This window comes from Hyla sarda, chromosome 1 (assembly GCF_029499605.1).
Source record: "Hyla sarda isolate aHylSar1 chromosome 1, aHylSar1.hap1, whole genome shotgun sequence".
NCBI lineage: Eukaryota > Metazoa > Chordata > Amphibia > Anura > Hylidae > Hyla > Hyla sarda.
The window spans coordinates 553,244,409-553,532,766 of NC_079189.1; the positions used below are offsets into that span (position 1 = coordinate 553,244,409).

At 43.1% G+C, this 288,358-nt stretch overlaps 1 protein-coding gene across 1 annotated transcript; it reads right to left on the reverse strand.

Annotated features, from left to right (window-relative positions):
• Window positions 1–36,020: 36,020 nt before the first annotated feature.
• ITGA1 (integrin subunit alpha 1) lies at window positions 36,021–234,995 on the reverse strand. Its single transcript, XM_056541965.1, has 30 exons — window positions 234,686–234,995; window positions 123,742–123,862; window positions 121,316–121,422; window positions 118,991–119,079; window positions 117,237–117,351; window positions 117,034–117,161; window positions 116,212–116,360; window positions 104,120–104,270; window positions 102,185–102,350; window positions 92,874–92,947; window positions 89,591–89,735; window positions 85,163–85,305; window positions 83,670–83,813; window positions 82,908–83,138; window positions 82,217–82,347; window positions 74,396–74,562; window positions 74,181–74,314; window positions 71,807–71,917; window positions 68,000–68,085; window positions 64,388–64,523; window positions 59,754–59,828; window positions 59,076–59,152; window positions 58,055–58,138; window positions 55,872–55,974; window positions 53,876–53,989; window positions 46,798–46,902; window positions 44,400–44,504; window positions 42,980–43,072; window positions 38,061–38,177; window positions 36,021–37,410 (listed from the first exon to the last, which is right to left on the reverse strand). The coding sequence occupies exons 1-30, from the start codon at window positions 234,723–234,725 to the stop codon at window positions 37,366–37,368; spliced, it is 3,486 nt and encodes a 1,161-aa protein (XP_056397940.1). The 5' UTR covers window positions 234,726–234,995; the 3' UTR covers window positions 36,021–37,365.
• Between the last annotated feature and the right edge of the window lie 53,363 nt (window positions 234,996–288,358).

Sequence of the window (288,358 nt, forward strand, 5' to 3'; positions counted from 1 at the left end):
GTGGTGTCTAGCATCTCCAAATTAGTCAGGAAGATAATTGGGGTTCCACCTCCCAAAAGTGGATTGGTGGCAGGTCTATTCGGTCCTTGACCGTGTTCACCTATCTGCTGAGTCTCATAGCAGTGGTGTACCCTACCTATATGGTAGGCCCCCTAGATGGTAAGAGTGCTCCACACAGTAAAAGTGCCAGCTTTTGTCTTTAACATAATCATCATGCACAAACAGTTACAATGTTCTTTTTAGTGCCCCCAAAGAGTAATAGGGCTCTGTTTAGGGCAAAAACAGTAATAGTGTAATAGTATCCTACACAGCAATGGTGACTCCCTTTGTGCAGTACAGTAAATAAGTTATGCATTTTTCCCCTAGAAAGTAATAACTCAACCTGTGCACCCCTAGAAAATCATAAATCCTTATGTGTATTGTTGGCCACAGACCTAATGCAACCGGTGGTCTACAAGATAGAGTGGCAGGGCAGTTTGCCTAAGGCTTCCTGCTCTACTGGATCCTGTGTATTTCATTGGTTTCTCGGACTCTGGGCACCAAATTTACCCACCATTTTGATTTAATTTTATATTTATATTTTCTAAAGTTAGGATTATTGTTTATTTTTTGCAGAAGGATTCATAAGCACCAGGAGAGGAAGCCTACATAATGCCCTCAGTATGGGCTAGTACACACTTATGGACCCATATGATCCATCAAATGCTGTCACCCCTCCCATAAGGACAGATCATCTCTGTCACTTTCCCTGACAGGCTTCACTTAACAAATAATGGCCCATCACAGGGAGGAAATGTCTGTCTCCAAATGTCACAATCGTTCCTTTCTGAAGAAAATTCCTGTCCCATGAGTCTTCCAGGAACACATATGTGAATTAATTGTTGACGCTGTGACCACTTTACTGCAAAAAGAAAAAGCAGGAAATATCAACATTAGGACTAAGTTTGAATAGAAATATTTTCTTGATGCTTTACAGTGAATTATTATTAACAAGACTTATAAACAACATGAATACACTCCATGTTTCTGCAGTTTACACCGTGTCACATGTTGTTCAGATCATTTCATCAACTAAAAGATACATAAACTTTAGAGTTTTCAGAAGTAGATACGGTTTAATGGCTAATTGGAGTCACTTAGCCATTAAACGGTATCTACTACTGAGAACTTTAAAGTTTATGTATCATTTGTTACTGTCAAGCATCCCATGGCAATAACTTTTTTTTTATTTTTTTTACTTTTTGATTTGCAAACTCTGGTTTTATTGAGGTTTTCTTAAAAAAAGAAAAAAAAAACAAGTTAAAAAATGATGGCTGTGACTGCAGCATGTAAATGTGCCTCAAAGGTGCCAAAATCTACCATGAAAGGAGATATATAATGAACAGAGATATATCATGACCCCCACACAAAGCAGTGGCTGACATGTCCCCTCTGTATATCTCCATGGGAGAGCTGTTCGGCTATCTTTGGCTCTCCCCTAGAGATACAGTACAAATAACAAAAAAGGGCAAGATGGCACTCACCATAACATCAGTTAAAATTAATTTTCAGTCCCAGTACGAGGATGCATACAATGGCCGACTGGCCGTTTCACGCTATGTCCAGTGCTTAATCTTGAACTATCAGGTCAAGATTAAGTGCTGGATATAGCGTGAAATGGCCCATCGGCTATTGTATGCATCCTTGTACCGAGACTGAATTTATTTTTTAACTGCTGTTATGGTAAGTGCTATCTAGCCCTCTTATGTTATTTGTACTGTATCTTCATACTATGATAGAGCACCGCTGAATCGGCAGGGGGAAGCAAGAAGTATGATACATGGGGCACTGCTGGCAGTGCTATCTCTATTTTCTACTATCTCCCATAGAGATATATTGAGGGGACGTGTCAGCTGTTGTTTCATGCAGGGATCGACACACTTTGTTCCCAATTAGACCCAGGGAGGAAACGATACTTATTTTGATCCATATGATGGCTTATTTTTTGCGCCACCAATTTTACTTTGTAATGACATCAGTCATTTTACCCAAAAATCTACGGCAAAACGGAAAAAAAATCATTGTGAGACAAAATTTTAAAAAATGCCATTTTGTAAATTTTGGGGGCTTCTGTTTCTACACCGTACAATTTTAAGTAAAAATGATACCTTCTCTTTATTCTGTAGGTCCATACTATTAAATTGATACCCTACTTTCATAGGTTTGATTTTGTCGTACTTCTGAAAAAAATCATAACTACATGCAGGAAAATGTACACATTTAAAATTGTCATTTTCTGACCCCTATAACTTTTTTTTTTTTCCGCGTATGGGGTGCTATGAGAGCTCATTTTTTGCACCATGATCTGAAGTTTTTAGTGGTACCATGTTTGTATTGATCAGACTTTTTTATCGCTTTTTATTCATTTTTTCATTATATAAAAAGTGACCCAAAATACGCTATCTTGGACTTTGGAATTTTTTTGCGCGTACGCCATTGACCGTGAGGTTTAATTAACAATATATTTTTATAACTCGTACATTTCCGCACTACCACATATGTTTATTTTTCTTTTCTTTTTTTTTTTTTTAAATGGGAAAAGGGGGGTGATTCAAACTTTTATTAGGGGAGGTGTTAAATGATCTTTATTCACTTTTTTTTTTTCACTTTTTTTTTTGCAGTGTTATAGTTCCCATAGGGGGCTATAACACTGCACACACTGATCTTTTACATTGATCACTGGTTTTTAATAGGAAACCATTGATCAATGATTCTGCCGCTTGACTGCTAATGCCTGGATCTCAGGCACTGTGCAGTCATTCGGCGATCGGACACCAGGAGGCAAGGTAAGGGACCCTCCTGCTGTGTCTCAGCTGTTCGGGATGCAGCGATTTCGCCACGGCGATCACAAACAGCCCCCTGAGCTAGCCGGCAACATTTTAGTTTCACTTTAGACACATCGTTCAACGGCACGTCTAAAGGGTTAATAGCGCGCGGCACCGCGATCAGTGCTGTGCGCTATTAGCCACGGGTCCCGACCCTGCGTTATAGAATGGGAGAGGACTCAGCTAAGAACTGGAAGGGTTAAGATTTTTAAATAGAAGTAATTTACAAATCTGTTTAATTTTCTGGCACCAGTTGATAAAATAAATAAATAAATAAATGCTTTCCACAGGAGTACCCCTTTAAAGAGCACCTGTCATGGGGAAAAAAAAACAACTTTTGACATGTCCACAGCTATCTACAATTTGTTAGTAGTGTTGAGCGGCATAGGCCATATTCGAATTCGCGAATATTCGCGAATATATGTACGAATATTCGTAATATTCTCATTTTATTTTCGCATATGTGAAAATTCGCGTATGCGAAAATTAACATATGCGAAAATTAGCATATGCGAAAAGTAGCATATGCAAATGTTCGCATATGCGAAAATTCGCGCACCAATCTCACACAGTAGTATTAGAGCCTTCTTTACACCACACAAGCTGGAAGCAGAGAGGGATGATCACTGTGATGTGTACTGTGGGAAAAAAAATATATATATTCGTAATTACGAATATATAGTGCTATATTCGCGAATATTGTGCACCTCTGGTTAACCTCTGGTTAGTTGTGACAAACAGGTTACAGACTGGACTGGTAAAGGTGGTAATAATACAGTGGACCCTATTTAAGATTTGCTAATTTTTTTCTTACCTTCTCTTAACCTGTTGGGGACGGAGGGCGTATGGGTATGCCCTCACGTCCTGATACTTAAGGATGGAGGGTGTACCTGTACGTCCTTGTCCCGTTCCCGGGGTTTGAAGCACGCTCACGAGCAGACCGTCACCACTCGTCACCGCTGCCCTGGATGTCTCCTTCCATCACTGTCGCCGCGTCCCCGGGTGTCCCCGAGACTCCGGCAAGGCCTCTGCTTCCCCGGCATCCTTGCTCTCCTTCACCACTCTCCTTCGCCGCCATCACATTGCTATGCACGCCGCTCCTATTGGATGATGGGGCGGCGTGCACAGCGACATGATGACGACGATGGAGAGCGCCGACGATGCAGGGGATCCTGAAGAGGACGCGCCGAAGCCCCGAGGACAGTTGAGTGACCATCACCGGAGCTCACGGGGCACCGTAAATGGCTATCCGGTGGCAGCTGAAGCAGTCTGCGCTGCCGGATAGCCCTTTATGCGATGGCCCCGACATGCAAAAGCATCGTATGTTGAAGCTGCCTTCAACATGCGATGGCCTCTGAGAGGCCATCGTATGTTGAAATGATCTTATGTCGGGGCCATCGTAGGTCGAGGGGTCACTGTATTGCCCTAACGTAAACCAAAACAGGGGAGGGAACCGACACTGTAAAACGGACTTCAAGTCCTGGGTGGGTGCTCAGCTTCAACAGGTTCAAACTCCCAACCTTCTTAAAGTACAATCCAAAAAAAGGAAGCGGCACTCCAAAGTACAAAAAAAGCGGTGTATTTATTCACCCATTAAGTCAACGCGATGTTTCAACCTCACAATGAGTTCTTTCTCATTGCCCTAAGGTATTACACTAAATGGGGAAATGACTGGACTCCAGTAGTCCATGGTGTGGAGAGCAGGATGCTGATTTATACCCTATGTGGTAGGGGTGCACTGAAATTAGAAAATATTGGAATGATGTATATATGGAAATTGGTAGGAAGGTGGGAGGGGAGTATAGATATGCCCCAAGATGGCCATCCTTGGTGGAGAAGGGGAAGATCAGGATCAAAGAAAAGAAAGTAGACATGAGGTAACCAGATATCTCTTTTATACTAGATTGTTGATAGCAAGAAGGTTGATATCCCCTGGAGGGCAGGGGGGTGGTGGTTACACTTTTGGTTTTGTTAATCTGTATTAAAACAAGTATGAAAATAAAAAAATATATATTATAAAAAAAATATATATGAAGGGGAAAGCAGAACTAATTATCCAATTCATTCCTATTTATGAGGTCGTGTTACTGCCATCTAGTGATAAAACACAGAAACTGACCTATAATTGCAGAAAATAAAAGAATGTTTCTTAATCTCTACATTATTTACTTTTTTCCTAGAAAATATTTTAATGTATCACCATGATTAACAAAAACGTCACAAAGCCTACCAATTGTCATGTGCCATGTGATGACATCATAAGATAACAGGTGATGCCTCATATTTGACTGAAGGGGTTGAAGAATGTCATGCAACAAGCCTAAAGTAAACAATCAATTGCCCTCACATGTATACTAAAACATAATAATGTGTATGTTAGTTTTGTATTAGTTTTTTAAGTAGCAATAGGATAGTATATACTACTAACAACTACTACTAATAATACACCTTGTTCCAAATTATTATGCAAATGGTATTTTCTCATTTACCTAAATAATTGATGTAAATAACAGCATAATTCTCATGTTATCAACTATTAAGAGCACAATTCAAATTTTATCAAACAAACCTCCTAATGATAACAGTATTTTTTCTTAAACATAAAAACCTTACAATGTACTGCTCCAAATTATTACACACAGTAAGTTTCAAAACACTTTATAGGTTGTAAAGAACTGAAAATTGGAATTTGTTGTGTTTGCAGCATATTTACTGAAATCAAAAGCTATTTCAATCAAACTTTTAACATTTTAACTTTTTAACCCCTTAAGGACTCAGGGTTTTTCCGTTTTTGCACTTTCGTTTTTTCCTCCTTACCTTTTAAAAATCATAACCCTTTCAATTTTCCACCTAAAAATCCATATTATGGCTTATTTTTTGCGTCGCCAATTCTACTTTGCAGTGACATTAGTCATTTTACCCAAAAATGCACGGCGAAACGGAAAAAAAAATCATTGTGCGACAAAATCGAAGAAAAAATGCCATTTTGTAACTTTTGGGGGCTTTCATTTCTACACAGTGCATATTTCGGTAAAAATGACACCTTATCATTATTCTGTAGGTCCATACGGTTAAAATGATACCCTACTTATATAGATTTGATTTTGTCGCACTTCTGGAAAAAATCATAACTACATGCAGCAAAATTTATACGTTTAAAAATGTCATCTTCTGACCCCTATAACTTTTTTATTTTTCCACGTACAGGGTGGTATGAGGACTAATTTTTTGTGCCGTAATCTGAAGTTTTTATCGGTATGATTTTTGTTTTGATCGGACTTTTTGATCACTTTTTATTCATTTTTTAATGGTATAAAAAGTGACCAAAAATGCGCTTTTTTTTACTTTGGAATTTTTTTGCGCGTACGCCATTGACCGTACGGTTTAACTAATGACATATTTTTATAGTTCGGACATTTACACACGTGGCAATACCACATATGTTTATTTATTTTTTTTTTACACTGTTTTATTTTTTTTTATGGGAAAAGGGGGGTGATTCAAACTTTTATTATGGAAGGGGTTAAATGACCTTTATTAACACTTTTTTTTTTTTTTTTGCAGTGTTATAGGTCCCATAGGGACCTATAACACTGCACACACTGATCTCCTATGCTGATCACTGGCGTGTATTAACACGCCTGTGATCAGTGTTATCAGCACTTGACTGCTCCTGCCTGGATCTCAGGCACGGAGCAGTCATTCGCCGATCGGATACCGAGGAGGCAGGTAAGGGCCCTCTCGGTGTCCTGCCAGCTGTTCGGGACGCCGCGATTTCACCTCGGCGGTCCCGAACAGCCCGACTGAGCAGCCGGGTCACTTTCACTTTCGCTTTAGAAGCGGCGGTCAGCTTTGACCGCCGCTTCTAAAGGGTTAATACCACACATTGCCGCGATTGGCGATGTGTGGTATTAGCCACGGGTCCCGGCCGTTGATGAGCGCCGGGACCAACGCGATATGATGCGGGATCGCGGCGCGATCCCGCTTCATATCGCGGGAGCCGGCGCAGGACGTAAATATACGTCCTGCGTCGTTAAGGGGTTAAACATTTTAACAGGTCACGTTATATGTTAACATTGGACCCCTTATTTGATAGCAGCTTCATATGTCTTGCATCATTGAACTTGTGAGTTTTTTGACAGTTCCTGCTTGAATTTTTTTGCAAGATGTCAGAATAGCCTCCCAGAGCTGCTGTTTGGATGTAAACTGCCTCCCACCCTCATAGATCTTTTGCTTGAGGATGTTCTAAATGTTCTCAATAGGATTGAGGTCAGGGGAGGATGGAGGCCACACCATGACTTTCTTTCCTTTTATCCCCATAGCAGCCATGGATGCAGAGGTATTCTTTGCAGCATGAGATGGTGCATTGTCATGTATGAAGATGATTTTATTATGGAAACCATAGTTCTTCCTTCTGTACCAGGGAGGAAAGTGGTCAGTCAGAAACTCCACATACTTTGCAGAGGTGATCTTTACTCCTTCGGGGACCCTAAAGGGGCCGACCAGCTCTCTTCCCATGATTCCAGCCCAAAACAAGACTCCACTACCGCCTTGCTGACAACACAGCCTTGCTGGAACAGGGTGGTCATCCACCAACCATCCACTACTCCATCCATCTGAACCATCCAGGGTTGCATGCCACTCATCACTGAACCGGACTGTTTGAAAATTAGTCTTCTATACACGGTCCAAAGTGCAGACACCTTCTCCTGGGCTAGACACAGGGGGGGCAAGAAACTGATGTTGGGTTACAGATAACTTACTGAGCAGGTGCAGATTGTATTACACACAGTATGGAGCAGAGTAGAAGGTATGCAGTGTAACCCTTTGGGAGCTCTGTTGCCTTGCTGGGACTTATGGTGCTTTTCACCCACTTTAATAATACTGACTTGGTTTAAAACTTTTAGTGAGCTACAACAGGATTATCAATTGCTTTTTCCAATATTTACAACTCAGACATGATGGCTCTGGCAAAAATAATAAATCTTTCAATTAAAAAAGATGCAGCTTTAGACCTGACTGTGGAACCTATCAGACCTGTAAGGTTTATTTCCAAACTGTATGAACTGTTGATTAAATGTTCTCTGGAATCGGTACCAGTTCCCGCTTTCACAAAGTGGCAGCGGGAACTGGGATTTGAGGACAGTGGCTAGTGGGAAACTGTCTCGAGGGCAGTCCCTGCTCATTCTGTGGGAGAGGCAGGTCGTTTATCGCAAATATATATTTTGTATAGGGTTTATCAAACCCCTGTTTTCCTTCTTAAAATTGGTCTCTGTAATGATTCCAGATGTCCTCGCTGTCATCAAGAAGGGGCTGATTTATTACATATGCTTTTGGACTGTTTGGTCCTGAAGGTATTCTGGTCCTCTGTATTACAGAGGATCGGGGATGTTTTTGAAACTAAAATACCAGAAGACCAGAAGATATCTCTGTTGGGATATATGGATGGTATACGGCTAGGACAAAATTATAGAACATCGGTGGGCAGAATTTTATACATTGCTAGAAAAATCTAAAAGGTAAAATAAATAATCATTCTCCCCCCTTTTTTATTTTTGTTTTTTTCTCTCCCAATCTGCAGCAAGACTTGGGAGGTGTGGATGGGGGGATTAGATGCTGTTGGTGTTATAATTTAAGATAGAAATCCTATAAGCCTTGTTTATTATCTTTGTAAATAATTTATTATTATTACTTGAGAAGTATACTTTGCTGTCTGTTTGCTTTTTCCTTTTTTGTGTAATTGGATATCTTGAATAAAAAATATTAATTAAAAAAATAAATAAAATAAAAAAAAGAGAATACTGACTTGAGACTAGAGACTGTAGATATCCCATGCAGACTAGGGTTCTGACATGGCCCAATTACTGTCACCGCCAGGTCTTGACTTACTGCTGTATGGGGAACACTTGCAGAATGGTGGGGCTGACTTTGGAAGATATTTTTTTAGGCTTCCCTCAGGATTTCTCCTCACACAACTTCACCTCATTTCCACACTTGAGCTCAACACACACTAAACTTCAACTGGTCTGAAATAAACTGAAACTAGAACTGGGGCAGCTCCTCCCCTTCCCCCTACACTATATACCGTATATACTCGAGTATAAGCCGAGTTTTTCAGCACGATTTTTCCTGCTGAAAACGCCCCCCTCGGCTTATACTCGAGTGAACTCTCCGCCTGTCAATCCCTTCTCAGTGGTCTTCAACCTGCGGACCTCCAGATGTTGCAAAACTACAACTCCCAGCATGCCTGGACAGCCATCAGCTGTCCGGGCATGCTGGGTGTTGTAGTTTTGAAACCTCTGGAGGTCCGCAGGTTGAAGACCACTGTGGCCTTTGTCATCATCCATCCCCCCCTTTTGTTTTGTACTCCCCTCAGCGGGAAGTTAGGGTGAGCTGGTCCGGGCCATCTATGCTGCAGGGACCGTCCTGTGGGGATGGTTAGTCATTGCGAGCTGTCCATTTTCACCGGGGGGCCCTCTTCTCCGCTCCGGGCCCGGCCCCGGACTAGTGATGTTGCCTTGATGACGACGCACAGGGACGCTGTGCACGAAGGGACCGTCGACGGTCCCTGCAGCATAGATGGCCCGGACCAGCTCACCCTAACTTCCCGCCGAGGGAAGGTGAGTACAAAACAAGGGGGGGGGGGGGGGGCTGGATGATGACTAAGGCCGCAGTGGTCTTCAACCTGCGGACCTCCAGTTGTAGTTTTGAAACCTCTGGAGGTCCGCAGGTTGAAGACAACTGATGGAGGGATTGACAGGCGGTGATGATGAAGGGGGCGGGGATGATGATGAAGGCCGCAGTGGTCTTCAACCTGCGGACCTCCAGAAGTTTCAAAACTACAACTCCCAGCATGCCTGGACAGCCGGTGGCTGTCCGGGCATGCTGGGAGTTGCAGTTTTGCAACATCTGGAGGTTTGCAGGTTGAAGACCACTGATGAAGGGATTGACAGGCGGTGATGATGAAGGGGGGGATGGATGATGATGGGGTTCTGGATGATTACATGCAGGGATGATGTATTTCCCACTCTAGGTTTATAGTCGAGTCAATAACTTTTCCTGGGTTTTTGGGGTTAAATTAGCGGCCTTGGTTTATATTCGGGTCGGCTTATACTCGAGTATATACAGTACTGGAGAATTTAGGGCTTCCCATTGGGCAGATAGGGTTACCTGATTATCACTGCTCCTCTCTTTCTTAAAGGTACAGTTCATGCACTACATAATACACAGTAAATATAATAAACATTATAAAGTGCTTGAACATTTAAACATAGTAAACACTTTCACAGTGGGCCCAACATTCATGCCCTAGAAGATCCACAGCCCACAGGACAGCCTTTGGTGCTGGGACACAATTGCTAATATTAATAAAAAAGGGATTTATGAAAACATATATAATCTACACTCACTAATCTGGAAAAATAGAGGAATATTTTAGTTGATTTCAAAGCCCATACATTACTTTGAATCTGCTCTACAACTTAAAACAATGGTAATATGATACATTATGCATATGGAAGTGCTTCATTAAAAATTAACACTTTCTAGGAATTTCCAGAAAATGTGATCCAGCTAATTGAATTAGTTATCATAGGCGTGCTCAGGAGATTGGGAAATATTGCCAGCTTGCAAATAAATGAAGGCAAAGTGATACGAGGACAATTACAATGCTACGGTTTCTTATGTTAGTTTTTGTGTTGCCAGCAAATTACTGGTTACTTCCTATAGTGTTTCTGGCAGGGATGAAGCCCATGTTGAAGTTTTCACATTTTAAAATCAGTATGGGGGAAATAAGGGGTCTCATAGAGTATGGGGGAGGTAGGGGTCTTATAGAGTATGGGGGAGGTAGGGGGTCTCATACAGTATGGGGGAGGTAGGGGTATCATACAGTATGGAAGAGGTATGGAGTCTCATACAGTATGGGAGTGTTAGGGGGTCTCATACAGTATAGGGGAGGTAGGGGGTGTCATACAGTATGGGAGAGGTGGAGGGTCTCAAACAGTATGCGAGTGTTAGGGGGTCTCATACAGTATGGAAGAGGTAGGAAGGCTCATACAGTATGGGAGAGGTAGGGGGTTTCATACAGTATGGGAGTGTTAGGGGGTCTCATACAGTATAGGGGAGGTAGGGGGTCTCATACAGTATGGGAGTGGTAGGGAGTCTCATACAGTATGGAAGAGGTAGGGAGCCTCATACAGTATGGAAGAGGTAGGGAGTCCCATACAGTATGGGGGAGGTAGGGGTCTCATACAGTATGGAAGAGGTAGGTAGTCTCATACAGTATGGAAGAGGTAGGAGGTCAGACATTGCAATTCACTGGACTGGCTTCAGAAATGAGTCCTGTATCTACTATACAATGTGTAAAATTGCTGATCAGTTATTAGAGAATGTCCAGATGTTTCAAAACTACAACTCCCAGCATGCCTGGAAAGTTGCTGGCTGCCCACAGACTGACAATCTGGATTCTGTACACACAGGTGATGAAGTGCAAGGAATGTGGCTGTCGCGTCACGTCATCTGGGGAGGGGCCTACACAGCCTCCAGTAAGAACAAGTGTGGGGGTTCAGTGTCAGTGAATGGGAGTAATGACTTTAGACTCTGCCTCTTATTACTGCTGTTTACCTGCTCGCCTGATTACTTTTCCTGCGGGCAGGCAGCAGTCTGATGTGGATGAGGAGACAGTGGGGCATGGGGCCCCTGGGCACTTATGGGTGGGCCAGGCCATGCACAGATTGGGAAACACTGCCCTAGAGCAATGTTCTCAATATTCAATTTATATCTGAATGCACATTGTTCAGATGTGTCTACAAAATTGAAAGGTTTCCTATGCAGGTGCCTAGCCCCTAGACTATTTATATGTGCCTTCCCATATTTTTAGGCAGCAGTATACCATTTATTTGTGGTTAAATTACCCATCTCATGACTGTCCTTAGATGAACTTCTGAATCCTGGACTTTTCTTGGTCTAGATAAATTTTTTTGGGTTAAAGCCACTCGGCAGAACTGTCTAGTCTAAGTGCTTCTAAAACATCACAAATGGTATCTATATACACATCTAATGCATATGAAAGGCTCAGCAAAGCCTGGACAGAGAAAGCTACAGGGTGTGGAGAAATACAGACAATTCAATCAGGATGGGAATATGAAGAGATTACAGATTATTATTGGATTTGACGGTGGCAATGTTACAATGTTACTGAATATCTCTATGTGTCATAGTCAGTGTCTTTCCATCTAGAAAATGATATGACTAGAGTCTACTGCTCCTGCTTATATTATTGGCTCAGTAGAGGGGGACATGGGAGAGATTCATCAAGACCCGTGCAGAGGAAAAGTCAACCAGTTGCCCATAGCAACCAATCAGATCACTTCTTTCACTTTTCAGAAGCCCTTTTCAAAAATAAAAGAAGGGATCTAATTGGTTGCTATGGGCAACTGGTTGACTTTTCTTCTGCACGGGTCTTGATGAATATCCTGTATATTCTCGATGCTCTATCAATATGAGGCCTTCTTTCAGCTACTGTAGCTTCTGATTTAAAGGCGTTCCTTCATCCTATTATCTTACTGGACCAATAACATAAACTACTTGGCAAGCATGTATTTGTTAAGAATGGAGACAGGGGGAAAAAGATTTAGCCAGACTCCTTTTTTTCTTTTTTCTTAAAGGGGTACTCTGCTGCTAGACATCTTATTCCCAATCCAAAGGATGAGGGCTAAGATGTCTGATCGCTTGGGTCCCGCTGATGGGGCCCCCGCGATCTCCAGCAGCACTTGGCATTCTAAACAAACACTGGGTTTCTGAGACAGTGGTCGTGATGTCATGGCCATGCCCACTCATCATGTCACGCCACACCACCTCCATTCATGGCTATGGGAGGGGGCGTGTCAGCAGGCACCCCCCCTCCCATAGACATGCATGGAGGGCGTGTGGCATAACATCATGAGTAGGCTTGGCCTTGACATCACGACCACGGCCTACGGCCTGAGTATTCTGAACAAAATATTCAGAGTGCTGGAGCACCAGAGTACCCCTTTAAGAACAAAAGGATTGGGCAGTTGAAATGTAACCTGACCATTCATTCTCATTGGCTGGTCCAAAATGACCAGGTTCAATGTGTATGTCAAGCTTATTGTGTAATGTTGTGTGAACTGTGCAAGCCATATCAGACTCTGCATGCATGTATAAGAATTCTTGTATCCCTCAGATTGTATTTGGTTGCTACAGTCGGTAGGTCAAGGATCCCAAAGCCACATGTTCAGATCATAATTAGAGATGAGCAAACTTTTGAAAAATCTGAATATATTTGCGGCAAATTTATATTAAAGATAGCTGGCCTACAGAGAGCATCAGTAGGGGTGTAGAACACTTTGCTTTGTTCTAACATTCATATGGAGTGTGCTGGGGTAGTGAAAAAATACTGTTATTCAGAATGACATGCAGATTACAGGCATCGCTACTAGAATCACTGTCACAGAGCAGCACAATGACAGAGCATGGAGGTGGCATCAGTATGAGGAGACCATATAGTGGCTGAATGACACAGCGTGGATGTGGCTGAAGCATGAAGAGACCATATAGAGGCTAAATGACACAGCATGGAAGTGTTGGCAGCATGAGGAGACCATATAGTGGTTGAATGACACAGCTTGTATGTGGCTGAAGCATGAAGAGACCATATAGTGGCTGAATGACACAGTGTGGAGGTGTTGGCAGCATGAGGAGACCATAGAGTAGCTAAATGACACAGCGTGGAGGTGTTGGCAGCATGAGGAGACCATATTGTTGCTGAATGAGACCTTATAGTAGCTGAATGGCACAGCCTAGAGGTGGCTGAAGCATGAGGAGACTATATAGTGGCATAATGGCACAGCCTGGAGGTGGCTGAAGCATGAGGAGACCATATAGTGGCTGAATGGCACAGCCTGGATGTGGCTGAAGCATGAATAGACCATATGGTGGCTGAATGACACAGCGTGGAGGTGTTGGCCGCATGAGGAGACCATATAGTGGCTAAATGACACAGCGTGGAGGTGTTGGCAGCATGTGGAGACCATATAGTTGCTGAATGACGAAGCATGGACCTGGCAGCAGCATGAATAGACACTAGGGCTTCTCAATTCTTAAGATTAAAATATGAATTTTGAAATTCAAATTGAAGATTTATGGTAGCTAGTGCTACCATAAACATTTTTAGGCCCAGGCTCAGCAGCATCAGTAAACCATATATTGACTAAATTACCCTATAGTGGCTGAATGGCACAGCCTAGAGGTGACTGAAGCATGGTGATACCGTATAGTGTCTGAATGGCCCAGCCTGGAGGTGGCTGAAGCCTGAGGAGACCATATAGTGGCAGAATGGCACAAGCTGGAGGTGGCTGAAGCATGAGAAGACCATATAGTTGCAGAATAGCACAGCCTGGAGATGGCTGAAGCATGAGGAGACCATATAGTGACTGAATGGCACAGTGTGGAGTTGGCAGGAGCATGAGCAAACCATTGAAATTTAAGATTTTGAAATTGAAATTTAAGATTTTGAAATTGAAATTTTAGCTAACACTCCCAAGTTTTAGTGTCCCGGGCCCCGGCGTGTGGGTACAAAGGACCAAATCTAACAAGGAGTCACATGGCGTCACAATGACAGAGCCTGCAGGTGGTAGCATTAGCATGAGAAGACCACAGAGGAGCACAATGACAGAGCCTTGCGGTGGCAGCAGCAGCATGAGGGCCATGCCAACTGAGGTTTGAGTCTGAGGAACCCACCAGCTGTTGAGTGGGGGTGTCGGATATCACTTGGGATGAAGTGGATAACCAATCAATCACGGCTGCTGGGTTGCTGGTAGAGACACGACTGCTAGCTGACACAGGAAGCTCAGACCTCTGGCTGCAACTCCGGCTACCACAGGTCCCTACTCTGCTGTGACCTCTGCCTGCGCCTGATGAATTTAGGCCTCTGCCACTCCACTGTGCATGTCCTGGCACTACTCTGCCTGGCATACTTATTGTGTATATGAGGGGAGTACAATACGCTTCACAACTCTTAAAACAGTATTTGTCTAGAACAGCAGCAGGTGTGTACTATTGGCTGTCCTTTCATAGTATATAGGCCCTTTACAGATTAATAGGTACGAAATAGTACACTACTTAGATGTAGGTATGTGATATGCACTTATGAGGGAAGAAAAATGTGCTACAGTACACTTAAAAAAGTATCTAAGTACAACACCAGCTGGTGAGTACTTTTGTCTGGACTTTCACAGTATGTAGGCCCTTGAGAGTTTAACATGTTCAAAATAGTACACTACTTAGATGTAGGTATGTGGTATGCACTTATGAGGGCAGAAAAATGTGCTACAGTATGCTTAAAAATACGTATTTTTACCTGTGTCCCAGATTCCAAAATTCCTTTAGAATCTGAAAATGTCAGAATACCACTTGACATTCAAAATAATAAAATGATACATATGTTCTCTGAAGAAAATGGTCCTTCATTAGATGACAATATGAGTATTGTGTGTTCCAGTGACATTAGTTCATCAGAGAAACAGGAAAACATGATACAACTTAATTCTGCAACTGAAGAACCACAACAAAGAATGAATGACTTAAAGTCTACTGGAACTGAGGAACTTCAAAATGGTAAATCTACTACCGTACCTGAGATAGTCAGTCAATTCCAACAGCCGGTGGTCAGTATCCACAGTTACCTGTTTCTGCTAGTCCTTGACAATATTCCTTTTTATTACTGGTCTGGTATCAAAATGGCAATAATGCTGGGAGAGTAACTCAAGGATACCCACATGTTTCCTACAATACACAGTCAACCAATACTTATAATCAGTCATCTGCATTTGCAGTGCCAAATTCCTATAATACAAACCAGCCTTACTCTGATTTCAATGGACAGATTCAAGCACAGATGTATTCAGTTTCTGGCCCCTTTGGTGCCAATTTGCCATACAATTAGGAATATCCATCCTCTTCTTCAAATTAGAACCCAGTGTCAAATCCATACTCTTATAGTTCTACTGGAAATACAGACTGGCCATGGAGTTCTTGGCAATAATAAAGAAAACACAATGAAAGATGAAACAAGATGAAAAGATGAAACAAGACGATGATCTCTGGATTCAATATCTGAATTTTTTATTGCAAAAACTTTGCAGTTGACTACTTACTACTTAGTAGCAGTAGTACTATTTATGCCAATGACATTTGTAGTTTTTGGCACATTTCTTAACTGTGCAAATTTTTTTGTATGTTTTTGCATTATAATATCTAAAGTTAAGATGTCTTGCCAGTATTTAATTTTTATAAGCAAAATACTTATTTTTATATATTTTTCCATTTTTTTTACAAGGGTTTTCCTCAGGGAACTTGCTTAACCCCTTAACGACGCACATTTACGTCCTGAGCATAACCGCAGGCATCGGAGCGATGCCGGCATCATACACGGCAGGTCCCAGCTGTGGATCGCAGCCAGGGACCCGCCGGTGATGGCGGACACCCGCGATCCCACGGATGTCCGTCATTATCCCCTCAGATGCCATGATCAATACCGATCACGGCATCTGCAGCATCGTGGTCACTTAACAGGATGATCGGATCGCCCGCAGCGCTGCCGCGGTGATCTGATCATCCTGCACGGCAGACGGAGGTCCCCTCACCTGGCTCCGCTGCCTTCCGGGAGTCTTCTGCTCTGATCTGCCTTCCCGCAGACCAGAGCAGAAGATGACCGATAACCCTGATCAGTGCTATGTCCTATACATAGCACTGAACAGGATTAGCAATCGAGTGATTGCTTTAAATAGTCCCCTATGGGGACTATTAAAGTGTAAAAATAAAAGTAAAGAAAAAAAATAAAGAAAAAAAATGTGAAAAAACCCCTCCCCCAATAAAAACGTAAATTGTCCCATTTTCACTATTTTACCCCCAAAAAGTGTAAAAAAATTATTTTATATACATATTTGGTATCGCCGCGTGCGTAAATATTCAAACTATTAAAATAAAATGTAAATGATCCCGTACGGTGAACGGTGTGAACGTAAAAAAAAAAAGTCCAAAATAGCTGTTTTTTTTATAACATTTTATTCCAAAAAAATTAATAAAAAATGTAATAAAAGTTTTGTATAAGCAAATATGGTATTAATAAAACGTACAGATCATGACGCAAAAAATGAGCCCTCATACCACCGCTTATACTGAAAAATGAAAAAATAGGGGGATTGTAAACGTACTAATTTGGTTAAAAAGTTTGCAATTTTTTTAAGCGCAACAGTAATAGAAAAGTGTATAATCATGGGTATCATGTTAATCGTATTGACCCAGAGAATAAAAAACACATGTCATTTTTACCATAAATTGTACGACGTGAAAACAAAACCTTAATTAGCTAAATTGAGGTTTTCTTTTTAATTTCCTCACACAAATAGCATTTTTTTGGTTGTGCCATACATTTTATGATAAAGTGAGTGGTAGCATTACAACGGACAACTGGTCGCACAAAAAACAAGCCCTCATACTAGTCTGTGGATGAAAATATAAAAGAGTTATGATTTTTTGAAGGGGAGGAGGAAAAACGAAAACGTAAAAATAAAATTGTCTGAGTCCTTAAGGTCCAAATGGGCTGAGTCCTTATTTAAAGTGTCTATAACTACAGTATTTGTTTGTTAGGAGGCTCATTATATGATTGTGTTATTTTGTATTTGTTATTTATATTTGAAAGATTTTGTGATTTAAATATTTGTTGTGTGTTTGCAGTCTTGTATTGCAAAACTGAATTGACACTTTTCAGCTCTTAAGCAAAAAATGAAATCAGCACCCTTATCATTGTTACATTATGCGCTCCGGCCGCACACGCTGGCCGTGAGCGCATGTCCCATTCCCTGCTGCTGCTGGCGGGGCTGGGATTTGTATGGCGGGCTAGGCCCGCATGCGAATCCCGGTCCGTCACTCATCGGGGCTTCTCTTGCACGTTTCCCCGTCCCCTACGGCGCGCGCATGCCAGAGCTTTAAGATTTAAAGGGTCAGTGCGCCCATTAGTGTAGTACACCTGTGGCTCCTTGATAAATTCCTCCTCCTCCCACACTTCCCTGACGGATCTTTGTTGCCTTGTGCCTGAGAGAAAGCATTCCTGAGAGTTGCTTTGCCGTGTAGTTGATCCTTTTCTCGGTGACCTGACCTTGCCCCTCTGCCGCCTGCCTACTGACCTCCAGCTACGTCCTGTCTATGCTATTGTGCCACCTGAGAAACTTCTGATATACTGACTACGAGCTGCCTTATCCCTCCTGTGCCTCGCATGTCCTCAGCCAACTGTGTGGTTGAGCCATGCCAGGAATAGCGACCTGGGTGCCGCCTGCCTCAGCAAGTCCATCCCGCTTTGCGGCGGGCTCTGGTGAAAACCAGCGGCACCTTAGTCTCCGCTCCCTGGTATGGTCCGAGTCATCTGCCACACAGGTCCAGCGGATCCACATCCACCATTGTTCCTGTCTTCTAAAGCGTGAGTTGTTCAGGAGTGATTAAAAAAGTGAAATAGTTAGTTTAAGAAAACATGCCCTTTGAAAAAGTTTGGGGGGTTTGGTGTTCCCAAAGAAAGGGGAAAAAAACAAATGTATTTCTGCACAACACCAGCAGTACACAACAGTGCTGCAGCTGCATGTTGTTTTTCTTGGCGTTTTTTACTCCCGTAGACTTCCATGGGAGAAAAACGCCACAATTTCAGGGGAAAAAATGCCATAGGCTCAACATGCTGCGACTTTGCAAAACCGCCAAAGAGTTAAAAGAGAGTGAAAAAAAAAAAAAAAGGATTAAAAATAAAACACCAAACTGAAAAACGCAAAGTGGAAAAACAATTTTGAGATTTCTCATTGATTTACAGCTAACATCTGGCCACATCGTTTTTTAAATGAAAAAACACCATGGGGGCCGTTTTGGCATTTTTTTGGGGGGAGGGGGGGGGGAATCACACACACAAAAACAAGTGGAAACTTAGCTTTATATGCTAAAATCTGCTGATTGGTTCCCCTTAAAATGGACAAACCCTTTAAATGATTCAGTAACTTTTGTTACTAGGGTGTCCTGTAGATAAACCACCAGTGATTTATGGTAAATTCAGGAATAGGTCTCCTGCAGTGTCCCCAAAGCATTTCATGTTGCTAATTGAAATTAATGTGTTGTTTAACCCCTTAAGGACCAAGCACGTATGAGTACGTCCCTGCGCCCTGGGTCTTAAACGGGTTCTCCACTGCCTTAACCTACTTTTGGCAGTTAGTTAGCTCTGTGGCTATATGTTATTATGGCTTTTTTTCTTGTTGCTAACGGTTCTGTATGTGGTGTTTTACTTACCTTTTTTCCAGACCCGGAAGCTGGTTTTTTCATTTGCTTTCTGCCTTGCCTCGACCACTTTGTTTCTTTTCTTCCGCCGCCATCTTGCCATCGGGACGTCACCGTGGAGGGTGGTGTGTTGGAGGCCGGCCTGCCCCTCTCTCCGTACGTGCCCACCTCCCGCACGACAGAATCCTCGGTCGTTGTCCGCACGCACCCTCCTTACTTTCTGCTTCTTCTAAGCTGACTGCGGATTGGGCTTCTTTCGGAGAAACGGATGCCGTGATGGGCGCATGCGCAGTTGGTCCTCGCTCCGAAGGATCATCTGCGCATGTGCCATAGTGATGTCAGCATCGGGCCTGACGCGCTGGGGGTTTGTTAACCCTAACGTGGCCAGAGCTGAGTTCCGGAGTGCTGGACAGCTCCTGAAGGTTTGCTATGGCAGTGTTTCCCAACTGCCTCCAGCTGTTGCAAAACTACATCTCCCAGCATGCCCAGACACCCGAAGGCTGTCTCCGAGACCCCAACATGTCGGCGATTGCCGCAGATTGTCCGCGAAATCGCGCGGGCGTTCTGCGGTGATTCCGGTAATTCGGGTCAGTGGTGACCCGATGACCCGGAACTAGATGGTGATTGGCGGTGTACGATACACCGCCAATCACCTGCCGTTGCTGGGGAGAGGTGACAATACTGTCACCTCCCTAGCAACGCTACTATTGGCTGGCGATCGTCCAGCCAATAGCAGTGCGGCAGAGGAGGGGTTAACGGTCCCTTCCCGCTGCTGCACCTGCTCTCTGTGTTCAGTCAGCGGGTGCAGCAGTGAGGAGAAGACCATGGATTCCCCCTCAGAGCTCTGGAACCCCCTCAGGAGCCTTAGAATAGGGACAGTGGATTGCAGGGACAGGTAGGAGTTAATAAAGTAAAAAAAAAGTAAAAATAAAAATAAAAAAAGTTAAAAAAAATGTTAAAAAAAATAAAGCCCCCCCGACCCCCTAATATGTCCCCAAAGGTCCTATTAGGGTCTGATCCCTGACCCCGGGCCCTATTAGGGGTTCAGGGAGCTGCATGAGCCATTAGACATGTGCAATTCGGTTCGGCACGAATGTCTAAATTAACGAATTTTACCGTTTTCGTGCATTCGGACCGATCCGAATGCACGAAAACATATTTTGAACATTCCCGAATAGACACGATAATACGAATAGCAAAGTAACGAATACATTCGTTATTTCCCGACCATAAAGCTGTAAATAACGAATGCATTCGTTATCTGTAAACGAACGTGAAGAATTCATTCTGATAACAAATACAATAAAAAAGGATATAGTTTGATTTTTCGGATACATTCGGTATTCGGGTACATTCGGTAAATCTTTTTATTCTTTTTTTGGACTTTAGCGATCCTAAAAAATTATGGAGATACCTTTTTTATAAAAATTTCGTAGGGTATCATAAAAAAATCATAATAAAAAAGATACAGTGGTGATGGAAAAAATTGTATCTAATTAAATGTATCATTTTTATTATGAAATGTTTATTCATTTTTAAACAGGGATCAATTTATGTGAGCGGGTAAAGCACTAAAAATGTAGCCGCCAATAATGAAAATGTATTGTGTGCGTGTTTTTCACTTTTTTTTAAAACATTTTTTAGGTAGTACTACTACTCCCAGCATGGAACACACTCTTCCATGATGGGAGTAGTAGTTACCTGTACTAATTGACAGATTGCAGGGGTCCCTTGCGATCATCTTGTATAATGTATAGATGCGCCGGCTGCTCTTCTATGGTCCCCTGCACTCACGTATATATACACATATTCATATTTCCCGCAGAGCTGTGATTGGCCAGATGGTTCCAGCCAATCACAGCTCTCTGTGAGAAATAGGAATATGTGTATATATACGGCCATGCAGGGGACCATAGGAGAGCGGCCGCCGCATTCATACATTATACTGGAGGATCGCAGCGGGCGTCAGGAGTGATACCCGCAGTGATCTTCCCTTTACTACAAGTACTAATACTCCCAACATGGAGCACACTCTGCTCCATGCTGGGAACTGTAGTACCTGTATTAATAGACAGATCGCAGCGGTTACACTTGCTGCCATATGTCTATTAATGCAGGTACTACAGCTACCAGCATGGAGCAGAGTGTGCTCCATGTTGGGAGTATTAGTACCTGCAGTAAGGGACAGATCCCAGGGATGTCACTCCTCCTGACACCCGCTGCGATCCTCCTGATGTGAATGTCGGGATCAGCTGTTCTCAGGGCTACAGAGCCAGGAGAACAGCTGACGCTGAGCCGTAGGTATACATCGTATATCTACTGCCCAGCAAGAACTTACAGTGAGCCTGCAATGTGTATACAGTATACACATTGCTGGCTCACTTAACCCCTTGCTGAGCTGTGCGCTATGCGCAAGCCCAGCAAGGGAAGAGTTAACTTACACTGTTGGACAGTGTAGGTTAACCCTTTGGGCGGTATACACTATATACAGCTATCTATAGATAGCTGTATACAGTGTATACAGAAGACGAAGTCCAGCTTACTTCCCTCGAGTCCCGGGCGGGGTTCGTGTAGCTCCGCCCCCTAGTGGTGACGTCATTAGGGGGCGGAGCTACAGAAGGGAACAAGGCTAGTTTATCTGAAGCTCTGTTCACATTGTACGTTTTGTATAATGTGAACAGACCCTTCTGGCAGTGTCTACCCAGACAGGGAGACTCCAGCTGTTGCTAAACTACAACTCCCAGCATGCCCAGACAGCCAAAGGCTGTCTGGGCATGCTGGGAGTTATAGTTTTGCACCAATTGGTGGCTCCCTGTTTGGGTAGACATTGCATCATGGGTGCTCTCCCCAGCGGACAGCGCCAAAAATGTCATAACCAATTTTTTGTGTTTTTTTCTTCTCGTTTCAGATTCGTGTATGCAGAGGATTACTGCGGATTCGATGGATTACGGCGGATTATTTATTTTTTCCTTTAATAAAATGGTTAACGAGGGCTGTGGGGGAGTGTTTTTTTAAATAAAATAATTTTTCCAATGTGTTGTGTTTTTTTTTTTTTTATTGAATTTTCAAGGTTAGTAGTGGACGCTGTCTTATTGACGGAATCCATTACTAGGTCAGGGCTTAGTGCTAGCCCCAAAAACAGCTAGCGCTAACCCCCAATTATTACCCCGGTACCCACCGCCACAGGGGTGCCGGGAAGAGCCGGTACCAACAGGCCCGGAGCGTCAAAATGGCGCTCCTGGGCCTAGGCGGTAACAGGCTGGCGTTATTTAGGCTGGGGAGGGCCAGTAACAATGGTCCTCGCCCACCCTGGTAACGTCAGGCTGTTGCTGTTTGGTTGGTATCTGGCTGAGAATGAAAATACGGGGAACCCTATGTGTTTTTTTTTTTAATTTTTTTATTTAAATTTAAAAAAAAAACGCATAGGGTTCCCCGTATTTTCATTCTCAGCACAATACCAACCAAACAGCAACAGCCTGACGTTACCAGGGTGGGCGAGGACCATTGTTACTGGCCCTCCCCAGCCTAAATAACGCCAGCCTGTTACCGCCTAGGTCCAGGAGCGCCATTTTTGACGCTCCGGGCCTGTTGGTACCGGCTCTTCCCGGCACCCCTGTGGCGGTGGGTACTGGGGTAATAATTGGGGGTTAGCGCTAGCTGTTTTTGGGGCTAGCACTAAGCCCTAGCCTAGTAATGGATTCCGTCAATAAGACAGCTTCCGCTACTAACCCTGAAAATTCAATAAAAATAAAAAAAAAACACAACACATTGGAAAAATTATTTTATTTAAAAAAACACTCCCCCACAGCCCTCGTTAACCATTTTATTAAAGGGAAAAAAAATTATCCGCCGTAATCCATCGAATCCGCAGTAATCCTCTGCATACACGGATCTGAAACGAGAAGAAAAAAAAACACAAAAAATTGGTTATGACATTTTTGGCGCTGTCCGCTGGGGAGAGCACCCATGATGCAATGTCTACCCAAACAGGGAGCCACCAATTGGTGCAAAACTACAACTCCCAGCATGCCCAGACAGCCTTTGGCTGTCTGGGCATGCTGGGAGTTGTAGTTTAGCAACAGCTGGAGTCTCCCTGTCTGGGTAGACACTGCCAGAAGGGTCTGTTCACATTATACAAAACGTACAATGTGAACAGAGCTTCAGATAAACTAGCCTTGTTCCCTTCTGTAGCTCCGCCCCCTAATGACGTCACCACTAGGGGGCGTAGCTACACGAACCCGGCCCGGGACTCGAGGGAAGTAAGCTGGACTTCGTCTTCTGTATACACTGTATACAGCTATCTATAGATAGCTGTATAAAGTGTATACCGCCCAAAGGGTTAACCTACACTGTCCAGCAGTGTAAGTTAACTCTTCCCTTGCTGGGCTTGCGCATAGCGCACAGCTCAGCAAGGGGTTAAGTGAGCCAGCAATGTGTATACTGTATACACATTGCAAGCTCACTGTAAGTTCTTGCTGGGCAGTAGATATACGATGTATACCTACGGCTCAGCGTCAGCTGTTCTCCTGGCTCTGTAGCCCTGAGAACAGCTGATCCCGACATTCACATAAGGACGATCGCAGGGGGTGTCAGGAGAAGTGACATCCCTGGGATCTGTCCCTTACTGCAGGTACTAATACTCCCAACATGGAGCACACTCTGCTCCATGCTGGGAGCTGTAGTACCTGCATTAATAGACATATGGCAGCGAGTGTAACTTCTGACACCCGCTGCGATCTGTCTATTAATACAGGTACTACAGTTCCCAGCATGGAGCAGAGTGTGCTCCATGTTGGGAGTATTAGTACTTGTAGTAAAGGGAAGATCACTGCGGGTATCACTCCTGACAGCCGCTGCGATCCTCCAGTATAATGTATGAATGCGGCCGCCGCTCTCCAATGGTCCCCTGCACGGCCGTATATATACACATATTCCTATTTCTCACAGAGAGCTGTGATTGGCTGGAACCATCTGGCCAATCACAGCTCTGCGGGAAATATGAATATGTGTATATATACGTGAGTGCAGGGGACCATAGAAGAGCAGCCGCCGCATCTATACATTATACAAGATGATCGCAAGGGACCCCTGCAATCTGTCAATTAGTACAGGTAACTACTGCTCCCATCATGGAAGAGTGTGTTCCATGCTGGGAGTAGTAGTACTACCTAAAAAATGTTTTAAAAAAAAGTGAAAAACACGCACACACTACATTTTCATTATTGTCGGCTACATTTTTAGTGCTTTACCCGCTCACATAAATTGATCCCTGTTTAAAAATGAATAAACATTTCATAATAAAAAAGATACATTTCGTTAGATACAATTTTTTTCATCACCACTGTATCTTTTTTATTATGATTTTTTTATGATACCCTGCGAAATTTTAATAAAAAAGGTATCTCCATTATTTATTAGGATCGCTAAAGTCCAAAAAAAGACTAAAAAGATTTACCGAATGTAACCGAATACCGAATGTATCCGAAAAAACTACACGAATACCCGAATACCGAATGTATCCGAAAAATCTAAACCGAAAATATTGCCGAACCGAAATTTTTTTCCAGAACGAAAAAACGAAACGAAATTAAACGAAAATTTTTCTAGTGCACAAGTCTATGAGCCATCCATTTTTTTTTTGCCACAGCTTTTTTTTTTTTATAAAAAAAAAATCCCCCCCTGACCCCCTAATAGTTCCCCCAGGGTCCTATTAGGGTCTGATCTCTTACCCCGGGTCCTATTAGGGGTTCAGGGAGCTGCGTGGGCCACTCCTTTTTTTGGGGGGCCGCAGCTTTTTCTATTACTGTTGTACACTTTTTACAAGCACCACACACTACATACTTCCCCGCCCCCCCCCCCCTTTTTTATGTTGCCTCAAATACGCAGCGCTCTCTCTCCACCTGAGCGGGTGCACATTTGAGGCAACAGGTTAGGGACGGCTGTCACGATCACACCCGGTCCAGCTAAGATGCTAGAGAGAGAGTGATGGTGCAAGGGTTAATCCCACCAGACCACTGGGTATCCACTACTAGTCCCAGCAAGTCACCAAATTAACCCTTAGATAAACATGTTTTACCAGAGCCTCCTTCAGAAAGGTGAGCTCATATATTTAGAGATCAAAGACCAGAGCTGATTAATTAAACATTTAATCTGATAAAAGTTATCACAGTGCTGACTATATAAAATACAGGAACAAATGACATACAGGTATAACAATATATAAAAGAGTTTAGCAAGGCAAGTTCAGAAAACAAAAGATGAAGTTCTTACAGCATGATGGTATAGCAGTCCTTCTGTTCTTAGGATGGTCTTGTCAGCTTGTTGCACAGCATTGAACACCCTGGGTCTAGCATTGTTAAATATTATATATCTGCCTTTTTGGAGGGAGACTCCATTCCCCCCTCCCCTCTGATCCCACTAGGGGGGCATCTCTGTTGCTTCAAAGGGCCTCTGACTTCAAAGGAGATACAAACAAACAGCCAGGCCCCCAATAAAATGCAATACACAAAAGGACACACCCTCCGAATGACCTCTCACCCATGTCCTGGACAATCCATCACACACAGTCACAACTTATAATACACATATAGGATTTTAACAATCAGGCCTTGTGCCTGACACCTCCCCTTTAAGATGGGGACAGAGAGATCTTGCCTATCCAGGCTGATAGATCTGTCTCCCTTAACCATCTATTTCTCTTCTTGACACCACAGGCCCTGCATTCACAGGCAAAGATGGCACTGAAGGGGCCTATTTCCTCATTTAGCTGCCTTTTCTTTGCAGCTAAGAGCTGTGGATTGATCTCTACATCCTGAAGGGATCCCTGGCTCTTAGCTTCCTCCACTAGGTCTAGTAGGGGATCACTACCCAGCCCTTCCTCTGGTGCACTACATACACTGAGTACCACCTTCTCAGGGTCATAGTATGCCATATTAATGTGGTACTGTCTCTGCCTCTGACCTTTCTCATCAAGGGCAACTACATATGTGGTGGGTTCTAGGCACTGCAAAATGGGGAAGGGACCCTGCCAGGCAGCCTGCAACTTATTCTGCCTGTTGGGGTTCAGAACCATTACCTTCTGTCTTACTTCATAGACCCGATCCCTTCCATTGCGATCATACCAGTAATTCTGCCTGGACTGTGCTGCTGTGAGGTTGTCATGTACCAGCCCAGTCAATGCCTGCATCCTGTCCCTGAATCTCAGAACATACTCCACCACAGAAGTCTCAGGGGCATGTAGCCCCCCTTCCCATTCCCCCCTAACTAAATCTAGGGGTCCTCACACTTTGTGACCATACAATAACTCAAAGGGCGAGAAACCTGTAGACTCTTGGGGTACCTCCCTGTAAGCAAATAACAGATGGGGTAAATACTTTCCCCAGTCTCTGCCCTCCAATTCTACAAATGTTTTTAGCATTTGTTTCAAGGTGCCATTGTTACCGAACACTCTGTCCAACCAATGTAGAGGGTTGTGATCAGTTATGACAGTAAAATCCCTGCCATACAGGTATGGCTGTAATTTTAGCAAAGCCCAGACCACAGCTAGACATTCCTTCTCTATGACCGCATTGGCCACTCCCAAATGTCCTGCCAGGGGGGGTCTCATGGGCCAACCTCAGCAGCTCTTTGCTGTACTGCCTAGGAACCACTAACTGCCTTTCTCTCTCCTGGGCCCCTAGCATGCCTTTGGAAAGGGACTCCCAGTTCAAGATATAATTTTCCCAATATACCCGATGCCCCTCTGTGTCACCATCTGTATGTTCAGCACGTTGTCTCAGCCCTTCAAGGGAAGGGTCACTGCGCAGAGCTTCCCGGAAATGCTCATTTCCCTCCCCCCATCTCGTGGTATCAGGGAGCACATTTCCCCCAGGTGAACTAGCATCTCCACCTTCCTCTGCTGGGGTTGGCAAGTCACACAGCTTTACCACTGCCACCATTGGTATGCCTCCCTGGGGTTTACCTTCCTCCCCCTCAGTTCCAGACATAACAATACAGGCATCATACACAGGGCTATCACTCCTTCCCTCCTCCTCCTTAGGCTTACAGGATTGGGACATATCACTCACTGCTGGTCCCTCATCCTTACATGTCACCAGGGGCACACCAACCCCTCCCCCTAGCCCATCTCCACTAGGTGTTGGCATTGGCAATGCATTGTCACCACATTTTACAATACACCCCATTTCACTTTTGGAAAACATTACTGGTTCAGTCACAGGTAAACAATTATCAATCCCCTGCACTCCCTCCCAGTTACCACATTTCGCAGTGTCTCCCAAAGTCTCGCACAGTATCTCAGAATGAACAGGGTTCTCTCCTAGCCCATCCGGTGTGCAGGTAGTGTCCTCTGGAGCATAATGACAGAGCATCCGACCCAAATCATTCACGAGCAGAACATTAACAGGGATGTCCTCAGAGACCCCCACCTCCCGCAAACCTTTGCCTGTACCCCAATCCAGGTACACACGGGCCATGGGCACAGCAGGCCACACACCTCCAATTCCTTTTAAAGCCATGGTTCTTCCAGGGATGATGTTCTCTGTATCCACCCTCTTTTTGTTGGGGCAAGTGCTACTCAGGTGCCCAATATTGTTGCATCTGTAACATCGGCGGGTGTCCCCCTGACCCAACTTGGGAATGATGGCAAGAATTTCCCGGCTGACCTGGTGGTGCTTTGTGGTTGTGTGGCTCCCCTCCAGGTACTTGCTCCAGCTTGTGCAGATCCATGCTTTGCTGCTGGTGCCCGGTTGTTGGCAAAGTCATCTCCTAGTTCTGCTGCTTCCATGGCTGTCTTGGGCTTGCGGTCCAAAATGCACTCTCTGGCTTCAAAGCTCCGTGTTTGGAGAAACTGATCCAGGACCATCAAGTCCTCCAGAGCCTCATAGGTAGTGACTTGTAGGCCCCCAGTCCATTGCCTGAATGCAGTCCTTAGCTGACCTGCATGTTCAGTGCGGCTTTCTGTGGAGCTTTGTTGCAAAGTCCGAAACTTTTTCCGATAAGTCTCTGGAGTCAGATTAAAACTTTTGAGCAGGGCAGATGTTATTGCCTCATAGTCCTGGTAACTTTCAGAGGAAAGAGAAGCAAACACATCCAGAGCTTTTCCTCGCAACCGTGGGGTTAGATATCGTCCCCACTGTTCCTTAGGTAGATGCCGGCAAACCTTTTCAAATCCCCTCAGGAACACATCCAGATCACCATCTTTCTCCAACATGGGGAAATGTTCCAAGCAGGGTTTGTGGTCTCCTTGATCCTGCACATCACTCCGTGCGGATGAAGCATCCCCTCTCAGCCTCAGAACCTCCAGTCCATGCCTTCGCTGGGCCTCTCTTTCTGCGGCTTGTGCCTGGGCCTCTCTTTCTGCGGCTCGTGCCTGAGCCTCTCTCTCAGCAGCTCGTGCCTCTCTCTCTGCAGTTTGGTACTGGAGAAGCAGTTGGAGTTTCATATTGGCATCCACATTCCCAAGGTGTTGTAAGGCAGTCCGCATATAAGAGTCCAAGGCCTCATGTGGAGTGCTGTCCTGATGGGGAGTAATGTTGTATTCCCCAGGAGATATCAGTCCTTGGATGGCAGTTCCAGCGGTAGGACTTTGTCTCATGTCACTCAGCTCTTCTGCACGGGCATCATACTCCACAAGATCAGCAATAAGTTGTTCCTTGTTCTTTCCTGCAGTAGGGATGTCCTTTTCTTGGCACATTAGCTCCAGTGCAGGCTTGGATTGCTTGCGATATGCCTCCATATTTCCGAGATAAGACAGAGGAGGTAAAACAGGAGATGGGGAGGACAGAACTGTCTTGCACTCTTTTTGTATGTCTTTTAAACCAGCACTGAGCTCTGTCTTTGGAATTTACACACACGAATATGTATGCAATTTCTTTTTAGTGCTAAGATTTCCCTACAGGTAAAATCCAGCAAGCACTAAAAATCTCTAAATATATCCCGACGCTGCCACCAGTTGTCACGATCACACCCTATCAGTCCAGCCAAGACATTAGAGAGAGTGTGATGGTGCAAGGGTTAAAGCCGCCAGACCTCTGGGTATCCACTACTAGTCCCAGCAAGTCACCAAATTAACCCTTAGATAAACATGTTTTACCAGAGCCTCCTTCAGAAAGGTGAGCTCATATATTTAGAGATCAAAGACCAGAGCTGGTTAATGAAACATTTAATCTGATAAAAGGTATCACAGTGCTGACTATATAAAAATACTGGAACAAATGATATACAGGTACAAAAATATATAAAAGAGTTTAGCAAGGCAAGTTCAGAAAACAAAAGATGAAGTTCTTACAGCATGATGGTATAGCAGTCCTTCAGTGAGAGTGCTGTTCTTAGGATAGTCTTGTCAGCTTGTTGCACAGCATTGAACACCCTGAGTCTAGCATTGTTAAATATTATATATCTGCCTTTTTGGAGGGAGACTCCATTCCCCCCTCCCCTCTGATCCCACCAGGGGGGGGGGGGCATTTCTGTTGCTTCAAAGGGCCTCTGACTTCAAAGGAGATACAAACAAACAGCCTGCAATACACAAAAGGACACACCGTCCGAATGACCTCTCACCCATGCCCTGGACAATCCATCACACACAGTCATAACTTATAATACACATATAGGATTTTAATAATCAGGCCTTGGGCCTGACAACGGCCACACACATCACATTCCCAGAATGATGACTCAGAGCATAGGGTTTGGGGTAGGCATATTTTTTTTTTTTAGTTTTGGCTATGCTCCGGGTCATCATTCTGGGAATATATCCTTTTTTATTATAATTTATAATTTTCTGGCCCACTGTACCCCCTATTACAGGCCCCTGTACCCCACCTGTATACCCCAGTTACGGCCTGTTGTCCCCCATAGTGTTCCCCTATTTTAGGGCTCAGTGCTCTCCCCATTAACGCCCCTTGAGGGGGTCCCACATCCTCTGCTATGAAAAGCTCAAGGCCCCTGACTGACCTCATGCCTATACCAAGACCTGGTGTGCACCAGCGGAGCCAAAATCATCCAAAAATCAGGTATGTCCTTACGCCAAAGAAATGTATTTACAAATTGTGGGGTGTCTTTTCTGCTATTAACCCTTGTAAAAATGTAAAATTTTGGGGAAAACCCACATTTTTGTGAATTTTTTTTTTTTTTACATATGCAAAAGTTGTGAAACCCCTGTGGGGTATAAAGGCTTACTTTACCCCTTGTTACGTTCCTCAAGGGGTCTAGTTTCCAAAATGGTATGCCATGTGTTTTTTTTTTTTTTTGCTGTCCTGGCACCATAGGGGCTTCCTAAATGCAACATGTCCCCCCCCCCCCCCATTTCAGCAAAATTTGCAAATGTGACTCCTTCTCTTATAAGCATAGTAGCGCTCCCGTAGTGCATTTCACGTCCACTTATGGGGTACTTCCATACTCAGAAGAGATGGGGTTACAAATTTTGGGGGGTATTTTCTGCTATTAACCCTTGCAAAAATGTTACATTTGGGGGGAAACACACATTTCAGTGACATTTTTTTTTTTTTTACATATGCAAAAGTCGTGAAACCCCTGTGGGGTATTAAGACTCACTTTATTCCTTGTTACGTTCCTAAAGGGGTCTAGTTTCCAAAATGGTATGCCATGTGTTTTTTTTTTGCTGTTCTGGCACCATAGGGGCTTCCTAAATGCAACATGCCCCCCCCCCCAAAAAAAAACCATTTCAGAAAAACGTACTCTCCAAAATCCCCTTGTCGCTCCTTCGCTTCTGAGCCCTCTACTGCGCCCGCCGAACTCTTTACATAGACATATGAGGTATGTGCTTACTCGAGAGAAATTGGGCTACAAATACAAGTATACATTTTCTCCTTTTACCCCTTGTAAAAATTCAAAAATTGGGTCTACAAGAACATGCAAGTGTAAAAAATGAAGATTGTGAATTTTCTCTTTCACTTTGCTGCTATTCCTGTCAAACACCTAAAGGGTTAAAACGCTGACTGAATGTCATTTTGAATACTTTGGGGGGTGCAGTTTTTATAATGGGGTCATTTATGGGGTATTTCTAATATGAAGACCCTTTAGATCCACTTCAAACCTGAACTGGTCCCTGAAAAGAGTTTGAAAATTTTGTGAAAAATTGGAAAATTGCTGCTGAATTTTGAAGCCCTCTGATGTCTTCCAAAAGTAAAAACTTGTCAATTTCATGATGCAAACATAAAGTAGACATATTGGAAATAGGAATAAAAAAATGTATTTGGAATATCCATTTTCCTTACAGGCAGAGAGCTTCAAAGTTAGAAAAATGCTAAATTTTCTATTTTTTCATCAAATTTTGGGATTTTTCACCAAGAAAGGATGCAAGTTACCACAAAAATTTACCACCCTGTTAAAGTAGAATATGTCACGAAAAAACAATCTCGGAATCAGAATGATAACTAAAAGCATTCCAAAGTCATTAATGTTTAAAGTGACAGTGGTCAGATGTTCAAAAAACGCTCTGATCCTAAAGGTGTAAAATGACCTGGTCCTTAAGGGGTTAAAAGCCCAAAATAAGAAAGTTCCCTCTATCTCTTACTTAGGTATTGGAAAAAATATTGATTGACTGTCCAGAAGAAGAACAAATCCCCATAGCAAACATCTCCTGCTTGGGACAGTTCCTCACACATACAGAAATGGCAGCAGAGAGCACTGTGGTCAGACTGAAAAGAACTACACAACTTCCTCTGTAGTATACAGCAGCTTATAAGTGCTGGAAGGATTACGATTTTTAAATAGAAATGATTTACAAATCTGTTAAACTTTCGGGAGCCGGTTTATTTGACAATATTTTTCTTTCATTTGGAGTACCCCTTTAAGTGTATGTGCCCGTATCCTTAACCCCTTAAGGACCCGGGGTTTTTCCATTTTAGTTTTTTCTTCCTTAACTTTAAAAAATAATAACTCTTTAAATTTTGCACCTAAAAATCCATATGATGGATTATTTTTTTTGTCACCAATTCTACTTTGTAATGATGTCAGTCATTTTACCCAAAAATCTATGGCGAAATGGAAAAAAAAATCATTGTGAGATAAAGTTGAAAAAAAAACGCCATTTTGTAAATTTGGGGGCTTCCGTTTCTACACAGTAAATTTTTCAGTAAAAATGACACCTTCTCTTTCTTCTGTAGGGCTATACAATTAAAATGATACCCTACCTATGTAGGTTTGATTTTGTCTTACTTCTGGAAAAAATCATAACTACATGCAGGAAAATTTATGCGTTTAAAATTGTCATTTTCTGACCAATATACATTTTTTATTTTTGCGCTTATGGGGCGGTTTGAGGGCTCATTTTTTGCAACGTGATCTGAAGTTTTTAGCGGTACCATTTTTGCATTGATAGGACTTATTGATCGTTTTTTATAAATTTTTTCATGATATAAAAATTTACCAAAAATGCACTATTTTAGACTTTTGAATTTTTTTGCGTGTTCGCCATTGATCGTGCGGTTTAATTAACGATATATTTTTATAATTCGGACATTTCCGCATGCGGCGATATCACACATGTTTATTTTTATTCTTATTTACACAGTTTTTTTTATGGGAAAAGGGGGTGATTCAAACTTTTATTAGGGGAGGTGTTAAATGATCTTTATTCACTTTTTTTTTAAAATGTTATAGCTCCCATAGGGGACTATAACACTGCACACACTGATCTTTTACATTGATCAGTGGTTTCTCATAGGAAACCATTGATCGATGATTCTGCCGCTTGACTGCTCATGCCTGGATCTCAGGCACTGAGCAGTCATTCGGCGATCGGACAGCATGGAGGCAGGTAGGGATCCTCCGGCTGTCATGTAAGCGGTTTGGGTCGCCGCGGCGAAATCGAACAGCCCCCTGAGCTAACCGACATGGTTTTACTTTCACTTTAGACGCGGCGTTCAACTTTGAACGCCGCATCTAAAGGGTTAATAGCGCGTGGCACCGCGATCAATGCCGCGCTATTAGCCACGGGTCCTGGCCGTTGTTAGAGGCGTGGCCCCGCGTTATAGATCGGGAGCGGACTCACGATGTACCTGTACGTCAAGGGTCCTTAAGAGGTTAATTAGAACTTTATTAAGTAAAACAGACATATTACAAAGGTAGTGAAAGAATGCATTAGATGAGGGTGGAAAAAATGTCTTTATTCTATTTTTACAGTGACAAAGTTCACAATACAGAGTGTTTTCAAAAGATACAACATTGAAATGGCACTGTCATTATAAAAAATAAACAAAAAATAAACTTTTGACATGTTGATCAGTCAGGGTTTAAGTATTCAGACAATGACCGATCGCTAGAACAAGCAGAGAGAAGAGTGCGCTAAGGGGGACAAAATTACAATTTAAGTTTATGGGATTGTTTTGGTCAGCTGCCCTTTTCTACCCGTTCGTTCTAACAAATAGTCGGACACCAAATGATAAAAACGTATTACGTGAACATGTCAAAAGATACACTTTAACATAGGAGAAGTTACTGTGCAAACCAATAGTGAGCGCAAAGTGAAACATTATAAATACTATTACAGTGCATGGGGGGGGGGGGGGGGTTGACATGATTACAGAGTGGATTTTCATTTTCTGCAGGTTGCCCAGTGTGTCTGCTAATAGGAGAATGCTCAGCATTTTTTTTTTTACTGCGTTAAATATTCTGCGTATACACTATGTGTGAACCTACCCTTAAAGTGCATCCCTCACATTATAGATAGATGTTAAAGGTGTTATACACCATAAGGTGATTTTAGTAGATACCTGCCAGGCTATCTTCTTGGGAACTGGGTATTTATCTTTTTGTGAACTGGGTATTTAAACTACACATCCCATACTTACATGTTTGTAAGGCTGCTTTCACACTATAAAATTCATCCGTTTTAAAGATCCGTTTGATGTGACCCTGAAAATCGTCTGTTAAACAGCCGGTACAAAATCCCATATGGCCGTTAGAAAATCCCATTAAAATCTATAGGATTTTTACATTATCCATTTTAACCCGTTATAGCCCATTATTAATAACGGACGTTATTTTGTGACGGGAGAATGAACGGAAGAAATAATGCATGCACTATTTCTCCCGTTACTATCTTCCGTCACAAAATAATGTCCGTTATTAATAATGGGCTATAACGGGTTAAAATGGATAATGTAAAAATCCCATAGACTATAATGGGATTTTCTAACGGCCGTATGGGATTTTCTAATGGCCGTATGGGATTTTCTAACGGCTGTTTAACGGACGATTTTCAAGGTTTTCAAAATCGGATCTAACGGATCTTTAAAAAATTTTTATAGTGTCAAAGCAGCCTAAGTGTGAAGTTACATTCCTTCCTCCTATACATCAGCCACCACCCCCCTATTGCATCGCAAATGAGCTGCATCCATTGAAAAGACCAGTATTTTCTAACCAGGGGGACTACAGCTGTTGCAAAATGATCTCTCTCCCACCCAGCGGTCACTCCACCCATTGAAGCAGGACTGGCTCCTTATGCACAACTGACTAGTGATGTCTGGTCTCGACACACTGCAACCTGGGAAATCCCGAGACCTGAGTAATTTTGTATGCTGTTTAAAATAAATATTGGGGCGAAAATCACCTAAGAATTGTGAGAAAACCGTCACACACAGGTACAGGAACTATATTATGAACTACACTAACTTTACAGCCCCTGATGTATCGTCAAATAAAAAAAATCCTGGAATACCCGTTTAAATGGGTCACATATTATGGGCATACCTTTCTGTGTATAATTGCTTGCTTTATTTTAATAAAAACAATTTTTTTATATTGTTTAGGAGTGTCGGAGAAGCGGGGCCCGATGCTGCCTTTGGGAGTCACTAGTTTTTACGATGCAGGCGCCAAATGTATGTTACCTGCATGGGTGTAGTTTAACATATAACATCATGGCTGCCTACAGCTGCTACTAGGAGCATAGGACCTTATTCGTACTGTCTTTAGGTACTTTTAAAGATGTTCCACTTTTTCCCCCTCCTATTGTACAGCGGATTAAAATGTTTATATAAATACCTGAAAACCTACAAGTTTGTAATGCACATATTAATACATAATAGTACCATTTAGTATGTAAATATTGAACATAATATACATTGTAAAGCATTCTGTATAGCCAAACTACATTAGAAAATCTGACAATTATGTTACAGTGTGTATGGATACAATCTCTTTATACATTAGAACCTAAAAAAAAAAAACATTAAAATGTATTTGATTCACAAGCGTCCCTCCCAGGATAAAGAAGTGTATAACCTCTCTTGTTCCTGTACTATTCGTCTTGTCTTATTCTCTTGATGCTTTTGACTAGTTCTGGGGTGAATGGGAAAACCTTCCATGCATCGTATAGTGTAAAAAATAGACATAGGGGTGAAATGGAAATAGATGGCTCTAGAGCAGGACTTTCTTGCTGTTATAAGAAAACTCCTCTATACACCCTCTCACCCATGTGCATTATTTTACACTAGCGTGTGAGCTTTTCCATGGTCCTATGAATACTTTGGTGTCCACAACCAGTATGATTCCTTGAAGAACACACGTGTATGTGGTATATGCAGTACTAGATTGACACCTCAGGAGCCTGTAGGTATGGCTTGTCTGGGGCTTTATTCTTCATCCATCAGGTAGGCCACACCTTGTAGAACTAGACAATGTTTGTCTGCAGTAAACCAGAACCTTACAACTAGTGCCTCCTTTAGTCTAACCCAGTGTTTCCCAACCAGGGTGCCTCCAGCTGTTGCAAAACTACAACTCTCAGCATGCCCGGACAGCCAAAGGCTGTCCGGGCATGCTGGGAGTTGTAGTCTTGCAACAGCTGGAGGCGCCCTGGTTGGGAAACACTGGTCTAACCCCTGGTTTCTCATTACACCTTTACTGCACTGTAAATGTGATGTCCCAGTACTGAACATGGTTCTGCACTACCCTTAGGCCCAGTCAGGTTGAGTCCCTCAGTGACCTGGGGGCTCTCCTGCAGTGTCTCCTCTGCTGTTACTGTATTGTTATCTATTTTATTTTATGGATAGTCAGTGTCCTAATGCATAGTCAGTATAAAGGACCTTTGGAGGACTCCAGCAGTTGTCTAAATGACCTGTGAAATGTCACATGTTATGTCTATGTTGTCATATGTTACCCAGAGGGCCCCAGCTTAACCTATGACCCACAGCTTGACCAATGGGCTTTGGCTCAGCCTCCCTCTATATAAAGGGGCGGCCATTACAATTCTCTGTCTTATGCTCCCTGCTGAGGAACAGCAAACACCAGAGATCCCAGTGCTAGTGACCAGCAGCTGGAAGGCCTCAAATCTACAGTCATTCCAGTAAGTCAAAAATCTATGTCTGCTGTCACTACTACCTATAGTCAAGTCCAGCCTAAAGTCAAGATTTTATAGTCTATTACAAGTTTAATTGGTCCCAGCAAGCTGTGAGGTCCTTCTGTGTTCCTGTCCACCTCTCTTGGAATCTGGCCTAGCTGTGAAGATAAAAACACCTGTCTTAACTCAGTAAAGCCTCTGTTAAACCATAACTTGGTTGTGGACTCTCCTTTCACTGCCTAGCCATTGGAATAGCGGAGACCCAAAAACCACTCTGGCGTCACGAACATTAGAAGTTAATAACACCTTGCCCCTGGGGTTAATACCATCTTGCCCAATCCACCTACACTGCTACACCCCGTGGTCCCACCATACACCATGGGTCACCACATAAACATACCTACCCAACATCTTGCCCCAGGCACTGGACCTAAAAGGAGCAGAGTTATGGCAATAATAATCCCAGAGGGGAAATTTCTTTATGTCTTTGTGGGTGTTTGTTGGCGGACTGGGGGTGTGGGGGGTGCTAGGGTGCTTTAAAAAGTTAAATGTAGATTCAAATAGAATGATACTAAACGTGCCTATTTTACATATATGTACACATCATTTACATATGGTTTTAAAGTAGTCATTCATATGTAAATCCAATCTCCTTCTTCTCCTAGGGCCACCTCTAGTTCAAGGCATACAGTGCCTATAAAGAATTCAAACCCTGGTTAAATGTGTAACCTGTATTCTAAAAAACATTCACAAAAAAAAAAAAAAAAAATACTAAATTACTATTTTGTAGCTTCATTGTTCAATATTTCACTATTAGTAATCCTGAGACAATGTTCAAGTATTATCAGAATGTGTGTTAAGAAATATGGCTCCTCATTCTTCCATCTTCTCCTTCAGGGGCCTTTTGAAGAAGCCGAGCTGAAAAGTGAAGAACAATTATAGTAGTTAATGATTTGTAATTACTTATATGAAGAATGCAAAAGTATCAGAACATGTTAAGCTTTGAGCTGTTATATGGAATGTGAATAATATGCAATTTACATACTGAAAATGGATGAACTATCAAGGGTGGGGATAAAACCAGGGATCTGCTACCTAAATACTGCACCACTCAATATATGGGGATTTGCTTCTGCTCTGGACAGTTCCTGACATGAACAGAGGTGTCAGCAGAGAGCACTGTGGTCAGACAGAAAAAAATAACTTCCTGTGGAGCATACAGCAGCTGATAATTACTGAAGCGGGATTTCCTTCTTGAGGAGAGTGAATTTGCATAATAAACGTGGCCTAAACTATATCTACTTGGAGGCCAAGTCCACTTTTTTTTAGTTACTTTAAGATTGGTTAGTGATGAGAAGTAACACATTTTAGAACAAATATGTCACCATTTGCTAACATACATGACTTTGGATATGCAGGCCAGTAGTGGCCTTTTTTTTTTTAATAACAAATACAGTACATTACATTTATAAGAAATACAGTTCATTACATTTACCATATAACAAATACAGTACATTACATTTATAACAAATACAGTACATTACATTTACTTGTATGTCAGTACTTACTTTCCACATTGCGAATATGATGAGGGTTAGTATGAGAAGTCCAATGATAATACTCAGTGGAATAACCCAGATGGGCACCCTGCCATGCTCCAGCTCTTTAGACAGTTTAATCATTGTCTGCAATGAAAGTGAGTGAATGAATGCGAGCCCGTTCAGGTTCATACAGAAAGACAAGACAATTTATACTTCCATCTGTCATAACATTTCATTCTGTGGCATCCTAAAATTTTGCTTTATTGAAAATAAATAAGTTTGCTTATGAGCCCTTATTACAGACTTAAAGGCAGTCCTCATGCCACAGCAGAAGAAATGCTGCTAGGGTAGAGTACCTCTAAAATTTGTATGCAACGGAACAGGTCATCATTTTTTAATTGTTGGTATTCCTCTATTTTACCGTATATATTCTAGTATAAGCCGAGTTTTTCAGCATGATTTTTCACTGCAAGGACTGTCCACATTCCGGTGGGGTGGGCGAGCTGGTCAACAGGAGGCCCTCTTCTCCGCTCCGTGCCATCCTCAGACTAGTGACACTGCATTGACGCCATTGTGCAGGGACATTCATGCGCACGGACGTCCCTACACGGCGACATCAATGCAGCGTCACTAGTCCGGGGACGGCCTGGAACCGAAAAGAGGGCCTCCCGGTGAAGATGGACGCCCGAACCGGCTCACCCTCCCCACCAGAATGCGGACGGTCCCTGCAGTGAAGATGGATGGCCCGGCTCACCATCCCCACCCTGCCCGGATGGTCCCTGCAGCTACTAAAGCAACAACTGAGGAGGTGAGAAGACAACGAAAGGGGGGGCTGGATGATGACAGTGGGTGATATGGACAGGGGGTTATATGGATAGGGGGGGTCTGGAGGATGACAGGGGGTCTAGATAATGACAGTGGGGGATGATGACAGTGGGGGATGATGTTTTCCCACCCTAGGCTTATACTCGAGTCAATAAGTTTTCCTAGGTTTTTGGGATGAAATTAGGGGCCTTGGCTTATATTCGGGTCAGCTCATACTCGAGTATATATGGTATGTTTTATTTGCATTTATAATACTCTTCCGTGCTAACCTCTAATATAACTGTTGCCTTGCAGCACTAATGTAGAGAAAGCTAATGGCTCCTAGGCAGCATGTGCTACAATGATATAGTCCAGCCACAAGATGTCACTGCTGCAGAACTGGGTGGATATGAGGTAAGAGGATATACATCAGTGACCTCCAACAAGTGTCCCTCCAGCTGTTTCAAAACTATAACTCCCAGCATGTCCTGATAGCCTTTGGCTGTCTGAGCATACTGGGAGTTGTAGTTTTGCAACAGCTGGAGGCACGTTGGTTAGGAAACACTGGGTTACACCTAGGAACTAGAACAAGCAGTGGCATAGCTACAGAGGTCGTAATGGTCGCAATTGTTGAAGCAGCAAGTCGTACTGACAGATCGGGCACTGCTCAAGGGTCCAGGGCTGAGGGGGCCCACAATGTTTTCAGCTAATTTTATTTAGGCCTGGCCTTTTAAGAACTGTGCAGGGAGGGACAGATAGGACAGGGGCAGCTGGGAGCAGACGTGCCCCGCTCAGGCACGCATGTCTGCTCCATGTCTCTGCTTGCGATCATGCTACATTCAGTTTAGTGGCATATGGAGTGCACTGAAGCATCCTCCACCGGCAGGGGGGTCTTCTTGGGGTTGGACGAGGTTTGATTTACTTAGCCCAGATTTTTCTGCGTTGTTTGTGGGAGGTAGGAGGGGGGCTGGTGTTTGCAACAGCTGGAGGCACACTGGTTGGGAAACACTGCCCTAGGGTCTAGATGTCCAAGCTGATGCAAAACTACAACTCCCAGCATGCCTGGACAGCCGTCGGCTGCTCTATGACCTAGATGTCTAATTTGCTGCCCTCAAGCTGTTGCAAAACTGCAACTCCCAGTATGCTCGGACAGCCATGCCCTGTCCTTGCATGCTGGGAGTTGTAGTTGTGCAACAGCTGGAGGCATCCTGGTTGGGAAACTGATGTGTATGTATGTATGATGTGTGTGTATGTATGATGTGTGTGTGTGTGTGCATATGTACAATGTGTGTATCCACCTTACTTCATGCAAATTTTGGGTCTGGCTCAAGTTTTTTTCCTTCTCACATTCTAAGGTACCTTCACACTGCCGCCGAACTTCACTATTCAGAGCTCTGTCGGCAACTCTGTCAGAATGGTGGAAGTTTAGTGGAGAAAAAAATTGTGCATGCACTATTTTTTTTCCTCTGCTAAATTCCGCTAAACTACCAAATCCTTGACGGACCTCATTCCAGTGAATAAGGTCCTCTGGGACCAGACAGTTTCCATTGTGCTCCATCCAGTTTCAATGCAAGAAAAAAAAAAGTACCAAACGGACCCTGGATGGGACGGATGTAAAATGTAGTGTGAAAGTAGCCTAAAACCCATAACTTTTTTATTTTTCCACAGTTGTATTATGGCTTCTTTTTTGTGGGGCAAGTTGTACTGTTCATTGATACACTTAATTTTACCATATAATGTTAGAGCCAGAAAAAAAAAAAATAATAATTTTGTTCAATGCCATGTTCTGACCCTATAACTTTTTTAGTTTTCACCTATGGAGGAGTGTTAGGGTTTATTTTTTGAGCCCAGAGCTGTAGTTTTTAACGGTACCACTGTCACATTAGGAACATCATAATTTAATAGTTCAGACAATTACGCACATGGTGATACCAAATATGCTTTTTTGCAATGTTTTTTTTACAGTATAGGAAAAGGGGGTGATTTTTTTTCTATATTTTTATAAACATTTTTTATCTTTTTTTTTTGCCCCCCCCCCCCCCATAAGTCATCATTAGATGGCTTACATAGATCAATGCCATGCTATTGCATTGTATTAATCTATGTTCTTGTGTTATGTGTATGTGAGATGTGTGCATGTATGATGTGTGTATGTATGGGTACAGTGTGTGGCAGTATTATATGCAGAGAGTACAATGTGTGACAGTATTATATTCAGAAGACAGTATGTGGCAGTTTTTTATGTACAATGTGTGGTAGTATTATATTTAGAGGGTACAGTGTGTGGCAGTATTATATTCAGAGGGTACATGTGTGAAAGTATTATATTCAGGAGACATAGTATGTGGCAGTATTATATTCAGGGGGAACGGTGTGTAGCAGTACTATATTCAGAGTGTACAGTGTGTGTCATTATTATATTCAGAGGGTATATGTGTCACAGTATTATATTCAGGAGACATAGTGTGTGGCATTATTATATTCAGGGGGAACGGTGTGTAGCAGTGTTATATTCAGAGTGTACAGTGTGTGGCATTATTATATTCAGAGGGCATATGTGTCACAGTATTATATTCAGGAGACATAGTATGTGGCATTATTATATTCAGGGGGAACGGTGTGTAGCAGTATTATATTCAGAATGTACAGTGTGTGGCATTATTATATTCAGAGGGTATATGCGTCACAGTATTATATTCAGGAGACATAGTATGTGGCAGTATTATATTCAGAGGAAATGGTGTGTAGCAGTATTATATTCAGAGGGTATATGTGTCACGGTATTATATTCAGGCATACAGTGTGTGGCAGTATTATATTCAGGAGACATAGTATGCAGCAGTATTATATTTAGGGGGAACGGTGTGTAGCAGTATTATATTTGGAGGGTACATGTGTCACGGTATTATATTCAGGAGACATAGTATGTGGCAGTATTATATTCAGGGGGAACGGTGTAGAAGTATTATATTCAGAGGGTACAGTGTGTGGCATTGTTATATTCAGGGGTACAGCGTGTGGCAATATTATAATCAGAGGGTACAGTGTGTGGCAGTATTATATTCAGGGGTACAGTATGTGGCAGTATTATAATCAGAGGCTACAGTGTGTAGCAGTATTATATTCAGAGGGCACAGTATTTGGCGGGTTTATAATGATTATTGTCTTTATACAGATGAGGATCTGCTGACAAACTAAGGAACTTTTGATGTCCGGAGGTCAGACTCTGCAGAGAAGATGTAGCTGGAAGAAGTCCTGGCCTCTGGACCAGATAAGGAAGAAAAGGAAAGACAACAGAGAAGATGTCACTCAGGTCACTGATATAATTGTGTGTTCTTACTGTCCCATCAGAGCTGGAGTCACTTGTAAGTTCTGCAGTAGTGATGGGTGAAACTGTTCCCCAATCTGTGGCTCTCCAGCTGTTACAAAACTACAACTCCCATTGAGCCTGAGGCTCTCCAAGCATGATGGGAGTCGTAGCTTTGCAACAGCAGGAACGCTTCTTGAACTGAGGTGATTGGTGGGGGTCCAAACAGTCAGGCTACTTATTCTGAAATACTCAGGACTATTTTTGGTCCCAGTTCCACCCTGGTGCAGAGGGGTAGGGGGGGTCACAGCAATTTTTTGCACTGGGCCCTGTGGTTTCTAGCTACGCCTCTGAGAATGAGCGTGTGGTGCTGAGACCAAAATATTCAGCTCCATATGTAAGAAGGTGAAGGAGGTAAACTACCCCCTCATGCTGGGATTAAATCTGATGCACTCTAAATGATTCACTCATCTCTAGTCATGAGTAGTATAAAGTTAAATTTATTGGCTTGGACTATTTAGGAACTCTGTAGTTACAGGGCCCCCTGGTGGAGAAAAAATTATTTGATCTGCTTTTTCTTGCAGAATGTTAAAAGTAGAATTTTTAATTACTGCATTTTAACACTTTGTGTCTGTCTATCTTTATTTTCTCTGTTAGCTCGTGCTGTTACTATACAATGAATTTATATTTATGCCAGACATGTTTCATTTACCGCTTGTTCTTCTTTTTTTTTTCTATTGAAGCATCAGGTTAAACATTAGGCAGCAACTTAAAGGGGTATTTCTAAATCCACAGGGTATGCCACAAAATGACTCGTATTATTAGTTGAACTTACCTCAAAATTTTCACTCTCAGGGTTTAACAACATGGTAGAATTGTCGCTTTTCAGTACCGCACTTAACACAAGGTTCAGGCTGTGGATACTGGCCTGTAAGACAGACAATAATGTTACATCAGAGCTATGAGTTATACAATATGAATTATACAAATCGATTATCTGCTTTTTCTGCCGTTGACTCTAGCTTTTGCAAAACTACAACTCCCAGCATGCCCGGATAGCCAAAGGCTGTGTTAGAAAGGCAGAGTTCTGACCCCTATAAAGGTATGTACACAAGAGCAGGATTCCTCGGAAATATTCAGCTCGGAAATTCCACAAATTTTTGTGCACATTATCTTCAGGGTACGGTCACACAGCATATTTCACGCTGCGCACCGGGGGGCGCACCGCACGCTGGAATGACTGTGACATGCGACCTTGCCTCCAAACCTTACTGAACACACAGGGCTGCCGCCGGGTAGCCCTGTGTGTATGCTCAATATATATGACCACTGGGACCCCCCGCGATCTCCCGTACTGGGACCTGGCATTGCAGCGGCCCTGCTCGGCTAATGCGTATGTAGTCAACCTCACTGAGGTCACATGCCCCCTCCATACAGCTCTATGGGAGAGGCAGGGATGGACGAACACTGCATCCCCGCCTCTCCTATAGAGCTGTATGGAGGGGGCGTGTTTGCCACGGCGTCAAGCTGCAGCCACATGCCTCCTGCACGGGAGAGCCACAGCAGAGCCGGGGCCCCTTACAGGAGATCACGTGTCCCAGCATTCAGACCCCCCGCGATCAGACACGTATCCCCTATCCTGATAGGGGATAAGTGTCTAGGGCTACAGATCTCCTTTAAGTTCCCAAATACATAATCTGCTGCAGGTTTTCTATTGCAGACTATTACAACTTTAAGATTTGTAAAACTGCATTCTTGTGTAGTTTTCAATAATAATTTCACTACTAATTTTGAGAGAAACCAATGGACAGGCCCATTTTACTGGGTTAGAAATGCAACTTGTGGGATTGTTTTTTTTTCTTCTTCTTGTAAAGTATGTCAAAGTACTAAAACTATGGGGCACAACAACTGTAGTAAACTATAAACTATAGTAAATATGGGCCAATATGTACATTTTTTATAATTTCAGATTTAGGTTCTCTACATTACAGGTGGGTTTATATAATTTTCTATCTCCATAAGAAAATCTACAATAACTGACAGTCCAGTACATGTGAGGTCTCATGCTGGAGTAAAGTTGTTTAACTATGCTTGGAAAGTAGATTGTAATAAGGAGGTCAGAGACTGGATTTAAAGAAGTATATTGCTAGTCACTGACAGCAAGCAGAGATTTAAAAACTGGGGAGACATATAATGTATAATAAAAGAAAAGAGCCATAGTGTGTTGTGCAGGCAGAAGAAAATGATCCAAATACCTTAATAAATGTTGCTTTCCATACTCGCATAGAGATATTGATATGAGTATTGTCCGCTGGCTCCACAGTACAGTAGAATGCTGGGCAGCTGTTTCTCTTGCAGTCCTGTTATATATCATCTTATTACTTTTATGACATTGTAGGTACAGGCAGAGATTTGACTAGCATCATGGCAGCATCGTTTAAAAATCAAAACAAATATTTGATATATCATAGAGAAATATAAAAAGTTTTGATTGATCGGGGTCTGAGGGTTTAGACCCTGACCAATCAGTAGAATGAGTCAGGAGAAGTGTGCGCTAGGTGTGTTTTCTGCAGCCTCTGTGTCACATGACTGAAATGGATTCATAATGGAAGCATATGGGGGCTATTGCATTCACATAGACACACAGTGGGGAGACAAGCACATGGCAGCACTCTTCTTCCACCCCCTCCCCCCCCCCCCTTACTCTACTGATCGGTTGGGGTCTGAATACTCAGACCTGACCAATAATAATCACAACAACATTCTGCCTACATCATGCACACAGCAGAGCCTTGTATTAGAGCTATTTTCAGTACAACTCTGAGGTGTATACTTGTATGCATATGTCTTTGGGGACAACAGAAACCTAATAGAAGCAGGACACTAGTACTACCAGAGCCTTAGGCTGGGTTCACATGCCGGCCGTCTGGCTCAACGAACTCAGCCTAAACTGGCCACAACTGATAAGAAATGTGCATGAGTTGTCATCAGTTGTTTAGATACGGCGTTCATTAATTGTGCATCTTGCTGCATTCCCCTGTCCAGCGCCCATGCATTGCTTTCCACCATGTACCTAGAGACACCGGATGAAGGTGAACTGTCCCATTCAAATGATTGGGATCAGTCCTACATCTGTTTCCCTACAGGGCTTTTTCTACGTGCCAGAGGGAAACACCACCAGATAACACACATACAGTATGTAAAGGGGTCTTACAAAATGTGTTCCAAAAATAAAAAAAAATTCCTCTGTAGTATTCAGCAGCTAAGAACTACAGCAAGGATTAAAATGTTTTAATAGAAGTAATTTACAAATCTGTTTAACTTTCTGGCACCAGTTGAATAAAAAAAAAAAAAAAAGTTTTCCACCGAAATACCCCTTTTAAAGGAGTATTCCAGAAATAAAAAAAAACAGGCATTTTTTCTTTCAAAGACAGCACCCTCCTTGTCTCCACTTTGGGTGTGGTATTACAACTTGGCTCCATTCACTTCAATGGAACTGAGCTGCAGAACCACATCCAACCTGGAGACAAACAGCAAGAGGTCTTTGAAAGAAAAAAGGCCTGTTTTTTTTATTTCTGGATAACCCCTTTAAACAAGTCATTTTTTTTTTGACTTTTAGGTGTAAAAATTGCATCAAGGGTTGTTTCCCGGACCCCTGAAATTTATGTCCTCCAAATTATGTGGTTATGTGGAACATAATAGAATGAATTCACAATCCCATGGACAAGGCCAAAAAAGAGGCAGAGTATATGTGACAGAAATTGATGTTTTGGGGGACTCCCTTAAACGGGGCTCACTTGTCTCAGTTATGCCTGTTTAAATGTAAGCAAATATGAAAATGACGGAAACATTTTTTAGACAGGGAAGAACATGCTGTTTTCATAAATGTTAAAGGGGTACTCCTGTGGAAAACTTTTTTTTTTAATCAACTGGTGCCAGGAAGTTAAACAGATTTGTAAATCACTTCTATTAAAAAATCTTAATCTTTCCAGTACTTTTTAGGGGCTGTATACTAAAGAGAAATCCAAAAAAGAAATGCATTTCCTCTGATGTCATGACCACAGTGCTCTCTGCTGACCTCTGCTGTCCATTTTAGGAACTGTCCAGAGCAGCATATGTTTGCTATGTGGATTTTGTCCTACTCTAAACAGTTCCTAAAATGGACAGCAGAGGTCAGGAGAGAGCACTGTGGTCAGGATATCAGAGGAAATGCATTACTTTTTTGGATTTCTCTTTAGTATACAGCCCCTAAAAAGTACTGGAAGGATTAAGAATTTTTAATAGAAGTGATTTACAAATCTGTTTAACTTTCTGGCACCAGTTGATTAAAAAATAAAAGTTTTCCACGGAAGTACCCCTTTAAGGGCAAATGTTATTTCCTATGGATTAATGTTGGAAAATGTCCTTCATTGTAACTCTTGTTGTCGTACATTGCCCTCATTATTGAGTACTGTTATATAGTACAAAATTATCCATATCATACAGTGTCTAAGTATAATACCATATAGTCTGGTTCTGAATGAACAGTGCCATAGGTTAGCCTCACAACACACACTGCAAAAATAATATACAATACTGTGCCTAGTGCCATATAATATGCCACCATACAGTGACCAGATACCAGCTTTATACTAAAGCAATCTTACTATTTACCAATATAGTGTCTTTTATACTTTCTGTAAATTTTTCCAAATGATAAAGTCTGCCTGAATTTATTAGGAAAACATCCAGGAGTTCATCAGTGTCACAGTTCACATTCTGGAGAGAGAAAAAAGAAAAAACGAAAATCAATTATCACATACGACATTATTATTCCTATTTTGATATGAATCAGTGAATGTGCAGAGAGGAGAGGTGAGGGAGAAAGGTGCAGCACTGAGGTGAGGCTATGTTCACACAGAGGTTTTGTGGGAGTATTTCCAATCTTAAAAAAAAAAATGGACAATCATCTTGCAGGCTGAACAATTTTGGTCAATTTTTAAAGGCTGCAAATACTGACTGGCCAAGAGAAGTGCCATGGCACTTAATCCCTTAAGGACTCAGCCCATTTGGGCCTTAAGGACTTTTTATGTTTTCGTTTTTTCCTCCTCGCCTTCAAAAAATCATAACTCTTTATATATTCATCCACAGACTAGTATGAGGGCTTGTTTTTTGCGTGACCAGTTTTCCGTTGTAATGCCATCACTCACTTTACCATAAAATGTATGGCGCAACCAAAAAAATACTATTTGTGTGGGGAAATTAAAAAGAAAACCGCAATTTTGCTAATTTTGGAAGGTTTCGTTTTCAAACCGTACAATTTATGAACAAATGACATGTGTTCTTTATTCTTTGGGGCAATATGATTAAAATGATACCCATGATTATACACTTTTCTATTACTATTGTGCTTAAAAAAAATCGCAAACTGTTTAACCAAATTAGTACATTTAAAATCCCCCTTTTTGAAGACCTATAACTTTTTCATTTTTCTGTATAAGCGGCGGTATGGGGGCTAATTTTTATGCGCCGTGATCTGTACTTTTTATTGATACCATATTTGCTTATATAAAACTTTTAATCCTTTTTTTCTAAAAATTTTTTGGAATAAAATGTTATAAAAAAGCAGCAATTTTTTTTTTTTTTACGTTCATGCCATTCACCGTACGGTATCATTAACATTTTATTTTAATAGTTGGGATATTAACGCACGCGGAGATACCAAATATGTATATAAAATATGTTTTTTACAGTTTTTGGGGGTGAAATAGGGAAAATTGGACAATTTACGTTTTTATTGGGGGAGGGGGGTTTTCACTTTTTTTTTTGTTACTTTTTTTAAAAACTTTTCTTATCTTTTATTTTTACTCTTTAATAGTCCCCATAGGGGACTATTTATAGCAATCATTCGATTGCTAATACTGTTCAGTGATATGCATAGGACATAACACTGCTCAGTATTATCAGTCATCTTATTCTCTGGTCCACAGACCAGAGCAGAAGACCCGTGGAAGGCAGCGGAGGCAGGTGAGGGGACCTCCGGCTGCTGTGCTGGATGATCGGATCGCCGCCGCAGCGCTGCGGGCGATCGGATCATCCATTTTAGTGACCGCGATGCTGCAGATGCTGTGATCTGTATTGATCACGGCATTTGAAGTGTTAATGGTGGACATCCGCGCGATCGGCCATTATGGGCGGGTCCCTGGCTGCTATCAGGGACCTGCCGCACATGACACAAGCATCGCTCCGATGCTCGCGGTTATGGATAGGGCGTAAATGTACATCCTGGTGCGTTAAGTACCAGCTCACCAGGACATACATTTACGTCCTGCATCGTTAAGGGGTTAAAGGATTACAGCTCTTGGGCATCATCAGCGCTCCCATGGAACTGAATGGACGCGTGCCAGCTGCAGCTCCTCACTGAGCGCCCGGTCCTATCCCAGTGCTTGCGGGTGGCCCCAGCGGTCGGGCCCCCTGCGATCAGCTACTTATCCCTGTGGATATGCTACTTATGAACTGTGGACAGGGAATAAGTTCATTTTCGCCGGAGTACTCCTTTTACTTTACAACTGAGTGTAAACATCTTTTTAGTTGAATTCTAATGCAAGGTATGGCCGGAATAAGCACTTGTTAAGTGCGAAACAGAGCTTGTTGCCTTTGTACCCTCCGCTCCCTCCCTCTCCCTTTGTATACTTGTGAGTATTTTATGCTGTAATAAAAGCAAGAAGATGGACTATGGTGAGTTGCCGGCTTTTCTTTTCTTCATATGAATTTCTAATGCAAGGTATGTTTTGCTAAAGTTTTTTTTCTGACTAAAAATCTGTTCCTGAGGTTGTTTTTGCGGTGAGTACATGGATTTCTGCAAACCTGATTCAGATAAACAGATCTGCCATGCATGATTATTTATTCATTTATTTCTTTATTTAAGAGGAAAATAATCCTTTCAAACAGTATTCTCTGTCTCCCAAGTCTGTTCCCGGTTCTCCTGTTCTGCACTGTTTGGTGATCCATGGCAGATAAATACAGATTTTGTCCATTTTCATCACATCCTGAAATCTTTTAAATCTAAAATGAATTCTTCATACACTCCCTTTGATGTATGCAGCGTCAGGAGTCTGTGAGGACCAGGACAACACAGGGTAAACAGTGATGCCCTGTCTCATTGTAACCATTCGCATAGTATACTGTGTACTGGAGCCAGGAGCCAAAAGTGTCACATAATAGGTGAAACGGAAGAGTGAAACAGAGCATCATTTTGTATGCCAAAGACTCATCTCCAGTGAGGTAGCAGACAGTAGGACAGAACTGCTCTGTGTCTCCAAGACTCCTGTGACATGTTGGCTCCAGGACTGGGAATAGTAGACTTTGGCACAAAGACTGATGCTCTGCTTCATTCTTACTATTTCCCTAGTATGTAACACTCATGGCTCCCATATCCACTAGAGAAGCCTGCTCATATCTGTCTTTTTAATGTTTATACCCCACCACTATGTAGTACTCAGGCAGTCTACAATGGCTGTCTACAGTGCTCTCTTCCCATAAAATATCTTAAAATCTTGGCAGCAACAGTTTGATCATGTTTGACAGTACCATACTGATCAATGAGTTGGCATGGACAATGAATATGTAAATAGGAGACCTGCTGGGGGGTGGACTCAGGGTCACATCTACCATGAGGTAAGATGATCATCTTGCCTCAGGAGGCAGATCGCTTGGTTTCCTGGGGGGTAGGGGGAAGTTAGCAGAGGTCTACGGTGCTGCTGTTGCAGTGCTTATCCCCACTACCTGCACTCACTGTTGTGGGTGTAACTGAGTCAGTTTTATGCCACTGCTGCTGTCCTGTGAGTGAATGTGGGCGACAGTGGGGGAAAGCATTGAAAACTAAAGTTGTTGGACTGTTAACTGAAAATACAACCATTTTCCTTCTGTAAGGCCACGGTCCTTTTGTAAGGCCACGGTCCACTAGTGGTGCAGGCCACACAAAATGGGGAAGATTTATCATTGTGTGTTTGGCTAAAGATAAAGGAAAACAAAACAAAAGGCAGTCTGTTTGGGACTAGACAGGAGGTAAGTTTATTTATTTATTTAGTAAGTAAGTAAGGGAGCATCTAACTAGTGGTGGACAACTCTTTGCTTACTAGGAATAGTGCACCAAACAGCCATTGCCTCAATGTGCCCCTGCTGTTTTGTCTGCAATCTTCCGCTGAATGGGAATCCTTCACAATAATTTTTGGTGGCCCAGTATGGGATGATGTTTCCCTGTACTTCTCCTGCCCTGTCAGGCAGAGTCTCTCCATGTCCAGGGCCCCCTTTATGTATTATCCCCTGTGCATAGAAGTTGTAATATTAATAATGTACTGTTTCTTTAATTGTTATACAATGTGACCTATGGGCTCTTTGCACAGCCCCCTATATAACCAGGGGAGGGGCTGCAATAGCTCTCTTAGTTCCTGAGGTCCAGTGCAGTCGTCTCAGTGTGTGTGTCCCGAGCATTGGAGGCCTCAAGTCTGCAGCCACCTGTCAATTGCAAGTAAGCCATAGTCATCTAATTGTCAGTCATGAAGTCAGTCAAGTCCAATCTATTGTGTAGTCACCGTGGCCTGCACCAAAGTCTGTCTAACTACTGCAAGTCCCAGCAAGCCTGCAAGGTCCCTCTGTGTCACTGGTCACCTCCTTGGGATATTGGTGTCATCTGTCTACCCTCAGTAAAGCTACCGTTTGTCCATAATTTGGCGTCGGTGTCTTCATTGCCCTCATGCCTAGCCCAGGACCAGTGGTATTGCCTTCTGGTGGTCAAGGCTAAACCATGCCCTGGCATCACGACAAGAAGGGGTTAATAACATCTGCCCCTTGGGTTATAACATCTACTGTGCACCTCACACCCCGACGCCACAACTGTAACCTAAGTTATCAGCAAATTGTGAGGGCCACAATGTATTTTCTCTTCAAGATTTGCTATTGTCTTTGCATAAGTAGAGCACCACCACCAGCTGCTATAGACTGTGTCACATATTGATACTTGCTACAGTATGTCAGTGAATACTTGCTGACTAAGGATGCAGTGCAAGATTTACCTCTACACATGAGTATTTAAGGGGTCCACTATATATCTAGGGGGGACAATTGCTTCCGGGGATTACTATTCATATCAGGACAACTATGTACCTAGTGGGGAACAACTGTTTACATAATAGGGGGGCAACTGTCTACCTGCTGAGGGACAACATCTACCCTACTGGGAGCAACTATCTACCTACTGGGGATACCTTCCCACCCATTATTACCAGTTCGGACACTGTCATTGGAGGAAAGATGAGGATGGTGTTGAAGAAGTCCAGAGCCTAGGATGTTTATCTGAAAGATTCTGTAGAGATGAGTTTTGGCTAGAAGAAATCATCAGGATGTTACCTAGTTGAATGTAAGTGCATTGTAACTACCCTCATTTTGTGTCAATGATATGGGGGTAACAGTGGTCTGTGTATAGTGTTTTTATTTAGTAACAGTATGGTGGTATTATTTAATAATCAGGGATAGTTAAAATGTGGTCCTGGTGTGACTGCATTATTTGTCCCTTGTACCATGTTGTTATTTGTAATATTGGCTTAGAATACTGGGTTATATGCAATAACACTATGGTGACACTGGAATTTCCAGAATTCGGACAATGAACATGTTCATTCTTTTGGTGGAAATCCATCCAAACTCCTTTGTCGGCGCCCATAGTGTGAATGGGACCTAAGGGCTGATATTCCGAGTGCAGCGGCCACTGCCGAAATCTATCGGTGCTAGGACCAAGTGGACCATGCCGTCACATAATGGCCATACAGTCTGTGCGGAATTCCACCAAAAGAAGGAACACGTTCATTCTTTTGGCGGGTCAGGAATCCGGACAGAAATTCTGCTGTGTGAACAGGTGAATGAGAATCTTTTACACTAATGGTTAATTCATGCAACAGAATTTCCTAAAGCAATTTCTTAACAGAGATCTGCTTGGAAATTAAATAGTGTGAATGCACACTAACACCCCTACCCTGAAACACCTTAAATGCGCCTGTCCCACTTGTCCCAATAGTTGCTGGAGTAATCTAGTTCATCTGAGACAAAGAAGTGGATAGGAGAAGAGGAAAGACAGATCCTTCTCATGTCTTTTGAATCTAATCTAGACTTTTGTTTAAACAAACAAAAAAACTGCATTAAAACAGACCAATTGAATCCAGCCGTACAAAGTGAACAAATATATGCCCTGCAGGAAGAGAATTAGAGACTAAATTTATCGAGTATAAGCTGACCCGAATATAAGCCGAGGCCCCTAATTTCACCCCAAAAACCAAGGAAAAGTTATTTACTCGACTATAAGCCTAGGGTGGGAAATACATCATCCCCCCTGTCATCATCCCCCCCCCCTGTCATCATCCAGACCCCCGTTATTAACACCCTCATCATCATGACCCTTTCATCACCCCCCCTTCATCATCACCGCCTGTCATCATCCCCCCCTTCATCATTACCCTGTCATCATCCCCCTGTCATCATCCCACCCCCTCCTTCATCATCACCGCCTGTCATCATCCCCCTGTCATCATCCCACACACTCCCCCTTCATCATCACCACCTGTCATAATCCCCCCCCCCCTTCATCATCACCGCCTGTCAACAGTGGTCTTCAACCTGCGGACCTCCAGATGTTTCAAAACTACAACTCCCAGCATGCCCGGACAGCCGATGCTGGGAGTTGTAATTTTGAAACATCTGGAGGTCCGCAGGTGGCCTTCTTCATCATCCAGACCATCCCACCCCCACCCCCTTTAGTTTTGTACTCACCTCTGCTCGGCGGGAAGGAAGAGTGAGCTGGTCCAGGCCATCTATGCTGCAGGGACCGTCCGGTGGGGAGGGATAGTCGTTCCGGGCTGTCCGGGCCTCTTCTCCACGCTTTGGGCCCGGCCCCGGAATAGCGACGTTGCCTTGATGATGACGCACAGGAACGTTCATGCGTAATGTCCCTGTGCGTCGTCGTCAAGGCAACGTAACTATTCCGGGCCCGAAGCACGGAGAAGAGGCCCCCCCCCGGTGAAGATGGACAGCCCAGAACGACTATCCCTCCCCACCGGACGGTCCCTGCAGCACAGATGGCCCGGAACAGCTTTCCCTTCCTTCCCTCCGAGCGGAGGTGAGTACAAAACTAAAAGGGGTGGGGGTGGGGTGGTCTGGATGATGACGAAGGCCGCAGTGGTCTTCAACCTGCGGACCTCCAGATGTTTCAAAACTACAACTCCCAGAATGCCCGGACAGCCATCGGCTGTCCGGGCATGCTGGGAGTTGCAGTTTTGAAACATCTGGAGGTCCGCAGGTTGAAGACCACTGAGGGCGGAGAGTTCACTCGAGTATAAGCCAAGGGGGGTGTTTTCAGCACGAAATATCGTGCTGAAAAACTCGGCTTATACTCGAGTATATACGGTATTCTTTTTAAATTGCTGAGAATACATTTTAAAACTTCATCTTAGTGTTTCTTTTGAATTACCTTTAAAACTACACTATGATGCTGTTCATAAAAAACAAAAAAAACTGTGGTATATATATATATATATATATATATATATATATATATATTAACTCATGTTAACATTTTCTACTAGCTACTGGAAAATTCCTGTCATATAAATAGTAAGTGCAGTGCAAGCTCCAAAGTGGCTGCCATATAATAGGTGAGACATAGCGGTGAGAACTCAACAATATATAGCATTAATAGTCTTACATCAGAATATGACACATTGGTCATGTACAGGAGAACATTGCCATCTGGAGTCTGAAACCGGAATGACAGACGGAATTTCACCCTGGGCATTGGGATGTAATCATTGTTCCGAATCTGGAACAGAACACAAATATAATATAAGAGGAAAAAGTAAGACACAGCAGGGAGTTGTCCTCCTTGCCAACAGTATTAGGTCATGTTCACACCATAAAATTGGTGTTTTTTTTGAGCCGTAACCTAAAAAGAAAATCATTTTTTTTGCTTTGCGGATGTCTTTTTGGCCATTTACAGACAAAAATGGCTGCTTGTACTGTGCGCAAACATGGTGTCAGGGTGAATTGAAGTAAAAGAGAAAAAGAATCCCCAAAAGAGATTTATTTATTAGTCATGGCATGGTGTATGTAACCCTTTTAATACCCAGTGAATTCAGTAAGTGTTACATTATCCTCTGTGGTTGCTTTCCCAGCTGATGAGATCTGTGTTATGATGTTCTGTAGCAGCTAAAGTGTGTATTATGATGTTCTGCGACATTTGACCTTTAAAGTATAATGTTCTGCAGCAGCTGGAGTCAGTATTATGATCTGCAGCATGTAAGGTGTGCATTATTATGTTCTAAAGCAGCTAAGGTATGTGTTAGGGTACATTCACACGTAGTAAATCAAGAGTAATTCACGGCAAAAATTTACGGGCGGAAAAAATCATTTTATTTTTGCGCGAAATTCGTGCGGAATTGTGCGCGGGTATGGGAGAGAAAGAAGTGAAGGGTTTTTCAGCCATTTCCGTGCGAATTCCGCGCAAATTGCACGCAAATTCCGTGCGAAAACGATGTCGGCGGAATTTATTTTTACCATTGACTTCTATTGATTTCTGATAGTGGATTCTGCTTTTAGAATGAACAAGCTCTTTCTTCAAGCGGAACGGAATTCAGCGTCGGAATTTCGCTAGCAGGATTTCCGATGTGTGAACAGGACAGCAGAAATAACATTAAAGTCAATGGGCAGAGGAGATGTGAATTCATTTGGAGAGGAGAATTTAAGAGGAATTACTCGAGTAAATTCCTCTTGAATTACTCCGTGTGAACGTACCCTTAGTATCTTCTACAGCATCTAAGGTGTTTGTCATGAGGTCCTGCAGCATCAAGAGTGTGTATTATAATCTTCAGTATCTGAGGTGTGCATTATAATGTTTGGAAGCAGCTGAGGTGAGTATTAAAATATCCTGCAGCATCTGAGGTGAGTATTATAATGTCCTACAGCATCTGAGGTGAGTATTATAATGTCCTGCAGCATCTGAGGTGAGTATTATAATGTCCTACAGCATCTGAGGTGAGTATTATAATGTCCTACAGCATCTGAGGTGAGTATTATAATGTCCTGCAGCATCTGAGGTGAGTATTATAATGTCCTACAGCATCTGAGGTGAGTATTATAATGTCCTGCAGCATCTGAGGTGTGTATCATATTTTCCTGCAACATCTGTGATGTGTATTTATGATGTTCTGCATAATCTGAGGGGTATATTTCCTTGTTTTGCAGCATTTCCTGGCACAGACCTGTGTTAGGCCCCTTTCACACTGCCGTTCCTTGGATGGGAATAGCGGGAGAAAAAGATGCAGCATTTTTTCTCCATCCGGTAGTGGGAAAGAACCCTGAATAGAAGTATTTCCCAATATGGGTGCCTCCAGCTGTTGCAAAACTACAACTCCGGCATGACCGGACAGCCTTTGGCTGTCTGGACATACTGGGAGTTATAGTTTTGCAACATGTGGAGGCACCCTGCACACCGTGTAGGGGGCATCAATCATGTAAACAGTAAGGATTTAACAAAGTATGTTATTTCTTAATAGTCTATGAAAAAAGAAGTCACTTTATGGTGTTCAACATCACAGTATTTCTGACATAATCACAAGGTCACTTTAATACAATAAGTCACAGAAAACATTAGCAGAATTATCTTTCCCTGGGGATGTTGCACTGCATGCTGGAATTACTCTTACCATATAATTCAGATTAATTTCTGGTCCAATTGCATCTGCTGAATCGATAACAGCCGGGACTGAATCATTGGCTGGGATACTAATATGGAACTCTTTCTTAGAGCTGGAAGCAAGAAAACAAAAGACAAACCAAGTCATAAAAAAGTTATATGGTCTTTTTTTATTATAATACACTGTATACAAAACATTCCTACAAAATATTTTTTTAGATGAAGATAAAGGAGAAGAGAAATAAGATGAACATTCAAGATCTCTATTTGGGCTTTGCAAAATTAAAGAAAGTTGGTAATAGATATACAAATAAATGTACCTATAGAAGATAAATAATACAGACGGATATGACATAAATAGATAGATATATAGATATGAGATAGATAGATAGATAGATAGATAGATAGATAGATGATAGATAGATATGAGATAGATAAATAGATATCAATCCAAAGATAGGCAGCACTACCACAGTATAGGAAGTCCCTGGGTGCAAGCTAAGGCTAAGTCTCCACTTTGTTTTTTTTCTGGCAGTTTTTGGAATACTGCCACTGCAGTTTTTGAGCCAAAGCCAGAAGTGTATTCAAAAGGAATAGGACATATAAAGGAAGAATTTACACTTTTCCCCCCTTATGGATCCACTTCTGACTTTGGCTCAAAAATTGCAGTGGCAGATATCCAAAAACTGCCAGAAAAAAAAAAACAAGTGGAAACTTAGCCTAATAGTTGCAGTCCCAATCGCAGACTGCATAGATAATCCAGGAAAAAGGAATTTCAGCAGCACACCCATTGATTCATGTGCAAATAGTGGGATTTTATTGACCCATATCAGATACAAAGTTTTTACGGCATCACGCTTGAAAAGACGGCGTGATGCCGTCGAAACGTTACATCTGATATGGGTCAATAAAATCCCACTATTTGCACATGAATCAATGGGTGTGCTGCTGAAATTCCTTTTTCCTAGATATATAGATATGTGATAGATAGATAGATATAAGATAGATAGATATGAGATAGATATAAGATAGATATGAGATAGATAGATATGAGATAGATAGATAGATATGAGATAGATAGATAGATGTGAGATAGATAGATTTGAGATAAATAGATAGATATAAGATAGATAGATATGAGATAGATATAAGATAGATATGAGATAGATAGATATGAGATAGATAGATAGATATGAGATGGATAATAGATTGATATGAGATAGATAATAGATAGATATGAGATAGATAATAGATAGATATGAGATAGATAACAGATTGATATGAGATAGATAGATATGAGATAGATGATAGATATGAGATAGATATGAGATAGATAGATAGATATGAGATAGATAATAGATTGATATGAGATAGATAGATGATAGATAGATATGAGATAGATAATAGATTGATATGAGATAGATAGATATGAGATAGATAGATGTGAGATAGATAGATTTGAGATAAATAGATAGATATAAGATAGATAGATATGAGATAGATATAAGATAGATATGAGATAGATAGATATAAGATAGATAGATAGATATGAGATGGATAATAGATTGATATGAGATAGATAATAGATAGATATGAGATATATAATAGATAGATATGAGATAGATAACAGATTGATATGAGATAGATAGATAGATATGAGATAGATGATAGATATGAGATAGATATGAGATAGATAGATAGATAGATATGAGATAGATAATAGATTGATATGAGATAGATAGATAGATGATAGATAGATATGAGATAGATAATAGATTGATATGAGATAGATAGATATGAGATAGATAGATAGATAGATATGAGATAGATATGAGAGATAGATAGATAGATAGATGATAGATAGATAGATAGATAGATATGAGATAGATAATAGATTGATATGAGATAGATAGATATGAGATAGATGATAGATAGATATGAGATAGATAATAGATTGAAATGAGATGGATAGATATGAGATAGATAGATAGATAGATAGATAGATGATAGATAGATATGAGATAGATAATAGATTGATATGAGATAGATAGATATGAGATAGATAGATAGATAGATAGATGTGAGATAGATAGATTTGAAATAAATAGATAATAGGAGATAGCTAGGTAATAGATAGGAGATGATAGATTGATATATAGAGATATTCTATGATAAAACATGTTCAGTAGATACCCAGTAAATGTCAGCCAAGACTCGTATTTAACAGGAAATGTAATGTTCTTTCTGTTATCATTGAAGTTCTTTTCTTCACTGTCACTGAAAGGCAACAACAGAGTTGTAAATCCCCATTATCTTGAGAATAATCATAGCATGTTTTTATATGCAGGTAAGTATATAAGACATTTTATGTCGCCAGATTTTTTTTTTATATATACATATAACTGTTTATTTAATAATGATTTGACTGATTATTTCCATAAAACAGAATACACATAGACATGAAGTATAAAAGACATTGGCCCTCATTTACTATTCTAAACCCGACCTCTTTTGTCGGTTTTTTTTGTCGCATCTTTGTCTGCGCCATGTCGCAGACATCGTGCGCCAGTCTGCGACACCATGCGACATTTTTTCCCGACGGACCCGATGTGGATTCTCCCAAACCCGAAAAAGGGGCGTTATCCGACATTTCTGAGCTTTCCCACGTATTTATTAAGTTTTCCAACCCGAATTTGTTGTATTGTTGTGGATTTTTTCCCGACTGCTCAGAGGAGTTGGAAACCAAAACCAACAAAACCCACGTGCGACAAACAGGATGCGACATAATAATAAATACCAGGGGAAAAAAGCAGTCGGGTAAGAAAGCAAGATAGACTTACAACCCGATTTTCTTAGTAAATGAGGGCCACTGAGTTAAAAACAAAATGAAGAACAAGGTTGGACCCTACAGATCATTAAAGAATAAGTCATACATAAGGATCCGCTCAAGGGCGTCAAAGTCTTATAGTTTTTCTACAAATGAGTCGTAAGAGAAAGTTGGCAAATGTAGCTTAATAGTGAAGCGGTAAAAGCGTTAGGTAGGTCTAAAAGTCATAAATATATTTTGACAATCCCTGTTTTGATGGATCGGATATTTAGCTGGACGGCACTGCAGTGACACAATGGGCACACTGCTCAAGTTGTATATTTGCATTGAGAAATATAAGTAAATATATATATAAAATAGATTACAGTGATCTTATCCATACCCTACCTTACTGCATTAATAAATATTGATGCTGTATCCAAAAGGTGCGAGATGTTGAACTGGAAAGTTACCGTGTAAGTGATCTACAGAAAGACAAAATGATCCTCACATTACACAGTGTATAACACGGATGAGATAAATGCAGATATTTACAGATTCTCTATGCAGTATAGTAGTATCAGTACCTCTTCTATATAATTATACCCAAAAATGTTTTAGCCAGAATGCTCCAGCTGGACTTATGTGCTGTCTGTATTTATCTTTGAATATTTTACAGAAACATAGTGGGGGATATTTATCAGACTTAGGTAAATCTGATTTTTTCCTAACATACCGTACATATACTACTTTGGAATCCAGTGGGGTGAAATGTATCATATTTTGGCCCAACATTTTGGCAGTGCTTTTTTTTTTTTACATTTATATAGCCTAAGCCAAATTCTCCCAGTTTGGAGCGCTTTAATTTGGTTTGCTATTGGAATATGTAAGGGTAGCCTACTATCATGACAGGTCCAACATGCAACTATGCCAAAAAGGCACAAAAACATTATATTGTATGAATAATATTCCAAAAAGATTACAGAGGATAGTAGTAATATATGTCTGGTGCTCCCCCCAGCTCTCCTCCCCAGCCAGTGATAGCAATAAAGCCTACACAATAGATCGTAATCCGCTATAACTTACCGATTCCTCCCTTTTTAGGAATGGATATCCAACTTTACATGCATAATCTGACTCGCAGCTCACTTTTGGCTTATCCTTTGATTACAAAAAATAGGAAATAATTAGGACAAGAAAGCTTTATGAAATCAGCACTTTTGGCATGTGGTAACCATTTTGAACAGTCGCGATCTAAATCTTCAGTCTAGAACGAGCCAGTAGAAGGGCGGTTCTGTGCTTTGTGATGGAGACAGAATTTCATTGTACATTTATGGGACTGTCTTGGTTGTTCGCACAAAGGCCCTCATTTACTATTGCAAACCCAACATGTTTTGTCAGGTAGTGCACCAGATTCTGGCACATTGCGCCAGAAATTCTGTCTGCACCAGAATTTGCGCCAGAATTGAAAAAAAAAACAGACTAACTCTCCATTTTACTGAGAAAACCAGAAAAAGGGCGTGGTTGTCATGAAAAGTGGGCATGGTCATGAAAAGGGGCGTGTTCCAGACATTTTCACACAAACAAAACAACATATTTACTAAGGTTTCCAAAGAAAATGTAGTGGCTTTCTGCTGAGGAAAACCCTACAGATCAGAGCATGTGTAAAAAAAAGCAAAATGTAGGGAAAGTGGAAAATGTAGGGAAACCTTAGTAAATACCGTGGCAAAAAAATTGTAGGGAATTAAAACCCACAAAGAAACCTACACTCCACTCTTAGTAAATCAGGGCCAAACATTAGCGAGAGAAGCGCTCTTTCTAGCAGTCGGTCAGGGTCATAGAAATGTCCACTGCATGACTAAGGCTCATCCAATTCTGCAGACCTGAACATATTTGACCAGAAAGTGAATAATCACATTCAAATGGGCGCTGTCATTTGTATTTAACTGATTTTTATTAGAATTCTTCAGAAAATATAAAGTACAGAAATAACATTCCAAAGTTTCAAACAAACTCCCTTCATGTGGTGACCTAACATTTTTGTAAATCTCTTCATTTACCAAAAATAACTCTCAACCCCAGAAAAATAGCTGAAAAAATCTTGGTCACTAGGTGTCTCACGTCCCTGCAATCTTCCATCCAATGCCTGTTTTTAGGGGAAAACCGTCTCTAGTAAAAGCTTCTGCAAAAAGAATTATAGGAAGTGGGAGGTGGAACATACCATGTGCTCTGTGCAGAGGGGGTTAGGAGGTGTTAAAGGGGTACTCCACTGCCCCAGCATTCAGAACATTTTGTTCCGAACGCTGGGCGTGGGCTGCGGGGGTATTGACATCACGGCCACGCCACTCATGACGTCACTCCATATCCCCTCAATGCAAGTCTATGGGAGGGGGTGAGCTGCGGGGGTTGTTACATCACGGCAACACACCTCGTGCCCTCATGCCACACTCACTAAATTAAAGTCTATGGGAGGGGGCGTGGCAGCCGCCATGCCTCCTACCATAGACTTGCATTGAGTGGACGTGATGTGATGTCACAAGGGACATGGTCATGACATCACAACCCCTGCAACCCGCATCCAGCATTCGGAACTAAACATTTCGAATGCTGGTGCAGTGGAGTACGCTTTTAAATCTGTTTGTGTACTGTGTAAGTCATCTCCCAGCACAATTTTTATTTCCTTCTGCTTATAGCACCTTGCAATGCCAGTGCACCAGTAACCCCTTCTTCCTCCCCATGCCATCTGTGCACAGTGTACTGTGTAAGCCAGAGTACCTAGCACACTTTCACCGACCCATGTGATGGCATAGCAGACGGAGAATGTGATATGTTGTGCTCTGCTGTGATTGGCTAGACCAGGAAGGGAGGAAGTTCTATGTGTGTACTACTGGCAAACAGCTGTGCACCATGGAAAGCAATGCAATCTCCTTGTCTCCACTATATGGAGCTGATCTCAGGCAATGAGTACCGGGTGTATCTAGAGGTCAGTGGGGGTTTTACATTGAGGCCTTGACCAGTCAAAACTTTTGACATGTCATGTGTGAAGGGTTTATCCGATAAAACCATGCAGTTTTTTTTTCCTTCAAATTTTAAATGATAGATACACTTTATATACATTCTACATTAAAGCATTACTAAAAAAAAGACTTTTGACATATCCTAGTATTAAGTCACCCACCAATCTCTAGATATAGCTGGGTAAAGTGTGCTGCAATGCTCTTCCCTCACCAGCTTGGCACTGGTCACAATGCAAGTGAAGGGCTTAATAAAAATAAAATTACATTGCCCGTCTCCTGCAATGTAATTTAATTTTAATTTGTGTGATCATAACAATTTAATTTATTACTTAAAATACAATCTTTTAGCAGTTACTGTATAGATTTCCAGAAAGCATACATCAATATGCAACTACCACTAGGGGAGGTTTGGAGCTTTCTTAAATATTGGTTATAAATTAAAGTCAATAATAAAACAGTATGCAGTGTGCTCCTGAGCTCCATCTACTGGTGGTTGCAGTCCGGCAGATATCTTTTAAGTCTAATATTATATAGGGCATTTGGAGCACTAAATCAGGAAAACATAGCTCCGACTACTATACAGAAATCAACACAGAATCAGCCTATAAATGACAAGATGATGAATAGTTTTACTTGAAAGTGGGTAGAAAAGCTTGATGACAGCCCAGGCTAGTGTTTTCCAAACAGTGCATCTCCAGCTGTTGCAAAACTACAACTCCCAGCATTCTGGGAGTTGTAATTTTGCAACAGCTGGAGATGCACTGCTTGCAGAACACTGGCATAGGCAATAGTTGCAAAGGTGAATAGATATATTTGAAAGGCATGGTGGTTGATGGGTGATATGGTGAAGTAAGAGCTGGTATTTATTCAGTGTCTGTGCTGCGATGCAGACTGACAGTCTGACACTGGAAGGTCAAGTGTAGGGTGGGGATCATTCCCCCACAATCCAGGCCGGCTTTTGTTGGCCTTAAAGGTAGCCTGCTTCACCAGCTGTGGGGGATTTTGCTAGTTGAAGCTCACACTGCCAGAGAGAGCTGAGTGTGGAGTTCTTCCCTGAGAGTTTGGAAGCTGGTGAGCAGCCTGTCTGAAGTCCTGAAAAAGACTTGCTTGATGCCGCATGGCATGGTCTCAAGTGTGAATAAAACACGGAACTTTGATTTGAAAAGTCCTGTTTCCTTGCCTCTACACTGCAACCACACCGATCTGCAAGAGCGAGTCATCACATTTGGTGGAGGATGTGGGCACCGCAGTGGGGTCAGCGATTGAGTTGCAGCCCGCTGTTTTCTAAGAACTGAGCCTGGGATAACTTGTTGAAGTGGTTGCTAGGGGCAACGATCTTGCCGACAAGTGACTGACAGTACAGCGGGAGTATTTTCTCCAGAGAGTCAAGGCAAAACATTGTTCCACGATATCATCATCCACAGTACAGACTGGGAAAGTCACCTTCCAAAAGTACAGGCAGTGGCAGAATCCCTTAGGAAGGCCGGGTTAACTGCTAACCTCAAAAAATGTGACATAGGGTTGGAAGAGACCAAATACCTGGGGTATGTCATTGGGCGTGGAGTTGTCAAACCTCAGGTAAACAAAATTGAGGCCAACCGGAATTGGTCCCGACCAGTCACTACCCGACAGGGGAAGTAATTTCTAGGAATGGTGGGTTACTATATGAGATTCATCCCCCATTTTGCTACAGTGGCTGCACCCTTAACAGACCTCCTGAAGGGACGCAAGTCCGTAATGGTGCGTTGGAACAAAGAGGCAAAGCAGGCATTTTCTGCTTTGAAGTCGGCCCTATTTGGGTCTCAACTTCAAAAGGGAATTTGTGGTACAGACCGATGTCTCTGAGGTAGGTCTTGGTGCTGTACTCTCCCAGGTAGTCAACGGGGAAGAGCATCCAGTTGTCTTTTTCAGCCGCAAACTGACCCCAGCTAAGACCAGGTATAGTATAGTGGAGAGAGAGTGTCTGGCCATTAAGTGGGCACTCAAATCTCTCCGCTATTTTCTGTTGGGGAGGAAGTTTCGTCTTGTGACGGATCATTCCCCCCTTTAAGTGGATGTGCCAAGCCAAGGACAAAAATGCCAGGGTCACCAGGTGGTTTCTGTCATTACAGAATTTCAAGTTTAGGGTTGAACACAGAGCGGGTCGTTTGCTAGGCAACGCCGATGCCCTATCACGAGTCCACTGTTGCACAAGTGTTCACCCCCTCAGGCTTGAACAAAGGGGGGGTATGTGAGAAGGTGAAAGGAATGGTGGTTGATTGGCAATATGTGTCACCAAGGCTCCTGGGGACATCTGCAAATCTCTCCAGGCGCAAAGAGGTACGGAGGCGCCATCTTGGTTTTGCGGCGTGGCTAGGCCAGAGTTTTTCACAGACTTGTTCCTCCTGAAGCGTCCACCTGCCATGCTTACAGTAAGGACCGGAGGCAGCCACGGACCTTCAGGAGATGGTACAGGTTTTTTTTAGTTGTTTATCGGGAAGCTACAGGATTGGGTTCAGGAGATTAGGGCAGGAGCTCAGCAGCATGCGACTGCTCATATCGCCGGGAAACCACGCCCCCCAGTGAATATATTTATAGTCACCCAGATCTCCCTATAAAGCTCTACTGTGTTTAAGAAATAAACCCATAATCTTACAGTAGAGGAATTGATCAGAGACCTACATGTACACATTTTTCCTGAGAAACATATTTTGCCATATTTACCTCTATTCCAGCTAGGATAATATTTGGGGAATATTTCATTGTTACAGTAGGATTGTATGCACTGTCCCAGTTGTTCTTTAATGTCACCGTCACATTGAACTTGTCCTTGTTATATTTTACTACTGTCTGGTTAAAACTAGACAAAAGAAAGAAAGAAAGAAAGAAAGAAAGAAAGAAAAGATAAAGATGACAATGTCAAAATAACATTCACAGCCGAAAAAACAACCTACAAATTTATATGTACTGTACTTTCTGTATGGACACCCAGATGTGCAGCTTGAAGGTTCTGATCCCCACAGGGACTGTACCTACCACCTACCATGTGCCATTTATTATATTGCGGTCTTATGTGGCACTGAGTTATTGGAATGTTCAGACAACCCTAAAATTGCTACATCATCTGATATGCATCTGATTTGCAGTTACTGCATACTAGTACAGACATGTACATAATGTCAATATTTCTTTTTTCAGGAACCATCAATTTTTTTTGGGATCTTGTAAAACAAAAAGACCTTATAAACATGTATTAGCAAGAGGGTGGTTCTAGATCCCCCAATTAATTTTTCATTTTTCTTGTAAGGCCGGGTCCACATGGCAGAAAATGTGCAGAATGTCTGCCCGGAAAACACGGACGGACATTCTGCCCATTTGAATAATCTGGCAGACGCTTGGACCGCTCGGAAATGTGCCATCTCATATATGGCATTGCATTTCTGAGCGGCATCCACAGATATTAATAGACAAGTCTATTCTTTCTGAGGACACTGAGATTCTAATTAGTGACAACTGCTGTGGAAATTCCACCATGTGCACAGTGCAGCAGAATCCCATTGATTTCAGGCTTAAAAATATTGGCCCAAGCATACTTTGTGCCCCTACTTTGTGCTCACCAAACTTCATACCAATTCTCCATCATCTCCATCCTCATTCAGTGAGCCTCTAGAGGCAGTCTGTAGCGCATCTGCAGCACCATATACGCTGTGGATGCGCAATGTGTGACCCTACCCTTGGGATAGGTTTTGGCAAAGGTCTCATTTCAGCATTTTTTGGAAAACTGCACTGCAGTTTTTAAGCCAGAAGGAAAAGTATAAGGTTGAATTTCCACTGAGTTTTTTGCAAAAACGCTGTTAAAAACGCCAATTTTCCTGCGTCCAGATGTTAGCTGCAAGTCAATAGTAAACTGCAAAATGTCAGATTCACTTGGCATTTTTCAGTTTGGCATTTTTTTTAATCCTGTTGGTGTTTTTCAGCAATTTTGGGCTCAGAGGCTGGATTTTCAAAACGCCTGACAAAACCTAGTTTGGCGTTTTTTGCCCTGAAATCGTGGCGTTTTTCTCCCATAGAAGTCTATGGGACAGCAAAAACGCCAAGAAAAACGCCATGTTGGTTTAAAATTTTTGCAGGCGGTTTTTATTCTTTTTTGGACTTTAGCGATCCAAAAAAGTGATAGAGATACCTTTTTTATTAAAATTTTATAGGGTACCATAAAAAATTATAATAAAAAAGATACAGTAGTGATGGAAAAAATTGTACCTAACGAAATTTATCTTTTTTATTGTGAAATGTTTATTAATTTTTAAACAGGGATCAATTTATGTGGGCGGGTAAAGCACTGAAAATGTAGCCGACAATAATAAAAATTTAGTGTGTGTGTGTTTTTCACTTTTTGTTTAAATCTTTTAGGTAGTATTACTACTCCCAGCATGGAACACACTGTTCCATGATGGGAGTAATTTAGTGTACTAAAAGACAGATTGCCCGTTGCGATCCTTCTGTATAATGTATAGATGTGGCGGCAGCTCTTATATGGTCCCCTGCATTGACGTATATATACACACATATTCATATTTCCCTCAGAGAGCTGTGATTGGCCAGATGGTTCCAGCCAATCACAGCTCAAGGAATATGTGTATATATACGGCAGTGCAGGGGACCATAGAAGAGCGGCCGCTGCATCCATACATTATACAGGAGGATCACAGCGGGTGTCAGGAGTGATACCCGCTGTGAACTTTCCTTAACTACAAGTACTACTACATCCAACATGGAGCACACTCTGCTCCATGCTGGGAGCTGTAGTACCTGCATTAATAGACAGATCGCATCATGTGTCAGAAATTACACTCGCTGCGATCTGTCTATTAATGCAGGTACTACAGCTCCCAGCATGGAGCAGAGTGTGCTCCATGTTAGGAGTAGTAGTACTTGCAGGTAAGAACAGATCACAGCGGGTATCACTGCTGACATCAGCTGTGATCGTCCTGTCTATAGCAGAGATGGAGCGGCTGTATACAGCGCTTGCATCCCTGCTCTGAACTATACTCCTGGCCGGCCACTCATTCATATTTTCCTTAGAGCTGTGATTGGCTGCAACCATCCGGCCAATCACAGCTCTGGGTGGGAAATATGAATGAGTGATGTTATATTCACATCACTGGCCGGAGTATAGTGCAGAGATACGAGTGCTGTATAGAGCTGCTCCACTTCTCTGCTATATAATGGACGATCGCATTGGGTGTCAGGACTGACACCCGGGGCAATATGTCTATAGTACAGGTACTACTACTCCAATCATGGAACAGTGTGTTCCATGCTGGGAGTAGTAGTACTACATAAAAAAAGTCAAAAAAAGAGAAAAAAGTTACACACACACTTTATAAAACACACACACTTTATAAAAAAATTTATTAAAATTTTGTTATATGAAATAAACATTTAGTTAAATAAATTTTTATATCGCTACTGTATCCACATAAAGGTAAAAACGCTAGATATAACGCCAGAAAAAACACCAAAATGCAGGGAAAAACTGTGGCAGTTTTTCTGGCAATTTTTCTGGCGTTTTTAAGCCAAAAAATCGCAGGGCAAAAATCTCAGTGGAATTCTAGCCTAAGTCCTTCCTTTATATTTTCCATTCCTTTTGAATACACTTCTGGCTTTGGCTAAAAAACTACAGTGGCAGTTTGTCAAAAACCACCAAAAAATACAAAAAACTAAACAAAAACAAAAAAAAAATAATAATAAACCCCTAGCCTTACACTTTGTTTCTTTTGGATCTATTCTTGACTTAAAGGGGTACTCCGGTGGAATTATAATTTTTTTTTAAATCAACAGGGGCCAGAAGGTTAAACAGATTTGTAAATGAATTCTATTAAAAATCTTTACCCTTCCAGTACTTTTTAGCAGCAGTATGCTACAGAGTAAATTATTTTCTTTTTTGAATTTCCTTTTTGTCTTGTCCACAGTGCTCTCTGATGACACCTGATGCCCGTATCAGGAACTGCCCAGAGCAGGAGAAAATCCCCATTGCTGCTCTGGACAGTTCCTGACATGGACAGATGTGTCAGCAGAGAGCACTGTGGACACGACAAAAAAGAAATTCAAAAAGAAAAGAATTTCCTCTGTAGCATATGACTGCTAAAAAGTACTGGAAGGGTGAAGATTTTTTAATAGAAGTCATTTACAAATCTGTTTCACTTTCTGGCATCAGTTGATTTAAAAAAAGAAATGTTTCCCCCCCGGAGTACCCCTTTAACAAGGAGAATAAAATAGATCATATTGCTCCCCGTTTATCTGAATCCTCAGACAGACAAAGTATTACGACATCACCTTTTGTCCCCTATGGATAACCGGGCTTCCAAAGCAAGGTCGGCAATACATCTCTTCTTAGCTCCACAATCCATAGTAAAAGGAATCTATAATATAAGCACAGACATGCTAAACTGTGAGATGGATGACAATTTATTACTGATCATTAAAATGAAGATCTTTGAAGTCTCATAGGCGAGACTGAAACATTGTAACTAAGACAAGGCCAAGTTGCACTTTTCAATAGGCTATCAGACTGCTATCAGTCTAAGCCTCAGGCAGGGGCGTAGCAAAGAAGGACAGACTGTTTCGCGTCAGTGACACTTCATCCTGTTTATCCATGAAACAGTCTGTAGTCAAAAACACAAGCTGGAGGAGTTACATGTGATGAAACATCATAGCTGGAAGCCAACTGTACAGAGACAATTGTAAGCACATAAAAGTGCTGCCATGGTTTTGTGCTGGCCTAGGCCTGGCTGAACTCGGGCAATCTCCTCTATGACGTGTGCCGCACGCAGTCATGCCTTGGCAACTGCGGTGCCACGGCCCATGATTAAAATCTAGCCGATGCCAGTCTGTAAATATCTACAGTATCTCATCCATATAAAAATGATGGCAAACAGCTAAGTATAGCATGACACTGTCCGGACTCTCATTCACCTGCCAGGGACCCTGCAGCCACCTTCTTATCATCATGCTCTCTTTCTCTCATCGTATCACATGTAGAAGACAATGGGGGACATTAATCATTGTTGCTTTGGTAAGCAAGCTCTGAAGTCAATTATTTTTTTTTTGCTTTCATTTTGCTTATGTGCTACATTTTTATCATACTATCACAGGGGGTTGATAAATTTGGAGCACATAAGCAAAACAAAAAATTTGCAGCTGAGACTTTTGTGAGACTTTTTTGAGACTTTTTAAAATTGCTCTTATACTGGAGTTTTGTACTCCAGGTCAGACCTGAAGTAAACTTGCAACTTTTTGTAAGGGATTTTCGATTTAGATTTTTTTGCCTGTGTGTGACTTTCACACATCATAAATAGTGTTGAGCACAAACATTCGTAATGCAAATTTTTATCACAAATATCGTCACTTCGTGATTCCGCGAATATTTAGAATATAGTGCTATATATATTTGTAATGACTGATTTTTTTTTCACATGCAAATTTGCATGCAATTTTTATATAAATCTTCCATGTGAATTTTCGTATGGAATAAAAAAAAGGATCAAATATAGCGAATATGCAAATTTCGCGAACATAGGACAAATAATCGTCAATATATTCGCAAAATATTATTTACATTTGACAGCTAAGCGATCACTAAGACCCTATATTTCCCACCCGATATAAAACTTAACGTTTATTGAGCCAAGATTAAAATAACCTCACACATATTGATTCATAGTCCATTGATTGGCATGATACTGCATGTTATCTAATTAAATTGAAAAGATAGATTGTGGCTGCCGTGTGAGACAATTAAAATTCGAACACATTGCCCGCCCGACCGACGTTTCGCCACAGGCTGTGGCTTTATCAAGGGCTAAGAGGCAACTGGCGTGCAAACAAGCCTTGCAGGGGTTTATATAACCTCCTGTCTCTGACATCATCGAAACATGTCACTTCCTGTGTAATCATGACATCTAATTGGTCACAATCCCATGCAAAATATTGATTGATCATCTCCTGGCCAATAGGATTTATACCAGGATGTATCTTGCTATATTCACTTGATTGACAGCATTCTTGACCAACCAGCAGAATCCATTCATACTTCTAGCCTCCTTATTGGTGCCGGAGCCATCCACGTATGTGCGCCGTTTCTCCTGCGCTAACTGATAGACTCCCGAACGTCCAATTCGGGCGCATGCGCAGTCCGATTGCGCAGAGAAACGTGCGCGAGTACTTTGTTAGTTACAGCCACTAAGCCAAGGAGCTGCGCAAAAACATATGCGCCGGCACTTAGCCGATTTCTTCCTTTGTTACATTATTGTTCACACATGACTATAGTTGTCAAGAAATATTGCAAATTCGAATATGGCCCCTGCTGCTCATCACTAAATTCATAAATACCTGACCACTGCAATGTGAAAACTAAAATTTGCTTACGTAATGCTGTTAGTAACTTTTTGCTTACTCAAAAAAGTCGCACAAAAAAGTGCAACTTTTTGTTTGACTTTTTTTTTATAGCTTTTTGTGCGACTTGTGTACACAAAAAAGGCTCTAAATACTTTGATAAATGTCCCCCAATGTCTGTAGATTATTTTTTTTTGTAGCTCTAGTCCGACGCTGGGGGCGTGGAATGGAGATGTGCAGAAGTTTAGCTTTTCCTCCTCCTTCCTCCTGACACCTCCTTTCCCCCCGCTCCTGCAGTATGTGCGTCCTCACTAATACTCTCTCTGCCTCACTGGTGCTGCGGGGATGAAGCAAGTGATGCTCAGACTGGTGGCATATTATGGGGCAGCATGTCGCCCCCCCCCCCCCTCAAACTGCCACCCTAGGCCTTGGTCTTGTTGGCCTATTGGTAAATACGCCATTGCGTAGGATGCAGAGTGCAGTTTTTGGTTGTTTTCCTTTACTGCTTTTCCTTAGCATGATTTGTACAGGTTTTTTTGTGGGGGATTACCGATCGGACTTCGACAGAATTCGACCCATGGAAGAAAGACTACAGTATATTCCTGAAGGAAGCAATTATTATGGTGACATTACTGTATTTTAGGGTGTTGCTCATAATTCAATTATTGTCACAGAGGCTTAAAACTGCAGCTTTACTTTAAAGGTATACTCCGGTAGCAAACTTTTTTTTTTTTTTTCTAAATCAATTGGTGCCAGAAAATTAAACAGATTTGTAAATTACTTCTATTAAAAAAATCTTAATCCTTCCATTACTTATTAGCTGCTGAATACTACAGAGGAAATTCTTTTCTTTTTGGAGCACAGTGCTCTCTGCTGACATCTCTGTCCATTTTAAGAACTGTCCAGAGTAGGAGAATAGAAAACATATGCTGCTCTGGACAGTTCCTAAAATGGACAGAGGTATCAGCAGAGAGCACTGTGCTCGTGATGTCAGCAGAGAGCTCTGTGCTCCAAAAAGAAAATAATTTCCTCTGTAGTATTCAGCAGCTAATAAGTACTGGAAGGATTAAGATTTTTTAATAGAAGTAATTTACAAATCTGTTTAACTTTCTGGCAGCAGTTGATTAAAAAAAAAAAAAAAGTTTTCCACCGAAGTACCCCTTTAATGCAGCGTGACATTAACCATTTGGTATTTGTTATAAAGATCATCCTAAATGGTTTCTGTGAATGATGGAATTTCCTCTGCGTAAAGAAAGCAAAAGTTCACTGTACCCATGTCCATTGGTAGATAATCCTTAATCTAGACACTCAGTGTCGGTAAGAGCTTTAGTGCTCAGTGTTATGACTGTTATACATTTACATGACATTTGACTCAATTTAGTAGCTAAATCTAAAAAATAAACTGATGACCTAAAATATGAGAAGTTTTTATGGATCATTTCCATAGTACATTAGCTCTGATGCTAGTAGACCAGTGTTTCCCAACCAGGGTGCCCCTGACTGTTGCAAAACTACAATTTCCAGCATGCCCGGACAGCCAACGGCTGTCCGGGCATGCTGGGAGTTGTAGTTGTGCAAGAGCTGGAGGCCCCCTGGTTGGGAAAAACTGTAGTAGACAGTTACTTTACTCCCGTAAAATTTGCATAAATCTTATTATAACATAATATGCTACTATGACACTGTTTCAAGCTGATTTTTTAATACAACAATGCCGGAACGTCAGCTTGAATCTATTGGACAGATACATACGTAGGCATTTACAACATTTGGACGTTCTTGGCTTAGAACAGGACCATCTTCTGGATCCTTAAAATTAAACTCAACTGAAACGTTGACAGAGTTTAGAAAATCCGGCTTCTCCTACAATAAAATAATAAGAAGAAATTATTAGACAGAGAAGGAGAATGGACCGGTGAGAAAATTTATAGTCCCATACTGATCAGTGAAGGTATTGAGTGGCTTGGAAACCCCATGTTTAAATACAGCGAAACCTCTTTGAGAGGACCACCCAAGTTTTCAATTGTAGTGGGAGCGGCCTCCTTAAAGAAAAGGACCATGGTGTATAAAGTATGAAGGACTGAAGATCAATTACAGAAAATATGGTCTAGAATTTAGGCATGGGCGGTATTTGACAGCGCTTTCACGTACCCCCTGACAGCCCCTGGCGTACCCCTAGGGGTACGCGTACCCCAGGTTGAGAACCCAGGGTCTAGATAAGGAGGTGATTTTTTCAAAGAGGTGGTCTTTTGGAGAAAGCCCATTAATTACCCCATTTTAACATCCCAACAAATTTACTGTGGAGAACCCAGCCCAGACAGTTTTATTGGAAACTGTATAATACCTAATTTCTTCTGTTAGTATAGCACAATTTCTGCCAGGAAAGAAAGTTGGTTCCCATGCTAAAGATGGAGGGGGGGGATTCAGAGGTCAGATTTCCTCAAGCAGGAAATATATATATTAGGGATCGACCGATATCGGTTTTCTAGGGCCGATACCGATAATCGGTGCAGATTAGGGCCGATAGCCGATAACTTATACCGATATTCCGGTATAAGTTATCGGCTATTTAACCCCCTGCGACACCGCTGCAGATCATTGATTTAAAGCGGGCGCTTTAAATCAATGATCTGCAGTGGCTTTTGCGGGGCCATAGGCCGCCGCCGTCACCCGCTTCTCTCCCCTACCTGTCAGGGTGGTCCGGGCCATCCATCCATCATTCCTGTAGTGTCCGGGGGCGTTCTGGGGGAAGAGTGAACCGGTCCGGGCTGTCCTTCTTCTCCGGCGGTCCTCTTCTCCACTCCGGGCAGGCTCTGGCCTAGTACGCTGCATAGACGCCGCTGCGCAGTGATGCCCGTGCGCAGCGACGCACCTGACGTCACGGCGTAGCGGCGTCTATGCAGCGTACTAGGCCGGAGCCTGCCCAGAGTGGAGAAGATGACCGCCGGAGAAGAAGGACAGCCCGGACCGGTTCACTCTTCACCCGGAACGCCCCCGGACACTACAGGAAGGATGGATGGCACGGACCACCCCCATTATTGACTCGGAGGGTGGGGGAGTGGCCCGACCGGTATAGCGGTATGGGAAAAAATCCATACTGGTATACCGCCCAGCATCACGGTGGGGGGTGCAACACGGTGCGGTGGGTCGGGGGTGCGGTGCGACGGGTCGGGGGGGGTGGCGGTCGCGGTGCGGTGGGGGCGGTGCGGGGGGCGGGGCATTATCGGCTTATCGCCCCAAAATCGTGATTATCGGCCGATAATATCGGCCATACCGATAATCGGTTGATCCCTAATATATATATACAGGACAGGTTTTTAATAGCTGCAAAACCCCCTTAAAACCATTTGTTGTGCCAAATCTGGTGCATGATAGAACTCAACAAAACTTTGTCCTTAAAGGGGTACTCCAGTGGAAATGTGTTTATTTTTTTGTTAATTCAATACAACTGATGTCAGAAAATTAAACAGACTTGCAAATTACCCTTCCAGTACTTATTAGCTGCTGTATGCTCCAGAGAAAGTTGAGTTGTTCTTTTTCTGTGTGACCTCAGTGCTCTCTGCTGACACCTCTGTCCATATCAGGAACTGTCCAGAGCAGGAGAAGTTTGCTATGGGGGATTTGTTTCTACTCTGGACAAGTTCCTGACATGGATAGAGGTGTTAGCATAGAGCACTCTGGTCAGACAGAAAATAACTACAAAACTTCCTCTGGAGCAATACAGCAACTGATAAGTACTGGAAGGAGTAAGATTATTTAATAGAAATAATTTACAAATCTGTATAACTTTCTGGAGACAGTTTATATGAAAAAAAAATAGAGTGGAATCATTTTCCCAGGTGTTTAGTTGGTTGCTCCAAATTTATTGTACATAGTGTGTCTGTTTGCTAAATTTGTGGCAAGCATGTAAAATTCACCAAATTCAACTAAAAACAGTGCCAAAATGCATCCACATGCACACACATTGATAAGTGTTTTTCATTTTTTTGGTACAATCAAATAAAAAACATGCTGTAAATACAAAATGCACCAAAATATCTGACACAATCAATGTCACAAATGAGGCACATAAATCTGCCCTACCATACAGTACTTAAAAATCAAGTTTTAACAAGTTATTACTTGCCACCATATAGAAGTCATGGGTCACACAGTCTCCACTTTGCTTGATAATGCCCTGTACAGTCTTTCCGTTTGTGTCAGTGAAAAGACTTCGAGATAGAAATCTATGTGAATCCAGTGTGATCTTGTATTCCAGGTCTGAAGAAAGAATCACAAATACGCTATCATGGCGGTTGTTAAAAAACAAATCCCACTTCTTTCATGTTCCCTCAGACTTACCAAATGTCTCCTGTTTATTTGTCTCAGATTTAATGATGATATCAAAACAATATTTTGCAGTAATGCAGACAGTTTCTTTGTTGTTTATTTTGCAGTTTTTATGTTCCATATGGATGACATTTGGATTAAATATCGGCCTTACTTCTACCTCTGCAACATCCCGAGACCTAAAGAAAGTATTACATGTCTTTATAGTGGAACTGACAGAGACAAAACATTTTACTTGTTGTACTGAACCCCTTATTGCCAAAACAGTTTCCTGAATTATTTTAATTGTTGCATTGTAAAAGCTATAGCTTTTTTTTTGGTTGACATATGCTGACAGGCAATATATACAGCCTAACCGACACCTACATGTCAGGCCTGGGGGCCTTCATAATGCTCCTTTCTGCCATCAAAACTGATGTGCTCAGATACTGATAGTGTAACAGATGTCACGATGCCGGCTGGCAGGTAGTGGATCCTCTGTGCCAGAGAGGGATTGGCGTGGACCGTGCTAGAGGATCGGTTCTAAGTCACTACTGGTTTTCACCAGAGCCCGCCGCAAAGCGGGATGGTCTTGCTGCGGCGGTAGTGACCAGGTCGTATCCCCTAGCAACGGCTCAACCTCTCTGGCTGCTGAAGATAGGCGCGGTACAAGGGAGTAGACAGAAGCAAGGTCGGACGTAGCAGAAGGTCGGGGCAGGCAGCAAGGATCGTAGTCAGGGGCAACGGCAGAAGGTCTGGAATCACAGGCAAGGAACACACAAGGAACGCTTTCACTGGCACTAGGGCAACAAGATCCGGCGAGGGAGTGAAGGGGAAGTGAGGTGATATAGGGAAGTGCACAGGTGTAAACACTAATTGGAACCACTGCACCAATCAGCGGTGCAGTGGCCCTTTAAATCGCAAAGACCCGGCGCGCGCGCGCCCTAGGGAGCGGGGCCGCGCGCGCCGGGACAGAACTGACGGGGAGCGAGTAAGGTACGGGAGCCGGGGTGCGCATCGCGAGCGGGCGCTACCCGCATCGCGAATCGCATCCCGGCCGGAGGTAGTAACGCAGCGCCCCGGGTCCGTGGAACCGACCGGGGCGCTGCAGTGAGGGAAGTGTAGCGAGCGCTCCGGGGAGGAGCGGGGACCCGGAGCGCTCGGCGTAACAGTACCCCCCCCCTTGGGTCTCCCCCTCTTCTTGGGGCCTGAGAACCTGAGGATCAGACTTTTGTCCAGGATATTGTCCTCAGGTTCCCAGGACCTCTCTTCTGGACCACAACCCTCCCAATCCACTAAAAAAAAAGTTCTTCCCCTGACCTTTTTAGAGGCCAAAATCTCTTTGACAGAGAAGATGTCCGAGGAGCCGGAAACAGGAGTGGGAGGAACAGATTTAGGAGAAAAACGGTTGAGGATGAGAGGTTTAAGAAGAGAGACGTGAAAGGCATTAGGGATACGAAGAGAAGGAGGAAGAAGAAGTTTGTAAGAGACAGGATTAATTTGACACAAAACTTTAAAAGGACCAAGATAGCGTGGTCCCAACTTATAGCTCGGGACACGGAAACGGACATATTTAGCGGAGAGCCATACCTTGTCTCCAGGGGAAAAAATGGGAGGAGCTCTTCTTTTCTTATCTGCGAATCTCTTCATGCGAGAAGAAGCCTGTAAGAGAGAATTTTGGGTCTCTTTCCATATGGTGGAAAGATCACGAGAAATTTCATCCACAGCGGGCAGACCAGAGGGCAAGGGGGTAGGGAGGGGGGGAAGAGGGTGACGGCCGTACACCACGAAAAACGGAGATTTGGAGGAAGATTCAGAGATTCTGAAATTATACGAGAATTCGGCCCAAGGTAGAAGATCTGCCCAGTCATCCTGGCGGGAGGAAACAAAATGTCGTAAATAGTCACCCAAGATCTGGTTAATTCTCTCTACTTGTCCATTGGATTGAGGATGGTATGCAGAAGAAAAATTTAATTTAATCTTGAGTTGTTTACAGAGAGCCCTCCAGAATTTAGACACAAATTGGACGCCTCTATCCGAGACGATCTGTGTAGGCAACCCGTGAAGACGAAAAATGTGTACAAAAAATTGTTTAGCCAACTGAGGCGCTGAAGGAAGACCAGGAAGAGGGATGAAATGTGCCATTTTGGAGAATCGATCAACGACCACCCAAATAACAGTGTTGCCATGGGATGGGGGTAAGTCAGTAATAAAATCCATACCAATCAGAGACCAAGGTTGTTCGGGGACAGGTAGAGGATGAAGAAAACCAGCGGGCTTCTGGCGAGGAGTCTTATCCCGGGCACAGATAGTGCAGGCTCGCACAAAGTCCACCACATCAGTCTCTAGAGTCGGCCACCAATAGAAGCGAGAGATGAGTTGCACAGATTTCTTGATGCCCGCATGACCTGCGAGATGGGAGGAGTGACCCCATTTGAGGATCCCAAGGCGTTGGCGTGGAGAAACAAAGGTCTTTCCTGGAGGAGTTTGCCTGATGGAGGCTGGAGAAGTGGAAATCAGGCAGTCAGGAGGAATGATGTGTTGAGGAGAGAGTTCAATTTCAGAGGCATCTGAGGAACGAGAGAGAGCATCGGCCCTAATGTTTTTATCAGCAGGCCGAAAGTGAATTTCAAAATTAAATCGGGCAAAGAACAGAGACCACCTGGCCTGACGAGGATTCAGCCGTTGGGCAGACTGGAGGTAGGAGAGGTTCTTGTGATCGGTGTAAATAATAACTGGAAATCTTGATCCCTCCAGCAGATGCCTCCATTCCTCAAGTGCTAATTTAATGGCTAGAAGCTCTCGATCCCCGATGGAGTAGTTCCTCTCCGCCGGAGAGAAGGTCCTGGAAAAAAAACCACAAGTAACAGCATGCCCGGAAGAGTTTTTTTGTAGAAGGACAGCTCCAGCTCCCACTGAGGAGGCATCAACCTCCAATAGGAAGGGTTTAGATGGGTCAGGTCTGGAGAGCACGGGAGCCGAAGAAAAGGCAGACTTGAGTCGTTTAAAGGCGTCTTCCGCTTGAGGAGGCCAAGACTTGGGATCGGCATTTTTTTTTGTTAAAGCCACAATAGGAGCCACAATGGTAGAAAAATGTGGAATAAATTGCCTGTAATAATTGGCGAACCCCAAAAAACGTTGGATGGCACGGAGTCCGGAGGGGCGTGGCCAATCTAAGACGGCAGAGAGTTTATCTGGGTCCATTTGTAGTCCCTGGCCAGAGACCAAGTATCCTAGAAAAGGAAGAGATTGGCATTCAAACAGACATTTCTCTATTTTGGCATAGAGTTGATTATCACGAAGTCTCTGAAGAACCATACGGACATGCTGGCGGTGTTCTTCAAGATTGGCAGAAAAAATCAGGATATCGTCCAGATATACAACAACACAGGAGTATAGTAGATCACGAAAAATTTCATTAACAAAGTCTTGGAAGACGGCAGGGGCGTTGCATAGACCAAAGGGCATGACCAGATACTCAAAGTGTCCATCTCTGGTGTTAAATGCCGTTTTCCATTCATCCCCCTCTCTGATGCGGATGAGATTATAAGCACCTCTTAAGTCCAGTTTGGTAAAAATATGGGCACCTTGGAGACGATCAAAGAGTTCAGAGATGAGGGGTAGGGGGTAGCGGTTCTTAACCGTGATTTTATTAAGACCGCGGTAGTCAATGCAAGGACGTAGAGAGCCATCTTTTTTGGACACAAAGAAAAATCCGGCTCCGGCAGGAGAGGAGGATTTACGGATAAAGCCCTTTTTTAAATTTTCTTGGACGTATTCAGACATGGCAAGAGTCTCTGGGACGGACAGAGGATAGATTCTGCCCCGGGGTGGAGTAGTGCCCGGGAGGAGGTCAATGGGACAATCATAAGGCCTGTGAGGAGGTAGAGTCTCAGCTTGTTTTTTGCAAAAAACGTCCGCAAAGTCCATATAGGCCTTAGGGAGACCGGTTACATGAGGAAGCACAGGGACACGGCAAGGTTTACTGGGAACCGGTTTTAAGCAGTCCTTGGAACAAGAGGGCCCCCAACTCTTGATCTCCCCAGTGGACCAATCCAGGATTGGGGAATGGAGTTGAAGCCAGGGAAGTCCAAGAAGGATTTCAGAAGTGCAATTGGGGAGAACCAACAGTTCAATCCTCTCGTGATGAGATCCGATGCACATTAGAAGGGGCTCCGTGCGGAAACGTATAGTACAGTCCAATCTTTCATTGTTTACACAATTGATGTAGAGGGGTCTGGCGAGACTGGTCACCGGGATGTTGAACCTGTTGACGAGGGAGGCTAAGATGAAATTTCCTGCAGATCCAGAGTCCAAGAAGGCCACAGCAGAGAAGGAGAAGGCAGAGGCAGACATCCGCACAGGCACAGTAAGACGTGGAGAAGCAGAGTAGACATCAAGGACTGTCTCACCTTTGTGCGGAGTCAGCGTACGTCTTTCCAGGCGGGGAGGACGGATAGGACAATCCTTCAGGAAGTGTTCGGTACTAGCACAGTACAGGCAGAGATTCTCCATGCGGCGTCGTGTCCTCTCTTGGGGTGTCAGGCGAGACCGGTCGACCTGCATAGCCTCCACGGCGGGAGGCACAGGAACAGATTGCAGGGGACCAGAGGAGAGAGGAGCCGGGGAGAAGAAACGCCTCGTGCGAACAGAGTCCATATCCTGGCGGAGCTCCTGACGCCGTTCGGAAAAACGCATGTCAATGCGAGTGGCAAGATGGATGAGTTCATGTAGGTTAGCAGGGATTTCTCGTGCGGCCAGAACATCTTTAATGTTGCTGGATAGGCCTTTTTTAAAGGTCGCGCAGAGTGCCTCATTATTCCAGGATAATTCTGAAGCAAGGGTACGGAACTGTACGGCATACTCGCCAACGGAAGAATTACCCTGGACCAGGTTCAACAGGGCAGTCTCAGCAGAAGAGGCTCGGGCAGGTTCCTCAAAGACACTTCGAATTTCCGAGAAGAAGGAGTGTACAGAGGCAGTGACGGGGTCATTGCGGTCCCAGAGCGGTGTGGCCCAAGCCAGGGCTTTTCCAGACAGCAGGCTGACTACGAAAGCCACCTTAGACCTTTCAGTGGGGAACTGGTCCGACATCATCTCCAAGTGTAATGAACATTGGGAAAGAAAGCCACGGCAAAACTTAGAGTCCCCATCAAATTTATCCGGCAAGGATAGTCGTATTCCAGAAGCGGCCACTCGCTGCGGAGGAGGTACAGGAGCTGGCGGAGGAGATGATTGCTGGAGCTGTGGTAGTAACTGTTGTAGCATAACAGTCAGTTGAGACAGCTGTTGGCCTTGTTGCGCAATCTGTTGTGACTGCTGGGCGACCACCGTGGTGAGGTCAGCGACAACTGGCAGAGGAACTTCAGCGGGATCCATGGCCGGATCTACTGTCACGATGCCGGCTGGCAGGTAGTGGATCCTCTGTGCCAGAGAGGGATTGGCGTGGACCGTGCTAGAGGATCGGTTCTAAGTCACTACTGGTTTTCACCAGAGCCCGCCGCAAAGCGGGATGGTCTTGCTGCGGCGGTAGTGACCAGGTCGTATCCCCTAGCAACGGCTCAACCTCTCTGGCTGCTGAAGATAGGCGCGGTACAAGGGAGTAGACAGAAGCAAGGTCGGACGTAGCAGAAGGTCGGGGCAGGCAGCAAGGATCGTAGTCAGGGGCAACGGCAGAAGGTCTGGAATCACAGGCAAGGAACACACAAGGAACGCTTTCACTGGCACTAGGGCAACAAGATCCGGCGAGGGAGTGAAGGGGAAGTGAGGTGATATAGGGAAGTGCACAGGTGTAAACACTAATTGGAACCACTGCACCAATCAGCGGTGCAGTGGCCCTTTAAATCGCAAAGACCCGGCGCGCGCGCGCCCTAGGGAGCGGGGCCGCGCGCGCCGGGACAGAACTGACGGGGAGCGAGTAAGGTACGGGAGCCGGGGTGCGCATCGCGAGCGGGCGCTACCCGCATCGCGAATCGCATCCCGGCCGGAGGTAGTAACGCAGCGCCCCGGGTCCGTGGAACCGACCGGGGCGCTGCAGTGAGGGAAGTGTAGCGAGCGCTCCGGGGAGGAGCGGGGACCCGGAGCGCTCGGCGTAACAACAGAGCCCCACAGATCAGTTACATGCTGTGGTCATGAGTTGACTGTGGCATATAATGGGTTAATCTGCCAAAAACAGGTTTCTCCAGTCCTGGCAGTTTGAACGGGGGCTATGAATGGGTCCCTGTAAAAAGCCGGTGGCCTGGTCTAAGATTCCTTAGTAATCGACATTACAACCTACAAAGGCAGTCATTAAGAGGTTAAGGCTCAAGATCACCTTTAGACAAGGTAAGGTCAATATATGGTATAAAATGTATCACATTGTAATTTATTTTTTCCTTTCTTATTTTTCACAGTTTCACTGATGAGAGCATAGTGTACACAATTCTCTGAAAACAAATTGATTCTGAATACATATCTGTGCTTTGGTAAGGTTTTATTAGTAGAGGCTTCTATTAAGGACCCTTTGGGGGCCGGAGAATAAGCGCCTATATCAGTGATCAGTGTTCGTTTTAGTCAACCTTCACAAAGCTCAGTTAATCGTGTAGCTGAATGATTGCAGAATTAGTTGTGCAGCCCTTAAAGGGGTACTTTTTGGAAATAAATTTTTTTTAAATCAACTGGTGCCAGAAAGTTAAATAGATTTGTAAATTACTTCTATTTAAAAATCTTAACCCTCCCAGTACTTATCAGCTGCTGTTCTGTTCTTTTCTTTTTAAATTTCCTTTCTGTCTGACCACAGTGCTCTCTGCTGACACCTCTGTCCATGTCAGGAACTGTCCAGAGCAGGCAGGTTTGCTATGGGAATTTGCTCCTGCTTTGCAGAAGAAGATGCAGAAAATGCAGAGCACTCACCCAAGCTTCTACTGCAGTGGTAGTTTATTGCAAACTTACAAACATGAGGGTACACGGATCAGGGAGCTGTGCTGGAGGACGCGGGGGTATAGTCTCGGTGACGGACCGTTGCACGCTTCTGCGCTTCGTCAGACCCCTGACACTCACAGGTACCTGGAGAGATGTCACTCAATTGCCGAAGGTTCCTTCCCGGCTTTTCCCTACCCCAAGCCTGTGAACACTGGTAGTAGACGCCGTCGACTGAGGCTGTCTCTCAGCGTACTTCCATCTATGCGAGCAGGTTTGGTACGTTGCGACTAAGTCGATATCCACACTGAGGATCTACGGTATGTAATACCACCTACTCTATACAATTCTACAGTAACCAACAAATGTGGTTACAATCACATAAGAAGTTCGGGATCCATCAATAGTATCGTGGCCTTTTTTTCTCACTGAAGATTCAATTACAAGGTAAAGAGCAAGTTTTTGATTGTTTTCTGCATTTCATAAACAGTCTAAGGGCACCATAAAATATCTATCCATATTCACAAATTAAGCGCTTACATCCCGCTATTCTTTCTTCAGTTTTCAATAATTTACAAATCTGTTTAACTTTCTAGAGCAAGTTCATAAATAAAAAAATGAATAAAAAATATTTTTTTTTCTAGATTGATAGATCCAGAGATCAGCCATTGCTGAAAGAAGCCCCGGCACTACCCTAAACACTAAGAGGAATCTTGCTGCTACTAATCTTCCTCATCATATTTAAAAATTAATATAAGACTTATTAAAAATTATTTTTACAAGCAGGCATTCAATATTTTCTCATGTCTGAGAAGGAGAAGAAACAGGAAGTCCCACATGCAATATCTTCTATTGCCTGATTTAGGCTCAGTCCCCAATGGGCTCATAACCTCTTTATTTAGCATGGCAGATTAGTTGGACTGTACCATAAAAAAAAAAAAGGTATTTCATACATACCAGAAAAGAGCGGCACCTCCAGCTCCTCCGATAGTTACATCTGTTAGACCATCTCCATTTAAGTCCATTTCCCCATGTATGGACTGACCAAAGAACTTTATTTTTTTCCCATCCCCTCCTGATGGAATGTGCTGTTAAAGGAATGTCACAAAAATGTAACATTTATTACATTTATTTTTCTTATTAGACCAAAACCAATAACAAACAAAAACAAACAAAAAGTTATGGGTTCATGTGCTTTCTACTCTTCAGCCACAGCAAAGATTGGTTTCCAACAAGTTTGGTGGGACCTATGGTAATCCAACCAAAAATCCTCTCTTCTTTTTAAGACAAAAATGTTGTAGGCTAGACCTGGGACCCATCACGACTCACCCAAGGGCTCAATATGATGTTCCATGACTACTGTACAATAAACTATGCAATAGTGGGGTCACAGGTGAATTTTGGTTAGAACGCCAAGGCTTGGGACTAAAAGGGCTAGAAATATCACGTCCTGTATGACAATGAGAAGAAGTGGAGTGAGAACGACCTGAGCCTCTGATAACAATAATCATAAGGTCCTTATGACCCAAAGTTATAATACACTCAAGACCCACCACTATCGGTACACGCGAGTGCATCCTAAATGGAATGTGTTGTAGTGACACATTTTCTTCATAGATTTAGTAACTACCCTATACACATACTGTACCTGAGCATAGTCTTTTTTTATAGATTTTCCACTTCCATGATAAACATATACAGCCCCCCTGTGGTCTCCTTCTAGTGGAGCTCCAATAGCCACATCATTGAATCCATCCAGGTTGAGATCCTTCACTGAAGCTATTGCTGTCCCAAAGCGAGCTCCACATGGCTCATTCATAGCCTCGTTCTTACAGGTTTGGTTTAGAGGTTCCAAAGTCATTTCAAGTTTCAATGTTTTCTGGGAATACAAAAGATCTGTGTATAGTACAGTATTTACGTGTTCTCCACAGTAAGAACATACACAGTGCGAAATGTCCATGCAAAAGAGTTGGAGTTCTGTATCAGAAAAACATTGAAGTCAATGGGTATCCAAAAAATCAGCTGCAGAGAATATACACCAAAATACGGCACAAGTGACCCTACCCTTGGGGTGTATTCACACATAAAAAAAATGAGCAAATTTGATGCAAAGTATTTGAAGCTGCAGATTTGATGTTGTGTTAAGTCATTTAGTTTACATTGAACTCTGCAGCATCAAATCTAGAGCTTTAAATTCTGCACCTTAAATATACTTAGAATACTGTGAGTGTAAATAATATTTTCAAATACCCTATTATTGGATAAAAGTTTAGAGGTGAAGTTAAATTTTTATGCAAGAATATCTATCAAAATTATTCTACAATAACTCCTTCTCACTATGTAGAAATTTTTCTTAAAATTACTATAATAATAATGATAATGATATAAGGCAAAAAATGCAATTTATTACCTTATCAATCCTATAGACATAGACTTTTCCTTGTTCTTGCTTTTCACTTCCCATATACATTGGTGCACCAACCAGCAAGATATCAGTGACTGAATCCCCATCAATATCCACTGTGGTGAGTACGCTACCAAAGTAAGACCCAATCTGAAACGAATGTATGAATTTACAGAATTTAGGTTAAATCGGAGGTACCGTATTTTTCGCCATATAAGACGCAATTTTTTTGGGGGGAAAAAGTTGGTGTGTCTTATACGGCAAATACACCCCTATCGTGGCGGTCCCTGCAGCCATCAACGGCCGGGACCCACGGCTAATACAGGACATCACCGATCGCGGTGATGCCCTGTATTAACCCTTCAGATGCGGTGATCAAAGCTGACCGCCGCGTCTGAAGGGAAAGTGACACTAACCCAGCTGTTCAGTCGGGCTGTTCGGGACCGCCGCGATTTCACCGCGGCGGTCCCGAACAGCCCGACTGAATAGCCGGGTTAGTGCTTACAGGACATCGGGAGGGACCTTACCTGCCTCCTCGGTGTCTTCTCCGTTCAGGGATCCCCTGTATGGCCAGCGCTCTCCTTCCTCATCATCACGTCGCGTACGTGCGTCGGCGTGTGTAACAACGTGATGACGGCGATGGAGAGCGAGGATACCCAGCCGGCAGCAGAGACGTTCCGGAGCGACGGGGACACGGCGACAGCGATGGAGCGACATTCAGGGCAGCGGTGACGGGTCCGGAGCAGCGGGGACACGCGAGTATTACCTCCTATGTAGTGGTCTTCAATCTGCGGACCTCCAGATGTTGCAAAACTACAACTCCCAGCATGCCCGGACAGCCAACGGCTGTCCGGGCATGCTGGGAGTTGTAGTTTTGCAAGATCTGGAGTTCTGCAGGTTGAAGACCACTATTGGGTTCAAAATCTTAAATTTTTTAGATTTTGCACCTAAAAATTGGGTGCGTCTTATACGCCGGTGCGTCCTATAGGGCGAAAAATACGGGCTTCTAGTTATTGAATGCAAAGCAAGGAAGGGATCAGAAATGGAGGAAAGTATAAAGAAAAGACCGAGACATCTCCATTTTTTTAAAATCCATTACTGATTTTCTATTCATTATTTGCAATAAAAAACCTGAACGTGTGAACACTGCCTTTAGACTTCACCCTAGTCAAGAACTGCTGTCACTTTACAAAAACTTTTCATATGTTGTAGAGATATGTAAAAAGAATTTATTGGTTGGGGTCTGAACACTGAGCGTCTGACCGATCAAAACTTTTAATTTGTCCTTAGGGTGTATGAAAAGTTTTTTTTTAAAGCGACAGGTACACTTTTACTCTAGTGGTTAGTTCTGAGGTTCGTTTGTACCAATACATTTATTTTTACAAAATTTTGCTTTGTTACAGGCAACAAAGTCCAGAGAAAAATAAAGAATAAATAATCTCAATACAATATAATTATGGATTCTGTTTTTTGTTTATTAATCTGTAGATTCGGTTTACCTGTTCTCCTTTTAAAGTCTGAATTATATTAATTTTGTGTCCATTCATTTGGTAGATGATAACTTGGCCAGTATGGTTGTGGCGCGGCTGTCCTGCAATATAGATTTGTTCTCTATGTGTAGAGGCAGAACTTACGGAATATCCTAAAAATTAAAAAATAAGTAGATAAAAAATCAAATGTTAAGAAAATTAAATCTGATTTAATAAATCATTTTTTGCATTTCATGGGAATGTGGGACATTTAGGCATGGTTCAGTAGCAGCAAAATGGTAGTATTTTTTTATTTTTATGAAGACTGTTGGTGCAAAAGCATCAATAGCTTTTAAAGGGGTATTCCAGTAAAAAAAAACTTTTTTTTAATATATCAACTGGCTCCAGAAAGTTAAACAGATTTGTAGATGACTTCTATTAAAACATCTTAATCCTTTCAGTACTTATGAGCTTCTAAAGTTAAGGTTGTTCTTTTCTGTCTAAATCCTCTCTGATGACACCTGTCTCGGGAAACGCCCAGTTTAGAAGCAAATCCCCATAGCAAACCTCTTCTAATCTGGGCGTTTCCTGAGACAGGTTTTAGACAGAAAAGAACAGTTGATATATATATATATATATATAAAAAAAAAAGTTTTTTTCCTGGAATACCCCTTTAAGCAAACTAGTCTTTATTCAAATGTTCTCAGATTTTTCTGCACTATATTTTGTGTAATTCCTTCTGGCTGTTTGTCAAGGAACTGTTGGATAGCACACTGCTCAAAGCTGTGTCTGCTCTCACTGCTCCCTGTTCTCTTCTCTCAGTATTAGTGTGGTGTCCCAGTACCGGAGTTGGTCCTATCAGGTTAATATTGCCTCAGATACCTATGCTGGGCCCTACTGCTTAGGCGATGCCTTGATATGCATCACAGTTTTGCTTGTTGATTTATAATGTTATGCACTGTATCTTTAAGGATATCTGTCAGTAGGATGATTCAAGGTAAACCATGTGACCCTGATGCCCAATGGAAGTCCCCCTAGCTAGTCCATATATAGTGTAGGGGGGGAAGACTTATTCAGTCTTAGTCTAAGAGTTAGTTTCAGTTAGGAAGAGGTTGCAAACTGAATATCAGGGGTCTAAATGAGTGAAAAAAATAAATATTGCAATGTGAAACTATTTTAACTTAGTCAAATGTGTCCTTAGTGTTTAAATAGGTTATCTAGCCTTTAAAATCATTATTAGATGGCAAGGGGGCCCAAATCCTGTCACCCCTTCCGATCAGCTGACAAGGTTTTTGTGCTGTTATGAGCACCGAAGTCATGTGATATGCATAGCGTAATGCAGGACATATGCACTAACCATACTATTAGTAGGCGGGGTACAAGGTACTGCAACACTGCCCCATTCAAATGAAAAAAATAACAAATAAACACTGCTTTTAATGAATGTCAATTGTAAGTACAAGTGGGTGTAAGCTCACATCAGTGTGCAGCCCCTTCACACAGCTGATCTGTGGGGTTCCAGGAGTTGGACCACTGCCAGTCTAATATTGATGGCCTATCCTTAGGACAAGCTCTCAATTATTGTGGTGTCCTGAAGCCTTGACTTATAAAAATGGAACTTTCATCAAGACGTGATGATTTTATTTATTTATTTTTAATAGCTTTTGTTTTCATAAAGACTTTTAGGAAACGCCCCGCATTGACCGACAATGTAGAGTGCATCCTGTCACTGTCTGATATTGTATTTGTTGTCTTTATCAGGAAATGAAGAGCATTGCATTGCATTGATTAGAATGAGCAGACAAAACAACAACGATCTTCTGAAAGAAAATGTCCCTCATATTTCCTGCACTGCGAAAGGGTTTTGTACAAAAGAATATGCAAGTTTCTTATAATTGGGCTTATACTTATTTCTGGTAAAAAGTTTTGTTTTTGTTGACTGTTTTTTAGTTGTCAGTAAATTTCAGTTAAATTCAGTCTTTTTAATATCAATACAAATTGAGTTAGAGCCATGGGGAAAGCAGTCTTAAAGGAGTACTCTGCTGCCCCAGCATTAGGAACATTTTGTTCCGAATGCTGGGTGTCGGCAGTGGGGGTCGTGATGTCACGGCCACGCCCCTCTTGATATCGTGCCATGCCCCCTCAATGCAAGTCTATTAGAGGGGGCATGGCAACCACCATGCCCCCTCCCATAGACTTGCATTGGGGGACGTGACCATGACATCACGACCCCCTCCGCCTGCACCCAGAGTTCGGAACAACATGTTCCGAACGCTGGGGCAGTGGAGTACCCCTTTAACCACCCCACAAGCAATGTCACAACATATCAGCAAAGTCTAGAAAACTGACCTAGCAAATAAGAAAAAAAAAAGTGTTGGGGGTGTGGGGAGTATGCATTGGGGTCCGAGGTGCTTTAAGTTAAAGGGGAACTCCACTGGAAAACATTTTTTTTTATATCAACTGGTGCCAGAAAGTTAAACAGTTTTATAAATTATGGAAACCTATAGCTTATGCCTCTAGGACCTCACCAATGGTGCATAATGGTGTGGGCAAAGATAGATATAACAGCGTTTGCTCAGAAATAGTTTTTTAATTCAGATATTCAGATATTCAAATATTACATTACACTGGAACTATCTGATGAAAATCTCACTGGGCCCTAGTGAGATATCCAAAATATAAAAGATATATGAATAAATTAATATTCTAATAAGTCCATAAATCTGCAGATAAAAAACAAAAATAAAATAAATCCGCAAAAGGTGTGGATAGATTTTTGGGTTTATTGCAAAATAATTGTAACATAAAGTTCATAAAAAAAAAAAAATGAAATAAAAAGTTAATGAATGGATGATACAGAGTATCTCTCACCACTGCTTCTGGCTTGATGGATTGTGATGGATGAGTCGTAGGAGCATGCAGCAATTTCAGCGAAATGTGTATTTCTACTGAGGAAGGGGTCGGAGGTCCTTGTTTCCCAGTACCCCGAAACGCGTTTAGAAATCTGGCACTGTTCACACAGTTATCACCAGTGTCCATCTGCAAACATCTTGGCAACAGAGGAGTTAAATCTGTCCTACTCCGCCCTGCCTGGCTGCAACTTTACCATCTACTGCATCGCATAGCCTCATCTCCTGCTTCCACGTGGGACGCCAATCCCGGATCTTCCATTGCTCCCGGCGTACCACCATCGCCAGACCCGTTGTCGCATCCGAGCCGACTGACACTCCTGCCGGAGCGCCAGACTAGTGCCATCTGTGCTAAGCCGGCCAGCGAACGAGGTCCCCAGCGCTGAAATTGCTGCATGCTCCTCCGCTATCGGAGCTCACGGTACGCAACATCCATTTGCGCCCCCCTGCCAACGGGGCTGCTATGGGAGACATACCAACTTGTGCCACCCTCCATCTATTGGGGCACACGAGGAACACAAGGCTGCGACTCATCCATCACAATCCATCAAGCCAGAAGCAGTGGTGAGAGATACTCTGTATCATCCATTCATTAACCTTTTTTTTATTTTTATTTTTTTTATGGACTTTATGTTACAATAATTTTGCCATAAACCCAAAAATCTATCCACACCTTTTGCGGATTTATTTTATTTTAGTTTTTTATCTGCAGATTTATGGACTTATTAGAATATTAATTTATTCATATATCTTTTATATTTTGGATATCTCACTAGGGCCCAGTGAGATTTTCATCAGATAGTGCCAGTGTAATGTGATATTTTGTTACTGTTTTACTTATTTATATATATTTTAAATTCTGAATTAAAAAACTATTTTTGAGCAAACGCTGTTATATCTATCTTTGCCCACACCATTATGCACCATTGGTGAGGTCCTAGAGGCATAAGCTATAGGTTTCCATTATTTTTCATTATTGTTGGCGGTGGGGTCCGGCTTTAGCTTTAACTGCCTCGGTCCTTCTGTTGTGAGCTGCACCTTATTTTTAAGTTTTATAAATTACTTCTATTAAAAAATCTTAATCCTTCCAGTACTTATCAGCTGCTGTTATGATCCACAGCAAGTTTTTTGAATTTCCTTTCTGTCTGACCACAGTGCTCTCTGCTGACATCTCTGTCCATTTTAGGAATTGTCCAGAGAAGGATAGGTTTTCTATGGGGATTTGCTTCTACTCTGGACAAGTCCTAAAATGGACAAAGGTGTCAGCAGAGACCACTGTGGTCAGACAGAAAGGAAATTCAAAAAGAAAATAAATTCCTGTGGATCATAACAGCAGCTAAAAGGTACTGGAAGGATTAAGATTTTTTAATAGAAGTAATTTACAAATCTGTTTAACTTTCTGGCACCAGTTGATTAAAAAATAAATAAATAAATAAATAAAGTTTTCCAGTGGAGAACCCCTTTAAGACTGTACATATTACCATTACTATTACATATTCATATTACTATTAGTCCCATGCAAATAATAATTACATTTAACTTTACTAACCAAGGTAGGCAGCCAATGGCTCATTCCTTTCTTGTGCCATTGTGTCAAATGAATTATTTCCTGGTGTGACTATAGTATCTGAGTTCATCATAACAACTGTTCCATTCCAGTCATAGGCTCCAACTGCACCAAGCATCACCCAGTCCTACGCACCATGAAAGAAAAAAGTTTCCATTTAATAAATGTATTTACTGGTATCACTGCATAGTAGTAACACATTCCATATTGTCAATAAGTTGTTTTTGCTAAATAAAGCTCTTAAAGGGGTACTCCGCTGCTAGACATGTTATCCACTATCCAAAGGATAGGGGATAAGATCTCTGATCGCGGGGATCGTTCAGAACGCCGGGTACTGCCCAGTGGCGGGACCTCCGAAATCTGACATCTTATCCCCTATCCTGTGGATAGAGGATAAGATGCCTAGTGGTGGAGTACCCCTTTAAAGAAAACTTATAAAACTGAACGTGCTAACAGATTGGTAGAATGTATGTTATAGATTATAAGAAGCAGGAAAAATAAGTTTTAGTATAACCTGTATTCCTAAACATCTGTGCTCATTCTGGGGGAGATTTATGAAAACCTGTGCAGAGGAAAATTTGCCCAGTTACCCATAGCAACCAATCAGATCACTTCTTTCATTTTGCAGAGGTCTGGTTAAAAATGAAAGAAACGATCTGATTGGTTGCCATGGGCAACTGGGCGGCTTTTCCTCTGCACAGGTTTTGATAAATCTCCCCCTCTGTGCCTTTTATTCTGGTGGGTGGGGTGACGAAATTGCCTGTATGAGTATGGATTTAGAGACTGATGTCAATCACGGAGTAGGACCTCACACAAGACTCCTGAGGCCTTAAAGTGGTACTCCACTGCCCCAACGTTCGAAACAATTTTTTCTGAAAGCTGGGTGCCGGCTGTCGGGGGTCGTCACATCATGGCCACGCCCCTCATCACGCCATGCCCCCTCAATGCAAGTCTATGGCAGGGGGTGTGGCAGGTGCCATGCCCCCTCCCATAGACTTGCATTGAGGGGGCGTGACCATGATGTTAAGACCCCCGCAGCTCGCAGTTCCAATCGGGGCAGAGGAGTACCCCTTTAATGAACAGGGAATAACATTTTCCATAAAACTACAGCTTCCAGGAACTATCTCCAAGCTTCTGTAGTCTAAGGTTGTTATGTAGCTGAGGAGTCTCTCTCTCTCCAATTATCTAAACCTATATCTGGGTATTGGGAATTTAGCATGTATAACTTGTCATTTTGTCTATCACACTGCTATCTCTGTATACACTGTGGAATTTAGGATGTGAAAAGGTTAATATTTTTACTCTCTACTGCCACACTGGTGGATTACACATGTAAAGGATGTATGGACCTTTGGTCACGTGATCTTCCCTCAATCTAGTTTTTGTTGAAGGTTCTAATAGAGAAGTTTCCCAAGTCTAACCCTCTCTCCTCAAAGGCTGGTACTAAGCTTGTTCAGTCAAAGTCTAGTCTAGCTTAGGCAAGTGTGCAGATATGCCTGTCTGCCTCCTTCTAGGCCATAAGAGTACAGGAGGTTATAGTCTGAACAGCTCTAGGTCAGTTGTGGTGATCATGGCACCTTGTGGCCTTCAGAAGCTTTACCCATGACCGTCTCTAGTCCATGCCGGGTGGGCATTCATCTCATCTATCCTATTCCTGCTCTGAGAGGAAGAATCATCTAGCCAGAATAGCTGAGCAAGTACTCTTCTGCTAAGACTAGAATCATTGTGAGCTCCCAGCCAGAGTTAGTGCTGCATGGCTTACACATCATCATTGTCTGTACCTACCACCCTTTAATAGGGAATTGTAAGTGAGTCCAGGTCTTCTCAGGTATATCTTCACCACAGTCAGCCAATCTGTGTAAGCCCTTCTCAGGAGAGAGTTATCTATTTGGACTGCATATGTCTCCACAAGCAACACTAAAGTTTGTAATGAATATTCAAGCATATTCTTGCCATTATGACTGCTTACATAGCAACTAAAAATGAACTGTGACCAATTGTCAAGCAACCATCTACAGACTGTAACTACCCTGTGCTGTAAGGAGTGTACATGTTCTACCTGATTTACTAAGCATCTTGTGTAGTTTTATTTGAGGATTTTAATTCCCTACAATGTTTTTTCCACAGTATTTACTAAGGTTTCCCTACATTTTGCTTTTTTTTTTTATACCTGCTCTGATCTGTCGGGTTTTCCTCAGCTCAAATTCACCACATTTTCTTAGTAAATATGTTGATTTTTTTGTGAAAATGTCAGAGACATGCCCCCTTTTCGATGACCACAACCCTATTCTCGATGACCACACCCCCTTTTTGGGTTTTCTCAGTAAAATAGAGAGTTAGACAGTTTTTTTCAATTTTGGCTCAAAATCTGACACAGACAGAATTCCTGGCGCAATGCGCCATAATGTGGCGCACAACCCGACAAAACATGTCGGGTTTACAATAGTAAATCAGGGCAATTGTCTGGTTGTGCACAGTGGGTACAACCTGTTCTGCAAATTATCTATGTGTCTGGAGTGATTCTATTGCTCACACCATCCTGGGTACACACCCCCAGACACCTCATCCATGAGTACCCCAGGGTCAAAAACTACCTACTACTGTGCAGATAAACATTTGCAAAAGTTGGAAGGGTCCAGAGGGAGACATACAGAATTAGCCAGCCAAAAACCATCTGTGACCACACTACCCTCAGCTGCCCTGGACTACTCACAGCTACTCCTTTGGTTAGGGGATAAGATGTCTAGGGGCGGAGTATCCCTTTAACTTTCCCTTCTAAACAAGTTGTGTCCCTGCACAGTCTGACCGTCAGCACTGATTGGACAATGGCAGATTATGTGGGCACACATCCATGGCTTCTTTTTTTCACTGAACAATGTGAAATCTACTATTCGACTTGCATGGATTTTGTCTGTATGTTCTGTGATAACTTAAAAACGTCTAATACAGTATATTAGGGGTTGATACGCAACCCTATTTCAATTGGTTGAAATTGACTACTACCTTGATACCATGTAGATAGTACATTGTGAATACACTCAAAAGAGACACACAGTTTAGGTCTGTTTAACAATACAGGGACTTGTAACCATTTCATCTGTCGCCACGTTTGCACGAGCGTGTCTGGTTTTCTGACTGTATACAGTTGCATGCTGTTAGTAGTTATAGGACTTTGTGTAGTAAGATGCTATATACTTTAAACTGCAGGACAACGATGTCTGGAATTAACAACAACTAAGCATGAATCTTTAAGGATAGCCTTTACCTTGGAATAATGCGCACTGAATCCGGTTTGGGACATCTCCATTTCAAAGGACACTGCTTGCTGTTCAGTTGTAGCTAGGAAAGGAAACAATAAGACGATATACAGCTGAAGATAAGAAACAAAACTAGCTGTGCAATCATAGTCTCAATAGTTTATCAATAAGAAAGAGTTATTATCGCTTTCATACTGGTCTTGTATGGAGTGATTTTTTTAATGGTGGTATTATTTAACCACAATATTCCTGTATGGAGGCATTATTTAATCACTATATGGTGGAATTATTCAGACACTGTGTAATGATAATAAGCAGTTATAGTGTGGCAATATTATCTATAACTTGTATGGTTGTATTATTGGTAAAATTGGTCTGAAAAGGGGTACTCCGCTGCTCAGCATTTGGAACAAAACGTTCGGAATGCTTAGAGCCGGCGACGGGAGCTCGTGACGTCCTAGCCCCGTCACTCTCCCCCCTCCCCTAGACTTGCATTGAGGGGGCGGGGCGTGATGTTATGAGGGGCGGGGCTATGACGTCACGAGCTCCTGGTGCTGGCTCTAAGCATTCGGAACATTTTGTTTCAAACACTGAGCAGCGGAGTACCCCTTAAATAAGGTAACAGTATTGAGATAATGTTATTTGTTCCTTGTAAATAGAAATTTGTCATAGATCCAAAAGGCTCTAGTTACACCCCAGACCCCAGTTGTCAATTTCTTTATACATTTTCTAGGAGGAATAATTAAGGAATAGTATAACATAGAGATATAAGAAAAAAAAATGCTTTAAATTGTTTTATGGGGAATGCAAATATCACCGGTTCATTAACCCCTTCTCTAATATTGACATGTATGTCAAATGTCATGTGGGGGTGTATGGAGTGGGCTCAGAAACTGGTCCTCTGTATCCCCTGCAGGCCCTCCCTGCTATCTGCTCTCACTATCACTGGCCAACCATGGAGAAAACTCTAATGCCGGCCATTTAAACCCTTGATTCTGTAGTTAGATGCCAGATGCCATACCGGTCTATTCTCAGATGGCCCACAATTTATTAAATTTTTTTCTGTCAGTTTTACCTCCCAAAAATACTTTTTTCTTTTTCATAATATATTAAATGATCAAATAAAGTGAGACCTTAAAGAAATACAACTTATCCTGAAAGACATAAGTTCTACGGCTCTGGTGACAGAAAAATAAAAATGCTATGGATCTAAGAAGGCAAGGTGGAGAACGATGAAAGTGATAAGATAAACATTGCTTTGATAGGAAGGGTTTGAAGTCATTTTGTTTGTACTGTTTCAATTACCTAAAGATTTAGCACAGTTTTCTCATTTAGCTTTTTCTTCTTCAGGGGACGTATAATAATGTTATTGGTTTACCAGTAGTCCCAGGAAAACAAAACATAGAGCAGTGTCAAATGGCAAATGTAACTATGATATTGATATTTACAAAACATATTTGTCCCAGTGAAGAAACATGTAGATGTGCAAAAGATAAAAAGAGAATAGAGTTGTGGGTGTATATGTATCTGGCATTGAGCACTGGAGACTAAGCACAGTCTGCACACACTTCCTTTGACATACAGGATCTATGAGGTTCAGTGTTTCCAATAAAAATAAACAATATTTACCAGCGCCCATGAGAAGAATGAAACCCCACACTTCTCAGAGCTTAGTCCATTTACATGTGGGAAAAAGCTCTTTTTTTAAGAGGATGGCTACAGCTTCAAACCCATGACCACAAAGAGCTTCCCATGTCAGAGCGTCTACTGCATTGGCTTTAATGTATCAAATTAAAGTTTTATAACAATATGCAACAATATGCCGTCACAATATATGCTGTCACAATAGTATGTAATAATACATATTTTGTATAATATATATTTTGTATGAAGAAGCAGAATGGAAAACACACTCACCACAATTCTTGCAGGGATGAATAAACTTCTGTTTATCGAAGCTGTAGTGCAGAAAATCAACAGGTATAAAAAAAAAAAAAAAAACAGAGAGCTGTGGATGGAAACAGGCAGGGGGCTTGCAGAGGGCGGCAACTAGTTTCGCGCACGTGGGCGCTTCCTCTGGCTCGCACTGCAGTGCGAGCCAGAGGAAGCGCCCACGTGCGCGAAACTAGTTGCCACCCCCTGCACGCCCCCTGCCTGTTTCCATCCACAGCTCCCTGTTTTTTTTTTTTTTAACTTGTTGATTTTCTGCACTACAGCTTCAATAAACCAAAGTTTATTCATCCCTGCAAGAATTATGGTGAGTGTGTTCTCCATTCTGCTTCTTCATACAGTTTGCATTTGTTTCTCCTTTTACTTGGATTACTGAACCGCCATTTGGGGAATTTTTCACAGTAATATCACAGGTACATACTGCATTGCTGCTCGGTAAACTAGCGGTGCCGGACATATATTTACTTCTTTGTTACTGAGTAATATATATTTATATTAGCTCTGGTGTCATACAAAACTGAATACAGAGTGTCTAAACTAGGATTCTGGGGAATGTTTTTATATACAACATGCTATGTTAAATCAAATAATAATATGCTACAAAAAATTTCTCCTCTAAGTGTATTCATTGGAAAAATAAGCATATAGACATACGGAGCATGACAACCTGTGTATGAAGTGTTATAAGAGTACATAATAAAGTGAATGGTGAACCAAAGGCTGCATCAGCTTATAATAATGCATGAAATAAAAATACACTGGGAAATCCTGCAAGCATGTATGTATGTCGGAATGCTTAAAGGGAACCAATCATCAGATTTTACCCTATATAATGCTTGGCAATGCGTTATATAGGATAAAATCTTCATCCTCACCATCCCCGAGGACGCTCCCGCCCCCAGGGTGGTGAGGATATGAACTTATAAACTAGTCACTGCCGTGCTTGTAAGTAGTCCCCTGGGCGGGGAGCTTCTCTCACATAGTCCCGTTCTTTGGCCAGCAGCGACACCCCCTCCGCTTGCTTGACGGGCCGCGTCATCGCTCTGCTCCGTCTGTTCAGTGAGCAGAGAGATGATGCGGCCCGTCAAGCAAGCGGAGGGGGTGTCGCTGCTGGCCGAAGAAGGGGACTAGGTGAGAGGAGCTCCCCGCGCAGGGGACTACTTACAGGTGCGGCAGTGACTAGTTTATAAGTTCATATCCTCACCATCCCTGGGGGCAGGAGCATCTCCGGGGATGGTGAGGATGAAGATTTTACCCTATATAATGCATTGCCAAGCATTATATAGGGTAAAATCTGATGATTGGTTCCCTTTAAACACAGTGAGACAGAATCATGTTCTTTGCACAATTTTTCGGTATGTTTACACACTCTTGCATTTTCTGTTCACCCAAAAAATTGTCTAGTCCAAGTTTGCTTCTCAATTGATTTTATGCCATTTTTTTGTCTCTGAATTTTGTCACAAGCTAAACCAGCTCATAGGTGCTATAAGCTTAGCCTTCGTTTTTTTCCTCTATGCATACATAATGGTGCAGTGAGTGCAGATAAGAGCAACAAAGAACTTTCCACGATCTTTATCACATTCTGCACAGAAAGCTTCCCAAATACTTAACAAGCCAATGGGAACTGTATATAGTAACGCTGTAAGCAAATCTTGTATCCAAACATTCCAGACCTAGACAGGCAGGTGGCTCGTACACAGAGGAAATACGGCGGGGAAATTCCTTGCTAAATTTCCTCTGTGGATCCTCAATCTGCACAATGAGGGTTTATTCACATGGCAGAATCTCTGCGTGCGGAATTCCGCCTCAAATTAAAGCACATAGACTTCTATGGGATTCCGCACTCCCATTGATACTTCTGAATTTCCGCTTGGTTCATTCTACAGAATCTTTGCTCAGAGAAATTTTGGGCAGGGATTCCGAGGGTAAGGGTGCATTCACACCATGTTTGAGCAATACGGTTGCCAAATCTGGTGCAGCCATATCCCTGCAAGACCCGCGCCACACTCCATTCATTTGAATGAGCCGTGTGGAGTCAGATAGTGACTCCGGTCGGCTCATTTGTGGTAAAAACAAAAAAACAAATGGGTGTACTGTCGGTGAATATTTTAAAGTACATTTCCTTCCACAGCTTGCATGTATTTTGACACATTGAAAACTGTTTAATTCTGTATAGTGTCAGTTCTGACAGCCCGGCCTTCAGCCGCTTTGGCTTTCTCTTAAATGTTTATCTAAACTGAATTTTGGTCAAATCAAAATTGAGATCAATGCAACAAAAGTAGTTTCAGAGGTGTCTATTATTTTTTAATATGGTCTGTAAAGCTGCCAACATTAATATTATCTAGAATGGCAATGAAACCTGGGGTAGCTATCTATATTTTATTTAAAGGGGTATTCCAGGAATAAAACTTTTTTTTTTTTATATATATATATTAACTGGCTCCAGAAAGTTAAACAGATTTGTAAACTACTTCTATTAAAAAAAATCTTAATCCTTCCAATAATTATCAGCTGCTGAAGTTGAATTGCTCTTTTCTGTCTGGCAACAGTGCTCTCTGCTGACATCTCTGCTTTTCTCGGGAACTGCACAGAGTAGAAGAGGTTTGCTATGGGGATTTGCTTCTACTCTGGACAGTTCCCGAGACACATGTCATCAGAGAGCACTTAGACAGAAAAGAACAACTCAACTTCAGCAGCTCATAAGTACTAAAAGGATTGAGATTTTTTAATTGAAGTCATTTACACATCTGTTTAACTTTCTGGAGCCAGTTGATATATATATATATATATATATATATATATATATATATATATATATATAAGTATTTTCCTGGATAACCCCTTTAAGTTTCCTTGTATATATCTGGAGGATTACCCTAGTTCCAGTATATCATATTATAGAAATACCATCTCAATAGGATAGGTCATAGTTACATAGTCTCATCCAGCAGAGAGTCTAGTCTATAGTATATTCCCCATGATGTAATTCTGTATTTGTGGTACATTCATTTATTTCCCATCTGAAACTAAACTTCCCAGGACCTTCGCTACTCGACTTCCTGCACCGTAAGATTCCTTATAATTATACAAGCAACTGCATATAGAAATGCCATAAACAAATCCTCCTTCCAAACAAAATTTGGGACTTTACATAAGTCCAGGAAATAGAGTAAAAAGTTATGATTTCTATTGGATATATATATATATATATATATATATATATATATATATATGCAAATCATAAAATGTTGCAGTATCCTGTAATACCTTTTTTATCGGACTAACCGCATTTTGTAGAGAAGCTTTCGGGATTCCTCCCTTTATCAAGTCCAAAGCAAATCTAAGCTCACAAGCAGAAGACACAGGTTACATCTCACAAATATGCAGGGGTTAAGACAATAGATGTGGAGAATTCACACTAAGATCGGCCATAAATTGTCCTGTTATGGGAACATAGACTAAATAGATAACAATGAGAAAAAGGGGGAGGGAGGGGGGAGCAGGGGAGAGACTGATAATTATCAAGACATAGTGAGATGTAAAAGAGAATCCAGTACAGTGCAGGTTATAAGAGAATATAGTACAGTACAGGATATAAGAGAATACAGTACAGTACAGGTTATAAGAGAATACAGTACAGTACAGGTTATAAGAGAATACAGTACAGTGCAGGTTATAAGAGAATACAGTATAGCACAGGTTATAAGAGAATACAGTATATAGCACAGGTTATAAGAGAATACAGTATATAGCACAGGTTATAAGAGAATACAGTATAGCACAGGTTATAAGAGAATACAGTACAGTACAGGTTATAAGAGAATCCAGTATAGCACAGGTTATAAGAGAATACAGTATATAGCACAGGTTATAAGAGAATACAGTATATAGCACAGGTTATAAGAGAATACAGTATAGCACAGGTTATAAGAGAATCCAGTATAGCACAGGTTATAAGAGAATACAGTATATAGCACAGGTTATAAGAGAATACAGTATATAGCACAGGTTATAAGAGAATACAGTATATAGCACAGGTTATAAGAGAATACAGTATATAGCACAGGTTATAAGAGAATCCAGTATAGCACAGGTTATAATAGAATACAGTATATAGCACAGGTTATAAGAGAATACAGTATATAGCACAGGTTATAAGAGAATACAGTATATAGCACAGGTTATAAGAAATTTTGATAATGAGATAAGAAGCTCAAATCCACATTAAGTCCCCTGTTTTTCGAGTCTAAAAACAGTATCATTTTGGCTTCAAATGTCTTTCTCTCTTTTGTGCTTTTGAAGTTCCCTCTCAGTATCCTGATTGTAAGGTCATGTATGGAGTGGCCTGTTTGGGTAAAATGGTGTCCAACTGGGGTGCAGTAGTCTTTTTCTTTATGGCATTTTATGGAATGTCTGTGTAGATTCATCCTTTCGTTGAGTTTCTGGCCGGTTTCTCCAATGTAGCATCCCATGTCACACTTGGTGCATTGTATCATGTAGACCACATTTGGGGATGTGCCGGAGTATAGTATGCTGACCAGCATGACTATACTTCTGCATATATATATATATATATATATATATATATGCGGATACATAGTTACGAGACTTTGTCTGACCTATAATACTGGACAAATTGCTGCCAGAATTGTTTTTATTATTATCACCCTTGACACTGCTATATGTAGTACTCTAAAAAGCCCTGTTTTTATTTTTTTATATTCCCATTACATCCTTATTTCTATAATGTGTGAAGAATATAAGAGACAGAAAAAAAGAATATGGGGCAGGGAGTATTAGTATATTGTGAGCATTTTATATACTAGGCCAGTGCATGATGTGAACTGCTGCCTACTGAGCCATGCATACTGGACCACTGCTGGGCATAGGGCCCATCTGTAAGAAATGTATATGGGTTCCTGGGTTTTCAATATGCTTGGAAGAGGGCTGTTTTTGTGGGAACTGTAGTACCCTTAACTACTTAAAAATGTATCCCTTATCCTGCAGATAGGGGATAACTCTCTGATTAGGAGGGGTCCAACCTCTGGCACCCTCACAATCTCCAGAAAGGGGCCCTGTCTCTCCATGTAAATGGAGCAGCGTGTCCGCATGCACTTCATGCATTCTCTATGGGAGTGTCTGAGATACACAAGTGCTGTACAGGGAGAGACGGACCCTATGCTGGAGATCGGGAGGGTCCCAGTGGTCGGACTCCCCATAATCACACAAAGATAGGGGGCATGTTTTTATGGCTCCATTTTGTGACAAACATAATTTTATTTATTTTTGGTGGAGGAGTAGAAAAACATAATCAGTGTTTCTGTCATTGATTTTATTATGTTTTATTTTTTTCACACTTTTTCCTGTGCAGTATAAATAACATAATTTTTACCTTTTGTTAGTTTTTATGATTATGACACTATGGGGTAGATTTATCAAAACCTGACCAGAGGGAAAGTTGCCCAGTTGCCCATAGCAACCAATTGTTATGTATTATTTCTTGCTATAAACTTTATTTATTTATTTATTTTTGCATAGTTAGACAAAAAAGTCCTTTTTTTAAAACTTTTTTTCAATTTTTTTTAGTTCCATTATAGGACTTGAACGTGATCCTTTCAGAACTTATGTAATACACTGCAAAGGTTCTGTAATACTAAGAAGATAATCAGCTCACCAGAATGACAGGGGATCAACAGGCGCATGGACTTCCACCACAGTTTTTGTGGTTGCAGAAATCCAAAAGAAAATACTGCAATAATGCAATACTTCTGTGTTGTAGTATATTATGCCTGTCAGTGCTTCACTGGTAGGGCACCATTTCTTCCTTAAGGCAGGGTCTAATATTCTCCGCTATTAGATCTGAAGGCCTTTGTTATGCCTTGGTTGCCATACAAACCCATCGGCACCCCGTAGTCAACTTCTGAGGTTGAGGGGACAGCAGACACCATCACTGGGACCCTATGCATCTGCTTAGGTTGCACATATGGTATGTTTGGTCCTGATACATACAATGTGTGTTCACTAATCCTTGTGAACGTAAGAAAAAAATATGTGCCAATAGTGGGTACTGTGTATGCTATTACAGTAGATAACTAGCAAGTGACTGTGGTACTGCTGCTCAAGGCATTTCTTTACCCATGGGAATGCTTCAGTTTGTGTTTTTCTGGTATCTAAGTATGCTGCCCAGGTGAAGTGGCACCCCTCTAACACTCCAGCCCTCGGGGCACATGCTTCAGTAGTACCCCCTAGCAGAGGTTTAACTTGTAGCTTCTGGGCCACAATGCAAAATCTGTAATAGGGCCCCATGTCTACCGTGTGCCATTTATAAAACTGGTGTTTTCTTCTTGGGCAGAGGTGCCTTTGGGCCCCCTTAGGCACAAAAGCCCCAATGTACTTGCTACCTCTGCACCCCCTATAGCTATGCCTGTGCCCCCTATCTATGCTCCAGTCACCACAGGCTGAAAGCAACAGGAATGTTACTACCGTATTTTTCGCCCTATAGGACGCACCGGCGTATAAGACGCACCCTATTTTTAGGTGCAAAATCTAAGAAATTAAAGATTTTGAACCCAATAGTGGTCTTCAACCTGCGGACCTCCAGATGTTGCAAAACTACAACTCCCAGCATGCCCGGACAGCCGTTGGCTGTCCGGGCATGCTGGGAGTTGTAGTTTTGCAACATCTGGAGGTCCGCAGATTGAAGACCACTGCATAGGAGGTAATACTCACGTGTCTCCGCCGCTCCGGACCCGTCACCGCTGCCCTGGATGTCGCTCCATCGCTGTCGCCGTGTCCCCGTCGCTCTGCTGCCGGCCTGCTGCTGAACGTCTCTGCTGCCGGCCGGGTATCTTCGCTCTCCGTCGCCGTCATCACGTCGTTACGCACGCCGACGCACGTACGCGACGACGTGATGACGAGGAAGGAGAGCACCGGCCATACAGGGGATCCCTGAATGGAGAAGACACCGAGGAGGCAGGTAAGGTCCCTACCGGTGTCCTGTAAGCACTAACCTGGCTATTCAGTCGGGCTGTTCGGGACCGCCGCGGTGAAATCGCGGCGGTCCCGAACAGTCCGACTGAACAGCCGGGTTAGTGTCACTTTCCCTTCAGACGCGGCGGTCAGCTTTGATCGCCGCGTCTGAAGGGTTAATACAGGGCATCACCGCGATCGGTGATGTCCTGTATTAGCCGCGGGTCCCGGCCGTTGATGGCCGCAGGGACCGCCGCGATAGGCGTGTATTCGCCGTATAAGACGCACCGACTTTTCCCCCCCAGTTTTGGGGAAGAAAAAGTGCATCTTATACGGCGAAAAACACGGTAATTGTCTATATTTAGATCACAATATGGCAGCATGTATCTCCTAATAATACCTTCTAGAGCGAATATCCTTTCTCCCAATGATTCCACGATGGTTGATAGCGCCAATTCTTCTGATACATTAAAGAAGTGTTTTTCTTTTGGCTCGCTTGCAATAGAAAGTATCTCATTGACCAGCTTTTCTGTGCTTATATTACCTCTGTTGTAGCTTCCTAGAATCTGAAGTAAAATAGACGGCAAATCTTACTATTTCAGTAAGTTAAATGTACGCTTTCTAAATATTTGCGAGCTTATACTTCCTACACACCAATACTTAACCTAGCGTATTTGATATCCATATCCAAGCATATATGAAATATGGTCATACATAAAGATGTAAAACACCAAATACGCCCATTCTGCTTTTTTTTTTTTTTTTTTTTTTAAATCATGGACTAGAAATTGAAATGTGAATATTACCATATGATAACTGTAGTCATAGTAAAATTTGCTATAAATGTTGTCCTTTCAGACCTACAAAGCATGAATTGTGCCCAGCCTAATGCTTTATGTATAAGGTTGTATTCCTTCTCTGTACAAGCTGTTCAGTCAAAAAGTAGTTTTCTTTCTATTATTCATGTAGATCTGACAAAAATACATTAGGCTATGTTAACAAGTTATTTCCTCAAGGGTTGAATTCTTTTAGAATATGATGCTGTACAGGGGGTATCATATGTTGGTACAAGGGGTTCCTACAGCTCTTTTGTATTGGGCTCTAATGTCTATACACACAGCTGTGCCATGTACGTGGAGGTTAACGGTGTTCTGTCCTGTTATGATATAAGTGTTATACACTTGATAAAGAGTAAATAAGTACTAGGATTTATTTTGTTTGTTTTAAAGCAAAACTGTCAGCCTGTTCACACACACTAAATCCAATATACTGGGTCATATGTTATAGTGTGGGTGAACAGGATTCTATAGAAGGGTCACTTACCTAAATTGGTCCAGTTCACCTGAGATATCATCTTAGGAAGTTCCCTGGCTATATTGAGGGAAATGCGCAATGGAAGCGGGGGCCCCCGTCCCCCGCCTGGCTAGCCGATTCTTTGTCCCTCTGTCACCTACTAGTTTCGCCCCCGCTATTTGCATATTCATAGTCTTAAACCCCACGTCCTAGTGACGTGAAGTCACCAGTCACGTGAGTGCAGCATTCTCTCGGTAGAGCACATGCCCCGGAATGTTTTCCCCTGCTCTCACATGATTAAATCATCCAGCACATGCGCTCTGCTGCACTTACATGAATGATGACTCCACGTCACTAGGACGTGGAGTTAAAGGGGTACTCCAGAGGAAAACTTTTTTTTTAAGGGGAATTAGTGCCAGAAAGTTAAACAGATTTGTAAATTACTTCTATTAAAAAAATCATAATCCTTCCAGTACTTTTTAGCAGCTGTTTGCTACAGAGAAAAATCTTTATTTATGAATTTCTTTTTTGTTGTTGTCCACAGTGCTCTCTGCTGACACCTGATGCCCGTTCCTGACACGGACAGAGGTGTCAGCAGAGAGCACTGTGGACAACACAAAAAAAGAAATTCAAAAAGTAAAGAATTTCCTCTGTAGCATACAGCTGCTAAAAAGTACCAAAAGGATTAAGATTTTTTAATAGAAGTAATTTACAAATCTGTTTAACTTTCTAGCACCAGTTCATTTAAAAAAATAAAGTTTTCCACCGGAGTACCCCTTTAAAGACTATGAATATGCAAATAGCAGGGGTGGGAATAGTAGGTGACAGAGCGAGATAGAAGGGGGTAGCCAGGCGGGGGAGGGGGGCCCCGCTTCCACTGTGCATTTAGTAAGTGACCCCTCTGTGGACTCCTCTCTATAACCCAGTGTTTGGGGTTTAGAGTGGGTGATCAGGCTAACAGTTGTCCTTTAAAAGGTTAAAGTATAAAGACTTGTGGTTTTCTGAGTAATGACTTTGTTGTTTTAAGCTGTAGTATACTCACAGCGATGGCATATGTTTCAATCCCATCACGTTCACATTCATTGGTCACTTTTTTCAAGCGATAACCGTCATGAGATTCTCCATCTGTTACAACCACCATGACTTTCTTTACCCCTCTCCGGGCACCTCTTTCTTCACTAAATGCTTCTTTTCTGGAAATTCCAAAGAATAAAAATCATTTGTGTGTGAACATGTCAGTATATTTGGGGCTCCCCTGTGCTCTGTTCGCGAAACATCTTTTATTGTCTGTTTAGTTCTAAAATACCAACTTGTGTATAAATAGTTTTCAATTAGATGTACAAAGGTCACATGGGAGTTGTCCACTAAGGCATGGATGGGGGAAGGACTTCTGAGAGCTCCACTGACAATATGGATAAGGTATTCCAGAACTAATCAGGACCCTTTTTTTATGCCTTAGGGTAAGTGTTGAAAACCACTATAAATACAAACATATTGATAAAGTAATTTGGGTAATTGGTAAAACAATTTAGTTCAGCCTCTTTCCACCCAATTTACAGCTATCTTTACAGAAACAAGAAATTAGTATATAGTGTAAACTCTATTGAGCCGTTATATGATTATTACAATTCCAACATATTCCATAATCTACCATGATGCTTACTCCAGAACAAAATGATAATTAAGGAATATTACAAGACCATAAGCGGGAGTGAAAGTAGGGTAAGCCAAGTAAGGGACTCTCCTGCCAAAAAAGTGAGCTTATATTATCTGCTTCTTTCTATTTTTCTAGAGATTTTATATGATTACGTGATTAAAGGGGTTTTAGAGTGCACAAAGGAATGGTCTATTTTCAGGAAGATAATATTTGGCACCTCCTCTGATCATCTGTTTTGGCAGAACCATCACAGAACCAGAAACAGGTAGCACTGTTTTCTGAGTTGTGGCCATGCCAGGTTACTTCAGCTCAGCTACCATTTACTTTAGTGGGATATGAGTAGTGTTGCTTGCGAATATTCGCAATACGAATTTTATTCGCGAATATCGCATATTCGTGAATTTGCGAAGATTCGCGAATATAGCACTTTATATTCGCAATTACGAATATTCTTTTTTTTTTGTTTTTTTTTTACAGTACACATCACAGTGATCATCCCTCTCTGCTTCCAGCTTGTGTGGTGTAAAGAAGGCTGTAATACTACTGAGACTGGCGGGCAAATTTTCATATATGCGAAAATTTGCATATGCAAATATTCACATATGCAAATTTGGTTATATGCTAATTTTTGCATATGCTAATTTTCACAAATACAAAAATAAATTGTGAATATTACGAATATGCAAATTTTGCAAATATATGACGAATATTCGTCCATATATTCACGAAATATCGCGAATTCGAATATGGCCTATGTCGCTCAACACTAGATATGAGCTGCAGGAACCTTGCATGGTCACCACGCAATGAACAGAGTCATCTTTTGCTAGCCCTGTTAACAGTGTACATCCAGCCATGGTGGCTCTGCTGTACAACTGATCAGATTTTCATAGCCTGTCCTCACCGGATCTTGCATCACACGCTGACTTCACTGCTTGACACCTCTTTGTACTCGGGTACGAATGTATAAAAACCTTTAATATTTTATCAGTAATTGCAATGAGTAAGAACTCTTTGGAAATTTGAAACGCATCAGCGTTTAAAAAAAAAATTGACCTACAGGTTTTCTTGTTTTTTTCTTGTTCGTGTTTTAACCTTGAGCAGTTAATTATGTTTTATTTTTCTTTGTGAGCTGGACCCCACCTTACTTAGTTTTTTCCTGAGCATAGGCCATCTACTGTATACCGGTATGTGTCACAGGAAAAAATAATAACCAAAAGAACCATTCGACCCATCTGGTCTTTCCATTATTCTGAATACTATGAATAGTCCCTGGCCCTATCTTATATGAAGGATAGCCTTATGCTTATACCATGCATGTTTAAACTCCTTCCCTGTATTTGCAGCTACCACTTCTGCAGGAAGGCTATTCCATGCATCCACTACTCTCTCAGTAAAGTAATACTTCCTGATATTACTGCAGAATCCTTAGCCCTCTAATCTAAAACTGTGTCCTCTTGTGGTAGTTTTTCTTCTTTTAAATCTCCTCCTTTACCGTGTTGATCCTCTTTATGTATATAAAAGTTTCTATCATATCCCCTCTGTCTTTTCTTTCTTCTATACATGTTAAAGGGGTAATCAAGCGGAATTTTTTTTTTTCAAATCAACTGATGCCAAAAAGTTAAGCAGATTTGTAAATGATTTCTATTTTAAAATCTTAATCCTTCCCATATTTATCAGCTTTCATACAGTGCTCTCTGCTGACACCTCTATCCGTATCAGGAACTGTCCAGAGTACAAGCAAATCCCCATAGCAAACCTTGCCTGCTCTGGACAGTTCCTGATATGGACAGAGGTGTCAGCAGAGGACACTGTGGTCAGACAGAAAATACATCCAAAAAGAAATAAAACTTCCTGTGGTGCATACAGCAGCTGAATAGTATGGGAAGGATTAAGATTTTTAAATAGAAGTAATTTACAAATCTTTTAAACTTTCTGGCGCCAGTTGATTTTAAAATATTGTTTTCCACTGGAGTACCCCTCTAAGGTTCTTTGACCTTTCCTGATAAGTTTTATCCCTCTGTTTCGGTTATTAAGTTTTATCCTGCAATTGTTTAGTAGCTCTTCTCTGAAAACCTCTTTAACATACTTTTCTATGACCATCACTTAGTTTATTAAATGTGAAAATCTGTTATATGTCATCTGTAATTGAACTTCAGTAAAAAAAAAAAAAATCTAGCTAAATAAAAACAACTTCCTATTGTGGTGTCAGGGTGTGAGCTGCAGGGTAGATGTTATAACCCAAGAGGCAGATGTTATTAACCCCTTCTTGTCCTGACACCAGGGCGTGGTTTAGCCTTAACCACCCGAAGGTAATACTAAGCACGGGGCAATGAAGACACCGATGCCAAGTTACAGGCAACAGTAGCTTTACTGAGGGTAGACAGATGACACAGTCTATGCAGTACAGCCAATATACCAAGGAGGTTACCAGTGACTAGTGGCTTGCTGGGTCTTGCAGTAGTTAGACAGACTTTGCTGCAGGCCACGGTGACTAAACAGTAGACTTCACTTGACTGACTTGATGACTGACAATTAGATGACTATGGCTTACTTGCAATTGACAGGGGGCTGCAGACTTTAGGCTTGAGTCCTCCAATGCTCTGGACACACAAACTGAGACAACTTGACTGCACTGGACCTCAGGAACTAAGAGATTGCAGCCCCTCGCCTGGTTATATAGGGGGGCTGTGCCAGGAGCCCGTAGGTCAATGGGGGGGTCACCTGGTCATTAGTGCCTCCTGGGTAACAATCACATGATACAACAATTAAAGCAACAGTACATTATTAACATCACAACTTATATACATAGGACATAATATATAAAGGGGGTCCTGGGGACATGGAGAGACTCTGCCTGACAGGGCAGGAGAAGTACGGGGAAACACCATCGCGTACTGGGCTATCACAAACTCCCCCACTTTAATGAAGTCGTCCTCGACACCCAGTCCTGGAGGGCGCAGGTACATAATGACCACAGGGACCACAGACAGTTCTTGAGGCATTTCAAACAATGTCCATTTCCAGGTCTGATGCAGATGAAGACAAAGAGTTGATGTATTATAAAATGTTTATACACACTCTGAACTATAAAAACTTATTAACTGTATGACTACTGAAGGACATGACTAAAACATTATACATAAGATTAGATACTATTCTGACGGATTGGGCTGCCAAAGGCTTTTTACCCAATGTCTTGGCTACTGGGGTCCCTCAGTGGACACACTTCTCGCCATAACTCTATGCATGTCACTAGACATCACAAGACATTTGTTACCTTATTTTTTTACTGAAAATGCACAGGGGGTTAACAGGAATACCTTCTGGCCAGTAAATTATCCTGAGCACATGGACACAAGTTAATATTAGACATTAGACATGATACATAAAAGACATGTGAGAACTGGTATTATGACGAATGTTACAGCCCTAGTGTGGGTACAAACTTATGACTGAACATGAAGTCAGTGGAGTATTTGTAGCACAGGACTTTATGTGTTACTTGAATCTTTAGAATATTGTCCTGGCGGTGAGGTAGTAGTGACGCCCCTCCTGACTGAGTCAGGAGACCTCTTATAAAGATAGCGAGACACAAAAACACTGCACACTTTGACTTTTCTGTACAAACAAGTTATTAACAATTATTACACTGTACCATGGCAATTAGATTATATATTGACATAAGTATCTGCATGTCCAACATAGCAAGCAAAAATGTATTACTATGTTATTACGTACACAAGTGTCCATTGTACCACTGTACAGTCCTGGTACATTATAGAGTTCTTGGCAAAGAATCACGGCTAAAAGCTGAGCACACACTTATGCAAATGGTTACAACAAAACTTCCTGACAAGTTCGTCAGCCGCTGTACTTGAACATTGCTGTAGAAACCTGAAACTACAAAAAGGTTTCTTACACAGAACACAGTTAGTCTTTTCGACCAAAATGGTAAAGTTAGTTAACAAGATGCTTCTTAACCCCTTAAGGACGCAGGACGTAAATGTACGTCCTGGTGAGGTGGTACTTAACGCACCAGGACGTACATTTACGTCCTAAGCATAACCGCGGGCATCGGAGCGATGCCCGTGTCATGCGCGGCTGATCCCGGCTGCTGATCGCAGCCAGGGACCCGCCGGCAATGGCCGACGCCCGCGATCTCGCGGGCGTCCGCCATTAACCCCTCAGGTGCCGGGATCAATACAGATCCCGGCATCTGCGGCAGTTCGCGATTAAAATGAACGATCGGATCGCCCGCAGCGCTGCTGCGGGGATCCGATCATTCATAACGCCGCACGGAGGTCCCCTCTCCTTCCTCCGTCCGGCTCCCGGCGTCTCCTGCTCTGGTCTGTGATCGAGCAGACCAGAGCAGGAGATGACCGATAATACTGATCTGTTCTATGTCCTATACATAGAACAGATCAGTATTAGCAATCATGGTATTGCTATGAATAGTCCCCTATGGGGACTATTCAAGTGTAAAAAAAATGTAAAAAAATGTAAAAGTAAAAAAAAAGTGAAAAATCCCCTCCCCCAATAAAAAAGTAAAACGTCCGTTTTTTCCTATTTTACCCCCAAAAAGCGTAAAAAACATTTTTTATAGACATATTTGGTATCGCCGCGTGCGTAAATGTCCGAACTATTAAAATAAAATGTTAATGATCCCGTACGGTGAACGGCGTGAACGAAAAAAAATTTAAAAAGTCCAAAATTCCTACTTTTTTAACACATTTTATTAAAAAAAAAATTATAAAAAATGTATTAAAAGTTTTTTATATACAAATGTGGTATCAAAAAAAAGTACAGATCATGGCGCAAAAAATGAGCCCCCATAACGCCGCTTATACGGAAAAATAAAAAAGTTATAGGTCATCAAAATAAAGGGATTATAAACGTACTAATTTGGTTAAAAAGTTTGTGATTTTTTTTAAGCGCAACAATAATATAAAAGTATATAATAATGGGTATCATTTTAATCGTATTGACCCTCAGAATAAAGAACACATGTCATTTTTACCAGAAATTGTACGGCGTGAAAACAAAACCTTCCAAAATTAGCAAAATTGCGTTTTTCGTTTTCATTTCCTCACAAAAATAGTGTTTTTTGGTTGCGCCATACATTTTATGATATAATGAGTGATGTCATTACAAAGGACAACTGGTCGCGCAAAAAACAAGCCCTCATAATAGTCTGTGGATGAAAATATAAAAGAGTTATGATTTTTAAAAGGCGAGGAGGAAAAAATGAAAACGTAAAAATTAAATTGTCTGAGTCCTTAAGGCCAAAATGGGCTGAGTCCTTAAGGGGTTAATATGGCATCTTTCCATCCCAGCCTTGCCGGTCAGTTTGTTTCCTAGGTTGTGACATGAACCTAGGGCCACAAGACTGGGCACCTCTCCATAGGGTTTACATGGGTGTTCCACAAGACATGGGACAATCAGGACTCACAGTGACCCTTACTTGTATCGCAGCAGCTTGCGCCACTGGGGTATGAACGGTTGGTGCCTGTTGGACCGGTCAAACCTCTGCAACAGCTGGAGTAGGCCGAGGCACTTCGGTTGATTAGGCCATCCTCGACCACAGGAGTAGGCCTGGGCACATCTTCAGACCACTTGGGCAGGTATTTCGGAGCCATAGCAGGCGCCACGGGCATGAAGATCTTCTCCTCACAGATGGTATCTTTGACTTGCAGTGGCAGCAATCCAAAGGATCTGCTTCCCAGAAGTCCAAAGGGAAGTTAGCGAAAGGAATCTGAGTTGGATTCTTTGGACGGGTCACCGCAGCTGTCCACTCTCCTCCCATGCTCTGCACAGGCATGTACTCCACAATCTCCCCACTCTTAAAAGAAGTGTCCTGTTGCTGCACTCGTCGTACCTCAAACGGCAGCTGCTTCGGCCCATACCTCTCCATTCTCTGAGCCCTCAGTCCCTCTATAATTTCAGCTACTTCCGCATCTCTTTTTGCCCTCTCGCACTGGTCCGAAGGGACTGGCAGATGGGACTTCCCTGGCCGGGGAAGAAGGTGCTCCCTCATGTACCGGACCAAATTGGGCTCATTGCCGAATAACCATCTAGGCAAAGGTGGTGACTGAGGATGTGCAACAGACTCAACAGACTTTGGAGCCTGGGGCATTTTCTCTGAGCTAGGGGTTGAAGGAGGGGAAGAGAAAGCGGCCTAAGCCGGGGTACTCACTTCCGATTCCTCCGTCTGCATTTCAGCCCAGGACCCCCAGGTCCGGTGGTGAGGGGACAGCCTCACCGTTGATGATGCATCCGATGACTCCAGGGTTCCCTCTTCCGGGGTTGCTGGCCAGTCTTCATCCTCCGGTAGCGGGACTAAGTGACAGGCCTCCTCAGCCCCAATGGACAGACACGGTAACCAGTCAGCCAATTCTTGAAATAGTTGCACCGTGGCCGTGGCAACCTACTGGGCCTCCGGCGCCATCTTAGTACTCTCCACACATGCACTTGCCTGCTCCTCCATCTTACTGCTCTCTGGCAAAATGAGCATCTCCGGCCGCGTGGTTCCTTTTATATCGGGCTCCAGAAAAATGGCCCCCGGCCGGAAGGACGTCATCGGTGCAGCACTGACATCCGCTCCCCCCACCAGCAAGAGGCGGATCTTCATCGTTTCACTTTGGCATGGACACAGCGACATGATTTCCACGCCCCGGGGTGGGATGTTGACAGCACAGACAGACCTTTTTGACAGACCTTTTTGCGCACTTCTTCAGCACCTCCTTAACCCTTTCAGGTACAAGCATTGTTAAACAGCGTAGCATGACTTCAGTTCACATTGTTTTAGCGACTTTCACCATTTTTCAGATAGCAGGCCGCAAACTTTTCTTCACCTCTCCCTCTATTTCACAAGTGCCACGGTTAAAACACTTTTTAATGACAAAGTACCGTGCACTTTTCTGGCACAAACTTCTATCGCATCGGTATTAGAATTTTGCAAACGGTGTTGGACACAGTTCAGACTAGGGGGAAGGACTTGTGGTATATGGCACACGTTTCTTGTTCGTGATACCAAAAAGTTGTGTCATCGGGGTGTGAGGTGCAGGGTAGATGTTATAGCCCAAGGGGAAGATGTTATTAACCCCTTTTTGTCGTGACACCAGGGCGTGGTTTAGCCTTAACCCCCTGAAGGTAATTCCGCTGGTCCTTGGCTAGGCACGGGGGCAATGAAGACACCGACACCATATGGACAAATGGTAGCTTTACTGAGGGTAGACAGACGACACAGTCTATGCAGTACAGCCAATATTCCAAGGAGGGGACCAGTGACACAGGGGGACCTCGCAGGCTTGCTGGGACTTGCAGCAGTTAGACAGACTTTGGTGCAGGACACAGTGACAACAGTAGGCTTGACTTGCCTGACTTGATGACTAGTGTTGAGCGGCATAGGCCATATTCGAATTTGCGATATTTCGCGAATATATGGACGTATATTTGCTAAATTCGCATATTCGTAATATTTGTGTTTTTTCGCATATGCGAAAATTAGCATATGTGAAAATTAGCATTTGCGAAAATTCGCATATGTGAACATTTATGAACTTTATAGCAAGTATACCAGTGTAACTTGATAGAAGCAGCAGAAGGGAGGGATCAATATTCGCGAATATTCGGATATGCGAATATTTGCATATGCGAATATTCGCCCGGCGGTCTCACACAGTAGTATTAGAGCCATTTTTAGACCACACAAGCTGGAAGCAGAGAGGGTGGCTGCAGATTTTAGGATTGAGGCCTCCAATGCTCGGGACACACCAACTGAGACAACTTGACTGCACTGGACCTCAGGAACTAAGAGAGAGATTGCAGCCCCTCCCCTGGTTATATAGGGGGGCTATGCCCATAGGTCACTTGGGAGGTCACCTGGTCCCTAGTGCCTCCTGGGTAACAATCACATGGTATAACAATTAAAAAAACTGTACATTATTAATATCACAACTTTAATACACAGGGGATAATACATAAAGGGGGCCCTGGGGACATGGAAAGACTGCCTGACAGGGAAGGAGAAGTACGGGGAAACACCATCGCGTACTGGGCCACCTCACTATATCTTTGAGTTTTCTCTTATGTCATGCGTCCCATTTTTGAAGTCAAAACCACATCCTGAGAGACAAACTGCTTTGTTGTCATTGAGTCATTGTTTAAAACAATTCTATTTGTAATAAAAATATTTTGGCAGAAGGTTTTTCTGCAGGTGCCATGGGGAAGGTTATTTTGGATGTAAACCACAAAAAATTAGCAAAGCAAAAACATACGTTTGTGAGCAATATAGCATTTCCTAATGGACCACGCTAAGGGGGGATTAGTATCAGACTGGGGTTCACACCTGACTGAATAATTCTGAGAGACCACCCTCACTTATAAAGGATTTGGACATATGCATTTTTATTGTATGGTAGACTTTACCAATAGGGTGTGATGCACCAGAGGGGGGCCTTGATAGTGTTGGTATGTTACAGGTGGTGCTGAGTGGCAAACAGGCCTGTGCGTGATGGTAGTGTAGCAGGATCCTCTTAGGCACCCCTGTTTACTGTATATTGTCAAATAGAAGCCGGGGTGACCTTCGTGTTGTGGGTGCAGGAAACCAAACACAGGAGGGGTCCCAGATGTCTGCCACTGAAAGGATTATTATGTGTGTGTTGCTTTAGTGAAGGATGAATTTATCTTGGAATAAATGATTTGCTTTCTTTCAGTATCTGACTCAGATATTTGTTCTATTCCTGGACATCTTATAGGTCCCAATGGGGATAGCCTGACTTGTTCTGCACTAGAAAATGTCTCTAAGGGCTGGTTCACATCACGTTTTCTCCCATACGGGAGCGCATACAGCAGGGGAGAGCTAAAATCTTGCGCTCCTGTGTGCCTTCCTATGCACTCTCGTATGTAATTCATTTCAATGAGCCGGCCAGAGTGACCTTGGTTGACCACAGTTTTAGGTCCGGGGAAAAAGCGCATACGGCGCAAAAATGAGCTGACCGGACCAAACGTTTCACTCCAGCCGGCTCATTGAAATAAATTACATATGGGAGCGCATAGAAAGGCACACGGGAGTGCGAGGTTTTCGCTCTCCCCTGCCGTATGCGCTCCCGTATGGGGGAAAACATGATTTGAACCCAGCCTATGAATATTGGGGCTCCATAGCCAGGGGCGTAGCTATAGAGGTAGCAGTCGCACCGGGGCCATGGTGCCTAAGGGGGCCCCAAAGCACATCTGCCCCATAAGAGACCAGTATTATAATTGGCATATGGGGCCCTTTTGCAGATTTTGCATCGGGGCCCAGAAGCTACAAGCTACACCTTTGTCTCTAGCCAAGGCCAAAGTACTACTCACAGCCATCTAGGGTCTTCCTAGGGGTGTAGCTGAGGTAACTTTTTGTAGAATAGCACAGGATCCCATTCCAACCTACCTGGTCCAGCAGTAATGCATTATTTCAGTTTATCCAGGTGGGTATCCCCTGACCTGTCTATCAGTCTGCTAAGGGGACTGGGACATAGAGGCAGGCCACATCCAGTTCCTTGATGTAATGAAGTGTGCAGAGTATCTTCCTTCAATGTGACCCTTTGTAGCACTATCCTATTAATGTGGTCTTAGCTTCTGCCTCCGTGTCTCTGCCTCTCTCTTTGAACTGCCTCAATTCAAACTCCTCAACTAAATGCTTTTATGGTCACTGACCATAATGCACTGACATGTGCCTGGAACTTTCCATTAAATAGGGCCTGCATTACCCATTGCTTTATATAGAAAGCACTTCACTGCTGTTTAGCCACTAGATGGCACAGTGTTGTAACCAGTGTGTGGTTCTGCAGCACTGTATGTAAATGTATGTAGTGCTGTGTTGTAATCCTTGGGAAGCCAAAGAGCATAATGGAACTGGGACTAAAAGCATATTATATATATTAAAATGTACATATTTAATTGACATAGGAATCCAATACCCAATCTTTTAGACATGGTAGGACATGGTCAAATAGGTTGTTTGTGCTTCAACCCATAAAGACTGCAAAGTCACCCCAAAATATGGTTTCTGCTCCTGAACAAGTAGGGCCCATTACTGTGTGGAGGCCTGGGCCCTCTGGGATATCTATTGCCTTAGCTTATGTTTTAGTTGTCCTATTCAGTTGTCAAAACACTATTCATCTGTTTTAAATTTGATCTCTTTATCATAAAAACTGGAATTCACATCTCCATTTTTTCTAAATCTTCAAGTATGGCTAAGACTGCAAGTGATCTAGGTTAAACCAGGGTGATCACATCATTTTAGGACTTCCAAATAGAAATACATTTTTTTTTTAACTAGGTAGCCAATGATGTTACCTAAAATTGGGTGTTGGGTGCCACTTCATCTTAGCTGTAAGGGGGTGAGGTTATTGTTTTTGCAGGACAGTGATATTTACAGTCCCTAGTCTTACAATACAAGGGCATATAAAAAAAGAAGTGGAACATTAGGTATTTCCTCCTTTAATTTTGTTCAGAGGCACACAATTTTGCGGTAGTGGAAATACTAGATACTGTATATTGTTTAATAATCTAAATATGTAATTCTCTGGTAAGCCTCAGCCTTAAAATCTAAAGGTAATTCCATTGAGAAATCTTAGCATTCCATGATGACAGGACATATACCAAGCATCATAATTTAATGGAGGCTCCTAGCTATGTTATGCTTCCATATTCGGATATGTATTAGGGGCAGTTAAAGGATCTACTGTATGATATTTACTTTACATGGTTCCACTTACAACACACTGTGTCAAACAGGGAAATTTGCTTAGAATAGTATAGACCTTCTGACAGAGGTTGAGTCCTATAAGGTGGAATCAAGGATGTTTCCTCTAATAACACATCATTTACAGTAGATAATTCTAAGAAATAAAGTGTCAATCATAGATTAGGGATTTTTTTTTAACCCATACAAATAGGTGACAGCTGTAAAGTGAATCTTGACACCTTAACATCTTAAAGGGGTATTCCAGGCCAAAACTTCAACTGGCTCCGGAATGTTAAACAAATTTGTAAATTACTTCTATTAAAAAATCTTAATCCTTCCAATAGTTATTAGCTTCTGAAGTTGAGTTGTTGTTTTCTGTCTAACTGCTCTCTGATGACTCACGTCCCGAGAGCTGTGCAGCTCCTATGGGGATATTCTCCCATCATGCACAGCTCCCGGGACGTGACATCATCATTGAGCAGTTAGACAGAAAACTTCAGAAGCTAATAACTATTGGAAGGATTAAGATTTTTTAATAGAAGTCATTTACAAATCTGTTTAACTTTCCGGAGCCAGTTGAGATATATATATATATATATATATATATATATATATATATAAGGTTTTGCTTGGAATATCCCTTTAACACCTTTTATATCCAAATAACTTTTTTTTCCCCAAAGAGTCTCCCTGTCAATGAAAAAAAAATTACATATAAAAAAAGGCATTTTAATCCTCATGTATATACCTTGCAGTGTCAATGCCAAGAGCTGTCAATGTCAGCGAGCCCCCTCTTTGTTTTATCTTTCTTGCTGCTTGTAGCACACTTTCCGTAGAGGCATGTGTATTCAGGTTGAATTCATGAGTAACATTTTCACCATATTGAACTATGGAAACCTGCAATAATAATAAAGCTGTAAAACTATTTTTAAAAGAAGACAAAATAGTTAACGGTACAGTGATGGCTCACTTAACCTAATAAGAATAGGATATGCCTGTGGTTTAGGCACCAATATGGTGGGACAAGTTATTATATATTACATTAAGACAAAGAGGAAGAATGTTCAAATGTGAAGACCATCTGATTCCTAAAGGGTTAACAAACTCATGTCACCTTGTCTAATAACGAAGAAAGCAGAAGCTGATCCAGCACTTGAGTAAAAAGTTGCAGCTTTATTAAGGTCCGAATCCGACATACAAACTTCACACGGTAAAACTGACACCCTCCCTTGTCATACGCGTTTCAAGCGCATGCACGCTCTTCCTCAGTGACAGGTCACTAAGGAAGAGCACGCATGCCCTTGAAACGCGTATGACAAGGGAGGGTGTCGGTTTTACCGTGTGAAGTTTGTATGTCGGATTCGGACCTTAATAAAGCTGCAACTTTTTACCCAAGTGCTGGATCAGCTTCTGCTTTCTTCGTTGATAATCACAGCACTGAGCCAAGTGCGGACCTGTGCATGGGAAGACTCGGAGGTGAGCTGTACAATATACTTACTCTGTCCACCTTGTCTAATGCCTGTGGTTGGTATGAAAGCCTATCTAGAAGAACCAATCTATATTTTATTACCTGTGTTTGAGTCGGGTGTATTGTCATTTTTTGAAATAGTTTCTGTAAAAATTCTGTCACGCTGACCCAAGGATATACACTGTTTGATCCATCAAGGACAATCACCAGGTCCAGTTGAGTGATACATTCTGGAAAAACACCATTTATATTAGTAGGCCAGCTAAAGTGTAATATATAATATTCTATTACATGATAAACCATACCTTGCACTCCTGGAGCAATTGAGTTTAGAACTTGAAATGTGGAACTGACATTTGAACAAATTCCAGTTGTGTAGAGCAAGCTCCCGCACCTGTATGCATAGAGAGGGCCACAAGCCTTTGGAAGAATTTAACAAGTCAATGCAGAAATACAATAATTTCTATGTTTTACATATGGTCAGAATGAAGATGTTTAGGTCTAGACAGTCAGGATTTATATATCAAGAGTGTGGTTTATGGTCTTATTAAAGGGGTACTACGGTGAAAAATATATATTTTTAAATCAACTGGTGCCAGAACATTAAACAGATTTGTAAATTACTTCTATTCAAAAATCTTAATCGTTCCTGTACTTATCAGCTGCGGTATGCTCCAGAGGAAGTTCTTTTCTTTTTAAATTTCCTTTCAGTCTGACCACAGTGCTCTTTGCTGACACCTCTGTCTATCTCAGAGCAGGAGCAAATCCCCATAACAAACCTATCCTGCTCTGGGCAGTTCCTGAGACAGACAGAGGTGTCAGCAGAGAGCACCGTGGTCAGACAGAAAATAAATTAAAAATAAAAGAACTAGCTCTTTAGTCTACACCAGCTGATAAGTACTGGAAGAATCAAGATTTTTCAATAGAAGTAATTTACAAATCTGTATAACAATTTGGCACCAGTTAATAAAAAAAAAATAATAATTTCACCGGAGTACCCCTTTAAAGTCGGAATTTATGAAATCAGGACATGGTCATTGGTCCAGCTGATATTCCGGAGGGAGTTTTGTCTAGGCATACAGTGAGTGCTGTACTTGCCCATCATAGTCAGGCCTCTAGAGTTGAATGGAGCTGCAATGTGCATATCTTACCACCACTCTATTGAACCAAGAGGCACAGGACCTCTGATCCCACGGGGCCCTGGCTCGCTGGCTAGAGAGTGCGTGTCGACCACCGCACGAAGCAGCGTCTGACATGCCCCCTCAATACATCGCTATGGAAGAGCCAGAGCACTGCCTTTCGGCAATCTCAGGCTCTGCCATAGCGCTGTATTAAGGGGACGTGTCGGCCACAACTTTGTGCGGTGGTCGGCACACATTCTCTGGCCAGCCAGCCAGGGCCCCGTATGGGAGACACCGGGGGGTCCCAGCGGTTGGACCCCCCAAGATCTGAAACTTATCCCCTATCCTTAGGATAGGAAATAAGTTGTTCTACACTGGACTACACCTTTAACCTTATCTGACTTGCTTACTGCAATCCAGTTTATTTTAGTAGATCATAACATTTTGATTTAGACCATGTTACATATTATATTCACAACATTAAATATCCCTCCCACTGAGCCAAACGTACCGTAGATTACCATATATATATATATGTTCATTGAGGTAGAACTGTAGGCATCCTGGAGCTATATATTGTGGAAGCTAAAATGTTGCTGCATTACGGCCATGTAAAGCAAGCCAGGAAATTTGTAAACCGAGAACTTATTATAAGACCCCCTTATCTTTCTAGGTTTTTGTTATTTCCACAATACAATTCCATTTGAATGCTTATTATAGAAAAGATCCAGGCGACATAGTGTGTCTAGGGGTTGCTTAAAGGAGTTGCTCATATGAATATATGATATAACCGAAAGTAGATAATACTCATCACAAACACTGTGTTCCCAAAGGTATGACCTCTACAGTTAATACGCTCAGCAATATCACAGTAATATGCAATAGCCCATGGCATATGAAAACCAGCAGTAGGCAATTGCCTGTAAGGATTTTCTTACCATAAAACCACCCTTAGGATTGGTGACCAAAGTGCTTCCCATAGTCATGTTTTCCTTCACTTCAGTTACATTTGCAATGGTTGTAGATTCTACAAATGCAAAAAAAAAAAAGTTACATTTTCACATTGAGATTGTTCCCAAAATTATTTAAAGACAAATTTTCTGCTTAAAGGGGTACTTTTTTTTTTATTTTTAAATCAACTAGTGCCAGGAAGTTAAACAGATTTGTAAATTACTTCTATTGAAAAATCTTAATCCTTCCAGTACTTCTCAGCTGCTGTATAATACAGAGGAGATTCTTTTCATTTTGAATTTCTTTTCTGTCTGTCCACGGCGCTCTCTACTGACACCTCTGTCCATGTCAGGAACTGTCCAGAGAAGGAACAATTCCCCATAGCAAACCTATCCTGCTCTGGACAGTTCCTGACATGGGCAGAGGTGTCAGCAGAGAGCACTGTGGTCAGACAGAAAAGGAATTCAAAAAGAAAAGAACTTCCTCTGTATTATACAGCAGCTGATAAGTACTGGAAGGATTAAGATTTTTTTAATAGAAGTCATTTACAAATCTGTTTAACTTTCTGGCACCAGTTGATTTAAAAAAAAAAAAATTCCATTGGAGTACCCCAATGATTTATTCTATTTCGAGAATTGTGTTCTGTTAATAGCTTTAGCATTTGTCAATGATTTTTGACTTTCTGGACTTTGCTCTAAATCTGAGTTACCATAAATATATATTTTATATATACTAGCAGAGTACCTAGCGTTGCCCAGTTTTTCCTATCTAATCCTTGCAGGAGTGGAAAAGCAACATAGGAGAAAGTTCTTGTTCTCATATTCTCATCTCAAATCCCAACCCAATATCTTGTCCTCATATCCCATCCTTGTATCCCAACATCATATCCTGTCCACATATCCCGACCTCATATCCCAACCTTATATCCCATCCTCATATTACGTCCTCATATACTGTCCTTATATCCCGACCCCATATCATGTCCTCATATCCTGTACTCATATCCCATCTTCATTTTCCAAACTCATATCCAAACCTTATATTCCATATTTATATACCAACCTTATATCGGTCTTCATATCCTGTCCTCATATCCTGACCCTATATCTTGTCCTCATAGCCTGTCCTTATATCATATCCTTATATTCTATCTTCATATCCCATCCTCATATCCTGTCCTCATATCCTGACCCTATAGCCTGTCCTTATATCATATCCTTATATCCTATCTTCATATCCCATCCTCATATTCTGTCCTTAGATCCCATCCTCAGATGGGGCTGAGTTATGATGAAGAGATTGTAGGCCCAAAATAGAAGGTGGCAAGGCTTTGTCGGAGTGGTTGTGAATAGAAACTCAAACTGATAAACAAAAAGCTTCAAAAATAGAAGGGTGTGTGGCTTTTTCAGATGGATGTGGCCTTGTGGGATGAGTGTAGTTTTCTGGAGGGGTGTGGCTTGCAGGAGGGAATGACACACTTACCTGAAGATGCAGAGCAGAGCTTGTGGAGTAAGGTATTGGAAGTCTCATTGACTTGCATGAAACCTCAGACAAAAAACCCTACCCTTACGTAAGGGGTAAGATTGGGGTTAATTAAACTATCCTTTATTTTTATTTGACACATAAGTAGCATGTGAAGTTGCAAAGTTCATCAGCTCACCCCAGGAACGCCAAGCTTCCGCGCTCAGATTGGTGCAACCCAACACTGGCAGAAATAATGAAGAAAGGATAAATCCAGCACGGTCCTTGTGCGATTCAAAACTTTATTCAAGCACCAACAGTTACAGGATAAAAGTAACGCGTTTCAGCCAGGTAGCCTAGCCTTATTCATACCATGTGTGAAGGCTAGTAAGGCTAGGCTACCTGGCTGAAATCCGTTGCTTTTATCCTGTAACTGTTGGTGCTTTAATAAAGTTTTGAATTGCACGAGGACCACGCTGGATTCATCCTTTCTTCATACATAGCATGTATACCAAGTATTATCGAAATATCTCCAGCCATTTGGAACTTATACTGTAACATGCATTTCCCATAAATTTGCATGGTACTTTAAACAAAAACCCTGATCCTCGCAAATGGGGGTGGGTTAGGGTTAATTTAACTTATCTTATATTTTTAGATGTCATATGAGTAACATGAGTACCAAGTTTCATCAAAGTATCTCCAGCAGTTTGACAGTTCTGCTGGAACATACATACACACACATTGAGTTTTATAGATCAATGTGGGGGTGCTATTTATAAACTTGATAATTTAATGAAATGTGATCTGATTACAAAGGTAAAAATTATTGCTTGTAAATGGTCCCTTACTTGGTAAGTTAACCTTTGTGCACTTTGACTTCCCATTGACTGCACACTTATATACATCTCCTGTTCTTCTTGTTGGTTGACCTTCTAGTGGTGATCCAATGAGTACCCTTAATGTGAAGAAACACATTATAATTTCATTTACCGTATATACTCGAGTATAGGCCGAGTTTTTCAGCACGATTTTTCGTGCTGAAAACACCCCCCTCGGCTTATACTCGAGTGAACTCCCCCACCCGCAGTGGTCTTCAACATGCGGACCTCCAGAGGTTTCAAAACTACAACTCCCAGCAAGCCCGGGCAGCCATCGGCTGTCCGGGCTTGCTGGGAGTTGTAGTTTTGAAACCTCCGGAGGTCCGCAGGTTGAAGACCACTGCGGCCTTCAACATCATCCAGCCCCCTCTCACCCCCTTTAGTTCTGAGTACTCACCTCCGCTCGGCGCTGGTCCGGTCCTGCAGGGCTGTCCGGTAAGGAGGTGGTCCGGTGAGGAGGTGGTCCGGTGAGGAGGTGGTCCGGGCTGCTATCTTCACCGGGGAGGCCTCTTCTAAGCGCTTCCGGCCCGGCCTCAGAATAGTCACGTTGCCTTGACAGCGACGCAGATACGTCGCTGTCAAGGCAACGGCTCTATTCCGGGCCGGAAGCGCGGAGAAGAGGCGCCCCCGGTGAAGATAGCAGCCCGGACCACCTCCTCACCGGACCACCTCCTCACCGGACCACCTCCTTACCGGACAGCCCTGCAGGACCGGACCAGCGCCGAGCGGAGGTGAGTACTCAGAACTAAAGGGGGTGAGAGGGGGCTGGATGATGTTGAAGGCCGCAGTGGTCTTCAACCTGCGGACCTCCGGAGGTTTCAAAACTACAACTCCCAGCAAGCCCGGACAGCCGATGGCTGCCCGGGCTTGCTGGGAGTTGTAGTTTTGAAACCTCTGGAGGTCCGCAGGTTGAAGACCACTGAGGGCGAATGATGAGAAGAGGATGATGAAGGGGGGGGGGGGGGGGGGGGGGTGTGGGGATGATGAAGGGGGGTGGGGATGATGAAGGGGGGGGGTGTGGGATGATTACAAGGGGATGATGAAGGGGGGATGTGTGGGATGATAAGGGGATGTGTGGGATGATGACAAGGGGATGATGAAGGGGGGATGTGTGGGATGATGACAAGGGGATGATGAAGGGGGGATGTGTGGGATAAGGGGATGTGTGGGATGATGACAAGGGGATGATGAAGGGGGGATGTGTGGGATAAGGGGATGTGTGGGATGATGACAAGGGGATGATGAAGGGGGGATGTGTGGGATGATGACAAGGGGATGATGAGGATGTTAATGACGGGTCTGGATGATGACAGGGGGGGGATGAGGTATTTCCCACCCTAGGCTTATACTCGAGTCAATAACTTTTCCTGGGATTTTGGGTTAAAATTAGGGGTCTCGGCTTATACTCGGGTCGGCTTATACTCGAGTATATACGGTATATAGAAAATGGATACAAAAATATTTATAGAATTTTCCCAGAACGGTTATATATGAGATATCAATAACATAAGGGTCACTTTGTAGGCATCCCGGAGATGGGAATGCTACTGATTTTATTTATAATAGAAGACCTTTCAATTGAAGTACATCACTATTATTGGATGTGGCCCATGGTCTTAAAAAGTTGAAATATAAGAATAAAGTGGGATTTATTAAAACTCATGCAGAGGAAAAGTGGAGCAGTTGCCCATAGAAACCAATCAGATTGCTTCTTCTATTTTTCAGACTGAAACAAAAGACAGACAGGGCTCCGTAGTGCATTAACCAAGAGGTACACTAGGGGGTGGGGCTCAGGCAAAGTGAACGCTTACCCAAGAAGGTTACACTCCCCAAGTGCAACAATGGATCAGAGTATGAAAATTAATGAGTGACTGCAGCCTTTCCACATCCAAATCATTGCAATCTTTAGAAAAATCCTCCAGTGGTCGACGGGAAGCAAGGCGCTGAACACAGTAGTAAAAGGGAACTGACATTTATTCACCCATGATGCAACGCGTTTCACAGTACAACTGCTTCATCAGGCAATGCCTGATGAAGCAGTTGTACTGTGAAACGCGTTGCATCATGGGTGAATAAACGTCAGTTCCCTTTTACTACTGTGTTCAGCGCCTTGCATCCCGTCGACCATTGGAGGATTTTTCTAAATATTGCAATCTATTTTTCAGAGGCCTTTTTAAAATGTAAGAAGCAATCTGACTGGTTGATATTGGCAACTGCTCCACTTTTTTATGCACAAGTTTTGATAAACCTCCTCCATTGTGTATAACTAGATAAATATTGAAAGAAAAAAAAGGATAATAAACTACATAACTGTTCTGTTTTTACTTAGGAAGTAAAACTAGTGAGAACCTGAAGATTATAATACCATAAAGTAATAATGTTTTTATGTAATTTACCATTTCCCTTCTTCATTTTCAAATTGCTGAACAGTATAACCAAACATGTCGTCCACCGACCCACTGAAGGACAGACTGTTCTTTACATCCACGTTAAAAGGTTCTGACATCTTGAAAAATGCTGCAAGGTCAAACAAAGTCTATCTTAGAAGTTAAAATAAATAAAAAATAATATGAAAGAAATGCATTATTTAAATGTAAAATATGAAAAGTGTAAATAAAACCATGCAAAAAGCTATGGTAGAGGTCCACAATTTTTCCAATTTAAAAACCTTACCGAACTACCGCAACCCCCCAGAATTCCTATCTTTTTATTCCTACAACGAAGCAGTGAGGATGGCTTTACTGAGAGATCAGTTACACTGCCCATAGATGTCTATAGAGGGGGGAATATAGGGGGAGATTAAAGGATAAAGGAGCCAGAGATGGTGCTTTCTTATCCCAGAGATGAATTCACAGCTTACAGTAATCAGTACTACTCAATACCATCCTCTAATGTCCTCTAGGCTGCCTCTACTTCCATTGGTTTGGTTTGGAAGGAGAGCAGGGTTTGGTTGGGTAGAAGAGCAGGATCCCCTTTTTTGTGTTTGTATATAGTGTATAGGATCCATCAAACAGGCTAGTCTACATCCATCCTGGAGCTGAGGTAAAGCTGACACCAAGAGATGGACAACAAGACAAAACCTGACAAAAATGCCATGTAAAAATCAAATTATGGTCAGAAATAGTGCTTCCTCTCATGTATACAGTCAGGACAGCTTATCCTGAATATAGTACTTGAATGGCAGTTACACCTTAGGGGTCTATTCACACACACAGTATTCTGCACAGATTTGATGCGCAGGATTTTCTGCTGCAGATTTCAATGTAAACTGAATGACTGAACACAGCTTGAAATCCTGCGCATCAAATCTGTGCGTCAAATCTGTGCAGAATACTGTGCATGTGAATAGACCCTAAAAAAAAAAGACACAACATTGTTGCAACAACAATTTTAAGCAATTAATAGATTTATAGAATTTGAAAAAATAAAACACATTTAACAGATTTACAGGGCTACATTATAGGGTAAAATGGTTGAATAAGCCAGAGCCAACACCTTGCTCACTCTAGCACAGATCTATTGCAATGTCCAATATATTTGCTAGGGATCGACCGATTATCGGTATGGCCGATATTATCGGCTGATAATCACGATTTTGGGCATTATCGGTATCGGCAAGGCAATTGCCGATACCGATAATGCCCAAAATCGTGATTATCGGCCGATAATATCGGCCATACCGATAATCGGTGCCCCGCCCCCCGCACTGCCCCCACCGCATCGCGACCGCCCCTCCGACCCGCCGCACCGCCCCCCCGACCCACCGCACCGTCGCACCCCCCACCGTAGTGCTGGGCGGTATACCGGTATGGATTTTTGCCCATACCGCTATACCGGTCGGGCCCCTCCCCCACCCTCCGAGTCAATAAAAAAAATTAAACTTACCCATAATGGGGGTATTCCGGGTGGAGGGTGAACCGATCCGGGCTGTCCTTCTCCGGGGGTCATCTTCTCCACTCCGGGCAGGCTCCGGCCTAGTACGCTGCATAGATGCCGCTATGCCGTGACGTCAGGTCCATCGCTGCGCACGGGCATCACTGCGCAGCGGCGTCTATGCTGCGTTACTAGGCCGGAGCCTGCCCGGAGTGGAGAAGATGACCCCCGGAGAAGAAGGACAGTCCGGACCGGTTTACCCTCCACCCGGAATGCCGCCGGACACTACAGGAAGGAAGGATGGCCCGGACCACCCTGACAGGTAGGGGGAGAGAAGCGGGTGGTGGCGACGGCGGCCTATGGCAACGCAAAAGCCACTGCAGTGCATTGATCTAAAGCGCCCGCTTTAAATCAATGATCTGCAGTGGTGTCGCGGGGGGATAAATAGCAGATAACTATCGGCCCTAACCTCCACCGATTATCGGTATCGGCCCTAAAAAAACGATATTGGTCGATCCCTAATATTTGCACCAACATATTTTTCAGCACTGCTTCATGTGCACCAGATACCATTGCTATTTGTGTACTGGAAAACTACTGCGCCCTGTCTGGTGGTATACTGTGGGAATTGCAAGGCTATATTGTTTGGGCAATAAATGACGGTACCTATTGGGCACTTTGGGGACATTTATAAAACCTTGCTTTAGTCCTCTTGTCTTTATTTTATTTTTTTTTGACTGCCCTTTTGCTTACGTGCGACAAATTTATTATTATGTCGCACGGCCTTAATAAATTTGTTGCACGTAAGCAAAATCTTAAAAAATCTGCCAAAGGTAATCAAAAGTAGGTGAGGTATTTTAGTAAGCCAGGATTTTCCTGGAGTAAATGTAAGCAAATTTTTACTTTACTGCGACTTTTTTGCGACATTCACATTTTATAAATCTCTAACTACCGTCAGCTGATTTGTGAAAGTTGCTTACAAAAGCTGAAATCAATACTTTTCTCGCTCTGAAGAATGATTGTGGCACAGAAAAATGTGTAGTCGCAACAATGGGTAAACACTTTTATGAATGTCCCCCAATATTTTAATAGTATAGTAAACAGTCTGTACCCTCGGTTGGGAAATGCAACCAGTCCCCTTGCAGCGGTACCTGGTTTGGCGCATGGACCTCGGCGAGCCACTTGTTCTGTACGATTTTATAATAGATTAATAAAGAAGAAAACATGGGGTTGGAAATCCATGTTTTTCTATAATAGTATAGTATATTATTTGTGCTTTGGTACGGAATTATTGCATTATTTTTGCACTGTATAGCCACTTTATTTTGGCTTATAATGTTGGTGGTGCATAGTGGTATTACTACATGAACATCCTTAATCCCTCATCCTAAATACTTATTACTTCTAAGAAGCAGGGCCATCATTCTCGTGAGTGCTGTAGCGTTACATAACAGAGTTTGTCCAGCATAGGGTCTTAAAAGGAAGCGCAGGCACAATATCTGCTTCTGCTGATCTGTGATCATGTTCTTTCCTTTCAGTTCTTCTTCTCCTAAGCTGCACAGATTTATGTTTATTTGAAGGTGATGTCTGGTTTAGAAAATCATTGAGTAAATATCTAATTATAGAATAAGTGATTTAATAGACAGAATTCTCTTGTTCAGGATCCTCATCTCTGAACCAGAGTGGAAAATAACCACAAAGAGTCTTTCTTTATCTGGAGGGACAAGCATGTCCATGCAGTATAAGAACAAAACATTGACTCAAATCGGAAATGTGTAATGCCTCATTTATCCTGTGGTGGTGCTGCAGAGAAATTTAACAATCATTACTAGGTTCCCGCATAGATTCTTAAAGGGGTACGCGGATAGGGATAAGATAGGGGATAAGATGTCTGATCGCTGGGGTCCCACAGCTGGGACCCCCATGATCTCTATACAGCACATAGTGATTGTTTAGAATGCTAAGTGCAGGTGGTGGGGGTCGTGACGTCACGGCCATGCCCCCTCAATGCAAGTCTATAGACTTGTATTGAGGGGGGCATGGCGTGACGTCACGACCCCCGCCACTGGCTCCAAACAAAATGTTCTGAACGCTGGGGCAGCGGAGTACCCCTTTAGCATCAGAGACAACCCTTTAGTCTTAAAAGGACAAAAATTCAACATAACACCAATACAGTAAATGTTAATTATCAAGTAGCCTTCATCTTTCCGTTTATACATTTCTTACTTATATTGGTTTCCAAGTCTAGTGACCACCATTACTGCTCTGATGACGCTGTTACACAATTTTCTAGAAATATTCCCGGTAAACCTGAGAAATGACTACTGCTTAGTTATTGAACGTCCATCATAATATAAACAGATTTACTATTGAGAAGTGCCTTTTTCTGTGGTGGTAGGGGTGGGAATCCAAATGTCACCCAAAATTAAAATAAATGCACATAAGGCATAATTGCTGTAAATAAGATGGGCAAACCTCCTGCATAGCACCGCCACTCACCGCCTTGTAACAACAGTAAACAGTGATGCATAGTGCACTGCTGCCTGCTGTAGAGGGGCAAGGACTCCAGTCAAAATATTCACCAGCTCCTTACTCCTGTCTGTCCTAGTGATAAATAGACCCTGGCCGCAGACAGGAGTGGAGAGCTGCTGAGTATTTTTACATCAATACCATTTAGGCTAAGAGGCCAGATATACAGGGGGAGATTTATTAAAACCTGTCCAGAGGTTGCTTCTTTTATTTTTCACAGGTCTCTTTAAAAGTGAAATGAGCTGTCTGATTGGTTGCTATGGGCAACTGCACCATTTTTCCTCTGGACAGGTTTTGATAAATCTCCCCCACAGTGTATGACTGTTTTCTCAGTAAGTACAGGATTCCTGTTTTTATAGGATAGGAGTCCCTGAACCTATACTAGATTAACCTTCAGGACAAAGCCTAGGCAGAAAAGTGTTGGAGAGGCGTAACGCCCATACTTGAAAACATTGTCTTATATTGAATATACTGAGTGTACTATGTCGCTCCCTCCATTGTATTTTGATTTTAGAATGTTGTCAAGGTGCAATAGCAGTTCATATACTCTGGGAGAGTTGGGATTTTGATGTATTTATGATTATTGTGTATATATATATATATATATATATATATATATATATATATATATAGATAATATATATATATATATATATATATATATATATATATATATATATATATATATATATATATATATATATCGTATATACTCGAGTATAAGCCGACCCGAATATAAGCCGAGGCCCCTAATTTCACCCCAAAATCCCAGGAAAAGTTATTGACTCGAGTATAAGCCTAGGGTGGGAAATACATCATCCCCCCCCCCTTGTCATCATCCATACCCTCATCATCATCACCCTGTCATCATCCCCTTGTCATCATCCCCTTGTCATCATCCCACAACCCCCCTTCATCATGCCCTTGTCATCATCCCCTTGTCATCATCCCCACCCCCCTTCATCATCCCCTTGTCATCATCCCCACCCCCCTTCATCATCCCCTTGTCATCATCCCCACCCCCCTTCATCATCCCCTTGTCATCATCCCCACCCCCCTTCATCATCCCCTTGTCATCATCCCACACCCCCCCCTTCATCATCCCCTCGTCATCATCCTCTTGTCATCATCCTCTTGTGAACTATCCACCCTCAGTGGTCTTCAACCTGCGGACCTCCAAAGGTTTCAAAACTACAACTCCCAGCAAGCCCGGACAGCCATCGGCTGTCCGGGCTTGCTGGGAGTTGTAGTTTTGAAACCTCTGGAGGTCCGCAGGTTGAAGACCACTGCGGCCTTCGACATCATCCAGCCCCCTCTCACCCCCTTTAGTTCTGTACAGTACTCACCTCCGCTCGGCGCTGGTCCGGTGCTGCAGGACTGTCTGGTGGGGAGGTCGTCCGGTGGGATAGTGGTTCCGGGCTGCTATCTTCACCGGGGGCGCCTCTTCTCCGCGCTTCGGGCCCAGAATAGAGGCGTTGCCTTGACGATGACGCAGAAGGACGTTGGTAATGAACGAACCTCTGCGTCGTCGTCAAGGCAACGTGACTATTCTGGGGCCGGGCCTGAAGCGCTTAGAAGAGGCCTCCCCGGTGAAGATAGCAGCCCGGAACCACTATCCCACCGGACGACCTCCTCTCCGGACAGTCCTGCAGCACCGGACCAGCGCAGAGCGGAGGCGAGTACTGTACAGAACTAAAGGGGGTGAGAGGGGGCTGGATGATGTCGAAGGCCGCAGTGGTCTTCAACCTGCGGACCTCCAGAAGTTTCAAAACTACAACTCCCAGCAAGCCCGGACAGCCGATGGCTGCCCGGAATTGCTGGGAGTTGTAGTTTTGAAACCTCTGGAGGTCCGCAGGTTGAAGACCACTGTGGGTGGAGAGTTCACTCGAGTATAAGCAGAGGGGGGTGTTTTCAGCACGAAAAATCGTGCTGAAAAACTCGCTTATACTCGAGTATGTATTTAAACTCTTAGTGACATTAATAAAAAAGTTATATTTTGATACTTGATACTGATGAAGTGACTACATTATTTTTTTTTTTAACACAGACTAAAGATGTATATATCACTTGATTTAGGCTCACTTTGTGCTCAGCTATTATCGATCCTAGGTTACACGTGCCTGTAGAATACAGACGCGTTTTATGTTTATTTACATCCATCTATGCAGAAGCCAATTAGAGGTTTGTTTATGTCTGTTGCCTTGCGACCGGACCCACCTGGGGAGCGTTACTGCGTGTCACATAGATATCGCAAAATTTGTTGCGTGTCATGTGGCGCACGGGTGCGCGTATCCACGTTGGTCCTGGAAGCACGGCGCGGCTAGCAATACAAGCATGCACACTCGTATTGTATACAAACAACGGCGCCACAGTGAAATACAGAGCCGGTAAGCAACGCCCTATATGTTTATATTTTATATGATTGTATATGCAGTACACCTGTGCCAATTAATAATCATTTAGATGGAGGACTAATTTTCAGGCTTTACTATTTTTAATGTACACACTACACACTTTATATTGTACGCAGGTACTCTTAAATGCACTTTTTTATATTATTTATGTACTATTATGTTATGGTGTATATGAACTCACTTGTTTATTGATGATTGTAATGATTTGCACTGGGGATAAAAACCCATAGAGTTTGTTATATCACTATGCTTGAAAAAAGCTCCATTGAGGATCTGAAACGTCGCTTTTGCCTGACATGAAGGAATACATTTTTCAAATTTTTTACTATTTTGGAGTGCTGCGCCAGTTTCTTCTATTGCACAGACTGTGATCGGGTCGGGGTGCTGACGCCATACATCTCTGGCTAAGTAGTGCTGCATTGACTTTGATTAAATATATATATATATATATATATATATATATATATATATATATATTGTGTGAGTATGTATTTAAACTCTTAGTGACATTAATAAAAAATTTATATTTTGATACTTATATCAAGTGACTACATTGATAAATACTGGAAGGATTAAGATTTTTAAATAGAAGCAATTTACAAATCTGTTTAACTTTCTGGCACCAGTTGATTTAAAAAAATATATAGTTTTCCACCACGAAAGGACGCAGTGTTTTCCGTTTTTGCATGTTCGTTTTTTCTGGATCACACTCTAAAAATCATAATGCTTTCAATTTTGTACCTACAGACCCATATGAGGGCTTATTTTTTGCGCCACCAATTGTACTTTATAATGACATCAATCATTTCACCACAAAATTTACGTAAAAACCAGAAAAAAAGTATTTGTGGAGCAAAATTAAAAAAAATTTTTCTATGCAGTGCACTTTTCAGTAAAATGTAGGTCGGTCCATGTGGTTACAAGGATACCTAATTTATATGGGTTTTATTTTATTTTGCTACTTAAAAAAAATTAGAACTACATGCACCAAAATTTGTATATGTAAAATTGTCCTCTTCTGACCCCTATAACTTTTTTATTTTTCCATATAGAGGGATGTATGAGGGCAAATTTTTTGCACTGTGATCTGAATTTTTTATCGGTACTATTTTTGCTTTGAGGTTTTTTTTATCGCTTTTTATAAAAAATTTTAAGGAATACAACGTGACCTAAAATATGCAACTTTGGGATTTTTTTTACCTGTACGCCATTGACCATGCAGTTTAATTGACATCATTCGGACATTCATTATAGTTTGGACATTTATGCATGAGGCAATACCACATATGTTTATTTTTATTTACATCTTTTTTTTTTTATGGGAAAAGGGGTGTAATTCAAACTTTTATTAGGAAAGGGGTTAAATCACATTTATTAACAATTTTTTACACTTTTTTTTTGCAATGTTATGTCCCCCATAGGTGACTATAACATGCAATACCTTGATTGCAGACACTGATCAATGCCATGCCATCTCATAGCATTGATCAGTGTTATCAGTGCTCTGCTCCTCCAGCCTGGATCTCAGGCATTGAGCAGCAGAGCGACAATCGGGCGGCGGGAAGTAAGGTAAGAAGCCTCCCATTGTCCTCTCAGCTGTTCTGGATGCCACGATTTCCCCGCCATGGGCCCGAACGGCCCACTGAGCTAACCGGCAACAATTTTCTCCTATTTTAGACATTGTGATCAACTTTGATCAGCGATGTCCAGTATTAGCCATGGGTCCCAGTTTCTAATAGCAACTGGGACCTGCCGGGTATGACGCGTGCTCAGCCCCTCAGCTTCACATATTGGGAGCCGATGCAGGACGTAAATATATGTCCTGTGTCGTTAAGGGGTTAAAGGAGATCTACGGTGGTATATAACTTTTTCCCTATCCACAGGATAGGGGATAAGTGTTTGATTGCAGGGGGTCTGACCACTGGGACCCCCGCAATCTCCCATACCGGGACTTGGCACTTTCACTGCTCTGCGTGGCTAGTGCTCGTGTCGTCAACCTCACAAATAGGTTTACAGACATGCCCCTCTATTCAGCTCTGTGGCATAGGCGGGTATGCACGCACGCTGTATCCCCGCCTCTCCCATAGAGCTACATGGAGGGGGCATGTCAGTCACTGTGTCATGCCTCCTACATGGGCAGAGCCGGGGCCCCGTACAGGAGATTGCAGGAGGTCCCAGTACGGCCAACACGCCCCCTCCATGTATCTCTATGGAAGAGGCAGAGATACAGCGTTCGTGCATCCCCGCCTCTCCCATAAAGCTGAATGGAGGGGGCATGTCTGTCGACCTATTTGTGAGGTCAACGTCATGAGCACTTGCCGCACAGAGCAGCGGAAGTGCTGGATACCGGTATGGGAGATCGTGGGGGTCCCAGTGGTCAGACACCTCCCCGCAATCAAACACTTATTGCCTATCTGCTGCGGAAATTCTGCTGTGTAAATTGGACAGCGGAATCCCATTGAAGTCAATGGACGATTAATGTCGGCGTTATTTCCTGCAGAATTCTTTCACGGAATTCAAACATGGAAATTCCACTGTGTGAATAAAGCTTGAAAAAGAATTCTGAATATCTCCTGAAAAACTTGGCACCTCACAACTTCTCACCTCTCACCTCTCACTGCTAATCTCAAGATTTTGGAATGTGGTATTTGTCACGATTCGGCTGGCAGGAGGTGGATCCTCTGTGCCAGAGAGGGATTGGCGTGGACCGTGTCGGTGGACCGGTTCTAAGTTGCTACTGGTATTCACCAGAGCCCGCCGCAAAGCGGGATGGTCTTGCAGCGGCGGTAGCAACCAGGTCGTATCCACCGGCAACGGCTCAACCTCTCTGACTGCTGAGATAAGCGCGGTACAAGGGAGTAGACAAGAGCAAGGTCGGACGTAGCAGAAGGTCAGGGCAGGCAGCAAGGATCGTAGTCAGGGGCAACGGCAGGAGGTCTGGAACACAGGCTAGGAACACACAAGGAAACGCTTTCAATGGCAACAAGATCCGGCGAGGGAGTGCAGGGGAAGTGAGGTATAAGTAGGGAGTGCACAGGTGAGGATACTGATTAGGCCTGCTGCGCCAATCAGTGGCGCAGTGGTCCTTTAAATCGTAGAGACCCGGCGTGCGCGTGCCCTAAGGAGCCGGGACAACACAGACGGGGAACGGGTCAGGTACGGGAGCCGGGATGCGCATCGCGAGCGGGCGCGTCCCGCGTCGCGAATCGCATCCCGGCTGGGAGTAATATCGCAGCGCGCCCGGTCAGCAGGTCCGACCGGGGCGCTGCGAATGAGAGGACGCTGCGAGCGCTCCGGGGAGGAGCGGGGACCCGGAGCGCTCGGCGTAACAGTATTCAAATTATGTGGATGGGAAGTCAAGAACTGTCACCACATCTTATGGGTAACAACCATGCTTAAAGGGGTGCTCCCCTGAAAAAAAAAAATGAATCAACTGGTGCCAGAAAGTTAAACAGATTTGTAAATTATTTCTATTAAAAAATCTTAAGCCTTCATGTTGTACAGGAAGTTCTTTTCTTTTTTTATTTTCTTTCTGTCTGACCACAGTGCTCTCTGCTGACACCTCTGTCCATTTTAGCAACTGTCCGGAGCAGGATAGGTTTGCTATGGGGATTTGCTCCTATTCTGAACAGTTCCTAAAATGGACAGAGGTGTCGGCAGAGAGCACTGTGGTCAGACAGAAATTTAATTAAAAAAGAAAAGAACTTACTGTGGAGCATACAACAGCTGATAAGTACAAGAAGGATTAATATTTTTTTAATAGAAGTAATTTACAAATCTGTTTAACATTCTGGCACCAGTTGATTTAAAAAAAATGTTTTCCAGGGGAGTACCCCTTTAAAAACCCTAGAAGCTTGGTCATGCAAGGAGGGAGAAGGGGATACAGGAGGGAGCAAAGAGGCCTGTATAAGAGATCACTGCTTAAAATGCCGGTTATACCACTGATATTTAGCTTAGTTTAATACTGTAGCATTCTTATAATGCTGGAATGTACCTGTCATTCATTAGATATTTCATATGTCATAGAGACATATCAAAAGTATCTAATGGTCGGAGTCTGTCTATTCAGACCCCAGCCAATTAGTAGAACGATCCAGGAGAAGTGTGTGCTAAGCATGTTCTTTCTCGCCTCTGTGTCATGTGACCAAGATGGACTGATAATGTAAGTCTATGGGACTTTGCTGCTCACATAGACCACATGGAACACGTGGCAGCACAGTTCTTTCTCCACTCATTCTATTGATCAATAAAAACTTTTGACATGTCCCTAGGGTAATGACAGGTTCACTTTAGTAGGACCATGGAAGACAAATTTATCAAATTTATCTTACAGAAGAAAGATAAGTACCAATGACCCTATTGAACACCTTGTGAATCAGAAACAAAAAGCAGACTAACTTTTATAGACCTGGCATGGAAAAGTATTTAACACGGGAATTCACCCTCAAACATATTGTGTTTATACAGTCTCCAAGCCGGAATGTGCTAAACCATCTGGGTGCTGAGGTCTGGGGCGCTGTTAAATTCTAAGGTTCAGGGATCTGGTATTTTAGGTTTTGTACCATGCATAATACAGTTTTCTTAATACAGTTCATGTTCACTACTAGTGTTGCTCGCGAATATTCGCAATACAAATTTTATTCGCGAATATTCGCGAATTCGCGAATATTCGCGAATATAGCGCTATATATTCGTAATTACTTTGCTTATGTTAATTTTGTATATGCTAATTTTCGCATCTTATTTTCGCATATGCGAAAATAAAACGAGAATGTTCCGAATATGCGAATATATGACGAATATTCGTCCATATATTCGCGAATATTCGCAAATTCGAATATGGCCTATGCCGCTCAACACTATTCACTACCCATGATTCAAGGACGGTAGGTGTTTGGGTGGGGCATGGCGTACAAACGGGTTGGACATACAGTGGGCAAAAAAGTATTCAGTCAGCCACCAATTGTGAAAGTTCTCCCACTTAAAAAGATGAGAGGCCTGTAATTTTCATCATAGGTATACCTCAACTATGAGAGACAGAATGAGAAAAAAAATGTAATCCATTAAATCCCATTGTCTTATTTTTAAAGAATGTATTTGCAAATTATGGTGGAAAATAAGTATTTGGTCAATAACAAAAGTTCATCTCAATACTTTGTTATATATCCTTTGATGGCAATGACAGAGGTCAAATGTTTTCTGTAAGTCTTTACAAGGTTTTCACACACTGTTGCTGGTATTTTGGCCCATTCCTCCATGCAGATCTCCTCTAGAGCAGTGATGTTTTGGGATTGTTGCTTGGCAATACAGACTTTCAACTCCCTCCAAAGGTTTTCTATGGGGTTGAGATCTGGACACTGGCAAGGCCACTCTAGGACCTTGAAATGCTTCTTACGAAGCCTCTCCTTCATTGCCCGGGCGGTGTGTTTGGGATCATTGTCATGCTGAAAGACCCAGCCATGTTTCATTTTCAGTGCCCTTGCTGGTGGAAGGAGGTTCTCACTCAAAATCTCACGATACATGGCCCCATTCATTCTTTCCTTTACACAGATCAGTCGTCCTGGTCCCTTAGCAGGAAAACAGCCCCAAAGCATGATGTTTCCACCCCATGCTTCACAGTAGGTATGGTATTCTTTGGATGCAACACAGCATTCTTTCTCCTAAAAACACGACCAGTTGAGTTTTTACCAAAAAGTACTAAATTGGTTTCACCTGACCATATGACATTCTCCCAATCCTCTTCTGGTATCATCCAAATGCTCTCTAGCAAACTTCAGATGGGCCCGTACATGTACTGGCTTAAGCAGGGGGACACATCTGGCACTGCATGATTTGAGTCCCTGGCAGCGTAGTGTGTTACTGATGGTAGCCTTTGTTACTTTGGTCGCAGCTCTTTGCAGGTCATTCACTAGGTCCCGCTGTGTGGTTCTTGGATTTTTGCTCACCGTTCTTGTGATCATTTTGACACCACAGGGTGAGATCTTGCGTGGAGCCCCAGATAGAGGGAGATTATCAATGGTCTTATATGTCTTCCATTTTCTAATAATTGCTCCCACAGTTAATTTCTGCACACCAAGCTGCTTGCCTATTGCAGATTCAGTCTTCCCAACCTGGTGTAGGTCTGCAATTTTGTTTCTGGTGTCCTTCGACAGCTCTTTGGTCTTGGCCATAGTGGAGTTTGGAGTGTGACTGTTTGAGGTTGTGGTCAGGTGTCTTTTATACTGATAACAAGTTCAAACAGGTTCCATTAATACAGGTAACAAGTGGAGGACAGAGGAGACTCTTAAAGAAGAAGTTACAGGTCTGTGAGACCTAGAAATCTTGCTTGTTTGTAGGTGACCAAATACTTATTTTCCACCATAATTTGCAAATAAATTCTTTAAAAATCAGACAATGTGATTTTATGGATTTTTTTTCTCATTATATCTCTCATAGTTGAGGTATACCTATGATGAAAATTACAGGCCTCTCTCATCTTTTTAAGTGGGAGAACTTTCACAATTGGTGGCTGACTGAATACTTTTTTGCCCACTGTATGTCCAACCCGTTTGTACGCCATGCCCCACCCAAACACCTACCGTCCTTGAATCATGGGTAGTGAACATGAACTGTATTAAAACTTCAGATCACGGCACAAAAAAATGAGCTCTCATACCACCCCATACGCAGAAAAATTAAAAAGTTATGGGGGTCAGAAAATGACAATTTTAATCGTATATATTTTCCTGCATGTAGTTATGATTTTATCCAGAAGTACGACAAAATCAAACCTATATAAGTAGGGTATCACTTTAACCGTATGGACCTACAGAATAAAGATAAGGTGTCATTTTTACAAAAAAATGTACTGCGTAGAATCGGAAGCCCCCAAAAGTTTCAAAATGGCATTTTTTATTCAATTTTGTCGCACAATTATTTTTCTTCCGTTTCGCCGTAGATTTTTGGGTAAAATGACTGATGTCATTACAAAGTAGAATTGGTGGCACAAAAAATAAGCCAGCATATGGATTTCTAGCTGCAAAATTGAAAGGGTTATGATTTTTAAAAGGTAAGGAGAAAAAATATGAAAGTGCAAAAACTGGAAAACCGTCCGTCCTCAAGGGGTTAAAAATGAACATATATTAAAAAGGTGCTCTGGTGGAAAACAATTTTTTCAAATCACCTTGTACCAAAAAGTTATGCAGAATTTTAAATTGCTTCTATTTAAAAAAGCCTTAACCCTTCCAATACTTGTCCGCTGCTGTATACTACAGAGGAAGTTGTATCATTCTGCTGACACCTCTGTCCATGTCAGGAACTGTCTGGAGCAGGAGAGGTTTGCTATAAGGATTTGCTCCTGCTCTGGACAGTTCCTGACATGGACAGAGGTGTCAGCAGAAAGCACTGTGGTCAGACTGGAAAGAGCTACACAACTGCCTCTGGAGCATACAGCAGCTAATAAGTACTGTAAGGATCAATATTTTAAAATAGAAGTCATTGTCAAATCTGTTTAACTTTCTGGCACCAGTTGATTTAAAAAAAAAATTGTTTCCATCGGAGTACCCCTTTAAGACCTTTTTGTTTCTATTTATTGTAACCCTTGTATCATAATAGAAAAGCATATGCAATATTCCCTTTAAGGGTGAAGTATCAGCACCTACTGCAGTATCTCACTTCTAACCCACACCAGTACCAATAACACAAAAATAGCACTGTAATGGTTTGTGTAACCCAGCAATGACAAAACATGTCCAGAAAGGATTTCCTGCATTAGGCTTAGCAGATAGACAACTAGTGGTGGTTTAGAAAGGTGAGATGACTCCTACGTTGACATAGGAAGTAACCGGTGGTTTATTCATATTAGTGTGAAGAAGATTCTCTTTGTTAGCTGAAAAAGTAAAAATGGGGAGACATGTATCATATAAAAAAAAGCCAAATGTGGGCATTATAACGTGACTTTGATAACAGGGACAATGTTTTACAGTAGATAAAAATATAGTCTGCTCAATCGGAAGCTGCCAATGTAACTTTATTGTTATCCTTTTTGGGTTATTTCAAAATTACCTATTTGTAGTTATTGATGGGTTAAATAGGCTAAATTAGCATTAGAAGTTACAGCGTGGACAATCATCTCTTTAGTGCAGTTCCATTTTACACTCTATTTGTATTCATGTAAGGAGTATTCTAATAATGATAAGTTGTACTGACTTCTAGATTTGTAGGTATTCAACCACTAATATACACACCGATTGATAGAATGGGGGTCCTGGGACTACCAAAGATAACCGAGTATAGTGTTCAACTCCTGATGATCAAGGAATTATTTTCGGCATACCCTTTTAAAGTGTCACAACCATTATGTTGTAGGGACATTGTAAAAGTCTTGATCTGTTGGGGGCTAGATATAGCCAGAAAAGCATGTGAATATGGGGGTGATTTATCAAAACCAGTGCAGAGGAAAAGTTGCTGAGTTGCCCATAGCAACCAATCAGATTCGCTTCTTTCATTTTGCACAGGCCTTGTTAAAAATGAAAGAAGTAATCTGATTGGTTGCTATGGGCAACTGAGCAACTTTTCCTCTGGACAGGTTTTGATAAATCTACCCCTATGTGCTTTTAATGGAGACTTTTCTTGTCTAACAAGACAGAGATCACACCATGACAGAGATCACACCATGACAGAGATCACACCATGACAGAGATCACACCATGGGGTCTAAATTCTCACATCCTGACTGATCAAACCTTTTGACCTGACAAAATGTGTGTTTATTTTTATTTTTTTATAACAGGGATACTTTAAGTCTGGTCAACCCATGGTACCCCAATCTGAGATTTTTGTTCATAAGGAGTAGTGGCTATAGGTGATTACATAAATACTGTACATTAATAAGCACTAACATCATGTAAGATATAAAACAAGATGTATATTTTTAATAAATATTCCAGCTTACAAATGAATTCACACCCACCACTCTCAATATGACCCTCCTTACACAGTGTTTCTCCTTTCTCCTAAGCAACTACTTATCACATCTTTCAAAATATTTGGTGGGAGATTAGCTCTGTAGAGCCAGGAAAATAATGGCAAATAGCAGTCAGGGTCATGTTCACAGAAGAAACGTTTAAACAGGACTTTTCCTGTTTTTATTTTCCCAACCTTAACACTTAGGAACAAAATATAAAATAACATCCTGCTCACTCAAGCCCTATCTCTGTCTCATCTTCCTCATGACCCTGTAGCTCCACAGCCTGCTCCTGCCCCTCCTCTCCTGTCAGATTACGGAAGATAGCGTAGCTAGAGAGGGGGACTTATTAATGTATCTGGGGGTGGAGTGGAGGGAGGGGTTAGAATAGTTAATAGGGATAGGCTTCATAGGAAGAAAAAACATACACCTTTGAATTGCATGTTGACTAATGCAAGAAGTCTGTCCAATAAAACAGAGGAATTGGAGTTAATAATGTCTGAGGAAAATTATGACATAGTGGGTATAACAGAGACTTCATTGGACGATAGCTGTGACTGGGCGGTCAACATACAGGGTTATAATCTATTCAGGAAGGATCGGCCAAAACGGGGGGAGTTTGTCTTTATGTGAAATCGAGTCTGAAGGCCCCACTACAGGAGTATATATGGAAGGGAAATGATAATGTGGAGTCATTATGGGTAGAAATATATGGAGATAAAAAAAAAAAAATTCTGATAGGGGTTTGCTATAATCCACCAAACATAATGGAAGAGGCCGAAGATCAATTACTGAGGCAAATAAACAAGGCAGCAAATCAGAATGAGGTGATAATAAATGGGGACTTTAGCTATCCTGATATAAACTGGGAGACTGAGACCTGTGAATTTCATAAAGGAAAAAGGTTTCTGACTATAGCTAAATACAATTATCTGTCCCAAATGGTGCAGGGCCCGACCAGAAGGAGTCAGAATACTGACGCTAAATTGGAGACTTTTAAAATGATCTTAAATTCTCACTGTAAGATGTATATACCTTATGGGAATAAAAGGGTCAGAAATAAAAGAAAATCAATATGGATGAATAAAAATGTTAAGGGGGCAAAAAATGACAAAAATAAAGCATTTAAACTACTAAAACAGGACGTCAGTGAAGAGGCATTAAAAAGTTATAGAGAAAAATGTAAAATATGTAAAACACAGATAATGTTAGTTTAACCTCCATTGTATGTTAATTGTTTGAGGGTTTTCTAAGAGATGCTATTTTAAAGTTTCTTGATAAAAATAAATGTATGACTCCATATCAGCATGGGTTTATAAGGCATCAGTCCTGTCAAACTAACCTGATCAGCTTTTATGAGGAGGTGAGCTCCAGACTGGACCAGGGGGAATCGCTGGATGTTGTATATCTGGATTTTTCCAAAGCATTTGATACGGTGCCACATAAAAGGTTGGTGCATAAAATGAGAATGCTTGTACTGGGAGAGAATGTGTGTAAGTAACTGGCTCAGTGATAGGAAACAGAGTGTGGTTATTAATGGTACTTATTCTGATTGGGTGACTGTTACTAGTGGGGTACCACAGGGTTAGTCTTGGATCCTGTTCTATTTAACATATTCCTTAATGACCTTGTAGAGGGGCTGAGTAGTAAAGTAGTAATCTTTGCAGATGATACTAAACATAAGCGGTAAACACTATAGAGGACAGTGCACTGTTACAAATGGATCTGGATAGGTTGGAGGTTTGGGCTGGGAAGTGGCAGATGAGGTTCAACACTGATAGATATAAGGTAATGCACATGGGGAAGAAAAATCCAGGCTGGGATTATATATTAAATGTTAGAACACTTGGGACAACTGATGTGGAAAAGGACTTCGGAGTCTTAGTTAACAGTAAATTTTGCTGTAGTGACCAGTGTCGGGCAGCTGCTGCCGAGACAAATAAAATCATGGGGTGCATCAATAGGGGCATAGATGCAGGAAGGAAATAATTCCACCACTGTACAAATCACTAGTCAGACCACACATAGAATACTGTGTAGAGTACTGGGCACCAGTGTACAAGAAATATATAGTGAAGCAGGAGAGGGTTCAAAGACGGGCAACCAGAGTAATAAGAGGAAAGGTAGGACTACAGTACCCAGAAAGATTATCAGAATTATGGTTATTTAGTTTTGAAAAAAGAAGGCTTAGGGGAGACCTAATAACAATGTATAAATATATCAGTGGACCTTACAGAGATCTCTCCTATGATCGATTTGTACCCAGGACTTTATCTATAACAAGGGGGCATCCTCTACTTTAGAGGAAAGAAGGTTTCTACACCAGCACAGATGGGGGTTCTTTACTGTAAGAGCAGTGAGACTGTGGAATTCTCTGCCTGAGGAGGTGGTCATGGTTAACTCGGTAAAAGAATTTAAAAGGGGTCTGGATGCATTTGGAGAATAATAACATTACTGGTTATGGGTTCTAGATCTAAAGGGACAAAAGGTTGATCCAGGGATCTATTCTGATTGCCATATTTGGAGTTGGGAAGGAATTTTACCACTAGTATGAGGGTTTTTTGCCTTCCTCTGGATCAACTCAGTAGGAACTCATTAGGGTTATAGATTGAACTTGATGGACTCTGGTCTTTCTTCAACCTTATGAACTAAGTTATTATTGTCCCGGACCGTAGTTACAGCTCCACACGTTGGGGCTGCCGTGCACTTTGGTATACTTTGGTAGAGTGGGGTGGTGGGTGTCAATACCAGTACCCGGTGATGAAGGTGGGTGAAAGAAGGAGAACTTGGCATCAGATGTGTGGAATCAGGCGGGTGGTAGGAACAGAATAGTAGTTGAGGCAGGTAGGCAGAAGAAAATGGTTTCTTTTGTCAAAGTTTTGGTGTGTACAAGTAAGTATTTAGGATAAGTAAAACTTAACTTTTAATATTATTCTTAGGATTAAATATATGGACCCAACATTTTTTGAAAATCTAACAAAAATAAAGGTGTGCAAAAAACACCATGTGCCACCTACACAACCAAGTATTGATGTGATGCAAAGACTTCTAAAAGGTGGAAGGGAACAATGTATGGTCCATTGTAACAGGTGGGGGTAAAAACTTCCCCTGTAAGGCACTACTGTTGTATTATTAATTTCCTTCTTGGCAAGTGTTACTCGCCCTATAAAGGGCAGCCCCACACAGGAACCTCTCCCTATTTCCACCTATAAATACTGCCATTTTCCAGGGTTTTTAGTTAGAAATAGGGAGAGGTTCCTGTGTGGGGCTGCCCTTTTTAGGGCGAGTGACACTTGCCTTCAAAAGGTGGAAGGGAACATTGTATTGTCCATTGTAGCAGGTGGGGGTAAAATCTTCCCCTGTAAAGCCCTACTCTCGCCCTATTAATTCCCTTTTTGGCAAGTGATACTCGCCCTAAAAAGGGCATCCCCACACAGGAACCTCTCACTATTTCCAGATAAAACCCTGGGAAATGGCAGTGTTTTTAGGTGGAAATAGGGAGAGATTCCTGTGTGGGGTTCCCCTTTTTAGGGTGAGTAACTTGCAAAGAAGGGAATTAATAATGTGAGAGTAGGGCCTTACAGAGGAAGTTTTTACGCTCACTGGTTACAATGGACCATACAATGTTCCCTTCCACCTTTTAGAAGTCTTTGCATTGCATCAATACTTGGTGGTGAAGGTGGCACATGGTGTTTTTTGAACACCTTTCCTTTTGATAGATTTAAAAAAAAAATTGGGTCCATATATTTTATCCTAAGAAAAGTTAAAGGGGTACTCCACTGGAAAAAAATAAAAATAAATCAACTGATGACAGAAAGTTAAACAGATTTGTAAATTACCTCTATTAAAAATCTTAATCCTTCTAGTACTTATAGGCTTCTGTATGCTCCACAGGAAGTTCTTTTCTTTTTGAATTTCCTTTCTGTCTGACACCAGTGCTCTCTGCTGACAACTCTGCCCATGCCAGGAACTGTCCAGAGCAGGATAGGTTTGCTATGGGGATTTTTTCCTACTCTGGACAGTTCCTAAAATGGACAGAGGTGTCAGCAAAGAACACTTTGGTCAGACAGAAAGGAAATTCAAAAAGAATATAACTTATTGTGTAGCATACAGAAGGATTAAGATTTTTTTATAGAAGTAATTTACAGATCTGTTTAGCCTTCTGGCACCAGTTGATTAAAAAAAAAAAAAAATGTTTTCCAGCGGAGTACCCCTTTATGTTTTAGCTAATGCATATGCTTAATAATTACTTGTGGTCTTAAGCGGATGAATTTCTGTAACTGGGGACCAGCACCTTAATTATGTTTTGCAGTATCCATGGCAGTCCAACATCAGCATGAGGAGACCATATGATGGCACAATGACAGAGCCTGGAGTTGGCAGCAGCAGCATGAGAACCATGCCAACTGAGGGTTGAGTCTGAGGAACCCACCGACTGTTGATTGGGGGTGTCGGATGTCACATGGGATAAAGTGGATGACCGAGTAAACCAATCAATCACGGCTGCTGTGTTGCTGGTCGAGACACGACCTCTCGCTGCGACTCCTGCTGTCACACGCCCCTACTCTGCTGCGACCTCTGCTTGCGCCTGATGAATTTAGGCCTCTGCCACTCCTCTGTGCACGCCCTGGTACTTCTCTGCCTGATATTCTTATACACCAGCTGAGTGCGTAAATGTTGCACTTATGAGAGGAGGATAATGCGCTCCACTACACTTAAAACTGTATTAGACTACAAAAACAAGCTTTTTATGTTTATATATTTATATATGTCTGGCCTTTCACAGTAACTTTTTCACAGTAAAAATTAGTTTTTTTTTGGAAAAAACCAAACATATACCACCTTTGTACACACAGGTTACACTGCAGCAGTACAGAATTGCTGTGTAGTAGAGCACAGTATAGTATTATTATGCATTAATAGCAGGTGACAATGGCTTTTAGTGCTCAGCCTGACAGGCCCCTATAAGCTTTACAGTTGCTGTACACCACTGCAGCAGTAGAGTTGCTGTGTATTACACCCAAAAGTGTACTTTCTCTCTCCCTTCCCTGTCAGTGCTTTTATGTAGTGATTTGGGCTTGTGCTGAATCGCTGCTGTCAAGCTGTTTTTCTGTGCAACACACACACTGCTCTATCTCTCCCTGCAATGAAACGCTCTCTCTGAATTAAAATGCTGGAATGTCTGGCCGCAAGATGGCCGATTATATAGGGCTGTGACATCACAGGGGTGGCTGGCTGCTGATAGGCTGCATGTGAATCAGGGTCATCCCTCCTTCACAGACTTCCTTGCCCCATGTCCTCACATGTGGATCTGTCATATTAGATGTCCTGGAGCCTGGACCGCACATAATGAAGCGATTTGTGCAATCGAATCACGGCGATATTCTGATTCGTTGCAAAGCAAATTTTTCCTGAAATTCGTAACGAATTTGGATTTGTCAGATTCGATTCGCTCATCCCTAATTATCAACATAGAAAGAACAGCAGTAACATTAGGCATTATGAAAACTACTTAACACTTTTTTTTTTTATCCCGATAACGACCAAGGAGTATAGACGTCCTGTTTGGCAGCCGTTTTGGCACCAGGACGTCTATACTCGTCCTCGGTTCTAACTGTCACCGCTCCTAAACAGCGGTGACAATCCGGTAACGCTTGCTGTCACAGACAGCTAAGGGTCACTGCTCGCGGGACGAGGATAAATCAGAGCGGTCCTTGCCCCACGATCACTGTGATTGATCCTCTCATCCGACCAATGACAGCGATCTATTCTCGGCGCGGCTAGCAGCTCTCCTGCTGCAGCTCTGTTCTCCTTCACTGTCTCGGCGTGAGTGAAGGAGATCGGAGCTGTGACATAGAGGTGTGTGTGAGAGAGAAGTCTAAAAGATACACTCCAGACCTCTTTTACTCCATTTAACCCCCTCACAATAGTGCACCAAGCACCACTTCCCCTCCCTTTTATTCCCTGTCCACCCTTTTTTTTTCATTCATCCTTTTTTTTCTTTAAAAAAATTTAAAAAAATAAAACAAAATAAATAAATTATAATAATCTACCGTATATACTCGAGTATAAGCCGACCCGAGTATAAGCCGAGACCCCTAATTTCAACCCAAAATCCCAGGAAAAGTTATTGACTCGAGTATAAGCCTAGGGTGGGAAATACCTCATCCCCCCCTGTCATCATCCAGACCCGTCATTAACATCCTCATCATCATCCCCTTGTCATCATCCCACACATCCCCCCTTCATCATCCCCTTATCATCCCACACATCCCCCTTCATCATCCCCTTGTCATCATCCCACACATCCCCCCTTCATCATCCCCTTATCATCCCGCACATCCCCCCTTCATCATCCCCTTATCATCCCACACATCCCCCCTTCATCATCCCCTTATCATCCCGCACATCCCCCCTTCATCATCCCCTTATCATCCCACACATCCCCCCTTCATCATCCCCTTGTAATCATCCCCACCCCCCTTCATCATCCCCACACCCCCCCTTCATCATCCTCTTCTCATCATTCGCCCTCAGTGGTCTTCAACCTGCGGACCTCCAGAGGTTTCAAAACTACAACTCCCAGCAAGCCCGGGCAGCCATCGGCTGTCCGGGCTTGCTGGGAGTTGTAGTTTTGAAACCTCCGGAGGTCCGCAGGTTGAAGACCACTGCGGCCTTCAACATCATCCAGCCCCCCTCTCACCCCCTTTAGTTCTGAGTACTCACCTCCGCTCGGCGCTGGTCCGGTCCTGCAGGGCTGTCCGGTGAGGAGGTGGTCCGGTGAGGAGGTGGTCCGGGCTGCTATCTTCACCGGGGGCGCCTCTTCTCCGCGCTTCCGGCCCGGAATAGATGCGTTGCCTTGACAATGACGCAAATGACGCACCTCTGCGTCGTTGTCACGGCAACGTGACTATTCTGAGGCCGGGCCCGAAGCGCTTAGAAGAGGCCTCCCCGGTGAAGATAGCAGCCCGGAACCACTATCCCACCGGACCACCTCCTCACCGGACAGTCCTGCAGGACCGGACCAGCGCCGAGCGGAGGTGAGTACTCAGAACTAAAGGGGGTGAGAGGGGGCTGGATGATGTTGAAGGCCGCAGTGGTCTTCAACCTGCGGACCTCCGGAGGTTTCAAAACTACAACTCCCAGCAAGCCCGGACAGCCGATGGCTGCCCGGGCTTGCTGGGAGTTGTAGTTTTGAAACCTCTGGAGGTCCGCAGGTTGAAGACCACTGCGGGTGGGGGAGTTCACTCGAGTATAAGCCGAGGGGGGTGTTTTCAGCACGAAAAATCGTGCTGAAAAACTCGGCTTATACTCGAGTATATACGGTATATTAGTTTAGGGTTTTAGCATTAGTTTTAGCATTTCTAAAAAAAAAAAAGTACCAAAACTAAAAAAAATAATATATCTACATTAGTTTAGGGTTGTTACTTACATAGATATCAGAAGTATGTCTGGCAGGTGCTACACTGCAGAGCAGGCAGCCGCTATACTCTGCTCAGAGGAAAGTGCAAGTGAGGGGGAGGAGTTTGTAATTCCGTCCTCCAGCGATAGCAGCGATGAGGAGTTTGAGGAACAGCACAGGGAAACATCACCTGTCGTTGTGGTCCGTAACTGGGTTCCCACAGAATCCTATTCACCCCAGATTCCGGAATTCACTTCCGATGTGGGAATTCATATGAATATGGAGGGTTATACGGAGGCTGACTTTAAAAAAAAAAAATTCAGTCAGCAGCTCATCAACTTAATGATTGAGCAAACAAATCTATATGCCACGCAATTTATAGATTCCAATCCGACCTCCCAATATGCTAGACCGAATGTGTGGCACCCAGTGGATGAGGCAGAGATTTTAAAATTTTTGGGACCTCATTCTTAATATGGGCATTATTAAAATACCGACCCTGAGGTCGTACTGGTCGGAAGACATTCTTTATAATACCCCCTTATATCGCTCTGTGATGTCACGCCAGCGTTTTGAAGCCATATTACGCTTTCTCCATTTTTGCGACAATTCACAGTGCCCCCCAAGAGATGATCCCAACTTTGACCGGCTTTAAAAAATACGTCCACTGGTCAATTATTTCAACAAAAAATTTGTGATATATACCCTCGAAAAAAACATCTCTATAGATGAGTCCCTTGTTCTTTTCAAGGGACGTCTTAGCTTTCGGCAATATATTCCAAGTAAAAAGGCACGTTTTGGCTTGAAGGTTTACAAATTATGCGAAATCGAATCTGGGTACACCCACAAATTAAAAATTTATGAGGGGAAATTGGCCCGCCCTGAATGTCCTCCCTCCCTCAATGTGGCTGGAAAAGTTGTATGGCAACTTATTCATCCCCTTTTGGACAAGGGGTATAATTTATTCACTGACAATTATTATACTAGTGTACCCCTTTATGAAAAACTTGCAAGAAGAAAAACTGTCGGATGTGGCACTATACGCCGAAATCAGAAAGAGCTCCCCAAACCGCTCGTTCTCCAAAAGCAAAGGCGTAGGGAAATCAGGGACCTCTGTAGTGAGGGACTGCTGTTTCTAAAATTTAAGGACAAGAAGAATGTTTGTATGTTATCAACAATACATCCTGATACATGTGTGGACATTCCTGCACGGCACCGCAAGCCATCCTGTGTACAGGAATAAAACAAATATATGGGTGGGGTGGACCTGGCGGACCAGTTACCGCAACCTTATAATGCAGTCAGGAAATCCTGCGTGTGGTATAAAAAACTATCAATATACCTCATGCAGGTGGCCCTCTGTAACTCTTTCATCCTTTTCAAAAAATCCGAGAATCAAGGAACATACCTTGATTTCCAAGAAAAGGTGATAAAAGATCTTTTGTTACAAGGCCAGGCCCAGGTGGGGGGAGGGATGAGCAGCCTTCTACTAGTCGGGCTAGCCGTATAGTCCCAGTCCAACATTTCCCCTCTGAAATTCCCCCTACCCCCAAAAAAACAGACCCTTCAAAAAATGTCGGGTATGTACCAAGCAAGGGAGACGGAGAGAAACCAGTTATCAGTGCGACACATGCCCTGAGAAACCAGCTCTCTGTATCAAGGAATGTTTCAAATTGTTCCATACATCCCTTGATTAGTAATTAATGTTTATATCCCCATTATTCATCCCTTTTCCTCTTTTTTTTCATTATCCAATTGCTCCTCATAACACATATCCCTTTTCAGTTACTCATTATCCCTCTACATGTATACCGTGAGGTAATACCTCACAAATATAAAACAACCTTCTCATTATTCCTCTACATGTATACCGTGAGGTAAAACCTCACAAATCTACAACAACCTTCTCATTATTCCTCTACATGTATACTGTGAGGTAAAACCTCCCAAATCTACAACAGAACCTTCTCATTATTCCTCTACGTGTATACGTGAGGTAAAACCTCACAAATCTACAACAACCTTCTCATTATTCCTCTACATGTATACTGTGAGGTAAAACCTCCCAAATCTACAACAGAACCTTCTCATTATTCCTCTACGTGTATACCGTGAGGTAAAACCTCACAAATCTACAACATAACCTTCTCATTATTCCTCTACATGTATAACGTGAGGTAAACCCTCCCAAATCTACAACAGAACCTTCTCATTATTCCTCTACATGTATACTGTGAGGTAAAACCTCACAAATCTACAACATAACCTTCTCATTATTCCTCTACATGTATAACGTGAGGTAAACCCTCCCAGATCTACAACAGAACCTTCTCATTATTCCTCTACATGTATAACGTGAGGTAAACCCTCCCAAATCTACAACAGAACCTTCTCATTATTCCTCTACATGTATACCGTGAGGTAAAACCTCACAAATCTACAACAGAATCTTCTCATTATTCCTCTACATGTATTCCGTGAGGTAAAACCTCACAAATCTACAACAACCTTCTCATTATTCCTTTACCAAATAGTGACAAATAGCCCTGCAGCTGCGCTTTCATCCTATGAACTTGTTCATATTGGCAACATTGTTGCTTCTTTTCTCCACCTACCAACTGCCACATCTACCAATAGCTACCAACTGCCACATCTGTTACTATACTGTACACATAGCAGGACATGTACTGGGAGATGTTCTTTTGGGGACATTTCCTTGAGAAATATGAATTTTTACTTTGTTTTAGTCTGCTACCACCAGTATGCTACATATTTTTTAACACAACACCAACAAGGTCATTTTTTTCCCTGTCACTAAAAATAAAATAAAAATTTTGTTGAAAAATTCCATTCAAATCTCTCTCTGACATAAACTTTGTGACCCACATGCACAATAAGCCTAAAGATGAATACATTTTAGGGAGTATGTTTTAAAAAGGGGTGACTTGTAGGGGTACGATATGGTTCTGACGGCGAAAATCCTTTCCAGGCATTGAGTTCGGCCTATAATTCATTAGCGCTCCTCTCCTTCTGGGTCCAACCACGCGGCCAAACAACCAAATAGGGCCTAATCGGGGGTATTGCTGAACACGGGACTAACAGCGGAATAACATATGGGGTGCATTTCCTCCATTTCAAAAGGGATGTAAAAAAAGTCCCACAAATGATGCATTTGTTAAAAAAAAAAAGAAATTTTTTTTCCACCACTTTGAAAACTATTCCAGCCACACAAAAAGGACTCCAACGACTCACTTTTGGTCCCGAACACGGGACGAACAGCGGAATAACATATGGGGTGCATTTCCTCCATTTCAAAATGGATGTATAAAAAATATGTCCCACAAATGATGCATTTGTGAAAAAAAAGGAAATTTTATTTTTTTCAACTGACTTTATAAAAATTCCTGCCAAAAAAATATGGCGTTAAAATAATCTCTCTACCCCCTGATGAATACCTTATGGGGTCTAGTTTTTAAAATGGGGTCATTCGGGGGATTATCTATGTTCTACCACCTCTCCGATGCTGAAAACCTTGCTTAGCACATAAAAAAAGGATGTTCTTTTCAAATTTCCAAAATTTTCAAAATTTCAAGTAAAATTGTTATGCTTCTAATACATCTAAAACGTGAATAATAATAAAAAAAAATTACAAAATAAAGTAGACATATGAAATTATAATTTTTTATAAACAATTTGCACAGTATCTATAAATATATGCAACCTATTAGTGTCAAAATAACAAAAAATCTTCTTTTTTTCAAAAATTTCATTATTTTTTGCATTGTAAATAAAAAAATTCAAATGATATCGATTCACTTTTACTATTTACATGTAGTACAACTTGTCAGAATTGTTTTCATTGGCAAAATATTACCAGAGTTATACTCAAATAAAGACATACATCCCAGATTTGAAAAAAACAGGCCTGGTCTTTGAGGGGCATACAGGCTTAATTAGCTTGGTCCTTAAGGGGTTAATCTAATTTTTGATTAAGTAATTCTTATCACTATTAATTCTTTCTAAGAAGAGATTTTTTTTTTTGCAGTCTATTAATACATTTCCGCAGCCTGCACTTGGATCCTCTTTCTCTACCAGACAGCTCTGTTTATTTTCAACACCAATTTGCATTTTAAGAATTCCACTTCACCATTCTGACTGCTATTTAAAGAAGACTTTTAGCATGACCCGAAGCTTGACTCAAGCAGAAAGACATGTTCAAGTTTGGCTTCTGTAGTCCCATAAATCTTTGATTATGACTGCCAATATCCAGGGAGGAATAGACACTAGTGTACATGTCGCAGCAGGCACCACACCCATGTTTTTGAGAATGCAGTGTTTGTCCTTGTTTTAGGAGTAGGCTGAAGCAAAGTGCTGGGACACATTTTCTATTTGACTGCCTCATTTTGCATCTGCTGATTTGGTGGCACAACTTTATTTGTCCTTTCATATAGATATCTCAAAAATGACCACTTTTAATTGCACTTATTGCTGTTAGTCAAGTCATAGTTATACTTACAAATAGTGGTAGTGATCATTGTTGCAATCCTGACGGTAAAGCATGTCATAACTGAATAGTTACATACAAAAAGAAAAAAACACAGGAATGGGTGTATATTCAGCACACTGGGCGTAATGTGTACACCTAGAGGCTCCCTCCGACTCTAGTAGTATCCAAATCCATTAAAAAAAGCAGTACACCAACACAGATTAATTTTTCTATTGCTTCAACACTATATCTTCTATATCTTCATAAATCTTCAGTACAAAAACTGGTAAATGTCATCACAAATACAAGCCTGTTTTTAAATGTCCTCACAAGCCTGTGAGCCAGGTCGGCAATGTTTTAGGATTACATCCCTTTGTCACGGCTACAACAGTGCACCCTCCACCATGTTACATAGCCCGCATTTCTCGCGGGAATTACGTCTACAATTAAAAACACACAGAAAATAAAATCTTCACGAAATAGCAAAATATTAAAAAAATTTATTAAAGTTGCAATGTTCATTAATACCATTAGGAGTAAGAGCGTTCAACCTCGTTATCCAAAATACTTCCCATTGTAGTCATTTCTTTTTTTGTATGTTCTTTATTTGGACCTGAGACCTCACACGCTTATACTCTCATTAATCCTAATTTTTACATCTCTCATTGTTTGACAGACATACATCATGCCACATGGGCATTTTAATAGATACACTGCTTGTTTCGTGTCACACATAAACCACCCTTGAATGGGATAAGTCTGGCCCGTCATTGGATGGATCACCTTGTCTCTCCTCATTATTCCACTGCAGTTCTGACAAGAACTGCATTTGAATTTACCTTTGTTTTTTGCTTTTAGAATTGTCTGTTTTAAAGCTTTATTTTTCTTAATGTCAGATCTTATTAAAATGTTATAATGGATTTACCCTTTTTATATACAATACGGGGTTTCTGTTTAAATAAACTACCCATTTTATTGTCAGCTTGTAAAACACCCCAGTATTTATTTATGGTATTTCTAAACAGTTTGTATGTTTTTTTCTCTTTCTTTTTTCTCAAGTCATTTCTTGGAATATTATCTACTATTCTACCTATCTCATCTTATATGTCTCTTTCATATCCTCTCTGTGTGAATTTCTCAATGATCTTATTTTTATTATTTTCATATTCTTCTATGATAAGTTGTCCCTTAGGGATACCGTTGAAAACCTGGGGGCATGGCCACTCTTTCTGTGGAATATATTGTTACAATCTGTGTCCTTAGAGAAGAGGGACATCTGAAGTCCACCTTCAACATGTACATCAAGATAAGGTATCTCAGTCGGACTACTAAAATGTAAACTCTATTAATGGATGACATTGATTCAAGGGAATAACATATTCTAACAATTCTGGAAGTGTGCCCGTCCATAGGAGGAACACATCATCCACATAACGCAACCAAGTGTGTACATACTTAATAGATGTGATGGAACAAACTCCTTCTCAAATGTGTCCATAAAAATATTAGCAAGACATGGGGCCATTGGGGACCCCATCGAAGTTCCTTACTTCTGTAGGAAAAACTCTTCCCCAAAGCGACAATCAATTTTATGAAGAATAAGTTCCAACAGATCCATTAAAAATCTGATCTTACTATTGCTTAATTGTTCTTGTATGGCTGACATGCCCTCATGCACCGGTATATTGGTGTAAAGGCTCTTAATATCCATGGTGCATAAAATCATGTTCCCTGTTACATCACAGTCAGAAATGCAGTCTAGAAAATCATTGGTGTCTTTAAGACAATTGGGTAAACTTTTCACAATTTTCTGTAAATACCCATCCACATAAACAGCAATGGATACAGGACCGAGTTGACCCCGAGACGATAGGACCTCCCGGGGGTCGACTCAGATCCTTCTGTATCTTCGTCAGAGAGAAATTTACACAGAGAGGATATGAAAGAAACACATTAGATGAGATAGGTAGAATAGTAGATACAATTCCAAGAAATGACTTGAGAAAAAAGAAAGAGAAAAAACAGAAGAAATATATGGGTGACATTACGTTTTTTTACGACATTTGATGGACATGCTAAACTGGTCAGCAATACCATAAATAAATACTGGGGTGTTTTACAAGCTGATAATAAAATGGGTAGTTTATTTAAACAGAAACCCTGTGTTGTATATAAAAAGGGTAAATCCATTGCGGACATGTTAATAAGATCTGACATTAAGAAAAAGAAAGTTTCAAAACAGACATTTCTAAAAGCAAAATACAAAGGTACATTCCAATGCGGTTTGTGTCAGAACTGTAGTGGAATAATGAGAGGAGACAAGGTGACCCATCCAATGACGGGACAGACTTATCCCATTCAGGGGTGGTTTATGTGTAACACAAAACAAGCAGTGTGTCTTTTAAAATGCCCATGTGGCATGATATATGTCAGTCAAACAATGAGAGCTGTAAAAATTAGGATTAATGAGTATAAGCGTGCTATTCGTAATTTTATTAAAAAAACGGAGGACAAAGAAGGTATTAGTGAAAAGTATGGGGAAACAAGTGTTGCTAGACATTTCTATGACAGAGGACATCAGGTATGCAAATTAAATGGATGCTATTAGAGGAGGTCTCAGGTCCAAATAATGAATATACATAAATGTAATTACTACAACGGGAAGTATTTTGGATAACGAGGTTGAACGCTCTTACTCCTAATGGTATTAATGAACATTGCAACTTTAATACATTTTTGTAATATTTTGCTATTTCGTGAAGATTTTATATTCTGTGTGTTTTTAATTGTAGACGTAATTCCTGCGAGAAGTGCGGGCTATGTAACATGTTGGAGGTTGCACTGTTGTAGCCGTGACAAAGGGATGTAATCCTGAAACGTTGACGAGGGGCTCACAGGCTTGTGAGCTCCCTGTCTTTTCCCCTAAAGAGAGATTGTACGGATGGCAGAGAGGACATTTGAAGCTCCGGCTGGAGCAATGGACTTCCATATACATGCTGTGTCCATAATGTTTCACTAATGTGACAAATTTCCACCTGGGTGAATATATTTTCCATGTATTTGTGATGACATTTACCAGTTTTTGTACTGAAGATTTATGAAGATAAAGTATTGAAGCAATAGAAAAATGAATCTGTGTTGGTGTACTGCTTTTTTGAATAACTGAACAGTTACTCTTTTATATGGAAGCTACATAGGAATATACAGTCTGATGAAGCACATCGCGTGAAACAGCTGTCACTAATTGTACTACTTGTGATTATACCAGCTAGGAAACCCTGCCAGCCCATATTGAGATGTTTTTATTTTATAGGGAAGGGAGAGAGATTGAGAGATAAAGCAACATTTTGGGTTTAGTACACAGTGACTGTGTGCTGCAGCACTGGTGTGTATAAAAACTGAAAAGCTAATAGTAGCCAGCCAGTTAGGGTGAGCAAAGCACTAAAAGCATAATCGCCTGCTATTAGTGCCTATTACAGGTTGTGAAGCGGAGCATATTGTCCTCTATTAAGTGTCACCTGTGCATACATAGGTGGTGTACCATTTTGTTCCTGTTATAGTCCTAAGGGCCTAGTTACTGTGAAAGGCAAGCCAAAAGTACACACCTGCTGGTGTTCTAGACAAATGCTGTTTTAAGCATAGTGGAACATATTTTATGACCCTCATAAGTGTATTCCATGTATGTATATCTACGTGGTGTACCATTTTGTTTCTGTTATAGCCCTAAGGGCCTAGTTACTGTGAAAGGCCAGCCAAAAGTAAACATCTGCTGCTGTTCTAGACAGTACTGTTTTAAGCGTAGTGGAGCATATTGTACTCCCGTCATAAGTGCATACCACGTAAGTACATATACGTGGTGTATCATTTTGTTCCTGTTATAGTCCTAAGGGCCTAGTTACTGTGAAAGGCCAGCCAAAAGTACACACCTGCTGTGGTTGTAGACAAATACTGTTGTAGTGGAGCGTTTTGTACTCCCCTCATATACTCACTAAGTATGTCAGGCAGAGAAGTGCCAGGATGTGCACAGAGGAGTGTCAGAGGCCTAAATTCATCAGGCGCAGGCAGAGATCGCAGCAGACTAGGGGCAAGTGGCAGCAGGAGTCGCAGAGAGAGGCCTGAGCTCCTGGCTTCAGCTAGCGGTTGTGTCTCGTCCAGCAACCCATCTGCCATCATTGATTGGTTAACATGGTCATTAACTTCATCACAAGTGACATCTGACACCCCCAATCAACAGTTGGTGGGTTCCTCAGACACAACCCTCAGTTGACATGGCAAGTTCTCTTGACTACCTCCATTCCTTAAAGGGGTACTCCGGTGAAAACCTTTTTTCTTTTAAATCAACTGGTGGCAGAAAGTTAAACATATTTGTAAATGACTTCTATTAAAAAATCTTAATCCTTCCTGTACTTATTAGCTGCTGAATACTACAGAGGAAATTCTTTTCTTTTTGGAATGCTCTCTGATGACATCACAAGCACAGTTCTATCTACTGACGTTATTATAATAATAATAACGCTTTATTTATTGTTGTCCTTAGTGGGATTTCAACCCAAGTCCCCAGCACTGCAAGGCAGCAGTGCTAACCACTGAGCCACCATGCTGCCCTTAGCATACATCTGCTATACATCTGCTATGCATAGTTGCTAAAATAGACAGAGATGTCAGCAGAGAGCACTGTGTTCATGATTTCATCAGTGTTCCAAAAAGAAAGGAATTTCCTCTGTAGCATTCATCAGCTAATAAGTACTGGAAGGATTAAGATTTTTTTAATAGAAGTAATTTACAAATATGTTAACTTTCTGCCACCAGTTGATTTAAAAGAAAAAAGGTTTTCACCGGAGTACCCCTTTAATGCTGAGCTGCTGCCATGTAATTGGCATATTAGCTATTTATGTTAACAAGCAATTGAACAGGTGTACCTAATAAATTGATCAGTGAGTATATATGTTTCTAAGTATCAGTTTATAAGTATTTTCAAGCGGAATTCCTGCCGTTTTAAATGGGATTCTGCTTCATCATTTACACTATGGAATTTCTGTGGTAGACATTCTACAATGAAAAATCTGGAACCAAGAGTCTGCCAAAGAATTGAACATGTTAATTCTTTTGGTGGAATGTGCTCATAAATCCATTGTCCTTTATGGAGATGCGTATTTACGAGCAGTCCTAGTGCCATATTGTCCTGCACGCTCTTGCTACAGATGGATTCTCTGCCCAGAATATCTTTAGTGTGAATGAGACCTAAGCCTTACATGCTCTATTGTAATACTCTAAATTTGTTACTGTAATACTCCAAATAATAACACAATAATGTGATGTAAGGACATTGTGTCAAACAGTTCTCATAACAGAGATAAGGATGATAAGGCTGATCAACTACATCCAATAGGTATAACCACACCAACAAGGATATGTCAGTATAAGAAAGAATATAGAAAGAATAGAAAGAAGAAAGTTCTATCAGAGCCAATAGAAAATACAACTCAAATCTAATTCAAGATAAAGCGAGAAACACAGAAAATGATTCATACCAGAAATATCCCTCTATTCTAATCGTTTAATAAAACCATCAGAGCCGTCACATGGAATGTATCTAACCAACCAACTCTTTGTTACCAAAAGGTTAAAAGTCTTAATGAACAAGTCTGGTAACAAAAGTCATGTTATACTCTAGAAGAACAGCCAATTGACCAGTATTCCGGGATTACCGGAGGTCCGCTCATAGTGTGCATCCAAGAATTCAGTCCTAAAATAATTGTAAGAATTCAGAAAATATTTATTGCTTTTCCTGATTCTGTAAATGTTTTATTGTTGTAAATTATACAGTACATCAGTAGCTTTTTTTGTTCTAGGCTCCTATTTACTAGCTGCCCCTCTCTTCCTTGAGGTTGTACATTGTAACTACTGTAGAATATAAGGCAAAAGAGTAAAAAACAGCCCTGGACCAATCCACCGTGCCCCTGGTCAACCGGAGGGCCACTCCAGTATCCCAATACAAACAAAATGATGGCCACTCCCCAGCTCAAAATGATGGAATAATTTGTGTGAACTGGGAATAATTGGGTTCTCCACATGCAATGTTTCAGTTAGATGTGAGCTTTTTTCAAGCATGCTTGAAAAAGGCTCACATCTAACCGAAACATTGCATGTGGGGAACCAATAAATCACAGAGTCATCATTTTGTGCTGTGGCCTTGGACTTTTGTTTGTACTGTAAAAAATATGACTATGAATGTCTGTGATGGTATATTTATAGGCCAGAGTGGAGAACAGCTACAAAGAGTATTCCTTTAACCCCTTTCGGACCAAACCCATTTTCACCTTAAGGACTAGACCAATTTTATTTTTGCATTTTTGTTTTTTCCTCCTCGTCTTCTAAAAATCGTAACTCTTTTATATTTTCATCCACAGACTAGTATGAGGGCTTGTTTTTTTGCGCGACCAGTTGACATCACTAAATTTACGTCCTTGGTTGTTAAGGGGTTAAAAGTTGTCTTGACCACGTCTACACTCCTAAGTGCTTAGTTGCTGCCATGTGGTTGGCTAATTAGCTATTTATGTTAACAAGCAATTGAACATGTACATGTGAGACTCAAAAAATTAGAATATCGTGCAAATATTAATTTAGTTCAGTAATGCAACTCATCTGCGGAAGGAAGCATGAAGTGCTCCAAAATATCCTGGTAGATGGTGGAAAACTATTTTTTTTAAATCAACCAGTGCCAGAAAGTTAAACAGATTTGTAAATTACTTCTATCTAAAAATCTTAATCCTTCAAGTACGTATCAGCTACTGTATACTACAGAGGAAGTTCTTTTCTTTTTGAATTTCCTTTCAGTCTGACCACAGTGTTCTCTGCTGACACCTCTGTCTGTGTCAGGAACTGTCCAGAGCAGGAGAGGTTTGCTATGGGGATTTTCTCCTACTCTGGACAGTTCCTCACATGGACAGAGGTGTCAGCAGAGAGCACTGTGGTCAGATAGCAAAGAAATTCAAAAAGAAAAGAACTTCCTGTGGAGCATACAGCAGCTGATAAGTACTTACAAATCTATTTAACTTTCTGGTACCAGTTAATTTCAAATAAATAGTTTTCCACTGGAGTACTACTTTAATGAAGCACAGTGGACCAAAAACAGCAGATGACATGGTTCCCCAAAACATATAATATATTGGGGATTTGGGAATTTCATGAGCTGTAACCTTAATCTTCACAATTATGACAAATCACGGCTTGAACTATCTTGCTTTGCATGTAATGAGTCTCTCTCATATATTAGTTTCATCTTTTAAGTTGCATTACTGAAATAAATGAACTTTTGCAAAATATTCAAATTTTTCGAGTTTCACCTGTATTCCTAATAAAGTGGCCAATTAGTGTACAATTTTCTGATTATCAGACTAATGGCCCATTCACACTATAGGGGAGATTTATCAAAACCTGTGCAGAGGAAGAGTGGTGAAGTTGCCCATCGCAACTAATCAGATCGCTTCTTTCATTTTTAAAGTGACCTGTGGAAAATGAAAGAAGCGATCTGATTGGTTACTATGGGTAACTGGTCAACTTTTCCTCTGCACAGGTTTTGATAAATTACCCTCCTAGGTATTTTCCAAGTGAATTCCACTCTGCATTTCTGATGTGGAAACTGCGGTGCAGCATCAGTTTAAATATGGATTCTGCTGCACCATTCACAGTACTCACACTGGTCACATGTTATTTCTCCAGTATATTGGACATATATGTCAGCAACTTGTCGGGAAGGTATGCCAACATAAAGCCCTATGTACTGGCAGTAGGCCTACTTAATTAAATGGACTGAGCATTGTCTTCTATGTAACATTTCTCAAATGTATACCTTATTTTTTACAAAAAAGTATACATTCAGGACATGGACCAAACATACCGTATTTTTCGCCGTATAAGACGCACTTTTTCTTCCCCAAAACTGGGGGGGGGGGGGAGTTGGTGCGTCTTATACGGCAAATACACATTAAAACCCTGTCCTATCGGGTTTGTCCCTGTGGCCATTAACGGCCGGGACCCGCGGCCACTACAGGACATCACCGATCGCGGTGACGCCCTGTATTAACCCTTCAGAAGCTGACCGCCACTTCTGAAGCGAAAGTGACACTAACCTGGCTGCTCAGTCGGGCTGTTCGGGACCGCCGTGGTGAAATTGCGGCGTGCCGAACAGCTTACAGGACACCGGGAGGGACCTTACCTGCCTCCTCGGTGACTGCTCCGTGCCAGGATCCCCTGCATGGCCGGCGCTCTCCTTCATCGTCATCACGTCATTGCGCACACCGTCCCGTCATCCAATAGGAGCGGCGTGCGTAGTGGCGTGTGTAGCGACGCGATGGCGGCGACGGAGAGCGAGGATACCGGGCAGCAGAGACGTTCCGGAGCGACGGGGACACCCCGGGGATGCGGCGACAGCGATGGAGGGCGACATCCATGGCAGCGGTGACGAGCGGTGATGGGTCCGGAGCGGCGGGGACACGTGAGTATTACCTCCTATACCAGTGGTCTTCAACCTGCGGACCTCCAGATGTTGCAAAACTACAACTCCTGGCATGCCTGGACAGCCAGGTCCGCAGCCAGGTCCGCAGGTTGAAGGTTCAGAATCTTTTTTTCTAGATTTTTATCCTTTAAAATTGGGTGCGTCTTATTTGCCGGAGCGTCTTATATGGCGAAAAATACGGTAGTCAGTAATTGACTATATTAAATCTACTAAACTTTATGGACTGATACACTGCCAGTACACTGGTGTACATCAAAATACCTATTTGCCAACCAAAACCTTCAGTGTACTGGAGAAATGAGATGTGTATAGAGCCTTACTTTTTGAGGACATGGCCAATCCAGGAAAACACAGACAATCAATTGATTTGAATGGGCCCTGCATTTTTTTCTTACCAAAAACTTTTGGTGACCTATGCCGTACATTTCAACCACCATGGCAGTGATGATCAACTATTAATGGCCTATCCTGTGTAATATCTATCCTCTGCACACGATAGAAACCCTTTCAGCACTCACATCCTGGAAGTTTTGGTGAAACAAACTGTACAGCTGTTTACATCTGAAGTTTTACACGTAAAATTGCATTGCACCTTTTCCGTATTTCCCTGTGTTTGGTTGACCACATGCACCAAGAGCATCCTTATGTCACCATATAACAATACCTGCTTTTTTACCAACACGTACAGCGTCTCCATTGACCAAGTTGTGCGCACCTATGGCTGGGTTACATGCAACTTCCACATCACTCGCTGCACAGTTGACTATCTAAGTAGAACTACAGGTACCAGTATACAACCCACTGGATCGATGAACATTGTGATAGTAGGGGCGTTTACCCATCTGCATTATGGAGATGGAGTCTGTCTCTTTACATAATGGTGAAAGGGGAGTTTGCCTATCCACATAATAGTCTGCCTATGTACAAAGTATAGAGGGGTGTTCTGCCTATCTTCATTATGGGGTTGGAGGGTCTGCTTATCTATCTATCTGTCTAATCTATCAGATGCCCTTTATTTATTGGAGAGGGCATCTGCCTACATAGTGGAGAGGGGGGCCTGCCTGTGTACATTATGTGTGTGTGGGGGTGGGGGGGTGTCTGCCTATCTACATAATGGAGAGGGGGGCCTGCCTGTGTACAGTATGTGTGTGTGGGGGTGGGGGTCTGCCTATCTACATAATGGAGAGGCGGGGTCTGTCTAGCTAGCAAATGTGTGGATCTTCCTGTCTACCTAATGTGGGTGTGTCCACCTTTCATAAACATTGTGGGGTGGGGGGGGGATGCCTACCTAACAGAGGTAAGAGGGAGGGTATCTACTTATTTGATATGGAAAAAAATTAAGCAAAGGTGGCACTATTAAGGGGGGAAGGACCTACCTAATGCAAGAGATTATTGGTGCAAAGGAGCCAATAATAGGTCCTTCTGACTGCCAATCTACTCAATAGGGGTATCTAACAACTAAATGGAAGTCTAACTACTGTATGTGGGCACAAAGGGGGCATTATTTATAAACATTTACAGCACTATAGTTGGGGAGTTTTTATAGAAGTGCCAAAGGTGCTGGAAAATGCAGGAGCCTAACATGTTTGTATGGCAATTCTGCAAAAACAATCATAGCTGGAAGAGTCATCATGGCCGTCTGAGCCATATAGGAAAGAGAACAATGCTGATGAAAGAAAACGTCACCGGTGAGTCCACTCCAAATCATTCCCAAAGAGAGCATTATTACACATCGCATCTTTGCAGTACACACATAAAAATATGAATTATAATTAATTATTAATTTATAAATACACGTACTTTTGAAAACATATATTTTCTTGAACATTACAAATGTTTCATATAGTAACAAACTGGATGTGTTTTGTGTTTTGGTAGGAACTTGACCTGTGCTATTATTAATACCTAAACTAAGACCAAACGGCTGTCAGGAATGTTATCTAACTTATGTTATTGAGGAATGTGTTCTGCTTATAACCATCAGACCCCTAAATGTCAGTTTATCCTCCTCACAAACAATTCAGCTTCCTTTAAGTCCCTGGAAAGTTACAGCATGTAGTCTATTCTGTGCCTGAACATTACAAGGTTTTTATTTTCATAGTAGTCATGTTGCTACATTTTGCTTTTAGTTAAGAGTTTATACATGTTAAAGATGATGTAAACAGGATGGGAATGTTATATGTTAGAATATTGTGAAAATATTTAGTTGTCAATAATACTTAAAGGGGTATTCTAGGAAAAACTATTTTTTTTTTTTTTAGATCAACTGGCTCCAGAAAGTTAAACAGATTTCTAAATTAGAACAATGTAGAAAAAGACCGCACTCACCCGATCAACGTGCACAGGTTTCTTTATTCCGTTGAGCATAAAACGTTGAACACAGAAGGACAAGTGGTCGGCAGGAACCGTGCCGACCACGGGTCCTTCTGTGTTCAAGGTTTTATGCTCAACGGAATAAAGAAACCTGTGCACGTTGATCGGGTGAGTGCGGTCTTTTTCTACATTGTTCCGATTCTGTCAAGCGATATGTGCTTTCCAAACCAGCACCCCGACATAGCACACACCGTCTAGTCTCTACCCATGCCTGACACGTGGATACCATATCACTCAGTATATTGCCTTCACCTGCATAGCAGTGCCGGACTTGTACTTTCTCAACCTGCTCTAAGATTTGTAAATTACTTCTATTACAAAATCTTAATCTTTTCAGTACTTATGAGCTTCTGAAGTTAAGGTTGTTCTTTTCTGTCTAAGTGCTCTCTGATGACCCGTGTCTCGGGAAACGCCTAGTTTAGAAGCAAATCCCCATAGCAAACCTCTTCTAAACTGGCGGTTCCCGAGACACATGTCATCAGAGAGCACTTAGACAGAAAAGAACAACCTTAACTTCAGAAGCTCCTAAGTACTGAAAGGATTAAGATTTTGTAATAGAAGTAATTTACAAATCTGTTTAACTTTCTGGAGCCAGTTGAGATATAAAAAAAAAGTTTTTCCTGGATAACCCCTTTAAGTTACTGATATTTTCTTGTGGTAGTTCTATGCAAGGTGCTTTCCTGGGGAAAAAAACTAGCATGAGCGACATATGGCATTTTTTTTTTCAGAAAAAAGTCCAGATGTTAGTTGGGAGTCAAACTGAGATTTTTTTAGGCATTGCAAAAGATATATCTGAAGGGAGCCGGAAGGGGATGTCGTGTGCAAAGCAGCTTAATCACACCAATTTCCAAGTATCTTTCCTTAAAGAGGTAGTCAGCTCCTAGACATGTTATCCCCTATCCAAAGGATAGGGGATAAGATGTCTGATTGTGAGGGTCCCACTGCTGGGGACCCCTGAAATCTACCTGCTGCAACCGGCATTCGTTTAGAGTGTCGGGTACAGTGCCGGAGGCTTGTGATGTTATGGCTACACCCCCTCAATGCAAGTCTATGGAAGGCAGCTTGACGGCCTTCACACCCCCTCCAATAGACTTGCATTAAGGGGGCATGGCCGTGACATCACGAGCCTCCGCACCGCATTGCCAATCATCCGGCATGGAGTGATGTTCGCTCTGTGCACCGGATGTCTGGGGTGCCACAGCCGAGATCGCAGGGGTCCCCAGTGGGGGAACTCCCACAATCAGACATCTTATCCCCTATCCTTTGGATAGGGGATAAGATGTCTAGGGGCAGAGTAACCCTTTAAACATGAGGGTCTCAATCCAACTACAGAGTTTTAGAAACTGACTGGGAATTTATTCCAGGCCAGAAATCCCTCCAGAAGGAGAAAGTACCCATCTGCAGACCGTGCTGTTCAGGGTGATTACTCTTTGTTAGTACAGAGCAGGGTGTGCTGGCTTTGTTGGTGAGAGGTCTGTCAACAGGGGTCAAAGGGGTAAGGTTTCTCCTTGAGGAGAACACCATAACTATGTGGTGAGATTCATAGGCCATAAGCATTCAACTAGGAATCCTTCTTTTGTAAAGACAAAGGGAGACATTTATCAAAGTCAGTGTAGGGACACTGATGTTATACACAGGTTTTCATGGTGAAGTTGAAGTGCACATGCACCAAATTTATGAAATGGTCACATGGTATGTGATTACTATGGAGCTAGTACACATTTTATGTGAAATTACACTTCAGAACATCTCTTGGTATGATTCCTTCTCTGCAATGTTTTTGAGACTTTTTCCCACTCGCTTTTTTAAAATGCTGTCCACAGCCAGTTTTAAAATCAGATGTGTGTTTGTACAGTGTTAGCCTTAGAAATATATTAGAAGAGTGGAGTAGCAATGATACCTTAAATGGCTCTTGGCATAACCGCTACTCCACTCTTCTCCTACACAGGCAGTTTTGTAAGCCACATCTGGGTTAGTGTTACGCCGAGCGCTCCGGGTCCCCGCTCCTCCCCGGAGCGCTCGCTTCACTCTCCCCGCGGCAGCGCTCCGGTCACGTCCTCTGACCCGGGGCGCTGCGATTCCGCTGCCAGCCGGGATGCGATTCGCGATGCGGGTAGCGCCCGCTCGCGATGCGCACCCCGGCTCCCCTACCTGACTCGCTCTCCGTCTGTTCTGTCCCGGCGCGCGCGGCCCCGCTCCCTAGGGCGCGCGCGCGCCGGGTCTCTGCGATTTAAAGGGCCACTGCGCCGCTGATTGGCGCAGTGGTTCCAATTAGTCTTTACACCTGTGCACTCCCCTATATCACCTCACTTCCCCTTCACTCCCTCGCCGGATCTTGTTGCCTTAGTGCCAGTGAAAGCGTTCCTTGTGTGTTCCTTGCCTGTGATTCCAGACCTTCTGCCGTTGCCCCTGACTACGATCCTTGCTGCCTGCCCCGACCTTCTGCTACGTCCGACCTTGCTTTTGCCTACTCCCTTGTACCGCGCCTATCTTCAGCAGCCAGAGAGGTGAGCCGTTGCTAGTGGATACGACCTGGTCACTACCGCCGCAGCAAGACCATCCCGCTTTGCGGCGGGCTCTGGTGAAAACCAGTAGTGGCTTAGAACCGGTCCACTAGCACGGTCCACGCCAATCCCTCTCTGGCACAGAGGATCCACTACCTGCCAGCCGGCATCGTGACAGTAGATCCGGCCATGGATCCCGCTGAAGTTCCTCTGCCAGTTGTCGCTGACCTCACCACGGTGGTCGCCCAGCAGTCACAACAGATAGCGCAACAAGGCCAACAGCTGTCTCAACTGACCGTTATGCTACAACAGTTACTACCACAGCTTCAGCAGTCATCTCCTCCGCCAGCTCCTGCACCTCCTCCGCAGCGAGTGGCCGCTCCTGGGATACGCTTATCCTTGCCGGATAAATTTGATGGGGACTCTAAGTTTTGCCGTGGCTTTCTTTCCCAATGTTCCCTGCATCTGGAGATGATGTCGGACCTGTTTCCCACTGAAAGGTCTAAGGTGGCTTTCGTAGTCAGCCTTCTGTCCGGAAAAGCCCTGTCATGGGCCACACCGCTCTGGGACCGCAATGACCCCGTCACTGCCTCTGTACACTCCTTCTTCTCGGAAATCCGAAGTGTCTTTGAGGAACCTGCCCGAGCCTCTTCTGCTGAGACTGCCCTGTTGAACCTGGTCCAGGGTAATTCTTCCGTTGGCGAGTATGCCGTACAATTCCGTACTCTTGCTTCAGAATTGTCCTGGAATAATGAGGCCCTCTGCGCGACCTTCAAAAAAGGCCTATCCAGCAACATTAAAGATGTTCTGGCCGCACGAGAAATTCCTGCTAATCTACATGAACTTATTCACCTAGCCACTCGCATTGACATGCGTTTTTCCGAAAGGCGTCAGGAACTCCGCCAAGATATGGACTCTGTTCGCACGAGGCGTTTCTCCTCCTCGGCTCCTCTCTCCTCTGGTCCCCTGCAATCTGTTCCTGTGCCTCCCGCCGTGGAGGCTATGCAGGTCGACCGGTCTCGCCTGACACCTCAAGAGAGGACACGACGCCGTATGGAGAACCTCTGCCTGTACTGTGCTAGTACCGAACACTTCCTGAGAGATTGTCCTATCCGTCCTCCCCGCCTGGAAAGACGTACGCTGACTCCGCACAAAAGTGAGACAGTCCTTGATGTCTACTCTGCTTCTCCACGTCTTACTGTGCCTGTGCGGATGTCTGCCTCTGCCTTCTCCTTCTCTACAGTGGCCTTCTTGGACTCTGGATCTGCAGGAAATTTTATTTTGGCCTCTCTCGTCAACAGGTTCAACATCCCGGTGACCAGTCTCGCCAGACCCCTCTACATCAATTGTGTAAATAATGAAAGATTGGACTGTACCATACGTTTCCGCACGGAGCCCCTTCTTATGAGCATCGGATCTCATCATGAGAGGATTGAACTTTTGGTCCTCCCCAATTGCACCTCGGAAATTCTCCTTGGACTTCCCTGGCTTCAACTTCATTCCCCTACCCTGGATTGGTCCACTGGGGAGATCAAGAGTTGGGGGTCCTCTTGTTCCAAGAACTGTCTAAAACCGGTTCCCAGTAACCCTTGCCGTAACTCTGTGCTTCCTCCAGTAACCGGTCTCCCTAAGGCCTATATGGACTTCGCGGATGTTTTCTGCAAAAAACAAGCTGAGACTCTACCTCCTCACAGGCCTTATGATTGCCCTATCGACCTCCTCCCGGGCACTACTCCACCCCGGGGCAGAATTTATCCTCTCTCTGCCCCAGAGACTCTTGCCATGTCCGAATACGTCCAGGAGAATCTAAAAAAGGGCTTTATCCGTAAATCCTCCTCTCCTGCCGGAGCCGGATTTTTCTTTGTGTCCAAAAAGGATGGCTCCCTTCGTCCTTGCATTGACTACCGCGGTCTTAATAAAATCACGGTTAAGAACCGCTACCCCTTACCCCTCATCTCTGAACTCTTTGATCGCCTCCAAGGTGCCCACATCTTCACTAAATTGGACTTAAGAGGCGCCTATAACCTCATCCGCATCAGAGAGGGGGACGAGTGGAAAACGGCATTTAACACCAGAGATGGACACTTTGAGTATCTGGTCATGCCCTTTGGACTGTGCAACGCCCCTGCCGTCTTCCAAGACTTTGTCAATGAAATTTTTCGTGATCTGTTATACTCCTGTGTTGTTGTATATCTGGACGATATCCTAATTTTTTCTGCCAATCTAGAAGAACACCGCCAGCATGTCCGTATGGTTCTTCAGAGACTTCGTGACAACCAACTCTATGCCAAAATTGAGAAATGTCTGTTTGAATGCCAATCTCTTCCTTTTCTAGGATATTTGGTCTCTGGCCAGGGACTACAGATGGATCCAGACAAACTCTGCCGTCTTAGATTGGCCACGCCCCTCCGGACTCCGTGCTATCCAACGCTTTTTGGGGTTCGCCAATTATTACAGGCAATTTATTCCACATTTTTCTACCATTGTGGCTCCTATCGTGGCTTTAACCAAAAAAAATGCTGATCCCAAGTCCTGGCCTCCTCAAGCAGAAGACGCCTTTAAACGACTCAAGTCTGCCTTTTCTTCGGCTCCCGTCCTCTCCAGACCTGACCCTTCCAAACCCTTCCTATTGGAGGTTGATGCCTCCTCAGTGGGAGCTGGAGCTGTTCTTCTACAAAAAAATTCTTCCGGGCATGCTGTCACTTGTGGTTTTTTCTCTAGGACCTTCTCTCCAGCGGAGAGGAACTACTCCATCGGGGATCGAGAGCTTCTAGCCATTAAATTAGCACTTGAGGAATGGAGGCATCTGCTGGAGGGATCAAGTTCTCCTGTTATTATCTACACCGACCACAAGAACCTCTCCTACCTCCAGTCTGCCCAACGGCTGAATCCTCGCCAGGCCCGGTGGTCTCTGTTCTTTGCCCGATTTAATTTTGAGATTCACTTTCGTCCTGCCGATAAGAACATTAGGGCCGATGCTCTCTCTCGTTCCTCGGATGCCTCAGAAGTTGAACTCTCTCCGCAACACATCATTCCACCTGACTGCCTGATCTCCACTTCTCCTGCCTCCATCAGGCAGACTCCTCCAGGAAAGACCTTTGTTTCTCCTCGCCAACGCCTCGGAATCCTCAAATGGGGTCACTCCTCCCATCTCGCAGGTCATGCGGGTATCAAGAAATCTGTGCAACTCATCTCCCGCTTCTATTGGTGGCCGACTCTGGAGACGGATGTTGTGGACTTTGTGCGAGCCTGCACTATCTGTGCCCGGGATAAGACTCCTCGCCAGAAGCCCGCTGGTTTTCTTCATCCTCTGCCTGTCCCCGAACAGCCTTGGTCTCTGATTGGTATGGATTTTATTACTGATTTACCCCCTTCCCGTGGCAACACTGTTATTTGGGTGGTCGTTGATCGATTCTCCAAAATGGCACATTTCATCCCTCTTCCTGGTCTTCCTTCTGCGCCTCAGTTGGCTAAACAATTTTTTGTACACATTTTTCGTCTTCACGGATTGCCTACGCAGATTGTCTCGGATAGAGGCGTCCAATTCGTGTCTAAATTCTGGAGGGCTCTCTGTAAACAACTCAAGATTAAATTAAATTTTTCTTCTGCATATCATCCCCAGTCCAATGGACAAGTAGAAAGGATTAACCAGATCTTGGGTGATTATTTGCGACATTTTGTTTCCTCCCGCCAGGATGACTGGGCAGATCTCCTCCCATGGGCCGAATTCTCGTATAACTTCAGGGTCTCTGAGTCTTCCTCCAAATCCCCATTTTTCGTGGTGTACGGCCGTCACCCTCTTCCCCCCCTCCCTACTCCCTTGCCCTCTGGTCTGCCCGCTGTGGATGAAATTTCTCGTGACCTTTCCATCATATGGAGAGAGACCCAAAATTCTCTCTTACAGGCTTCATCACGCATGAAGAAGTTCGCGGATAAGAAAAGAAGAGCTCCCCCCGTTTTTTCCCCTGGAGACAAGGTATGGCTCTCCGCTAAATATGTCCGCTTCCGTGTCCCTAGCTACAAGTTGGGACCACGCTATCTTGGTCCTTTCAAAATTTTGTGTCAAATTAATCCTGTCTCTTATAAACTTCTTCTTCCTCCCTCTCTTCGTATCCCTAATGCCTTTCACGTCTCTCTTCTCAAACCACTCATCCTCAACCGTTTTTCTCCCAAATCTGTTCCTCCCACTCCTGTTTCCGGCTCCTCGGACATCTTCTCGGTCAAAGAAATTTTAGCTGCCAAAAAGGTCAGAGGGAAAAATTTTTTTTTAGTGGACTGGGAGGGTTGTGGTCCTGAAGAGAGATCCTGGGAACCTGAGGACAACATCCTAGACAAAAGTCTGCTCCTCAGGTTCTCAGGCTCTAAGAAGAGGGGGAGACCCAAGGGGGGGGTACTGTTACGCCGAGCGCTCCGGGTCCCCGCTCCTCCCCGGAGCGCTCGCTTCACTCTCCCCGCGGCAGCGCTCCGGTCACGTCCTCTGACCCGGGGCGCTGCGATTCCGCTGCCAGCCGGGATGCGATTCGCGATGCGGGTAGCGCCCGCTCACGATGCGCACCCCGGCTCCCCTACCTGACTCGCTCTCCGTCTGTTCTGTCCCGGCGCGCGCGGCCCCGCTCCCTAGGGCGCGCGCGCGCCGGGTCTCTGCGATTTAAAGGGCCACTGCGCCGCTGATTGGCGCAGTGGTTCCAATTAGTCTTTACACCTGTGCACTCCCCTATATCACCTCACTTCCCCTTCACTCCCTCGCCGGATCTTGTTGCCTTAGTGCCAGTGAAAGCGTTCCTTGTGTGTTCCTTGCCTGTGATTCCAGACCTTCTGCCGTTGCCCCTGACTACGATCCTTGCTGCCTGCCCCGACCTTCTGCTACGTCCGACCTTGCTTTTGCCTACTCCCTTGTACCGCGCCTATCTTCAGCAGCCAGAGAGGTGAGCCGTTGCTAGTGGATACGACCTGGTCACTACCGCCGCAGCAAGACCATCCCGCTTTGCGGCGGGCTCTGGTGAAAACCAGTAGTGGCTTAGAACCGGTCCACTAGCACGGTCCACGCCAATCCCTCTCTGGCACAGAGGATCCACTACCTGCCAGCCGGCATCGTGACAGTTAGTGTATGTTTGAAGTGTAATCAAGGGCATTGGGACAAATCTGCAACTTTTTTTTTTTTGAAAAGTCTCACTTCATAAATCAGTCACCACTGCAAAGAAAATTAAAAGTATGCACCAAAGTATTTTTTGTAAAAATTTGCACTAAAATTGCACAAATTATGTGCACCAGAGATATTTTTTGAACATTTCTGCAAGAAAAAAAAAAATGTTCTTAACCTGTTTAGAAATCCAGCCCACTGGCCCCATTATGAGTTTGGGACATACAGTATTACATATGGTTGTCCAAACAAGACGATATCGGCCTGTACAATAGGATCAGCTCAACTTCAGGATGAGTAAACCTTCATTCACTGATTCACTTTGTTTTGACCTGTCAAAAACCATCTCTCCTTGGCTGTACATATCCCTGTGTAATAGGGGATGTGCAGCTGACATATGATGGTAGCAAATGCAGGGCTGGTGCAAGGATTTTTGCCACCCTAGGTAAAAGCTAATTTTGCCGCCCCCTTGACACGCTCCACCTCACTACTGGGGTGACACACTGTAACAAACCTCCTCCTCACAAAATTAGCTTACTACTGGGGTGACACACTGTAAGAAACCTCCTCCTCATGCAGCTGGCTGAGTGATTCGGATGCTGGTTATCTAACTTTCTTGTGGCAGGCAGCGCTATTTTGCCTATAGGCAGAGCCAGCCCTGAACAAATGGCCTCATGAACGATCCAGCAATCCCCCCATGACCCCCATGATACTCGAGCCTTATAATTGGCTTCCTAGAAAAGATTGTATAGAACATGCATCAGTCTGTGTAATAGGGCCCTTAAAGGGGTTGTGCTCTGCCCTGCCTGTCGGAGCTCCGCTCGCAGCGTCCGGAAGTTCATTACTCCAAACGCTGTTTCGCGGCCGCCCCCTCTTGATGTCATGCCTGGCCCCTCGTGACGTCACACCTGCCCCCTCAACCAAAGTCTATGGGAAGGGGGCGTTACAGCGGTCGCGCCCCCTTCCCATAGACTTTCGTTGAGGGGCCGGGCGTGACATCACGAGGGGGCAGCCGCGAACACGGAAGCCCACACACAGCGTTCGGAGTAATGAACTTCTGGATGCTGCGAGCGGAGCTCCAAAAGGCAGGGCAGCGCACAACCCCTTTAAGCTTTACAAGTCTGACTCCTGACAGCACTAGAACATACTATCATCACAAAGGAAAATTATGCTCAGATATGTCCCCTATGGAAATGTTTTACTGCATGAAAAATGTATAATTACTATGGCCATACAGCTTCAATAGCAACCAACTATCAATTATTGCTCCCTTTCTCCCCATTTACATGCACACTCATTTTGGCAATGGGAGCATGTGTTATCAGATGGGAGAATGGAATAAGCCATTGACAGACACCTTTGCATTCCCCCATACCCAGGAAGGTAGTCTGCCAGGCCTGCTGAAATCGGCAACTTATGTGGCTCTTCACATACGGTAGATGGTGTGTGACCCCTCCGACTATTACATGCAATTTCCCTAGGGCATACGGAAAGGGTTGACTTTGCAAGACAAACCCCAAAAGGTATTCTTCCTTGAAGGTATTTCTTCCTTATATGAAAGGCAATAAAAGTGAAATCTGTATTCTGCAGAGATATGCAGGGAAATGCTTGTCCAGATGGAAAAATATTTTTGGGGGGCACTTCTTAGAAGCACTGGAATATGCTTAGATAAATAATTAATATACAGAATTCATTGAATAACCATATTGCATTATTTTGTTTGCACTGACCCTTAGTGTCTGTATAAGTTATACTCCCGAGTGGATTCCACCTAAAGAATTGACATGTCAATTCTTTCGGAGGGGTCCGGAAATTGGGACTTTCATGGCAGATCTTCTGTTGTGTGCATGATACAGCAGAATTCCATTGAAAATAATAAAGCTCTGCTGCAGTAGAATTTCCAAGCAGATTCCACTGTGTGAACATGCCCTTAGGTTTCTGCAGTGGAAATACACATTGGCCCAGATTTACCAACAATCTTAGAAGGACAGACTTTAAAGGGGTATTCCAGGAAAAAAACTATTTTTTTTTTATATCAACTCGCTCCAGAAAGTTAAATAGATTTGTAAATTAGAGAATAAAAAAGATCACTAGCGCTGGATGGGTCTGGTTTGATGTGTGATTGTACTGCTGCTTTACTATAAATGTGCTCCCCTATGGATGCACACTGTGTAGAAAGTAATATACTGAAAAATAATTGAATAGTAAGCGCTGTATTATGCACACAAGTTACAAACTGACCTGTAGATAGTACGGTTGCTGATAAAAATCGGTGGTTGCGGTGTAAGTGTAATGATCCCACAGCAATGCTGTTACAGCGCGATCGCTGTGTATAGCAGTGAAGGAGGTACCGCTCTGCAGATACATGGGCTCCCTGAAGTAGTATTCCTGAGGTTGCAAGTGTTTCTTACTGAATTGACTCCCGGATGTAGCGGGTTACTTCTTTTAATGTTGTTTCCCAGAGTGTTACTTCATGAAGGGTCCGGTCTCTAGGAAGGAGCGTGGATTGAAGTGGGAGCGCGCCCCGGCCGGTGGCGCCTCTACCAACTTGCACACACGCTACGATCAGGTTAAGGTTCCGACTGAGTGTGTTGTGAGTGATGTCACTATGGTATCCTCAGCAGTCCACAAGTCCACATGAAGTAACCCGCTACATCCGGGAGTCAATTCAGTGAGAACCACTTGCAACCTCTGGAACACCACTTCAGGGAGCCCACGTATCTGCAGAGCGGTACCTCCTTCACTGCTATACACAGTGATCGGTTGTTCTTTTCTGTCTAAGTGATCTCTGATGATACGTGTCTCGGGAACCGCCCAGTTTAGAAGCAAATCCCCATAGCAAACCTCTTCTAAACTGGGCGGTTCCCGAGACAGGTGTCATCAGAGAAGACTCAGACAGAAAAGAACAACCTTAACTTCAGAAGCTCATAAGTACTGAAAGGATTAATATTTTTTTTATAGAAGTAATTTACAAATCTATTTAACTTTCTGGAGCCAGTTGATATATAAAAAAAAAATCTGCCCCTTTAAATCTGCCAGATTCATCAAGGTGTCTCAGAAACAGATGAATCGGGTGAATGTGAAGACTGTCAAGGTTAAGTTTCCACCAACTATTTTCTTTGCTTAAACGTGTGCCAGAGTGTAAACTAGAAACCAGCAGAATGATGAATGTAGCTCTTGACTGTAATGACTCAAGATTGTTTGAGTAATGTAACATATTTAAAAAAAAAAAAAAAAAAAAAAAAAAAAAATATATATATATATATATATATATATATATATATATATATATATATACTGTATATAAACTGTACAGAGTTTTTCAAGGTGGACATACCTTAAATTACTGTTTCTCAGCCAATGTGCCTCCAGCTGTTGCAAAACCACAACTTCCAACAATATGACAAAGCCACAGAACATTCTACAGTTGACACTGTCTTGTACAGGTTTTAAATGTTTATTTATTTATTTTTTAATAAGGTTAATAAACCTGAACATACTGTGACAAAAAACAATACAACCAAAAAAATGACATATACATGTTGTGTATAGCTGGACTGTGGACCCTTGGAATGATCACTTCTTGCACCCCATGGCAATTCAGTCTAACACCATCATATCATACAAACCAAGGCCGACTTAACACAAGTATATGTCATGTGCATTTGTGCATCTGCCAGTTTGGATCATCAAACCCTTGGTCATGCCAAGCCTTATGCCCATAATGAAGTAAAAAAAAAAAAAAAATGTGCATGTAATAAGCTCACATGAACCTGGCCAAAGATGTAGTAGAGATGAATTTGTCAATCTCCTGTCTTCTTTGAGCAGAGCAATGACTCTGATTCACTTAAAGGGGTATTCCATGAGTTTTTCTTCTTCAGTCTTTGAGCCCATTATGACAAGTTATAATACAGTGTAATAAACTTCTTTTACCTCTGTGAGCCTGTTTACCCTGTTTTCATTCACAGGACCCACATCCGGAAGTGTTGTTATTTTATTGTTGTCTCTGACCTTTCCCAGCATTCCATGCAGCCAGAGACAATATGTTATAAGTCACATGATCTCAGGGGTTGTGGCTATGCTGCAGTGCATAGTAGAGTGGAAGGGATTTACTAAAGTAATGTTATCTACCCACCCACTGCAGCATAGCCACACCCCATGGAGACCATGTGACTTATGAAATATTGTCTCTGGCTGCATGGAAAGCTGGAACGTACAACAGTAAAATAAAAAGACGTGCACTACAGCACTTCCGGGTGTGGGTTCGGTCCATGAAAACGAGAGGTATTAGAAGAAAACAAAACAGTATTATAACTTGACAACATGGGTTCAGAGGCTGAAGAAGAATCCTGGAATACCCCTTTAGATTTTAACAACACCTTTTCCACAAAAAATATCACATGATGTTAAATGACTAACTTAGCTCTGTTGGGCCAGGTTCACCCAGTGTAAAATGTGTGGAAGGTCCACCTGAAAATACTGGCAGATATTCTGCACATTTGAAAAATCCGGTGGGTACTAGGACCGCTTGGAAATGCGCCATCTCATAGACGGCAATACATTTCCTAGCAGACTCCACAGAATGAATAGACATGTCTATTCTTTCTGCGGACGCCAGGATCTGATGTTTCTGGTGTGGAAATTCTGTCATGTGAAGAGTGCAGCAGAATCCTATTGAATTCAATGGGACTATGCCCTAGCTGAATGTCCATGTGGAATATTCATGCGCAATCCCGCACGGACATTCCGTCATGTGAACATACCCTTGCACGGACAGACTTAGCTCTGCTACATATGTACTTTTTGCAGTAATATATTCTGTCCTTAACTACAGAATCTCTGGATAAAGTTTGTTGAACTTTATCAAACCATTATTGCTCAGCCGGGAAGTACGTCATTCCCTTCCACTGCCAGCAAAGTTCCTTTTGTTTTCAACTTTTCCCAGATTAGTAAACTCTCACCCAAAGTAACCGAGAGAAACTGAGACAGAAGAGACATAGATATAATCTGAAGTTATTACACAGCAGCAAATGGCCTTCAGTAACTTTTATATTCTCAATTGGAAGTGGAACAATGGTTACTTACTGTAAAGTATGCCGCTGTCACCATTTATTACAATACATCCTGTCAGGAAACACTCGTACTTCCTGCACACTTATTCTGAGGTGTAAAGAGGTTTTACGGTTTTTCTTTTTATGTTAAAGTGTTTTTCCTATTAGTGTAAATAGTTTGAAGGGATGGTCCAGATCTAGCTAGTATCTATCTATCTGTCTGTCTGTCTATCTATCTTGTGATACCTTTTTATTGGACTAACAGTTGTTACGAGTAGCGCTGCTGGCTGCCCTGCTCAACTCCCCGCACGGACGGTTCTGCTCTTTGCATGATGCGATGCGAAAGCGTGCGGTCAGCTGCTTCTCACCTGTCCTGCCGTCTTCCTGCATCCTGTGTTCTCCCTGCTTGCCAGCAGAGATTTGAAGGGCCAGTGCACCATTGATTGGTGCTTGTCTGGAACTGACCCTAGTTAACCCCGCACTTCCTCCTGTTCCCTGCCGGATCTTTGTGCCCTGTTGCCTTAGAGAAAGCGATTCCTGTGTTATCTGCTATTCCGTGTACCAGTTCTCTTGCTACGTTTCCTGACCACAGTTCCTTGCCACCAGCCCTGACCTACCAGCCTGTCCCTGACTCTTAGTTCGTCTCTTCCTTCTGTGCCTCGCATCCCCTCAGCTGCCGTTGTGGACGAGTCGTGCCAGGGGTAGCGACCTTGGAGTCCATCGGCGGGCTCTTGTGAAAACCAACGGCTCACGCCATCGTCCACACAGGTACAGCGGATCCACACCACCAGCCGTTACTGTAAGATCCGGCCATGGATCCTGCCAAGGTGCCTCTGCTGAATGTCGCTGACCTATCTGCCATAGTGGCACAACAATCTCTGCAGATTGAGCAACAAGTGCAACAGCTGAATCAGCTATCCGCAATGATGCAGCTGATCCTCTCCGTTCAACAGCTGCAGCAGCCTCCACCTGCACCAGTGGCTCCTCTGGTGTCTGCAGCTTCTGTTGGATCCAAATCTCTACCCAAAAAGTTCAAAGGGGACCCTAAATTGTGCAGGGGGTTTGTGACCCAATGTTCTATGCATTTGGAACTTATGGCTGATCAGTTCCCTACAGAGCGTGCCAAGGTGGCGTTCGTGGTGTGTGCCAGCACGGAACATTTCCTCAGAAATTGTCATCTATGGCCACCACGTTCGGAAAAAGGCATGCACCTAGGGCATGTGGGAGAGGCGTTACTAGGTGTGAATTCTCCCTCTCCTAGGCTGACTATGCCAGTTCTATTACTCACCTCTGCAGGAGCTTTGTTCCACGTCTCTGCCTTCCTGCATTCTGGTTCTGCAGGAAATGTTATCAATGCTTCCCTGGTCCACAAGCACCGTCTTCCAGTGACACGGCTCATCAAGCCTTTATACATTTCCTCCATCAATGTTGAATGCTTGAAATATGCGATGCACTTCTGCACTGAACTGCTTTTGTTGCAAGAGGGTGCTTTACACAAAGAGAAAATCGAGTTCTATGTGCTTCCTCGTTGTACTTTGGAGCTTCTCCTCGGTCTTCCCTGGCTTCGAAGTCACGCCACGGTTCTCGACTGGCAAACTGCGGAAGTCATTTGCTGGGGACCTGTCTGCCAAAACCGCTGTCTGGTGTCACCACAGCCTAAGTATTCTCTACCTCCTACATCTATGCCGGGTTTGCCTATTTATTACTAGGACTTGGCAGATGTGTTCTGCGAAAAACAGGCTGAAAGTCTTCCTCCGCACTGTCCTTATGACTGCCCGATTGACCTTCTGCCAGGGACTTCACCTCCTCTGGGAAGAATCTACCCCTTGTCTGTTCCCGAGACGCAAGCCATGACTCAATACATCAAGAAGAATCTCCAGAGGGGCTTCATCCGGAAGTCTTCCTTCCCTGTTGGTGCAGGATTCTTCTTTGTGGAATAGAAGGACGGGTCTCTCCGCCTTTGTATTAATTACCAGAGACTTAACAAGATCACTATCAAGAATTGGAATCCCTTACCTTTGATTTCTGAGCTCTTTGATTGCCTGCAAGGTGCCAAGGTCTTCTCCGATCTTGATCTGCGAGGAGCGTACAACCTCGTCAGAATACGGGAAGTAGATGAATGGAAGACGGCCTTTAATACCTGTGATGGGCACTTTGAGTACCTTGTGATTTGGTCTCTGTAACAACCATGCCGTTTTTCAAGAATTCGTCAATGACATCTTCCGTGATCTTCTCTACACTTGTGTTGCGGTGTATTTGGATGATATCCTGATCTTCTCTCCCAACTTGGAGGTCCAGCGCACACATTTGCGTCAGGTCCTATGATGCCTACGGCATAATTGCCTTTACGCCAAACTCGAGAAATGCCTCTTTGAGAAGACAAGTCTTCTTTTTCTTGGATATATTGTCTCCAGCCAAGGCCTCCAGATGGACTCTGATAAGCTGTCTTTGGTTCTTAACTGGCCTCGACCTTCTGGCCTGCGGGCTATACAGCATTCTCTGGGGTTCGCCAATTATTATCGACAGTTTATACCACACTTCTCCTTGTTGGTTGCACCAATTGTGGCTCTCACTAAGAAGAATGGTAACCCCAAATCCTGGCCTCCTGAGGCCGAAGAAGCGTTCTCCCGACTGAAATCGGTATTTGCCTCTGCACTAGTATTGTTGAGACCCGATCCAGAAAAACCCTTCTTTCTCGAAGTAGATGCCTCTTCTGTAGGAGCTGGAGCAATACTGACCAAAAAGACTTCCATGGGTAAAACCGAGACTGTGAGTTTTTCTCCAAGACCTTTTCGCCTGCCGAGAGGAATTGTTCAATTGGCTTTTGGCCATTAAGCTCACCCTGGAAGAATGTCATCATCTACTAGGCACAGCGTGCCTCCTGAACATTCGATCTCAGTCGCTCCTCTCGACCTACAGCACGTTCCACCAGGAAGATCTTTTGTGCCATCCCACCTTAGTATTAAGGTATTGAAATGGGGACAATCTTCTTTACTGGCTGGGCAACCAAGAATATGAAAGTCTATTCAGTTCATCTCCTGCCATTATTGGTGGCCGAATTTGGAGCGAGATGTTTCAGATTTTGTCTGTTCCTGTGTTACCTGTGCCCATGACAAGACGCCTCGACTTAGACCTGCGGGTCTACTACAACCTCTGCCCGTTCCGGAGTGTCCTTGGACACACATAGTCATGGACTTCATCACTGATTTACCACCCTCCTCTAACAAAATGGTCAATCGGGTGGTCACAGATCGTTTCTCCAAAATGTCCCATTTTGTTCCTTTGCCTGGACTTCCCTCTGCTCCACTGCTGGCGGATCAATTCTTCCGGTATATTTTCTGTTTACATGGTTTACCGATACGTATAGGTACAGATTTATCAAACTGTGTGAGAGAAAAACTGGAGTGATTTTCCCCACAGCAACCAATCACAGCTCAACTTTCCCTTTACCTCAGCTAATTAGCTGAGATGTGATTGGTTGCTGTGGGAAAATCTCTCTATTTTTTCTCTCTCATAATTTGCTAAATCTGGGCTATTGTCACTAACTGAGGGGTCCAGTTTGTTTCCAAGTTTTGGCGGGCTCTTTGTTCTCATCTCAAAGTCAAGTTGGACTTTTCCTCTGCATATCACCCTCAGACCAATGGCCAGGTAGAGAGGGTGAATCAAGTTCTGGGCGACTACTCTGTCACTTTGTTTCTACACACACGACAGGACAATTGGGCCAACCTACTTAATTGGGTGGAGTTTTTATATAATCACTGAGATTCTGAGGCTGCTAAAAAATCACCATTCTATATTGTCTACGGCCACCATCCTTGCCCTCCTCTTCCTCTACCTACTTCTTCTGGGGTACCTGCCGTGAATGTTCAGGTCCAGGATTTTCTGATTATTTGGCAAAAAAACTGGCATTCTTTGAAACATGCCTGTTACGCCGAGCGCTCCGGGTCCCCGCTCCTCCCCGGAGCGCTCGCTACACTCTCCTCACTGCAGCGCTCCGGTCAGATCCACTGACCCGGGGCGCTGCGATACCGCCTCCAGCCGGGGTGCGATTCGCGATGAGGGTAGCGCCCGCTCGCGATGCGCACCCCGGCTCCCGTACCTGACTCGCTCTCCGTCGGTCCTGTCCCGGCGCGCGCGGCCCCGCTCCCTAGGGCGCGCGCGCCGGGTCTTTGCGATTTAAAGGGCCACTGCGCCGCTGATTGGCGCAGTGGTTCCAATTAGTCTGATCACCTGTGCACTTCCCTATATCACCTCACTTCCCCTGCACTTCCTTGCCGGATCTTGTTGCCATCGTGCCAGTGAAAGCGTTTCCTTGTGTGTTCCTAGCCTGTGTTCCAGACCTCCTGCCGTTGCCCCTGACTACGATCCTTGCTGCCTGCCCCGACCTTCTGCTACGTCCGACCTTGCTTCTGTCTACTCCCTTGTACCGCGCCTATCTTCAGCAGCCAGAGAGGTTGAGCCGTTGCTAGTGGATACGACCTGGTCACTACCGCCGCAGCAAGACCATCCCGCTTTGCGGCGGGCTCTGGTGAAAACCAGTAGTGACTTAGAACCGATCCACTAGCACGGTCCACGCCAATCCCTCTCTGGCACAGAGGATCCACTACCTGCCAGCCGGCATCGTGACAGTAGATCCGGCCATGGATCCCGCTGAAGTTCCTCTGCCAGTTGTCGCTGACCTCACCACGGTGGTCGCCCAGCAGTCACAACAGATAGCGCAACAAGGCCAACAGCTGTCTCAACTGACCGTTATGCTACAGCAGTTACTACCACAGCTTCAGCAATCATCTCCTCCGCCAGCTCCTGCACCTCCTCCGCAGCGAGTGGCCGCTTCTGGTCTACGCCTATCCTTGCCGGATAAATTTGATGGGGACTCTAAGTTTTGCCGTGGCTTTCTTTCCCAATGTTCCCTGCACTTGGAGATGATGTCGGACCAGTTTCCCACTGAAAGGTCTAAGGTGGCTTTCGTAGTCAGCCTTCTGTCTGGAAAAGCCCTGTCTTGGGCCACAACGCTCTGGGACCGCAATTACCCCGTCACTGCCTCTGTACACTCCTTCTTCTCGGAAATCCGAAGTGTCTTTGAGGAACCTGCCCGAGCCTCTTCTGCTGAGACTGCCCTGTTGAACCTGGTCCAGGGTAATTCTTCCGTTGGCGAGTATGCCGTACAATTCCGTACTCTTGCTTCAGAATTATCCTGGAATAATGAGGCCCTCTGCGCGACCTTTAAAAAAGGCCTATCCAGCAACATTAAAGATGTTCTGGCCGCACGAGAAATCCCTGCTAATCTACATGAACTCATTCACCTAGCCACTCGCATTGACATGCGTTTTTCCGAAAGGCGTCAGGAGCTCCGCCAGGATATGGTCTCTGTTCGCACGAGGCGTTTCTTCTCCCCGGCTCCTCTCTCCTCTGGTCCCCTGCAATCTGTTCCTGTGCCTCCCGCCGTGGAGGCTATGCAGGTCGACCGGTCTCGCCTGACACCTCAAGAGAGGACACGACGCCGCATGGAGAATCTCTGCCTGTACTGTGCTAGTACCGAACACTTCCTGAAGGATTGTCCTATCCGTCCTCCCCGCCTGGAAAGACGTACGCTGACTCCGCACAAAGGTGAGACAGTCCTTGATGTCTACTCTGCTTCTCCACGTCTTACTGTGCCTCTGCCTCTGCCTTCTCCTTCTCTACTATGGCCTTCTTGGACTCCGGATCTGCAGGAAATTTTATTTTGGCCTCCCTCGTCAACAGGTTCAACATCCCAGTGACCAGTCTCGCCAGACCCCTCTACATCAATTGTGTAAACAATGAAAGATTGGACTGTACCATACGTTTCCGCACGGAGCCCCTTCTAATGTGCATCGGATCTCATCACGAGAGGATTGAACTTTTGGTCCTCCCCAATTGCACTTCTGAAATTCTCCTTGGACTTCCCTGGCTTCAACTTCATTCCCCAACCCTGGATTGGTCCACTGGGGAGATCAAGAGTTGGGGGCCCTCTTGTTCCAAGGACTGCCTAAAACCGGTTCCCAGTAACCCTTGCCGTGACTCTGTGGTTCCTCCTGTAACCGGTCTCCCTAAGGCCTATATGGACTTTGCGGATGTTTTTTGCAAAAAACAAGCTGAGACTCTACCTCCTCACAGGCCTTATGATTGTCCTATCGACCTCCTCCCGGGCACTACTCCACCCCGGGGCAGAATTTATCCTCTGTCCGCCCCAGAGACTCTTGCCATGTCTGAATACGTCCAGGAAAATTTAAAAAAGGGCTTTATCCGTAAATCCTCCTCTCCTGCCGGAGCCGGATTTTTCTTTGTGTCCAAAAAAGATGGCTCCCTACGTCCTTGCATTGACTACCGCGGTTTTAATAAAATCACGGTTAAGAACCGCTACCCCCTACCCCTCATCTCTGAACTCTTTGATCGCCTCCAAGGTGCCCACATCTTTACCAAACTGGACTTAAGAGGTGCTTATAATCTCATCCACATCAGAGAGGGGGATGAATGGAAAACGGCATTTAACACCAGAGATGGACACTTTGAGTATCTGGTCATGCCCTTTGGCCTGTGCAACGCCCCTGCCGTCTTCCAAGACTTTGTTAATGAAATTTTTCGTGATCTCTTATACTCCTGTGTTGTTGTATATCTGGACGATATCCTGATTTTTTCTGCCAATCTAGAAGAACACCGCCAGCATGTCCGTATGGTTCTTCAGAGACTTCGTGACAATCAACTCTATGCCAAAATAGAGAAATGTCTGTTTGAATGCCAATCTCTTCCTTTCCTAGGATACTTGGTCTCTGGCCAGGGACTACAAATGGATCCAGACAAACTCTCTGCCGTCTTAGATTGGCCACGCCCCTCCGGACTCCGTGCTATCCAACGTTTTTTGGGGTTCGCCAATTATTACAGGCAATTTATTCCACATTTTTCTACCGTTGTGGCTCCTATCGTGGCTTTAACCAAAAAAAATGCCGATCCCAAGTCTTGGCCTCCTCAAGCGGAGGACGCCTTTAAACGGCTCAAGTCTGCCTTTTCTTCGGCTCCCGTGCTCTCCAGACCTGACCCATCCAAACCCTTCCTATTGGAGGTTGATGCCTCCTCAGTGGGAGCTGGAGCTGTCCTTCTACAAAAAAATTCTTCCGGGCATGCTGTTACTTGTGGTTTTTTTTCTAGGACCTTCTCTCCGGCGGAGAGGAACTACTCCATCGGGGATCGAGAGCTTCTAGCCATTAAATTAGCACTTGAGGAATGGAGGCATCTGCTGGAGGGATCAAGGTTTCCAGTTATTATTTACACCGATCACAAGAACCTCTCCTACCTCCAGTCTGCCCAACGGCTGAATCCTCGCCAGGCCAGGTGGTCTCTGTTCTTTGCCCGATTTAATTTTGAAATTCACTTTCGGCCTGCCGATAAGAACATTAGGGCCGATGCTCTCTCTCGTTCCTCGGATGCTTCTGAAGTTGAACTCTCTCCGCAACACATCATTCCTCCTGACTGCCTGATTTCCACTTCTCCAGCCTCCATCAGGCAAACTCCTCCAGGAAAGACCTTTGTTTCTCCACGCCAACGCCTCGGAATCCTCAAATGGGGTCACTCCTCCCATCTCGCAGGTCATGCGGGCATCAAGAAATCTGTGCAACTCATCTCTCGCTTCTATTGGTGGCCGACTCTGGAGACGGATGTTGTGGACTTTGTGCGAGCCTGCACTATCTGTGCCCGGGATAAGACTCCTCGCCAGAAGCCCGCTGGTTTTCTTCATCCTCTGCCTGTCCCCGAACAGCCTTGGTCTCTGATTGGTATGGATTTTATTACTGACTTACCCCCTTCCCGTGGCAACACTGTTATTTGGGTGGTCGTTGATCGATTCTCCAAAATGGCACATTTCATCCCTCTTCCTGGTCTTCCTTCAGCGCCTCAGTTGGCTAAACAATTTTTTGTACACATTTTTCGTCTTCACGGGTTGCCTACGCAGATCGTCTCGGATAGAGGCGTCCAATTCGTGTCTAAATTCTGGAGGGCTCTCTGTAAACAACTCAAGATTAAATTAAATTTTTCTTCTGCATATCATCCTCAATCCAATGGACAAGTAGAAAGAATTAACCAGGTCTTGGGTGATTATTTACGACATTTTGTTTCCTCCCGCCAGGATGACTGGGCAGATCTTCTACCATGGGCCGAATTCTCGTATAACTTCAGAGTCTCTGAATCTTCCTCCAAATCCCCATTTTTCGTGGTGTACGGCCGTCACCCTCTTCCCCCCCTCCCTACCCCCTTGCCCTCTGGTCTGCCCGCTGTGGATGAAATTTCTCGTGACCTTTCCATCATATGGAGAGAGACCCAAAATTCTCTCTTACAGGCTTCATCACGCATGAAGAGGTTCGCGGATAAGAAAAGAAGAGCTCCTCCCATTTTTTCCCCTGGAGACAAGGTATGGCTCTCCGCTAAATATGTCCGCTTCCGTGTCCCTAGCTACAAGTTGGGACCACGCTATCTTGGTCCTTTCAAAATTTTGTGCCAGATTAATCCTGTCTCTTACAAACTTCTTCTTCCTCCTTCTCTTCGTATTCCTAATGCCTTTCACGTTTCTCTTCTTAAACCACTTATCATCAACCGTTTCTCTCCCAAATCTGTTCCTCCCACTCCTGTTTCCGGCTCCTCGGACATCTTCTCCGTCAAAGAGATTCTGGCATCCAAAAAGGTCAGAGGGAAAACCTTTTTTTTAGTGGATTGGGAGGGTTGTGGTCCAGAAGAGAGATCCTGGGAACCTGAGGACAATATCCTAGACAAAAGTCTGCTCCTCAGGTTCTCAGGCTCTAAGAAGAGGGGGAGACCCAAGGGGGGGTACTGTTACGCCGAGCGCTCCGGGTCCCCGCTCCTCCCCGGAGCGCTCGCTACACTCTCCTCACTGCAGCGCTCCGGTCAGATCCACTGACCCGGGGCGCTGCGATACCGCCTCCAGCCGGGGTGCGATTCGCGATGAGGGTAGCGCCCGCTCGCGATGCGCACCCCGGCTCCCGTACCTGACTCGCTCTCCGTCGGTCCTGTCCCGGCGCGCGCGGCCCCGCTCCCTAGGGCGCGCGCGCGCCGGGTCTTTGCGATTTAAAGGGCCACTGCGCCGCTGATTGGCGCAGTGGTTCCAATTAGTCTGATCACCTGTGCACTTCCCTATATCACCTCACTTCCCCTGCACTTCCTTGCCGGATCTTGTTGCCATCGTGCCAGTGAAAGCGTTTCCTTGTGTGTTCCTAGCCTGTGTTCCAGACCTCCTGCCGTTGCCCCTGACTACGATCCTTGCTGCCTGCCCCGACCTTCTGCTACGTCCGACCTTGCTTCTGTCTACTCCCTTGTACCGCGCCTATCTTCAGCAGCCAGAGAGGTTGAGCCGTTGCTAGTGGATACGACCTGGTCACTACCGCCGCAGCAAGACCATCCCGCTTTGCGGCGGGCTCTGGTGAAAACCAGTAGTGACTTAGAACCGATCCACTAGCACGGTCCACGCCAATCCCTCTCTGGCACAGAGGATCCACTACCTGCCAGCCGGCATCGTGACAATGCCTCTACCCTCATGAAGACTCAGGCCGATAAGAGAAGACCATCCCTGGTCTTCTCTCCTGAAGATAAAGCCTGTCTGTCTGCCAAATATGTTTGTTTAAAGATCCCTAGTTACTAACTAGGTCCTCGGTTCCTTGGTCCCTTCAAAATCCTGCTCCGTATTAACCCGGTGTCTTACAAACTCTGACTACCTTCTTCCCTTCGCATCCAGAACTCCTTCCATGTCTACCTCTTTAAGCTTCTAGTTCTTAACCATTTTTCCCAGAGGGACGGTTCTCCTTCACCGGTGTCCAGTGCTTCTGATGTGTTTAGGTGAAGGAGATTCTGGTCACCAAGACTGTCAGAGGGAGATGGTTCTTTCTGGTTGATTGGAAGGGGTTCGGGCCAGAAGAGAGATCTTGGGATTATTTTTATTTTTTTTCCATACATGGCTGGGATGCGTTTCTCCACCCCTGAAGCTGCCATTCCACCATCTCCTGGTCCAAAATTGTGGTGACAAGCACCCCCCACCCATATATAAAAACTATTTGTGTCCCCAGACAACCCCATCAATTATAGTTTCGTTAAGAATGGATATAACTGTGACAAAAACGTATTAAGTCTGCTTGGGTCTCCAGCCCCTGAATGTTAACACTGACAGCTGATACTGACACCTAAGGTTTAGTTCACACGGCCATTGTGTTCTCACCCATTTAAGGCTTGTTCAGCTCTTTTTGTGCCGAATGGACCCTAATCGGGTTGGAGCTGAATTTAAAATAATTTACTTGTTGTATTACAGTAATAAGAAATAGAGAATGAATACCGCATTTATAACTGGTATTATTACAGTATTATTACTTTTTCAGTTATATATATAATTAATGATTAAGTCAATGCTCATGTTGTTCTTAATTGTATTTTATACCAAATGTGTGATATAATGACGTAATGTACTCCTCCCTCTACTGTTCCTTTTTAAGTTAAAGGGTTAATTAGTCTCAATGTCTGTGATAAAGAGCATGAAAATGCTCGAAACGCATCCAGATTAGCTTGTCCTGTGCACACTCGAGTGAACATTGTTTTTAATGATGCTAATAAAGCTAGGTGCCAGATCCCCCTCTTTTATTTTATGTGTTGGAGCTAACACTGCCAGGTCCCGACAGATCCCCCTGACCTGAATAGGGTCTGTTAGGTGTCCGGTAATTTACATTAGATGAGCGAAGAAAAAGGAAGTAAAGCATGCAGTGTCAGCTCCCATTCTTACCACAGACTGACTGACGGAGCTCCCTTTAGCAGAGCACAATGGACGCATGAACAAGCCCTAACAGAGATCTTCAAAATGGTCAAGTATTTAAAAAAAATAAAATAAAAAATAAGTATACAAAAACTTGTGGGAATTTTAATTCTGCAAAGATTTAAAGGGGTTGTCCTCTTCATTACCCAGAAAAAGTATCACTACAAACAGCATTTACTGCTCAGGAGTACTTAGCAGTGCCATAGTGGCCTATGTTTTTTTTTTAGAAGGGGAAGGGATAGCAACTAAAGAGCGGGGGCTGCATAAGGGAAATGGAGTGTCCTAAACCTACTGTATGTACTTGATTATTAATATTAGTATTTCTCCTGTTTGTCCAGTAGATTCCTTGCAATACTGGGGTCTATTTTTATATCAAGGTCCTTCTCTGTAGTGACAATGTATTTTTTGGCTCCAAGACACTAATTGATCACATGACCCAGTACTTCCCCTACCCCACATCTGTGATATGTCAGAAGCAGCAAATGTGTCATAGTGTTGGACATCCATAAAGCCTGTGTGACAGCCCCACGTACATTTTAAATACAGACTTGGATGCAGAGACGTACTGTAGAAAAATATTTTATAGTCAGGATTTATGGACAAGACCAATGAGGATAACATTGAGGGGATAAGGGGTGCAGTAACAGTGGCTTGGGTCAGGAACGTAGCTGGGGCTGCCTATTGGATAATGTGCCCAGGGTGCTAGTTGCCAAGGGGAGGGGGGGGGGTTAATAACAAATAAATAGACTGGGACAGAAAGCAGAATAATTTCTCCAAGTAAGGAAAGATCTGGTATGACTTTACCTTAATTCTAAAGATAAAGCCAGCAAGAGAAAGCAGATCTTGAAACACCTTTTCCCTGACAGACAAACTCCCTTACTCTTCTGGACACTGTCTAGATGTCTCGTGAAAGAGGGGAGATGTCCCAGCCTCTTGGAATAACCAACAATTTCTGGCAACCACTTATTGACAATCGGGGCATTACCTGGGACTTGCTTTAGTAAGGCTAAGCTCACACTGCTGTTGTGCTCCAACCCGTTCTGTGTTTATTCTGCTCTTTTTTTTTTTTTTAGTTTCCTTCAAGACTAGTTCCTGTTCACACAGTGGTGGCCCTAGTTTGGAACCGATTTGGAGTTTATGTCCCTCTATATTTGAAGTTTGGGCATCTGGTGTGTATCTTGTTCTTGGTCAGTGTTCAGACCAGTTGGTCTTTTAGTGTTTTTGTCTGTTCCTTTTATTGTAGTATTTGCATATCCTTGAGTCAAATAGTGTCTGTCTTCAGTCTAACCTGGTTCATCCATGGATTCCTAGTTTATCATTCTTGTTAATTTTTACATATCTGCTGTTTATCTAGTATTGATTCTTAGGATGTTGGCTGTAGCTATATTCCTGATTCTATGTTTCCTTCATATCTTTTTTGTGCTACATTGTATTCCAGTTGTATTTTGGATTCTGGTCATTTGACTGTGTGTCCCCGATTTGTACAGTATCTGTTTATTATGTTGACCATGATGCCCCTCCTTTTAGATAGGAAGGGACTGGTGCCCAGTTGTTATCCACTATTAGAGCAGTTAAGCAAGAAGGCAGGGAAAGATGTTTAGGGTCATCTTAGGGCTCACTCTTCCCTGCCCAACACAATGATACGTGACGCTCAACCATGACAGGTGCAACCCATGTGTGCTGTGCTCAGAGATCCAGCATCAGCCCTGCTCATCACACACACCGGTAGCAGTAATTAGGTACACTGCCTCTGGTTTGCTCTGCCTTCTTATCTGGTGGGAGAGTTCCAGGAAAAACCATTGCACTCTCCCAAACATGTGATCAACCTGTGGGCTCCAGGCAGTCAAAGAACCTATCTGTGAACAATGGTAACATGCCTACCAACCCCAGAGGGCAAGTTCAGACATCAGTATAACAACATGTACTAATCTCATGAATGTCACAGAATAAATACAGGGATATGTTATCACTGTGAACAAGGGAACCTCAATATTATTATGAGATTACCTTTCTCTTTTACAGTCTTACATTGCTTATTGGCAGGGATCACAATATGTTGATTGCATCTTAAATGGGCACTGTGATAATGGGCACTGTCTGAACAAAAATATGCTGTACATCTTGGCAAAACATTAACCTTTCTAATATACTTCATGAGAAAGCTTGATCTCCTTTTTATTGGAATCATGGCTTATAAAAAAAAGATCACTAAAGGTCCCCTTACTATCTAGAACATAATCCTGTCAGGCTGCAGCATAATCTTTGACCCAGCTGATGCACAGGCTGGGGCAAAGTCCAGTAAGTGAGGGCTGGACTAGCATTCATCTGTGCTCCCTCCTGTCCTGTCAGACTGCAGCATGAAACAGAGAGAAGGCATTACAGAGCAGCCTGCAGTGATTGGATGAAGAGATCCAGGACAGCAGACTCAAGGAGGACGTGAATACATGGTGAATGAGGGTGGGCTCAGTGCTTTCCTCTGACACACCCCTTCCTGAGCAGTGGATGTCAGAATGAGTGAGCAGCACAATGAAGGGATTTTGGAGCTAATACAGAAGCTAGATATATTTAAAAAAAAAAAACATGTAAAGCCTCTGCATTACCTAGTGAGTGACATATATGTGTATTATATTTTTCTCTGATATGACAGGTACACTTTAAGTCTCTATGATCTTAATTTCAGGCAAGTATAGCTTAACAGCAGAGATGAAGGGTCACTTTAGGCTATGCCTTCTACATGGTGCTGATCCTTTTCTTTATAAATTACACTGATACTGCCTTGCTCTAAAAATATGATTTTTTTTATACTATTTTTATCCAAATATTTTCCGAAGAAACAAGACTCCTGTTAATAGGAAACAGAGCAGGATGTTCAGTGTCATTTCTGGAGAATTTCAGATAAAACGCTGAACCCCTCAACTGTTCATCTGTTCAATGGCAGGATATGGTGTGGTGCAAACAGCTCGGCCATATCTCAGTGCGGATTTGGAATTGTTATTACAGAGATACTGTAGTTTTATGACAGTGCTGCATTTCTTTGCAATGTGAAGATTCTTTTGCCTTTAAATGGTCATTTATGTCACTGAGTCCATTCCTCTGTTCTCTATGGTATTAGTTTGATCACACTGATAAACACCAGATATCAGTGGTTAGTAAATACACTTCATAGGAAATACTTTTAAGGCTGGAAATACCCTAACTCTGAAACAGGACAAGCTTTTTCTAAATCTATAAGTTTGTACTAATATGAGAGACTTTTGGGTTCATTGAGACTGTGGAGCACATGTGCATAATGTGTAGCCTGAGGGTCTCATGTGGCCTTTAGTATTGTTCTGTGTTGAAAATGCATTGGTAAGGGAGCTTGATAAATATACACTCCTTAACATTGAAATTGAAACACCAATAAGTAAAAGGCATAGAATTAGGATCGATAATAATTATAGTTTATTTATATAGCACTAGCATATTCCACATTCCTGTACAGAGCTTGCCAATACTCAAATTGGTATTATTTGGTATAAATTCACCACTTTGGGAAACATTTATCATGGGGGGCCTGGCTTACAAAACTTTAGCCAGCATTTCCATGTTTGAAAAGTAGTACATTTGGCACAACGGATTAAAAAAGCACAAAAAGTCGCCAAGTAGGAACCTTTCAAAGGGATATGCTAAAGCAGAAAATGTGTCCCAGAACCATATTTATCACATCACATGACCTGCACAATGGGGTAATACCAAGGTGTATCAAGATTTTTTTTTTATTTGACTGTGCTACAGGGGCTGTAAAGTTAGTATAGTTCATAATATAGTGTCTGTACCTGTGTTTGATGGTGGTCTTGCAATTGTTCTGTGATTTTTTTGCCCCAATGTTTATTTTTAGCAGCATACAAAATGACTGTCCTCTCAGGTTTTCCCAGGTTGCAGTGTGGCCCATGACATTACATCACTAGTCAGGTGATGAAAAGGAGCCTGTCTGCTTCAATGGGTGGAGCAGCCGCTGGTTAAGAGAGAGAGATACTTCTGCAGGTAATTGCTGTTTTACACCAACTGGAGGCACCCTGGTCAGAAAACACTGGTCTATTGCATGGAAGGGATCTAAGGTGTGTTTCAATGAGTGGGATGGCTGTGTGGGAGGGAAAAAAGTGACCAAACAATGAATCATGGAACTTATAGTTGGAAGGAGGGAACTCCATCAGGAAATAGTAATTTCACAAAAAGATAAAAGCACGTCATAGTGGACAAAGAACACAACCATTTAGCTCCAATACAAGCCCCGATCCTTCCTAAGCATGTCCATTACTGTCTGGCAGGTAAGTGCTAAAATCACCTTATGGTGGATAACCCCTTTAATACATTTGGTGTACGTACACATTTCCAACACCATAAATTAAAGGTGTAAAAAAAAACTAAAAAAACACTGAGTTACTGTGCCATCTCTAATGTTGATAGACAGGTCAATGATATGTAAATGATAAAAAAAAATGGAAGAAAAACATTTTGATTCATATGGTATCAATTATGAGTGCCACGCGCAGAAATACACCCACTTACATTGAGATTATTAATGGTTGTCTGAGGAATGTTCTTTCACACTGAATACACGTGGGCACTCAAATGCTGACGGCAAACTCTGCAATTGTTGACCTTTGACATCCCAGATGTATCGATGTGAGACAAAACTGTGGGTGCCACACAGGCTGTTGCATGAGCAAGATGTGGCCTGGTGTTGTCATGTCGACTCATGAGGCCAAGTTGATTGTGTAAATAGAATAAAGACTAGAGGGATCCAGCTGCCATACACCATATTCCCAGTAGTCGGATAGGTGTGACATTCCTTTATAAAGACCACCTCATAGTGTTGCCCACAATGTCTCCAGACCAATCTCCGGTTATCATTGCATTTAAGACAAACGTGGAACTTATCACTGAAGAGGATAGACCTCCATTGCTGTCTTGCTCTGCACCATGATAACCTTTGAAAGCAGTAACATGAGGTAAAGGAAACACCTGTAGCTGGAGGTCTCTCTCATAGCCCAATGTTAACCTCTTCAGGACCCATGACGTATGCATACGTCATCACACCCTAGGTCTTAAGGACCCATGACGTATGCATACGTCATGGTCTTTTCCTGGTCTCCGCGCTCACCCGGCGGAGATCGGAAGCGGATCTCTGCTGAAATCCGGGAAAGCAGGGATCCAGGGCAGACGCCGAGGGGAGTCACAGAAATCACGCAAGTGATCTGCTCCGATTCCGGATATTCGGGTCACTTCGGACCCGATGACCCGCAAAAAAGAAGGTGATCAGCGGTGTACGATACACCGCCAATCACCTTCGGTTGCTGGGAGCGGTGACAATACTGTCACCGCCCCAGCAACGCTGCTATTGGCCGGCGATCGTCCGGCCAATAGCAGCGTGGCAGAGGAGGGGTTAACGGACCTCTCACGCAGCTTTGCGCGCTCGCTCGAGTTCAGTCAGCAGGCAAAGCTGTGTGAAGAGGACCGGGACCCCCCTCTATGATCCAGAGCCCCCTCACAGAAGAAGATTGCCCCCCTAGTGCAGGGAAAGTGTGTCCCTTAGGGAAAGGTAGGTAAACTGAAAGTAAAAGTAACATAAAAGAAAAAAAAAAAAAAATCCCCCCCCCACCTGACCCCCTAATAGGCCCCTAGGGTCCTGTGATCATTGTCACCCGGGACCTATTAGGGGTTCAGGGCGCTGCGTGCTCCACCCCTTTTTTTGGGCCGCAGCGTGTTTTTTTATTTTTTTCCATTATAACGGTGTGTGAGTGATAATCGCACACCGTTATATAAAGTATTACACCAAGCACCACACTACATACTTCCCCGCCCCCCCCCCCCGCACACACCCCCTCCCCCCGCCACCGTAGAAAAAAGGCGATGGCTCGCCGGGCATTTTCGGCAGTGGAGGCTTACGCTTTTTTAGCCTCCGACTCCGAATCTGCCAGTGAGGACAATGAAGATCCTACATTTTTGTGTTCTTCATCGTCCTCCTCATCATCTAGCAGTGATGATGAGTCCCCTGTACGGCGGCGGAGACGCCGCCAGGCGAGACCACGCACCCCCCATGATAGTGACCCAGTGGCTTCACTGATCTGGACTTTTTAAAGTTTTTTTTTCAGTGACAGCCTGGTCAATCACATGGTGGAGCAAACGAACTTGTACGCCCAGCAGTTCATTGCCCACCACCCAGATTTGTTTTTGGCCAGGTCCAATGAATGGCGCGCCATTGATGCAGCGGAAATGAGGACATTTTGGGGCCTCACGCTGCATATGGGCCTGGACAAAAAACCAAGTGTCCGTCATTACTGGAGCGGGGACGTCCTCTACCAGACCCCGCTTTACAGTATGGCGATGACACGGAAGCGATACGAGGCGATTCGGAAATGCCTGCATTATGCAGATAATGAGGCATGTCCGCCCCAAGGTGATCAAATTTTTGGAGGCCTATGTACCGCTCAGGGACCTCTCGGTAGATGAGTCTCTCATCAGTTTTAAGGGGAGACTCATCTTCCGCCAGTATATTCCTTCGAAGCGGGCGCGGTATGGCGTGAAGCTCTATAAACTCTGCGAGAGTACCTCCGGGTACACTTGCAGGTTTAGAGTATATGAGGGACGAGATTCCTGTATTGAACCCCCAGATTGTTCCCCCACTCTGGGTGTTAGCGGGAAAATTGTTTGGGACCTTATGCACCCATTGCTGGATAAGGGTTACCACGTGTACGTGGATAACTTTTATACCAGCATCCCTCTCTTCACATCCCTTGCTGCCAGATCCACGTCCGCTTGTGGGACCGTGCGGAGGAACCAGAGAGGCCTCCCTCTAAATTTTGTTAAGACGCCTATCCCCAAGGGTGAGTCCCGTGCCCTTACCCATGATAACCTGTTGTTGGTGAAGTATAAGGATAAGAGGGATGTCCTTATGCTCACCACTATTCATGGGAATGGCAGCACCCCTGTCCCTGTGCGAAGTACCGCGGGACCGGTCCTCAAGCCCGATTGTATTCTGCACTACAATCGGTATATGGGGGGAGTTGATCTCTCAGATCAAGTCCTCAAGCCATACAACGCCATGCGGAAAACATGGGCATGGTACAAAAAAGTTGCGTTCTACTTGGTACAGGTTGCCATGTACAACGCTTTTGTACTATCCCAGTACGCTGGCAACACAGGGACATTCCTCCAGTACCAAGAAGAAGTCCTAAGGTTCCTGATCTTTGCTGACCGGTAAAGATCAGGCCGGAGTTCCCAAGGGTCTGGAGTTGTAGGCGCCAGGATCGTCCCAGGCCAGCACTTTCCAGGTGTGATACCCCACAGTGGAAAGTCGGGACGATCCCAGAAAAGATGCAGAGTGTGTCACAAGAAGGGGAGACGGAAGGACACCACGTATCAGTGTGACACTTGCCCAGATAATCCGGGCCTCTGCATAGGCTGCTTCAGGGAGTATCACACTTCCATGGAGCACTAAATTTTCCCTTTACATTTTAATTTTCCATAATTTGACCAATATACAATGTCCAGAGTACATTCCAAATTTTAACCCCCATAAACCACTAAATTGCCCAAAAAAACTGAAAAAAAAAAAAAACCTGATAAGACCTCTAGGGGTGTTTTTTTCAGAAATGGGTCATAGGTCACTGAGTCACTATCATCGGGGACTTTTTTTTATGGTGCCTCAAATGTGCAGCGCTCTCTCTCTACCTGAGCTGGTGCGCATTTGAGGCAACAGGTTAGGGACGGCCACACACATCACGTTCCCAGAATGATGACTCAGAGCATAGGGTTTGGGGCGGGCATATTTTTTTTAGTTTTGGCTATGCTCTGGGTTATCATTCTGGGAACATATCCTATTTTATTATTTTATGATTTATAGTTTTCTGGCCCACTGTACCCCATATTACGGGCCTCTGTACCCCACCTGTCTACCCCAGTTATGGCCCGTTGTCCCCCATAGTGTTCCCCTATTTTAGGGCTCAGTGCTCCCCCATTAATGCTCCTTGAGGGGTGGGGGGGGTCCCACATCCTGGCTGCTATAATAAGCTCAAGGCCCCTGACTGACTTCCCACTCCAAGACCTGGTGTGCACCCGCGGAGTGAAAATCATAAAAAATTAAGGTATGTCCTTATTCCAAAGAAATGTATTTACACATTTTGGGGTGTCTTTTCTGCTATTAACCCTTGTAAAAATGTAAAATTTTGGGGAAAACCCACATTTTAGTGAAATTTTTATTTTTTTATTTTACATATGCAAAAGTCGTGAAACCCCTGTGGGGTATTAAGGCTTACTTTACCCCTTGTTACGTTCCTCAAGGGGTCTAGTTTCCAAAATGTGATGTGATGTGTTTTTTTTTGCTGTCCTGGCACCATAGGGGCTTCCCAAATGCGACATGTCCCCCCCATTTCAGCAAAGTTTGCAAATGTGACTCCTTCTCTTCTGAGCATTGTAGCGCTCCTGTAGTGCACTTGATGTCCACTTATGGGGTACCTCCATACTCAGAAGAGATGGGGTTACAAATTTTGGGCAGTATTTACTGCTATTAACCCTTGCAAAAATGTGAAATTTGGGGGGAAACACCCATTTTAGTGAAAAAATAAATAAAAAAAATGTACATATGGAAAAGTCGTGAAACCCCTGTGGGGTATTAAGGCTCACTTAATTCCTTGTTATGTTCCTCAAGGGGTCTAGTTTCTAAAATGGTATACCATGTGGGGTTATTTTGCTGTTCTGGCACCATAGAGGCTTCCTAAATGCGACATGCCCCCCTAGCAAAATTTGCTCTCAAAAAGCCAAATATTACTCCTTCTCTTCTGAGCATTGTAATTCGCCCGTAGTGCACTTCAGGGGAACTTATGGGGTACCTTCATACTCAGAAGAGATGGGTTTACAAATTTTAGGGGGTATTTTCTGATATTAACCATTGCAAAAATTTGAAATTTGGGGGGAAACACACATTTTAGTGAAAAAAAAATAAAAAAAATTTACGTATGGAAAAGTCGTGAAACCCCTGTGGGGTATTAAGGCTCATTTAATTCCTTGTTACGTTCCTCAAGGGGTCTAGTTTCCAAAATGGTATGCCATGTGGGGTTATTTTGTTGTTCTGGCACCATAGAGGCTTCCTAAATGCGACATGCCCCCCTAGCAAAATTTGCTCTCAAAAAGCCAAATATTACTCCTTCTCTTCTGAGCATTGTAGTTTGCCCGTAGTGCATTTCAGGGGAATTTATGGGGTACGTCCATACTCAGAAGAGATGGGGTTACAAATTTTGGGCAGTATTTACTGCTATTAACCCTTGCAAAAATGTGAAATTTGGGGGGAAACACCCATTTTAGTGAAAAAATAAATTAAAAAAATGTACATATGGAAAAGTCGTGAAACCCCTGTGGGGTATTAAGGCTCACTTAATTCCTTGTTATGTTCCTCAAGGGGTCTAGTTTCCAAAATGGTATACCATGTGGGTGTTTTTGCTGTTCTGGCACCATAGAGGCTTCCTAAATGCGACATGCCCCCCTAGCAAAATTTGCTCTCAAAAAGCCAAATATTACTCCTTCTCTTCTGAGCATTGTAGTTCGCCCATAGTGCACTTCAGGGGAACTTATGGGGTACCTCCATACTCAGAAGAGATGGGGTTACAAATTTTGGGCAGTATTTACTGCTATTAACCCTTGCAAAAATGTGAAATTTGGGGGGAAACACACATTTTAGTGAAAATTTTTTTTTAAAAATGTACATATGGAAAAGTAGTGAAACCCCTGTAGGGTATTAAGGCTCACTTAATTCCTTGTTACGTTCCTCAAGGGGTCTAGTTTCCAAAATGGTATGCCATGTGGGTGTTTTTGCTGTTCTGGTACCATAGAGGCTTCCTAAATGCGACATGCCCCCCTAGCAAAATTTGCTCTCAAAAAGCCAAATATTACTCCTTCTCTTCTGAGCATTGTAGTTCGCCCATAGTGCACTTCAGGGGAACTTATGGGGTACCTCCATACTCAGAAGAGATGGGGTTACAAATTTTGGGCAGTATTTACTGCTATTAACCCTTGCAAAAATGTGAAATTTGGGGGGAAACACACATTTTAGTGAAAAAAAAATAAAAAAAATGTACATATGGAAAAGTCGTGAAACCCCTGTGGGGTATTAAGGCTCACTTAATTCCTTGTTATGTTCCTCAAGGGGTCTAGTTTCCAAAATGGTATGCCATGTGGGTGTTTTTGCTGTTCTGGCACCATAGGGGCTTCCTAAATGCAATATGCCCCCCAAAAACCATTTCAGAAAAACTTACTCTCCAAAATCCCCTTGTCGCTCCTTCGCTTCTGAGCCCTCTACTGCGCCCATCGAACACTTTACATAGACGTATGAGGTATGTGCTTACTCGAGAGAAATTGGGCTACAAATATAAGTATACATTTTCTCCTTTTACCCCTTGTAAAAATTCAAAAATTGGGTCTACAAGAACATGTGAGTGTAAAAAATGAAGATTGTGAATTTTCTCCTTCACTTTGCTGCTATTCCTGTGAAACACCTAAAGGGTTAAAATGCTGACTGAATGTGATTTTGAATACTTTGGGGGGTGCAGTTTTTATAATGGGGTCATTTGTGGGGTATTTCTAAGATGAAGACCCTTCAAATTCACTTCAAACCTGAACTAGTCCCTGAAAAATAGTGAGTTTTGAAATTTTGTGAAAAATTGGAAAATTGCTGCTGAACTTTGAAGCCCTCTGGTTTCTTCCAAAAGTAAAAACTCGTCAATTTTATGATGCAAACATAAAGTAGACATATTGTATATGTGAATAAAAAAAAAATATTTTGAATATCCATTTTCCTTACAAGCAGAGAGCTTCAAAGTTAGAAAAATTTAAAATTTTCAAATTTTTCATCAAATTTGGGGATTTTTCACCAAGAAAGGATGCAAGTATCGACAAAAATTTACCACTGTGATAAAGTAGAATATGTCACGAAAAAACAATCTCGGAATCAGAATGATAACTAAAAGCATTCCAGAGTTTATGTTTAACACAGTGTTTAATGTTTAACCCCTTAAGGACCGGAGGTTTTTCCGTTTTTGCATTTTCGTTTTTTGCTCCTTGCCTTTAAAAAATCATAACTCTTTCAAATTTACACCTAAAAATCCATATGATGGCTTATTTTTTGCGCCACCAATTCTACTTTGTAATGACGTCAGTCATTTTGGCCAAAAATCTATGGTGAAGCGGGAAAAAAAATCATTGTGCGACAAAATTGAAAAAAAAAACGCTGTTTTGTAACTTTTGGGGGCTTCCGTTTCTACGTAGTACATTTTTCGGTAAAAATGACACCTGATATGTATTCTATAGGTCCATACGATTAAAATGATACCCTACTTATATAGGTTTGATTTTGTCGGACTTCTGGAAAAAATCATAACTACATGCAGGAAAATTAATACGTTTAAAATTGTCATCTTCTGACCCCTATAACTTTTTTATTTTTCCGTGTATGGGGCGGTATGAGGGCTCATTTTTTGCGCCGTGATCTGAAGTTTTTAACGGTACCATTTTTGCATTGATAGGACTTATTGATCACTTTTTATTCATTTTTAAATGATATAAAAAGTGACCAAAAATGCACTATTTTGGACTTTGGAATTTTTTTGCGCGCACGCCATTGACCGAGCGGTTTAATTAATGATATATTTTTATAATTCGGACATTTCCGCACGCGGTGATACCACATATGTTTATTTTTATTTTTATTTACACTGTGTTTTTTTTTTTATTGGAAAAGGGGGGTGATTCAAACTTTTAATAGGGGAGGAGTTAAATGATCTTTATTCACTTTTTTTTTTCACTTTTTTTTTTGCAGTGTTATAGGACCCATAGGGACCTATAACACTGCACACACTGATCTTCTATGTTGATCACTGGTTTCTCATAAGAAACCAGTGATCAACGATTCTGCCGCATGACTGCTCATGCCTGGATCTCAGGCACTGAGCAGTCATTCGGCGATCGGACAGCGAGGAGGCAGGTAGGGGCCCTCCCGCTGTCCTGTCAGCTGTTCGGGATGCCGCGATTTCACCGCGGCTATCCCGAACAGCCCACTGAGCTAGCCGGGATGCTTTCGGTTTCACTTTAGACGCGGCGTTCAAATTTGAACGCCGCGTCTAAAGGGTTAATAGCGCGCGGCACAGCGATCAATGCCGCGCGCTATTAGCCACGGGTCCCGGCCGTTGTTAGAGGCCGGGCCCGACCCGCTATGACGCGGGGCCACGCCGTGGCCCCGCGTTATAGATCGGGAGTGGACACATGACGTTCCAGTACGTCATGTGTCCTTAAGGGGTTAAAGTGACTGTCACGATGCCGGCTGGCAGGTAGTGGATCCTCTGTGCCAGAGAGGGATTGGCGTGGACCGTGCTAGTGGATCGGTTCTAAGTCACTACTGGTTTTCACCAGAGCCCGCCGCAAAGCGGGATGGTCTTGCTGCGGCGGTAGTGACCAGGTCGTATCCACTAGCAACGGCTCAACCTCTCTGGCTGCTGAAGATAGGCGCGGTACAAGGGAGTAGACAGAAGCAAGGTCGGACGTAGCAGAAGGTCGGGGCAGGCAGCAAGGATCGTAGTCAGGGGCAACGGCAGGAGGTCTGGAACACAGGCTAGGAACACACAAGGAAACGCTTTCACTGGCACGATGGCAACAAGATCCGGCAAGGAAGTGCAGGGGAAGTGAGGTGATATAGGGAAGTGCACAGGTGATAACACTAATTGGAACCACTGCGCCAATCAGCGGCGCAGTGGCCCTTTAAATCGCAAAGACCCGGTGCGCGCGCGCCCTAGGGAGCGGGGCCGCGCGCGCCGGGACAGGACTGACGGAGAGCGAGTCAGGTACGGGAGCCGGGGTGCGCATCGCGAGCGGGCGCTACCCGCATCGCGAATCGCATCCCGGCTGAAGGCGGTATCGCAGCGCCCCGGGTCAGTGGATCTGACCGGAGCGCTGCAGTGAGGAGAGTGTAGCGAGCGCTCCGGGGAGGAGCGGGGACCCGGAGCGCTCGGCGTAACAGTACCCCCCCCCTTAGGTCTCCCCCTCTTCTTAGAGCCTGAGAACCTGAGGAGCAGACTTTTGTCTAGGATATTGTCCTCAGGTTCCCAGGATCTCTCTTCTGGACCACAACCCTCCCAATCCACTAAAAAAAAAGTTTTCCCTCTGACCTTTTTGGATGCTAAAATCTCTTTGACGGAGAAGATGTCTGAGGAGCCGGAAACAGGAGTGGGAGGAACAGATTTGGGAGAGAAACGGTTAATGATAAGTGGTTTAAGGAGAGAAACGTGAAAGGCATTAGGAATACGAAGAGAAGGAGGAAGAAGAAGTTTGTAAGAGACAGGATTAATCTGGCACAAAATTTTGAAAGGACCAAGATAGCGTGGTCCCAACTTATAGCTAGGGACACGGAAGCGGACATATTTAGCGGAGAGCCATACCTTGTCTCCAGGGGAAAAAATGGGAGGAGCTCTTCTTTTCTTATCCGCGAATTTCTTCATGCGTGAAGAAGCCTGTAAGAGAGAATTTTGGGTCTCTCTCCATATGATGGAAAGATCACGAGAAATTTCATCCACAGCGGGCAGACCAGAGGGCAAGGGGGTAGGGAGGGGGGGAAGAGGGTGACGGCCGTACACCACGAAAAATGGGGATTTGGAGGAGGATTCAGAGACTCTGAAGTTATACGAGAATTCGGCCCATAGTAGAAGATCTGCCCAGTCATCCTGGCGGGAGGAAACAAAATGTCGTAAATAATCACCCAAGACTTGGTTAATTCTTTCTACTTGTCCATTGGATTGAGGATGATATGCAGAAGAAAAATTTAATTTAATCTTGAGTTGTTTACAGAGAGCCCTCCAAAATTTAGACACGAATTGGACGCCTCTATCCGAGACGATCTGTGTAGGCAACCCGTGAAGACGAAAAATGTGTACAAAAAATTGTTTAGCCAACTGAGGCGCTGAAGGAAGACCAGGAAGAGGGATGAAATGTGCCATTTTGGAGAATCGATCAACGACCACCCAAATAACAGTGTTGCCACGGGATGGGGGTAAGTCAGTAATAAAATCCATACCAATCAGAGACCAAGGCTGTTCGGGGACAGGCAGAGGATGAAGAAAACCAGCGGGCTTCTGGCGAGGAGTCTTATCCCGGGCACAGATAGTACAGGCTCGCACAAAGTCCACCACATCTGTCTCTAGAGTTGGCCACCAATAGAAGCGAGAGATGAGTTGCACAGATTTCTTGATGCCCGCATGACCTGCGAGATGGGAGGAGTGACCCCATTTGAGGATTCCGAGGCGTTGGCGTGGAGAAACAAAGGTCTTTCCTGGAGGAGTTTGCCTGATGGAGGCTGGAGAAGTGGAAATCAGGCAGTCAGGAGGAATAATGTGTTGAGGAGAGAGTTCAACTTCAGAAGCATCTGAGGAACGAGAGAGAGCATCGGCCCTAATGTTCTTATCGGCAGGCCGAAAGTGAATTTCAAAATTAAATCGGGCAAAGAACAGAGACCACCTGGCCTGGCGAGGATTCAGCCGTTGGGCAGACTGGAGGTAGGAGAGGTTTTTGTGATCGGTGTAAATAATAACTGGAAATCTTGATCCCTCCAGCAGATGCCTCCATTCCTCAAGTGCTAATTTAATGGCTAGAAGCTCTCGATCCCCGATGGAGTAGTTCCTCTCCGCCGGAGAGAAGGTCCTAGAAAAAAAACCACAAGTAACAGCATGCCCGGAAGAATTTTTTTGTAGAAGGACAGCTCCAGCTCCCACTGAGGAGGCATCAACCTCCAATAGGAAGGGTTTAGATGGGTCAGGTCTGGAGAGCACGGGAGCCGAAGAAAAGGCAGACTTGAGCCGTTTAAAGGCGTCTTCCGCTTGAGGAGGCCAAGACTTGGGATCGGCATTTTTTTTGGTTAAAGCCACGATAGGAGCCACAACGGTAGAAAAATGTGGAATAAATTGCCTGTAATAATTGGCGAACCCCAAAAAACGTTGGATGGCACGGAGTCCGGAGGGGCGTGGCCAATCTAAGACGGCAGAGAGTTTGTCTGGATCCATTTGTAGTCCCTGGCCAGAGACCAAGTATCCTAGGAAAGGAAGAGATTGGCATTCAAACAGACATTTTTCTATTTTGGCATAGAGTTGATTGTCACGAAGTCTCTGAAGAACCATACGGACATGCTGGCGGTGTTCTTCTAGATTGGCAGAAAAAATCAGGATATCGTCTAGATATACAACAACACAGGAGTATAGGAGATCACGAAAAATTTCATTAACAAAGTCTTGGAAGACGGCAGGGGCGTTGCACAGGCCAAAGGGCATGACCAGATACTCAAAGTGTCCATCTCTGGTGTTAAATGCCGTTTTCCATTCATCCCCCTCTCTGATGCGGATGAGATTATAAGCACCCCTTAAGTCCAGTTTGGTAAAAATGTGGGCACCTTGGAGGCGATCAAAGAGTTCAGAGATGAGGGGTAGGGGGTAGCGGTTCTTAACCGTGATTTTATTAAGACCGCGGTAGTCAATGCAAGGACGTAGAGAGCCATCTTTTTTGGACACAAAGAAAAATCCGGCTCCGGCAGGAGAGGAGGATTTACGGATAAAGCCCTTTTTTAAATTTTCCTGGACGTATTCAGACATGGCAAGAGTCTCTGGGACGGACAGAGGATAGATTCTGCCCCGGGGTGGAGTAGTGCCCGGGAGGAGGTCGATAGGACAATCATAAGGCCTGTGAGGAGGTAGAGTCTCAGCTTGTTTTTTGCAAAAAACATCCGCAAAGTCCACATAGGCCTTAGGGAGACCGGTTACAGGAGGAACCACAGAGTCATGGCAAGGGTTACTGGGAACCGGTTTTAGGCAGTCCTTGGAACAAGAGGGCCCCCAACTCTTGATCTCCCCAGAGGACCAATCCAGGGTTGGGGAATGAAGTTGAAGCCAGGGAAGTCCAAGGAGAATTTCAGAAGTGCAATTGGGGAGGACCAAAAGTTCAATCCTCTCGTGATGAGATCCGATGCACATTAGAAGGGGCTCCGTGCGGAAACGTATGGTACAGTCCAATCTTTCATTGTTTACACAATTGATGTAGAGGGGTCTGGCGAGACTGGTCACCGGGATGTTGAACCTGTTGACGAGAGAGGCCAAAATAAAATTTCCTGCAGATCCGGAGTCCAAGAAGGCCACAGTAGAGAAGGAGAAGGCAGAGGCAGATATCCGCACAGGCACAGTAAGACGTGGAGAAGCAGAGTAGACATCAAGGACTGTCTCACCTTTGTGCGGAGTCAGCGTACGTCTTTCCAGGCGGGGAGGACGGATAGGACAATCCTTCAGGAAGTGTTCGGTACTAGCACAGTACAGGCAGAGATTCTCCATGCGGCGTCGTGTGCTCTCTTGAGGTGTCAGGCGAGACCGGTCGACCTGCATAGCCTCCACGGCGGGAGGCACAGGAACAGATTGCAGGGGACCAGAGGAGAGAGGAGCCGGGGAGAAGAAACGCCTCGTGCGAACAGAGCATATCCTGGCGGAGCTCCTGACGCCTTTCGAAAAAACGCATGTCAATGCGAGTGGCTAGGTGAATGAGTTCATGTAGATTAGCAGGGATTTCTCGTGCGGCCAGAACATCTTTAATGTTGCTGGATAGGCCTTTTTTAAAGGTCGCGCAGAGTGCCTCATTATTCCAGGATAATTCTGAAGCAAGAGTACGGAATTGTACGGCATACTCGCCAACGGAAGAATTACCCTGGACCAGGTTCAACAGGGCAGTCTCAGCAGAAGAGGCTCGGGCAGGTTCCTCAAAGACACTTCGAATTTCCGAGAAGAAGGAGTGTACAGAGGCAGTGACGGGGTCATTGCGGTCCCAGAGCGGTGTGGCCCAAGACAGGGCTTTTCCAGACAGAAGGCTGACTACGAAAGCCACCTTAGACCTTTCAGTGGGAAACTGGTCCGACATCATCTCCAAGTGCAATGAACATTGGGAAAGAAAGCCACGGCAAAACTTAGAGTCCCCATCAAATTTATCCGGCAAGGATAGTCGTAGTCCAGAAGCGGCCACTCGCTGCGGAGGAGGTGCAGGAGCTGGCGGAGGAGATGATTGCTGAAGCTGTGGTAGTAACTGCTGTAGCATAACGGTCAGTTGAGACAGCTGTTGGCCTTGTTGCGCTATCTGTTGTGACTGCTGGGCGACCACCGTGGTGAGGTCAGCGACAACTGGCAGAGGAACTTCAGCGGGATCCATGGCCGGATCTACTGTCACGATGCCGGCTGGCAGGTAGTGGATCCTCTGTGCCAGAGAGGGATTGGCGTGGACCGTGCTAGTGGATCGGTTCTAAGTCACTACTGGTTTTCACCAGAGCCCGCCGCAAAGCGGGATGGTCTTGCTGCGGCGGTAGTGACCAGGTCGTATCCACTAGCAACGGCTCAACCTCTCTGGCTGCTGAAGATAGGCGCGGTACAAGGGAGTAGACAGAAGCAAGGTCGGACGTAGCAGAAGGTCGGGGCAGGCAGCAAGGATCGTAGTCAGGGGCAACGGCAGGAGGTCTGGAACACAGGCTAGGAACACACAAGGAAACGCTTTCACTGGCACGATGGCAACAAGATCCGGCAAGGAAGTGCAGGGGAAGTGAGGTGATATAGGGAAGTGCACAGGTGATAACACTAATTGGAACCACTGCGCCAATCAGCGGCGCAGTGGCCCTTTAAATCGCAAAGACCCGGTGCGCGCGCGCCCTAGGGAGCGGGGCCGCGCGCGCCGGGACAGGACTGACGGAGAGCGAGTCAGGTACGGGAGCCGGGGTGCGCATCGCGAGCGGGCGCTACCCGCATCGCGAATTGCATCCCAGCTGAAGGCGGTATCGCAGCGCCCCGGGTCAGTGGATCTGACCGGAGCGCTGCAGTGAGGAGAGTGTAGCGAGCGCTCCGGGGAGGAGCGGGGACCCGGAGCGCTCGGCGTAACAGTGACAGTGGTCAGATGGGCAAGAAATGGCCGGGTCCTAAGGTGTAAAATGGCTGGGTCCTTAAGGGGATAAAGACCACCTCATGGTGTTGCCCACAATGTCTCCAGACCAATCTCTGGTTATCATTGCATTTAAGACAAAGGTGGAACTTATCACTGAAGAGGATAGACCTCCATTGCTGTCTTGCTCTGCACCATGATAACCTTTGAAAGCAGTAACATGAGGTAAAGGAAACACCTGTAGCTGGAGGTCTCTCTCAAAGCCCAATGTTTTGCAAGCTCTTTCTGATGGTTTGTGTAGACATTGTTTGATCCACCTATGCAGAGGTTTGCCTCTGTGCACCTATTACTGTCATTCTAGGTTGTTGTTGGTCTCCCAACCACAGGGACACCAAACTCTGAACAGTGCTGACATCTTGGCCTACACGCGTAACAATCTGCTGAAGTGATGCACCAAGGTTTCTTACTTCAAGTATTCTGAAAAGTTTGTGACATGTGGTCATAACTGGCCCATTGGCAAACAGGAGGCACAATCATACAGTTCTGACTTTCTAAGGTTTCATGCGGTCGACTAAATGTTTTTTCATTCTGGCTTTTACACCATTGAAGCCTCAATTGAAGATCAACAGCCGACCCATGTTCATGATGCCAATAGCGACAAGACATTGGGAGTGGAAACTGGTCTGTTTGTGGCCACTCGTGGTTGCTATCTGTGGGCTGCTAGGTGGCATGTCCAGGTGCCACCTAGGTAGAGCTGCATGTAAAAGTGAGTTTTATGGCAGTCTGTGCTGCTGCAAGATAAGTGTCAGCAGCAGTCTGTATTATAGAATTTCAATGCTGTTACATCACGTTTTCTCATTCATTGTGCTTTGCCCTTTATTGGGCTCTATGTAATAGTTTTGGTTTTTTGTTGGTGTCACATGGTCAGCTTTATACTTTTAGAGGGGTATTCCGACCAAAGACATCTTTTCCCCAATTGCGGGGGGTGGGGGGGACCCGCCACTGGGACCCCCCCCCCCCCAAATCTCTGTGTAGTACCCACATTCTATATCAATGATATGTAAATGATAAAAAAAAGATAAAAAGATAAAAAGAAAAATATTCAAAACATTTTGATTCATTTGGTATCAAATATGAGTACCACTCGCAGAAATACACCCACTTACATTGAGATTATTAATGGTTGCCTGAGGAATGTTCTTTCACACTGAATACACGTGGGCACTCAAATGCTGACAGTAAACTGTCAGCATTTGAGTGCCCAAACAGCAATTGTTGACCTATGACATCCCAGATGTATCGATGTGAGACAAAACTGTTCACAGAAGCATGAGCAAGATGTGGCCTGGTGTTGTCATGTCGGCTCCTGAGGCCAAGTTGTTTGGGTAACTGGAATAAAGACTAGAGGGGTCCAGCTGCCGTACATTATGCCACCTCACACGAGCGGCGTACTCCCCACTATCAGACATCTTATCCCCTATCTTTTGCATAGGGTATGAGATGTCTTTGGCCTGAATACCCCTTTAAGCGCATAGCGGCAAGAGAAGAGAAGACAGAAACTTGCCTTAGTATGTGGAATGTGTTACACTTATCTATCAGTGTGGTAAACAGGCTGAGGTTATGGACGGTTTAATTTGTGAAGATATGCGCACAGGCTCTCCAGAGGAATCTCAGTAGATGAATCTTTTAATATGAACATTCTTTAAGTCTTTTGTAATATTCTTCATCTAGTGCCAGACATTGAAGAGGATCTGTCATCAAAATATAGGGTGTCTCTGTTTCAGATTCAATTAACCCCTGCAGCTCGTGTGCAAACACCAAATATAAAAGAAAGATGGGAGAGAGAGGCGACTGAAAGCGAATCCTGTTAGAAGAAGAAAACATACAACTAGAAGCTATTACATCTAATCTAAATGCAGCAATTGAACAAATAAATGTAAACAAAACTGATCCATCCTTTGAAAAGAAAGAAAACACTTTAGATGAGGGAGTTTCTAGATTTGTGTCATTTCTAAAAGAGAGAAAGCATAATCAATTCAAAAGAGATTTGCAAGACATTAAAACCAAACAGGAATACGAGATTCTCAAACACACTAGTATACACGTTCAGGATACAGAACCCTCGTTGTCGGAATGTGAGGAGTCTGATGCTGAAAGAAATCAGAACCCTCACCAGCCGTACAGAGGAGGTAGAGGAAGAGGATATAGTAGGGGTAGGCCAAGAGGTCCATGTAGAGGTTCCCAACTACCTGTTGAGGAGCAGCAAACCGACATAGAAAGGGGGAACAAAAAGACAACACAGACAAATTAGGGATTGATGCTGATGATATGCCCCTATTGCGAGATCTACAAACACTGGAGAGAGGGAATGAGAGGACTGAGGGCCTGGGTCCCTTTACATCTCTACATAAAAAGAGTACAAAAAGTCCTTCATTAGGGGACTGCTCTAACATAGACATCTTTGTAAATATTGTGACCCAGACTTTTAGATCCTTGAATTCTAAAAAGGTAACATGTCAGTCAGAATTTGAGCTTTGATGAAAGGAAGGCACATTTGGTTTTGGAGAGAGATTCCTCCCTGGTCATCAAGCCCTCTGATAAAGAGAGCAATATTGTATTGATGACCAGGGGGGAATATAAGGCCATGTGCTTTCAAATCCTAAATGATAAGCATTGTTATGCTGAGCTAATAAAGGATCCTACAAAACAGTTTAGTGATGAATTACTGGTAATTCTCAATAAAGCTTTGTGTACTAATTTGATAACTGAGGCTGAATATGAGTATATGAGACCTTTGTCCCCTAAAGTAGCTTGTTTTTATGCCATTCCAAAAAAACATAAGGGGTACTGCCCTTATGTGGAAGGCCCATAGTGTCGGGCATTAGTAATTTAACCCAGGCGCCGAGTCAATATGTGGACTCGGCATTGAGGCCCTTTTTCTATGCCCTTCCATTGTTTCTATACAACAGGACAGATGTGTTAAAAAGGGTTGAGGACCTTAAAATGGAGGAGGGAGCATTTCTGGCATCCTTGGATGTAGAGGCGCTCTATTCCTCTATCCCCCATGACAAGGGGTTAGGTGCAGTACAATTCTTTTTACGAAGTAGAGGGACACAATACTTAGAACAAAACCCCTTTGTGATACAGCTTCTACAATTCGTACTTACAAAGAATAATTTTTTGTTTGAGGGGTGGTCCTTTCACCATCAGCGAGGTACAGCTATGGCAAGCCCTTGTACCTGTATGCAAACCTGTACCTCGGCTGGAGGAAGGACCAGTTATTATTTTGTGAGGAGATGTCATCTTGGACCAGCCATATTTCTTTATGGCTTCATTATATAGATGATGTCTTTCTGAATTGGTGCTCTACAAAAGATGACTTCCCGGCAATTTGTGAAAACAATAAATAGGAATGACTTGGGTCTTACTTTTACAAGCACTATTGACAGACATGAAAGATAATTTATTGATCTAAAGATAAGAGTCCATTCAGATGGCTCTATCTATACCTCAGTTCATAGGAAGGAGACTGCTACAAATACCTTGCTTCAGTGGGACAGTTGTCACTCTCTCCCGCTGAAGCAGGGTATTCCTACCGATCAATATTTGCGAATGCACACAAACTGCTCAACCATTGAAGAGTTTCAGATGAAGGCTGATGAGTTACGTGTAAGGTTAGGAGCAAGGGGATACCCCAATGAAATATTGGAGAGGGACTCTAAGAGAGCCCTAGGATCTCAGAGAACACAACTTCTGACTCCCAAGAATAGGGTAGCTGAAAAAGATGTACCAAGAATTATTGGGACATTTGTTGAGAAATCATCAAAAAATCTAAAAGATTCTCAATACTTATTGGGGTATACTCACAGTTGATAAAAATCTGGCAGGACTTATTCCCGAAATTCCGCAGGTTACGTATAGATGGGGTAAAACTTGAAGGATAGATTTACTCACAGCTATCTTGAACCTGAATTATCTAAGGAGGATTGGTTGACATCTAATAAACCCTGTGGGACATTTCCGTGTGGTAAAAGCAGTGTGTCCCCGTTTGTTCATAAGAGTAAAACCTTTTTAAGTGTCAGTACACATGAGAATTTTAATATGAGACACTTTGCCAACTGTGAGACTAAGGGAGTAATCTATCTCCTTACATGTGGTTGCCCTTTAAGCCCTTGCCTAAAAAAAACGGCGCTGCGGCATGGCAGGGTTATGAAGCAAGCTCAGGTGCTGAGCTCGCATCATACCTGCACGGTCACGGCTGCTGTCAGCAGCCAGGACCTGTGGCTAATGCCGGACATTGCCGTTCAGGCAGACGTCCGGCATTAACCCTTTAGATGCGGCGATCAGAGTTGATAGCCACGTCTAAAGTGAAAGTGAAAGCTTCCCGGGAGCCCAGTTGAGCTGATCGGGACCATCACGGTGAAAACGCGATGTCCTGATCAGCTAGGATGCATCAGGAGGGTGCCTTACCTGCTTCCTGCACTTCCGATCGGCAATTGATTGCTCCAAGCCGGAAATCCAGGTTTGAGCAATCGACCGCCAATAACACTGATCAATGTAATGCAATGGCATTGATCAGTGTATTGAATCAATGCACTGCATGTTATAGTCCCCTATGGGGGCTATAACATTGCAAAAAAAAAAGTGAAAAAAAAAAAGTTAATAAAGATGATTTAACCCCTTCCCTAATAAAACTCTGAATCACCTTCCTTTTCCCATTAAAAAAAAAGAACGGTGTAAGTAGAAATAAAAATAAACATGTGGTATCGCCGTGTGTGGAAATGTTCAAACTATAAACATATATTTTTAATTTAACCGCACACTCAATGGCGTACACGCAAAAATATTCCACAGTCCAAAATAGCGTATTTTTGGTCACTTTTTATACCATAAAAAAATTAATAAAAAGCGATTTAAAAAGTCCAATCAAAACAAAAATGGTACCGATAAAAACTTCAGATCACGGTGCAAAAAATTTGCCCTCATATCACCCCGTATGTGGAAAAATAAAAAAGTTATAGGGGTCAGAAAATGACAATTTTAAACTAATTAATTTTCGTGCATCATGTAATGATTTTTTCCAGGAGTAATACAAAATCAAACCTATATAAATAGGGTATCATTTTAATCGTATGGACCTACAGAATAAAGTTAACATGTTATTTTTACAGAAAAATTTACTCTGTAGAAGCGGAAGCCCCCAAAAGTAAAAAAATTGCATTTTTTCTTCAATTTATTTTTTTGGGTTTCGTCGTAGATTTTTGGGAAAAATGACTGAGATCATTACAAAGTACAATTTGTGGCACAAAAAATAAGCCATCATATGGATTTTTAGGTGCAAAATCGAAAGGGTTATGATTTTGAAAAGGCAAGGAGGAAAAAAGAGAGTGCAAAAATGGAGAAACGCTTTGTCCTTAAGGGGTTAAACTATGTAGGTAAAACCTATAAACCTTGGAAAAAACACTTGCAGGAACACTTAGGAGATATAAAACATGCAAGAGAAGCGCCTGTAGGCAAACATTTTGCTGAATGTCACCAAAGTCAATCTCCATTGAGATCATACCACCACCCAAGAGAGGTGGTTGCTGGGATAGGATTCTGCTTCAGCGCGAGGCTGAATGGATATTCAGACTTAAATGTGTCAGACCCCATGGCCTAAATGACTCTATCTCCTTTAATTCTCCAGATTGAATATCTTTTCATTGATGCTACAACTATATCTGCACACATACTAATCTATATTACAAAAAACAAAAAGGTGGGGGGGGGGGGGGGGAGCTGAGTTTTATCTCCTAGTCCATGCATGATTTTTACCTATATTCAACCTTATTGAATCCCATCTCACAGTTATTGTTAATCTCTTTAACCAAGCTTATGTCCATCTAAATAAAAAATATTTATCACATTGTAGTTACCTCTATGTGGGCCTAGTTAGGATTACTTACCTAGCACTGCAATGCAGGATCAAAACGAGGTGTGGAACACTTTCTCCTGATTGGCTGACAAAGCAGCTTCGGTCACATGGTTCAGACTTGCACCTGATCGGCAGTGTAGAGTATACGTCACCATTGAGTGACATCTACGCTTCCGATTGGAGACTTGAGCCTTTTGGGGAGGAGTGTACAGGTATATCATACGCACAGGTATGTTGTCACATTACAGCCGCCATTAGTGCAGCACGCACAGTTAGAGCTGGGCGGTATGACCAAACATGTGTATCATGGTATTTTTGTAACTTATGGCGGTTCCACGGTATATAACTGTATTTCTTTCACCACCACCACCCCAAATCATGTGACCCACGAGCGCTCTTCTGCTCCCCCCCACCAAATCATGTTACCCGTCATGTAAGAAGCCGGACAGAGCTCCTTACATGACAGTGGGCTCAGCCTATCACTGGCTGGGGCGGGACATCGCTCCGGCTGGTGATAGGCTGACGGCTGTCCGACGTTCCCGTCCCCAGGAACAGCGTAAGGCCGACGTAGGTAAGTTAAAGTTTATTTTCTTTATCTTTTGCAGCCCGGGCATAGGGATACAGCGTACAGCAGTGGTCTCAAACCTGCGGACCTCCAGCTGTAGCAAAACTACAAATCCCAGCATGCTCGGACAGCCGTTGGCTGTCCGGGCATGCTGGGAGTTGTAGTTTTGCAACATCTGGAGGTCCGCAGGTTGGAGACCACTGGCGTACAATATAGAGTTCCACCGCCGGTGGCCCCCAACAAAGAGGAGGAGGGCAGTGCTTGCGGGTGACATATGTGAGTAGTACCCCGCTGGGCTGATAATTAATTTGGGGGGAGCAGAACAGCGCTGGCCGGTAACATGATTTGGTGGGGGGAGCAGAACAGTGCTGGCGGGTCACATGATTTGGTGGGGGGATGGGGGGGGGCAGAACAGCGCGCACTGGGCTGTGGGGACAGCACTGCGCTGGGCTGATAATTCATTCCCGAGAGGGAGGGGCCCAACCGGTATTGCGGTATGGGAAAAATTCATATCGTGCTGCCCAAAAATTTCGGTATTCGTTCTGCACTGTAAGACAAATTAGGACACAAGCTGTAAAACAGGTCCCTGAAGAATTGAGCTAATGAAACGCATTGGAGCCCGGACCCCTTCAGAGATGGAGCCGTCATACTGGAAGCACTGATTTCAAAGGCTGCAGGCGATCGCACTGGGAAGAATAAAACTGTGACCTCAGCACATAGAGATATTCCAAACATGGTATGGCTGCTCTATTATGGACTTGTCATGATGATATTGCCTGTATGAATATGACAGTGATGACATTGAAGCCTAATATCACATAAAAAATATTGTAATAATTTAAATAGAAGAGTCTCTGTGAACCTTGCACACTACCGTATATTGTTTCTAAGGAGATGCACCTGTTATATGCACCGGACTGATAATTGGGATCAGTGGATCTCGGAGAGTACAACTCTGCAGAATAATATAATTGTTCCATCTATCATTTGGTGGAGAAAGACAAAAGACAAAGGCGCTTCCTTGTGTGGGATCAGCTATATTACATGGAGGTGCGCAAAGGGAGGAAGCGTGCTCACCTGGACAGGTTGTGCTGTTTCAGGCACAACACTTACAAATGCATGTTGAGTAGATAGAGCTGCTGCGGCTTCCCAAACCGATAACATTGGCGTAGAGTCAGGATAATAGAAGGAGAGAGTGAAACCGGGAAGGGATGTCCACGCTGCTCTGTGTTCGGTGGAGTCGGTAAAAACTCTGGGGAAAATGGTGGTGGTAGATCCACCTGAGTGGGAATGAAATAAAGTTGGATCTACCACCACCATTTTCCCCAGAGTTTTTACCGACTCCACCGAACACAGAGCAGCGCGGACATCACTTCCCGGTTTTACTCTCTCCTTCTATTATCCTGAATCTATCATTTGGTGGCAGCGTGTTAGAGATATTATAACAAGGCTAAAAGTTAAAGCTACCTATGTTTTATAGTGTTGACTCGCAATATCCTCTCTTGATATAATCCTGGAAGCAGTAATGCATTGCCAGTGTGAACTATATCCGAGTTATCAGTAAAGTGAAGAATTAATGCTTGGACTGTTGCACCTATACCATTGTGAATTTCTGTGCTGCTATGGTCACTGAAGCAAAAAACGCACCCATAGTCTGAATATGGTCATTGAAGCAGATGCGCACTTATAGTGTGAATATTCTTCATGTCACCTCCCAAAAAAAATAAATGCATTGTACAGTACCCGCACGGGAGTAATGTGGTATTGAAGTGTGAACAGTATACCGAGTACATATGATAAAGAGGCAGTTACATTATTTGTCAATGTGACTGGTGAACTATGAGCTATTGATAGCGTGATTCGCAACTGGAGTGCGAGCAATGTTTGGTTTGACTACTAGGACCATACTAATTCAGATTTTAACTGTTGGACTAATGTGATATACTACAGCAAGATTAGTCTTCAGGGAACATCTGCATGATAATACACTGCTCAAAAACATAAAGGGAACATTTAAACAATACAATGTAACTCCGAGTTAGTCACACTGTGAAATCACACTGTCCACTCAAGAAGCAACACTGATTGACAATCAATTTCACATGCAAGTGGAACAGACAACAGGTGGAAATTATATTCAATTAGCAAGACACTCCCCAATAAAGTGGTTCTGCAGGTGGCGACCACAGACCACTTCTCAGTTCCTATTCTTCCTGGCTGATGTTTTGGTCATTTTTGAATGCTGTCGGTGCTTTCACTCTAGTGGTGACATGAGACGGAGTCTAGAACCCACACAAGTGGCTCAGATAGTGCAGCTCAGCGATAGTGCAGCGAGCTGTGGCAAGAAGGTTTGCTTTGTTTGTCAGCGTAGTGTCCAGAGCATGGAGGCGCTACCAGGAGACAGGCCAGTACATCAGGAGGAGGCCATAGGAGGGCAACAGGCCAGCCGTAGGACCACTACCTCCTCCTTGTTGCAAGGAGGAGCATGACAAGCACTGCAAGAGCCCTGGAAAATTACCTCCAGCAGGCCACAAATGTGCATGTGTCAACTCAAACGGTCAGAAACAGACACCATCAGGATGGTATGTGGGCCCAACATCCACAGGTGGGGGTTGTGCTTACAACTCAACATCAAGCAGGACGTTTGGCATTTGCCAGAGAAAACCAAGATTGGCAAATTCGCCAAATTTGTGCTCTTCACAAATGAAAGCAGGTTCACAATGAGCACATGTGACAGACGTGACAGAGTCTGGAGATGCCGTGGAGAACGTTCTGCTGCCTGCAACATCCTCTAGCATGACCGGTTTGGCGGTGGGTCAGTAATGGTGTGGGGTGGCATTTCTTTGCGGGGCCACACAGCCCTCCATGTGCTTGCCAGAGGTAGCCTGACTGCCATTAGGTACCGAGATGAGATCCGCAGACCCCATGTGAGACCATATGCTGGTGCGGTTGGCCCTGGGTTCCTCCTAATGCAAGACAATGCTAGATCTCATGTGGCTGGTGTGTGTCAGCAGTTCCTGCAAGAGGAAGGCATTGATGCTATGGACTGGCCTGCCCATTCCCAAGACCTGAATCCGATTGGGCACATCTGGGACATCATGTCTCACTCCATCCACCAACGCCACGTTGCACCACAGACTGTCCAGGAGTTGGAGGATGCGTTTGTCCAGGTTTGGGAGGACATCCCTCAGGAGACCATCCGCCACCTCATCAGGAGCATGCCCAGGCATTATAGGGAGGTCATACGGGCACGTGAAGGCCACACACACAATACTGAGCCTCATTTTGACTTGTTTTAAGGACATTACATCAAAATTGGATCAGCCTGTAGTTTGGTTTCCAAACCTCCATGGGTTGATAAATTTGATTTCCAGTGATAATTTTTGTTTGATCTTGTTGTCTGCACATTCAACTATGTAAAGACGAAAGTATTTCATACGATTAGTTCATTCATTCAGATCTAGGATGTGTTATCTTAGTGTTCCCTTTATTTTTTTGAGCAGTGTATTATATCTGCATGGATTATTAGCACAATATTACAGTTGAGAATCGCATTGTATGAACTGTGACAAGGCAAACATATTTAATTCTCCCGTTGCATTTAGATTTTTTATGGGCTGGATATTGTGACAAGTCTATGAACTGTTCTGTACTTAATCTGAGTTGCAATATGCTATCATCTTTTTAAAGAGAGAAGACTAATGGTGCATATAAGGAAATCCAGTAATTCTATAATAGACGAGGATTCCTTTTTGACACAGGAGAATAATACCCAGTGTGTACATATGTTGAGCCGTTCTGTATACTTATATGCAAGATGAAAATTATACTTGAGCATGTGGACTAGATGATGGCGACCAAACTAATATTTTAAGAATTTTTGATACTACCTTTTTGTATTTTTTTGAGCACATTAAGGGTCTATTCACACGTACAGTATTCTGCACAGATTTGAGGCACAGATTTGATGAGCAGGATTTAAAGCTGTGTTCAGTCATTCAGTTTACATTGAAAACTGCAGCAGATAATCCTTCACATCAAATGGACTTGGTCCTGTCTCTTTGTCTGTAGTCCCCTCAGCCAGAGTCCCTCCATGCTAGTAGGGCTCTCCTGGAGGGCTAACCCCTAGTCGCCTCTTGATAATGTGTAAAAATTTATATATTCATATATTTTATTATAGTATGTCTATGTATAGGACCTTAGAGGTCATGTGCCTTTAAATAATTGTGTTATGTTAAAGTTGAAGGACCTTTGGGTCATGTGACATACCCATAGATCCTTGGGTCAGGACTGACAGGTTTGCAGAACCAATGAGCTTTGTCCCGCCCTCTTAATATATAAGTGGCTGCTGCCACTTAATTCGCTCTCTTAGTTCCGGACTATCAAACAGCACTAATCTCATATCTCATTATCAATTCAAGCTAGGCCTGAAGCCTTATCTTCCTCAGCCACTAAAACGTGAGTTATCTTGCTCAAAACTACAAATCCTGTGTTACTACTGCAACCAAAATACCCTAAATTCAGTAGCACAGTGGCTAGCAAACCTAAGCTCATTGTTCTCAGAAGTCCAAGCAAACATGTGAGGAACCTGAACTATGGTCCTCTATCCAAAGACTGTTATGTTACCTGCAGTTGCATAAAATCTACAGTAAAGTTTATTCCGGTTTTCATCGTCTTCTGCTGTGGACATTCAATTATTCATCCCTATCATTTTTGGGACGTTTGGCGGTAGGACTATTGCATTGAGGAAACCTCACCCTGGCGTCACGACAATTACAGGTTAATTCTATACCCTACTCTACCACTCCGCAACACCCCAGACACCATTACTGCTCCAGGCTACCACAACTGTACGTGTGAATAGACCATAAAAGTTACGTTTTAAAGGTTCCCTAACAGTCTTTTTTCTTTGTAGTGAAATTGGGAGACCTAACACTCATTTATGAACTCAGTGAATAATGTCTATGTTTCTACACATGTGGCCACACAGTGGCGTCTGAATAATATAATACATACCGTATATACTCGAGTATAAGCCGACCCGAGTATAAGCCGAGACCCCTAATTTCAACCCAAAATCCCAGGAAAAGTTATTGACTCGAGTATAAGCCTAGGGTGGGAAATACCTCATCCCCCCCCCCTGTCATCATCCAGACCCGTCATTAACATCCTCATCATCATCCCCTTGTCATCATCCCACACATCCCCCCTTCATCATCCCCTTATCATCCCACACATCCCCCCTTCATCATCCCCTTATCATCCCACACATCCCCCCTTCATCATCCCCTTGTCATCATCCCCACCCCCCTTCATCATCCCCTTGTCATCATCCCACACATCCCCCCTTCATCATCCTCTTATCATCATCCCACACATCCCCCCTTCATCATCCCCTTGTCATCATCCCACACATCCCCCCTTCATCATCCCCTTATCATCCCACACATCCCCCCTTCATCATCCCCTTGTAATCATCCCACACCCCCCCTTCATCATCCCCACCCCCCTTCATCATCCCCACACCCCCCCTTCATCATCCTCTTCTCATCATTCGCCCTCAGTGGTCTTCAACCTGCAGACCTCCAGAGGTTTCGAAACTACAACTCCCAGCAAGCCCGGGCAGCCATCGGCTGTCCGGGCTTGCTGGGAGTTGTAGTTTTGAAACCTCCGGAGGTCCGCAGGTTGAAGACCACTGCGGCCTTCAACATCATCCAGCCCCCTCTCACCCCCTTTAGTTCTGAGTACTCACCTCCGCTCGGCGCTGGTCCGGTCCTGCAGGGCTGTCCGGTGAGGAGGTGGTCCGGTGAGGAGGTGGTCCGGGCTGCTATCTTCACCGGGGGCGCCTCTTCTCCGCGCTTCCGGCCCGGAATAGAGGCGTTGCCTTGACAATGACGCAGAAGTACGTTGGCAATGAACGCACCTCTGCGTCGTTGTCACGGCAACGTGACTATTCTGAGGCCAGGCCCGAAGCGCTTAGAAGAGGCCTCCCCGGTGAAGATAGCAGCCCGGAACCAGTATCCCACCGGACCACCTCCTCTCCGGACAGTCCTGCAGGACCGGACCAGCGCCAAGCGGAGGTGAGTACTCAGAACTAAAGGGGGGGGAGGATAGAGGGGGCTGGATGATGTTGAAGGCCGCAGTGGTCTTCAACCTGCGGACCTCCGGAGGTTTCAAAACTAGAACTCCCAGCAAGCCCGGACAGCCGATGGCTGCCCGGGCTTGCTGGGAGATGTAGTTTTGAAACCTCTGGAAGTCCGCAGGTTGAAGACCACTGCGGGTGGGGGAGTTCACTCGAGTATAAGCCGAGGGGGGTGTTTTCAGCACGAAAAATCGTGCTGAAAAACTCGGCTTATACTCGAGTATATACGGTATATATTTTTTTACTATGTGATGTTTATTTTAGTTTGTTAAATTGTGTTGTGATCATCCTAAATTTTTCTTGTGTTTCTAAATTATACTGGCTGCTCATGAATCATTTGAGGCTCCTCACTTTCCTGACTCTGCCTTGCCTTTTGCGGTGTTTTCCTACAAGGGTGACTCCAGCTGTTGCAAAACTACAATGCATAACATGCCCGAACAGCCAAAGTACAGTGGTTCCTCAACATACGATGGTAATCCGTTCCAAATGAACCATCGTTTGTTGAAACCATCGTATGTTGAGGGATCTGTGCAATGTAAAGAATAGGAAGTTGTACTCACCTGTCCCCGCCGCTCTGGACCCGTCACCGCTCGTCACCGCTATCCTGGATGTTGCGCTCCATCACTGTCGCCGCATCCCTGTGGTGTCCCCACCGCTCCGGAATGTCTCTGCTGCCCGGGTACATCGCTCTCACGTCGCCGTCCTCACGTCATTACGCATGCCGCTCCTAATGGATGACAGGACGGCGTGCGCGGTGACGTGATGCCGGTGATGGAGGGGATCCCGAGGACAGGTAGGAGACCATCACCGTAGCACACGGGGCACTGTAAACGGCTATCCGGTGGCAGCTGAAGCAGTCAGCGCTGCCGTATAGCCGTTTAAGCGATGGCCCGACATACAAAAGCATCGCATGTTGATGCTGCCTTCAACATGTGATGGCCTCTGAGAGGCCATCGCATGTTGAAATTATCATATGTCAGGGCCATCGTAGGTCAGGGGGTTACTGTATATAGATATAATAACATATAGATATAGAAAGCATGGAGTAAATATAGGGAATATGGCATTTTTCTCCAGGTTTTAAATAACATGCATCGCTACATTTTGAGGGTCAATATTTGTAATTTTAAATTATTGTTGCTCGGCAGAGAATCGGAAGTCATATGACAGACCAATCAGCTATAAGTAAGGAGGTGTAGCTCCCAATTTTGCATTCCAATAGAGTAGTGTTTCCTAAACAGGGTGCCTCCAGCTGTTGAAAAACTGACTTGGACAGGGCTGGCAGCAGAGAGCACTGTGGTCAGACTGGAAAGAACTACACAACTTCCTCTGGAGCATACAGCAGCTGATAAATACTGGAGATATGAAGATTTCTAAACAGCATTTTATTTTCACTGGTGTCTTCCTTTTAAAGGGTTGTTCTAGTACAACAGACTTATCTCCTATGCACAGGCACCTTACCATCTGGGCTGTCTATATGCATGTGTCTATAGGTAAATACTTTTAAGATATTTTTTGCCTGTTTTATTAGGAAACAATCCATTCTAACATAATAAACAACAGTTAAAGGGGTACTCCGGTGAAAACCTTTTTTCTTTTAAATCAACTGGTGGCAGAAAGTTAAACATATTTGCCAACTACTTCTATTAAAAAATCTTCATCCTTCCTGTACTTATTAGCTGATGAATACTACAAAGGAAATTCTTTTCTTTTTGGAATGCTCTCTAATGACATCACGAGCACAGTTATCTCTGCTGACATTATAATAATAATAATGCTTTCTTTATTGCTGTCCTTAGTGGTATTTGAACCCAAGACCCCAGCACTGCAAGGCAGCAGTGCTAACCACTGAGCCACCATGCTGCCCTTAGCATACATCTGCTATGCATGGTTGCTAAGATGGACAGAGATGTCAGCAGTGCTCCAAAAAGAAAGGAATTTCTTCTGTAGCATTCAGCAGCTAATAAGTACTGGAAGGATTAAGATTTTTTAATAGAAGCAATTTACAAATATGTTTAACTTTCTGCCACCAGTTGATTTAAAAGAAAAAAGGTTTTCACCGGAGTACCCCTTTAAATCAAATGCTAATAATAAAAACTAACAAACATTTTTATTAACCTAGTTACATAGTAAAATAAGTAAAATATGGAAAAATATTTGACTTGGAAAACATGTTTCAACAATAATTGAAAAATCCAAATTAAACATTTTAAGGACTTGACTTCGTATTTTCTCTCCCTTGGTGGAATGGTCTAGGGATGTGCCTGATACAGTATAATGGGTTATTACATACTGGACATCTATTTATCCTATATGGCAGGATTTCAGGAATTATTTTAATAAATGGACAGGAGCCAAGACTGTAAGAAAAAATGTTTTCCTTATTTGGAGGAATCAGTAAGATCTATAAACTTAAAACTAGAAGCTCAACTATTTCATATTGTCATAATGCACTGCAGTCATGTACTCTGGGATTAGTCTGCTGTATGGTAAGATTCATTACTATGTATAGGATACGTTCGACAATTTAAAGAAGCAGTGCACTCATAAGTGTTTTATACTTAATGCAGGATTCTAGAGGGTGCTGCCGGGGTTTAAAAAAAGAACATCCCCAGATTCTGCATAACACAGTGTAAGGCTATGTTCACACAGCAGGACTTCCGCATAAAGATGCGGAATTCTGGCCAAATAATGCGGAATTCTGCATCTTTCTGCATATATATGCACTTTCTGCAGAATTCATGCAGAAAATCCTGTGCATGAATTCTCTGTGCACGGAAAAAGGTGTTTTTCTTTCATTGCTTTTGTTAAATTTTGTGCTTTTCTTCCGCTCGAAATTCTGAATCCGCTCGAAATTTGCATCAATTCCGCATTTCGCAGAGAAACAAAAAGCCACATTCACTTCAATGGGCTTCCGCATCCAAGTTCCGCAAAAATTTAGGACAGGACCGTTCTTTTTGCGGAATGCAGAATTTCTGCAGTGGAAAAACCAATGCAGAAGTTCTGCAGTGTGAATGGAACAGCAGAAACCCATTGAAGTTCATAAGGCTGTAAATGCATGCAGAATTTCCATGCGGATTTGAGCAAATCAATTTAGTACAAATAGGATTTGGTCAGAATTGCACTCACAATTTTGACTCAGAATCAGAATTTTTTTGCGACTTGTTTCAGATATAGATGTACAGGTTCATGCACTCTGCACCCAGCCCAGCCATACAGTATGCCATAGAGGAGCAGGGACTTCTGCCTTTGATGAGTCCCTGCTCCTGCGCATGCCTTGTGCGGGCTATCACTGGACAATTGGGACACTTTCAAAAACAAATTGGGCTACAAACTCAAAAAGAATCTGACAATTCAGAATGTGATCTAAAAATAATACCAGGAGTACTAAAGTAAGTCCCCTATTAAAGGGGTTATCCAGGAATAGAAAAACAGAGCTGATTTATTTAAAAAATCGCTCCCTTTCTGTCCCCAGGTTGGGTGTGGTTCTGCAGCTTAGTTGCATTAAAGTGAATGGAGCCAAGTTGTAATACCATACCCAACCTGGAGATAGATGGGGAGTGATTTTTGAAAGAAATTAGCTCCGTTTTTCTATTCCTGGATAACCCCTTTAACCCCTTCCCGCTATAGGACGTATGCATACGTCCAATCATCCGACATGTTCGCGCAATTGGACATATGCATACGTCATAGTGATCTCCTGCACTGCCGCGGGCAGCGCAGGAGATCGGTGACGGGACCCGGCTGTTAATCACAGCTGGAGTCCCGCCGCAGCTGCCGGAGCCGCGATAGCGCGGGTCATGGCAGCATTAACCCCCTAGATGCCGTGATCAATCCTTTACATCTATGGTGTTGACAGGGGGAGCGCTCTCCCCCTGTTCTCCATACGATGGCGGGTCGCCGTTGGTTGCTATGGCAGCAGGAGGTCAGATCATGACACCAGAGGCTGGATTGCACAGGCTGTAGTGTGTGCAGCTCATCAGGTCGTACTGTGCTTCAGTACAATTGTATTGCAACATAGTATAACCTGTAAAAAGTGTAAAAAAAAAAGTTCTTCAATAAAAGTATGAAGTGTAAAAATAAAATAAAATATAATGCCCCTTTCCCAATAAAAGCCCTGTATTATCACCAAAAAAGATCAAAAATACATAAACATAATAGGTATTGCCACGTCCGTAATGACGTGTACTATAAAAGTATGAAACAAATTATCCCGCACGGTGAACGCCGTAAAAAAAAAAAAAGCTCAAAATTTGCCAATTTTGGTACAAATAGCGGAGTAAAAAAAGATCAAAAGGTAGCACGTAGCACAAAAATGATACCAATAAAAAGTACAGCTCATCCCACAAAAAAGATCTTTACTCAATGGCGTCGGACAAAAAATAAAAAAGTTACGGCTATTGGAAAATGAATGGCAGAAAAATTATTTTGCTCAGAAAAGGAAAATGAACATAGAAAGCTATATAAAATGGGTATCGCCATAATCGTACTGACCCACAGAATAAATATAGCATCACTTTTACCACACAGTGTACACTATAAAAAAATAAAAACGCCTGAAATTTTCCAGTTTTTCACAATATTTTTAAGTTTTTCACAAAAAATGCTGCATGTGTCAACAAAAATGCACCACTTATATAAAGTACAATATGTCACGAAAAAACAATCTCAGAATCGCTCTGCTCAGAAAAAGCGTTCTGAAGTTATTACCATTTAAAGAGATACATGTCAAATAAAAAAAAAAGAACCTGGTCATTGAGGTAAAAAATGGGTCCGTCCTTAAGGGGTTAATAGCGGAATTCGGGTACTGCAGTCCACCAAGTACACATATTACTTAGATACCATTGAATCTGCTTTAGCTTTTTTACTTTATATTTATTCTGTATACTGAAGCACAAAGCTGTATAAGGAGTTAGAACAAGGGGGAATTTATCAAACTTGAGTTTTTATGTTGTGAACTATAGATTTGACCCCCCCCCCCCATGTCCTAATTTTGGGAATCTATTCTCCTTTCATTCATCTTTTCTTCCTATTTACCTTAAAAGTCATTTTCCTTATCAGTTTTAACCAGTATTTTCCCATTCAGAATGTAGTTGGAACTATTTATATTGTAGCAATTGTGGAAAGGATTTATCCATAGAAACGTTACCTTTGCCATTATCTCAATATATATAACCCATAGCAACCAATCAGATTGCTTTTTCATTTTGCAGAGGCCGTGTTAAAAATGAAAGAAGCAATCTGATAGGTTGCTATGGGCAACTCAGCAACTTTTCCTCTGGACAGGTTTTGTGTGTTCCAGCATCACATCCAAACGGCTAAAGATATTAACATGAAACTTGGCACACGTGTTACTTATATGTCAACAACAAACATAGGATAGGTGATTTAACCCTTTCTTACCCCCCCTTTTCCAGGGGCGGGGTTTATGTTTAAAGTCCCATACAAGTCAATGGGAAATATATGTAAATATATAACTTCCAAACGGCTGGAGATATTTTGATAATACTTTGTCACATGTTACTTATATGTGAACTTAAAATATAGGATAGTTAATTTAATCCTTAACTACCCCATTTGTGAGGGTCAGGGTTTTTGTTTAAAGTCCTATGCAAATCAATGGGAAATGTACGTTCCCAAATAACTTCTGTACGGCTGGAGATATTTCAATACCTGGTACACATCTAACAGTTTGGGATATGAGGACAGGATAGGAGGTCGAGATAGGAGGACGGGATAGGAGGTCAGGATAGGAGGTCGGGATAGGAGGTCAGGATGGGAGGTCGGGATAGGAGGTCGGGATATGAGGACGGGATATGGGGTTGGGATATGACAACAATATATGGGGATGGGATATGAAGTCAAAAACTTCCTCCTTTCCTTTATTGATTTTCCTCCCCAACGAGGATTAGGAAGGAAAAATCGGGCAACGCTGGGTACTCAGCTAGTTAAAACTAAAAGCAGAACTGAGTAGAGTATTTGGCACCCGTTGCAGATTCAATATTTGGCAACACTCCTCCCCAGAGTCATACAGCAACCACATAACACTTATTATAGACAGACTTTATTCCCCCCATTTAGCGACCACAAAGCAGTAGATTCCAGTCCAAACCACTCAATTTTTGTCTCTAGATCAGGTGGATTGTGAGGACTTGGTCCCTCTATACATAAGCCACTGCTGGGTTATAGTGTGGGCAAAATGGGCAGCTGGCCTGGGCCTCCATCATTTGGAGGTCTCTACTACCCTGCCCATTTTTTATGGGGTTATACAGCAAACACTTTTTTCTGCCCAGGCTGCCTAGATTAATAAAGTAACCTCCAGCTGCTTCTACAGGGCGGCCGGTATTGCAGTCCAGGTCTTGGTTGTGGTCCTCTGCTTCTGGGGCCCAACACACAACACTGCAGCTCAGCTAATCGCTGGCCACAGCAGTGTCCCAGCTCAGACAGTGATTGGCTGAGCGGCAATGTTACATATTGGGCCCGGGCCATGGTCTTCCTCTTGGTGCCCAGGTCCAACCTGCCATATTGCAGCTCAGTCTATCACCGACTGATGCAGGACCCGCGGCACCAACAATTAGCTGAGCCATAGTGTTGCGCACTGGGCCCTAAAAGCAGGAAGAGGAGCACAGTGGTGTTTACAAGGCGATAGCCCCTTTTAAATAAAATAAATTGATAGAGAAAAAAGATTGTTATAGCATTGCATGTGGACAATGTGGTAAAGTAGATCCTAAGCTGTCTGCCTCAGATAACTGGGTCTTTGGTATACTGTCACTGATCCAAGGACAAAGAAAAAAGAATGTATGTGGAAAACACTTTGCAAGGAAATATCTCTGAAACCACTAATAAAGGTCAAATAATTGTCATAGAAATATAGTAGTTAAAGGGGTTATCTAGGAAAAAATGTTTTTTTTACATATCAATTGGCTCCAGAAAGTTAAACAGATTTGTAAATTATTTCTATAAAAAAATATTAATCCTTTCAGTACTTATGAGCTGCTGAAGTTGAGTTGTTCTTTTCTGTCTAAGTGCTCTCTGATGACACCTGTCTCGGGAACCGCCCAGTTTAGAAGCAAATCCCCATAGCAAACCTCTTCTACTCTGTTCAGTTCTCAAGGCAAGCAGAGATGTCTGCAGAGAGCACAGTTGCCAGACAGAAAACAACAACTCAACTTCAGCAGCTGATAATTATTGAAAGGATTAAGATTTTTTAATAAAAGTAATTTACAAATCTGTTTAACTTTCTGGAGCCAGTTGATATATATATATATATATATATATATATATATAAAAGTTTTTTCCTGGAATACACCTTTAACCCCTTCCCACAGAATGTCATATGTAAACGCTGGGTTGTGCAGTGCGTTCGCGCATCCCGATGTTTATAAATTACATTCAGTTAACCCAGCAATGCGCAGGGGGGGGACACGCGGGGACCGGCGGCCTTACCTGGAGCAGCGGCGGGACCGAGGAGCAACGGCGGGACCGGCCACGTGGAGGAGCAGCGGCGGGACCGGACTGGATAGGAGGTCAGGATAGGAGGTCGAGATAGGAGGTCAGAATGGGAGGTCGGGATAGGAGGTCGGGATATGAGGACGGGATATGGGGTTGGGATATGACAACAATATATGGGGATGGGATATGAAGTCAAAAGCTTCCTCCTTTGTTGATTTTCCTCCCCAACGAGGATTAGGAAGGAAAAATCGGGCAACGCTGGGTACTCAGCTAGTTAAAACTAAAAGCAGAACTGAGTAGAGTATTTGGCACCCGTTGCAGATTCAATATTTGGCAACAATCCCCCCCAGAGTCATACAGCAACCACATAACACTTATTATAGACAGACTTTATTCCCCCCATTTAGCGACCACATAGCAGTAGATTCCAGTCCAAACCACTCAATTTTTGCCTCTAGATCAGGTGGATTGTGAGGACTTGGTCCCTCTATACATAAGCCACTGCTGGGTTATAGTATGGGCAAAATGGGCAGCTGGCCTGGGCTTCCATCATTTGGAGGTCTATACTACCCTGCCCTTTTTTTAAGGGGTTATACAGCAAACACTTTTTTCTGCCCAGGCTGCCTAGATTAATAAAGTAACCTCCAGCTGCTTCCACAGGGCGGCCGGTATTGCAGTCCAAGTCTCGGTTGTGGTCCTCTGCTTCTGGGCCCAACACACAACACTGCAGCTCAGCTGATCGCTGGCCACAGCAGTGTCCCAGCTCAGACAGTGATTGGCTGAGCGGCAATGTGACATGTTGGGCCCGGGCCATGGTCTTCCTCTTGGTGCCCAGGTCCAACCTGCCATATTGCAGCTCAGTCTATCACCGACTGATGCAGGACCCGCGGCACCAACAATTAGCTGAGCCATAGTGTTGCGCACTGGGCCCTAAAAGCAGGAAGAGGAGCACAATGGTGTTTACAAGGCGATAGCCCCTTTTAAATAAAATAAATTGATAGAGAAAAAAGATTGTTATAGCATTGCATGTGGACAATGTGGTAAAGTAGATCCTAAGCTGTCTGCCTCAGATAACTGGGTCTTTGGTATACTGTCACTGATCCAAGGACAAAGAAAAAAGAATGTATGTGGAAAACACTTTGCAAGGAAATATCTCTGAAACCACTAATAAAGGTCAAATAATTATCATAGAAATATAGTAGTTAAAGGGGTTATCCAGGAAAAAATGTTTTTTTTAAATATCAATTGGCTCCAGAAAGTTAAACAGATTTGTAAATTATTTCTATAAAAAAATATTAATCCTTTCAGTACTTATGAGCTGCTGAAGTTGAGTTGTTCTTTTCTGTCTAAGTGCTCTCTGATGACACCTGTCTCGGGAACCGCCCAGTTTAGAAGCAAATCCCCATAGCCAACCTCTTCTACTCTGTTCAGTTCCCAAGACAAGCAGAGATGTCCGCAGAGAGCACTGTTGCCAGTCAGAAAAAAACAACTCAACTTCAGCAGCTGATAATTATTGAAAGGATTAAGATTTTTTAATAGAAGTAATTTACAAATCTGTTTAACTTTCTGGAGCCAGTTGATATACATAAAAAAAAGTTTTTTCCTGGCATACCCCTTTAACCCCTTCCCACAGAATGTCATATATAAACGCCGGGTTGTGCAGTGCGTCCGCGCATCCCGATGTTTATAAATGACATTCAGTTAACCCGGCGATGCGCAGGGGGGGAACACGGGGGGAACACGCGGGGAGTGGCGGCCTTACCTGGAGCAGCGGCGGGACCGGCCACGTGGAGGAGCAGCGGCGGGACCGGCAGGTAAGTACATGGTCCTCAGAGGCAGCAGTGAAGATCTTCACTGCTGCTTCTAGGAGTCTGAAAACTACAACTCCCAGCATGCTGTCTGGCTGTCTGGGCATGCTGTCAGGTCATGTTATCAGGTGATATAGTTGTAGAGATGCCTGATGCACAGACCAGAATTATATCACCTGTGAAAGACTAAGGGAATCTTGAAAACATGACCTATTATGGGGACTTGAGGACCGCGCTTGGGAAATCTACAGGATAGAGGATAAGTGTTTGACCTCCGTGATCTCCCTAACGGGGCCCCCGCATTAGCACTCAGTGAAAGGTCGACAGTTACGCACCCTCCTCGCCCTGTCCCCATACAGTTCTATGGGAGAGGCACAAACGCTGCCTCCCCGCTTCTCCCATTGAACTACATGGAGGAGGCGTGTCAGCAATGACGTCACGCCGCGGCTGGTACGCCCCCTGTGCGGCAGAGCTGTGGCCCCATGCACGAGATTGCGGGGGGCCCAGCGTTTGGACCCCCCCGCGATCAAACACTTATCCCCTTTAACATACCATCCACAGCTCCCCCCGTTACACTGATATAGCTTTTCTGTCCTCCGTTCCGGCCTTCTTTCTGCTTCCTGTGCACAGATCGAAACAATGCGATGAACTTATTGCCGGGCGCAGCGATTTCCCACCTTGACCAGTGATACAATGAGCGCAGTGTCATATAACAGGCCAAGGCTCCTTATATGACATGCGCTCAGCCTATTACCGACCGAGGTGGGACATCACTGCGGCTGGAGATAAGCTCATCGCAGTGTCCTGGTGCTGTCCACACCTCGTGTCACACTGGGTCTGGTGCTACATAAGCTGCATATGGACTATGCTCAGTTATCAGCTGTGGACAGTTCCAGGAGTGGGGAGAAAGGAGCCCTGTTAAAAGAGTACTCTGGTGGAAAACATTTTTTTTTTTTTTAGTCAACTGGTCCCAGAAAGTTAAACAGATTTGTAAATTACTTCTATTAAAAAAATCTTTACCCTTCCAGTACTTATTAGCAGCTATATACTACAGAGGAAATTATTTTCTTTATGAATTTCTTTTTGTCTTGTCCACAGTGCTCTCTGCTGACACCTGATGCCTGTATCAGGAACTGCCCAGAGCAGGAGAAAATCCCCATAGCAAACCTATGCTGCTCTGGACAGTTCCTGTCATGGACAGAGGTGTCAGCAGAGAGCAGTGTGGACAGGACAAAAAAGAAATTTAAAAAGAAAAGAATTTCCTCTGTAGCATACAACTGCTATATTATTAAATAGCAGTAATTTAGAAATCTGTTTAACTTTCTAGCACCAGTTCTTTAAAAAAAAAAAAAGAAGTACCCCTTTAAGGTATTTAGAAGCAAAATTGGTTCTGCACAATAGTTATTTATCATAAGCAACGGAGTTGTGCTTTAAATGTTAACACAAATACAGTGTGAATTCGGCCATTGGGATTTTGCTAAAGATTTTTTTGCTGCAGATTTTATAGTCTGGATTTTGTTATTGAATTACCAGCAGAAATTCTGCAGCAAAATGGGGGAGATTTATCAAAACCTGTCCAGAGGAAAAGTTGTCCAGTTGCCCAAAGCAACCAATCAGATAGCTTCTTTCATTTTTAACAAGGCCTCTGAAAACTGAAAGCAGCGATCTGATTGGTCTATGGGCAACTTTTCCTCTGGACAGGTCCACAAGAAATGTGGGACAATACAAAGATTGTAGGGACTGATGATGTGGGGAAGATACAGATGTGGAATGGCATTATAGGGGCACAGGTGGGTAACACTATTGGTTTATAGCAGTGTTTCCTAAGCAGGGTGCCTCCAGCTGTTGCAAAACTGCAACTCCCAGCATGCCTGGACAGCCTTTGGCTGAGAGTTGTAGTTTTGTACCAACTGGAGGCCCCTGGTTGGGAAACACTGGTTTATAGGGAGGGAAAGAACAACTATGCTGGACTAAGCTTTTCAGGTACTGTAGGTGGGGGACACTATGGGGGAGATTTAACAAGACCTGTCCAGAGGAAAAGTTGCCCATAGCAACCAATCAGATCCTTTCTTTAATTTTTCAGATGCCTTTTCAAAAGTAAAATAAGCTATCTGATTGGTTGCTATGGGCAAATTTTCCTCTGGACAGGTCTTGTTAAATCTCCCCCATAGTGTATATGAGAATAAATAAGGAAAAAAACAAAACAACACAAAAACACACTATAATTTCCCTGAAGCTGCTTGTACAGAGGAGGGCAGTCCTCCCTGACTGACCACCCTGCTGATAATCAGTTACTGTCACTGTGGACTCTTCTAACTCTTCTAAGTCCCCTCACACAGTCCACCCTCCCTACAGTCCTCCCTGACTGACCACCCTGCTGATAATCAGTTACTGTCACTGTGGACTCTTCTAACTCTTCTAAGTCCCCTCACACAGTCCACCGTCCCTACAGTCCTCCCTGACAGACCCGGCTGATGATCACTTACTGTCCCCTCATGGCAGCTCCAGCTGATCTTCTATCCTCCATCTCTTCCTTTCCTTACCCAGAGAGGAGCAGGGAGGGGGAGGGGCCGTCAGCCGCAGCAGGACCCCGGGAGACAGTGTCCAGAGAATGCCTGTATGACAAGATGTCACTTCCTAACACTTGTATCTGCTCTTTCTTCTTGTCCCCTGCTGTTATCTCTACCAGCCGTGCCTCTATACACTCCTGCCCCTGTGCCTCTGTGCCTCACACCTTTTAAATAAAAAAAGGGGCATTAAGGGGTAGGTCCATGAAAAGGCAGGGACTCAAGCCCCCTTTGAGCCCTATGTGTGCACGTTCCTGCTTCTGAGCATTGTAGTTCGCCCGTAGTGCACTTCAGGTCATCTTATGGGGTACCTCCATACTCAGAAGAGATGGGGTTACAAATTTTGGGGGGTATTTCTGCTATTAACCCTTGCAAAAATTTGAAATTTGGGGTGAAACACACATTTTAATGAAAATAATTATTTTTTTTACATATGCAAAAGTCGTGAAACACCTGTGGGTATTAAGGCTCAATTAATTCCTTGTTACGTTCCTCAAGGTGTCTAGTTTCCAAAATGGTATGCCATGTGTTTTTTTTTTTTTGCTGTTCTGGCACCATAGGAGCTTCCTAAATGCAACATGCCCCCCAAAAACCATTTCAGAAAAACGTACTCTCCAAAATCCCCTTGTCGCTCCTTCGCTTCTGAGCCCTCTACTGCGCCCGCCGAACACTTTACATAGACATATGAGGTATGTGCTTACTCGAGAGAAATTGGGCTACAAGTATAAATTTTCTCCTTTTACCCCTTGTAAAAATTCAAAAATTGGGTCTACAAGAACATGCGAGTGTAAAAAATGAAGATTGTGAATTTTCTCCTTCACTTTGCTGCTATTCCTGTGAAACACCTAAAGGGTTAAAATGCTGACTGAATGTCATTTTGAATACTTTGGGGGTGCAGTTTTTATAATGGGGTCATTTGTGGGGTATTTCTAACATGAAGACCCTTCAAATCCATTTCAAACCTGAACTGGTCCCTGAAAAAGAGTGAGTTTGAAAATTTTGTGAAAAATTTGAAAATTACTGCTGAACTTTGAAGCCCTGTGGTGTCTTACAAAAGTAAAAACTCATCAATTTTATGATGCAAACGCAAAGACATATTGTATATGTGAAAAAACATTCTAATCTCACTAACTTTATCCTAAGGATCCTTTTATGTAGACACGTGGATGCGTCATGTGATCTATATTAATTTGTGGTGCTCTTCACCTACATCATTGCCAGCCACACATCACCAGTTTACATCGATGTGCAGGTGCCACACAATCACAGGACCTTGATGATATGGTTTACCTTTATTCACATTGTGTAGTATTGTGTTTGTATTTTACATGACTTGTTAGCATAGATTCATTGTTGAAAAAGACGTCCAGCCTGTAATCCTTCCCTTTTGACCCAGAAAAAGACAAAACCATTTGCCCTATATTGGACAAAAAAATTTTGTCCTGACCACAAATATGATAACAGAATAAATAACTGGATCAACTTCCCATCTCCCATGGTAGAGAGTTCCATAGTCTCACTACTCTTACAGTAAGGAATCCCCATCTGTGATGATGGTTGAACCTTCTTTCCTTCATATTAGGCCTGCACAAGATAGAGCCTGCAGGCCACATGCAGCCTGCCATAGGTTTCCCGGCGGCTCGCGACACTATTGTCATGATGTGCTTTACTAACCCTCACACTGACATTGCAGTGTAATGGATGACTTCACCGCAGCCGGTCGTGCAGTACGGACGGGGATAGCGGGCGTAAACATAGCTGACTGCACAGCAAGTATGGAGATAGCGGATGTCAGCTATGTGTTCGTCCACCTTTCTTATTGTGCAGGTGGCTCTTGCCCTCGCTGCTTTTATCGTTTACCCTCTTGCTTTGCTGGCTACCACTAGGGTTGCCACCTTTCTTGCCAAAAAAAACACGCCATGCTAATTTGCATAATGAATTATATATGCGTAACATTACAGGATACACATATGCAGGGGAAATTTGTCCTGTTCTGACCCCTGTAACTTTTTAATTTCTCCTTATACGGGCCTATATGAGGGATAATTTTTTGCGCCCCGATCTGTAGTTTTTCCACAGTACCATTTTTGTTTTGATGAGACTTTTTGATCTCTTTTTTTTATTAAATTCGGGAGTCGCAGTTAGTTACTAACTGCAACTTCCAGCATGCCCTAATACAGCCTGTGGCTCTGCAGCTGCCTCAAACGAAAACTACAACTCCCAGCATGTTGGACTATATAGTAGTATATAGTATAGGTCAGTGTTTCTCAACCAGGGATGCCTCCAGCTGTTGCAAAACTACAATTCCCAGCATGCTGGGAGTTGTAGTTTTGCAACAGCTGGAGGCGCTCTGGTTGGGAATCATTGGTAAAATATATGGAGCAACATTCCAGGAGTTGGAGGATTGGTTGGATAAATACCGGCCATTGCATTGGAAGTATTTTTAATATATAAATACCGGCAGTGTTACCGAAATACCAGCCAGGTGGCAACGCTAGCTACCACTGAGTGCCAGACATTCTCCTGCTCTGGAGAGAAATAATTTGGACAACATATTGTAAGCTCTTCTGTCCTCCTGTCCAGTTCACACTTCCCTGGCTAAAATCCAGAGCTGCCATATATTGACGGTTGGAGAACTGACTACACACAGAGCAGTCAAAGTGAATGTGGCCCCAAGAATAGATGTGTTACCAATTTTAAAGGGGTATTCCAGGCAAAACCTTGTTATATATATATATCAACTGGCTCCAGAAAGTTAAACAGATTTGTAAATTACTTCTATTAAAAATCTTAATCCTTCCAATAGTTATTAGCTTCTGAAGTTTTCTGTCTAACTGCTCAATGATGATGTCACGTCCCGGGAGCTGTGCATAATGGGAGAATATCCCCATAGGAAATGCACAACTCCCGGGACGTGAGTCATCAGAGAGCAGTTAGACAGAAAGCAACAACTCTACTTCAGAAGTTAATAACTATTGGAAAGATTAAGATTTTTTAATAGAAGTAATTTACAAATCTGTTTAACTGTCCGGAGCCAGTTGATATATAAAAAAAAGTTTTGGCCTGGAATACCCCTTTAATTTTGTCCCCACCTACTACCAAGTTGTGCAGGCCTGCTCTAGACATAATATATAGAGAATGCCTCTTTGTCAAAGTTACTGGCCTAAGTGTGAAAAGATCACTAGAAAGATCTCTGTACTGGCCATTCATATATTTGTACAATGTGATCAGATTGTTCTTAAACTGTGTTTTTTCCAATCAAAGTAAAACCCACATTTAATAGCTTTACATTTCACCCTTTTCCTTATTACTATAGTAGTCCTCCTGTGCCTCCCCTATTGACGGCATTAATAGACAACATGCGCGATCGCCTCGGCCGGCTATTAACCCTTTAGATTGCTGCTGTTAAACCTGACAGCGGAGTCTAAAGGTGCCTTTATTCCATCCCTGGTGGTCCAGCGGGGGTGATCGCTCCCCCGCAGCTTGAACCAGGCTTTATCAATCGAGCGCAGAGTACACAGATCAGTGCGGTTCTATGGAACCACCTTGATCTGTATGAGGAATCAAATGTCCTAAGGGGACTAAAAGTGTAAAAAAAAATTTTTTTAAAGTTTAAAAACACACACATTAACCCCTTCCTCATTAAAAGTTAAATCACCACCTTTTTCCCAAGTTCCATATAAAAAATATATAAACATAATAAAAATAAACATATGTGGTATCGCCGCATGCATAAATGTCCGAACTATAAAAATATATCATTAATTAAACCGCACGGTCAATGGCATATGCATAAAAAGAAAAAAAGAAAAATTCTAAAATAGCGCATTTTTGGTCACTTTTCATACCATAAAAAAAGGAATAAAAAGCTATCAAAAAGTCAGATCAAAGCAAAAAATTATACCGATTAATACTTCAGATCACGGCGCAAAAAAATTAGACCAAATACCACCCTGTACACAGTAAAATAAGAAGTTATAGGGGTCAGAAGATGACAATTTTAAATGTATAAATTTTTGTGCATGTAGTTATGATTTTTTCCAAAAGTATGACAAAATCAAACCTATATAAGTAGGGTATCATTTTAACCGTATGGACCTACAGAATAAAGATAAGGTGTCATTTTTACCTGTAGAATTTTGGGTAAAATGACTGATGTCTTTACAAAGTAGAATTGGTGGTGCAAAAAATAAGCCATCATATGGATTTTAAGGTTCAAAATTGAAAGGGTTATGATTTTTAAAAGGTAAAGAGGAAATAACGAAAGTGCAAAAACAGAAAAACCCTGCGTCCTTAAGGGGTTGAGGTCCATGCAACTTTTAATACAATTGTCGCACGGCCCGCCACTGCTCTGCGACATTAACCAGAGCAGTTCAGCGGGCATTCATCAAAGTCCATGCGCCAATGGACAAATTTGGCGCACGGCCGCCACTTTCCCCGCAACTTTTTAAATCTAAACTGAACTAAGAGCAAGTTCAGTTTGAGAAATGCCCCTCAATATTCTCATGGTCTGACTAGTGATTTGTATGGAGGAATTGTAGTTTGCCTTGTATACAGTGTTTGTGTTTACACCAAATAAACAATTAATTCACTAAGTAAATAAATACATGAAACAAATAAATAAATAACATATTTAGCATGGCAGAATTTTCGTGGAATAGCTTTGTATTAAAATGTGCAGTCAAATTTGCTTTTTAATAGAGATATTTGGGGGAGATTTATCAAAACCTGTGCAGAGGAGAAGTTGCTGAGTTGCCCATAGCAACCAATCAGATCGCTTCTTTCATTTCTCAGAACCCTTTCCAAAAATGAAAGCAGCGATCTGATTGGTTGCTATGGGCAACTTAGCAACTTTTCCTCTGGACAGGTTTTGATGAATCTCCCCCATTATTCTTATGTATACCTTCATTTTAGGAACTGTCCAGAGCAGCATAGGTTTTCTATAGTGATTTGCTTCTACTCTGGACAGTTCCTAAAATGGACAGAGGTGTCAGCAGAGAGCACTGTGGTTAGACAGAAATGAAATCCAAAAAGAAAAGCAGCTGATAAGTACAGAAAGGATTGAGATTTTTAAATAGAAGTAATTTACAAATCTGTTTAACTTTCCAGCACCAGTTGATTTAAAAATTGTTTTTTTCCAGTGGAGTACCCCTTTAACCCCTTAACGACGCAGGACGTATATTTACGTCCTGCGCCAGCTCCCGCAATATGAAGCGGGATCGCGCCGCAATCCCGCATCATATCGCATCGGTCCCGGCGCTCATCAATGGCCGGGACCCGCGGCTAATACCACACATCGCCGATCGCGGCGATGTGCGGTATTAACCCTTTAGAAGCGGCGGTCAAAGCAGACCGCCGCTTCTATAGTGAAAGTGACCCGGCTGCTCAGTCGGGCTGTTCGGGACAGCTGACAGGACACCGTGAGGGCCCGTACCTGCCTCCTCGGTGTCCGATCGGTGAATGACTGCTCCGTGCCTGAGATCCAGGCAGGAGCAGTCAAGCGCCGATAACACTGATCACTATGGGACCTATAACACTGCAAAAAAAAAGTGTTAATAAAGGTCATTTAACCCCTTCCCTAATAAAAGTTTGAATCACCCCCCTTTTCCCATAAAAAAATAACAGTGAAAAAATAAAATAAATAACATATGTGGTATCGCCGCGTGCGTAAATGTCCGAAATATAAAAATATATCATTAATTAAACCGCACGGTTAATGGCGTACGCGCAAAAAAATTCCAAAGTCAAAAAAAGCCCATTTTTGGTCACTTTTTATACCATTAAAAAATGAATAAAAAGTGATTAAAAAGTCCGATCAAAACAAAAATCATACCGATAAAAACTTCAGATCACGGCGCAAAAAATGAGTCCTCATACCGCCCTGTACATGTAAAAATAAAAAAGTTATAGGGTTCAGAAGATGACATTTTTAAACGCATAAATTTTCCTGCATGTAGTTATGATTTTTTCCAGAAGTACGACAAAATCAAACCTATATAAGTAGGGTATCATTTCAACCGTATGGACCTACAGGATAATGATAAGGTGTAATTTTTACAGAAAAATGCACTGCATAGAAACGGAAGCCCCCAAAATTTACAAAATGGCGTTTTTTCTTCGATTTTGTCGCACAATGATTTTTTTCCCCGTTTCGCCGTGAATTTTTGGGTAAAATGACTAATGTCACTGCAAAGTAGAATTGGCGACGCAAAAAATAAGCCATAATATGGATTTTTAGGTGGAAAATTTAAAGGGTTATGATTTTTAAAAGGTATGGAGAAAAAACCAAAGTGCAAAAACTGAAAAACCCTGAGTCCTTAAGGGTTAAGCTACAATTATCAGGTCTATGTAAGTCTATGGATACATTTGTTGTATATGAACTGAAAAAGCTTTGAGAAACATAACCTCTGCTTTGATATTATATAGGACTGTAAGTAAAGCAACTAATTGATTATATAATATAGAAGAGTGTTTTCCAAGCAGAGTGCCTCCAGCTGTTGCAAAACTACAACTCCCAGCATGCCCGGACAGCCGTTGGCTGTCCGGGCATGCTAAGAGTTGTAGTTTAGCAACAGCTGGAGGCACTCTGCTTGGAAAACACTGATGTAGAAACTGTGCACACCAAAGTGATAAATGACAAACTCAACTCTGCTATATCTGTGTCTATTTCAATATGTAGATTACGCACAAAATTGCATGTTTTTATGGTCTATTCACATGTACGGAATTCTGCGCAGATTTGATGTGCAGGATTTCAAGCTGTGCTCAGTCATTGGGTTTACAATAAAATCTGCAGCAGAAAATCCTGTGCATCAAATCTGCGCAGAATACTGTACGTGTGAATAGACCCTTAACGTAAAAACGTAGTTTGCCCTTACCTGTCAGTAGACAGACGTGCACAGCTGGACTGCAGCACATGGTAACACTCTTGTGTCCAGCAGCTGATGTTTCTGTCGTCTAAAAGAATGTGTATGTACCGTATGACTTGGTCCAAGGAAACTTCCTAAAGAAATATTTCAATTTTCCCCAGCAGGGCAGGAAGATGGATCATACACAGACATCTGCAGAAGTTCCCAAAGACATCGATTTGCAGGCATCAGTGTGGGAAAATGTGCTTGAGATTTACAAGCAGTCCCTCCAGACACCAGTCATTCTGTTCAGTAGGACGCTGGTCACTGGGAGAAATCCGTGGTGTTTTACATAAAAACACCAAAATCATTATATATATATATATATTTTTTTTTTTTTACGTTGTTTCCTGATCGTGCAAAAAAAAAAAAAAAGCTAGAAAGCAAAAGAGGAAGCGTTCTTCTTGCGAATAAGACAGAGGTTGGAACCTAAATATACAACTGAAGACGGTCAGAGCAGATCAAACAATCTATAATCTTCACTGCACAACCCAGAAGACGTTTCCTGTTTGCAACTGGGGGGGAGTAGACATGTTCCTGCTATCGGCCCCTTTTTCTGGCAAGCAAAAAAAAAAAATTGCTAAAAAGTTTATTAACCTTTATGTATTAACAAGTGGTCACATCACATGACCTCACACAAAGATGTACTAATATAGTCAGATCCCGCAGACTGCGCTGGTTTACAGTAAGTCTGTGGGAAGGATAAACTCCTTGGAACATCTGCACTTTGTATTATAAATGATATAGCTATATTGAGCATGCACGCTTACCTCTCTTAGGATCGCAGGAGCTGGCACGCTACATAGCTTGCCGTCAGTTTCTAGGTTACATTATTTCTGTTTTATAATCTGTTGATAATAATTAAGTATGTGTATACGACTCCGCCGTGAGCAAATACTTAGGCTCGTGTATCATAATTCCCAGCTTCCCCTCTCCTTAAAATAATAATTAGTAGAGCTACTTCCATACATTTTTCCTAAGAAAAAAATATCAGTAAATATTTGGTCCCCTGAATCGTCCTCTACTGTCAAGTTGTTATATATTCTATTGGACAGTTTCTAGGTTATAATAAGACGGTATCCAGACGATTATCTTCAGTCCTTTTAATCCAGATGTTGAAATAACAGGTGGTTCACAAAATCAGGAAGATTTTGGATCCTATTTTGGGTCACCTCAATTCATTTCACTTCCTTAGAAGAGAAATACAATTGAAAAATGAACTTTTTATGCTGGTTATTACATGTTTGTGTCGTGGGCATCCATTCTGATAGGCCAGGCCTGACTAGCAGAGGCCAGAGCAGAATCCCTGCCATAGCAGTTTTATTACCAAGAGAGTGGTTAAGGTACAACATTTTTACTTCCTCCTTAAGCACCTTAAAACTGAAAAGGGGTCCTCAAAAATCCCACACAGTTAAATCCTGTGGTGCACTATGTGGCTGAGTGGTGTTTTTAGCTCTAAGCCTGTCCTAAGGTGTCAGAGTATAAAGCAGCACTCATCTTCTAGGCTGCAGGCTGCTTCAGGTCTGCAGCCACTAGAGGTACAGTATGGAGCATCTCATACATGAAGTCAAATAACTCATTCTCTGTTTGTGCATCCCAAGGGAACAACCCTAGGCTCCAGGCCTAGAAGATGAAAAAGAAGATGCCAGTGACTGTAGGGTAGCCACGGGAAGGTATGTTTTTATTTTATTATAATTTTTTTTAAGTCTTGGAGATGGGGCATATAGTGTTTCCTCTCAGTTCAGCTAAATGTCACACCCAGAACTATCCACCTTCAGACCCCTCTGTCCCCCAGACCCCTCTGAAGACCCCATGACCCCTAAGTTATCCTCCTCCAGTCCCCTCTGTCTTTTTCCTCTAGACCCATCTTTCCCCTCCTCTTCCAAACCCCTCTTCCAGATCCATCTCTCCTCTTCCTCCAGACCCCTCCTTTCCCTTCTCTTTCAGACCCCCTTTGTCCTCCGGAGACCCCTCTGTTTACCAGACCCCTCTGTCCCCTCCTCCCCCAGACCTCTCTATCTCCGCAGACACCCAAGTCCTCCTCCTCCAGACCCCTCTATCCTCTTCTCCTCCAGACCCCTCTGTCCGCTCCTCCTCCAAACACCTCTTTCCTCCTCTTCCAGACCCATCTGTCCTCTTCCTCCAGACTCCTCCGTCCCTTTCTCTTCCAAACCCTCTCTGTCCCCCTGAGACCCCTCTGTCCCCAAGACCCTTCTGTCACAAGTCCTCCTCCTACAGACCCCTCTATCCCCTTCTCCTTCAGACCCTTCTGTCTTCCTCCTGCAGACCCCTCTGTGTGTGTGTGTGAGAGAGAGAGTTTAATCAACATGATTATTCTCATGTAATTCTAAATAAATAAAGATCTGTGTGTGTGTTTAAGTATAGTATGCAATTGCTATAAAGGTATACTCTTGTATATAAATGCGTATATGTCTATGTGTGTTTGGGGACAGTGGGAGTGTCGTTAGCACACAGCAGTGTGACGGCCGCCAGGGGAGCCCGGGGAAATAGCGGGAGAAAAATTACAGCTTGTTCCTTCCTTTTCTCCTGCTATTCCCATCAAAAAATAACAGCGCCCAGTGGCCCCCATAATAGTAAATAGGAGCCGCCGGGACCCGTTGCTCCCCGTCACAAAAACAACCGTTAAAGTGATCAGAAAAAAAGAGACTTTAACGGCCATTCTCGATGGGTAGCAACAGCAGTGTATAAGAGGCCTTAGTGTGGGGATCGTGGGAGTGAGAAAACTGGCAGGATGATGGAAGTCAGACAGGTGGGAAGACCAGAGGCCAGTATGCTTAAAATTGTACTATTCTGACCACTGGCGGATCCAGGGGGGGGCAACGGGGCAATTGCCCCCCCCCCCCCCGAGATTGCTGCCCCCCCGCCCCCTAGAATGGTGGAGCTGAAGCTGTAAGCTTCCGCTCCACCATTCACTAACCCTGGCTGTCACACGCTGTGAGTACACAGCGTGTGAGCTGCGGGGACGCGATCCTCTGCAGGCCGGTGCGATGACGTCACATCATCACGCCGGCGCCCGGAAATCCCGTCCCCGCGGCTGGCATACTGTAAGTACTTAGAGTATGCTCAGGGCCCAGGGGATTTGGGGGACCGAATATGTGCCACTGTTAAGGGCACTGTATCGGAGGGGGAGGGGGATTTAAAAACTTAGGGGGGGGGGGGGGAGAGAAAGGGGAATTCTTAATGTGAGGTGCTGCAGGGCAAAGCACTGGGGGCACTATATGTTAAGAGCACATGACAGGGGGGCCCCCTGTGCTGTGCCCCTCACATATAATGCCCCATGTGCTGTGCCCACACATATAAATTATATGTGTGGGGCACAGCACAGGGGCATTATATGTGTGGCGCACAGCACAAGGGGTATTTTATGTGTGGGGCACAGCACCGGGGGCATTATATGATATAATGCCCCCTGTGCTGTGCCCCACACATAATTCCCCCTGTACTGTTCCCCACACATATAATGCCCCCTGTGCTGTGCCCCACACATATAATGCCCCCGGTGCTGTGCCCCACACATATAATGTCCCCTGTGCTGTGCCAACACATATAAATTATATGTGTGGGGAGCACAGCACAGGGGGTATTATATGTGTGGGGCACATCACAGGGGGTATTATATGTGTGGGGCACAGCACAGGGGGCATTATATGATATAATGCCCCCTGTGTTGTGCCCCACACATAATTCCCCCTGTGCTGTGCCCCACACATATAACGCCCCATGTGCTGTGCCCCACACATATAATGCCCCCTGTGCCCCACACATATAATGCCCCCTGTGCTGTGCCCACACATATAAATTATATGTGTGGGGGGCACAACTCAGGGGGTATTATATGTGTGGGGCACAGCACAGGGGGTATTATATGTGTGGGGCACAGCACAGGCGGCATTATATGATATAATGCCCCCTGTGCTGTGCCCCACACATAATTCCCCCTGTGCTGTGCCCCACACATAATTCCCCCTGTGCTGTGCCCCACACATATAACGCCCCATGTGCTGTGCCCCACACATATAATGCCCCCTGTGCCCCACACATATAATGCCCCCTGTGCTGTGCCCACACATATAAATTATATGTGTGGGGGGCACAACTCAGGGGGTATTATATGTGTGGGGCACAGCACAGGGGGTATTATATGTGTGGGGCACAGCACAGGGGGCATTATATGATATAATGCCCCCTGTGCTGTGCCCCACACATATTTCCCCCTGTGCTGTGCCCCACACATATAATGCCCCCTGTGCTGTGCCCCACACATATAATGCCCCCTGTGCTGTGCCCCACACATAATGTCCCCTGTGCTTTTCCCCTCACATATAATGCCCGTGCTGTGCCCCACACATATAATGCCCCTTGTTCTGTGCCCATCACATATAATGCCCCCTGTGCTGTGCCCCACACATATAATGCCCCCTGTACTCCTCACACATAATGCCCTCATCATGCGCCCCTAATATATATTATGCCCCCATCCTGTGCCCCTCACATATAATGCGCCATTATGCGCCCCTCACATATAATGCCCCCTGTCCTGTGCCCCTCACATATAATGCTCCTGTCATGTGCCCCAAACATATAATGCCCCCTGTCCTGTGCCCCTCACATATAATTCCCCCTGACTGGACAGGACAGGGGGCATTATATGTGAGGGGTGCATGATGGGGGCATTATATGTGAGGGGCAAAGAACGGAGGCATTATATGTGAAGGGCACAGCACAGGGGGCATTATATGTGTGGGGCATATGACAGGAGCATTATATGTGAGGGGCACAGCATGGGGGGCATTATATGTGAGGGGCACAGCACAGGGGGCATTATATGTGAGGGGAACAGCACAGGGGACATTATATGTGAGGGGCACAGCACGGGGGGCATTATATGTGAGGGGCACAGCACAGGGGGCATTATATGTGAGGGACGCATGATGGGGCATTGTATGTGAGGGGCAAAGAACGTGGAATTATATGTGAAGGGCACAGCACAGGGGGCAATAAATGTTAGGGGCACAGGGCATTATTATGTGGGGGGAACAGGACGGTTCATAATTATTACATGTAGGGGCACAAGATGGGGCATTATTACTATATGTGAAGGCACAGAGTGTTCTGCATTTCAGAAGTATATTGTAGATTATGAGGAATTTCTGGGGTGGTACGTTTTTTTATGGGCCACAATGCATTTGGGTATTTTATTCAGAGGGTGCACTGCACAGCAAGTTATATTCAGAGAGTGCAGTGTGTGGTAGTATTATATTCAGAGAGTGCAGTGTGTGGTAGTATTATATTCAGAGAGCGCAGTGTGTGGTAGTATTATATTTAGAGGGTACAGTGTGTGGTAGTATTATATTCAGAGAGTGCAGTGTGTGGTAGTATTATATACAGAGGGTACGGTGTGTGGTAGTATTCTATTCAGAGAGTGCAGTGTGTGGTAGTATTAAATTTAGAGGGCACAGTGTGTGGTAGTATTATATTCAGAGAGTGCAGTGTGTGGTAGTATTCTATTCAGAGAGTGCAGTGTGTGGTAGTATTAAATTTAGAGGGCACAGTGTGGTAGTATTATATTCAGAGAGTGCAGTGTGTGGTAGTATTATATTCAGAGAGTGCAGTGTTTGCTAGTATTACATTTAGAGGGCACAGTGTGTGGTAGTGTTATATTCGGAGGGCACAGTGTGTGGTAGTATTATATTTAGATGGCACAGTGTGTGGTAGTATTATATTCAGAGGGTACGGTGTGTGATAGTATTATATTCAGAGGGTACGGTGTGTGGCGGTATTATATTCAGAGGGTACAGTGTGTTGTAAATTCAGGAGGTATAGTGTGTCAGAATTATATTCAGAAGGTATGTGCCAGTATTATATTCGAAGAATACAGTGTTTGGCAGTATTATAATAATTATTGTTTTCATATAGAGGATCAGAATCCACTGACATAGTGAGGAGACGTCTGGGCATCAAGTTCTGCAGAGAGAGCATTTAGCTGGAACAAGTCCCGTGGTAAGTACATCTGAATTAGATAAGGAAAGACTATAGAGAAGACGTCACCTGTAGTCACTGATATCATTGTGTATTCTCCTCACTATAGAGAAGACGTCACCTGTAGTCACTGATATCATTCTGTATCCTCCTGTGTGTGTCCCATCAGAGCTGTAGTCACTGAAGAAGTTCTGCAGTAATGATGGGTGAAACAACAACTCCCAGCATCCCCTTACCACTACTTAGGTCATACTGGGAGCTGTAGTTTTAAATGGTAAAAACTTCTTTAGCACTTTCCCATTCTGTGGCAATTGGTATATTTGATAATTATTCTGACATGTGAACATGGCCTAAGAGTCTTAAACAAGGTTAGGACTGTATGATACATTTAATAATATTGTAAGTTCCGTAAGCAACACCTTGTTTTCTGTCCGCCAACACAAAATACTCTAATAGTGCCCCTCCCGAGACTCCACTCTGGATCTGCCCCTGATTCTGACCCCTACAACTCTTATTTTTCTGTGTAAGGTGATGTATGAGGGTAATTTTTTGTGCAGTGATTTGTAGTTTTTATAGGTACCATTTTTGTTTTGATGGGAATTTTTGAGGTTCTGTTCACTGAGCACATCCAGCAGTACATACATGTCCGTGGAGGATTTAGGCCCCTGAAAGGAGACGGTTCTGGGGGGACAGAGAGGTCTGGAGAAGAACTTATGTGTCTGGAGAAGGAGGAGACAAAGGAGTCTGGAAAAGGAGGACAGAGGGGCAGGGCCTGGAATACATGGCCTGGACATTAAATATGCACACAGCCATTACAGACACCACACCAAATACAGCAGAACACAGCCTATATTATAATCTGGACAATCAAAAGGGGGCTTCCTAGACAGCTTTAGGTCCACGCTTACACTTAAAAATTTTACATAAATCGTGGTAAAATCTTGACAATTTAGCAGCGATTTGCGCAAACGTTGCAGGTTTTACCACGATTTGTAGCCAAATTTCTGCAAAATCAGTTATCTAAATGTGGACCTTAACCTGTCCAGGCTGCACAAAGCAGAGGGACTTACAGCCTATCTGCAAAGACCTGCGATTACATCAATAGGAAGGTCCTGACAGAGGGGTCTGGAGTACAGTAGGGTCTGGGACACAGAGGGTCTGGAGAGGACAGAGGGGTCTAAAGAGGACAGAGTGGTCTGGAGAGGACAGGGGGATCTGGGGTACAGAGGGGTATAAAAAGGACAGAGTGGTCTGGAGAGGACAGGGGGATCTGGGGTACAGAGAAGTCTGGAGAGGACAGAGGGGTCTAAAAAGGACAGAGTAGTCTGGAGAGGACAGGGGGGTGTTTACCCCTGAGGAAGTCACATTGTGACGTAATGCGTGGGGCTCTGGCATCCCGTCTGGCACTCCTACAGTGATATTCTGTCTGTGGTTTGTTTTGGCTTATGTTTAGTTATACTCATCCTTATTTGCTTATGCACACTGTATTCTTATTGTGATTTTTGTATGATTTTGATGATTATTTCTATGCCTATGTTTGTCCCAGTCAGAACTGTGTATACATAATTTGTGCCATTTAGACGGATTGGTGAGGAGGGGGAGGGGGGGGGGGGTTCATGGCCCTTCTCCCATGTTGTGGTTCTAGCTCATAGAGCTTTTTAATTGTTTTTAGCCTTTTTCTCTAATGTTATGATTATGAACTAATAAAGTATAGATTTTCTTGAAATATTATTGGTGTGCGCTTTTTTGCAGTAGTTACTGCTTTTTTGTAACAACTACTATTATAACAAACTTCGGACACATCGTGAGGTCCAGGAGCTGAGACTTCTACCAGTCGCTAGAATGAAAGGGCAATAGCTCACAGCTGCATACACTAGGGGAGATTTATCAAAACCTGTGTAAAGGAAAAATAGTGCAGTTGCCCATAGCAACCAAGCAGATTACATCTTTCCTTTTTTAGAGCCATTTTTTAAAATAAAAGAAGCAATCTGGTTGCTATGGGCAACTGGTCAACTTTTCATTTGCACAGGTTTTGATAAATCTCGCCTACTATGCCTCTTTAAGTTGCTCTGCACATCTAGAAAAAGCATTATACAGATTAACAATGGATGCCTATGGGAATTCTGGCAATTCTATTTAACGGAAATCCCATACACTTCCATTGTAAGCATATGCAGCTTGCTTTTACTGAGAAGAGTTCAGATGAAAGGACACATCACTTGCAGCCGTGCACTTCTGCCCCTTCATTCTAGTGATCAGTTGGAGTATCCCCACCCGGACTTCCATCAATAAAAGGGGGGGCGTGGCCTTTACATCACGAGTGGGGCACGGCTGTGATGTCATGAGCCTCCGGCGCTGCTCCCGAAGCTCTAAACGAACGCCTGGTGCAGCAAGGAGAACGCGGGGGTCCCCAGCGGCAGGACCCCTGCTATCAGACATCTTATCCCCTATCCTTTGGATAGGAGATAACATGTCTAGGGTCGGAGTATCCCTTTAATTAATCCAGTGTAGCTGATGGATGGGTTTTTATATAGGACCCATGTTGGAAACACCAGTTTAAGAAAGTCCCCCATAGTGGGTTTAATTCAGTAATAGCAATGTGGTATTATTCAATCACTATGTGATGGTAATATGTGGTCATGATATGTGGTATTATTCAGTCACTATGGTAATAGGAGGTCATGGTAAGGTGGTATTATTTGTCTTTGTTTAGTGTGTTTTCTTGAGTAAGGGCCCATTCAAACACCAAATTATCTGCTTAGAGAAATTTCGGGCAGACATGTGCAACTATGACGACTTGGATTTGCGCCATCTCCACTGACAGCAATGCACGTCTGAGTGGATTCCTCCAAAAGAATGAACATGTTCTTTCTTTTTGAGGAATCCAGATTGCTGAATTCCGAAGCAGAAAATCTGCCCTCCGAATAGGTCAGCAGAAATCCCATTCAGCACAATGTAAAATCATAGTCTTTAGTAGGAAAACACGGCACTCACGTATCGCTGCCAAACTAGTGCTTATTTATTCCAGGAGCAGGTAACTACAGCCAATCACATAGAGGGAGCGGAGCAGAAATGGACAACGTCTGTTTCGTGGCATCAGCCGCTTCAACTGGTCCTACCTCATCACCTCTGGCAGCGTCCTTAAATCCAAACTTACTTTATTATTCCATGCACATGGTAGCGAGACACACTCCATTAACCCATGCATTGCTTGTCATAAGTTCGGCACGGCCAGGGCAGGTGATCGTTCACAATGATTTAATAGAAGAACACACAATTTCAAGCACATAAATTGAAAAACAGTGTAAAGTGTATAATACATAACCAAAATTATTCTAAAACTAATATTATCATAAACACAATCCTACTAAAGATTATTTATCACTGTGTAGAGGCTCCACTGCGCTCGTTTAGACCTCCCAGGCCTAATGCCTGAGTTTTAATAATCAGGGCTGTTTCTTTTTGTAGTAACAGTTTGTTACAATCACCTCCCCTGGGATACTATCGATGTGGACAAGACCAAAAATTGTATATATTGTATCAGTGATCCTGCTTACATGCGCCTCCAGTACATGTTTAATAAAGCGTGGAGAGCTCTTTCCAGTATTCAGTGATCTCACATGTTCAGAAAAACGCACATTTAATGCATGGATTGTTTTGCCAATATAGAACATGCCGCACGAACATCTGATGGCATACACCACTGACTTGTGCGGCATGTTATATACTGGTCCACACGGAGAAATTCAGACACCAATTGTCACCGGGCGGGGATCGGTCACTGAACAGGCATCAAAGTACCTTGACTGGATGCTTCGACTCCTTCTTAAAAATGTCCCCTTATACTTGCAGGACACAGGCGACCTGTTGAGGGCTTTGGAGGATTTTGTGTGGGAAGATACCATTAGCCTTGCCAGCATAGATGTGGAGAGCCTTTACACCCGTAACCAACTTCGGTATGCTGTTGATATGGGGAATTCCTGTGTGAATTGTTAATTATAGTGCTGAAATGCAACGGTTTTCAGCTCAAACAGAGATGGTTTAAACAGATGGCGAGAATGGCGATGGGGATACTCGTTGCCCCAACTTTCGCAAATCTGTATCTCGCAGAATTCAAGGCGCACACAGTATATACTCCAACCTTTACCCCTTTCATCAAATTGTACCTTAGGTACATTGATGATAGTATCATCGTATGGACAAGGAATGAACAACAGTTTGGTGAATTTATCAGTTATCTTAACCACAATTTGTTTAGGATGAAGTTCACAAAAGTATATTGGGGACAGAAATGTAATTTCTTAGATGTTGAAATAGATGCCTGCTCAGGTAAAATTAAAACTAGAGGGTATCGAAAACCCACAGCTGTCAATTCCCTGTTAGACAACAACAGTTATCACCCGGAGTATGTTAAGAACTCTTTACCATATGGACAGCTGGTCAGATTACGCCGCATTAATTATACTATTTCATCCTTTGATCAACAGGCCAGTGAATTAATGACACGGCTAGAAGAAAGAAATTACCCAAAAGTATTGTTGGAAAAAGCTTAACATCGGGCTAGGGCCCTAGACAGAAGTGTCACGATTCGGCTTACAGGTAGTGGATCCTCTGTGTCAGCGAGGGATTGGCGTGGACCGTGCTGGTGGACCGGTTCTAAGAGGCTACTGGTGTTCACCAGAGCCCGCCGCAAAGCGGGATGGTCTTGCTGCGGCAGTAGCAACCAGGTCGTATCCACTAGCAACGGCTCAACCTCGCTGACTGCTGAGAAGGTGTGGGACAGAAGGACTAGGCAGAGGCAAGGTCAGACGTAGCAGAAGGTCGGGGCAGGCGGCAAGGTTCGTAGTCAAGATGGATAGCAGGAGTTCAGGTAACACAGGCTTTGGACAACACTAAACGCTTTCACTGGCACAAGGCAACAAGATCCGGCAAGGGAGTGCAGGGGCAGTGAGCAGATATAGCCAGGGAGCAGGTGGAAGCCAATTAAGCAAATTGGGCCAGGCACCAATCATTGGTGCACTGGCCCTTTAAGTCTCAGAGAGCTGGCGCGCGCGCGCCCTAGAGAGCGGAGCCGCGCGCGCCAGCACATGACAGCCGGGGACCGGGACGGGTAAGTGACTTGGGATGCGATTCGCGAGCGGGCGCGTCCCGCTGTGCGAATCGCATCCCCGCTGGCAATGTCAGTGCAGCGCTCCCGGTCAGCGGGTCTGACCGGGGCGCTGCAGGGAGAGAGACGCCGTGAGCGCTCCGGGGAGGAGCAGGGACCCGGAGCGCTCGGCGTAACAAGAAGTACCCTAGTTAAGAAGAAGAAAAAAACTTAATACCACCTCTAGTGATAGGCGTTTTGTGTTTTCTTTCCAGCATAGTCCCATGGGACGGACAATTAAGAACTATATCTACAAAAATTGGTACGTTTTGGCTCAGGATGACATATTGAAAAAAGTAGTTTATAACAAACCCCTGGTTACTGTTAAGAAAACAAAGAGTCTCCATGATGTGCTTGTAAAAGGTAGACTGCCCAATTCGAGTGACAACTGGCTACAGAAAAATGTACCCACAGGGATCTTCATGTGTGGTTCATTCCTTTGGTCCCTGTTTTAGTGCAGCATGTTCTATATTGGCAAAACTATCTGTGCATTAAATGTGAGTTTTTCTGAACATGTGAAATCGCTCAGTACTGGAAAGGGCTCTCCACGCTTTATTAAACATGTACAGGAGGTGCATGACAGCAGGATCACTGATATAAAATTTATGGGTCTTGTCCACATAGATGGTATCCCAGGGGGAGGTGATCGTAACAAACTTTTACTACAAAAAGAAACAGCCCTGATCATTAAACCTCAGGCATTAGGCCTTAGAGGTCTAAATGAGCGCAGTGACATCAATGTGTTAGCAGAGTTATGGAGCCCCTACACTGGGATAAATAATCTTTAGTAGGATTTTGTTTATGATAATATTAGTATAAGAATAATTTTGGTTATGCACTATACACACTTTACACTGTTTTTCAATTTATGTGCTTGAACTTGTAAGGACTCACGGCAGTTGGCAGGACACTCTGGTGGAAGTGGATCCGCTGGACCCGTGTAGCAGAAGACGTGGACCGTGCCGGGGAGCGGAGTCTAAGGTGCCACTGGTTTTCACCAGAGCCCGCTGCAAAGCGGGATGGTCTTGCTGCGGCAGGTGGCACCCAGGTCGCTACCCCTGGCACGACTCGACCACACAGGCGGCTGAGGTAATGCAAGGCACAGGAGGGATAGGCAGGAGGTGGTCAGGAGGATAGCATGAGGTCATGGCTGGCGGCACAGGTGCATAGACAGGGACATAGCAGGAGGTCAATAAGCAGGCGGCAAGGAGCAAGGTCAGGTCACGGAATGCAAGGGTCAGGAACATAGCAAGGCTAAACAACAAACGCTTTCTCTAAGGCTCAGGGGCAACAAAGATCCGTCAGGGAGTGAAGGGAGGTGTTATTTATAAAAATAGTGCAGGTGCATGTACTGATTAAGGGCGCACTGGCCCTTTAAATTTTAGAGTGCTGGCACACGCGATAGGATGGGGACACGCACACCAATGCTGCGAGAAGACAGAAGGGACGGAGGAGAGCGGAGGCGAGTGACGGGCTGGGATTTGCATGCGGGTGCATCCCGCGATGCGAATCCCAGCCCCAACAGCAGGTGCAGGAAGGGAGAGCTCACGGCCAGGGTGTCTGGCCAGAGTGCAGACCGTGAAAGAAATTGTGTGTTCTACTACAAAATCATTGTGAATGATCACCTGCCCTGGCCATGCCAAATTTATGACAAGAAATGCATGGGTTAATGGAATGTGTCTTGCTACCATGCGCATCGAACAATAAAGTTAATTTGAATTTAAGAATGCTGCCAGGGCTGATGAGGTAGGACCAATAGAAACGTCTGACGCCGCAAAGTGGTCGTTATCCATTTCTGCTCGGCTCCCTCTATGTGATCGGCTCAAGGTAAATGCTCATGGAATAAACAAGCACTAGTTTGGCAGCGATATGTGAGTGCCGTGTTTTCTTACTACATACTACTGTTTATCAGAGGATCTGGCGTGTCTGCACTGAGCACCATGGAAGGCTCTTTAGCTGGGAATCGTGAGTACATGAACCTCTTTTGTTACGGGGCAGTGTGGGACATGTAGTGCCGAACCACCATAATCTTGTTATAACAATGTAAAATCATTGTAGCACATTTTTCAAGCAGAATTTGTCAGCCTGATTCCAATCAAGAAAGTGTGAAGGGGTCCTGACTGTATGGCGGTAATATTTAATCTCATTGTGTAGGAAACATTGTGACAAGACATTGTGCTGACTGGATCCAGGAGTGAAATGCTCTCTCATGCTGCCAACACCTCCACACTGTGTCATTCAGTCACTATATGGTCTCCTCTTGCTGCCAACACCTCCATGCTGTGTCATTCAGCCACTATATGGTCTCCTCATGCTTCAGCCACATCCAAGCTGTGTCATTCGGCCACTATATGGCCTCCTCATGCTTCAGCTACCTCCAGGCTGTACCTTTCAGACACTACATGGTCTCCTCATGCTTCAGCCACCTCCAGGCTGTGTCATTCAGCCAATATATGGTTTACTGATGCTGCTGGGCCTGGGTCTAAAAATTTTTTTGGTAGCACTAGCTACCATAAATCTTCAATTGAAATGATAAAATTCATCTTTTAATCTGAAGCCCTAGTGTCTACTCATGCTTCTGCCAGCTCCATGTTGTGTCATTCAGCATCTATATGGTCTCCTCATGCTGCCAACACCTCCACGCTGTGTCATTCAGTCACTATACGGTCTCTTCATACTGCCAACACCTCCACGCTGTGTCATTCAGCCACTATATTGTGTCCTCATGCTGCCAACACCTCCACACTGTGTCATTAAGCCACTATATGGTCTCCTCATGCTTCAGCCACATCCAAGCTGTGGCATCCGGCCACTATATGGTCTCCTCATGCTGCCAACACCTACACGCTGTGTCATTCAGCCACTATATGGTCTCCTCATGCTGCCAACACCTCCACGCTGTGTCATTCAGCCACTATATGGTCTCCTCATACTGATGCCACCTCCAGGCTCTGTCATTGTGCCGCTCTGCGGCAGTGATTCTAAAAGTGATGCCTGTAATCTGCATGTCATTCTGAATAACAGTATTATTTCACTACCCCAGCACACTCAATATGCGTGTTAGAACAAAGCAAAGTGTTCTACACCCCTATTGAGGCTCTCTGAAGCCAGAAATAGCTGTGTTTAATTTAGATTTGCCCCAAATAAATTTGATCGAAACAAGTTTTTTCAAAAAATTCGGTGAATTGGCCGAATCAAATTTTTCAAAAGTTTGTATGTGATATGTCTATTTTTATTATGCTTACATGTTTTTATATGGGAAAAGGGGGGGGAGGCGTAATTAGAATTTTTAACATGGAAGTGGTTAATTTTTTTCTTTTACTTTTGTTAAACTATTTTTTCTTTTTTTATTGGTTCCTTAGGGGGCATTTAGGAGGAATCATTCATTAGCTCCACCCCACTGGACCACCAGGGATGGTTGAAATCTCCCTTTAGATGCCGCTGTCAGAGGCAATCTAAAGGGTTAATAGCTGGCTGTGGCGGTTGCTGCATGTCGACTATTAGCGGCGGCCCCCAGCTACTGAAATCAGCTGGGGGCCGCCGGGTATGAAGCGGGCACAAGTCAGGATCCCGCTCCATACACCCCGAGTGGCACCATGATGGACTAGGTCCGTCATGGTGGCGAAGGGGTGGCCTGGGTCCCTGTGAAGGTCCCTGTGAAGGTGCTGCTTGGGTCCAATGGACCCAGTGGGACCCATTGTAGGGCCAGCCCTGCCTGGTACTGTGGTATGATTGGAGAACTATGCATATAAATAAACTTTTTTGTAGAGGAACATATATCTTGTGACTTGCACCCTGGATCTTTCAAGACACTAACAACACTCCTGGCATGTCGGTGCTTGAATTAAAGGGGTTATATGGCGGGAGAGTTTTCTTCACTAACTATTAGTGTTGAGCGGCATAGGCCATATTCGAATTCGCGAATATTCGCGAATATATGGACGAATATTCGTCATATATTCGCGCATATTCGCATATTCCTAATATTCTCGTTTTATTTTCGCATATGTGAAAATTCGCGCATGCGAAAATTAGCATATGCGAAAATTTACATATACAAATTTTTGTATATGCGAAAATTCGCACACCAGTCTCACACAGTAGTATTAGAGCCATCACTGTGATGTGTACTGTGGAAAAAAAAAATGTTCAAAAAATAAAACGAATGTTCGTAATTACGAATATATAGTGCTATATTCGCGAATATTCGTGAATTCGCGAATATGCGATATTCGCAAATAAAATTCGCATTGCAAATATTCGCGAGCAACACTACTAACTATGTCCATTATGTGCGGTATACATTTTTTTTACATCCAGCGCTCCCTTGCTGCCTCCAATATCCTGCTCCAGGCCTCTACAAGTGTTAAGGGACCAATGAACAATGCCATTTATTTTATGAGTTTATGGGTGTATTCACATGTACAGTATCCTGTGCAAATTTGATGGTGCAGATTTCAATGTAATCTTGAACACAGCTTCAAATCTGCAGCATCAAATATGCACAGGATCCTGTGTGTGTTTTCAAATAATGTGTCTCCAGCTGTTGCAAAACTACAACTCCCAGCATTTCCAAGCAGCCAAAGACTGTCTGGGCATGCTGGGAGTTGTAGTTTCGTAACAGCTGGAGAAAGAATGTAAAACATTGCTCTTAATGATAAAATGTTCCTCAAATGTTATATAAATAAAGCACCTAATACCTGCCACTGTAAACCTATGGTACATGACATCTACACGACATGAGAGGTTACGAGCTGGCGACAGGAGGCAGCAGTCATGAATAAAAAATGACTTACAAACATCATATAAAAAGGGACTGCAGAAAACATCAGGGCTAAAATAAACCAAAAATTGGTAGTGTACGTATATATTTATTACTACGTTATTACACCCTTTAAAGTCTTATTTTGTTTAACTTAAATCCTATCACTGCCTCAAGTTCCTGTTTTGTTGCCTTGTAGTGATGATACATTTTCTCCCCAGCAGTTTTGTGACTAAAAAATTCAGGGATGTTCTATATTAGAACATATGCACTGAGCACCACCTAGTGGTAGGCTTCAATATTGCAATTTGAAATATTTAAAACATTTTCTGCAAAGTAAAGTGAATTTCTGCATTTAACACCCTGTTTACCTGAATACATGAGATGATCTAGCTTCTTTTTAATTAACCCCTTAATGAACAAGCTCGTTTATGTTTTTGGGTTATTGGATTTTTTCTTCTCCTCTAAAAGCCATAATTCTTTCTTTTTTTTATTTGCGAAACCAATTGTACTGAGTATTAAAGGGTACCTCTCATCAAATAAACTTTTGATATATTTTAGATTAATGAATGTTGAATAACTTTCCAATAGCATGTTAATGAAAAATATGCTTCTTTCTATTGTATTTTTCCCGATCAGTCCTGTCAGCAAGCATTTCAGACTCATGCTGGAGTCCTAAACACTCAGAGCTGCCAGCCTGCTTTGTTCACAGCCAAACAGGCTGTGAACAAAGCAGGCTGGCAGCTCTGAGTGTTCTCCTTTGTGAACAAAGCAGACTGGCAGCTCGTAGTGTTTAGGACAGTCATGAGTCTGAAATGCTTGCTGCCAGGACTGGTAGGGAGACCCCTAGTGGTCATTTCTTCAAAGTGGAAAATTAAATAGAAAGAAGCATATTTTTTAATAACATGCAATTGAAAAGTTATTCTGTATACATTAATCTATAATGTATCAAAAGTTTTTTTGATGAGAGGTACCCTTTAACCCCTTAAGGACTCAGCCCATTTTGGCCTTAAGGACTCAGACAATTAAATTTTTACGTTTTCATTTTTTCCTCCTCGCCTTCTAAAAATCATAACTCTTTTATATTTTCATCCACAGACTAGTATGAGGGCTTGTTTTTTGTGCGACCAGTTGTCCTTTGTAACGACATAACTCATTATATCATAAAATGTATGGCGCAACCAAAAAACACTATTTTTGTGGGGAAATTAAAAAGAAAAACACAATTTTGCTAATTTTGGAAGGTTTCGTTTTCACGCCGTACAATTTATGGTAAAAATGATGTGTGTTCTTTATTCTGAAGGTCAATACGATTAAAATGATCCCCATTATTACATACTTTTCTATTATTGTTGTGCTTAAAAAAATCACAAACTTTTTAACCAAATTAGTACTTTTATAATCCCTTTATTTTGATGACCTCTAACTTTTTTATTTTTCCGTATAAGCGGCGGTATGAGGGCTCATTTTTTGCACCATGATCTGTACTTTTTTTTGATACCACATTTGCATATAAAAATCTTTTCATACATTTTGTATATTTTTTTTAAAATAAAATGTATTAAAAAAGTAGCAATTTTGGACTTTTTTTTTTTCGTTCACGCCGTTCACCGTACGGGATCATTAACATTTTATTTTAATAGTTCGGACATTTACGCATGCGGCAATACCAAATATGTCTATAAAATAATTTTTTTACGCTTTTTGTGGGTAAAATAGGAAAAAACGGACGTTTTACTTTTTTATTGGGGGAGGGGATTTTTCACTTTTTTTTTACTTTTACTTTTAAATTTTTTTTTTTTACACTTGAATAGTCCCCATAGGGGACTATTCATAGCAATACCATGATTGCTAATGCTGATCTGTTGTATGTATAGGACATAGAACAGATCAGTGTTATCGGCGATGTTCTGCTCTGGTCTGCTCGATTTCAGACCAGAGCAGGAGACACCGGGAGCCGGAAGGAGGAAGGTGAGGGGACCTCCGTGCGGCGTTCTGAATGGTCGGATCCCAAGCGCCAGCGCTGCGGGCGATCCGATCATTCATTCAAATCGCGCACTGCCGCAGATGCCGGGATCTGTATTGATCCCGGCACCTGAGGGGTTAATGGCGGACGCCCGCGAGATCGCGGGCGTCGGCCATTGCTGGCGAGTCCCTGGCTGCGATCAGCAGCCGGGATCAGCCGTAAATGACACGGGCATCGCTCCGATGCCCGCGGTTATGCACAGGACGTAAATGTACGTCCTGGTGCGTTAAGTACCACCGCACCAGGACGTACATTTACGTCCTGCATCCTTAAGGGGTTAATAACTTTCATTTTACAATAAACACACATTACTTTTCAATTTTTGTTTTTTACACAATGATCTTTACTCATGAGGATATCTTTATTGTGTTAGTTTGTACGATTTATGTGAGCTTGAGTGATCTGTTTATTTGCTGAAGTAAGAATCAAAAAGGAAATCGTTATGACAGCAATGGCTGTTAACCCAGTACAAGATGCAGAATATACACAAAAGAAAAATTAAAGCATATCCTCAGGTTCTTTCACTGTACTTATTGAGCCCCCGAGAGTCCCCTCAATGGTGCTCAGCTCTACATTTCAGAGGAGTGGGACAAGAGCTGGACTGTTTTCACACCTGGAATTCCTTTCCCTTACTTCTCGGGCCAGTCACAGAACAGCACATAACATATTGATGGAGAAAGTGTATTGAGCAGCTTAACACCGTGCTGGTCTGATTACTCACAGTACACTACAATATATGGAATTTTAGGGGGAGAAAGGGGTTACTGTCCTGGCTTTGCACCGTGTTATGTGAGCTTAAGGAAAAACATTAACAGCATCACAGCAAAGCATGGATTACATAATGTGGTAAGTGCAGTGTGAATGATTTAACAAGCAGTCCATGATGCCAGGGTAATGTAAACCACACATTCCAAGGTTTAGACAATTCTCCTGGGCCAAGCCCTGGGGACAATGACCACCACAATGCAGGGATATGGAAAACTATCTTTTACTTAGTGACATGCAACAATACAGGAACAGTTCAAACAGTAGTGCAAAGTCATAGGAGTTTGCTGCAGGGATCACAGTTGCTCCAGGGCATTGTGTGACTTGTAGTCCTTACTGATTTACTAGCTTCTGGTTTGTTTAATATCATTTAGACTGTGCTGAATCTATATAATCTCTGCATGAGAAGGAAAATAAAGCTGGTTGAGATTGAACAATTAGCCTGTGTTTTGGACTCAAAGGGGTACACCGGTGGAAAACACATTTTTCAATCAACCGATGCCAGAAAGTTAAACAGATTTATAAATGACTTTACTATTAAAACATCTTAATCCTTCCAGTACTTATCAGCTGCCATATAATACAGACAAAGTTCTTTTCTTTTTGAATTTCTTTTCTGTCTGACCACAGTGCTCTCTGCTGACACTGAACTGTCCAGAGCAGGAACAATTCCCCATAGCAAACCTCTCCTGCTCTGGACAGTTTCTGACGTGGACAGAGGTGTCAGCAGAGAGCACTGTGGTCAAACAGAAAAGAAATTCAAAAAGAACTTCCTCTGTATTATACAGCAGCTGAGAAGTACTGGAAGGATTAAGATGTTTTAATAGAAGTCATTTACAAATCTGTTTAACTTTCTGGCACCAGTTGATTTAAAAAAATGAAATAAAAAAAAAATCCACCGGAATACTCCTTTAAATTTGCCTTTCTATCCAAGAGATATAGGATCTGTGAACCAATCATGCTGTGTCAGAGTATCTTGGAGATACTTCTGGTGCATTCATTGAACATGTCCATAGACTACAATAACCTCAATGGATGTAAAAGCATATTGCAAGGTATATAGTGGAATCTCTTCTGTATAGGAAAATGCACATGGCCACATAATATGAATGTAAAGTAGCTGAAATCTTCGCCAGTACGTTTACAAATTTGCATTCATTCTCCTTTTGAATAGATATAACAAAACAAAGCATGGATTGTATTGATCGTTTTTGATGGAACATTTTTTTCACCACGAGAAAGATATATTTTTCATGTATAAATTAGAAATTTACCACTAAACCTCTTCAACTGTACTACAGTTTGTCATATTTGCTGTTTGCCACTAGATGGGAGTGTTAATCCTAGAATTATTGTAATGTAAGCGTAAATAATAATAATCATAACAATAAAAAAATACAATTATTATATATTTCATGTTCATTGGAAGATAAGCTGTCGGAGTTGTCCTTCTCTCCCTTTCGTTTTCCAAACACATGAACGCTCCGGTTCAGTCAGCAAATACCGAGCTCCCAGGTTACTCCACCTGGACATAGCGATGATTACTAAAACCAATCAATCTAATAAAGAATAAATATAATGTTGGCTTTCATATATTTTCATATTTTCAAAGCAGCACAAGAGACCTTTGAATGTGAGAAGAAAAAAAAAGTGTGATTATTATTGCTGGAACAGAAATTACAGTAGTTTTTGAATATCTCCCCCACTGTGTCTGTGTACATAGGGAGAGATTCTCAAAAACTACTGTAATTTCTGTTCCAGCGATATTATTTACACCTTTTCTTTTCTCCTCACATTTTTAAAGGTCTTTTGTGCTGCTTTGAAAATATGTGAAAATTCATTTTCATGCCACTTTAGTGTTTTTTTCGTGCCAAATGTTTTTTTTTGTTGCAGCCATATTGGATTTTTTTGGTGCCAAAATTGCATTAATTTTTCGCCAGATTTTACATCCCAGAAAATTCTGCCAGAAACATCTCACGAAATATTCCATGGTTACTAATGGCCAGACAAGCAATAACTGTATAAATAAAAGATGTCTGAGCTTAAATGTGTGTGCAGGTGCAGTGACCAAGAAAAAAAAATTATATATATATATATATATATATTTTTTTTAATGACTGCATCATATCGGGTCGTCCCAGCGGCCATCAACGGCCGGGACCTGGGGCTGAGACTGGACATCACCAATCGCAGTGATGCCCGGTATTAACCCTTCAGATGTGGCAATCAAAGTTGACCGCCGCATCTGAAGTGAACTGCCGTGGGGAAATCGCGGCATCCCGAACAGCTTGCAGGACATTAGGAGGATCCCTACCTGCCTCCTGCGTGTCTGATCGCCGAATGCCAGCTCCGTGCCTGCAATCCAGGCAGGAGCAGTCGAGCGGCGATAACACTGATCAATGCCATGTTAATGCATGACAGTGATCAGTGCATGAAATCAGTGTGTGCAATGTTATAGCCCCCATCGCAAAACAAAATAATGTGTTAATAAATGTGATTTAACCCCTTCCCTAATAAAAGTCAGAACCATCCCCCTTTTCCAATAAAAAAAAAAAAGAAAAAACTATGTAAAGAAAAATAAATGTAACCCCTGTGGAGTTGGCTACATTATCTTAACTGCCCAGTAGATGGCGGTTGGAGGCCACAAATGAACTTAGTATGCTGTTAATAAAGACTGGTGCTGTGATCACATGATTAGCAGCCCTTTTATGAGAGATGATGCTGATTGGTGCAGACTTCTGTCACATGATTGTGTCCTGTGCCCTGAGGATTTGCTTACACTACCACAAGCTCAGCCAGAGAAAAGACGTGCTTCTAGCTGTGAGAGACTGCACCACAGAGACAGCACCTAGCTGAGAGACCTGCTGGCAGAGACAAGCACTGAGTACAGACATTTGGTGAATACAGTGAGAGGAGACTGCTGCTGGACTCACCTAGTTAATGGTGTTGTGAAGGTAAGGGCATCTGTCTTCTGTACAGGGCTGCTTCAGTGATGCTGCGGAGCCACCCAGAGGTGGGACCCCCGCGATCAGGCATCTTATCCCCCTATCCCTTGGAGTACCCCTTTAAGGACCAGGCCAATTTTAGTTTTTTTGCACTTTTGTTTTTTCCTCCTCTCCTAAAAATCATAGCACTTTTAATTATGCACCCACAGACCCATATAAAGGATATAGGCTTTTTTTTTTTTTTTTTGCATCACTAATTGTACTTTGTAATGAGATCAACCATCCCATGACAAACTCTACATAAAACTCCCCAAAAAATGTTGTGGGGTGCAATTGAAAAAAATAAGTTTTGGGGGCTTCTGTTTCTACGCAGTGCACTTTTCGGTACAAATGACACCTTATCTTGATTCTGTAGGTCCATACAATTGCAGGGATATCCAATTTACGTAGGCTTTATTTTATTTTATTACTTTAAAAAAATTATAACTACATGCACCAAAATTTGTAGGCTTAAAGGGGTACTCTGGCCCTAAGACATCTTATCCCCTATGCAAAGGATATGGGATAAGATGCCTGATTGCGATGGTCCGGCTGTCACGCCCCCTCCCATTGGCTTGCATTGAGGGGGTGGAGCATGACATCACATGGGGGTGAAGCCGTGACATCACGATACTCCGGCCCCATGATTTATCAGACCCGGAGCGATGCTTGCTCCGGAGGCTGATGATAGCGGGGTGCTGCACGAAAGATTGTGGGGGTCCAAAGCGGCGTACCCCCGTGATCAGGCATCTTATCCTCTATCCTTTGGATAGGGGATAAGATGTCTTAGGGCCACAGTACCCTTTTAAAATTGTCCTCTTCTGACCCATATAATGTGTATATTTTTCCGCATATGGGGATGTATGAGGGCTTAATTTTTGCGCCGTGGTCTGTAGTTTGTATCAGTACCATTTTTATTTTGATGGGGCATTTTGAATGCTTTTTATTAACTTTTTTATGAAAGATGAAGTGACCAAAAATGAGCAATTTTGGACTTTGGTATTTTTTTTTCTTACGTGTATGCCATCGGCCATGCAGTTTAAATAACCTTATATGTTAATAATGCCGACATTTACACACGTTGCGATACCACATATGTTTATTTTTGATTACATTATTTTATTAAAAAAATTGGAACTGAGAGGTCATTCAAACTTTTATAAGGGGAGGAGCTTATTCACATTTACTTACTGTTCTTTTTAAAGTTCCCATAAGGGGCTATACCATGCAATCTACAGATTGCAAACACTGTTCAATGCTGGGCTTTGGCTCAGCATTGATCAGTGTTACGGGTGCTCTGCTGCTCTAGCCTGCCGAGCCTGGCTGGAACATCAGAGCACCGATCGGACGGTGAGGAGGCAGGTGAGAAGGCAGGTGAGGGCCTTCCCACTGTCCACTCCCAGCTGATGGGGACCTGCAATTTTGCCACGTATGTCCTTATCAGCTCCCTGAGCTAACTGGCACCAATAGATCCCACATTTAGATGCCACAATCAACTTTGATTGCAGGATGTAAAGGGTTAATGCCGGGCATCGTCCAAATCGACGATTTCCTGCAGTAACCATGGGTCCTGGCTGCTGATAGCCTGAACCTACTGGTATGAAGCGTACTCAGCTTGTGAGCGGGACCAGGACGTACAGATACACTCTTGGTTCTTAAGTACCAGAACTCAAGGACGTACCTATACGACTTTTGTCCTAGAGGGGTTAAATATGTGTCTAATGTATTAATTGTTGTTGTTTTTTTTTTTACATTTCTTATTATGAAGGCCTGGAGCATTTGGTTATGGATTGGGCAACATTAGGTGGCTTGCTTGACAAAATTGTCTTGACTTGTGTGACCATTTTTCCTCTCTGCAAAAGTTGAGAGGTATGGCCACAAATAGTGGGGAAAAAGAGGTTAAGACTCTCACAGTTCTCTGGTGTCCCAGTACCGTAGTGTGCCTGTGTTGGGCCCTGCAGCTCAGGTGATGCTGTGATATTCATTGTAATATTTGTTCTGTACATATATATCATGTTGCACTGTATCTTTAAGGAATGTACTGGATATCTGTGAGGAGGTATGATGCAGAGTACCCACGTGACCCTGATTGCCCAATGGGAACCCCCAAATTGCCCTGTATATAGTGTGTGTGTGTGTGTGGGGGGGGGGGAGGAGTTATTTAATGCTAGTTCTGGCCTTGCTCCAGGATAGTGTGCTGTGTGCAGAGCTCCATGTGAGCTGCAGTGTGGAAAGGAGTCGGAAGAATTGTGATCCCGAGGGAAGCCTGAAGAAAATCACCACTGTCATTATGAAAAACTTTTTATATTGTGTAGTACTACTGATAAGATGACTTTTTTTAAATATACACTTATAAAAATAAATGTCAGTTTTAAGAAAAAATTTAAAATGAAAATAGCTGCCACTAGGGGTCATCTGTCTTTATGCAGACAGACTTCTCTGTATTTTGCAGCAAACTGGATACCAGCCGTAAAGTGTGTTGGTATCCGGTATAGGAGATCACCATTGCACACTACAACCTCCAGCTGTTCCTAAACTAAAACTCCCATGATGGGAGTTGAGGTTTTGCAACAGCTGGGGGTACAATCTTTGTAAAACAGTTTTAGAGCTTTGTATTCACCAGCTCTTGCAAAACTACAGACAAAGGATGTGTGGGCATGCTGGGAGTTGCAGTTTTGCAACAGCTAAAGGCAGCTCTGCTCTAATACAGTGCTTTATAAACACTGCAGCTCCAGCTGTTGCAATGCAAAGCTACAACTCCCAGCATGCTTAAACAGCCAAAGCTTTCTCTGACTCCTGAATGACAAAGAAGCTGATCAGACATTCAGGAGTCCGTGAAAGCTGAATGACACACAGTGACAGCTATGTTGATTAGCATCCAGCTTTATTAGGAACAGATAGAAAATGTATGCATAAAAACTACTGTGCAGTGATTTGCAGACTACCCAGAGAAGAAGGGGCTACAGAGTTCAGTGATTTGCAGACTGACAGGCTGCTTCTCCCGGACTCAGAGCAGATGAGTCATCCACAGTGAGGGAGAGAGATGGACAACCCCCCCCCCCTCCCAGAAGGCAAGAACACAAAGCAAATGAGCAACATATACATGCTATTTGTAAGGGATATATAGGCCCTAGACACATAAAAATGATGTGTACATGATCAGGATTAGGTACTGAGTAACAGATCACTTTTTTTTTCTTTTGCACTATGACGGGTACGCTTTAAGAAATCAACCTGCCATTCTGCAAGTGTTCCCCGCACAGAAGTTGCTGAGTTCGTACCCTGGTGGTGTCAGTGAATTGGACCTTAGCAGAACCCTAGTCAGCATGGGATATCTCCAAGTTTCAGATCTGTCATATCTAATAGAAAGTCAATTCCAGTGGGTGAAAAGCACCAAAAGTCCCAGGAAGACCACAGGGCTCCCATGGGTTATACTGCATCCCTTCTACTCTGCTATGTTCTGGGAGTATTGTACCATCTGCTCCTGCCTCAGCAAAATGACAGTTATCCGTAACCTGGCATCGGTGTGTTTTTTATCGCCCCACGCTTGGCCCAGGAGAAGCTATCTCCACCTCGGACCGTGTAGGTTAACAGTGCCCTGGCGTCACAATTTGACAAGTACACTGCTCAAAAAAATTAAGAGAACACTTAAACAACACAATGTAACTCCAAATCAATCAGACTTCTGTGAAATCACACTGTCCACTCAGGAAGCAATACTGATTGACAATTAATTTCACATGCTGTTGTGCAAATGGAACAGACAACAGGTGGAAATTATAGGCAATTAGCAAGACATCCCCAATAAAGAAGTGATTCTGCAGGTGGTGACCACAGACCACTTCTCAGTTCGTATGCTTCCTGGCTGATGTTTTGGTCACTTTTGAATGCTGGCGGTGCTTTCACTCTAGTGGTAGCATGAGACGGAGTCTACAACCCACACAAGTGGCTCAGGTAGCGCAGCTCATCCAGTATACACCAACAACTAAATAATAAGCCCCACAAGGAAGGAAGTGTACAAATATAACCTAACAATAGATATGCCCATGAGGCACTTATTCCCTCATAATCGCCTTCTCTCATAAAACTTAACTTTTATTTATGCTCATAAAACAGAGGAGGGAAATTAAAACCACAACTATTATCCACTGATGTTTATAGTCCACTATCCTCTCCAATATTTATATTGTAAACAACTGTTCTTACTAAAGAGAACTGGTTTTATATATTGGAGAGAGATATTCAGTACTGATCAGGCACTGATTAGAGGCTTGATTGTGCCAATATGGAGGCAGTTGCACCTGCAGTGTGCACTGCCTCTCAGTTATATTATTGTGTAACAGTGGACAATAATGCTAATTAAAATCAGATCACTGCTAACATCCTACATGTTTTGCCACTATGCGTGGCTTTCTCGAGGATGTCAACTAGCAGACTGAGTATCACACGTGTCAGCCGCGGCTTATAAGCCCTCTCAGTCTGACATAATTTCCAATCAAATTAAAAAAAGGAAAAATTGGGGCTCAAGGTCAAAGATGTGTGGACACCAGGTATGAATATAGATAATTTATTAAATTAAATTAAACAATATACATGTGGTGGTGACAGTGACCCACAGGGCCCTTGTGGGATCACAGCACTCACTAATAAAATATTATCTCAATAAATCAAAAATTATAAAATACATTTTAAAATAAATTAATAGTAGTAAGACCACCAAACTATATAAGCAGAAATATAATCTTATTGAACTAACCAACCGCAGCAAAGAAGCAAAAAATTACTAATGACCAGAAAATAGCAGCAGATATGGTCACAAATAGCACAGTTGTAGCAGCAAATATAATCACAATTAGCAGCAATTAATGCCACATAAGTTCAACAGAGTTCAGCTAAATGAGGTAACTCATAGCAACAATCGGTATCCTGAGTTCCGCTACACAATTCAGATAGTCTTTTTATGAAAAAACGCAATAGTCTCTTTGTGAAAGTATTAGTTTTAATATGCCGGCATATGTAAATTGGAATTAAATGTATCAACTGATACAGCTCACCGCTCCAGGGTCTGTGCACAGCCGAGGGTTCACTGAGATACTGCGATCTCTTGTGGCAGGGTTGGAATATCTCCTCGAGGACTGTGCCAGGTACGGTCTCACTGCAAGAGAGGGCACCGCCGGAGGCTCGGCCATCTCCCAAAGTGGCGGTGCTTGTTGGTAGCGGTGGAGTCCAGGTGGAGAAGCTACAGCGCTTTGGCTGATAGTGTCGGGCTACGTCCTCGTAGCTCAGAGGTACGTGGTGCTGGTTAGTAACGGTGGGCTCCGGGCAAGGAGGCTTCAGCTGACGATGTTGGTCCGCGTCCTCGTGGTTTGGAGGTATGCGTGTAGTATTGCAAGCAGAGCCGCTTGCAACAGGGCTCTGAGGGCTTATAGCAAGGTGGTCTCAGTCACTCTTGGCAGGGGGCTGGACGCGTTTCAAGACTCTCTCCGTCTTTTCCTCAGCAGCATTAATGTATAAGTGAGATATGGTCTGCCATGGTGGCCTTATATATAATTAACTCCTCCTCTACCATAATAACATCACTTCCAGCGTAAATAAACATAGTAGTAGTAAAAAGGCATGAATGAAACTGATTACCTTTTCTATATAGCTGTATATATATATATATATATATATATATATATATATATATATATATCTAAAATAGCAATCATATTACTGGTATACAGTCTGTTAAATAAAAAAATAGTAACAGTCATATTTAAACTGGAAGACAAATTTAATAAAAAGTATATATAAATAAAGTATATAAATAATTATTCATTATAACCACATAAGAACATATAAAATATATACAATAAATATGTCTAATCATTTCTACCTGACTCATATAATATGGGACAATAAAAATAATAAAAATAAACATAAGATAAAATAATTATCAATTATATATGGATACATAACACATAAATTATATTATAAATTATATAAAATATGTAGGGGAATAAATATATGACGTTTCTAACATGATATTGTCAGCAATGTAGTATAATGCCAATTTATGAAAATATAGATCTCTATGAAAAACCTAATCTAGGTATGTAGGTGCAGTGGATGTATATAAAGATGATGGATAATCATAATCTATGGGATATATATATATGTTTTGTATTAATAACCAGAGAGTATGGAGGACATGATCAGAAAAAGTAACATATGAATTAATAAATAAAAATCTTGTGAAAATTTGGAACATGTGAAATATGAAAGAACGCAGTTGTGGGATAGGGCCCAATAAAGGGTTCGTCATGGTGCTGATAATACAGCCAGACACACGACGAACCATCCAAAGAGACCCACCCTCATGGTCATTATTCTAAAAAAATGAACAATTCAATATCATTATTCAAACCTCTAGGGGCCAATGATCCAAATTCAAATATTTTTTGAGATTCTGCCCTGGACATTCTACCAATATAATTGCCACCTCGCCAATCTGGTAGAATCTTCTGAAGGGCTACATATTTCAAGTCATTGGGGTTGCCTTGATGAAATAATTTAAAATGTGCCGACAAGGGGTGTTTTTCATTCTGTTTTTTAATGTTATATCTATGTTCTAAGATACGTGTTTTCAATGCTCGTGAAGAGCGTCCTACGTATTGTTTAAGACATGGACATTGAATTAGATATATCACTCCCTTACTGGCACAGTTTAAAAAATCTTTAATAGTAAAACTTAATCGTAAAACCGATTGTTGCTATGAGTTACCTCATTTAGCTGAACTCTGTTGAACTTATGTGGCATTAATTGCTGCTAATTGTGATTATATTTGCTATTACAATTGTGCTATTTGTGACCATATCTGCTGCTATTTTCTGGTCATTAGTAATTTTTTGCTTCTTTGCTGCTGTTGGTTAGTTCAATAAGATTATATTTCTGCTTATATATTTTGGTGGTCTTACTACTATTCATTTATTTTAAAATGTATTTTATAATTTTTTATTTATTGAGATAATATTTTATTAGTCAGTGCTGTGATCCCACAAGGGCCCTGTGGGTCACTGTCACCACCACATGTATATTGTTTAATTTAATAAATTATCTATATTTATACCTGGCGTCCACACATCCTTGACCTTGAGCCCCAATTTTTCCTTTTTTTTTAATGTTATTCAATTTAACACCGTGGGAATAGGTGTAGTTATTGGGCAGCCCAGGTCTTAAGTGGTCGCAATTAGAACAAGAGCCACTCCAATTTTCTTTATATTTGTATAATTTCCAATCAGTTCGTACATGTCGCATACATATTTGTCACACCAATAAGATCACTCAACACATCTAATCATGTTGTCCTTATCCAATCAGTTATCTCCGTATGACATACCTAAAACCGGGCGAGGCTCCACTCCCGGATTGCGCGTGCGCTGCACACTGATTTGTGCCATGCACGCACGCGCACCACCAACCAATCCCCTGGAGAGGGGTGCGCAGGTCATCTAATCGGTCCGGTGTTAGGCAGGCTGCGCATGTCAGAGGACTTTGACATGATACTACATGGGGATTCACATTTTGCATGACATAAATGTTAGATTGATTTCTATGTCAGTTCCTACACTAGGTCACAATTAGTGATGAGCGGCATTGGCCATATTCGAATTTGTGATATTTTGTGAATATATAGACGAACATTCGTCCTATATTCACAAACGTTGTGTATTCATTATATACGTATATTCACATATTCGAGGAAGAAAACAGTGAGGGGGTGGGCAACTTTACTATTGGTTGCTAGGGATGTTGTTTATAACCTCTGACAAGTGTATTTGCATCATTCTAATTGGCCCACAAGTGAAAAGAAGGAATATGCAAATATTCACAAATGCGAATATGCGCATATTCGTAAAAAAAAGTGAATATTCGTCATTTTGAATATATAGCGATTATTTGCGAATTCGTCAATTTTGATAAAAATTTTAAATGTGAATATTCGCGTCAAACACTAGTCACAAAACACTGTACTAGAGGTATTCAAGGAGTAATTAACTGGTGGTAAATATTATTCATAGTAAGTATTGTACCCAAATGGGTTACAGTATATTTTCTTAGAGGAATTATGAAGTGGCAATATCCCTAGGGATGAATATTTTCACAATTGGCTACATTAATCACCAAAGCAATCCATGCCAATATGTAAAACAAAAGGTTACACGGGCCAATAAGGGATATTATAAAAATATTTTGTTAAAAATTATTAATATCCAAAAGATACTGTGACAGTTATGTCAGGGCCAACACTTCTTTGATACATAACATGGATATTAATTGATTCCTAAGGAAGAACACTGAATCCCATTTACTCTATATTAGATATTAAGGAAGTGTACAATGCTCCCACTTATTGATCAGTATTATAAGCTGCTATAAATGATAGTATTCATAAATACGACAATCCATGCGTCTTTGTAGATAGATATTATACAAAATTTACAAGCTTCACACTTAGAAAAATCCATCCTTCATGGGAAGTATTAATACATGATGTTATTTCCACTAAACCAGTACCCTCCATACTCCCTCAATATTTATATAATCAACCAATAACCAGTAGACAATTAATGGACCCTAACATAACTGGTATATAGTGTGTGTCAATCTCAGATTGGTGACAAGACCACATCGGTCCCAACATTGGGTTCTAAATTCCATATGTGACACAGATACTCAGTAATAAAGGTGTTATCCGGTGCTTAGACATCTTATCCCCTATCCAAAGGATAGGGGATAAGATGCCTGATCACGGGAGTCCCACCGCTGGGGACCCCCGTGATCTTGCCCTCCTAGATCTTGCACGCGTTTATAATCAGTCCCCGGAGCGTGTTCGCTCCGGGTCTGATTACCGGAGACCACAGGGCCGACGGCGTGTGAGGTCACGCCTCCGCCCCCGTGTGATGTCACGCTCCACCCCTCAAAGTAAGCCTATGGGAGGGGGCGTGATTGCTGTCATGCCCCCTCCCATAGGCTTGCATTGAGGGGCGGTGCGTGATGTCACACGGGGGCGGAGTATTAATCTGCATGAGTATTAATGCAGATGATGTGTTTAGATATGCACCGTCCTAATTCTTGTATATTTTTGCCGATATAAAGCATAGGGCATGACTATAAAGCACCATAAATAACTCCCTGACTACGGCAATTCACAAAATCCAGTAATCTATATACCTTCCCATCAGGGGGATTGATAAATTCCTTCCTTCTCTTAAGGTATGTACAAAAGCTAGAACTGCCACATGGACATGTACCTAGAGTTGGATTTTGGAGCCACATCTGTTTTGGTTGAGAGGAGAAATGGCTATGTACCAATTTGTCACGAAGATTAGGGCCCCTTCTATATGTCATTCCAGGATCATTCTTAAAGACATCTTTAAGGTCTTCATCCGGTAGTAAAAAAAAGGACAGTAGCATTTTAGGATCTTAGTAACTTCATTCGATTTGTTGTCGAATGTGCCTAAACACCTGATTGTTTTGGTTGATCCTAATGTCCCAATCACTCTTCTATTCTGATCACTCAGTAGACTTGGTCTAGGGCTCTCCTTTGCCCTCCTATAAGCTTTTTGAATCCATTTACGTGGATAAGGAATCGTTTAGTAAGTTTCATACTTTCAACCTCAAAAGTCTTCTCTTCAGAGCAATCCCACAAAAGTAAAATATTATCAATAAAAAGGCCCCAAAAAGAAATGTGCTTAGTGTATTGATCATTGTCCTCAGTGAATACTGTAGTGTCCTCCCACCACCCAAGAAAAAGGTTAGCATACTTGGGTGCACACACAGTGCCCATAGCTGAGCCCTTTATCTGGTGAAAGAATTTCCCATTAAAGGTGAAAAAATTGTGTGTGAGGACAAATTTAACCTCTTCAGGACATAGGGCGTATGGATACGCCCTGCATCCCGAGTCCTTAAGGACCGAGGGCGTATCCATACGCCCGTGGGAATTCCGGCCCCCACCGCTAGCCGGTTGGGGACCGGAGCCGGATGCCTGCTGAAATCGTTCAGCAGGCATCCCGGCATATCGCCCAGGGGGGTCATTATGCCCCCCCCATGTCGGCGATCGCCGCAGATCGCTGGACAATTCAGTCCAGCGATCTGCGGCGATTCCGGGTCAATCGGGTCTCCAGTGACCCGATGACCCGGAATTACTGGCTGTTCGGGGCCGTCTCTGACGGCCCCGAAAAGCCAGAGCCTGCAGGGGTGAGGTGGCACTGGTGCCACCTCACGATCGCCCTGATTCGTCGGCCGGATTACCGGCCGACCAATCAGGGCGCCTGCTGCGGGTGTCACCCCCGCTCCGCCCCTCTTCTGGAGGACGTGAGCGGGTGCGGGACGTGCACCCCGGGTGCTGGGGACCCCGATCCCCGGCACCCCTATTGGGATCGGGGCCCCAGGAGCAGCTGCGGCGGCGGGACTGACCTGCAGCGTCTGGATCGTTGGAGGTGAGTGACAGCCTCCTGCTGTTGCTTAGCAACAGCTCCCAGCATGCAAAAAGGGCATGCTGGGAGCTGTAGTTATGCAACAGCAGGAGGCAGGCCACCACAACTCCCAGCATTCCCTTATGGGCATGCTGGGACTTATGGTTTTGCAACAGCTGGAGGCACATTCTTTCTATGGAAAAGTGTACCTTCAGCTGTTGTATAACTACAACTCCCAGCTTGCACAAACAGCTAAAGTGCATGCTGGGAGTTGTAGTGGTGCATCTGCTGGTTGCATAACTACAACTCCCAGCATGCCCGTTGGCTGTCGGTGACTGCTGAGAGTTGTAGTTTTGCAACAGCTGAAGGCACACTGGTTGTGAAACTCAGAGTTTTTTTTTTACCTAACTCAGTGTTTCACGACCGGTGTGCCTCCAGCTGTTGCAAACTACAACTCTCAGCAGTCACTGTACACCATGCACCGTACATGCTGGGAGTTGTAGTTTTGCAACAGCTGGAGGCACACTGGTTGTGAAACACTGAGTTAGGTCACAAACTCAGTGATACATAACCAGTGTGCCTACAGTTGTTGCAAAACTGCAACTCTCAGCAGTCACCGACAGCCAACGGGCATGCTGGGAGTTGTAGTTATGCAACAGCTGGATGTCCCCCCCAATGTGAACGTACAGGGTACACTCACATGGGCGGAGGATTACAGTAAGTATCTGGCTGCAAATTTGAGCTGCCGCAAACTTTCTGCTGCAGCTCAAATTGCCAGCGAGAAACTACTGTGAACCCCCGCCTGTGCGACTGTACCCTAAAAACACTACACTACACTAACACAAAAAATAAAATAAAAAGTAAAAAACACTACATATACACATACCCCTACACAGCCCCCCTCCCCTCCCCAATAAAAATGAAAAACGTCTGGTACGCCACTGTTTCCAGAACGGAGCCTCCAGCTGTTGCAAAACAACTCCCAGTATTGTCGGACAGCCGTTGACTGTCCAGGCATGCTGGGAGTTTTGCAACAGCTGAAGGCACCCTGTTTGGGAATCACTGGCGTAGAATACCCCTATGTCCACCCCTATGCAATCCCTAATTTAGGCCTCAAATGCGCATGGCGCTCTCACTTTGGAGCCCTGTCGTATTTCAAGGCAACAGTTTAGGGTCACATATGGGGTATCGCCGTACTCGGGAGAAATTGTGTTACAAATTTTGGGGGGTATTTTCTGCTTTTATCCTTTTTAAAAATGTTAAATTTTTGGGAAAACAAGCATTTTAGGTAAAAAAAAAAATTTTTTTTCACATATGCAAAAGTCGTGAAACACCTGTGGGGTATAAAGGTTCACTTAACCCCTTGTAACGTTCCCCGAGGGGCCTAGTTTCCAAAATGGTATGCCATGTGGGTTTTTTTTTTGCTTTCCTGGCACCATAGGGGCTTCCTAAATGCGGCATGCCCCCAGAGAAAAATTTGCGTTCAAAAAGCCAAATGTGACTCCTTCTCTTCCGAGACCTGTAGTGCGCCAGTAGAGCACTTTTCACCCCCATATGGGGTGTTTTCTGAATCGGGAGAAATTGGGCTTCAAATTTTTACGGGTATTTTCTGCTATTACCCTTTTTTAAAAAAAAAAATTTTTGGGGAAAACAAGCATTTTAGGTAAAATTTTTTTTTTTTTTTTACATTTGCAAAAGTCGTGAAACACCTGTGGGGTATTAAGGTTCACTTTATCCCATGTTACATTCCCAAAGGGGTCTAGTTTCCAAAATGGTATGCCATGTGTTTTTTTTTTTGCTGTTCTGGCACCAGAAGGGCTTCCTAAAGGTAACATGCCCCCCAAAAACCATTTCAGAAAAACGTACTCTCCAAAATCCCCTTGTCGCTCCTTCCCTTCTGAGCCCTCTACTGCGCCCGCAGAACACTTTACATAGACATATGAGGTATGTCCTTACTCGAGAGAAATTGGGCTACAAATACAAGTAAAAATGTTGTCCTTTTACCCCTTGTAAAAATTCAAAAATTGGGTCTACAAGAACATGTGAGTGTAAAAAATGAAGATTGTGAATTTTCTCCTTCACTTTGCTGCTATTCGTGTGAAACACCTAAAGGGTTAAAACGCTGACTGAATGTCATTTTGAATACTTTGGGGGGTGCAGTTTTTATAATGGGGTCTTTTGTGGGGTATTTCTAATATGAAGACCCTTCAAATCCACTTCAAACCTGAACTGGTCCCTGAAAAATACTGAGTTTGAAAATTTTGTGAAAAATCGGAAAATTGCTGCTGACCGTTGAAGCCCTCTGGTGTCTTCCAAAAGTAAAAACACGTCAATTTTATGATGCAAACATAAAGTAGACATATTGTATATGTGAACCAAAAATAAATGTATTCGTAATATCCATTTTCCTTACAAGCAGAGAGCTTCAAAGTTAGAAAAATGCAAAATTTTCAAATTTTTCATCAAATTTACGGATTTTTCACCAAGAAAGGATGCAAGTATCGACAAAAATTTACCACTATGTTAAAGTAGAATATGTCGCGAAAAAACATTCTCGGAATCAGAATGATAACTAAAAGCATTCCAGAGTTATTAATGTTTAAAGTGATAGTGGTCAGAAGTGCAAAAAACGCTCTGGTCCTTAAGGCCAAAATGGGCTCCGTCCTGAAGGGGTTAAGTAGTGACAAAACAAATTAATTGTGTGTGTGAAAATGTGTGCCTTTCATTTTAAGAAAATGTGCTACCGCTTTTAGGCCTAGATCGTGTCTGATGTTACTATATAGGGTCTCTTCTATGTCTACGCTCGCCAATACAGTGTTTTGAAACCGTGACATCTCTCAATTTACAGACCGTATCCTTTGTGTCTTTCAAGAATAAAGGGAGGGCACTCACAAATGGAATTAGTTCATTCACATGTTTGCGGCATTCCTGCATTAAATTATTGTTACCCGATACTATGGGTCTACCTGGTATCGGGGTGACCTGCTTGTGCTTTGGGTTCGGATTATATAGCACCCTATATTCTGCCTCCGTGACATGTCCACTGGATAAGGCCTCCCGTAACAAGTCCTGGAGTTCAAAGTACTCTCTGGTGGGGTTCCTGTGTAACAGCTCATAGGTCTCCCTATCTTCAAGCAAGCGACTCACCATGGCATTTTTTACAAAATCGTTTTTTTTAATATCCCTTATTTGCCAGTTTAACCTTTTGTTTTATATATTGGCATGGATTGCTTTGGTGATTAATGTGGCCAATTGTGAAAATATTCATCCCTAGGGATATTGTCACTAATAATTGTCACTAATAATTCCTCTAAGAAAATAAGCTGTGACCCATTTGGGTACAATACTTACTATGAATAATATTTACCATCAGTTATTTACTCCTTGAATACCTCTAGTTCAGTGTATTGTGACCTAGTGTCAGAGGTAGGACCTGACATAGGAATCAATCTAGCATTTATGTCATGTGCAATGGGAATCCCCGTGTAGTATCATGTCAAAGTCCTTTGACATGCGCAGCCTGCCTGACACCGAACCGATTAGATGACCTGAGGATTAGTTGGTGATGCACGTGCGCGGAGCACACGCGATCACAGACGCAATCCGGGAGTGGAGCCTTGCCTGGTTTTAGGTATGCCCTACAGAGATAACTGATTGAATAAGCACACCATGACTAGATGTGTTGAGTGATCTTATTGGTGTGACAAATTGTATGCGACACGTTCGAACTGATTGGAAATGACGTCAGACTCAGAGGGCTTATGAGCCGTGGCCAACACGTGTAATACTCAGTCTGCTAGTTGTCATCCTTGAGAAAGCCATGCACAGTGGTGAAACATGTAGGGTATTAGCAGTGATCTAATTTTATTTACCTTTAGTATCCACTGTTACACAAGAATAAAACTGCAGGTGCAACTGCCTCCACATTGGCACAATCGAGCCTCTTATCAGTGCTGGATCAGCACCGAATATCTCGCGCCAATATAAATAAAACCCGTTCTCTTTAGTAAGAACAGTTGTTTACAATAAATATATTGGAGAGGATAGTTGACTATAAACATCAGTGGATAAAAGATGTAATTTTAATCTCCCTCCTCTGTTTTATGAGCATAAATAAAAGTTAGTTTTATGAGAGAAGAGATTATGAGGGAATAAGTGCCTTATGGGCTGTGACACTGTGGCAAGGGAAGGGTGAGACAGGGGTCCTTGCGAGGAGCACACAGTCAGAGCTGTGAGTGACACCCACAAAAGTGAAGTGTGAACGAGACACACAGCAAGATGTTGCAAATGCTGTGAACAGTGAGTAGAAGGTTGCAAGAGGTTGCAAGAAGTTTAACTGGCCAGAAAAAGCCCACCAGTTGATAATCAGGGCACGCTGGATTGTTTAGTTAGTGACTAGATGGTCTAGGGTTTTGTTTTTTCCTGTGTTATGTTTTTATTCATCCTGCAACCTGTCTAATAAAGCTGTTGTTTGCCTGCTGAATTAAGTAGAAACTTGTCCTGTGGTTGTGTCAAGGATGATCCATGAGCTATCCCCAGGGTGAAATTCTTACAATTAGGGTATGTTCACACTACGTAATTCCCGCGGAATTCCGCTCACAGAATTATGTGCTGTGAACGTAAACATAAGTGTGAATAGGTTTCCGCGAGACCCATTCACACTGCGGAATTTCAGCGGTGAACAATTCCACCGTTGAAATTGTTCCGCCAAAGAAAGAACATGTTCATTCTTTGTGCGGAAGTCGGTGAACACTGCATAGCCGTCAATGGTGACGGCACAGTGCCGCGCAGTCCTACCGCCGAAGTATTGCGGCGGTGGCCGCCAGAATGGAATCTCCGCTTGTGGAATTCTGCGAGCGGAGATTCAGTTCATAATCCGTAGTGTGAACATACCTTTAGTGGAGGATGCGGGCAGCACGTTGCTAAGAGCAACCAACGGCCGAGTTGCAGTGAAGTCGTTGCTAGGAGCAACCCATGCATGTTGCAAGTGGGACAAACCCAGCTGTGGAGTACAAGAGCAGGACTGAGCCTGTGGTGAAAGCATTGCTAGGGGCAACGGATCACATTAAGCGAGTGAGCGCTCTCTCAGGTGAGGAGACAGGGGGACATGCCACCTGCACAGCGCAAAAGCAGTAAGCCATGAGGTATTATTTATTTTGCAAAGATGGGTCAACGTCGAAATGCCATTGCTAGAAGGAACCGACGTGGACAGCAACCGGTTGTCGCCAAAAAGGATGCTATGGTGAGCACCTTTGTGAAATTGGCTGCAGCCCAGCAAGAGGACATCTCCGCAAATGATTATCCTCTAGTCAGGAGGACAGAAATGATGGAGGTGAGGACCCGTGAGTTACTGTTGGGTGGAATCCCACTGTTTGTGGATTTGTCGCCAGGCTGTATCCAGAGTCATGCCAGACATAATACCCTTTTTGAACACCCGATCAGAGGCTGGTGAGACTGTTCTAATTGACTTTGAAATCTATTATGGGACAGTGAGCCATGTTATGGAGGTGTGTGCCGAGCTTGAGATAGAGATTATTCTGGGCAGAGACTTCCCATATTTTTTGGCAGTTGTGGAATGGGGAGAGTGTGCCAGAGAAATCGCACACAAAGGTTCCTGAGCCAATGATGGGTGGTGTGTCACTACTTGACTGTGTGAAGTGTCCCGTAAATTTTGAACATGTGCAATCTGATACTTTGTGTGAACAATGCATGCCTATGTTTTCTGAAGTAATGTGTACTGCAGCAAACTCAGAAAGGACAAAAGAAAACCTGTGTGAGCTGGTAGTAGATGGTAAAAAGATGATTTGCTAGAGCCTTGTGTGGTGTCCCAGTACCGAATCCTATCCGGTACCATTGTTTATGGGTCCCCATAGCCAGAGTCCCTAGGACATCGGGGTCCTTTTGTATAGTCCACCCCTAGTCACCTCTCACCCCTATAGTCATTGCTCTAGTCATATGCTCCTTATTTGTGGAAGTTTAACTGTATAAAATGTATATAAATAGTTAATTACTGGTGAGAAGCGTAGCAGGACCTGCGGGTCACGTGATCAGGTGAACGCTATGGTATTTCTGCTTGAGGACCTTTGGAGGTCCTTATGACGTAATGCACTAATTTCCTTTGTGACGGTGAGTGACAGATGGCAGGACCAATCAAAACGGCCCCGCCCCTGCCCATATAAGGGCGCGGCAGCCATTAATCTCTCTCTTGGTTCCTGGATGTTGATGAGAAAGGATATGCGCTGCTGTCATCAGTGAGTCTAGGCCTTAGCCTTGCGGCAATGGCTGTTTTATTCCAAATTGTGAGTGTATCAATCTCTAAACACTCTGCAAGACCACCGGACCTTATCTGTCCCCTAAATCCGGACGGATCTTCGCAATATATCCTGAATTCAGAGACTATTGTCTAAAGTCAAGGTCCGCAACATCTGTCAGTCATTGAGGTATATGGAGACTGTTTGATTGAGACTGTGTTACTACTCTGTGAATGAACTTCAAGCCGTTAAGTAAAGATTATGCAAGTTCAAATTCAACTACCTTGTGGACCTTCAGTCTTTATTCTTATGCACCTATCTTATTCCACTGGGAAGGGCGACGATAAGCCGGAGAACCATCTCAGCATACTAGCCCTGGCGTCACAAACTATAGGGTTAACATTAACCCCTCATTTACCGAAACAATACCGCCACTACCAACACCCCCCAAGGGCTACCACACTTGGGGTATAATAAGTCTGGTGAAGCCGGGCCCTGTCATAGTGTCTATACAGGCAGTTATTAGGGATTGTGAAACTGTTAATGTCTGTTTTTCTACCCCCTATGGTACTGTGAGTCACAAGGTTGCAATAGAGCCCTCCTTAGAGTAAGATGTAGTACTGGGGAAGGATTTTCTATTTTTTTCAGCAGTTATGGGAAGACTGTCAGGTAACGAGAGCAGGTATACATGATAGGCTCACAACACTTGAATTGCACCACACACTTGTTCAGAATTACTCAGCAGAGGCTGAGGATGAAGAGTGTCATATATCAGATAGGGGTCTGCCAGACAGCTGGGAGAGTTGAAGCTGCGAGTCAAGTCCAAGAAGATCCAGAGACTCAAGTGACAAGTGTGCCTATGACTGAAACAGAATCTTCAGTAAAACCAGAAACGGATCAGGTAGAGGAACATGGGTACCATCTGCCAGCTGAAGATGAGCCCAAGGTGGGGCTAGAATTGCACCACCTTGAAGATGTGATGTCTGGATCAGAGATGGATCATGACCAGGAAGGTCGAACCACTGGACCAGATGTTGTTGTTGCTGACCTAGGAGCTGTTGACGTTTCTGCGAGTGAGCGGAGAGATGGTGGTGAAGTGAAAGAGAAGTCTACCGAAGAGCAGAGAAACAGTCCAGAGACACTAGGGCCAAGGGACTACCCTAGGGCCAAGATCCTTGCAAATGGGACGACAACCCCTAAAGGAGGAGAAGAGTTGGAACAAGTTGGCATGAAAGAGCAGGAAGCAAAGCTTCAGCTGCAGAAAAATGGGTTTGTGGCTCTGCAGGATGAACTGTCCCGCTCCCAGGATCTTGTGACCAGCAAGGAGAGAGAATTGGAGAGTCTGGCCAAGCAGGTCTCATTCAAGGATGAAGAAGTGAATGTCCTGTGTGAGGCATATCTGGCTCTACAAAGTGATCACAAGGCTAGGTTGGTAGCCATGTAAGAGCTGGAGAAGGAGAAAGTAGTAACGGCTCATAAGGGGCAGAGCCTGGAGGCGCAGAACAAAACGTACATCAAGTCTCATGCAGCTACTGTGGATTCCCTGGGAACGTAGCTCTCTGAACAAGAGGCTCAGCTAAAAGTCAATGAGCAGAAAGTGTCCAATATGGTGTAGCTGAATAAAAACAATGTGCAGAGAACAACTGCTGTCCCTGGAGGATACTGTCAAATACTTGACAGAATTGCTGGAAAGTGATAAGGGGAACTCTGCTAAGCTCAAGAGTGAGCAGCAGAAACATTTAAAGCTACTGGAGACTGAGATGCTTTCTCTAAAAGTGTCAGAGTCTGAGCAATGGACTCAAGAAAAGGTAGAGTCTAAAGACCATGAGAGGAAACCATATGAGAAATCCTCTGAAGCTGAGACTAAGGTGAAACCCTATGAAAGGTCCTCTGAAGCTGTAGAACTATGGACAGTGGATGGTGAAAATGCTGAGGCAGAGAAATTCTCTGAGGCAGAAGCTAAACCAGAGCTGACTGCAGAAGTCCTGCAAATGGGTGTTGCAGGCTTGGTTGGCCACCAGCAAAGTTCGGGTGATTGCCGTACCGGTGACAGAAGAAGACAAAGGCCTGGAGCATCTGCCTTGTCCGCACCTAGTATCCAGAGCACTGCACAGACCAAAGTGAAGAACCTGGCGTTGGAAAGGTGTGACATGAATATAGCCTTTTACAAGGAATTTGCCAAAGGTGTCCAAAAGTCTTGTGCTTGGTGCCTGGCGAAAGTGCAAATGAAAGAAGTGTGCGCCATTGAAGTGCTACATATAAAATCTGCTGAAGAAGTAAGTCAAGTGCTTACAGCCCAACAGCAGGACTGCTACCTCTGCCTTTGTGCAAGGAGGAGCAAGAGGAACAGTACCAGAGCCCTGCAAAATGACCTCCAGCGGGCCACAAATGTGCATGTGTCCACTCAAACGGTCAGAAACAAACTCCATGAGGGTGGAATGAGGGCCCGACATCCACAGGTGGGGGTACAGCCCAACACCGTGCAGAACGTTTGGCATTTTCCAGAGAACACTAAGATTGGCAAATTCGCCACTTGTGCCCTAGGCTCTTTACAGATAAAAGCAGGTTCACACTGATCACATGTGACAGACGTGACAAAGTCTGGAGACACCATGGAAAATGTTCTACTGCCTGCAACATCCTCCAGCATGACCAGTTTAGCGGTGGGTCAGAAATGATGTGGTGTGGCATTTCTTGGGGGGGCCGCACAGCCCTCCATGTGCTTGCCAGAGGTAGCCTGACTGCAATTAGATACCGAGATGAGATCCTCAGACACCTTGTGAGACCATATGCTGGTGCGGTTGACCCTGGATTCCTCCTAATGCAAGACAATGCTAGCCCTTATGTGGCTGGAGTATGCCAGCAGTCCCTGCAAGAGGAAGTCATTGATGCTATGGACTGGCCCGCCCGTTCCCCAGAGCTGAATCCGATTGAGCACATCTGGGACATCATGTCTCGCTCCATCCACCAAAGCCACGTTGCAGCACAGACTGTCCAGGAGTTGGCAGATGCTTTAGTCCAGGTCTAGGAGGACATCTCTCAGGAGACCATCCGCCACCTCATCAGGAGCATGTCCAGGCATTGTAGGGAGGTCATACGGGCATGTGGAGGCCACACACACACCTGAAACTCATTTTGACTTGTTTTACGAAAATTACATCAAAGTTGGATCAGCTTGTAGTGTGGTTTTCTACTTTGATTTTGAGTGTGACACCATATCCAGACCTCCATGGATTGATAAAATTAATTTATGATTGATCATTTTTGCCTGATTTTGATGTTAACACATTCAACTATGTAAAGACGAAAGTATTTCATATGATTAGTTTATTCATTCAGATCGAGGATGTGTTATCTTTGTTTTTCTTTTTTGCAGTGTATATCTTGCACCCCCATGTCAATGCAGTTCATATTTTCTCTGCTTCTGTCAGGGCAGCCACTTGTTTTATAAGATCCCTCCTCTGACTTCTAGTAGGCAATCCATACTTCAGTGCTCAGCCTCTGTGTAGTAATACATCAGCCCTTGTCAGTGATTGCCCAGCCTGTGTGATATCTCTGCTTCTGTCAGTGACAGCCCGTCCTGTGTAATACCTCTGCTTCTGTCAGTGACAGCTCACCTTCCCCGCCTGCTGCTGCTCAGATCTCTGTAAACCACTAAGTATAGGAATGGTCAGCAGGTTAGGCAGAAGCAGTTCATTTTAACATGGAGAGGGGGACTCACTGACATACGAAACAGTGAAGTTACTTATATCGTACCTACACTACATTGTGTACCTGAATAATAGAGGACTTAACTCTATCTCGGGCGTTGGCCTACAAAATTAACTTAAAGGGGTACTCCGCTGGAAAACATCTCATCCCCTATCCAAAGGATAGGGGATAACATGTCTATTCGCGCTGCGGCACCCCAGTCATCCGGTGCATGGAGCGAACTCCGCTCTGTGCCAGATGACTGGGGACTACAGCCGCTATGCCCCCTCCATTCATGTCCACGGAAAGAGGTGTGACAGCTATGTACTAGCCGTCACTCCCCCTCCCATAGACATGAATGGAGGGTGCGTGATGTGACGCCACGAACATGGAAGTTAAAACTTCTGTGTTCAAGATGCTGCCGCTGCCGGCACAGAGGTTGTAGGGGACTCCAGTGGGCTGGTCTGTGTGTAGCAGAGGGGATAAGTTGTTTTCCAGCAGAGTATACCTTTAAGATACTGATTTATTCTTTACTAGTTTGAAACAATATTGATCAGGTAAGAGAGTGTTTAACTTAGATGGAGGCAGTCCATAACCATCTCCACATGTACTGTATAGTGCAAAAGTCAACGTTAGCCAACACCAGAATAAGGCTCCTTAAAGAGAACCTATAATTACTTTCATGCTGCCTGGTTATCAAGGCGGTCCCTGGTAGCTTTGCCCTGCCAGTCTGGGAGGGTTAAAAATATTATGCTGCTAAAACAAGGATAATAATAAAAATGGAAAAAAAGCATCAACAATCACAGGTCCCTGATATGACCAAGTGATCAGCCAAAAGTATAGTATGTTCCAAGTACAATGAAAAACATGTGAACAAGCAATATACTGTATGGTATCCCAAATTAAATAGTCCAGCATCAGAGGTGAATTTGGGCAGTAGTAAGCCTATTGGCAATAGAAGTTTTAGGTTAAACCCCCATTTGTTAACCATAATGGACAGAGATGAGAGACTGGTGGTAGATATATCCCAGTTCTGGAGGACAAGCTTAGGATCTGCAAGTACAATTGGGGTTTGGGACACTCTTAAAGAAATAACGTATTTAAAAAGGGGTTTCAGAGCAAGGGAAACTTTGTTGTTGGGAAAGGTGGAGTCCCAAATAAAGGAATATGAAAGTTTGAAGAATGAGGAGAATTTTGTTCAGCTTAATATCTCACAAGAGGAATTAGCTAGGTATCAGGAGGAAATGGCGCAGAATCGGTTGTTTTTTTGGGGGGGCAGAGACAATTTGCAGATAACGGCAAACCTTCAGCGCTTTTGGCTACAGTAATAACAGCTCAAGTGGAGAGATCAGGGTTAAATAGTATTATGAATCAAATGGGATAGGTAATTAATGGTCCCCAACAGATACAACAAATTGTAGTCTCTTTCTTTTCAAAATTATATACCTCGGAGCTGCATGCCTCAGAGAAAGAAATTGTGAAATACCTAGATCAAATTGGACTCCATAAACTTACAGAGTCTGAGAGAGAATATATGGATCTACCTATTACATTAGAAGAAATAGCAGAAGTTATTAGATCTTCCCCTTTAGGCTCAGTGTCTGGACCAGATGGTCTCTCAATTGAGCTGTATAAAACATTTGTAGAGGTCTTCAAGCCCGTATTGTGGGAGACAATTAGAGAAGCTACCCGTGAGGGTAAGTTGCCATCCTCTATGTTAGAAGCTCAAATGGTTTTGATCCTTTAAAAGAATAAAGACCCCCCCCTTAAGGGGGAAAATTGTAGGCCGATATCTTTGTTGAATGTAGATATCAAGATTTTTGCGAAAGTCTTGGCAAACAGATTAAAACAAGTATTCAGCAGATTGGTCCATACAGATCAGATGGGATTTATGTCCAGTAGGCAGCTTTTTGACATTCTTGAACCAACTTTTATTAATATACAATCTGGTACGGGGGACCTCCACTCCATCCTGTCACTGGATGCCACAAAGGCGTTTGACAGGGTGGAGTGGAGGTTTCTTTGGGTCTTGTTAAGGAAATTTGGGTTTGACCCAAGGCATGTCAATATGATTAAGTTGCTGTACTCTCCTCCTTCTACTAGACTGTTGTTGGGGAAGGATCTAAGGATGCCCTTTGAGCTCTTTAGAGGTACCCGGCAGGGTTGTCCTCTCCCCCCCCCCTCTCTTCACACTCTATATTGAGCCACTTGCTGTGAAACTATGGCATATGGTGGAATTTAGGGGGTTTGTAGTCGGGGGAGGAGGACAAGATTGCATTATATGCTGATGATTTGCTTTTATATGTGCAGGATCCAGTGAGAGCCGTTCCAAGGTTGAAACAAGTCTTTCAAGAGTTTGGTGGGAGGTCGGGTTTGGAAATAATCTGGATGAAATCATATGCACTTCCCATAGATCATAGGTTAGACCAATCTGAGTAGGGAATGCAATTGGTGGGAGAATCGGGCTCCCTTGAACATTTGGGAATTAAAGTAATGGTCAATCCTTTAGAGTACTTTAAAGAGAATTTAAAACCTTTGCTGAATAAACTGGAGAAAAAAATGGAAATTTGGAATAGGCTGCCGTTGAATATGGCGGTACTAAAGATGATGGTTTTGCCCCAAGTCCGTTTTTTCCTGAACGCATCCCCCATTTGGATAGTTGACAAATGGTTTCATTCGAATCAAAAGATTAATGAAAACATTTCTGTGGAGAAGGAAAAGAGCTAGATTTAAATATTTAGAATTGGTAGCCTCTAATGAGGAAGGGGGCTGTGCCTTGCCATCCTTTTGGCTTTATTTTATAGCCCAAATATTATCTGCTATAATACAGAGGAAATGGGAAAGGGTGGGAAAACTAAATGCAATGAATAAAGATATCGAGGGAGTTTTAGGAATACTACTGAAATCGGACGCCCTTTCTCCATCATTTTCCTATGCTAACATGTTGATTAAGGGGTGGAAATATGTAAAAAAAAAAAAAAATCCGTAAGATAACAGGGGGTATGAAATTTACTCCTATTTGGTACAATCCAAGGTTGAGTGAATTTTTGACTGTTCCCGACCCAGCATTTTGGGAAGTTAGAGGAATTAGGGAATTGGGGCACATTATTGGGTTGAATGGTTTGAAATCATTTAAAGAATTCCAGGACGAATTTGGTTTATGAGAAATAGATAGATTTAGATTTTTTCAGGCACAGCACACATAGATCCACTAAAGAGTTAAAGGGGTATTCCGGACAAAAGATTTTATCCCCTATCCAAGATGTCTGATCCCCTGCGACCCCCTGCGATCTCCCTGCAGCACCCGCATTCTATGCGGGAGCTGCGTCTCCAGTTTTGGAAACCTCTGGGTTTCCGGGACTGGGGACGTGACGTCACCCCACGCCCCCTCCATTCATGTCTATGAAAGGGGGCGTGATGGAGATAAAATGTTTTTGCCCGGAATACCTCTTTAACTTTTTTTCACAATCAAACACCACACTATGTTTGATGAGCTAAGAACAGTGGAAGGTTCAGATAAGAAAAGTATGGTTAGATTATATAAAAAAAAATAAAGATTTGAAGTCACTAAAAATGTAAACGATAAATGTAAAAAGAAATGGGAAAATTCATTGGGATTAACCACGGAGGCACAATGGAAGGCAGCGCTTGCGAATGTTACAACTGTCTTAATAAATACATTTTGCACGGTGTACATTGCACTCCGGTAAGTTTAATGAAAATAGGTCACTGGAGAGATGACAAGTGCCCCAGATGTAGGGTAGAGGGAGCAGATTTGGTTCACATTATGTGGTCATGTTCGGAGATTAATACATTTTGGCAGGAAATATTAGGTGAAATTAAAATTAGATTGCAAGTCGAGAATGAGTTTTCTCCCCTAAAGGTGTTATTGAGGATTCAAGAAGGGAGTCGGGAGCAAGGAGCTCGTTTAAGAAAACTTTTTTTTCTGTGCCAAGTTACTTATTTTGAGGGTTTGGATGTCCTCGTAGGTCCCAAGTAGTGGGCATTGGCATAATTTGGTTGACAAAATTATGATATTCAAAATATTATTGTGTAGGGGCAAAAAACAAGCAACAGTTAAGGATAAGTAAGATCTGGAATAGTTAGAAGAGAGAATAGAGAGAGAAACAAATAAATAAATATGAATCCTGGAAAAATAATAATGAATGTTTTTTTTTTTTTTGGTCCTGTCCTCCAGAGTCAGATGTTTTCATTGGATGGGAGGGTGGGTGGTATAGTGGGTAGTTATTCAAATGGATTATAGAATTTGGGGATTTTCTTGTTTTGTATCTGTATGTGTAATTGAAAATAAATATTTAAGATTAAAAAAAAATAGTGCAGCATCAGGTAAAAAAGTGACCCCTTTTGAGGTTTAAAGAGATAGAACATGTAGAATGTCTAAATCCCTTTTACCCTTGAGAGTACTGGCTTGTGTTACCTCAATTCATGCATTATGCTACTACTATACTATTTTTAAATCATTTTGGCACTTGCACATCTGATGCTGCACTACTTAATTTGGGATACTATATATTGTATGTTATAATGTCTTTTTATTTTTTATTTTTATTGTACTGGGATTATAATTTTGGCTAATCTCTCCATGTATGGCTGTTCACTTTATTGTGCCAAGAACCTGTGGTTGTTGTTACTTTTTAAGAGTTTTTAACTTTTTTTGTCATGTGTTTGTTATAATAAAGATTGTTTTAGACCTTATTTTTATTGTGAGGTTCAGTCTAGTCTACGCTTGCTCAGGTATTCCTATAAAAAGAAATGGACTTTGTGAGGGACATTCACTTAACTCAAAAACAAGAGTCCCTCCTAATAAGACAACCACTGGGAATGATTAAATGGGCACTGACATAAAAAATATTTTTTGTCTTTGCACTCCTTATAGTAAATAAAAAATCTTTATAATGTACTTTGTTTAAAAAAAATTATGTTTTCCATGTTTTACTTGTGTTTAAAAAAGCTGCCTCTAGGTGTCTCCCTACTTGTCCAGAGCACATTCCCCCCATCTCTTGCACAGACTTTGGACTCCTGCTGGCCTGGCAGAAGTCCAAAATCAGGAAGTGCGGTCTGGAGTGCTGAGGGTGTGTGCAGTCTTAGCCATTCATAGCTCATCTCACACTGAACTGCTCTGGGCTGTGTGTAGCAGAATGAGGGAGGAAGTTTTCCCCTGTATGGCTTCAGATGATGTCACGCCTGCTGTGTAACACCCCTTTCCAGTCTGTAAATTTGACTGAGACGTAACAGAAAATACAGAGCAATATCAAGGTAGAAAACTAAAAAATAATAAAAATAATGGCAGGGGGTGGTTTATCATTATGGGGGCAGTGAACTGGGAGGATTATAAAATTTAACAAGATCAGGAAAATTACTCTTTAAAAAAGTGGTATGCTATAGGATCAGTGTGGGATATGCCATAAATTTCTTTGTTTCGAATAGCCAGTATTTATCCAAAGGGGTAACTGGTACTATAAGAAACGGTTCTTGCATGCAACTTTTTTTGTTTTGCCTGGGAAGCTTATCATTGTATTTCCCATAAATGAACCAAATGTAGATATACTGTATATGCAACTAAAAGACAATAAAATGGTTGCCACATTTACTGTCGCATACAGAACTGCAGGTAGAAAATAAAATGACACATCAGTTTTTTTCTCTCTTAAAAATAGAATTTCAGTTGTGCGCCTTATATTTAAGATCCATTTGCTGTTCTCCAGCTTGTATCTATTCAGTGCACTTTGTCCCATGTCTGCTTACATTAGCAGAGATACTTCTGATGTCCACTGAGAGTAAAAAATGTAGCTACATGTTATAAAACCCTTGTAGTAGAACAACAAAGGCTATGTTGTAGGGGCTCTTAACTTTGTTCTATTGTATATCATACCATTATATTTACTGCCTCTAGCTCTGCCAAGGTGAAAGGTTTCTAAATATCGCAGCTGGGATTTTTCTCCATTTGCAGTGAAATTTTAGATAATGGAGTGCTTGGTAGATGCAACCAGCGCCACATTGCTCTGTGCATCAGGACTTGGCAAATATAAGAAACATTACAGCATCAAAGAAAGGTTCACGTGTAACATCTCTGGCTTCTGTTCATAGATGACTGGACAGGGAATTACTGCAGAACAGACAAGGGTCTTTGTACATATTTGTTATCCTTTTGTGTACAAGTGTTTATACAGGGGCTGACTATGTATATATATATATATATATATATATATATATATATATATATATATATATATATATATATTAATATATATATATATATTTATATATCTAAAATACTGTTAATGGCTCTAATTCTGATTTTTATACACTATAAATGATGATCATAATGTGGTAGCGGGGTGTTATGAGGGCAGATGTTGTTACCCTAGGGGCAGATGGCATTAATCTCTTGTATTCATGATGCCAGGGCGTGGTTTAGCCTAAAACCACCCAAAGGTATAACGCTGAATCCTGGGCTTGGCATGAGGGCAATAAAGACTCTGACGCCAAGTTACGGAGAACGGTTGCTTTACTGAGAGTAGACAGTTGGGAAAGTCTATACAGTTCAGCCAGGGCCCAAGGTGATGACCCGTGATGCAGAGACCTTAAGGGATTGCTGGGACTTATAGTAGGACTGGACAATTAAATGCAGGCCACACTGACTTGACAGATGACAGGGACTTATTTGACTCATAAAGCTGTGACTTTAGCTTACTTGAATTGATGGTGGCTGCAGGACTTGACTTTGAGGACTCCAACACTCTGGACACACACATTAGGCACGACTGCACTGGACCTCAGCAGGAAGCAAAAGCTCTAAGCTCCAAGTGAGAGAGGCTAGCTCCACCAAGGGCTTATATGGGGGAGACTAGCAGGGAGCCCATAGGTCACCCCTGGAATCACCTGGTCACTGGTACCTCCTGGGTAACAAGCACATGGTATATCACATGGTATAACTCTTAAAGTGATAACGCATTTTATACAGTACAACATATTTACAATGGGGAAACTAATGCAGGGGCCCTGGGGTTACTGAAGGAGGCTGTCTGACAGGGCAGCAGGAGTATGGGGTAACACCTCCTGTACTGGGCCAACACAAACTTCCCATCTTAAATATAGTCGTCCTGGATGCCCATTTGGAGGGCAGAGAACGGAAGTGGACACTGGGGCCTGGTGACAGTTCATGTCCTTCACAGGTCGAGAAGCCACGCAGAGTGGCGAAACATGTAGGATGCAGCAGAACTAGGTTTTAAAAAAGCACCAACATATACTGGCTGGAAATTAATGAATAAATAGAGGCAAAAGCCACACTGCAGGTGGCATTACCCTATAAGTACATTGAGTCTTGGTCAGTACTGGGCTCAGAAATGAATACAATTCCCTCCAGTATATGGTATATACATATACACCTACTAGTCCCGGATGGGAAAGGAGTTATATTAATCACTGGAGAGAATACTGATAAATGCCAGAGATGTTGGATGTGGTTTTAACTTCATATACCCTCTACCTTTTTATACCAGTTTAATAAACCTTGAGTTTTATCGGTGAAGGATCTAAGAGGGATTAATGTGCCTTATGGGCACAATTGTTGATTGGAGGAGTGTTTAAACTAGGGACTGGGGGGCAGGAAACCTACAACATAGAGATGGAAGATAGTGTCAAAAATGAAAGTGTAGGCCCTTTAAAAAATGATGAGGAAGAAATTATAGACAGGGATCAGGAAAACGCAAATATATTAAACAAATTCTTCTCCACTGCATTCACCGAGGAAAATGAAATACAGCGAGATGAAGTAAACTCCCCAGTATAGGTCACCTGTCTAACCCAGAAAGAAGTACAGTGCCATATACAAAAAATCTAAATAGACAAATCACCAGGTCCAGATGGCATTCACCCCCGTGTTCTAAAGGTATTAAGTAATGTAATAGACATACCCCTATTTTTAATATTCAGGGACTCTATAGTAACAGGGACTGTTCCCCAGGACTGGCGCATGGCAAATGTGGTGCGAATATTTAAAAAGAGGTCAATTATAGGCCTGTTAGTTTAACCTCCGTTGTATGTAAATTGTTTGAGGGTTTTCTAAGAGATTATATTTTGGAATATCTTAAAAAAAAAAAAAATGTATGACTCCATATCAGCATGGCTTTATGAGGGATCGGTTCTGTCAAACTAACCTGATCAGCTTTTATGAGGAGTGAGCTCCAGACTGGATCAGGGGAATCGCTGGATGTTGTATATCTGGATTTTTCCAAAGCATTTGATACGGTGCCACATAAAATATTGGTGCATAAAATGAGAAGGCTTAAGCTGGGGTAGAATGTGTGTAAGTGGGTAAGTAACTGGCTCAGTGATAGGAAGCAGGGGATGGTTATTAATGGTACTTATTCTGATTGGGTGGCTGTTACTAGTGGGGTACCACAGGATCAGTCTTGGGTCCTGTTCTATTATTCATTAATGACCTTTTAGAGGGGTTGAATAATCTTTACTGTAAGAGCAGTGAGACTATGGAATTCTCTCCCAGAGGAGGTGGTCATGGTGAACTCTGTAAAAGAGTTAAAAAGGGGTCTGGATGCATTTTTGGAGAATAAATACATTGCTGGTTATGTATACTAGATTTATAGGGATAGAAAGTTTATCCAGGGATTTATTCTGATGCCATATTTGGAGTCGGGAAGGAATTTTTTTTTTTTTTGCCTTCCTCTGGATCAACTCAGTAGGGACTCATTAGGGTTATAGGTTGAACTTGATGGACTCTGGTCTTTTTTCAACCTTATGAACTATGTAACTATGTAACTTGGTAGCCACAATGGATGGGTCCATGTAGTATTTGCAAATGTCCATAAAGGCTCCGATGTGGTAGCAAACTTGTGAGGCTAACAGACCTTGTAACTGCTTTAACAACATGCCCTTAAGTCAATATTATATACAAGTTGCGAATTGGGTTGCCTGAGGCTATCTGCCCAATGCCTTGGCTCCTGGGGCCCCTTGATTTTGAAACTCTTCTCCCCAAAACTCTAGACTTCAGGTGAACCCACTGGCCAGTAGAGTACTCTTTACATGTGGGCAGGAGAGAAGACATTAAACACCACATTTCTTTATACATTTAGAACTGGTGGACTGGGACTACAAGTAATGTTACAGTCCTGTCTTAGATATTTACATGTGTTAACCACTTTTGCTATATGTGAATGGACTATATGTGGTACATAACTTTTACATGTTTTAGTGTGAATTAATCTTTGTACCTCGCTGGAAGTTGTTCTTGGGTTGACCGTTGGGACCTACACAGCATCACTTCTGGAGAGTCTAGAACACCGGTGTCTTCTGGATCTCTTGGTACAGCTGGAACGGTGCCTGGTTCTTCCTCAGCGAGTTTGGGAGTTGTTATAGGGTCAGGACTGGCAGGACTTGGAGTCAGTGACTGTGGTGCTGGAGAGACTGGTGACTGAGTTGGTGCTCTGGAAATGGGTGTATATCTGGAGCCAACAGTGACAGGACTGCATCTGAAGTAGAAATTTATGTTGATGGAACCGACTCCGGGGCTGGTGAGACACAGAAGATCGTAGGTTGAGTTGGAGAAAACATGGGGAAATCCATGGATGGGTGGATTCCCTCGCCTGGGACATGTTCTCTCACAAGTCTGACAACTGAAGGAGGTGATGCTGGGAGCACTGGTAAATCTTCTTTCAGACACAGCTTTATTCAGTTGGTGAACAACTTGTGGCTCAGACCCAGGCTTTTGTACTTCATACACATCAGAGTCTGGATAGGGTATGGCCGTCATCGTGTACGGTTCCGTCTCCCAGATAGAGTCTAATTTATGGGCTCTTGGAAACTTCCGTAGCCACACTTAAGCACCCAATTGAAGCGGTTTGGCAGAGGCATGACGGTTGTAGTCCTGTTGCTGTGTTTGTTGAGCCTTGCCCATCTTTTGCTGATAATTTCTTTTGCTTCATGGATTCTTCTCTGGTGGTCAGAGACCCACTCTAGGGTGGCTTGTGGAGAGTTGTTGAACGGGGCTTGGAGCCGAAAGGTTCGGTCTTTAGGCAGCTGTCCATGGCACCCCATCATGAAGTAGAAAGGGGTATAATATATATGTAATATAGAGGCCCGCAATATCTACACTATCACTATAACCAATGTGTACTGAGACTTAAAATATTTGTGCTTTATTGGGTGTAACCATCCTTATTTTATGCAAGAAAAGGATTGCCGTTTTGAATGAACTATATTTTTTAGCTCTAACGTGGCGGACGATATTTTTTGAACATATTGAATAAGTATTTTTTATATTCACAACAATTTTAAGGGAATACAATGAAAGTGAAGTTTTAATTTCTCACAATCAATCAGTGCTTCATATCAAATTCAAAGTGAGAAACTATTCTAATACACTGTGTAATACACAGATCAGTGCAACATAGAAAGGGGTATGCCTCGTAGAACAGTGGACTATGTTATTATAGATTTCCAATAATTCAGGCAGTAGTCAGAGCAACTCTTCATATCTGGAGACAGAGGTCACTCGCAACATGTGTATAAAGACTTGATTGATGCGTTCACAGAGCCCCTTCCCCTGGGGGTGGTAAGCTGCAGTCCGAGTTTCTTACAGGCATCGAATTGACGCAGCTCTTGGATGAGTTGGGCCTCGAAGGCCATTCCACGTTCCGTCAGGACAGACTCCAGACACCCAAGGGTTTGCACCCAATTGGAGTAGAACGTCTGGGCTGCTGTCTTGGCTGTGCGGTCTTTAATGGGTACAACGACAACCCACTTAGAGTAGTGATCCACCATGGTGAGAGCATAAGTATACTCCGATCGGGTAGGAGACCCTTTGATATCGTCTAGCACAACATAGTGGTTAGGCTTTTACTCTGGATAAAATGGAGGGGTGCTCTTGTGTTCTTTGGCACATTCTTGGTGACCTTACAGACTGCACATTCACTGCACCGTTTCTCAATGTTGCTCCGCATTCCGATCCCATAGAATCTGCTCCTGACAGTAGCTTCGGTATTGTGGACTCCAAATACCGATGATGAAGTCGATCACCAGAGACTGGATACAAAGAATTTCATTACAACAGTCCCTTGTGCACAAACAGTCACTTCCTCTGTCGCCACAGACGTTTAAGCTCATAGTCACACTGGACCCGGCGTAGATGGTTGGTATCTTTTTCTCCAGCAGGTAGTCCAACAGATCCCTCATGACTCGACTTTCGTCTTGAAGAGTCTTCCAGGTGTAAAGGTATTCTTGAACCTTTTCGGACCTGGGTTCGCTGTCACTGAGGGCGGTCACAACATTTTGGTTCACGAACTGTTGATAAAATGGAGGTATCTCCACGTCTTCCCACACGTCTTCGACAGGGCGTTCTTTGCTGGGTCATCCGAGAGAGTACATCGGCAATGACATTCGACTTGCCGCTTCTGTACTTGATGGTGAAACTGTAATTGACTAATCTTCAGTCCCAACGTTGTTCGATGGCACCCAACTTGGCGGTATTCAGTGTACACAGTAAATGGCGTGGCAGTTAAGTAGTCTTTGTACTTTTTGGT

Coding starts and splice junctions, on each gene's coding strand:
- ITGA1 (XM_056541965.1), bottom strand. CDS start 234,725: ATGTGCTGCAGTCCAGCTGTGCACGTCTGTCTACTGACAG. Junction 85,306..89,590: donor GCCATTGGCTGCCTACCTTG/GTTAGTAAAGTT, acceptor TTTAATTTTTAG/GATATTCCGTAAGTTCTGCC. Junction 71,918..74,180: donor CCCATGACTTCTATATGGTG/GCAAGTAATAAC, acceptor ATTTTATTGTAG/GAGAAGCCGGATTTTCTAAA.